Source organism: Gossypium hirsutum, chromosome A05 (genome assembly GCF_007990345.1).
Source record: "Gossypium hirsutum isolate 1008001.06 chromosome A05, Gossypium_hirsutum_v2.1, whole genome shotgun sequence".
Lineage (NCBI taxonomy): Eukaryota > Viridiplantae > Streptophyta > Magnoliopsida > Malvales > Malvaceae > Gossypium > Gossypium hirsutum.
In genome coordinates this window covers 107,374,354-107,606,681 of record NC_053428.1, presented here as the reverse complement: position 1 = coordinate 107,606,681, position 232,328 = coordinate 107,374,354, and the positions used below count along the sequence as shown (strand labels likewise).

The 232,328-nt window shown below is 32.4% G+C and overlaps 17 protein-coding genes and 7 long non-coding RNA genes across 38 annotated transcripts; 9 read left to right on the top strand and 15 right to left on the bottom strand.

Moving 5' to 3' along the window:
• The first annotated feature begins 10,438 nt into the window (after positions 1 to 10,438).
• LOC107959503 (glutamine--fructose-6-phosphate aminotransferase [isomerizing] 2) lies at positions 10,439 to 25,863 on the top strand. Of its 8 annotated transcripts, none has more exons than XR_005927597.1 (15): positions 10,450 to 10,871; positions 11,888 to 12,060; positions 15,587 to 15,695; positions 17,057 to 17,202; positions 18,353 to 18,517; positions 19,842 to 20,205; positions 20,300 to 20,550; positions 20,621 to 20,735; positions 20,855 to 21,110; positions 21,195 to 21,363; positions 21,698 to 21,840; positions 22,116 to 22,162; positions 22,311 to 22,360; positions 22,758 to 22,821; positions 23,767 to 25,863. XR_005927597.1 is itself a non-coding variant. In XM_041114452.1 (11 exons), exons 1-11 carry the CDS (start codon positions 10,616 to 10,618, stop codon positions 21,779 to 21,781), a joined length of 2,088 nt encoding a protein of 695 aa, XP_040970386.1. In that variant the 5' UTR covers positions 10,439 to 10,615; the 3' UTR covers positions 21,782 to 22,519. The 8 variants fall into 8 exon arrangements, 1 of the variants encoding a protein (XP_040970386.1); XR_005927595.1 differs by having other exon boundaries at positions 22,116 to 22,176; XR_005927596.1 differs by having other exon boundaries at positions 21,698 to 22,162.
• Positions 25,864 to 30,736: 4,873 nt separating this feature from the next.
• LOC107959502 (uncharacterized) lies at positions 30,737 to 31,832 on the bottom strand. The gene is made up of 2 exons (XR_001700828.2): positions 31,349 to 31,832; positions 30,737 to 31,049 (listed from the first exon to the last, which is right to left on the bottom strand). It is a non-coding gene; the product is annotated as an uncharacterized lncRNA (long non-coding RNA).
• Positions 31,833 to 36,182: 4,350 nt separating this feature from the next.
• On the top strand, positions 36,183 to 38,079 carry LOC107959501 (protein PHYTOCHROME KINASE SUBSTRATE 4). Of its 2 annotated transcripts, XM_041114451.1 has the most exons (2): positions 36,223 to 36,535; positions 36,626 to 38,079. In XM_041114451.1, exon 2 carries the CDS (start codon positions 36,811 to 36,813, stop codon positions 37,954 to 37,956), a length of 1,146 nt encoding a protein of 381 aa, XP_040970385.1. In that variant the 5' UTR covers positions 36,223 to 36,535; positions 36,626 to 36,810; the 3' UTR covers positions 37,957 to 38,079. The 2 variants fall into 2 exon arrangements, with proteins under 2 accessions (XP_016751059.1, XP_040970385.1); XM_016895570.2 differs by having other exon boundaries at positions 36,183 to 38,079.
• Positions 38,080 to 51,225: 13,146 nt separating this feature from the next.
• On the bottom strand, positions 51,226 to 56,448 carry LOC121229672 (uncharacterized). Its single transcript, XR_005927590.1, has 3 exons — positions 56,286 to 56,448; positions 51,648 to 51,702; positions 51,226 to 51,541 (listed from the first exon to the last, which is right to left on the bottom strand). It is a non-coding gene; the product is annotated as an uncharacterized lncRNA (long non-coding RNA).
• Positions 56,154 to 65,737, top strand: LOC107960894 (aspartic proteinase 36). Of its 2 annotated transcripts, XM_041114449.1 has the most exons (10): positions 56,154 to 56,864; positions 57,421 to 57,550; positions 57,686 to 57,933; positions 58,911 to 59,135; positions 60,026 to 60,188; positions 60,263 to 60,336; positions 61,159 to 61,249; positions 63,963 to 64,038; positions 64,851 to 64,922; positions 65,445 to 65,737. In XM_041114449.1, exons 1-10 carry the CDS (start codon positions 56,626 to 56,628, stop codon positions 65,594 to 65,596), a joined length of 1,470 nt encoding a protein of 489 aa, XP_040970383.1. In that variant the 5' UTR covers positions 56,154 to 56,625; the 3' UTR covers positions 65,597 to 65,737. The 2 variants fall into 2 exon arrangements, with proteins under 2 accessions (XP_040970383.1, XP_040970384.1); XM_041114450.1 differs by lacking the exons at positions 63,963 to 64,038; positions 64,851 to 64,922; positions 65,445 to 65,737 and adding an exon at positions 61,384 to 61,419.
• A 653-nt stretch (positions 65,738 to 66,390) lies between these two features.
• Positions 66,391 to 68,563, top strand: LOC121229671 (uncharacterized). Its single transcript, XR_005927589.1, has 4 exons — positions 66,391 to 66,521; positions 66,760 to 67,043; positions 67,146 to 67,470; positions 67,577 to 68,563. It is a non-coding gene; the product is annotated as an uncharacterized lncRNA (long non-coding RNA).
• Positions 68,564 to 73,234: 4,671 nt separating this feature from the next.
• LOC107959400 (probable protein phosphatase 2C 33) lies at positions 73,235 to 79,018 on the bottom strand. Of its 3 annotated transcripts, none has more exons than XM_041114447.1 (7): positions 78,579 to 79,018; positions 77,518 to 78,212; positions 76,121 to 76,507; positions 75,925 to 76,042; positions 74,223 to 74,446; positions 73,593 to 74,120; positions 73,235 to 73,517 (listed from the first exon to the last, which is right to left on the bottom strand). In XM_041114447.1, the coding sequence occupies exons 2-6, from the start codon at positions 77,767 to 77,769 to the stop codon at positions 73,638 to 73,640; spliced, it is 1,464 nt and encodes a 487-aa protein (XP_040970381.1). In that variant the 5' UTR covers positions 77,770 to 78,212; positions 78,579 to 79,018; the 3' UTR covers positions 73,235 to 73,517; positions 73,593 to 73,637. The 3 variants fall into 3 exon arrangements, with proteins under 3 accessions (XP_040970381.1, XP_040970380.1, XP_040970382.1); XM_041114446.1 differs by having other exon boundaries at positions 77,518 to 78,215; positions 78,579 to 78,968; XM_041114448.1 differs by having other exon boundaries at positions 77,550 to 78,212; positions 78,579 to 78,968.
• Positions 79,019 to 83,407: 4,389 nt separating this feature from the next.
• Positions 83,408 to 92,005, bottom strand: LOC121229670 (basic leucine zipper and W2 domain-containing protein 2). The gene is made up of 8 exons (XM_041114445.1): positions 91,786 to 92,005; positions 91,114 to 91,137; positions 90,320 to 90,425; positions 90,174 to 90,242; positions 88,828 to 89,321; positions 87,347 to 87,608; positions 84,730 to 84,938; positions 83,408 to 83,695 (listed from the first exon to the last, which is right to left on the bottom strand). Exons 1-8 carry the CDS (start codon positions 91,788 to 91,790, stop codon positions 83,629 to 83,631), a joined length of 1,236 nt encoding a protein of 411 aa, XP_040970379.1. The 5' UTR covers positions 91,791 to 92,005; the 3' UTR covers positions 83,408 to 83,628.
• Positions 92,006 to 97,669: 5,664 nt separating this feature from the next.
• On the bottom strand, positions 97,670 to 100,130 carry LOC121229669 (uncharacterized). The gene is made up of 4 exons (XR_005927588.1): positions 99,895 to 100,130; positions 99,225 to 99,248; positions 98,092 to 98,200; positions 97,670 to 97,998 (listed from the first exon to the last, which is right to left on the bottom strand). It is a non-coding gene; the product is annotated as an uncharacterized lncRNA (long non-coding RNA).
• A 13,014-nt stretch (positions 100,131 to 113,144) lies between these two features.
• Positions 113,145 to 115,784, top strand: LOC107944541 (putative 4-hydroxy-4-methyl-2-oxoglutarate aldolase 2). 2 transcript variants are annotated; one of them, XM_041114444.1, is made up of 3 exons: positions 113,213 to 113,374; positions 114,350 to 114,393; positions 115,017 to 115,784. In XM_041114444.1, exon 3 carries the CDS (start codon positions 115,032 to 115,034, stop codon positions 115,530 to 115,532), a length of 501 nt encoding a protein of 166 aa, XP_040970378.1. In that variant the 5' UTR covers positions 113,213 to 113,374; positions 114,350 to 114,393; positions 115,017 to 115,031; the 3' UTR covers positions 115,533 to 115,784. The 2 variants fall into 2 exon arrangements, with proteins under 2 accessions (XP_040970377.1, XP_040970378.1); XM_041114443.1 differs by lacking the exon at positions 114,350 to 114,393 and having other exon boundaries at positions 113,145 to 113,374.
• Positions 115,785 to 126,402: 10,618 nt separating this feature from the next.
• Positions 126,403 to 137,931, bottom strand: LOC107959499 (26S proteasome non-ATPase regulatory subunit 12 homolog A). Its single transcript, XM_016895569.2, has 12 exons — positions 137,691 to 137,931; positions 137,381 to 137,578; positions 129,449 to 129,556; positions 129,253 to 129,357; positions 129,108 to 129,164; positions 128,809 to 129,005; positions 127,645 to 127,744; positions 127,463 to 127,575; positions 127,198 to 127,351; positions 127,025 to 127,102; positions 126,687 to 126,930; positions 126,403 to 126,594 (listed from the first exon to the last, which is right to left on the bottom strand). The coding sequence occupies exons 1-11, from the start codon at positions 137,691 to 137,693 to the stop codon at positions 126,712 to 126,714; spliced, it is 1,332 nt and encodes a 443-aa protein (XP_016751058.1). The 5' UTR covers positions 137,694 to 137,931; the 3' UTR covers positions 126,403 to 126,594; positions 126,687 to 126,711.
• A 5,181-nt stretch (positions 137,932 to 143,112) lies between these two features.
• Positions 143,113 to 144,237, top strand: LOC107961418 (NDR1/HIN1-like protein 6). Its single transcript, XM_016897558.2, has one exon. It carries the CDS (start codon positions 143,250 to 143,252, stop codon positions 143,997 to 143,999), a length of 750 nt encoding a protein of 249 aa, XP_016753047.1. The 5' UTR covers positions 143,113 to 143,249; the 3' UTR covers positions 144,000 to 144,237.
• An 851-nt stretch (positions 144,238 to 145,088) lies between these two features.
• LOC107959498 (probable metal-nicotianamine transporter YSL5) lies at positions 145,089 to 149,060 on the bottom strand. Its single transcript, XM_016895568.2, has 6 exons — positions 148,368 to 149,060; positions 147,275 to 147,429; positions 147,080 to 147,177; positions 146,860 to 146,994; positions 146,596 to 146,785; positions 145,089 to 146,489 (listed from the first exon to the last, which is right to left on the bottom strand). The coding sequence occupies exons 1-6, from the start codon at positions 148,759 to 148,761 to the stop codon at positions 145,389 to 145,391; spliced, it is 2,073 nt and encodes a 690-aa protein (XP_016751057.1). The 5' UTR covers positions 148,762 to 149,060; the 3' UTR covers positions 145,089 to 145,388.
• A 7,966-nt stretch (positions 149,061 to 157,026) lies between these two features.
• On the bottom strand, positions 157,027 to 157,748 carry LOC107959497 (kunitz trypsin inhibitor 5). Its single transcript, XM_016895567.2, has one exon. The coding sequence runs from the start codon at positions 157,702 to 157,704 to the stop codon at positions 157,108 to 157,110; it is 597 nt and encodes a 198-aa protein (XP_016751056.1). The 5' UTR covers positions 157,705 to 157,748; the 3' UTR covers positions 157,027 to 157,107.
• Positions 157,749 to 161,132: 3,384 nt separating this feature from the next.
• Positions 161,133 to 162,671, bottom strand: LOC107959495 (kunitz trypsin inhibitor 5). Its single transcript, XM_016895566.2, has one exon. It carries the CDS (start codon positions 162,634 to 162,636, stop codon positions 162,040 to 162,042), a length of 597 nt encoding a protein of 198 aa, XP_016751055.1. The 5' UTR covers positions 162,637 to 162,671; the 3' UTR covers positions 161,133 to 162,039.
• A 751-nt stretch (positions 162,672 to 163,422) lies between these two features.
• Positions 163,423 to 164,780, bottom strand: LOC107959494 (uncharacterized). The gene is made up of 2 exons (XR_001700826.2): positions 164,131 to 164,780; positions 163,423 to 163,830 (listed from the first exon to the last, which is right to left on the bottom strand). It is a non-coding gene; the product is annotated as an uncharacterized lncRNA (long non-coding RNA).
• Positions 164,781 to 168,582: 3,802 nt separating this feature from the next.
• On the bottom strand, positions 168,583 to 169,871 carry LOC107961417 (heavy metal-associated isoprenylated plant protein 45). Its single transcript, XM_016897557.2, has 3 exons — positions 169,273 to 169,871; positions 169,121 to 169,196; positions 168,583 to 169,032 (listed from the first exon to the last, which is right to left on the bottom strand). The coding sequence occupies exons 1-3, from the start codon at positions 169,318 to 169,320 to the stop codon at positions 168,710 to 168,712; spliced, it is 447 nt and encodes a 148-aa protein (XP_016753046.1). The 5' UTR covers positions 169,321 to 169,871; the 3' UTR covers positions 168,583 to 168,709.
• Positions 169,872 to 182,835: 12,964 nt separating this feature from the next.
• LOC107959493 (seipin-1) lies at positions 182,836 to 184,679 on the bottom strand. Its single transcript, XM_016895564.2, has 2 exons — positions 184,055 to 184,679; positions 182,836 to 183,640 (listed from the first exon to the last, which is right to left on the bottom strand). The coding sequence occupies exons 1-2, from the start codon at positions 184,625 to 184,627 to the stop codon at positions 182,960 to 182,962; spliced, it is 1,254 nt and encodes a 417-aa protein (XP_016751053.1). The 5' UTR covers positions 184,628 to 184,679; the 3' UTR covers positions 182,836 to 182,959.
• A 3,712-nt stretch (positions 184,680 to 188,391) lies between these two features.
• On the top strand, positions 188,392 to 193,498 carry LOC121229668 (uncharacterized). The gene is made up of 3 exons (XR_005927587.1): positions 188,392 to 191,370; positions 192,546 to 192,618; positions 192,921 to 193,498. It is a non-coding gene; the product is annotated as an uncharacterized lncRNA (long non-coding RNA).
• A 2,706-nt stretch (positions 193,499 to 196,204) lies between these two features.
• On the top strand, positions 196,205 to 202,487 carry LOC107959492 (WRKY transcription factor SUSIBA2). Of its 2 annotated transcripts, none has more exons than XM_016895562.2 (6): positions 196,205 to 196,709; positions 197,827 to 197,976; positions 199,025 to 199,911; positions 200,017 to 200,175; positions 200,416 to 201,226; positions 201,906 to 202,487. In XM_016895562.2, the coding sequence occupies exons 1-5, from the start codon at positions 196,452 to 196,454 to the stop codon at positions 201,155 to 201,157; spliced, it is 2,196 nt and encodes a 731-aa protein (XP_016751051.1). In that variant the 5' UTR covers positions 196,205 to 196,451; the 3' UTR covers positions 201,158 to 201,226; positions 201,906 to 202,487. The 2 variants fall into 2 exon arrangements, with proteins under 2 accessions (XP_016751051.1, XP_016751052.1); XM_016895563.2 differs by having other exon boundaries at positions 196,208 to 196,709; positions 201,909 to 202,487.
• Positions 202,488 to 210,649: 8,162 nt separating this feature from the next.
• On the bottom strand, positions 210,650 to 212,488 carry LOC107960895 (serine/threonine-protein phosphatase 7 long form homolog). The gene is made up of 6 exons (XM_016897148.1): positions 212,464 to 212,488; positions 212,278 to 212,348; positions 211,527 to 212,192; positions 211,326 to 211,407; positions 210,908 to 211,211; positions 210,650 to 210,806 (listed from the first exon to the last, which is right to left on the bottom strand). Exons 1-6 carry the CDS (start codon positions 212,486 to 212,488, stop codon positions 210,650 to 210,652), a joined length of 1,305 nt encoding a protein of 434 aa, XP_016752637.1.
• A 1,410-nt stretch (positions 212,489 to 213,898) lies between these two features.
• On the top strand, positions 213,899 to 214,795 carry LOC107959487 (protein METHYLENE BLUE SENSITIVITY 1). The gene has a single exon (XM_016895558.2). The coding sequence runs from the start codon at positions 214,233 to 214,235 to the stop codon at positions 214,545 to 214,547; it is 315 nt and encodes a 104-aa protein (XP_016751047.1). The 5' UTR covers positions 213,899 to 214,232; the 3' UTR covers positions 214,548 to 214,795.
• Positions 214,796 to 216,263: 1,468 nt separating this feature from the next.
• Positions 216,264 to 217,291, bottom strand: LOC121229667 (uncharacterized). The gene is made up of 2 exons (XR_005927586.1): positions 217,133 to 217,291; positions 216,264 to 216,723 (listed from the first exon to the last, which is right to left on the bottom strand). It is a non-coding gene; the product is annotated as an uncharacterized lncRNA (long non-coding RNA).
• A 5,196-nt stretch (positions 217,292 to 222,487) lies between these two features.
• LOC107959484 (tyrosine-protein phosphatase DSP3) lies at positions 222,488 to 224,977 on the bottom strand. 2 transcript variants are annotated; one of them, XM_016895554.2, is made up of 5 exons: positions 224,672 to 224,977; positions 224,197 to 224,290; positions 223,639 to 223,696; positions 223,436 to 223,536; positions 222,488 to 223,143 (listed from the first exon to the last, which is right to left on the bottom strand). In XM_016895554.2, the coding sequence occupies exons 1-5, from the start codon at positions 224,821 to 224,823 to the stop codon at positions 222,829 to 222,831; spliced, it is 720 nt and encodes a 239-aa protein (XP_016751043.1). In that variant the 5' UTR covers positions 224,824 to 224,977; the 3' UTR covers positions 222,488 to 222,828. The 2 variants fall into 2 exon arrangements, with proteins under 2 accessions (XP_016751043.1, XP_016751045.1); XM_016895556.2 differs by having other exon boundaries at positions 223,493 to 223,536; positions 224,672 to 224,975.
• Between the last annotated feature and the right edge of the window lie 7,351 nt (positions 224,978 to 232,328).

Sequence of the window (232,328 nt, the reverse complement as noted above, 5' to 3'; positions counted from 1 at the left end):
GGTTTAGGGTTTAGGGTTTAAGATTTTGGGTTTGAGGGTTAGGGTTAGGGGTTCAGGGTAAAAAAATTACTAAAATTATGCGACAATGACATGGGAAAAATTGTTGAAATGTCATTAAATAATTGAAAAGGGACCATAGATGATGCAACGGGAAGGGTCCATAAAATAATTTCTCATTTTTCATACACCCATATTATAAAAATGGAGAGTTCTAAGGTCAGCTCTTAAAAAGAAAGAGTTTAGAAAGAGTTTATGGTGAGTAATAATTTGTTAGCAGCAGTAGAAGAATAAATTATTTATAATTTTATAGTATTTTCTGTATATTATTTAATTTATTATGACTATAATTTTTTTACTAGAATATAATAAAGTTTTGAGAAAAATTAGTGAATTCCTTATTATAAAATTATTGAATCTCTTACAACTTTATACTGTTATCTAATTTCTTAACTTTGTAAATTATTGGTTAACATATGAAATTACTAACATTCTTAAAAAAAATACTAAATTTCTTATAGAATTATTGAATTTTTTACAGAATTACTGAATCTCTTACAAAATTGTTGACATTCTTATAACATTGTAATGTATATCAACATCACTAAGGCTAGAAGAACTAAGCTAAAGGTACTAAAAGGGATGGAGATAGATGTGATTGAAGAGTATGCGGCTTTATATGATTTTGCAGAAAAGTTGAGAAGATCTAATAAAGGGAGTACAATTGAAATTAAGATAGAAAGGCTTGCTCTTAGATTCCGACCCTTATTCCAAAGGTTTTATAATTGTTTTGATGCTTTGAGAAGAGGCTACTTAGCTAGATGTAGGTCTATCTTAGGATAGGATAGGTGCTATTTAAAAGGAATAGATAAAGGGGAGTTACTAATAGTTGTGGCTAGGGAGGCAAATAACAAAATGTTTCCTCTAGCATGGTGTGTTGTGAAGGTCGAGTCTACGGCATAATGGACTTGGTTTCTTGAGATTTTGAAAGAGACATTGGCACTCCTGATAGGTATGGGTGGACATTCATATCATATCAACAAAAGGTAATATTGCTTTTAATTAATTTGTTGATTTGCATAGTTTATAGTATATCATTTTTTTTATATTTTTTAATTTAATTTTGTAAGGGTTAAAAAAAGTTGTTAAACTACTATTCCCATATGCAGGGTATAGGTTTTGTGCTAGGTATGTATGGGAAAATTGGGTTTAAAAAGGTCAAAATAGGTTTAGAGCAAAGGGTTTGCAAAAGGCCTTTTAAGTATGTGTGAAAGCCACTAATGTACCATGCTTTGAACAAACGTGCGTTGCTCTTGAAAAAGAAAAAAGAGACGGTAGTCGCAACTCTTTTAGATGCAGATGAGACAAGGTTTTGCAAAGCATGTTTCAATTATAACGCTGAATGTAATTCAGTAGATAATAGATAATAGCCTAGCCGAGGCATTCAATGCTAGCATCATACAAGCAAGGTCAACACCAATAATAAGTATGCTAAATGACATTAGGTTAGTTGTCATGGAACGAATTGTTAGTAAAAAGAAAGCATTACTTGGATAGAAAAGGTTGCATGGTCCCTTAATTAGAGCTAGGCTTGATAAGAGCATAAAGGAATCTACTAAGTGGAATGTGCATAGCAATGGAGATTATGAATATAAGATCATGCGTGGTATGATCACAAATATTGTGGACTTAGAAAGGATGACTTGTTCATGTAGATTATAGGACTTGTCAGGAATCCTACGTGCACATGTTGTGTGTGCCATTTACAACAAAGAAGAGGATCCAGAGAAATATTTGGCAATATATTATACTAAGGAAATGTACATGAGGACATATGAGAATGCTTTACAACCAATAAATGGACCTGACTTGTAGGAAAAGACTAAAAATGAAAAAATATCACCACCAAAGTTCAATGTCATGCCAAGAAGGCCCCCCCAAAAAAGAAGCGAAGATGGTGGAAGATGAATCTAATAAGACAAAGAAAACAAATAGGCTAACCAAAATTGGTAGAATGATGACTTGTAGCATATGTAAACAATCAAGACATAAACAAAATTGGTAGAATGATGACTTGTAGCATATGTAAACAATCAAGACATAATTAGAGGGGTTGTCCACAAAGATCTACTATAAATTATCAAGTAATAATTTGTTTTCAGTGAAATTAATTTGCAAAATTATGAAAGAATGCATTTTAACTTTGTCTAATTCTACTAGTTACAATCGATGAATGATGGTAACTAAGAGTAGTTGCATCCTTAATCAAGACCAATCGATAATGCAACATATACATAAAATAAAGCCTTAACAACAAAGAAAAAGCAATAAAGGTAGAACTGGTTTTCAAACAAAAAAGTTTATTGAGAAGTAACATTTTAAGTGCAATGTATTACTTTTTTTTAATTACTTGAAGTACATGAATTTCTAATTTCCTTTTTATTTGTATGGGGAAATTGAATTTTGTTATTGTTGTTCAAGGATTTTTAATTTTGAAGATGACTATTGACTATATGTATGCATATAGTTAAGACTTAAAGCCAGTTAGTTAGAAGGCTACTCAAAATCTCAAAAAGGAGGTTGAGCCTCTTTTTAACAAATAAACTTTATCACTGCTAGCAAACTAAACATAATTGAGAATAAACAAATTCAAAACACAATTCAATTTAATAAAACTAGGGATAAGATGCAAATGCAAATTTACTGATTTACTTATGTGAGTGGTTCAAATTTATTACTAATCATTCAATTGGGCAGTTTTACTATAAGATCAATTGTCCTTTTTAAAGAGAAAATTTCAAAGAGCATAAGAATTTAATTGATCAGATACCTTCAGAGAAAGAATTATTCGAAGAAGTATTGGTGACAAATTATCGAAGAAGTATTGGTGACAAATTATGGTCTCAATTTGGTCCAACAATTCTAAAATGATAAGATGTATAGAGTTTAAATCTCTTAGGACTCTCAATTGTAGATAGATTCTAATCTCGACTGTCGATGTAACTCAATTTGTACTGTCTCCCCCTTCATTTATATCATCCATTGTATTTCATTCTTTAGTAGTGAATACTAATTGAGAGCATTTACTCAAAGACCTTGTAAGCATTGCTTTTATGTGGCTATTCTATTCTTTCAAGCTTTCTTTTGACTTTGAGTAGCTTTCATTGATTTTCGATGCCTTAAAAGAATTTCTATCGAGAATTCTCACTTTTGTGAGAGTTAGGTTGACTTAGACTCATCTGAAGTGAAGAAATTACCTAAGGCCACACGGATTGTGAGGCTAAAATTTTAGTCCCATGACCGCATAAACGAGTACTTAACACTTGTATAATTTTAATATTACATTTTTATTCACCGCAAATGGTAACAAAGTATATTTATAATAAGGTTAACATGTCTTGCAAGTTTTTTTTTTTACTTTTTATATATTTGAAATTCAGTCTTCATACTTTTATTTTTAGAAATTTAGTTCCTATCTTTTCTAGATATCAAATTTCAAGTCTAATAGTTAACACCATTAAAATTTATCTATTAAATTCATTAGTGTGACATTTTGAAATAAATAAATACTCACTCGGTAGTCATGTAACAAGAAAAAATGATACTATAATGAATCTAAATTTAATAGAAGAATTTTAACGGTGTTAACAATTAGACTAATATTTTTAAATTTGAAAAATAAAGGGACTAAATTTCTAGAAATAAAAGTAGAAAAATTAAATTTCAAATATATAAAAAGTCTGAGGACTTAAAGCATATTTTAATTTAATAATAATATGCTCCATGCTAAGGCAAAATTAATGATAAATGACACTTTAAAGAAAATTAGGAAAGTAGGCCGTTTTTATTGATATTTAAAGAAATAGATCGATTTTGGAGAGTTAGAGCTGACATAGTTAAAAGCGTGTCTTATAAAAAGTGAAGCACTTTATATTAAACACAATTATATTAAAATATTTAGCTTCTTTGGTTTGATTGTTAAGTGTTTGTGCTTTTTATTTTGTCTCAGGTTCGAGTTTTCTCTTACATTTGTTTTATTTTTTTTCCTAATACATATTGCTTTCTTCTTTTTTTATTTTTAAAATTTTTAATTAATGATTTTTCATTAATAAGTATGTTATTTTCAAGTTTATAATTAATAAACATTTTTTTAATTTTATTTTTAATTAAAAAATTATTTATTTATACAGACAAAATAAATATATAATTATAATGAAAATATATATTTATAATCATTATTTTAAATATATTTTTATTTTTTAAAAATATCAACTATTTTTTTTGTAACAGCCTAATTTTCAGTGGTATCGGGAATAGAGATTTGAGATCACTAAATCCGATGGGTGAGTTAAAAATATAATAAATTAATATCTTTGAGTCAAATGCGAATATAAAAGCATTTTTGAATTAGTGAATTTGGTGATTTAAAAGAATTAATTAGGTAAATTGGGTCGAGAATGAGGTATCGAGACCTCAACTTCATAAATCGAGCCATAAATATTTTTAGAAATATTTATGGAGTGTTGGTGAGGTAGTATTAAAATTTAGTCAGAAAATTTTTACGTTTGGGTGGTTAATTAAATAAAAAGGACTAAATTGAAAAGGGTGTAAAAGTTGCTAGAAGGATTAAATAGCTCAATTTTCAAATGATTAAGGACCTAAAGTGAAAATAGTCCTAAAGGAGATATTTTGGGCGGCAATAGCTGAGAAAAATCAGGAAATGGATGAAATAAGGGCAAAATTGGAAAATTGCCAAAATTGGCTAAATAAAAATGGGACTAAATTGGAATATCTAGAATTCTCTTCATTTCTCTTCATATTCATCAGCTGAAAAACAACCATGGAGGAGGGTTCAAGCTGGTTTTCATACTCTAGCTTCATGTAAGTTTAATTCTTGCTTTCTTCTTGAAATTTTTATGTTTTTGTGACTTTTACAACTAGGTCCACTTGTTGAATTCATTAGTTTTTGATTCTATGAAAGAAAATTGAAAGTTGTTATGAATATGTGCTGGAAGTATATGATGATTTGGCATGGAATTAGAGTTTTAAATTATTTATATGCTGATTTTATTGAAATAATTGAATAGAAAGTGAATGTTTGGGACCTAATTGTAAAAGAGTTTGAAGTTAAAGTTTCATATGGAAATTCTAAATTTCAAAAATTATGAAATAACTTATAATGTCTAGAAAAAGTGTTAATTGAGAAAATTATCTTAATTGAGGGGTTAATTGAGCAAGGACTGAATTGTATGAATTGTGAAATTTGGGGCAAAATGGAAATAAACATTTTGCACTAAAACTGTTTTAGACAGCAGCAGTAGTCTAACTTTGAAAAATCACTAAAAATTATAGAAATCGAATTAGAGGATGAATAAAATATGAAATTAAAGCTTATTGAGTCTAGTTTCTTATAAAAGAAATTATGTAAGCAATGGAATTGTAAATCATCAGATACAATAACTTTTGTGAGACAAGGTCAGAATGATTTTGAGTTCCCCTGTTCTGACAAGGTCAGAATGATTTTGAGTTCCCCTGTTCTGACTTTGGAAAATCATAAAAAATTGGATAAAAATAATTAGGGGCTTAAATTTATATGTTTAGAATCCTGAATGAGTCTATTTTCAATAGAAACAAACGAGGACATTATTCGAATCCTGTACAAGAAGATAATTAATTTTTAGTGAAGAAGGGTTGGAACTGTCAGACAGTAGAACAGGTGAGACTTCAATGAATAAACTGTATTAATTGGCCCAACCAAAAATTATGAAATTTTTATGGTAAGAAGGTATATGAGTCTAGTTTCAGAGAAAATTAGCGGATCTTAATTTGGAGTTCTATAGCTCAAGATAAAAATAATTTAGTGACTATGACACAGATGGATAGCTTGAATATTCACATAAGTAGATAATGAAAATTATGGATAATGTTACTTACAAGTGTGTTATTTATACTAAGGATGTGGATGGAGAGGAGGAGGAGGAAAAATATACATATATATGAATGACTCGTGTATAAATTGATCACATGGCCGGTTATAATCGCTGAGTGTTGGATTAGAAATGATATAATGTTTTATTTGGAATATTTATTATGAAATTATGATTATCGTTATAATACAAAAATTGAACTTGTGAGTTTATATGGCTAAATTTTAGTGATTATTTGTTAATTTTATGAATTTTATGATGAGTTATTTCATATGTATTGATGATAAAATCGTGAATAATGTAAAAGCATGAAAATTGAATAAATGATCAAATTGAGCATTTCAGTTCAGTGACAAGATGAATTGAAGGAAAAGACCATGGTTGGACCATGGAAACAAGTGATAAGTGATAGCTTCGGCTACACTTATCTGATCAAGGACAAATGAAAGTGATAAGTGATAGCTTCGGCTACACTTATCTGATCAAGGACAAATGAAAGTGATAAGTAATAACTTCGGCTACACTTATCTGATTAAGGACAAGTGAAAGTGATAAGTGATAGCTTCGGCTACACTTATCTGATCAATGGCAAATGACAACTGAAAAGTGGTAGCTTCAGCTACCTGATCAGTGAAAAGTGGTAGTTTCAGCTACCTGATCAGTGAAAAGTGGTAGTTTCTGCTACCTAATCAGTGAAAAGTGGTAGCTTCGGCTACCTGATCAGTGAAAAATGGTAGCTCTGGCTACCTGATCAGTGAAAAATGGTAGCACCAGCTACCTGGTCAGTGAATAGTGGTAGCTTTGGCTACAAGTGACAAGTGACAAGTGACAAGTGATTTCTGTATAAGACCATATCTGGGATATGGCATCGATGTGATATATGCTACTGTATAAGACCATATCTGGGATATGACATCAGTGAGATATGTGATTACGTGTAAGACCATAGCTGGGCTATGGCATCATTATGTAAAGATGTGTAAGACCATAGTTGAACTATAGCATCGAAAAAAAAACGAAGTACTCAATTCCGTAAGATGTTCACTAATTTGAAGAAGTTTGGTAAGTATTACATGGAATTATGTGACATAAGGAAATACGAGTTGATGAGATATGAGCATAAAACTTGGTTGATGGATGAATTCATTTGTGATTATATATTTCTACGCCTTGAGTGTATTATCCGTATGAATTGGTACTCCAAATGAGTTAATGAGAAAACTTCTAGTATGAAATAATCTGAGTTCGAAATGAAATATCATGAAAACGTACTTGAAATACATTGGTATGTATTGTATATGCTATTTGAATTCATAAATGTGGAAAGCAAATGTATGTGGAAATATAAGATGATGATATTTGTACATGGAATTTATTGATGAATACGTACATCAAAATTTATATGATAAATTTTAGTGAACATTGAAATTGGGCTCAATAAGTGATTTGGCAATTTAAATCGTAATTGGTAGGAAGAGTTAATGAATTGCATATTTATGAATTGTTACACGTATTTGTCTGAAATACGAGGAAGTGATGGTAATTGATACATGGAAATATGAAACTATGATATATATAAAAACATGGAATATGTTTGATAAATGTGTTCATTCATAATTATAGAATTATGTACCTCATGTGTGCTATTTGCATAAAGATGATATTTCAAATACTTTAGTGAATAAAGCTTAAATATGAAATAGTATGAAATCGAAACAAATTGTTATGAAAATGTATTTAAATTATCTGTAAGTGTTTTGTGCTTCTCGGTAATGCCTCGTACTCTATTCCGGCGACAGATACGCGTAAGGGGTGTTATATCTATTTTCTTTATATGTCATTTTTATATGTGGAGTATTTTTTTCACGTACATCGTGGGTATGATAAATTCTAATATTAGAAAATCAAATAATTATTTTAAATATTATTCTTTTTAGTAAATATAATTTTTGTAAGTGAAATATTTAATATTCCATTGTGGATATAGTAGATTCTAATATTATAAAATTAAATAATGATATTTGAAATAAAATTTTGAATTATTTTACATATAAAAATAATAATGGCATTCAAAATAATTATTTGATTTTATAATATTAAAATTTACTATACCCACAATGTACGGGGAAAAAATAAATATTTGACATATAAAAATTATATTTATAAAAATAATTATATTTGAAATAATTAATTCAAATTTTATAATATTAAAATTTACCATACCCACAATGTAGGTGAAAAAAATAAATATTTCACATATAAAAATTATATTTATTGAAAATAATGATATTGAAAATAATTAATTAATTTTTATATTAGAATTTACCGTACCCACAGTATAGGTTTAATTTTATAATATTAGAATTTGCCATACTTATAATGGACAAAATAAATATTTGACATATAAAAACGATATACAAAAAAATTAGTTGATGTCTTTAAAAAATAAAATACATTTAACGGTAATGATATATATAAAATATTTTTTCATTATACAACTACATATTTATTATTTTGTCTATATAAATAAAGAAATTATTAATTAAAAACAGGAAAAAAAATAAAATATAAAACTTAAAAACTTGAAAATAATCTGTTTATTAATAAAACTTGAAACAATATGCATTAAAAAAGAAGGATAAACTATTAAAATAGTCACTTTTGTTTGCCTCATGTTACATTTTTATCACTTATATTTGAAATGTTACGTTTTAGTCAATTACGTTATCGTGTTGTAACATTTTAGTCACTGAACCATTTATTACCGTTAACGGTGTAACGGTAAGCTGATATGACACGTTAAATCATAATTTTAAACGAATATTTTAGGTTACATTTTACAATTGGTCTTTATATTTTTTTCATTTTGAGCAATTTAATTTTTTTCTTTTATGTTCTTTTAACTTTTTTCTTTATTTTCCATTCTCTTCTGCTCCTCCCTTTGTTTTCCTACATTTTTCATTTCTTTTAATGTAGTTTTTCTATATTTTTCATTTGTTAAAATTAGTCTACAAGCTTGTCTCACTCGAAAAAAATTAAATTGTTCAAAAAAATGAAGGTATAGGGACTAGTTTTAACAAATAACAAACATAGAAAAACTACATTAAAAGAAATGGAGAAGGGAGAAAAACAGAGGGAGAAGTAGAAGAGAATGAAAAATAAAGAAAAAAAAGGAAAGTTAAAAGAATATAAAAGAAAATTTTAAATTGCTCAAAACAAAAAAATATGAGGATCGGATGTATAAATTAACTTAAAATTTTTGTTTGAAATGATGATTTAGCGTGCTACATTAGCTTATCATTACACCGTTAACGATAATTAACAACTTAGTGACTAAAATGTTACAATACGATAACGTTAGTGACTAAAACGTAATATTTTAAACATAAGTGACTAAAATATAAACTAAGGTAAATAAAAGTGACTATTTTAATAGATCCAAAAAAAATAAACAAAGATGGGAGAAGAGCGCGTTTAATATAAAACGGTTTGCCAAAAATGGACTAGAGTTTAGCCCTTGTCACAGAACTGTCAGAGGCAATTTGCCAAAAATAGATAAAACGAAAATGGTTACTAGGTTAAGAAAAAAATTAACCCTGACTTCTGAACAAAATAACAACTATGCCGTTTCCGCTAATCAAAAAATCCCAAATTATTTTTGGGTAAACTCCCAAAATAATCACTTTTATTTGCCTCAAGTTATATTTTAGTCACTTATGTTTGAAATGTTACGTTTTAGTCACTAAGCCGTTAATTGCCATTAACAGTGTAATGGTAAGCTAATGTGGCATGTTTTATCAAGTTATATTTTAGCCATTTATTTTTAAAATGTTACATTTTAGTCACTTATATTATTGCACTGAGTCGTTAACTGCCGTTAATGGTACAAGATAAGCTAACGTGACACGTTAAATAATTATTTAGAACAAAAATTTTATGTTAAATTCTACAATTGGTTCCTATATTTTTTTATTTTGAGTAATTTAATTTTTCTTTTATGTTCTTTTTAACTTTCATTTTTTTTATTCTCTTCTGCTTCTCCCTCTGTTTTCCTCCATTCTTCATTTCCTTTAATGTAGTTCTTTTTTATGTTTTTCATTTGTTGAAACTAGTCTACAAGCTCGCCTCACTCAAAAAAAATTAAATTGTTTAAAAAAATAAAAGTACAGGAACTAGATTTAGCAAATAGAAAATATAGAAAAACTACGTTAAAACAGCAAAAAAAGGTAAGAAAACAGAAGGAAAAACAAAAGATAATGGAAAATAAAAAAAAAAGTAAAGTTAAAAAACATAAAAGAAAAAAATTAAATTACTTAAAATGAACAAATAAGGGGACCATTTGTACAAATTAACTTAAAATTTTTGTTCTAAATAATTATTTAACTGTCTGGTTAATTTATCTTGTACCATTAACGACAATTAATAACTCAGTGTAATAATATAAATGATTAAAATGTAATATTTTAAAAATAAATGATTAAAATATAACTGGATAAAATGTTAACTGTTTTGATAGTTTAGAAAAAATCAAAAGAGCAAAAGTCAAAAGTCAAAAGTCAAAATTATATGCATCTGATCTCTCCCAGAAAAACTGAGGGGAACAAAGATCGAATCAGAACCCAGAACATTTTTGTCCTTCTTTCCTCAGAATTTTGATTTATTTCTCCAATTGGAAAATTTGAGTAAAGGAAATGTGTGGAATATTTGCGTATTTGAATTACAACGTTAACAGAGAAAGAAGGTATATTCTTCAAGTTCTCTTCAATGGCCTTCGTCGTCTCGAGTATCGAGGCTACGATTCCGCTGGAATTTCCATCGATGACTACTTCTCAGTTTCTCGCAATCCAAACACCCCTCAACCATCCTCCATCAATTCTCTTTCTTCTTCCCCTCTCGTTTTCCGCCAGGAAGGCAACATCGAGTCCCTCGTCAAATCCGTTTACCAAGGTAACCTATTAACTCTTCGATTTCTCTTTCAGAGTTCTGATTTTTCGGATTTTCTCGGTTCTAAGAAAAAAGGACTCAGCCTGAGTACTTAACCGTGTCGACCTGTCGGCTTGTGCAGACAACCTTGTTCTACTTGCTTCTTAATCGGTTATATTAAATTCGTCCTTTTCTCAGCGCCGAGTCGGGTCAAGTTAGGCTTACAAGACCAGGTTTGGTGGGTCCAGTAGTGGTAGCAACTTAAAGGAAAAGTAAAGAGCAGGAAGGGAGGCTCTTATTGTAATTAGTTTATATACATACATCACTTTTTATGAATTATATTTTACCTATTCGATCATTGTAATTCTACTCTAAAAATGGATTTGATATATCTCTCCCGTATCATTGATTGAAAATATTATCTTTTATTTGTATATATTTAAGGGTTGAATGTTTTACAATTCAAAAAATAGTTATAAATTTGTAATTTACTCAAAGCTCAATTCATCTACATGAATAGACTATTAAGTATAACAGTTGGATTGTTAAAATTGTTAATTATATACAAAGTTATGAAAATGTGTAAATGTGTAAGTTGATCCTTCATATACATATCGTTAATTATTATTACTTTAATTTCCACGGGGTTAGCTGAAGCTGAAATGTAAGTTAATTAATTAAATAGTTCAATTTATTTTTACTTGTATTTTTATTTTTAATAATTCTTGGAACATATTATACATTCATTGCAGCAGCATATCTTATAATGGAAGTATATGACTTGTTTATCAGTGAATCAAAATGTTATTTTAATTGTTTCTCACAATTTAATTATCACTTTTTATGAGAAGAATTCATTTTGAGTGAAAAAGCTGTAGTTCTCTTATGTTCTTTATCTGTAGTATGTGAATATTAGAAAGAAGACGAAGAAGAAGAAGAAAAAGAAAAAGACTTGTTTGCCTCCAATGGCCACTTTTATTTATTTAATTGTGTTTCCATAGGCTTAGTGGTTGAATTAATGGTGGTTTTGGTACTTTCAGAGGTAGCTGCAACAGAGTTGAACTTGGAGGAATCCTTTACTACCCATGCTGGTATAGCACACACCAGATGGGCTACCCATGGGGTGCCTGCTCCAAGGAATAGTCATCCTCAGACTTCTGGCTCTGGGAATGACTTCTTGGTTGTTCACAATGGTGTTATCACTAATTATGAGGTTTGCTTAAATTTTTAGTGACGATGTTTCTCATTTTCTTACCTAAACTCTCTTATGCATTCTTGATGAATTTGCAACCTAGGCTTCTATACTGCAATTGTTGATTATTTAACATTTTATTTTAGAGGATAAAATATTACATGTGTATAAGGTAAGCAACTGATAGATGGATTGATAGATATCTGTCCAGTTATGTTTGAATGTACCACTAGCGCTCATTTTCTCTACCTTAATCTTCTCCCTCTGTTCTTGCAACATCCTCACCACAACTCATCTTTATGCTTTGATAGTGGTCTAGTTCCTACAATAAACCTTGCAAGAGACTCAAATATCCTATAACAGATCAATTCCTTTATTTGGTTGCTGAAATGTTTGTCTTAATTTCATATATTTGTGCAACGTCATTGATCTTGGAATAGGTCTGCTTAATAGCATCCCAAATTTCCTTTGGCAAAAGGAAGAAACATACATGAATCACTAATCTCTAGAAGCATCGAATTCTATAACAGGACATCACCATGGAGTCTTGTTCATACTATGCTTGGAATTTAGGTTTTTTTGGGTGGCCTTTGCCCAACATGTGACTCAATTTCCCTCAACTCTTCAAGAATGTACGAACCAATTGTGACCATTTCATATGATTCTCACCATTCAATCAATAAGCAGGTCGAATGTTTTGCAACTCTTCAGTGATTGAAACTATAGTGGGTTGGATCATGGTAGTGTCGTGGCATGGCTAGTTTCAGTGGAACTTAACATAATTTCTTAGAATAGTAATAGCAAAGGGAAAGAGAGGGCTTTGGAAGAAGAGGAACAAAGGGATAGGAATTCTACCAGTAGAAAAAAGAAATTAGAAGGGAAAAGAATTTACTCAGGAAAGAACCAATGATATCTGATATTGTGTAGAAAATTTATCTATAGAAATTCTTCATTCAGTACTGAAAAAAATGCTTTTACAATCTCTTATATATACACACCTTAAACCTTATCAAATTAAGTAATCTTATCAGTAACTAACTATTTAAAAATTAAGAATTAAAAAAATATATATCTAATTTACTACTCACAACAACTAAACACTTATTTACAACATTTTACCAAAATTCAAACACTCACATATAATACCTTGTCCGACATTATGCATTGGCATTATAGATTAGGACATCCAAGTTTTTATCATTTAAAACATTTTCTTCCTAATTTTTTTTTAAAAAGTCTCTCTTCATTTTAGTGTGAGATTTGTGAATTGGCTAAATATCACTGTTCAATTATGCTAATTAGTTATGTTTAGGAGCCACCTAGGGTTTTGACCATGTCTGGGAAAAAATGGTTTGTTACTTTTATTTATGATCATACTCAACTTAGTTGGGCATACTTAGGGATAAATCTGAAGTAAAAGGTGTCTTTAATCATTTTTTCACAATGATAGAGATACAACTTTAGGAAAATATAAAAAATTCTAAAAGTGATAATGGTAGAGATTATTTTAATCAGGTATTATGGGATTTCTTCTTGGAGAAAGGTATGGTAGATCAAAGCTCATGCACTGAAAACCCCAGCAAATGGCATAGTTCAAAGAAAAAATAAACACCTTTTGAAGGTCATTAGGTCATTTTCTTTACTAATTTTGTTCCTAAATATCTTAGGAGAGAAGCTCTTTTGATTGCTACATACTTGATAAACCGTATGCCTACTGAAATCTTGAATTTTCATACGCCTCTAAGTGTTCTAAAAGATTATTTTCCTACTTCTAGGTTGACCTCAGATCTATCGTTCAAAGTGTTTGGCTATACTGCCTTTGTTCATATAAAGGATCAAAACCATGTGAAGTTAGATGCCCGTGCTAGGAAATGTGTTTCTGTAGGCTATGCTCTATATAAAAAAATATACAAATGTTATGATCCAGGTTCAAAAAAGATATTTGTCACAACGGATATCACTTTTTGAGTCTACACCATTTAAGGAGACAAAAGATGAAGATTTAAGTTTTTTTTTTTTTTTAATATTGTTCAAACTAAAAACACTACCATGACTAATCACCCAAGTTTTTTAATAAATATTGAAGTAAGTGATTTAACTAAGGAAAATTTGGATTCCAATTCTATAGCGCCATGTGATGACATCTCTAGAAATGAGAAGTGGAGAAAAAAGTACAAAAGAACTTGATCTTTGTTGTAGGAGGAACCTGGGTCAAAGAAGAATGAGACAGAAACATCTCAAAACTATCAAGAGTCCTTACTTCAGACTGTTTACGAGTTTACCTAATTTTAAGTCAGTTCATCCTGAGCCTAGCATTTCTGATCTTGATATTCCCATTGTAAAACAGAAAGCTACCAGAATTTGTGTCAAGTATCTTGTGTCAAACTCTGTATCCTATAAAAAGTTATCATCAACGGTCTCTATGGTCTCTTCACATTTGTCTAGTGTGGAGATTCAAAACTCAATATCTTATAAAAAGCTATCGCCAACGTACCGGATAATTTATAGGAAACACCCATTTGTAGCCAATTGTCTAATGTGGAGATTCCAAAAGCTATTCTTGAGGAAATGAACACTCTTGAGAAAAATGGGACATGGGAGGTAATGGAGAAAAGAAGACGGTTGGCTACAAATGGTTATACGTGACAAAGTACAGATCATATGGGTCCCTTGAAAGATACAAAGCACACTAAGTAGTTAAAAGGTTTACTAAAACATAGGGCATTCCACATAGCAAAACTGGATACAATAAGAGTGCTATCAATTGCAGCCAACCTTGATTGGTAGCTTCAATAAGTAGATGTGAAGAATGCATTCCTCAATGATGACTTGGAAGAAGTTTACATGGATCCACCCCATGTTCTGAAAGAAAATACGGAAGGGTATTTAAACTAAAAAAGTTTGTGTGTGGAAGTTGTACTAGGACAATAAGGTAGCCACCGGTATTTCCCACTATTCAGTCCAACATGACAGAAGAAACGTGTTGAGATTGATAAGCATTTCATAAAGGAAAAAGTTGAAAGCTTGAACAGGTTGTATGCCGTTTGTCCCTACATCACAACAAGTGGCAGATATTCTTACAAAGGGTTTGATCAAACCGAACTTTGAGTTTCCCATTAGCAAGTTGGGCCTGATGGATATCGATGCACCAACTCGAGAGGGATTGTATTATGGGATAAAACATCATTGACCTGGATAATAAACACAATCCCGACAGTAAGGAACTTAGAGCTGTCAATTAGTGATTTGGAGCTAGGTTAGGGAATTTGATTTTGTTTTGTTAAGTTTTAATAAAGAGATCTCTTTAATCCAGAATCCTATCAATTAAACCGTATTTGGTGGTATGCTTTCCCTATAACTTGTGTTGAATTTTTCAGGATGTTATTATATGCAGAAAATTGAAGCCCTTTGCCCTAAGCTTTCTCTTAGTTTTCTGTCCTAAGTTCCTATTTCTAAAACCTTAATTTTGTTCTCAACTTTTTGCCCTAAAACCACACTTTAATATTTTTTAATGTATGCTAATTTTGAGATCTATTTGTATTTTCAGGTTTTGAAAGAGACCCTTGTTCGACATGGATTCACTTTTGAATCTGAAACAGACACAGAAGTAATACCAAAGCTTGCCAAATTTGTCTTTGACAAAGCAAATGAAGAAGGTAATATATTTTTCAATAATGATTATCGCTTTGCAATCTTGCAATTTGTGCAAATTCCTAACACCTTGTTTTTTCACTTATATTTAGTCCCAGTACCTGGTTACATTGCACTTCTTTTCTGCCTTGTACCTTAGGCATTGGAAGTGTCTAGCACATAGAGTTTCCCTTAATCCTTATGCATGTGATATGCAATAACAAGTGCATTGGTCTTTGCCTAGTTTCTGCTGCTATGCTAGCGTGTAAATTAATAATTATAATGGTTTGGTAGACCATGACTATAATAGTATTATAGTAACTTGATCTCCTCTAATTGCAAATGTCATTGATGAGCTCAAGCATGAGAGATGTAGTATAAGAAGGCTAGAAAATCTAATTCTCACTGGATGATTCTTTTTGAAACTGCTGGCCATGGACTTAATAATATACCTGTACAATCTAAGTACTAATATATTTCAGCCTAGGAGTTCTGCAAACTTCAATGTTAAACTAGACTTTTTGTCTCTTGCGGCACATAGGTAGGCTAGGATGCATCAAATTCTGAAAATGGCTTGGAAGAGGTTGTTGGAAAAAGCATAGTCAAAGAAATTGAGCATAAGCGGGACATGGGTCATGTTACGCATTCATATACAGCAGTTAGCATACAGCAGTCATAGAACAGCAGAAAGGACAACACAACATTGAAACAACAATTCATGAAAGGAACAAAATCTATGTTTTGTTGCCATTCTTTTATCCTCTTCTTCTGATTTTCCATACTACCAAAGCTTCTTTGAGTGGCTTGTTTTATTCTGAATAAGCAATTTTTCACCTAAACGCTTTCTTGAGAATGAGTACCCATTTAAGGGGACTTAAATGGCCTTTTGCTTTTATATTGAGTTAGTACAACTTGAGGGTTATCCTTTTTCCAATCTGTAACTCTTTCACCACTACTTTAAGGGTTGTTTGAGTTACTGTTATGTGGTCTGCATAAGGTTTCTTTCCTCCTTACTGATTCTCAATGTTTGATAACTATTTGCATGACCATCATGCCACCATCTCAAGAATAACAATATTCGGTTCCAAATCTTTCATGATATTTCATTTAATCATGAAAAGCCACTGAAACTTTTCATAATATCTAGTTTAAATAATGAGATTGAAACACTGACTTGATGTCAGATCAATGGCCTGGTTTTCTATTACCATCACTGCACATTATATTAATCAGGGCATTTATTGTGTATTGTTGCCTTTTGCCTTCATTGTTTTCCAAGTACATTATTGCAACTAGTCTATTTTCTTACAGAAAATGCTTTTTGTTCTCGTGTTTGAAGAGACATTTCAAATCAAATGCACTTATAGTGTTTATATCTGTTCTGCAGGTGACCAGACTGTCACATTCAGTCAAGTAGTACTTGAAGTTATGAGGCATCTTGAGGGAGCTTATGCCCTCATTTTCAAAAGTCGGCATTATCCAAATGAGCTTATTGCTTGCAAGCGTGGTAGTCCATTGCTCTTAGGTGTCAAAGTAAGTATGATCATGATTCAAGCCTCTTATATCATTGATTTCTGCTCCAAAGAATACATTATAAATATATAACTTTTTGCGTATAAAGTTTCTTGGTAGGTGGCATTTTGTGCTTTTGATTAACCACTAGTCTACTGAAATCTTCATATTCAGTTTATTTGTCCATTTGCTTTTGCTTGTTTTGTAGTGTTCTATTTACCAAACTTTTAGTAGATAATTTGTCTTCTATTTGCTCTCTGATTTAGTTGTAATGTTCCTTCACTAGTATTATCGACTTATTGAAAATCATTTTACTTCAAGTATCATCGATTGTAATGCTTTTTGAGGATTAATTACTGCACTTAGGATATAGAACATATCTAGAAGCTTTGCTTTAGTATTAAAGTTAATTTATGGGTGACAAGTATTTTGGATTCCTTTTGTGCTACATCAGGGTAAATGATTTTGTCTTCTTAATATTTAAAATCCTATAAAAATTTCTAAGCAAGTATTATGGAGATATGAATTTTGATCAAGTATGATAAAGGGGGGGAAAACTTAGTAGACATTGCTGGATTATTACTTTGTTATGCCCCTTACTGACTTAGTATTTAAGGCAACAAGTATTTTTATCTTTGGGCCAGAGCAATTGAAAGGTCCATCTGTAAAGAAGTTTGAAGGATTGGATTTTATGCTTTTGCTGTTGATAGTCTTTTGATCCAACCTTACTGACTGTAGGAACAAATTTTATGTGTCATTGCCTAACAAATTGGTAGAAGTGAGTAACATAGGGAAGTATAGGGAGGAATGACTGTCTTTGACTTTTTCTCTGTCAAATACATGAATATAAAAGCTAATTATTGTGATTATAAATTTGGATTCCATATCTTCATATGGAGATTCATTTTCAAGAGGTGCCTGCATTATGCAGTGTAATTTCTTCTCTCCACCCTTCTCTACTGAAGTATAAAATTTCTTGCTATAGTGCAAGCATTTATAAAGTTTTTGCTTGCTTTTTTGACCATTTACTGTTTGTAGTTTTAACGGGTTATGGTTTTATGTATAAATTATACAAGGTTACAAATTCAGTGCATAAACTTTCTAGTTACTTTTGGTTGCCTATTCCTTTGTCTTCCAGATTGTTTTTATTTAAGAAATTGCTTTCTCTCAGGAATTAAATGATGACGTCTGCAATGGATCAGCATTTCATGATGCTAAATTTCTCTCAAAAAATGGCAATCCTAAGGAACTTTTCTTATCAAGTGATGCAAATGCAATCATTGAACACACAAAGAAAGTTCTGGTCATCGAGGATGGGGAAGTAGTTCATCTTAAGGTACATTTCATCTTTTGGATAAGTTGCAAGTATTCCTTTTATCCTTTTTGTCTTTTTATACTTGGTATATCTTGCAACTCTTTCATGTTCTACTCTGCAATTATTTTCAATATGCATCTCTTCTTCTTCTTCTTCTTCTTCTTCTTCTTCTTCTTTTCAATTTGATCCCAAATGTACCATCTCTTTCTACCCTACACCTTTTCTATAACATGTAAGGTTTCCAATAATAAATGCTATGCAGGGTTGGTCTGATTTTTATTGGAATGTTTGAGATACACGGGTTATGGTTGCGAGCCTATTTTGGTAGGCATTCCCCCTTTTAATTAACGCACACCAGAGTTTCCAATTGAATAAGGTGCTTTCTATAAATCGACTCTAAATAAATTGTTGATTTAATTTAAAATCATACAAGTTATACACATGCTGGTTCAATGCACGTCCGTACATGGCTTCAAATTTATGAAATTTCCAACCAAATCACTAGGAGGCTTCCCGTGGTGAGTAAATGAAATTTAGCATTAAGCACTTTAGATCCACTGCCAATTATCATTGTCTTGCAGATGATTAACCTAGCTGTCAATAGGGTGCAAGTGATGTCCTGACCAATTTTCTTTCTGGTGTGGTTTAGGTGAAAACCAGCACTAAAAAAGGAGAAGTATGGTTGAAAAATTAGTAGAAAGAAGTTGGAACTATGTAGAAAACGTAGGGTTATAGAAAATCTCTAGTTTCTTTATATTATTTCGGAGAAAAATAATAAGAACAATAATGCTGGCTGTAAAGTTTATAACTTATTTATACGAGGCTTTCTTGCAAACAAAGTTACTAGGCTTTCTTGCAAAAAAGCTCTATTCCTGCCCTTAGTTTTAAACTCTACAAATAACTAATAATTGTAGCCATCCATAATATATCTAATACTTAATAAATAAATAAAATTGAAATAATAAAATATTAAAAAAATAATTCAAGTCTTCTGCTCTAGGATGTCCCATTAACATATATAACATTGAATTTGATCAGTGAATGACATTTTACTTTGATCCCATTCTATCGTCTTGAATGGGAATATTCAAGTATGATCATTAACATTTTATTTCGGAGTAAACAGGCCTTTACAGCTCCTTTTTCTGTTTTATTTTGCTAAGTTCTGCCCTGAGGTGTAAAACTATGCAGCTCTTGAGTTCATCATCTTTTCTTCACAGAATCATAGTTAACTTGTGATATACTACTTTTTCTTTTCTTTTCTTTTTTTCTTTCGCATTGATTAATTTTCGAAAGTGGCGGTCTGTTAAATCATTTTTCCCCTCATGATACTTGGGTTCTTCAGGAAGGAGGTGTATCAATCCTAAAATTTAATAATGACAAAGGAAGAAATGGTGATAGTCTTTCTGATAGGCCTGCATCAGTGCAACGTGCATTATCTATTCTTGAAATGGAGGTTGAGCAAATAAATAAGGGAAAATACAAGCATTATATGCAGAAAGAAATTCATGAACAGCCAGAATCTCTGACAACTACCATGAGAGGGAGGCTTCTACGTGGAGGTTCCTGCAAGGCTAAGACTGTTCTTTTGGGTGGACTGAAGGATCACCTTAAAACAATTAGGCGGAGCCGAAGGATTGTATTTATTGGTTGTGGTACGAGTTACAATGCTGCTCTAGCTGCTAGACCCATCTTGGAAGAACTCTCAGGTAACTGCTATTTGTCTGGGAATTATAATTCTGCACACCTTAAAATTTCTTATGTTCATTTTCAACTTCTTGTTTGATTTATGTGGAAGATTAGGGGTGCCTGTTACAATGGAAATTGCTAGTGATCTATTAGATCGGCAAGGTCCTATATACAGAGAGGATACGGCAGTTTTTGTCAGTCAATCTGGTGAAACGGCTGATACATTGCTTGCTCTAGAGTATACGCTGGAAAATGGTGCACTATGTGTTGGCATCACAAATACTGTTGGGAGTGTAATAGCTCGGAATACACACTGCGGGGTTCATATAAATGCTGGTTGTGAGATTGGTGTTGCAAGTACCAAGGTAAATACAGGATCAAGGAATCTTTGTCCGTTTGTATATTAGTCAAAAAAACTCATGCTGTTTTTGATAGGCATATACAAGTCAAATAGTTGTGATGGCCATGTTAGCTTTGGCAATTGGAGGTGACACAATTTCTAAGCAAGAGAGGAGGGAGGCTATAATAGATGGTTTATTTGACCTGCCAAGTTAGTCTAAAATCTTGCCCCTTTTACTATGCTTTTGTTTTATTTCTTTTATTATGATGTCCCCCTTTTCACTTCCCTTTTGTGGCTGTCTAATTTTGTGTTATATTCTGATTTTACAGATAAAATCAGAGAGGTACTGAAGCTTGACCAGGAAATGAAGGATCTTGCAAAGCTATTGATTGCTGAACAGTCGCTTCTTGTCTTCGGGAGAGGATACAATTATGCAACTGCTTTGGAAGGTGCTCTAAAAGTGAAGGAAGTTGCACTTATGCATAGTGAGGGGATACTTGCTGGTGAAATGAAGCATGGTCCCTTGGCATTAGTTGATGAAAATCTTCCTATTGTTGTGATTGCTACCCGTGATGCTTGCTTCAGGTTTGTTTGGTTATTATTTGGGAGAAATTATATTATCTTAGTCCATCAAATTGTTTGGCACTGACATCTCATGATTGCCAATAGTAAGCAGCAGTCAGTTATTCAGCAGCTACGTGCCCGGAAAGGACACTTGATAGTAATGTGTTCAAAAGGAGATGCTGCATCAGTGTGTCCTGGAGGCGGCTGTCGAGTAATTGAAGTTCCTCAGGTTGAGGACTGTCTTCAACCTGTGGTTAATATAGTTCCATGTCAGGTATCATTCTCATAATTATTTTAGCTTGTTTGCTTATCATGAAGTTTGCAGTTTACTGTATAATGTATGTTAGTTAACTATACTTGAATCATGGGCGTTATGCATTCTGTAAGTGACAAGACAACTTCATTCCTTTATGTTCTTACATATGTATAGTTAATTATTACATTAATAATAAAATGTTTATGAATAAAAATATATTAAAATAAATATAGTAGTTGGCTATTGCAAGGTATATGTGTTTAGGGTACCCATTGCAAAGCTCTCGTTGTTAAGGCAAATTTTTTAGTCTTAATATGCTGATCAACCATAAACTTTGCATATTTTGGTGCAGTTACTTGCGTATCATCTCACTGTGTTAAGGGAATACAATGTTGACCAGCCTCGGAATCTTGCAAAAAGCATGACCACACAGTGAAGAATGCTTACTGATGAACTTCAATCACGCACCTCTGTAAATTATTGGAGGGTGACACAGTACACATTCTTTTGCCTCTTATTTTTCCTTTTTCAAATTTTTTCGAGATGAATTAATTACGTATTTCTGAATTAAAAGTAATGATGGTTTTATCATTTATGCTTTCAGTTCCTGGAAAGACATTCATACTAAAAATTTTGGGACTATATGACATAATGTTTGATGAAATGGCTCAAACCAGAAATACAGCCATTTTATTAATTCTTGGTCCTTTTCTTGAGTTCAATCTTGTTAAATAAAGCCAATAACAGCGGGGAGAATGTTTGATTCACAGGTGTCGACAGCTATATTAATGCGTTCTTTAAGCCAATGATAAAGCAGGTTACTTGAGATTAGTAATTTTCTCAAACTCAGTTTGCTAGTATCTCGCAGAATCAGTGTGGACTTTCTTTTTTCCTTTTTTAATCAATACAATATTGGAGGCAAGGATGGGAATAATAATAATAATATTTGAATCTATGTCATCTAGGTGTTTGAGGGGAGTTTTGATTACTACTCAAGTGCCGGCAGTTGGACAAGGTAATTATTAGCTTTGCTTTTAAGAGTAAAGTTTGGTGAATGATTAAGATATGTTAAATTTATGGTTCTACTACATTTGAGGGATTCACTTGCTGTGTAAATATATATATATTTACCTTTATACCTTTTTTCAATAAAATTTTCTTTTTAAATGATAAAGATATCAAATCCACTTGTAGTTCATAAATCTAACTGAAATTTTTTTATTATCAATTTTTGTATGCATTTAATTAATTTACAATGCCTTTATGTTATCCAATGTTCTTTTGATGACATGGTTTACTCAAAGCCTGAGTTTTGTGATGCAATGTTGTCATGACTTTGTGGAGCAATGGCAATCAATTTTATTATGTTGAGTTGCAGAGCATATGACTCGTATCATGTCATTGCTTACCAGGAATGAATAGCTAAAAACTGATGGGAGTGAGCAACCAAGGAAGTTTTTCTCATACATATTTTTTGTAAGTGAAAAGTTCTTTTAATTCTTTCTTGAAAGAAGTTGAGTTCCACCAAGTAGATATGGTGTCCTTTACGTAGGCAATCTTAGTAGTTAAAAGACGAAATGGTCACTATTACAGGTGACATTTTACATGAGCTAAAACAAGCTAATAGATAATCCCACTACTAGCTTTTACACGTGAAAATAAAAACTGAGACATAAAATCCCAAAATATTGACACAATGACTGGGTTGTCTTAACGCTTGCTTTGTAATTCGTCTTCTTTCTTCTGAACTTTTAAGGGCTTAAAAAACCAAAACTTAAACTACTACACTCTACTCTTTAAGCAATGGTAATATCCAAAGGATCCCTTTTACACCGAAGAATGTAGCTTTAGTCCACATTGCATCTGACGATTAGTTTCTACATCAAAACCTTTTATGGATTCATATCAAAATTTAATGTCAAAATTAAAGTTCTTTTCTTTTCAATTTGCGATTGAAAAATATAAAGTGTTAGTTTCTTGATTTTGACTTTAGGTGGAAAAGTATTACATATACCATGCATGTGATCTTATCAATTCATAATGTATTAAATTTATTTAATATTTTTATAAAAATATGTTTAAGATAACCATCATTATATTACATCCATATAAAAATGTCATGTAAAATCTTATATATGTTATATTGTCATCTCATTGACTACTGACAATTTGATCAAAAAATTTTAATGTCCTTAATTATGGTTTTTAAATATCATTATGGTAATTAGATTATCAAATCAAACCTGATGAATAGTTTACTAATCAAGTATATAATTTACAATTATTAATATTTTATTTACAAAATTTACCTATTAATTATTCAATAGTTAATAGAATTTCGATAACCTTAGTAATAATTTAGTCCGTTAAAGGCATAATAACAAGAGAATCAGATAATGTTAAATTAATTGATTTGGTCAGGTTGGAGGCATTGGAGATAGGGGCAGAAATAATAGCAAAAGCACCCAAAGGAAAGCTGAGCATAGTATTAGTAATAAGATTAATTAATCAAAAAAAATTTTCCACATGTCAACGGTGAATTCAGCTGCTGCAATTTCATCGACCCTTGAACGTCCTAGCTCGCCGATCCCGTCAGGGATTGAACGGGCAACCAAGAAAGTGCGAAACAAGAATTGGAAGGAGTTCCCTCCAAAAGAGTTGTCTGTGGAGGACACTGGGAAAGTGCCATTCAAATAGAAGCTAATGGCGAATGTTGGGGGCATTGGTGTAGATGAAGGGTTAGAGAATGACGGTTTTGAGATTTTGGAAGGGGATGTCAAAGTCTCTTTGGATGGCCATTATCCAGAGATGTTCTCCGATCGAGTACAGGAAATACTGGATAGGAACATGGAGTCGATCGGTTATAAAGCACTATTTAACATAATTCAAATTCTTTGGAAGCCTATGGGTTCGTCCCAAGTTATTGATATCGATAGTGACTACTACCTTGTGAAGTTTGTTGTGTATCAAGATTACACCAAAGCTCTAACAAAGGGACCTTGGGTAGTCTATGGTAACTATCTTACGGTTTAGCCTTGGAGCCGTGACTTCTTTACGAAGGAGAAACACCCTTCAAAAATCGTCGTGTTACAAGTTCTACAATAAGAAGTTGTTGCGTCTCATAGTAGGGACACTAGGGAAAGTGGTGAAGGTTAATTATAATACAACAGTTCGGAAACGAGGGAAATTTGCGAGGTTTGCCGTGGTGGTGGATTTGATGAAACCATTGAACGTATTTGTGGAATTGATGGTACCTCATTTTGTGTTGAGTATGAGAGGCTTCCTTCGATTTGCTACAAGTGTAGATGCTATGGCCACGGGTAAGATGAATGCTCGTCAATAGTAGAGGATAGGGTGGAAGAACAGCCTACTGTGAGTGATTCCCAGTTGACTCCGTCGTCGGGTGAGAAATTGGCAGCTGACCAAAATTGTTTTGGCCCTTGGATGCAGGCTCCTGGTCAGAAACAACGACTAGCTAAACAAGCGACAACAAATAAGCTTGGCAAGAACCTTTTAGGCAAAAAATTAGGAACGAGAAATACTCATTTTGATGCCTTGATGGATCTTGAGGAGCCAAGATTGGAGGAATCTGGTGAGATTTTACGGGAGGAGATTGAGGCATTTAAATATGATGGAAATGGAGAGTTGGCAGTAAAGGAGAATTAAAGCAAGGAAAAAGGGGGAAGTGTCGTGCGAAACAAAGGGGCTGCAAAAATTAATAGGGTGAGGGATTTTAATAATTCTAAAAATGTGGGTCAAACGGAAGCTGGGCCAAGTGGTGCGCATAGGATTGAGAAGTTGGATGGTTGTATGTAGGGCTCCATAAATGGGCCGAATGGTTCAAAGCTGGTGGGCCAAGAAGATATTGCTTCTATTATAATTGAGAAAAAATCAAGTCTTTCAAATAATTGTCACACAGCTATCGAAATTGAGGAAGGGTGGAGCATAAATGGCCTTCTAAACCCGTTTTGGCTGAATGGGTGGAATCTCTCTCAAAGGAGCTTGACAATGCGAGTAGAGGTCCTGGATCAGAAAATAATTTTGAGGTCCATATGGAAGTGACGGAAATGGAGAATGGTGATGCGGGCATAGATTCAATGAGTGGAAGACCGGTTGGGGTGGAACCATTGAACCAAATAGTAATAGTCGAACATGGTGGTGTGGATGTCCCCGGAGTTGGTGGGTTATTGGCTAGGCAGTGAGCGGTTCCCTGTAATTATTTCTTTTTATGGTATTAAGATTATCTGTTGGAATTGTTTAGGAGTTGCTAGCTCCAAATTCGGTGTTATTTTAAAAAAATATATATGTTGCAGATATAGAAATCAGATATTCTTGTTTTACTGAAAACAAGAGTTAGTGGGAATAAAGCCGATGCGTTTATCTAGAAAACTAATTATGGCTTTTCATACAAATTAGAAACTAAGGGGTTTTCGGGTGGCATTTGAATCTTATGGAAGGATATAATGATGGTTAATGTTGTGGAAATTAATGCTAAGTTCATTCATTGTCGATATCTAAGGCAAGGTATGATTTTTTTATTTTTATTTTTTTGTTTATGGTTGTCTATGCTAGTCCTTGCGTATCAAAATGTAAATGTTTGTGGAATCAATTAGCACCCTTGACCCCCCAACGAGGTGAACCATGGCTTATGGAGGGTGATTTCAATGTTATTGTGTCCAGCGAAGAAAGGAAATGTGGCGCAGGGTCGCGTTTAGGTGTTGATCTCTCATTTCGGGATTTCATGTTTAACCACAATTTTGTTGATATAGGGTATAAAAGGCCATCTTTCACCTGGAATAGGGGTTCATTTTTTTTACCATCTGGATCGATTTTTGTGTAATAAAGATTGCTTGGTATCCTTTCTTGAATCCTTGGTGGCCCATTCACAATGGATAGCGTCGGATCACGGGCCGATTTGTATATACTAAGCTTCAGGCAGTTCCCACGTCGACTAAGCCTTTTTGGTTCCTTGTGGCATGACTTGATCACGCACAGTTCAACTCGATTCTAAATGGATCTTAGTCTTTGGGAGATGGTGTGGTGACTAATTTTGAGAATTTCTATTCTAAAGTCAATGAGTGGAACATAACTCTTTTGGCCACATTCAGAATAAGAAGAGGGTGCTTTTGGCCAGGTTGAAGGGGATTGAGGAGAAGCTTGATAGACACTCATCTAATTTCCTTAGAAACCTAGAGAGGGAACTTAAAATCGAGCTAGAGGATATCCTTTCCCAAGAAATGTGTCTTTGGCAATAATGATCCTAGTGTAAATAAGATTGCAAGGGAGACCGTAATACAATTTTTTTCATGCTAGCACTATTCTAAAAAGGATGACTAATTTAATTATCGTGCTAAAGCTTAGCAATGGCAGCTAGTGTGATAACCCGGAGTGTTTCAAAAAATGGCTATTGAATTCTACAAAGTCCTCTTCTCTAAGGAAAGGCAACAGGACATGACATCGATAGAGCAAGGTTTATTTTACAAGATAATTGAGGCTGAGTTCAACTCTTTATAGGCTAGTATCACGTAAGAGGAAATTAAGAAGGTTGTATTTGACATGGACCTTTTGAAAGCTCCTAGATTTGATGGGATACACACAATCTTTTATCAAAAGAAATGGGATGTGGTTGGTCAGAATATTTGTGACTTTATGAAGAATATCTAGAGTGGGGAAAATCTCGAAGGCTGGCTCAATCGTACTTTGCTCTTGTTGATTCCTAAGGTGGAGAATCCTGAGAGATTCTCCCAATTATGGCCTATCAACCTTTGTATAGTTTTGTACAAGATTGTGACAAAGACCATTGTTAATAGATTGAAATCGTTGATGCAGAAGTGGGTGCTTTTGAACCAGTCAAGCTTTATACCTGGACGAAGTATAACATGCAATATTATTGTTGCTCAAAAGATTATTCACTTAATGCGTAGTAAAGTTGGAAAGAAAGGGTAGATGGCAGTGAAGATCGATCTGGAAAAAGCATATGACAGTATGGATTGGATTTTTATTACAGAAACATTAAATGATATTGGTATTCTAGGTAATCTCCAACACCTCATTATGCATTGTATTAGTTCTTCGACAATGCAGGTTTTGTGGAATGGGAATCTTTCTGAAGTATTTACTCCATCCAAAGGTATAAGACAAGGTGACCCAATTTCACCTTATATCTTTGTTCTCTGTATGGAGCAATTGGCTTAGATTATCAATTTGGAAGTTCTTAGCAGGGGGTGGGAGCCTTTTAAACTCTCTAAGGATGGTCTTAGTATTTCTCACCTATTTTTTGCAGATGACTTGGTGCTGTTTAGTGAGGCATATGTCGACCAGATGGAGACGATGAATAGGGTGCTTGGGAGATTTTGTGCAGTCCTAGGTATCGATTTAATGCACAGAAAATTCAAATCTTTTTCTCGAAAAATGTCACCCATGAATTGAAGGTAAATATTAGTTGTGGACTTGGCTTTTCTCATGTGGATAATCTGGGGAAATACCTTGGGAGTTCCACTCTTGCATCAAAGAGTCAAAGGGATACCTTTCAATATATAGTTGAGAATATAAGGAAAAAATTAGCAGGATGGAATCTTTTGTTGGTAGAATCACACTAGCTAAGTCGGTTTTGGCCCCCATTCCTATATGTTATGTAGTCGACGGTGGTTCCGAAAGGAGTGTGTTATGAGATGGAGAAGATTATACGTAATTTTGTATGGGGGACTACAGAGGAGAAAAAGGGATACATATGGTCAAATGGGACAATCTGTGCTATGAAGAATGGAGGCCTTGGTTTTTAAGAAGTTTAACAGTACTAATAATGCTTTCCTCATGAAGATTGGGTTTAATCTTATAAACAAACCCGATCAACTTTAGGTTCAGATTCTTAGAACTAAGTATAAATGGAAAGGTAGATTACCTTCTACTTTATATATTGTCTTGAGACACATCAGGTATGTCTTAAGACAATTACACGATTGTCTCAAGACAAGGCACCCTTGAAGTAAACTTTAGCTTCAATGTTTTCTTGTCTTGAGACAAATAGGCTTTTTCTCAAGACAGGATTCCCCTATAGCATACCCTTAGCTTCGATGTCAGTGTGTCACAAGGCAAACAGGCTTATGTTTTGAGACATAGTCTATGTCTCGAGACAAAACTCAAATTATCTCAAGACAATGCTCTCCTTGAACAATTTTACATTCAAAGTTCGTGTGTCTCAAAACATATGGCCACACTGATAGGGAAACTTGAAAATAAGGTTTAAAAACAGTTTAAAGGATTTGGGGGTCTCAAAAAATTTTACAGAATATTTAAGTCATTTAGAAATTTTATTTTTGAGTTTGTAACACTTAAAAATATATTTGAATGTGATAAAAGTAATTTAGGAAAATTTTATTAATGGAATTTAGAATTAAATTTAGTATATTAAAACATTTGAAAGTCAATATAGTATTAAATTTTTTACTTAAACTCAGTTAAATTGTTAATTATTCTCATAATGTCTATGAAATTGTTGTAACAAAATATATTTTATTAATTTGATAGATTACAGTATACACAATATAATATTACACATTATAGTATCAATAGTTATATTCTAAAAAAATCAATAGTTACGTGTAACTTAGTATATTACAATAAATGTATGTAACTATTAATAAATAAAATATTATTAAAAATTTAATATATTAAAAAATATTACTTTTATTATATTAGATTCCAAATTGGTTTTTAACTTTTAAAAATTGTATTTGGGTATTGGATTTATTTATTTTTTATTTTGAACTTGTTATATGGTATATAATTAGTTTATTTTGGGTTTAAATAATAATTTGTATGTCATTTGAGTTTGGGTTTAGAATAATATATTCGAGTTTTGCAATAAATATTTTAAAATATGAGTGTTAGGCTTATAAATTTAATAAAAAAGATAAAAGTTTGTAACATCCTTACCCTACCCGTTCGTCAGATCCGGGTGTGGTGTCACAGCTGAATAGGTTATTGTTCATACTAAGGTCTCATTAAGTTAAAAACATATTGTATTACATATTTATAAAAACTTACAACAAAGATAAAACTTTATATAGGATCCATTGTCCCTTCTCCGGGCTACCTAAATTCAACAAAGTCGCCATTTTTGTCGAAATTCCTAAAGGTACCCCGTATTATGTGCATGACACTTTACTAACTGAGCTCCTTGATCCAACACTGTCTGGCTTGATCCCTCCTCAAGTCCTTTGTTCCAAAAATCCTACAAAACACAGGTCACACTCTGATAAGTTTGGATGAACTTAGTAAGTCATTACATTACTCGAAAGTAGACCCCATCTTCCAAGGGTTAAATAGAAAAAAAAAACTATAATACAAGTAATTCCATGCTTCTGCAAGTAAAGTTTCTTAAACCCATTGTAGATCTGATTTATTCCTAATCCTATCTTATCACACCCTAAGCCTGGCAAACCTAAGATTTTGGCCTATAGTGGCAAAATAGTTTGTTTGATGAAGTGTAATCCACCCATATGTTTCTTTTGGCGCATAGGTGTGGGAGTATTGTAGCTACCATGTAAGTAAGTGAAGATTTTATTTTAGGATATTCTGCTATTTAAAAGAAAAGATAGTGTTAAGCAAAAACAGGAAAGTATAATATGAATTATCGCCAAAGGTATAGTACACCTTGTTTGTCTAAAGTAATGTGCTAGTTAGGTTGTAAAGTAACTTATTAGGAACCAACTGGATAGACTAGGCTGATATTTATAAAGTGGGATAAGATAAAATGACTTTAAAGATTGGTATAAGTTTGTAAAATGATGAATGATGTTTTGATTGAAATGATTCATTTTGTATAAGCTTGTTAAGGTTAGTTGATTGTATTCTATATGGATATGGATATTGAATGGTGCTTAAATAGTATTATTTGATAGCTTGTGAATGTTTGATTTGGAGTGCCAATTGTGGCACATTGGTTAGACATTTAAGATAGACGGTTTTAGTTGTTGTTTTTGGCATATTGTAGTGAATTGAATTAGTTTTTATACATGATAAATGCGACCTATATGTGTATATGAAATAAGTTAGGTTTGTGCATAAAATGGACTTTTCAACTTGTGTTTTTTGACCTTTTTGATATAAGTATCGATAAAATGGACCAAAGTATCAGTACCAAACCAATTGAACAATTTCAAGAATACATATTTGGTATTGATAAGTTCTTTTAGTATTGGTATTTTCTAATTTATATCAATACCTTGAAATAATATTGATACTTTGAATTGGCAGAATACCGAAATGATATCGATAAATATTTTCGTATCGATACTCATTATAAAATATCGATACCTATTTACTTGGTATCGATACTTATCCAAAGCTTTAAAGTTTTATAATTTAGTCCATAACTTCAAACTCTATCTAAATTTTAAGAGGTTTAAAGCTCGTTTTAACTTCTCTAAAATCTGCACAGCATGCTTTTTGTTATAGCCAATTTTGGCCTGGCCAACAAAATATAACAAAACCCAAAACAATAAAAAAAGAGTCCAAAATAAATAGCCCATTTACAATATTAAATAGCCCAATTTACATCAAACCTTAGCCCAAATAATAGCCCACTTGCTTAAGGTTTTTTAGCAGCAAACCCTTCCTCAAGATGCAGCAGCCGTTCAGCCCCCACGCGCACCGCCTCGCCTTCTCACCAGCCAACCACCGGCTTTTCACACCTCTGACACCTGCAATCAAATCCAACACAACAACAGAGAGCATGCAGAAGAAATAAATAGCTAAAGAACAAAAAACATGGAATGAACGGTTTGTAAATTGGCTTTTAAAAGCCAAAATCTATCATTTGTAATCGGTTACGAACACTGGAAATCAAAAAAAAAACACAAAAGGTTGATATCTGATTCTTCTCTCTTTATTTTCATTTCGTTTCTTTTTATTTCTCTAATATTTCTTTTGATTTTAATACAAATCTATTAAATAAAAGTAGACATAAAACAAAAATAATAAGGAGGGAAGAAGGCTTCACCGGAATCGCTCGTCGTCTCGTCGCCGGAGGGTTCTCCTTCGTCGTCGGGATCGGGTCGAATAAGGAGGGGAAGACCTTTTCTTTCGCAACTTTTGGGCTGAGAAGGCTCAGCCTTCAGGGACGCCTTGAAACACGGCTTAAAGCCTGCCCTCGCGCGTCGTCGGCCATCGTGTTCAGTGGCGGTGCGGCGGTGGGACGGTGCCTCCCTTGGTCGGCCAAACAAAAGGCTACAAGAGAGGAGAGAAAGGCTGCTGTTTTTTTTTTTTTAAACCTAAGGCTAAAATGAAACAAGCACAAAATTTGGCCTTTTATCAGGCTACAAAACGGCACCGTTTAGAAAGGGGAGGGGTCCGCATGTCTCCCTTGAATGGGAAATTGCCCACTCTGGCCCCTCCCCCTTTTCTGACCCTTGATTTGATCCTGATTTGTGTTTTTTTATCCTTTCAAATAGCGCCCAATTATTTTATTTCATTGCTGATTTGGTCCCTGACCTAGACAAATTAAACGTTGCGCATAAGGGGTTGGGGAAAATTTCCCAATCAGTCCCTTGAGGTTTCGGCACGTTTTAAATAAGTCTATTACCCTTCTTTTCCTTTTTGAATTCTCCCTTTAATTTTATTTAGATTTTAATTCAGTCCTTTTAATATTCGCATTTATTTTATTCGAATTTGGACCCTTAATTTTCATTTTTATTTATAATTTCACCATTTTTTTCATATCAATCTAGACCCTTCTTTTATTTATTTATCTTAAACTATTTTCATTTACCTTAAACTTGATATATTATACTGTTTTAAATTGTCTTAGATATATTATTTTAAATTATTTCATATACTTTAAATTGCTTTATCCATTGTTTATTTTAAATTCGTTAAATGTATTATTCATCCTAAACTGTTTTATTATGTATTCTAAAATTTTCTTTTTTTTTGTATATTATTACTTCCAAATTTCTATATGTGTTATCCATTTTTATATATACCCTTTTTAAATGTTTTGCATGTTACTTATTTTAAATTTCTATCTACATTTTTGACTTATTTTTATTATTCATCATAAACTATCTTATATATTATCTATTTTATACTGTTTTGGTTTTACATATCATTTTGAATTATTATATACATGTTAATCATTTTACATTGCTTTTCATTTATTTATTTTAGACCTTTTTATATATCATTTTTGAATTACTTATTATTTTAAATTTATATAATGTTTATTCTTAAACTGCCTTTTTGTATAGGACATTTATTTTCAAACTTTCATATGTTTTTATCTTAAACTCTTTGTACATTGTTTATTTTTTTATGCTTATATTTATGATAAGTTTTTATACTATGTATATTATTTATTTTGAACTTCTTTTTATGTATTATGATTTTAAACTTTTCATTAATGATTTTAGATTTCTTTTTACTTACTTTAAGCTGCTTTTATAGTATTTATTTTAAAATCCTTTATGTATATTTTATATTTAAGATTATCTATTTTTTTGATTTAAATCATTTTATATTATTACCTCATTTCTGTGTTTATTAAGCTTGTTATTTAATTGACATGTGTTATGTTATCGCCATTGTGTGTGTTATAATTCGTTTATTCGTATTTTCACTATTGTCATTTGCTCACGTAATACTTTATTCATGTATCATCACTCTATGTCGCATCATATTTTTGTTTTTCATTATCGCCTTATGAATTAAATTTCGCTACATTTATCCAATAAATCACCTTATTTTAACCTAAATAAATAACATTTGTTGTTTAAATATTACATTCGCTACTATTCAAAAACGAAATTTTCCAAATAAGGTAATGTTATGCATTTTGAGATATCGAGGAATTGTGCCCTAACTTACGGGGTTTCGATTTTCTCGTTATTTCTAAATAGCTAAATATCCTTTTCGAGTTTTAAAACACGCGAAACTCTCATTTAAATTAAAAGACGACCTTGTGCTCGGGAATTCATGGTATTGTGTCCTAACTTACAGGATGTGATACTCCGATATCTCGAGATAAGGAAATCTTTAAACAAATTGTTTTGAGTTAATTCAAGAGTTTTAAAATCGATATTAATAGAAAAGGATCATATTTTAACTTCGTTCCCGATTTTTAATTTTCGACATTAAGACACTAACTAATCAAATCGGTACCAATTTTTGGGCGTGTCGGGGGTGCTAATCCTTCCTCGCACATAACTGACTCCCGAACTTGTTCTCTTGAATTTCGTAGACCAAAACGCCATTTTAGTTTTGTTAAAACAAAGGTGATCCGATCACACCAAATAAAGATCGGTGGCGACTCCCGTTTTAATTTTCGTTTTCAAAACAAAGTCGATCCCCGTTTTTCAAAAAAAAGTTTCGACACTTTTAGTTATGTATAACATCATTAATAAAAATATGGAACGTTTTATTCTGTTATAACGTGTACTGCCCTATTTTGTTTGGTAACATCCTGTAACCTTATTCTAGTGAGGGGTGTTACAGAACCTTTAGAAAGGTTTCTGGGAATCCTTGACTTTACTTTCTTAATCTTACATATACAGAAGGACTAAGGACCTTACCAGTCTCTCGGGTTTTCTACTTTTCCAACCAATTCTTCATGATCATCACTCCATGTAGAACTTCTCATAACCATTGCTTCCTCAAAGCAACCAGGGAAAAAGATGAATGAGAGGAGAAAATTAAACAAAATTGAGAAGAAGCCCCCTCAGGAAGTCATTTTTTTTGCTATTTATAGCCCTTCCCGTACAGCCTCCAACTGTATAAAATCCATCCTTTGACGATCTTTATGTTCCCTACTAAAGAGTCAAGTGGTTTAAAACCAACCAAACGATCTTGGATTTCCACCAAATCCTAAATTGGTTATTTTCTCCTCCCGACTTTCCAGTAGAGGTCACCAAATTATGCCTTGTTTCAATTTAATCCCTCAATTATTTCTAAATTTCCGAACTTAATAGAAATCGGGTGTGACAAAGTTATTCAATTTTAAATATAGTAATATAATAAACAACAAAAAATATTTTTAAACAATTTAAAACTTTTTTCAAACTCGTACTTAAATATATTATATTTTAATATTTTAATATACAACATTTATGCATATCATATAATAAAATTAATTATGTTTATAAAATTCATTTTCATATTGTTAGAGTTGTGTGACCCGAATCTCATAAAGTTTGAGGGGGGCGGAGCCACAACGGTATGAACCTTGCCACACAAGTTGAATATGTATAGGACTCTACTTCTTCTATTAGACGTTGATTATAAAAGGGTTGTTTAACACTTTTAAAATTGCGCATAGCCGCAAAGCTTTTGTATTGTTGTTTTTCAACATTAGTGAATTTCTCCTCCTCTGCTTATGGTTTTTCCCATTAAAGGTTTTCCACGTAAAATTTGCGTGTCCTTATTTTTTTTTCTTATTGCTTTACTATCATTCCTACTGTCAATATCAACATATAGTATAACACATATTATATAATCATCCAGTTTACATATAAGAAGTACTTTATTTTTTTTTTTGGTATTAAATATCTCTATCAAGATAGTTAGTACTATATTGACGAATGTATCGTTTTTGTCCTCATACTACTATCTAATGATATTTGTGTGTTTTAATATACTATTGCGAGTTTCTCGATGTTTTTTTTTATTTTCACATATATGTATATATTTATAGTCTAACTTTTTGGTTTCTTCATAAATTTTATATAATATATACGAACAAATATATCTCAATTATTAATTCTTAGTCTCTTAATAAATTACATCAATGTAAATATATTTATATATAAATATAAGTTTTATAATTATTAATTACGTTGAAAATTAAATTATATATAACTTAAAATGTTAAAAATTATTTGAATCCATCAAGTTAATTAAAACCATCCAAATAGAAAAACTACATTTGAAAGGCTTTGAACTGAAAAAATTTGAAAAAATCGAAACATAAACTAATTCCAATCCTAAAAAATTTGAATCCTAGTTTATTTGAATCCAAAAGTCTTAATCGGGGTCAGTTGAGTAATTTTTCGTTGTCTCATTAAATGGGACAATTGAATATTTATATACATTGTTATTATTCATAGAATTGACGTTCTTAGTAGACTTTATACATATAGGATACGTGTACTGTTCTAGGTTATCTGCTGGACTTCCTGGCCCCCATATGTAAACTCCTTGAGCATATGTGAGTTGAGACCACGAGCTCCCCTTGCGAGCACCTCATGACATGTGCAAACTAAAACCATGAGCTCTTGTTATGAACACCTCGTGACATGTGTAAGCTGAGAGAACGAACTCCCATTACTATCTTCTTATTATAACACTTACATATATCTATTCGATAAGGTTTAACCAAATCGTGAATAAACAACCCAAACCTTATATAGTTATCGAATTGATGATGATGACAGAGTCCATTCGAATCAGCCCGATTGCAACCTCTCGTTGCAGTTGCGTCTAAATTTATTCTTGTATGAATAATAAATACACTAAACACCACGAAATTATGGATGGATAGGGAAAGCGCAACCCGAAAAAGTAGATTAAAAAAAAAGAGAGCACAGATCCCTAAATCAATCATGCTTCTCAAATTAAGATTGGATAAAGCGACCAACTTGTCTTTGCACATTCCTAGCCTCGCCTGTTATGTTTTTTGTCAGTTGCGGAAATTGGGTTCCACTCTTGCACCAAACTAATACATCACTCATCAAATCAATTTATTTATCACATCTAACCATACAAGAAAAATAAAGATTACGTCTCCCAAAATGTCTCAAGGATATATATATTATGATATTTGATGGAATAACCATATAAAAAAAAGTTCTGTAAATGAAATAATGTAAATTCTCAAACACAAATAAAAAAAGTTTAGGTGAGTAAAAACTACAATTTAGAATGATAGGATGAGTAATCATATAAAAAAATTATAAATTCTAATGGACGTAAATGAGCTGCCGACTGTTCAATTTCTTGGATCTTGCGGCTTTGGATTAAAGCTTTAATCCCATATATGTATGTATGAAAAAGAACAGGGAATGTTGGTTTAATTATTTGGTAGATAATTTTCACTGCAGGTGGTGTGAGTATGCCTCCTAGCTAGGCGTATGATTGATGTTTTGGACAAACTTCGTATCAAACCTCTACATATACCTGTAAATATGGAATTTCAGAGGCAATACTACAACCATATATCTATTATTGCCTTTCTTTCTTTCCTAGTGATTAATTATACCAAAACTAATGCAAACTATGAATGGTGTAGGAAGCTTTGAAGAACGCTCCCTGGAACAGGGACTTGAACCTTCCTTTTCTTGCAGTTCCTCCGTCCAACACAAAGCCAAACTCAGAGCAGATGAGGACACTGAGATTAGCATTTTCGATGCCCAGAGATACTTCAACGAAACCACCAGCGATATCAGAGTGTGCAAGAGGGTTTCCCCGCTTAACATGCCCAACCTGGAATTAGATCCTATTTCATCAGCGCCCCAGCGTGATGTTTCCTCCACGTCTTGTGCCGACGGCTATGGCTATGGCTATGGCATGACCTACCGAGTTCGTTCTTTCCATGCAACTCCAACGGCTTCATCGGAGGCTAGCTGGAATAGCCAGACTGGTCTTTTGTCGAATCCTCCTGGCGCCATTGCGGTGTCTATGACCATGAAAAATCCTTCCACTGATCACAAGAGAAAAGGGTGTGGTAAATTGAAATGGCTTTGGGGCCGAAGCTGTCCCTGCTCCGGCAACAAATCCGTTCAAGTTGAGCCCAAAACACCCTTGGGCATGAATCAGAAAAGTTCAAGCGTTGCCGACGGAGATAATAAACGGGAAGAGAGATTATTAGCCTCTAATCCTCACAGGATGTCAGCAGAGAATCAATTTGATTCCAGCTTAGGGCGACAGCGTGTGGTAGCTTCGGTTTCAGCATCAGCAAGACCAAGGCCCCTGATGATAAGTGATGGCTACTCCGGGACAGCTGTAGCTGGTTTCACCTTTCCAATACTTAATCAACAACCAACATCATCCCATCTTAAAACGGCAGTGCCGCTGAATAGAAATCATAACTCCCTTAATGATGGTGGTGAGGATCCACCTCGAGACTCGTTGGAGGTGTTCCGACCTTCTGACCAATCATCATCTATATCTGTTCCAAAGAAACTGGTGTCCATAACTGACGATGATGTTGGCAGTGATACCAGCTCAGACTTGTTCGAAATCGAGAGCTTTTCCACGACCACCCAGGGCCAGACCACGTCAAATCCACTGTACCATCGTCGAGATTCGATGGATGAGGCCTCCAGCTTTAATATAAGAAGATCGATGGTATTAGCAGCAGCAGCTTCGCCGATGATGTCGGAGTGTTACGAGCCGAGCGAGGCAAGCATAGAGTGGAGCGTGACGACGGCAGAAGGGTGTGGTGAAGCGGAGGAGAACATCACAGCGGTTGGCAAAGGGGGGAAGAAGAAATCAGGGAATGGGGGGTTGTTGAGCTGTCGATGCGAGAAGGCGGTGAGCGTGGGGCCTAACCCCGTCAAGTACGTGCCCCCTCAGAGACAGGCAGCTACTACAATCAACCATGTGGGCTGCACAATGTGAACAAGCCACCGTTTGCCCTTCTGTTTTCCTTTTTTCTTTTATTTTGAGTGCTCTCTGAGTTTTGACACTTGTAGACTTGTCAATTCTTTATATAAAATTTACCCATCATTCGCTTGTTTTGCATTTTTACGGTTTCAATTTAATATAATAAATTAATTTATTATTTACACACAAGTATTAATAAAGAAAATAAATTCAGTAATTTATTTAATGGATGGAACTATATAATTCAGAGAAAAAAATAACAGATAGTCATCTTAAGTGGTAAATGATAAGCTCCATCAATACAACAAAGGCTTAAGTTTTAACATTAATAGAATATCATGACATGTTAACAATTGGCTTTATCACAACTCAAGCACAACATATCTAGAGTAATTGCAAGCATTTAATACATAAGGAAATCAACCCCGAATGGTCAAAAATAGCGATCAAAAATCGAAAAAAGAATCGAGCATTCACCAAATTAGATAAGACAACTACAAAATCATTCCTGATATCACTTGTAAAACTAAGGTTACATGCATAAGCAATACTAAAAACGTGCTACAAGAGCATACAAAACCTTTTAAAACTGAAAACTTATTAAATAATGGAAAAACAAACAAAAAAAATATAAAACTTAAGACAACACGAGTTCAAATCGACTTGTGAAATCATTTATTATTCAGAAATACTCTCAAAACAGAAACATATTAAGAAGCTGACGAAGAACCATCCACTTTCCAAACAAAATTACTGGTGGCCAATAGAGTTTTAGCAAACGACAAGCGTTGTCATTTGTCTATCACAACTTGTGAAGATAACAAAGATAACCACAAAATATATCTGCAAACTGAAAAGATAGAAGACCATTCCCCAAACTGTTAAAAAGAAAAAATCATTCTTTAGACCTTTCTTTTTCTTCGTTGGATCTTTACGAGATGGTTGTAGTTTAAATCTGTACCAAGATTTTAGGCAAAGAAGAAATAGGATCTTTATTTGAATACCGTCTGTTAACCAATTTTTTGAAAATTTTGTTTTGGATAATTGAACACCATTATAAGTGCATTTAACATGCATTTCTCGATTCCAATCCTTTAAATCCTTAGACCATTCAGAAAATTAAAATAATAACATACGAGCAATATTTGTGAAGTGGATGAGAAGAAGTCAAAGAAATCTTCAAGTTGAATTCAAAATATAAAAATAATTTAAGAAAAAGTTAAAGGTAAATTTAAAATATAAATTCAGATGTAAATATACTAATATAATTGTTATATCTCTCCCAATCTATACATGTGTTAGCAAATCAAATAGCTTTAATTTTCTTTTTTTGACTTTGTTAGAAATGCAAAGAATATCATAAAGATAAAAACAAAGAATTAGTAAGAAGAGGAAAATGGTCTACTCATTTTATTTCGTAGACTCTAATAATACTATAAGACCGAGTCTTTGATATTTATACACAAAATTGTTAATGAACTATCAAGCTTTCAATACTAACGATTGAGCCTAAGCCAATCATCAACTGATTCAATAACAGAAGAAACATTGTTACAATTTTGTTGCAATCACTAACAAAATTAACTAACTAGAAGGTAACTAACTAACTGCTAACTACCTAACAGCTACTATCAGCTACTCTCAACTGCTTTCAGCTGCATACCAGCTTAACTGAGCTTAATCCTTAACATTCACCCAACTAGTTGCATTTGTCAGGTCCTGGTTTGCAACTGCTCACCCCTTCTAAAAACTTTGAGCCTGGTTCTAAACTTGTTGAAAAATCCAGCAAATAGAGGCTTCGTGAGCACATCAGCTATTTGGTCCCGTGACCAATTGTTTAAAACACCAGCTGTTACCTTTTCTTGAACAAAAAAACAAATCAAGCTCTACATGCTTGAACTTAGAGTGCAAACTAGATTTGCTGCAACTGCCATAGCACTTGAATTATCACACCACACCACACCATAACTGTAACAATCCAGTTTAGACCTTAGTCAGAATAGTGGTTTCGGAACTACATATTCGCGTCAGAAAAATATTTAAACATTATTTTTCATGTTTATGATATATGAATGAGCATGTGTGAAAGTCTCGTATGAAGATTTGAATGTTTGTGTGCTTAATTTTGAAAAATGACTTAATAGCGTAAAATGTAAAAGTTGCCTGCTATATGTTAAAAGTGCATATTTGATTTGTCTTTGTTTATTAGAGGTCCTTATGTGGCAATTGGACCATTAACATGGTTAATGGACTTTTATGGACAACCATTATAAGCTTTTATTATTATTTCATTAAGGTTAAAAATGGTATTTGATAAATTATGTTTAATTAATAAAACAAATGCATAAAATTTAGTATTATTGCCTAAAATACAAAGAAAATAAATGAATAAAGCTTCCTAGGGTTCGGCCATTGAATTCCTTGATTAAGGTATGGATTTTTTTCGGTTTTTAATAATTTTTACATTTTTATAATCGTTGCTTCGAATACTATCAAGCCCATGTCTCAATTTCTGATTTTGTTGATGATTTTGAAATGTGTCATGAATGAATTCATGAGCTTAATGTTGTTATATGATGAAATATGAAAGTTTGATGTTGGGTTTATATGTTTTGTCTTTGGATTTTTGATGATTTTGAGTAAAATGGGCTAAATTGTAAAATTTGTAATTTGAAGGACTAAAATGTGAAATAAATGAAATGTGTGGACTTGTATGAGAACTATGAATATTCATCCAAGCATGAGTATATGCAAAATATGTGCATTTTGTGATTTTGTGAATTAGGGACTAAAGTGTCAAAATATGAAAATGTGAGGGCTAGTTTTCAAATTGCCCTAAATATGTGTCTAAGGATTTTTTTGAATGAATGTGTGATTGAATAAGTTAAATTTTAACTTTTATAGATCAAGAATTAAAGAAAACAGAGTTAGATTAAGAAAAGTCGAAAGTTGTCGAGTAACCGATTTCATTCATCAGAATCTGTACGAGGTAAGTCGATATACAAATAAATGTATTTTGAATTGAATTATTATTGATTATATGATTTTGAACAATGTTGAATGAATATATGTGTTGAGAATGAGATATCCGAGAAAGTATCGACAAAGTTCCGACGTCCGAAAAGCCCCGTACGAACCTTGGGAATAGTTAGGATACATATGTCATGACATAGGATCCGATATGTGTTATCGTGTAAGACCACGTCTGGGAAGTTGGCATCGACTTATGATTTACGTGTAAGACCACGTCTGAGACGTTGGCATCGTATCTAATTTCGTGTAAGACCCTGCCTGGGACAGTGGCATCGATGTTTGATTACATATAAAACCACGTCTGGGACGTTGGCATTGTATATGCTTTCCGATCTATCCGCATATCCTTACATTTTCGAATGGTTCAAACGAGCATTCCGAGAAAATGGATGACTTTGTGAAATTATATTCGATTCAGGTATGTTTGCTTTGTATAGCCTATTTGAGAATGAAAGGTAAGTATATGAATATGAGATTTGTATTGGCATTTGTCTACAAAGTATAAATGATTTGATGCTGCTTATTTGCTTTGAATGATATGTTTATTTGTATATGGCTTACTAAGCTTTTGAAAGCTTACTTTGTATGTGTTTGCATTGTTTTATAGATATCGAAGCTACTGTGAGCTCGAGGATCGTCGAGGATCGTCACCACACTATCAAACCTTATTTTGGTACTTTTGAAAATGTATATATTAAAGTATGGCATGTATAGGCTAGAAGTGGTTGGATTATGTTTTGCGATGTATATATTTAGCCATGTGATATGGCTAGTTTGTGTTTGAACTTATAGTTTGATAATGGTATATGATATGTGATGCTAATGTGCAATTGTGGTATGTCTTTGGTAGACCAAAAGAAATGGTAAATGTTGAGAAGTTTTGGTATGAATTGAGATTGGAATTTGTTAATAATGTTAAGTCATGAATAATGTGTAATAACTCAAATTTTACGGTTATCGGAAAAAGTGTATTTTCGAGTCTCCGTTAATAAAAAATAGATCCGTAAATAATTATAATTTTTTTTAAAAAAAGTTAATTGAGTGGTTAATTAGAGTTTAATTAAGTGAATTTAGCTTAATTAAGGATAATTGATAAAAGGATTAAATTGAATAAAGTGTGAAAGTTTAATTATAGATTAAAAGAAAATAAAAAGGACCAAAATGGAAATTATGCTATTTAGCATAAGTGAGGCAGCATATAAAGTAAAAATCTAATATTTTTACTTAGATTTCAAATTATAATATATTATATATTTATTAGTAATAAATGATATTAAATTAATTTATTATAATTATATTATAAGATATTTATATGATACATAAATTAGTACAAAAACAAATGTATAGTAAATAAAATATACAAGTGTATGGATGAAAATACATACATTTGTAAAACATGTATTAGATATTAAATAGGTACTTATTATATTATAAAAGATATTTATTAATTAAATAATTATATTATAAGATTTTATATGATAAATATATTAAATAATGAAAAATGTATGGTTATAAATGAATACAAATGTACTAATAATATACACATGAATAAACAAATAATACTTATTATTTAAGTATAAATACATATGTGTATATATATATATGAAAAAGAAAGAAAAAAAAAAGATAGAAATGAAGAAAACAAAGCAAACCAAACAGAGAGCAGGGGAAGGAAAGAATGAAAAAAGAGAAAAGAAACAAGAAAAGGGGAAAATTGAAGGTGTGATGCTTGGAAGTTTAATAGTTGAGTCAATTTAGCCCTTTTTACTTAATTTTGATGTTTTAGAAGCTTTGGAACAAGATTTTGATAAAATTAAGTTGATATTTTGAAAGTTAATAGATTTCTAGATAATGTTCATGTTGAGTAAAATGATGAAATAAGGGTTTAATTGATAGAAATTCAAGTTAGAAATGAAATAAGGATTGAATTGTAAAGTAATTCATAAGTTTTATGTTGAAAGGATAATTTTTAAAGTTATTATGGATAAGTGCTGGAAGCATATGATGAATAAACATAGAATTGAAGCTTTAATTTTGATATATGATAATTTTATCAAGTAAAATTAATGGAAATTAATTTTAGGACCTAATTGTGAAAATGTTTGAAATTAAAGTCTAGTACTGAAATTATGATTTCCAAAAGTTGTAAAGTAGTTTAAAGTAATATAATAAAGTGTTAATTGAGAAAAATCAGCTCAATTGAGAGGCTAATTGAGTAGGGACGAAATTGTTATTTATTAAAGCTTAAGGAAAAAAATGGTAATAAACAGCTTGCACTAAAACAATATTGGACAGCAGCAGTAGAGTAACTTTGAAAAATCACCATAAATTGTATAAATCGAATTATAATATTAAAAAAATATGTAATTAAATATTATTGAGTCTAGTTTCTCATAGAAGAAACGGTGTAAGCAATGGATTTGTAAATCATGAGATATAATGAATTTTGAGAGACAAAATCAGAATGAATTTGGGTTCCCCTATTCTGACTTTGGAAAATCATAAAAAATTGGATAGAAATATTATGGGCTTAAATTTATATGTTTATAATCCTGAATGAGTCTATTTTCAATAGAAATAAACAGGAATATCATTCGAATTCTGTACAAGGAGATAATTAGTTTTTAGTGAAGAAGGGTCAAAACTGTCAGACAGCAGAACATGGGTAACTTTAAAGAATAAACTGTACTTATTGGATAAACCAAAAATTCTGAAAATTTTATGGTAAAAATATATATGAGTCTAGTTTCATATAAAATTTTCGGATCTTAATTTAGAGTTCTATAGCTCTAGATATAGATAATTTAGTGACTATGACACAAATGGACAGCTTGAATATTCATAAAAGTAAATAATAAAAATTATAGATGATGTTACTTACAAGTGTGTTATATACATTAAGGATGTGGAATGGAGAGGAAAATGGGAGGAAAATATATATGAATATCCAGCTAGCATGGCTAATTTGCATGTTTTAGGCTTAAGGACTAAATTGAATAAAAGTAAAACTTCAGGGGCAATTTTGTAAAAATGTCAAAAATGACCAAATTGAAGGGAATGAATTGTTTTATTATCCAAATTAATAAATTGAATAAAATTGTCAATTTAAGATCAAGTGAAAATCGGGAAAATGGTAAATTACCAAAATGCCCCTGAATCTTGATATTTCTGCAATTTCGCTAGGTAAATTCGTGTAACTTGAATTATATTCTTAAATGCTTGAAATGTATGTTTTTGATATGAATATGATTTGAATGTTTATTATATGAAAATTGATAAAACATTGATATATTTGATAAAGTAAGGGGGAAGAAATCCCGGTTGAATGAAAGGAAAATTCGATGGATCTCTGAAAAGGAATTGACGGTAAAAAGGATCTAGCCCGGACGGGTGATCCTATCCTGATATAGTCCTCCCAAAGAATATGTGGAAAATAGATTTAGCCCGGACGGGTAATCCGAATTAGGATCTAAATTTAGCCTGGACTGGTAATTCAGATCCAAGCTCATTAGAGTAATTGTCGTTGCAGGGGATTTAGCTTGGACTGGTAATCCCACTGTAAGGATGAGGTTCGCGGGAGTGTGCTCTCTGATATGAAATGTGTAAGACCATGGTTGAAAGATACCATGACAACCTGATATGAAATGTGTAAGATCATGGTTGAAAGATACCATGGCAACCTGATATGAAATGTGCAAGACCACGGTTGAAAGATACCATGGCAACCTAATATGAAATGTGTAAGACCATGGTTGAAAGATACCATGGCAACATGATATGAAATGTGTAGGACCATGGTTGAAAGATACCATGGCAACATGATAGAAAATGAATAAGACCATGGTTGAAAGATACCATGGCAGCGTGACATGAAATGAATAAGACCATGGTTGAAAGATACCATGGCAACAAGACGTGAAAATGAATAAGAACATGGTTGAAAGATACCATGGCAACATGACAGAAAATGAGTAAGACCATAGTTGAAAGACACTATGGCATCATGTCAAAGATAAATAAGACCGTGGATGGGAGACGCTATGACATCTATTGAACAATTGATATTCAGGTAATATGTACCGGATGACGAATGGTTATATGAAATGGTTGAGTGAAATGCTTACAAGAACTGGTCATATGGAAATATATGTACAAAATAGTTGTATGAAATAATTATGAAGATAGATAAACGAAATAAGAATAAGTACATGGAATATAATTTATGTTAAGTTTGACATAAACTTTACCAGAATAAATATACATAAAATATATGGAAATGATGGAGTATGAAATTTTGATATAATGAAATGATTAATATATATACTTATGAAAAAAAAAGGGTAAGAGAATGATATGTTTCATGACATGTACATATATGATTGTCTTTGATATGTTGATACAAGGAAATTATGTAAGTAAAGACAATTATTAAACTCAAGTGTGACATGTCGAGAAAATAAGTATATCAATGTTGAATTTATATGAAATATGTGCAAGTATACTAACAATGATGTTGTTTGACGCTTAGACAAGTACCAAGCTATTAATTGAATGGTAACATATTTAATTATAAGGAGCATTGAAATGGTAAGTACTTAGATGAAAATAAAATTTAAGATTTTGCGAAATTTTTTTTATAATCCCGATTTAATTCCAGTTGGTTTCTGGTGTATGTTTGGGCTTCGAGGGCCCAATAGAGAGACGTTATGATTATTTTCAAAATCTGAATAATAAATAACTCAGAATTATCTGAAAATATTCAGTAAACTCCGGTAATGTAATATCCTGAATTAGGGCTTAATCGGAATAGTGGTTTCGTGACCACAAATCCGAGATAGAAATAATTATTTTACAATGATTTTGATGTTTATGATATGATTGCATGATTGTGTGAAAATTTCGTGATGAAATTCTATGCCTAAAGTGCTTAAATTGAAAGTAGGGACTAAATCGAATAAGTTGCAAAACTTGCATTCTAGAAGTTTTTAGTATGAAATTGTTTTGGAATATTAATGAGGAGGTCTTAAATAGCAATTTGACCAATTTTAAGTTTATGGACAAAATTAGGACATGGAAGGAATTTTTGGAAAGTTTAGTAGTAAGGGTATTTTGGTCATTTAGTTATTAGAATGAATTAAAAACAAAATTAGAAGCCAATTTTTGTCCATATTCTTCATTAGGCCGAAATTTCAAGGGTTCTCCATAGCTAGGGTTTGTTTCAAGCTTCCAAGCTCCATAGTAAGTGATTCCAAGCCCCGTTTTTAATGTTCTTTACGTTTTTGGAATCTCGGAAGCTCGATTAAGCTTATGCTAGCAATAATTCAACCTAGGGTTTATATTTGGAAAAATACCCATAGGTGAAATTTGTGTATTTTGATGTTTTATGATAGAATATGGGGTTTTAAATTATGTTAGACAACTTGTGCTACTCGGTTTTTAGTGAAAACGAGTAAAAGGGCTTAATCGGCAAAAATACCTAATAGTCACAAGTATATGTTAGAGAGAGAATTTGATGTTGCCATAGAAGGGAAAAGTGATCAGCATGTTATAAAACATAAGAATAAGGAATAAAGTTTAATTCTCGAGCCTAGGGGCAAAAGTGTAATTATGCAAAAGTTTAGGGGCAAAAGTGTAATTTTTTTAAAGTTCGTATTAAATGCTGTTTTGATAAATTTATGTATTAAATAAGATTAATTTGGTATTATAGATCAAGAAAAACGAGATTCAAGTCGTGATCGAGGAAAAGAAAAGATTGTGGACTAAATTGCAAAATCTTTATATTTTGGTACCAAGGTAAGTTCATGTGTAAATAATGTAGCATAAATGTTATTTTTAAGTTATTAATATTAATTATATGATATGCTGATTTTTAATCGTGAAATTTTATGCTTTGTGGTTAATGTTGAGTAATATGCAAATTATGTTTACTACTTGATAAATATGAATTGCTACCGAGTATCGGTTCCGATATTCCATGGAAGACGGCAAATGTGAGATCGAGGGAAAAAGCCCGTTTGAACCTTAGGAATAGATTAGGATACAAGTGGCATGTCACTAGGATGGTTGAGCATCCGAACTCGTTGAGTTGAGTCCGAGTTCGTGAAATGTAACTAGGCATCCGAACTCGTTGAGTTGAGTCCGAGTTCATTTATGGATGCGAACGCCCGAGCTCATTGAGTTGAGTCCGAGTTCACTTAGGGGCGGGTTACATGATTTCTTGATTACATATGAGGCACTTATGTGCAAATTATCCGTGTATCCGAGTTGTATTCCGATGTGTTCAACGGGTGAAATTTCTAGTGAAATGAAAGAACACTTAAGATGCAAGCGACGTATTGGTAAGTGTTGTGAAATGGACACTTTGGACAGGTATGTTCTTAACCCTCGGGTTGATAATAGATACAACAACGATAAGGTGGTAAGATGATGAATGATGTTTAGAAATATGACATATGTTTTGGTGATACCATGCTAAAGTTGTTTGGTATATTTGTATTGTTATGTTACTTGTTATTTACATATGAACTTACTAAGCATTTATGCTTACTCCTTCCTTTTCATTCACTGTAGTTTTGAACAAGCCGGCTCAGGAATCGGGACAGGTCGAAAGTTCGATCACACTATCCAAAGGACTTTTATCTTGGTAAATGGCTTGTACAACTACTTAAGTATGGCATGTATAGCAATATACCTATTTTGTGTAAATAATTTTATGATATGGCCATGTTTGGTCGAGAAAATGTTTGATATTGATAAGTCATGGTGATGGCTAATTTAGATCATGTTTGATATCATGGAAGTTTAACAGGTTATCTAGTTCATAACAATTCATGGAAAGATGAAACTTGCCTTAAAACATAATATTGCCGCAGCAATGACATGAATTTGAAAAATCACTAAAAATAGTATAAATAGAAATAAATGATGAGTAAGTTATGAAATTGAAGCTTAATGAGTCTATTTTCATATGGATTGAACAAAACAGGAATATAAATTATATTTTATGAGATATTTAAACTTTTGCGAAACAGGGCCAGAGTGATTTTTGGATCCCCTGTTCTGACTTTAAAAATTCATAATAAATTTTACTAAAATAATTAGAAGTTTTTATTTATATGTACAGATTCCTTATTGAGTCTAGTTTTAATAGAAACAAACCTCATAGTCATTGAAATTTTGTATAGAGATATATCTGATTTGTAATACACAGAGGTCAGAGCAGTCGAACCCTGAAACAGGGGATACTTTAATTAATAAACTGTACTAATTGGCCCAATAAAAAAATTCTAGAAAAAAATTAGTAAATAGATATATGAGTCTAGATACAGGGAAAATTTACGGGTCTTGATTTCGAGTTTCGTAACTCGAGATATGATTTTTCTTGTAACTGTGACGCGAGTAGCTAGAAAGCTGTGAATGTAGAAACAAATTATTTGAAGTTCTTAAATTGATAAATTATGTTCGGTAACCCCTCAAGCTCGACTCCGGTGATGGTCTCGGGCGTGGGGGCGTTACAGGTAATGCCTCGTACCCTATTCCGGCAATGGATACGGGTAGGGGGTGTTACATAATGTATGTTTTGGTATTGAGATTGGCTGAAATTGGTTTGCAAATATGCTTGTTTCATTGATTGTAGGTTTAACCCAATTGGGGTGGCAAATTTGGCTATTCAAATGGCCTATTTTTGCCCACACGGGCAGAGACACGGGCGTGTGTCTCAGCCGCGTGCGACACACGATTACGTTACACGGCCGTATGTCCCCTGGGGTACCCTACGAATTAAAGTCAGTATACCCTCCAGTTTTGACACGGGCATGTCTATTGGTCGTGTATGGCACATGAGCGTGGGCCAAGTCAGTAGGCTCCCAAATTTTCACACGGCCTGGCACACGGGCGTGTCTTGTGGCCGTGTGGACAAGTCAATATGTATGCCCTGTTTCGCCACGGCTTAGACACACAGCTGTTTTGGTTGAGTCATTGGCTATAATTGCATCACAATTAGCGTTTGAATAGCCAACAAGAGATAAACGAGATGCAACAGTGAAAGAGATCCCATAATCCAAAGTGGCTTGAAAATATCTCAGAATGCATTTGATTGTTTTAAAGTGTTGATCAAGAGGCTTGTGCATAAATTGGCACACTTTATTAACAACAATTGCAATCTCAGGCCTAGTGATCACTATGTTTTGGAGGGCTCCCACTATACTCTTGTATTCTGACTTACTTTCATAGAACTCTAAATATGTGCAAACAAATTACACGAGGTAACCATGAGAGTGGGAGTGCCCTTGGCTTGATCCATATGACTCCTTCTTAGCAAGTCTGTGATATACTCTCTTTGATTGAGAAACAAGCCAGTAGATGTATAGGACACTTTTAACCCTAAAAAATAGCTCAACTTCCCTAGATCCTTCAGAGAAAACTAGGAGTGCAAAGACTAAACAAATGCATCTACGTTTGATTGCTTATTACCAGTGATAATTATGTCATCTACATAGACTATAACATACAATACCATGTCTCCTGACCTCTTGATGAAGAGAGAAGCATTTGATTTAGACAAAACAAATCCTGGAGCAACCAAATATTCTTTTAACTTGTGGAACCAAGCTCGAGGAGCCTGTTTGAGGCCATAAATTGCATTTTTTAACTTGCACACCAGTGGTTGCTCCCCGTTGTTGCTCAAAACCAAGTGGTTGAATTATAGAGATCTCTTCTAAGAGATAACCATTCATGAAAACATTGTTGATGTCAACCTGCCTCAACTGCCAGCCAAAACTCACAACTAATGTCAAAACTACTTGAATTGTTGTTGGCTTAACCATTAGACTAAAAGTTTCTTAAAAGTTAATACTAGCATATTGCAGGTAACCTTTGACTACCAAATGATACTTGTAACGTGCTACAGAGCCATCAGCATATCATTTAAGCTTGAAAATCCACTTACAGCCCACATCTCTCTTATTAGCAGGTAAGGGTACCAGTTCCCATGTCTTATTTCTAATAAAGGCATCATACTCTTGTTGAGAAACCTTGGTCCACTCAACAATAATGAAGGCTTCTTCAATAGTCAAGGGCTTGTGTTTATCAAGTTTAGTTGAAAAGATCTTAGGCTTGTAAATGCCACTCTTGGAACGAGTCTGCATAGGGTGAATATTGGAGCGTAGAGGCAAACATAGGGAACTGGTTTATGGTTCCTCAACAGGAACACTAGGAAGAGTGGGTGCACTAGGGGAACTAGGAGCAACACCAGGAATAGAGGAAGACCTTGATGATGGGAAACTATATGCTGAAGCTGAAAGACCAGCAACATCTCACCCAACAGGTATAGCAAAGAGGAACATGTCTCTTCCACTCAACAGGGAATTCGAAGGATTCCCCGAATTTTAATTTCACGAAAATATACTTCTTTCAATTCAAGGACAATTTACCCAACCCTCTGGAAAGGACAATTTACCCAACCCTCTGGAAATGACTTGTTCTATTTTCGATGCCCCGTCCTTCTAGGCAGCATAAAAGAGTCCTAGACAGAAGGGATCGTCCTTCTCTTTTAAATAATACATGTATTGAAACAAAGATACGTTAGGCCATATGCCCCGGTGTCCGCACAATATGATAAGCCCTATGATTGCCATCAAGAAATGCCAATCAGATACCCAAGTGCCATGCCGTAGGTACTTAGGATCTCCCGGATGAAAAAATGCACAGGAAGATGAAAGCTCGCTTCCAGCACATACATTGGGAAATAAAACCCATACCTGCCGCCACTATTATCCGGCCCACACACAACACTTAGATGGTGTGTCCCGCTTGGAACACTAAATTCATATTTAGGGTGGTTCTGAAGGAAACACCTGCACCTTAGTACCCTCCATGTTTTCTGCGCCATGGTAGTACATTTGTACACACCGCTAACAACCACTTCATCTACCACTCTTTCATCTTTTAGATATCTCCTTTTTGAAATTAACGTCATGGCAGTGGGTTTATCCCTTACGGCGACGGACCTATATATCCCCTGACGACTAATCCCTAGCAAGTTTCCCTACCTTTGGTGTCCACAATCTCTGATTTCTAGCCATTGTTTATTTTTCCGATAGCGACAACGTAGAAAGGAGAAACGTGTCTATAAAAATTCTGATAAAGAAAACAGGAAACCCCCTAACTTTGACAACTAAAGAAGAACTTCAGATGAACAAGAAGACACAGAATAATCTTGAAAACCAAAGGGATAAAAAATGGCTTCACAGATAACCAAGAACAACATTTATAAAATTTTCCTTAAAGGCCCTTATTACAAACGTACTGTTTTAAGCTCAAAGGCCATGAACAATGACATTCGACCACGTACACCGTGTCAGATGCCGTTATCATTGTTAGTACTCTCTAGACACAATTAAATCCAACTTTGCATTTATGGTAAACCTTCTAGAAGACATAGGACAGCCCTTCATCTTTCTCTGTGAAAGTAACTTTTTGCCCTCCCAAGACATTTGATGAAAAGAGTGTCTCATAGAAGACCACTTTGTAACCTACCCTTCGACTTGGGTTACTGTTAAACGCCTCCCTGATATATACACATGTTAGTAGAATTTATGACTTTGATCTTTTTTTTGACTCTACTCGGAGTTACAACCTATTCGGTCATCCGTCGTAGCTAAAGAAGTACCAACCTTCTTCTTTCGTAGTCGCCTGCTTGGAAAGTCTTCCTAACCAATCCCTCTGCTTCTAGAAATGAGACAACCACATGCTATATTATCAATTTTTAAATATATAAAATTATTATTATACATTCATTCATAGAAAAATTATTTTATGGACTATTTTCATGACATTATTTATGGTCTATTTTTAATTATTTAATAATATTTTTACAATTTTTTCTATATTATTAACACATACTGTTGATAATTTTTTACTCTGAATCTAGAATTTCAAACCCTTAACCAAAAACTTAAAACCCCAAACCATAACCTCAAACCCTTGCACCATAAACTTGAACACTAAACCTCAAACTCGTAATATGTAACCTTAAACCCTTAAACATTGAACCCAAACATGTACTCTCAAATCCTAACCCAAATTCCAAACCTAAACCTAAACTTAAACCTTGAACCTTAAATTTCAAACCCAAACTTTAAACCTCCAGATTTAGGGTTCGGGGTTCAAGATTCATGGTTCGAGTTCAAGGTTTAGGGTTCAAGATAAAATAATTATCAAAATAATGTGTCAATGATATAAAAAAAGCACAAAAATTACTAATTTTTATAAATTGGTTGCACAAAAATAAAAAATATTAACTTGTGATAAAAATATAAAATAATTAAAATTTGTAAAAGAATAAAATATGTTTGTTTATAATTTAAAAAATAATTATTTTAAATAATTTAATTAAAGTTAAATTAAGTTGGAGAATATATTAGATATCGATGAGTGTATAATAGTACTTTGTTATCTTCAAAATTTAATGATGTATGAACTTTGATTTGGTGTAATTATATACATGTAACTTTGATTGTGGCTCAATTGCATACATAGAATTTTAATTTTAATTTAATCGTACACATTTAAAGAAATAAATAATCAATTTATTTTTATATTTGATAAATATAATTATATGTGTATACAATAAATATAAAATAATGTTATATCAATAATTGTGTTAATAATTTATGAAAACTTGATCAAAAATAAAGTTCGTGTGTAGAATTATACATTAAACCATAATCATGTATCGTCTTTAAGATTTACCCCTAAAAATTATACGATTTTACTAGCTACTATTAATATTGATTCTATTTGTAAATCTTTTAATATCATGTAATTTATCATATAATACTATTTTATTAATATTTTAGTAGATTGACAGAGGATATTGTAATAAAATAAAGTCAAAGGTTCCCCTTTACTTGATTTGTTGCATTTCATATAGGATTGTGGAGAGTGGTCCAAGGTTGATAGGAGAAATTATTGAATCATTTTGGTGAAATATCAATCAAAGCTGAAAAGTTGCTTTCTGTATAAGAGAATGAATAAATGGCAGGTACAATATTTTAAAGCAACCCTCTTGAATTTCAGGTTTTGTCATCCATTTTACTAACATTATAAAAATTGTTTATTAATTATTTATATATGCAATATATAAAATAAAATAAAATGATTTTTTATTAAGAATTATGTTAATAATTTATAAGAATTTAATTAAATTAAAATTTAATGTATAAAATTATATAAAATTAAAGTTTATATATATAATTGCACATTAATTTATAGTTCATGTATAATTTTGAGATTTATCTTTTTTTATAAATTTAAAATTCCTATTGGATATCCAAACAAATGATTTGGATTTAAAAATCTAAATTCAATTTTTGTTTTCTCAAATCCCCGTTTCCAGATTGAACATAAGCAATTTAGTGAATAATAATTGATAAAGGAAAAATATTTGTTACACTCTTAATAGAGTTTAAAGACTCCACAAGTAAACTGATTGAGTCTTAACTTAATTGGTACTGATATTGTTGCTAATGTAGGAGTAGGTTTAAGTGCGCTGAAGCAAATTATCCTTCTATTTAAGAGTTGAGGAGGGGTTATGGGTAGTTCTATGTATTGAATCAAAATGACTAAATATAATAAGAAATTATAATGAGATTAATGCTAAAAAAAAAACTCCACAAGTCGAGTTAGGATATAGTAAAAACACTCTATTTTTTAAATTAAAAAGTGCATTATAAATGTACTTAAATTACACCAGACCAACTAGTTGGACCAGTTAGACTGGGAATTGGCTGGGGTATCGGTTCGATGAGAGGTAAAAAACTAGTTGACCCACAAGTTGGTATGGATTGGCTGAACTGAGCTAAAAACCGAATTGAACTGACAGTTGAACCAATTTTGAATAGGTTTGACCAATTAATTCCCAAAGTGATCGATTAGACCAGTTCAAAGCAAATAAGTTATTTAAAAAATAAACATATTAAAAAATTATAAAAACCAGTTCAATTGATTTTTTTTTACCTCAGTTTAACCAGTTCATATCAATTCATGGGTGAACTTGTGTTTTACCTCTTACCAGATCAACATCTAACCCAGTTCTTGGTCTGATTGATCTGATTTAGATAACATTGAATTTTAGAATTTTTCATGTTTTAAAAATACTTTTATTTTTGCATTTTAAAGAGTTTTTAATTTTTTTCATATTTTTAGTTTTTTTAGAATATAATTTTAAAAATTTTTATTTTTTTTGTTTGAATATGAAATTTTTTAAATTCTTTTAAAAAGTTTACATATTTTTAAAGGGTATGAAGTAGATTAACAAAAAAATATAAATATTGAGGGCCGGAAAAGTTTAAGAACTTAAAAAATGGGTTGACTGTGTGATTGAATTGGGCTAAAAAAATTAGTTGAATCAATTTTTATAATTTTTTTATTTTTAATATTTTAATAATTTAATTGATTTGAATAGGTCGAATCGATCATTCAGGGAGCCAATTGATCAATCCAGTTGAAATAGGTTCAATTATTGGTGAAATCGATCTTTTAACTTAGTTCAACTAGTTTGTATTGGTTTACAGGTCAACTAGTATTTTTACTTCTCATTGGATTGATATCTCAGTCGATTCTCGATCCAATTGATCGATCTGGTTTGATTTAGAAAACAATAAATTTTAAATTTTTTTAATTTTTTTAAAATTATTTTTATTTTTTAAAAAATATAACTTTTAATTTTTATGGTTTTATTTAAAATGTGAAAAAATAATTTTTAAATTATTTTTAAAAATATATATGTACTACTAAAGGATAGTGACCACATTGACAAAAAAAAAACTATGAATATTGAAGGCTAAAAATATTGTTTTACTTTTAACATCATTAACTTAAATGACAAATAAAAAATTTTTAAATAAAAAAATACTGGAATTCAATATTTCAAAATTAAAGAATAAAAATTTAAATTTAAATTTGAGAAGAGTATAGAGAAATTTGAGAGATTTAAACCATTATTAAAAATATCTTATTAAAAAAATTCAAATAATATAAATATCAATATTTTAAAAATTGATCCTCCAAAAAGGGTAGGCACCCCTAAAGAGATGACTTGAAAAGTAGTTCTTGGCAAAGCACATATGTAAAGGAAAGGAATCAAAAGGAAATAAAAGTCAAGAAAACGTGAAGCAAAGAAGTCTTGTAGAGCTGGGAAGAGCCAAAATAAAAAAACGCATTTTACAATTATTATAATATACTTTCCCCGTTATTTGGTTAATTTTAACTTCCTTCATGATTTTCGTGAAATTAAAATTTCTAAATGAAAATAAATGCATTTTCTAGTTTATATTTTCTAAAAAAAATAAATATATTAATTTATTTTTATATTAGATAAATGTAATCATTTATATATGTAATATATATAAAATGATGCTATATCCATAATTGTGTTAATAATTTACAAAAATTAGATCAAATAAAAAAATTATGTCTAAAATAGCACAAAATTAAAATTTATGTATGCAATTACACATTAAACTATAGTTCATATATAGTTTTGATATTTATCGCTTTATTAATTAATTATCTAAAATATCCAAAAAAATATTTAAATGAAAGTCAAACCCTTTTCAAATTTATAATGAAAATAAATCTAAAATAATGGATTAAAATATAAAAGAAAATATTGATAATTAGTTAAAAATTTAAGAACAAATACATAATAAAAGTTCAACACTGTTACAGTGTTCGACAGGTACCGTTTGATATATTGGCCACATTAGATTAAAATGTGATCAATTATAATATTTAGGGGCTTGATATGTAAATTTCTCTTTAGGTTGAATTTTGAAAAAGCACAAACCTTAAATAAGGTTAATTCTTTTGCAAACCCTCTTTGTTTATTTCCTTTTAACACAAAAAAAATAAGAGAAATCTCTTACCAATTAGTCCAAAAATATTCATACCAAAAATTATTTTTGTGAAGAAGTCGATTAACCGAAAATAAATTTTATTTATTTTTTGAAAAATAATTTTTCTATTCAAATAATAATTTTTTTTCGCTTATATTACACTTAGAAATTATAAATTTAACAAATAATTATAATTTATACATAATAAAAAATAAAAAATAAAATAAAAAAATTGACTGATGAATAAATGGAATCGCTTATGAATTTCGTGTTTTTTACTTTTATACAGTTATTAATCGAGAATGTGAGCAATTCTGGTTCTTATAACATTAATAAATAACAATTAAAAGAAAAAAGGAAGAGGCAAACACGAAGATGAGCGACCGACGTTTTCATAGTATACAAGAAAAATACCTTAGACTCCTCGTGCTTCAGCTTTACAAATAAGACGCATCATTTGGCGTTGAAAACGCACATTTCTATCCTCCTCCTCCTCCTCCTCCTCCTTCTTCTTCTTCTTCTTCATGAATTTTGGTCTCCGTCTCTCCCACTTCTCCCTCGTTGTCTTTCTCTCCTACCTTCTTTGAATCTTCTTTGGATTTCTAAATTTTAACAAAAACCCTAGGCAAAACGAAAAAAACCAATAACGAAATTAAGTTTGAAATTCGTAGAGCCAAAGAGAGAGAGAGAGAGAGAGAGAGAGAGAGAGAGAGAGAGAGAGAGAGAGAGAGGTGATTGTTTGTAATTGTTAGAGATGATGGATCTAAGGAGATTAGCGTTGGTGGTTGTGACTGTTGCGGTGACGGTGGTGGGTGAATTCGGTTGTGGTTGTTTTGGGAACGTGTTGACTTTAAATGTATTACGTAAATTTGCAGGCCACGGAAAGAATTTAAGTGCATTGAGAGCTCATGATATCCGTCGTCATGGTAGGCTTCTCTCTACTATCGGTGTGGATCTCCCTTTAGGTGGCAATGGTCATCCTTCTGAAACTGGGTTAGTTTTCTTTCTTTCCCTGAATTACTTTTGGTTCTATGTATAAATATTTGTGTTCCTTTATATGTTATGTTTGAAGGAATCCTTTTTGGAGTAAAACCGAATCAGGTGAAGGGAATTGTTATTTTTCCTTTCCGGGAGAATTTTAGTTTGGCTGAATTTTGATGTTTCTCTATGATGATGGTTAATTATAGTAGAGTTCACTTATTGCATGAGGTCCGATTGCTGCAAGAAAGGATTTTTTATTTTATTTTAAATTTCTTATTCAGAGGGTCAGGTATGATTGAATTTATTATTATTTTCAATTGCTTTTGAGTTTTATCTTATTTAGTTGAAAATTTCAGCTGGTTAAAGTCCATGGTGCCTTTGATTAAATGCTTAATTGCCCTCTAATTCCACCAAATGCATATACTTAATAATTATTTTTAAAGCTAATGGTAGCTTAATATTCAGCTGATTTGCTCTATTGGATATATCAGAAATAGGGGTTAATTTTCTTTGCATTAATTTTGTTTTGGGGTGCTAGTTTATCTCTCATTTTCTTAATCTTTTTCAGGCTTTATTTTGCTAAAATTGGATTAGGAAATCCATCAAAGGACTATTATGTGCAAGTTGATACTGGAAGTGACATTCTATGGGTGAATTGTGCTGGATGTGACAAGTGCCCCACAAAAAGTGATCTTGGTGTATGTTCCTTTTTTAACTTGATCTTAATCTCTGTAGAGTACTATGTCTAGTTTAAAGTTGTGGCTATTGTGTTCTTTTTTATTATGATAAAGTTTTGTAGTGAAAACATTTATTGCTTGGTTACTCTATTGCAGCTAGGATTAACATTATATGATCCAAAGAAGTCCTCCACTTCAAGCCTGGTTTATTGTGATCAAGATTTTTGTACTTCAACATATGATGGTCCACTCCCTGGTTGCAAGCCCAATCTTCAGTGCCAATATAATGTCGTTTATGGTGATGGAAGCTCAACAGCTGGATACTTTGTAAAGGACAATATGAAACTGGAGCAGGTGACTGGTAACCTTCAAAGTAGATCTACAAATGGGACTGTTGTATTCGGGTGAGTTGGAATTCTGATGGTTTCTGATTTTTCAGGACACAGCTTAGTTTTCTGCTATTGTTGCTTACTTGCTTATTCTCCTTGTTCATGAAAATGGTCCTTATAGGTTGGTCTACTAGGAAGCTAAATGTTTATAATTCACTTGAGCATGGCCTTGGCTTTGAGGCTAGTTTTCATTCAGTCTTGACCTAGGAACAGTTTGTAACTATTATTTGTCCTACATATGTATATTGTGCACAAATAGATGGGTAGTTTCATTTTGGGGCTTGAAGTCTTAATCAAATATTCATAGATTTGTTGGGCACTCTTGTCAGAGGCTATAGCTGACAAAGACGGTTTTATGGTTCTCTCTAAGTGTTTGGCTCTAATGTAAGATACCATTGTGTCTTGCTACGCTGAAATATTAGTTCTGCTCTTAGGTTAAGATCTTACCAGACAAGGCAGAAAATGTGGGGTTAATTCATTTAGCCTCTAATTTCTTTGAACAGGACTTTTTTTTGTGCACTTGCACATTTAATTATCGATTAACTAATATGCGATGTGCATAATTCCTTTGTGTTTGTGGTACCTGGATTGCAAGACATACTAATCGAGTCTTCTTTTTTCTTCAGCGGATCTTCCTCCTACCTCTTTCTTCTGTTCCTTACTGGTTACTGGATTTAGTCATGACTGGGACAATCTTGTTTATTATCTTAAAATTCTGTTCCAAGTTTTTCATGTGTTTTTGGTGCCTACCCTTTTCTTTCTCTACTAGTTGTTCAACATATTGAATCACTCCCCTACCCCCACCAAACCAAAAGAAAATAAAAAGGGAAATAGCTTATGTTCTTTAAAAGTGATTTGAGATGGGTGGAGTCTGTTGATGTGTATTTGTTGTAGGGGCGGAACTTACAATGTCAAGGGAAACATGTTCTGCTGCAACTGCTGCTAATGTGTATTTTTGGTTACTTATGTTTAGAATTTCCTTTTGTGGTTAGGTGCGGTGCTAGACAATCTGGGGAATTAGGATCATCAAGTGAAGCACTAGATGGGATACTAGGATTTGGACAAGCAAATTCTTCTATAATTTCACAACTGGCTGCATCTGGGAAAGTAAAAAAATCGTTTGCACACTGTTTGGATAATATAGAGGGAGGTGGAATCTTTGCGATTGGTGAAGTGGTATCTCCGAAAGTCAAAAGGACACCTATGGTTCAAAACCAGTAAGTGGTCTATCTTAAAAGCTTCTTTTTTCATATCTATGTTTTATGATTGATGGTTTGTAGCTTAAACTTTTTTCTCATTGAGGGTGATAATGACCAAGAAATTCTAGTTGGGGCTTCCTAATTTTGCTTTTTTTTTTTTTTGGGGGGGGGGGAATTAGGTGCAAGATTGTTTCACTGTTGCATGCTTGGTTGTAAAGCATAAATGTTGCCTGCTTTAGGTCATGCTCAATTTTTTAGAATGGAATAAGCATATATTGTGGTTTCTTTATCTCATAGTTTAATGTCTAAATTGTATTTTACTTCCCCAAACTAGCATTTGTAAATGGCAAATTGCGCTTCAAGTTGTTGGCTATAGTAATTCTTTACATTGACTATTATATTGGATGATGACCATGATTACATTCAAATCTAGGATTTGATAGATCTCTATTACATTGTTAATCTGAAACACCTATGTTAAACTCAATCTGTCGTACTCCCTCTGATAAACAGTTTACAAAGTGTCTTCTTTTATTGTCTGCATTCATTCTTATTTATGCATGTCAAAGTGAATGCAAATCAATCCTATCAATTTCTTCTGTCCCAAATGAGGCTTATGGAATTTAGGAAGAGAGCAGTATAGATTTAATTCATAGCTAAAATGTTTTCAAGTTTCTGGTGCATCTTATCCTTGGGAAACAATATAAATGCTGTGTTTCTTTCATAACGCAGGAATAAAATTTTTCTAGATGATCATGATTGACAAATTAAACCATTTTGCTATTTACTTGTGTTTGTTCATGGATTGCCTTGTGGTTTTCAACTTTTTGTTTAAGGTCTTACTCTTTTTCATCAATCAGGTCTTTTGGTTTATAAATTCATAAATATATTTTTATCGACACTCTTAGGGCACATTACAATATTGTAATGAAGGATATTGAGGTCGGTGGTGATCTATTGCGACTTCCAAGTGATATTTTTGATAGTGGAGATCAAAAGGGAACAATAGTGGATAGTGGTACAACCTTAGCATATCTCCCATCATCAATTTATGAACCACTAATGACAAAGGTAAACATTACCACTTATCTTACTTTGATTTTGACATTATCCATTACTAATTACATCGTCTCTTCTGTCAACAGATTCTCTCCCAGCAACCTGCGTTGAACTTGCATACTGTAGAAGACCAATTTACATGTTTTCAGTTTGCGGGAAGGTAAGATACTGCAATTGTAGTCTCTGGTATATATGTCGGTAATACACATCATTTATTTGTTCATGATATGGATAATAGCTTTATCTGCAATGTTTGCAATTTCTGATGTTCCGAATGTTACATTTCCCAAGGTTTACTTTAATTTGAACATTTCATGCTTTAATATTATATCTCATTTTATATACAATTCCAAATTGAGATGTTATTCCTTATATTCCCTAACACTAACAATAAAAAATGTGCATTTGATCGAGGATGCAGTTATAAGGAAAAAAAATTAAACAGTCAAATGCAGTCATGCAATACTGATTTACGTAAAAGAAATTGTGAGATAAGAACACATATGTTTATTGCATATTTTTCTTTATTTTGAACCAGAATGACTAGAAAGTTTTACTGCAACTCTCTTAGGACTTGGAGAAATATGGCAAAATTGTAGTCAGTGATAAATAGATTTTTCATCCCACTCTTGTCAAAAAGATGTACAATGTGATTGTGACTTTTCAAGAACATGTTTTTACTTCACTTTTGTTTCTTGTTTTCTTTTTAACTGTTGCTCTCTCGTGCTTTTCAGAAATCTTAGGACAGATTTATAATAAATTGCTGCCTTCTTGCGCTTAAACATAATTTTTTATTGATGGTCTAGCCAAAAAAAAAAAAATGGAAAATTCTTAATTTATATTTTGTTTGCCTTGATTCTTTCATTTCTTTGCCTCAAGGTCAATACTTTTGTTGGACTGATCATTGGCTTTTTCTTTCATTAATTCCTGTGAATTACTTTGTTTGAGACTTGCTGCTTCCTTTTGTTATGTGCTCTTGCAGTGTTGATAGTGGATTTCCAGTCGTAAAGTTCCATTTTGAAGATTCCCTTGTTTTAACAGTTTTTCCCCATGAGTATACATTCCAAATTCGTGTAAGTACAATATATTTCTTTTAATTCATTTTATGATCTGCAGACATGTTTCTTGCATTGATGTTGATATTTGGAAGTCTTATATTGCTAATCACCTTAGGAGTTTACGAGGGGAACATTTGTTTTTATTGTAGAATGCTAACTATTAGTCCATAAAGCTTCATACTATGGTAAAGTATCTTGCTTTGAACTTTGTTTCTCACCCAAGTTTTTATCTTATTATGTAATTTATGCAAATTGGGTCTTGTCTATTATCATAATAGATGCAAACATGTTAACTTGCAGAATTTAGCTGGGCCTATTTAGAGGTATGCATTTGGTTGGTTTGGTTTTTATGTATCAATAACCGAATAAATGGACAAATCTATTAAAACTGAATCGACCTATCCTACGGCCACAACCAAAATAACTGAACCGAACTTCAGTTAGGTGGGTTTTTTCAGTTTTGATTTCTTTTGCTTTTGCTTTTTAAAGTGTATTTCTTTATATACCCTTAAAAGTTCCATCCTTGTTTCAACTTTAGATTAGCTTCTATCTATTGAATTTGACAAACAGAGACAGATCCGATTTAAAAAAAAAACAAACATATTTGAACCAATAAAATTAAATATATTTGTTAAGAGAAACATAGCGTTTGATTTGGTAAATATAACGAAAGAGCTGTTATGACAAAAGAAAAACATGGAATTTGTATAACTAAATTTAACAAAAGATCTCAACTTACAGTGAATGGGGACTGGAAGGAAGAAGAGGCTTAGAGCAGATGTTTGATTTGTTAAGCCTCTGTTTTATGTTTTAGTGTTTTACTCATTTACCCTTGGTAGGGTTTTTTAGATTAATTAAATTAATTGTACGTTTTGTATTAGGGTAATTTGATTTAGATTTGGAATTGTTGGGTTGGTTTCATATGGGTAATCGGTATTTATTTATTAGGGCTTGGTTATGGATATAAATTTAGGGTTTATTAATTAAAAAATATTCAATGTGTTCAATTTATTCAGTTTGCAAATTCAAAACCGATTACTGACTAAATGAACTGCCTTGAGTGATACTTAAACTGAAAATCCAACTTAACCATGTTTTTTTTCAGTTAATTTAGTTCAGTTCAGTTCTATCAGTTAATCAGTTTTTTGCTCACTGCTTTTTTTTTTTTTTTAAATATAAGGGCCCATAAGGGTGTATTTTTTGCTCACTGCTAAACCTATTGTTTTAGTTTGGTACTTCCATCTTTTAATATACGTTCACTTATTTTGTAGGTAAACTTTTGACATTGTTTTTAATCATTCTATCAACCTTTAAGATTTCTACGCCTATTTTTCCTTAGCACATTTTTATTTTGCATACTAAAACTTAATTTGACCTACTACTACTGAAATTGAATTTTGATTGGGAATTAATTTTGGAAATTTTAAAATAGTGATATTCCCTTTTCCTTTTGTTGTTATTACTTTCCTACATATCTATAAATTATCCACTGTACATGCCTTTAATTCGAATAATACATCATGGATAAATAAATTCCAATTACTTCGTCCAAGTTTCTCTTTTGAGTATTCCAATTACTTCATTCCTGTTTCTCTTTTAAGAAGCACTAAATAAAACTTGATGAAGTCCTTTAAAGACGATGCTTCAAACTTGGAAGTTGCGGAACGGCCAATGTAAGGCCTTGTCATTTGTACAAGCACTGGCACTTCCAGGAATGAAGCTTTCAACTTACAATGCCTACTCTGTCGGCCTGTTATTTGTTGACAGCACCTTCAAAAGAACCCATTAAACTACAAATTTACCTGGGAAAGAGATAGGACTTGGCAGAAGGGAGGGTTGGGGAAGTGACTTGAGGGAGTGAGACACCAATAGAGGGATAGAACAGTGGTTTGTTTAAGGATGATGCTCCTGGTTTTTGGCAGATTAGCTGCTTGAAAGTTTCATCCTTTCTCTCTGGTTTTGTCTACAAAAAATAGTTGAAAGTATAATGAGAAATGAGAAACATGAGAAATATCTTCTTCTTTTCTCTTCCCAAAGTAATTTCCCTTCGTCCCTAACAACTTGTTCTTTCAATAAGCTGAGCTGCTTGCCTGAGCTGGATCCTGGATAAAGCTTTTCTAACCCAGCCTAAGACCCGGGCATTATTTTAGTTAATAGAAGCTTTTTTAATTTAATTTTAACTCTAGATTATAGTTAAAACTATTAAGATGAATGTAAAAGTAGTTCTATAATATTATTTTTATTACTTTTGGGCATTCTGGACTTCAGAGGCCAGGCCTTAGGCAAAAGTTTTCAAGTGTTGATCAGGTTGGCCTCGGTCCATGGGTATCTCTGCTAACAGGTGGGTATGGTGAGAATTCTCAAGTATTAGGTAAAGTAACTTTTATAAGCATACTAGAAGAGCCCTCTATTTGTCATAAGCTGACTGGACAATGTAGCCTTATGTTCCATGATGCTCTTGTAGTCAAACTGTGAAGCTTTGTTTCACAGAGTTTTATTTGATAAATATGACAGTTCCATCATTTTCGTTTCTTCTAGATTCAAACTAATTAGCCAGGTCAGTATGCATGTTCATTTTGTAATTGTGATCACCATTATCGTCATCATTGTCATTTAATTACTAGCTGGGCATCCGTGTTTAGATAATTTATTTCATTATATGTGTAGTGTCAACTTTTCTTTTTGTTGTGAGTTATACGTTAAGATGTCAATTTATGGCTTTTTGCAGGAAGATATTTGGTGTTTTGGTTGGCAGAACAGTGGAGTGCAATCTAAAGATGGCAAAGATATGATTCTTTTGGGAGGTATATCTTTAAACTCCTTGTTTTGAACTCATTTGTCATTTTGCTTGCAAAATATAAGATGTACAATATCTTTTACTTTTATGGGTTTTATGCATCTAAATTGTGCAACATTAAAAGGATTTTCAACATTTACTCTGTGTCAGTGTAGCAGAAGCTCACCTTGCAATTGGCAATTTTTAAAGGCAAAATAAATCTGAACATAAAACCTGCCTGAAAAAGCCCGAATTGGACACAAATCAGTTCAAGCTGAACAAAAATCGAATATCTGAATGCTAATTAACTCGAATCTGAAATGTTATGAACATAACCTGAATCCAGATGGCTCTGAACACAAAATCATACAGAAGTGGTCTCAAGTTACAAAAAATCTTAGGTGGCTTGACTAAAAGAAACCAAAAACTGAAATTACCCTATATCAAGAAATCCAAACACAAAATGACCTTAACCTGAACCATACCTTTGATGAATTAACCTTAGACAGTCTGATCTAAACCCACATAATTTCTGCTTCCAGCAATCTTCTATTATGCCTTGTTCTCCTCATCAGTCATCCTTCTGCAGTAGTAACATATCTACTTAAATCAAAAGCCTATGAATGTGAAGTTAGTTTTTCCTCCTACTGCTTCTATGTCACTGATCTGTGGTATTGATCTTCTAAAAAGTACAAGTTCAGTTCAACAATCATCTCAGTGATTCGCTTTAGCTGATCTGTTTTTATGTTAATCTACTATGTCGTAAAGATGAGAACAGTAATAAAATAATGTGAAAGGTTTGGATGCAACTCTCATTTATTTAATTTCTTTACAATGCAGATTTGGTGCTTTCAAATAAGTTGGTTATATATGATATAGAAAATCAGAACATTGGATGGACTGAATACAATTGTGAGTACCCTCTTGAACAACCTTACCTGTGTTTAGGTTGAATCCTTTAATTAGTTTTTATTTTTCTGCTTATTATTGCTGCATTTTCTATGTCCACACGTCCTGACTTCCTAATGTGCTAGTTTCAGGACTATAGTTTGTGCGCTAGGATTGTATCTCCTTTAGGGTCTTTCGACCTTTGGGTTCTGCTTTTGATTTTTGCAGTTTAGTAATCGCTAACTAGTAGCAATATTCTTTTTGTTCGAAACTTAATGTCGACCTTTCAGTTTTGAGAACTTTCAAAGCCTAATCGTATTTCGTTTCTCCAGATGTCTAAAGTGTGTAGAATGTAAGCATGCTAGTTAGTTTCGTGCTAATTGCATCGGTTTTTCTTTGAGAAAGAAATACAACAGAAAATTATGTACTCTCTCTTCCTAATTAATTAGGATTGCTCTATATTATCTCCCTTCCTGAAATTTGAAAATAAAATAAAAAGAAAGCTGATTGTAGTTGGCTCTGATATGTGATTATGGTTACATTTAGGCTCTTCGAGCGTCAAAGTGAAGGATGAAAGTTCGGGGGCGGTGTATTCGGTTGGTGCCCATGATATTGGTTCAGCTTCCAGTTTGAGAATTGGAGGAATTCTAACATTATTGTCTATAATAATTGCTTTACTCCACAGTTCTATAGCATAGATTGTTGGAAGCAGCGATAAAACATTCTTTGATTCTGTTGTACCATAATTCATTTTTTTTACAGTGAAATTGCGCGGGTTTTCTTTTTTTAATCATATTTTGTTAATTTAATGCAACTCGTATCCACCACTCATTAATTTATACCCATACTTCAAATATTTTCAGTGGTTTGCAGCAGTGCAATGTACAAATGACTGAATATAAATTTGCCAATATCATTTATATATTTGCTGCAATATGAAAGTCTTTTGAGGCATATATATGTAATCTACATGTTCTTTTCAGTTTTTGTTTTTTTCAATACTAATTTTGGGTTGAGATTTTGGATTTTATTTTCATAAAATGGCTTTGTTTTATGTTTTTCTTTTTACATAGTTTGAATTTTTTTTCACACATTTATTTTTAAAAAAATTAATTTTATATAGTACTTGTAAGCTATTTTTACTAACCTAAATATAAAATATTTTTTTTACATCATAAAAAATAAAAAATAAATTATAAATTATAAATTAAATAAAAATAATTAAATTTTGTTCGGATAATTGCGATTTGAACTAGTAAATTGAAAAGCATTCAAACACCAATTTGAATAAATAACACTGTTGAGTAGTTTTTCATTGGTGATCATAAGTACATAACAATTTAGTCCCTCATATTGGTTCTAAAGAGGGTTATAATATGGCGTTCTTTGGAGCCATCGCTTCGCATTCATATAGCCTTGTTGAATACGCAATGATCATTGGTACACGACATTAATTTTGCTATGTGTACGGGTGGTTCGCGTCTGTTTGTATTTAGCCGTTAGATCTCCTGGGTCATTTAAACCGTCAAAACGCGAGGAAGAGAAACTAAGGGGTTTTTGGAAACTCTAAACTTAGAATCATAACATTTTCTACAAACAGGCTTGATCGAGACTTTATTCAAGGTAACATCTTCTATCCTTTTCTTTTCTTTCTACATCAAAAACATGCCGAGAAATAGGGGTGCTAGTGGTTAGATAATTCCTCGTTGCCCACTGGAAAGTGTGCTTCGAAGGTCTTTGTAAAAGTTAATTTCTTCATCTACGCTACAAAAGAAGAAGAAATAAGTCGAGTTTTGAGTGCACAGGGGATTCAAATCCCCAATTTTGCTTACGAATTTTCCATCCCTGAGGGGCCTCACAGGCTTAGTGATACCAGTGATGGCAGCTTCTTGCCCCCCCTTCATGCTCTGGAAACGGGGTTCCACTTGCTCTTGCATCTATTCTTCTGTTATGTTCTTCAAGATTACCAGATTGCTCATGGTCAACTCTGCGGGTTCTTCTAGTGGATCGCGGTTGCTTATTTTATTGATTGGTACCGGCGTAACGAAGCACAACAACTCGCAGTGTTCCAAAGCTTGTTTTTATTAAAGGCCCAAAATTGAGGGAGCTCATCGGGCTTTTACTATTTTTCTCCCATAAATAAAGGTAAGACCATAATTGCGAACAGATGTGCTAATCTTTGACTGAACTGGGGAAAATATATAAGGGTGAGATGTAGGCTCACAGACGAATTTGATTTTTATACAGAGTGGTTCGCACCGAGTAGGGACGTGTTCATCCAAGCGATCAATCAGGATAGATAGAGGTTCAAGCCATCTGGAAAAGCTTCGCGCTAGTAGTTCCCTGGTTATCGAAGATATTATAACCGTGAGGAACATGTTTCGATATTGCTTAGAGGGCTTTAGCTTAGTGGGTATAGGTGAGGTAACAATAGGGAAGTTGCCGAAGCATTAGGTGTGGACCTTGATAGATGGACATTGCCCCATGAACCAATGATGCCAATGATGACTTGGTTTTAATCCTAACAGGATTTAAAGAGAAGCCCAAGAGTTTCTTTTACAATTACTATAGGGTAAGGCCTCGTCCCTGGGTTCTGGTGATCTCATCGTAGGAAAAAAGCGATGCTAATATTAATTTGATAACTGCTCCTATTGATACTGGGATTATTGGTGGTGCAGGCACAGCTCGCAGTTTAGGAAGCGACTTTGAGGAGAGTACCAATATATCGCGGGAAATTAACGAAGCTATGGACCTATGAATTGTTCAAAGGGACATGCGCAAGAAGTGCATGACTAATATGGGGGCTATTAATGTGATCATCACAAGTTTGATCACTTCACCACTCTATTCAAGATATTTCTACGCAAAAATAAACACAAGAGAGTGTGAGCTTAAGCAAGTTTAGTGAGTAATCAAGATGCTACAACAAACCACAAATTCAAGAGTTAAAATCAAAACTAGTAAGCACAAATACACTTATCATCACCAATCATATATTCATGTTGATACATTGGCATCTTGTGATTATGAAATATGCATAAAAACATAACATATCGGATAAACGAATCTCCATCACACCAATAACTCAGAGTTTAACTTGTCCCAAATAAGTGTAGCATTATTCCAACACTCTCCAACATACCAACATATCCCAATAAATGAAGCCATGCTCTACATTCCTTTATCCCTCCAACATGTCTCAATATCAAAACACATATATGAGTACTCAAATCTTATGACGTGCCAACTATGTCCAATAGTTTCAAAAGATCACAAGATCAACATCTCCATGCTTCACATATATTTTTCCGGTTTATGCACACTTACACATATCACTGTCACATCACTTTTCACATGTTCATCATGCACCTTCAAGTGCAAGCACTTGTCCATTGAGCCATATACATTTCATATAAGATGCGTGCACAAAACCGGTAGGTCTTAAGGCATATTCAGACATGTACTCATCACATATAATCACATTACACTTAAGCAAATCACATCACACATAGGTTTATTTGCAAAGTAACGAGGCACAAATAAGATCACTTAGTCTTAGAACTTAGGATAGGTGATTAGCTCACCTAAACCCCCACTTTAACTCACTACTTTGTGCATTAATTACAACACACCAGATCACTCACCTTTTGCAACCTTAGTTTCAATAGCAAAGCTAAGTAAGCTTTTGTTTTTCTTTTTCCTTGATTGTAGAGGCTTCCAATTGAGTTGACACTTTACATACACATCAAACACAATACAAAGGCATTACAAACAACAACAAACACAATTAAATCACTCCACAATCACAAATCAAAGCCTCTCATTCACAATACTGAAAAGTTAGCTAATTTTGTTGAAATAGGTCTTTAAACACTCAAATCTCGTTTCTAAGATTAGATTTTGCCTTCATATATCCTAAATATCATCTAATTATAGATCTAAACCATCAATTTTATATAATTACACGGATCTATTTTTTTTTTGGAAAAAATAAGCTTATATGATCATTAGAAAGGGGAACATGTTCAATTGGTTTAAATTACTTAAAAGATTTATTAAATCAAGATCAAATACCTTTTAATTAGATTAAAATGAGTTGAAAATTACTTTAAAATAAAAGCTTAACATAGTAATACGAGACCTATCATTTTCAAGCTAAAAATTGGTTTAAAATCAATTGATCTGTTGAAATTTTAATTAAATCAATTAAAACTCGAATTGAAATAACAACACACTTAGTTTAAAAAATGAGAGGAGAGGGACGGTGGGGGATGTTAAATAGGCAACCAATTTAAAAAAATTGGGTTATTGCCCAATTAATCACTTCCAGTTTCTTCCTTTTTTTTCAAATAGGTCTTTGTTTTCTAATTAAAACTTATTTTCTAAATTATTTTCAAATCCGACTTCGTTTTAAAAATCCATTTTAACCAAATTATTTTTCGGACATCTAATTTTAATTTATAAACTTAATTTTTTAATTTTTTAATTTTAATATTTTATTTATTCTTATTTATTTAAATTATTTAAACTAATTACAATTTTTGGTTCACTAACTCTCGATTTCCTAACTCAATTCTACTAACCCAATTTTTGGGATCTGACATTTTCCTAAGGTATTTGTAACAACTATTGCTATGCTTGACAACTTAGATTTCAATTTACCTGAATTCATAAAACTAGAATTAACATATGAATGTGTATAGTCATGGTCAAGTAAAGCATGAACGAGTGTAAAACATAAAGGAAATATACTTGCTAAAACATCAGTAGCATCACCCTCATCTCTGGTTAAGACCAAATAGGCTTGAGTAGGAGTTTTAGCTTCAGAATCTTGTGCTGCTAAATCAGTTTTTTCCTTTGACTACCTCTCGCAACTGAACTACCATCGGTATTACCCTGACCTCTAGCTACAGGAGCAGATCTCTGAGTAGGTGTATACATATCATTAATATTTATCGGGCAATATTAAGCTAAATGCTTTAGAGATCCGCATTGGAAACATGCTCATGTTTTCTTTCAACATTCACTTCTATGTATTTGACCACAATACTAACAGTTCGAGATACTTACATCTTTCACTGGACCCCTAGTACTACCAACAGATACTGATGGTTGTTAAACTCAGCCTTTCTCCCATCTGACATACGATGGAGTTGATCTCGAAGAACCTCAATACTCCGTAACTCGCTTAGGAAAAGGTTGTGAACCAGTGGTTCCAACTCTTTTCCCGAATGCTTCGGAACCCTCAACTTTCTTATCAAGACTCATGGCTTGTTCAATCATCTTTGCTCGTTCAGCTAAACTAGAAAACATTTTAAGTTTGTGCAAAACTAGCTAAACTCGGAGTTCATCTCTCATTCCTTGAAGAAACCGTTTTCAACTTTCTTATTTCGTTGGCACTAACTCAAGAGCATACTTGCTAAGTTGTAAGAACTTTCATTTGTAGTCAACTACTAGCATATCCCCTTGATTCAATTTCATGAACTCTTGTTTTCAATCTTTTAGATACAATTTGTCGACATATTTCTTTTTTAACTCGAATTGGAAGAATGTCCAAGAAACATGATATGCTGACACATGTAGGTGACAATTAGCCACCATTGATATGTCTATTCTTTCAATAGAGATACCACGCAAGTGACATACTTAGACGGTGAAAACTCTAGCTATTGTAAAACTCGTTCAGTTGACTTTAACCATTTCTCTGTAGATGAAGGGTCAACACTCAATTGCTTTATACTTCCGTAACCCTTTTATCGGAGATTGCAGCTATTAATGTAGCTTACGAAGCATCTCCTGTTACTTTTTGGAGTACATCCACTATTGTGCAGAGTGTCTACCCGACCCTCCTGGAGAGGCCTATTAGCTTTATTTTTGTATCTAACACCAACTTGATCAACATTGTATGCCTTGATCTCAACATGGTTTTCTCCCTCAACGGAGTGATCACTACTATTGACTTCTTCCTTAACAACATTTCTCGGTTCATCAAATATTTTCAAGCCATAACCCAAAATAATGAATAATCAACATCCAAATCTTGACTTAGACTTAACTTGACCTTGGCATGTACCTCTAAACTCAAGATGGACCTCGACCCAAAAATCTACTAAACTTGTAGTTCTGATACCATTAAATGTAACACCACACTCTCGACCCAATCGTCGGATCTGAGACATAAGGTTCCACGTTTTTTGCCGAAGCAACTATGATGTCGTTTCAATATTCAACGAGACAAATTATACAAAAAATTAAATATTATATCTTCTAAGTACATTACTTAATCAAATCTGTGTCATGAGTGAGCTTACAAAAGCTCTTATAAAATGCCGATGATATACAAGGGATTAAAACGTAAAATTTTCAGAATATAGGGGTAATGTCGCGACCATGAATGAGGCATGTTGCGATACTAAGGGCAAAAGCATGTTGTCACGAATTCAACTGGGAAGAGTCGTGACATTGAGGACAAAAAGCTAACTTCGTGACTTAGGTAAGGGAGTGTTGCGACCTTGAGGACAAGGGGATTCAATGTTGCGACCTCAGCAGGGGATAATCGTGACTACGGGAATAACAGCTCTATGTCATGACATTGGTAAGGGAGTGTTGCAACCATAAAGGCAGTTTTTCCAAAATTTTACTTCATTCATTGCAAATTTGTCATGTGCAACACTCAAATGGTCTAGGTGATTAAGAAGAACTTACTTTATACAATTTAAGCATTAATTTTAATACTAGACTACCATCTTTGGTACATTCAACACCTTAAAGCATATGATCATATATTTATTCACTTTCATTCAAGATTCAAACATCTCTCTCATTTACTTGGCATATGAACAACAATCCAAATTCACTTTATAGCATTACATATTTATTATCAACCTATGTGATTATATTAAAGGTTAACAATTCCAACCCTAAGTACGAAAATGACAACATGAATCCAAAGACAACTTAAAAGTTAGGCACATGCCACTTGCAACTGACAAAATAAAACTATACAAACTTGTTGAGCCAAGTATTGAATCTAAATGTTGTCAATCACTTTGAAGCTTCAAGATCTACGATACTTGCATATGAAAATAAACAAATGGTACACTAATCAATAAGGCTCAGTGATGCTATCATGATTTGAATCAATAATCAAATAGAAATAAGATATCAAATACAATCAATATGTGATCTAATTATCAATTAATATCAAGTATACATTTCATGTCTCACGTGCATATTTCCATACCACATTTCATTTGGCATGTCATATATGAACATATAATCTCATTATCATCCTATCACAACTACATATGTACTATAACATATCACTAAGTCTATTTCTTTTCACATTTCTATCTCGAATCTATTGACCCATTTTATATTTATTTCTTTTCTCATTTCTATTTCGAATCCACTAATTCATTTTATATCCATATCAACTCTCAGGGTTTGTTATATCCATATCCATCCCATACAAGGATAGATCATTTTTATATTAATGTAGATTCTTTTTATAAATATATATTTGAACAATAAGGTTAAATTTTGCTATTAATACCTGTACTTTGCAAAAATTGTGAATTTAATTCTCATACTTTTTTTTGATCAATTTTAGTCTCTATACTTTTAAATTGATCATTTAGTCCCTATACTTTTTAAATTTTAAAATTTTAATCCTAACCCAAACCATAACAGTTAAATCCATTAAGTTAAATTCAAGTACTAGTCCTAAACTATTCACACAATTATAAAATTAGTCAATTTTGTGCAATTGAATCATTCTAAGTCCCTATACTTTTTAAATTTTAAAATTTCAATCTTAAAACAAACTACAATTGTTAATTCATTAACTAAATTTTTAGTGAGTCATTTGTGGAAATAATAAACTAACACAGCAATATACAATAATATGCTTATCACATCAGATTCTAAAAATAGCATAATTTTACTTAATGAATTTAATAATCATTGTTTGATGATAATTGAAATTTTAAATTTTAGAAAATATAAAAACTAAAAATGACCAAATAAAAATACAAATATTAAATCCAGAACTTTTTTCTAAGTACAAGGACCAATAGCAGAATTTAACCAACAAATAAAAGATGCCTATTCTCCATATGATCATTTCAAAAAATCATTACATGAAGCTTTCCTTGCCTATCAGTATCACCACTTCACCGTTCATCACACACACACACAGCCAAATTCAATAAAAGACAGCAGCATTTTGAGGATTAGCAAGTGGAAGTTCCTAGTACTAAGGTCATTAGTGCTACCGATATTCAAAAGAAGAAACAAGTTATGAATGCATGCATGCTCTTCAACTTTGAAATCTATTAAGGATAATGAGGCTTCATTTCATTGTCACAAAGTAAACATTTAACAACATAATACAATGACTTACCAACAATTCACACATGAACAGTTGAAGGTGGAACACAAATTAACAATAACAATAATAATGAGATGGAGAGCTGGATTTACAAAAATTCCAATTCTACCCAACAGACTATAGATAGAAAGGACAATTTCCCAGACACACTAATACAGCCGGGTCTGCTTGCTCCATTTTTTAACATCAAACCAAACCAAACCAAATCAATGCCCCTCTTTTCCACTCTGTAGAAAAATGAATATAAATATTACAATAATTTATCTCAGCAAATCTCAAAGTAATAGTAGTAGTAACCGAACCTTTCTCATGTCGAAGCCTGGCTTTGAACCTCCTACATCAGAACATTACTTTCCAGGATCGAACCTTGGGAGATTCAAAAGGGTATTGACACGAGATACTCCTTCAAGGGCTGACCAATCTGTTCCTATTTCTGAATTCATTTCGTCCTCCTTAGAGCAGTCTACATCTACATCTACATCTAAATCTAAATCTCCATTCCCTCCTGGAACAACTTTGACACTTCCAACAGTCCCAGACCGGTCCACATTGGTTAAGACATTGATATTATTGTCTTTCTCATTCTCATTCTCAACTTGGTCCACTGAAACTGGTTGCACTTTGGCATTAGCATTGGAAACAGTAGATAGGTTGTTTGAGATTGAATCAAAGAATAGGCAAACAACAGCACAATCATCAACTTTTGAAGTTGGGTACTTGTATCTCCAAGCTCTAACAGCTGTCTCAACCAAAGCTCGTGCGGCAGATGTGCGAGCTCGACAAGATGCTACAATATCTACCACTTCTTTGTTTGAAAGCACATCCCAAATCTGCAAAATTTTGGAGCAAACCTTATTACAACTAGAGAAAAGGGCTCAAATGCCATTTTTGTTTTGATTTTGAATAAGAATTAAACATGTTGGCTTCATTACCCCATCAGTGGCCAAGACGATAAATTCATCCTTCTCTGACACGTGCCAATAAGATATTTCAGGCACAGAGATGAGACCAAAATCCTTGAGGCAAAAATCTCCAAAAGCCCTTGCCATGGCAAGGCCAGGTGCATTACTGTTTGGTAGCCAAACTCGGGCAACCTCAGGTTCATCTTTAAGAGCAAAGACACGACCTTTATATTTTCGAATTCTCTCTGCCTCCGCTGTAAAGAAAAAGGATGATTTAGAATAAGTTTGATGTTGAAAGTATAATGATAGAATACGAGAATTAAGCAATCAAATAGAACAAGAATTTATTTTCTAGTGCATTCTATTTTGGAAGCGCATGCCATATAACCAAGCAATTTGAATCAATAATGCCAATAATGCCTAGTTCAGCAGTTTATCTTCCCGAGACTCCTTTATGTTTTTCAATCTGCAGAGGTTCTGTTTTTGCAATCAATTTTTGTGTTTCCACATTAATCTGGATTTCAATATAATTTCCCATCGATTGGGAAATTGTTTCCATATGGTTTTACATAAATTACTACATTGCTCAGAACAAACATGGTTATCATAATTACAAAACCTTTCAACATTTTGTAGACTTAATAATTTCATCAAACCTGTGATGCTCATACACAAATCAATCAGTTTTGAGTGAATGCACCTATTCTATATACACTTGAACTTTCAACTATCTTCTTACCATTGCGACCAGCGTCTCATACTTCCTCAATCATTTCATCTTATTAACCACATTCTATTCTTGTCCCCCATTATTCTAGTCCTTAAAAAAACACTTCAAACAACATTTACAAAATCCTCAAATACAACTAACTTTTAAGCTGCCTCACCAATCATCGAACATATCCTTCCAAGTTTTAAGATATTTCAGCCTCACATTGCCAACCAATTGAACCAAATTGTTTGAGGCTCATACAAGTACACAATGTGAAAATGTTAACTAAAATGAGTCAAGCGTAATATGTATACACGTGTGTTTATGTATGTATTTGTGTTCGCAAATAATAAGCTTAAGGCATCTAACAAAGTCTACAGAGTGGTCTAGCTTATCTACAAAACTATCAATTTTTTTGTTGGCTAATATGCATACTTTCCTTATGGTTGATGTCCGTTGTTGACTACTTAAATATTGTGAAGTAGAGAATTTGATACTATCCTCTTCTTACTACTCTATATCTAATGAAAAAAAATCAAATAAAGTAAATTAAAAAGAACTTGAATCATATGGGTTTTTTTGCATGCCTATAGCTTTAAAATAAAAGGACACAAAATTTAGGGGCCAATCAGCATACAATGGATGCAATGGGCATGAGAAATGGTATGGAGAGCTAAAAAGAATCTTATTAGAAGAGCTGATACACACAAAAGGAACATTTCAAATAGCATTTTATATTCCCTTTAATTATACCTTTTTATCTCCTATATCAACAATAAACAATGAATTTAAAGAAAAAACCAAGTGGGTGGTACACTCGGTGCAGCATATACAATAGACAATGAACGATAGAGAAGACAAAACTTGGCATAAAAAGTCCAAAACATCAAAGTTCCTAAAACTGAAGTGTTTTTTATTTAACTGAGACAGTTTTTTGCCTGAAACTCTGCAATTAAATACAAAGCATGAATGACTTTCACATATGAATGAACTTGGGTTGATTAAAACAGACACACAGACCTGGAAGATTTGGTTTAAGATCAACAGTCAACTGAACTGCAATAAGTGAATTGTCTTTGTCCCTTGTACCTAAAACAGCTCTGGAGTCCCCAACATTTCCAATGACAATATGTGGACCCTATCAAAAAAGCCAAAGGAATTATGTTTAAAATCATAACATAGGTTTTCAGAGCTTTTAAATTTTGCAGCTGTATACCTGCTTCACCAAAGTTACAGCTGTCGTCCCACTGCAGAAGCAATCAATACTGGCATGCGTTCTAAGATCCCTATCCATTACTTTGAAAGCCTTCAGAAAAGACTCTTTAAGTGTCTGAAAGATCTCTGGGAACTTTTCTGTTTCCTCGAGATCTACAGATGCCCTAGATTCCTCATCAGCTGTTAAAAATGAGGTCTCACTGTTCATGCTTCCTGCAGTGTTCAAATTGATCTCTCTGAGAGCATCCTCACCAGATTTACTAACTTCCCAATGAGCATTCAGTTTTAACGGAAGATGGTCTCTCACTCTCTTAGCTACCATATGACCATAGGGACCATGACCATCAAAAACACCACAGAAAACAGTATCTGTTCTTGAACCAAAATTCTGAGAACAACAGCCACAGACAGTGAGAAGTGGAACATGATGTTGCAGAATAACAAAATTTATAATGTTACTAAAAACATTTAAAACAAGGAGAAATTGGTGATGATAGAGAATATATTAGCATGACGGATTCAAAAACAAGGATATACACTCCAAAGATAAAAAGGTTAATGCCTTGGCCTTCTTAACTAACAAATGGTCAACCGTAGAAAAGAGTTAGAAACGTTTTTTCATCATTCCATCTATACAAGTTACCATCATCGATGTTTATGGCAGCTTCTAAATAAGAAAAAATATGTTTGCTTACACTACTAGGGAGCTACATGGATTATATTGCCACCTGTATTTGTGACCATATTGTAGATAAGCAGAGTAACTTTAATGTCTTATTAAACAGTTTCCAACCATAACCTTTTAGGTCTTCCTCTACTTCTCTTGACATTGGAATCCACCATATATTCTCATCCATCAAGAAAGAAAGATAATATCCTAAAACAATGAGCTCCAAGGTGTGCCAAACACATAGTCCCCAAATACAGACACATTTAGCAAATACAAAGTAGAAAAAAAGAAGAAGAGTTTAATTTGCCACCATGGAAACGTTATTTCATATTGCCACTAAATGATTAGATAATATCCTAAAGAAACATGAGAAAGTGCAGCCAATTAATATAAAAAGTGTTGATTTTCCTCTAATTAGACAGCTATGAAGATATGTATGCAAGGAACTTGCATATAAGATACATAAACAAATAAAAGAAAGAATTAGAAATTAACATTAAATCAATTAAACATTGTAGATAATAAAAGATACCAACAAATAATTCTAAACACTATGGGAATGCAAGCAACCAGAAAAAAGGCAAGGTCCTTCATCCAAGAAATATTATACCCCTATTATAAGATAAATTGCTTGTTTTCAAAGCTATTCAAGAAAACATCACACATAAAGCCAAATACATAAATGAAAGAATTAAACAAACACGTGTAAAGGTATAAAAGGAGCTAACCTCCCAAATAATCATGGCATCCTGGTTGGTACCTTTCTTGCCTTGTTGAGTAAAGAGTGAAGCAACATCATTGGACCCATTCAAGAACAACTGCCCTGTTCTATGCAATGGTTCTTCCTTCCAGTAGTCAAAGGAAGAAATCCGAGACCCTAATACCTTCCTTGAGTTCCTCCTCTTCATATTCGGCAGATGAGGGGACGAAGGTGAACCAGGGCGAGGGCTCCTGCTTTCAGCAGATAAGCAGGACCCCATTCTAAGGGCCCTGATGATGCTTAATATGCACTCCAGACCAGCCAGACAGTTGCAACCCCTATTTTCAGTAGACGGATCCGTCAGAACTTGTTGGGAAAAATCCTTAAAGAAACCTGTTCAGACTTTCCAGCTAATGTGCAGATTATTCCACCAAATAACCTTCAATTTTACAATTCTTTTCACCAAATCTCAATATTTCTTTCTGAACTCAGAGCCAAAATCCTATTCAATGATTGATAATATCTTGATTTTTTTTTTCCTTCAATCCCTTAAAATTCTAATATTCTCTTAAAGCAACCGTTTTGGTATCTCACCCAAAAATATATACTACTCTGAGTTTCCCTTCAAATCACTGGAATAATGAATCTGTATTAAAATAGCTGGGTATCCTTTTCCACTTTCAATCCGTTGATCAGATCAATCCACAAATTCAATCCCATAAGCTGCTTACAACAAAAACAAAAAATCTCAGAATCAACCAAAAAGGCCAAAAAGAAATTTTGGTTTCTAAAGCTTCCTAAGATAGAAAAGAACAGTGAACTTTTTTATTTTTATAACCAAATGGTAAAAAGAATCTTAACTCCATTCTTCTTAATCCCAAAGCAAACAAGAAAAAAGGAAGATCAAAAGGCATAAGTATCGAAAAAGGAGATCTATGGATATATAAATCTAAGGGAAAGCAGAAAATATCGAATCTTTAGTTGTACATTCAATAATAACACTAAAAAGGTAACACCCTTTTTAATAAACAAAGGCCAACAATTGGAATCCAAAAAATTGAAGACAATCAAGAGTATTATATTCCTCACCGGAAACTATCCAAAAGAGAGCAATTTTTCTTTTCAGCAGATCAACAGAAAAGCCGATCAAAGCCAGTCCAGAGGTCAATCAAGATCAACTAGGCCGAGAATTGGAAACTGTTGAATCTGAAAGGGAACGAAAAAGAAAGGGCCAGATTCAGGGAGAACAAGGGGATAGTGAACATGGGTAGACAGAGGATTAAGGAGAGAGTGAAGGAAGAAGGAAAGATTCTAGAGAGAGAGAAAAAGAGGAAAAATAGTTCGGAACGGGGAAAACACCATGTACAACTCAGCGAGAAATAACCGCAACCACCAACTACAAACTCGCCGCCTTCATTTTTTTTTTTTTTTGTCAGGGAGAGCTAAGATTTTTAGATATTCTGGCCATTTTTTCTCCTTATGGGAAATGGGTGGTTTTTATTTATAGCAAGATTTTGAAATAATGACACACTTTGTAAAAACAATTTAGGTAATTAGAAAATAATATAAAAAAACCAATTTGATTAAAATGGCAAATTTGGATATTTTAGGTTGAAATTATATTATTCTAGATTTTATTTAAAATAAAAATAAATAAAATACTCTCAAAATAATATTTAATTGTTTTATAAAAATATTGGTATTTTTGGTAAATTCATAATTGAGTTTGTACTCAATTAATGAGAGGCCCATCTTAATTAAGCCCTTTTAACATATAATTAGATTTACGATATACCTATGACGTGGGTAAAAAATATTATATAATAAATATATTTATTTAAATTTCATATGAAAAGTTGGATTTTATATTTGAAATAATTCCGCATGCCCGATTGATTCATAAAATCAACTCAGTCAAAAATTTAATATAAGTATAAAAATTAGATAACTTAATTTGTATGTATAAGATATTTTTATAATTTCTCAATTATATTGGTGTCTGATTGACTCGTGATATCAATTGAGTCTAAAACTTAAATATAAGCATAAATATAAATTTATAATAATATTATCATCTCATAATCCTTCTTTTAGTTAATTGAATTTGTTTCTAATTTAAAAAAAATTTAAATCTACTAAAATTAATTACCACTTCAACAATCCTAATTTTATTCTATTATTTAAAATTTTAAATATTTTAATTTAACTAATATTGCTTAATTGGTTTTTATTTGAATATAATATAAAATTATCAAATTGACTCTGAATTAGTGTGGGAAAAATATTGTGAAGTATAAAACATAAATCTCAACACATGTAATTATCAAGTTCAAGCTAATCAATTTTAACTGATATATTTAATATTTGTTGGCCCAATCAGCTCATTTAATATGAGGAATTCACACTAATGTCTAGTTCTTCTCTTATAAATACCAAACATCATTTTCTTTTGTTTTTATCGAAAATCCTCTTAAACTTTTAAACTTTAACGCTCTAAAAACAAACCCCAAATTTTATACTTCTTTTCAAAAAAAAAATTGTATCTTTAAGGTTTTAAGAAGAACTAATAGCTTACCATGTTGTCTAATTTTGTTAATAGTGAAAATGTTAAGATTTTGTGAATTTAAACATTATTTTTTGTGATATTTTAAACAAAAAGAGGATCGAGTTGTTATCACTTTCTCACTTACTTGCAAGTATACGAGATCGTTACTAAATAATAATTACAACGAAATAAGTCTATTGAATAGAAGTATTCCAATAATCGAACTCATAGAAAGGTTGGTATTAAATTGAATAATTAAACAATTAATGGAACTTAAAAAATTAAATAAAGTAATCTAAGATTAACTATGATAAATAAAAGAGGAATTTTATCAATCTAGCAAATCTAACTAAAACTAAGAAGACAAATCAAAAGTAGACCGTGGTGATTATACACAGAGGTAGTGGTCAAGATGCCTGAAAAATTCAGTTTAGAAAATAGTTTTGTTCCACGGTAAAAAAAATATTTTTTTAAAACCCGAACATTGTGATATTTATAGAAATAAACTTCTTTATCAAATTCATACATCTGATATTTGAATAGGCTTCTAATCTAAATCTCGGTTTTCAACCACTCAAGTTTCTCCACTATTCTTGACCTCGGCTTGCTAGAGTGTGGGTTCTACTCAAAAACTGATGAATACAATTAAAATTTTAATTGATATTCTCACTGAATGTCAATATCTTTCAATGGACTTAAACCAAAAACAAGTTCTCAAGAAAATAAAATATATTACATCCAATTCTCATCCAAATACATGGCCAATATTTTTTATATTTATTCAATTTAGTCCCTATACTCGGGATACATATATTCTTTAATATCTAACATCGAATCAAAATCCAATTTCACACTTTCATTAGGGACCTTTATTTTTTATTTATAGCATAATTTCATGAAAAATTTCAATTTATTCAATTTAGTCCCTAATATTACAAAGTTATCTAACAAGATCAATTTACTTTCTAATTTTGTGAAACCCCCCAAATGGTCAAATTGGAGCAATGAACAAGAAAATCTTGGCAACTTTGAAAAAAAAGGTAAATGATGCCAAAGGTGCTTGGCTTGAAGAATTGTAAGGAATCATATGAACCTTAAGAACGCCCCCTCATACAGCCTTATGGGTTCGTACCACCATGCACGTGAACACATACTCAGGAGACATGTGTTGGCCTTAGAGTAGGATACATGTTGACATGCATGAGAACTCATCTAATCTTAGTATGTCATATTGAGGAACCGTGCCTTATAAATGGAGAAAATGTCCTCCATGAAGAGAGACTCACGAAAACACTCCACAGTACCAAATCTTATTTTTTTTTTTTTTTTGGTAATACATCATGCAACGATTTCATATTAAGACAAAGGAAGGTAAAATCTAAAGTTAGAACAGAATTTACCCCATCACATGGTAATATATCATTGAAACAGGCTTGAAGTTTGCAAATGTCTCTAACTCATGATGAGTACCTCAACTACCAAGTACTTGTCTTATTTGATGCGCATCCAAAGTCTTATATTGAGTTTCTTCTTTTCAGCAAGAAGAATTTCTTGGATAATATGCAACTTTGCAATAACACCATCCATTTCAACAATTGTATTATACATTTGCTCTAAGTATCGTCAAGACCTGTCGATGATCACAAAAGAGACTCTGAATCCGGCAGTACCCTTCTTCCAAGCGACAAACCCCCCATGACCAAAGCTAGCCGCACTATTGAGAGATGAAGGGGAATCTGTTGTGCTTCCTAATTTGCGTGCAGAGCCTGATTTCTGCAGAAAACTAGAACAATGATTTGTTTGTTCAGTCTTTTACTAACCATAGTGCTTGCAATGGATCAGTTCTCTTGTTTTCAAAGATAACATTGTTTATCTGCAACCAAATGCTCCATAAACGTGCTACTATTACTCTGTAACAGTAGGAGTTAGCATCCATGGTTGGATCAATCACTAGTTTGAGAATAAGCTCCTTCAGGTTTCTAAAGCTCACTTCACTCGTATGTAAACCCAACTCACGTGCAAAGTTGCATTGGATGAAAAGATGATCAATGTCCTCTATGCTGGAATAGCAACAAGGGAAAAAGACGTCCAAAGAGTGCAACAGTCTCTTTACTAGTTCTACCTTACAAGGTAAACAATTTGAACAAATCTTCCAAAGAAATAAGACCTGTTTAAACACTTCCATAATTGTTGCCATTTATCTTCGCTCCATCCTTAAGTTATGTCCCATCCTTTGAGTGTGAGCTATAAGATTAACCTGGTTTAACAGAGTAAATACCTAAAGCATTTGCCCACCAAACTAAACGGTCATATTTCTCCTGAAAAGAAAATCTTTAAGTAACTTCAGTCTAGAATCCTCATAGAAGTGAGACTCCATACCATCAACATTCCAAATCTGCTTTAGAATCCTTACTAGATCATGATAAATCTCACCATCCACTATCAGAAAGCTTTTCCCCATTTCCTAAGCACCAGTCCAGCCCTTTAATCCGGAGGTCCTTCCGTGTGTCAGAGCCTTTGCTTTTGACTGCGAGGAAATTCGATTGTCTGCAGTATTTTTTGACCAACGTATCATTTAACAAGGAAGCGAATTCTCGAAGCTTGCCTAGCAAGGAGAGCTTAGTTGAATTGCTTGAAAGCCCAGGCCGCCTTCAAATTTAGGAGCACAAAGCTTATACCGTGTAGAGAAATGTCATGCTTCCACCAGCAATTACGCATGGCTTTATCCATAGACTCGCAGACTTTTATTGAAGCTCAAAAGCAAAACATTTGGAAGACTGGTCAGATAGATTAGATAGAAAATAGTTTTGCCTTTCACCGGTAAGTACCAAGCTGAAAGACGATATATACTTTTTTTTCCCTTTAGATTTGAGTTAATTTCATCTTGGCCGCTTGGCTTTCACCTTATTGAATTAAGCTATTTTTTGCTCCTTTCTTTCTAGAGACCATCATTCCTTATCCACATCTTTTTTTTTTCTTAGTGAAGTAGTAAACCCAACTTACTTCATCGTTCCTCACAGAGTCTTTGTGAATGAAAACCCCCCACTGTTTTTGGTGACAGACATGAATATAGATGAAAATTAAATTCCTAAACTTAATAATTCTTACCATCTCCCTTACAAAATTGAACGTTTCCCATTCATATAATAGAAAAAAATCAATAACCATCATCCCAGTACGAAATCGGCCATTCCATTTCCTTAACTAACAAATTCAGCAATTGAAATCAGAAATAATACAAGATTGAAACCATAAAACATGCATTACCAAAATCCAAATTCTAAAATCACCACCCAAATCAAAGGACAAATAAACTGAATCCAACCACAACCACATGCATCTACCCCATGCATACATAGACAGAGAGAGAGGGTACAAAGCAAGATTTTTGTTTATTGAACCATCATATTTTAATATTAATTAATCCATCAATTTCAGCATCTCATATTTTAACAGCCACACCATGAGTCTTAAGGATCTGGTTAACTATGAGTTGATTGTCTCACCAACAGATAGCTAATAAAAACAAGGAACAAGTACAAGGTTTATCACCATTTCTATAGATTGCTGACCATACTATTATTATTGGCCAGCTTATTCCTCTTCTTCTGCTTCTTCCAGCCAATTCACAAATGGCTCCAGGGCCTTCACAAAGGTTTGCCTGCCATCATTTACGGTATATTTTAAAAGATAATATATATAAATAAATGGAATAATATGGACGAGGAAAATAAAATTCAACAGGAATAAGAAACAACAATAAAGCTTGGACTAGAGAATAAGAATGAGCAAAAGGCAGTAAGAAAAATGGTTATTTGGCAGGTTACTCACACAGATATAAGCACATGCAGCAGACTCCTAAGCAATATTTATGACCTCAACAATGGGGTTGGCTGATATAGAAATTGGTCCATCCTTCATTTTCACATAAAAACTAATGACATAACAAGAAAACTGAACCTTCGCCTTACACGGTGATAATTCAGTATTCTGATTTATTATTATTATGTTCCGGCAATCACTTGTGCAGAGTGTTGTCAAGGACTTGCATTGATCATTGCACAAGGTGTAAGGTGCAAAAACGTTTATCCAAATAAAAGCACAACATGAAAGTGTGCATTTTTGTATGTGTGTTTGTGTTTGTTTATAAAATAAAAGATAATAATTTTGATAATAAATCCAAAAAGGTAAAGCTTTTTCTACACAAGCAAATTGTTCTTTTTCCTTTGTTAGTCAATACTCAAATATTTAAAACTGGAGTTTTGCGTTGTCATTTTTTAGGAGAATTTCAATGATGTCGGTTTTTGCACCAACTGCCTAAAATAAAAAACCTATGCCTCGACATACCAAGTGTGAGCTTCACTGAAAAGATCTCAGGCACTTTAATTGTTTGGTGCTAAGGTGCTAAGGTGCAACAACTAAGTGCATGCCGTAACAACACAACTCCAGTGCTAGGCAGAACCACTGATCTATGTTACCCTAATTCTTCATTTCCCTTGAAGTATCTGACACACATTAGGACACCAATATGGGATACAATCCTTCCAACATATGAAAACATAAAAGATAATTGAGCATACCCATGTCAAATACATTCCCCTCTTCGACACTCACCACTTAGTTCAAGTAACATAGCTACTAGTGATACATCATACTTCTCAAAGATATTAGAGCACATATGAAATGAATGCATACCTGCCCTTCGGGTTGGTTCCTTTGCGGAACCAATGAAGAATGGTATCTTCTGCAAGGACATCCTGATCATAGAGAGATCTCACAATCTCGGGAAACAGCTTCATCAATTTTGCATCCTCATAGCATTGCATCTGAACTTTATATATAAGTTCCAGCTCAATGTTTCCACTGGTGCAGAAAGAATTTAACAGCTTTGCCCATGTTTTGACCTTTATCACAAGAAGAGGTCCTATGTTTATTCTCAAAATGATAACTAATAATTGAGGATAAAATTGACATTATTATCAGAATTACATCAATGTTATTTATGCACCACTACAGGGAAAGTACTAGAATTAATGGGATCAGGGTGGAAAATTAACTGATGTGGGAATGGGCAGCAGCTGGATGCTCCAGTCAGACAAATGCATTCATGTAGAACATAATAAAAATCATGCAGGCATTTAAAAAAAGTAGAAGCAAACATGAGAATTCAATGACAAGGTACCATATAAAAATTTTGACATGTGGGAAATGGTAACTGTTAAACTTAAGCTCACGTCAGATACTTAAGCACTAAGAAGTATAATCATGGTATGGGCAGGTGTCCAAGAACCAATTTGAGCCATCATTTTACTTCAGAATGCATTTCAAAAAGAAAAGTTTACTTTAGAGACTTTACACAACTGCAAACACATGCACTGCATAAAACTCTGCAAAATGATTACTTCTACATTTCACTGATCAATTTGAAACCAGGTAGCCATCCAACTTCCAAATACTTCCAAGATAACGTTAAAGAGTGTTTAAATGAGGGATTTGCCATAGGAATTTCATTTCTATCAAAGTTTTCAAAATTCCAAAACTAGATTTTACTTATTTAAGCAAAAATAATAGAGAATTTCAAATTTTGTACAGAATTCCAGAATGGGTTTCAATAACTCAAATTCCACCTAAAGAGGAGGTTAATCTTATTTCGTATAATAAATATGGTCCCACAATAAAATAAAAAATTTAAACTTCAAAATATCTTTTTTATCCAATTCTAATAAATATTTTATATTATTAAAAATATTCATATAATTTTACAAATCTAATGATATTCGTATTGCATATTTTTATATTATTTATTTTCAATATCACTATTTTTCTTTTATAATTATTTTTTAACTCATGAAATTCCAATAGCCTAAATTTTTCCAAAAAAAAAAATTTATCCAAACAAAATAATCACAAATATCAACATTTAGAAACAATGTATTTTCAAGATATCCAAAATTTTAAAATTCCTGTTCGAAACACACCCTAATAAAGGGACTAAACCATGCAATTGTTCACCATCATCCCAAATAACCAAAGGACTATTCTGAAGTGAGATAACCAACAATAGCAGAACGCAAAATGCAATGAACCACAAAAGTGGTGAATATAACGTAAGGCAATAACATATATCAAACCTGAAGTACTCAACTTCAGAATGAGATGTTGGAAAATATAACTAAACATACTATTATTCAAGTAACAACCAACCTAGCATGTAATAAAAATTCATACTCAACAATCTCATCCACAATCAATTGATCAAATCATGAATATAAGCATCAATTTTCCCCAAACCTTCTTCCTAGTATTGTGTTATGGCCTATTGTGGCTGATGGTTCAGCTCATCAAAGGGAGACTGAAACCTTCCAGCTCATCAAAAGGAGACAAAAACCGTAGGACTTGGTAGTGAGAGACCCAAAACTTTTAATGGTTTTTGATAGAAATTCTGCTTCGGGTTTATTATTCCATGAGTCCTTTAAATAAGGGCTAGTCTTATTGCATAGATAGGAAGCCTGTTCTAGAAAGGAAATAAATTAACTGAAATAAAATCATAATAGGAAACCGAAGGAAAGAAATAAAATCACAATCTAAGCTTAACTAGAGAATAAAAATTAATGGCCCTTCCTAAACGTAGATTCACCCATAACAGGCTGGATTCTGAGGAAGTCAACATCCAGGCCTCTAAGCTGAAGCCTGTGAAGAAAACCTGATTTTGTTGTAAACATATCTTTCTTTCCCCACCATTTTTGATACCGACTACATTAACCCTTCCAAACCCATATAAGTGAAATCAAGAAAAGGACAGAATAAAATAAGCACCACTCACAAGAAAGCTAGCTACATCTACATATCCACACATGCACATAGATGTTAAAACAAGGAAAAGAAGAAGGACAAAGCAACAGAAGAAAGATCAGAAGTATGAGCCCTCCAAGGTTCCTGAACCATCAGTAGGTAGCATAATATTATGAAATCTTTATTAGTTGCAAAAGATTCAATCCATTTTACTGTCATGTGCACATAGGTTTCAATTACCACCTCCTTTATGGAACTTTTTCTAATAATTTTTCCTCCATATTTTCCATGGGGAATAAAAATTTCCCTTTATGCATGATACCAGAGATTATGAACCTATTTCCAGTAATGCTTGATAGAGGTAGATTTTTCATTAAGTACCACACATGCATCTGCTGTTGGGGTTTGAGTTGGGCCACTAGATCATGGTGTGGCTAAAGGGCATAATCTCCTATAATGCATTGAGCTTCCATCAAGAAGGCTAAAAGAGAAATAAATGTCGAGAGATAAACTGTAGTACCTGTCGCAAAGCTGAATTGGCATTCTGCTGCTGGTTCTTTCCAGACCACTGAACAGCATCCATTATTACATCCCACAGAATCCTTATAACCTCAATATCAGGTAATTTAGCATCTTTAACACGTTGTTTGACAGTTTCAATGACTTCAGACATATCAGATTCCTCTACTATCTGTGTTGTCAAAGCAGACTTCATTTCCTTCAATTTTACCTCAAATATTTTTTTCTCATTGTATTCAACCAAGGGTACCAGCCCTGCCTTGCTGAAATCAACAGAATTAAGCACAACTAAATTTGACAGAGTCAAGAAACATAATATATACAGAAAGACAGAGCATGGTTCGCTTACAAATACAAAGATACAATAAAACCACATACTGTAACATTGCCGATCATATTTAACAAACTAAGGGTGCATTCAGAGAGCTGGATGATTAACAGATGTGAGAAAAACATCCTATGCCTGGTTCTGAGTGCAATTCAAATGACGGGATTGCAAATAAAATGGATCATCCTTTCAGCATAGGATAAAATCAGTTGTAAGCGGGAGGATTCAGAGGATAGGGTGATTGGTATTTGCAGCTAAAACTAATCCTGATTTTATTCTCCACTGACAAATTATCTAGCTCTTAACAGTGAAAAGTATATGTTCAAGCTTTTAAAACCATAAAACTTCACATTTATATTATATTCATATCAGAAATAAGATATTTACTTATATTTAAATTAAGAAAGGGTAATTTTGACCAATGAAAAGAAATCCAATCCTACCCTTATCTTGTATAGATAAAAAACCATCCTAGTCTTAATCTTGCGCATACACAAAACATGGGATAAGATAATATCATTTAATCCTATTCACTGATCTATCTCCCTTTTTATAGATCTATTTCATACTTTGATTATTATCCATCCTGGCCATTTTTCTGGACAACAACACACCCTAGTTCAATATTTTCGAACAGACAAATCAAATTTTGGCATTAGACATCAACATATATACTTAATCACATGAAACCCACTATGAAGAAAGATTCAATTAAATCACGATTATGTAGATTCAATTAAATCACGATTATGTATAAATCTTAAGTTAATAGCACATTTAACATTAGTACTGCTTATCACTAATAATGTCAGAAACAAGCAGATACTTGTTTTGACCAATAAAAACCATGCCCCAGGTTTAATTATATATTAGCAATCTTGCTCTTATATCTCTAGTTTCTTTCCCTAATTCCACTACAAGGACCAAAGTCAAGTATACAATTTACCGAAATGTCAAACCAATAAAGGTGTAATTCTTTTTAACCAAAACTTCAATCTCTAACTCCAACATAAATTAGGAATGCATATTAGTTTGGTTCTAACTAGACTGAAAAGTTCTCCATTTCCAGACGATGCCTACAAAAAATATATCAGACAAAAGGATATGCAGGGAAATTATAAACAACAATTCCTCTCTCTAACCAGATAGCTTACGTAAAATGCTCAGAGAAACCTTCAGCAGATCGCTTTGTGGAGGGGAAAAACTGCAGGAGATCGTCCTCAATTTTCCCTCGCTTCAGAAGAGAAATTAAATCATCAAGGCTATTATCCACCAGATAGTCCTTGAAGAAGTCTGTTATGAATGAAAGAACTAGCCCTTTTGCCACAAGGTTATCCTTGAGCAATGGCTGGAACACAGTCTCAGGTGGCAACCCTGATAATTTCTGGGAGAAAGCAAGTGCTGTGAAAATTGCAAGCTTCTTCCTCTCATTTTCCTCGAAAAGCTCCAAGGACTGCAAGAGCCTTCGCATAACATTTTCAAGATTCTTTATCAGAAAAGGTCTTCGGCGCAAGATTTTCTGAATGTAAATCACAGATGGTAAAATGGCATCACGTTTAGCCTCACACTCTATGATAGAGTAAGGGTGGCGCTCCCCTTCATCAGGTTTAAGTGTGCCCGGTTGTGTGCGGCCTCCAGCAAAAACAACCTGCAATTGCCATATCCAAATCACTCCAAAGCAGTATAACCAAAATCCACCATGGGAGAAGGGAGGGAGCAAGCAATTAGAACTCCACTGATTTACAGAACTTCAAAATTAAATCAAAATCAGGAATATCTCGTTTTAATATTTTCATTGAAAGAATTTTGGGCCTTTCTTGTGCAAAATTAGTTAATTCCAAGCATGAAAGAAAGAGAGAAGTTACTTTAGATAGGCCAAGTAACCCTATAAGAAAATTACTTGTTACCCTAACAAAACCCAAATCAAAATCGGGAATACCTAGTTTTAATATTTTCATTGAAAGAAATTTGGACCTTTCTTGAACAAAATTAGTTAATTCCAAGCATGAAAAAAAGAGAGAAGCTTATTGTAGATAGGACAAGTAACCCTATAAGAAACCTACTTGTTACCCTGACGAAATTAAATTTGCATGAAAACAAACAAAAACTATAAAAAGGACATCTCTAACATTCCAGCAGATATGTAAGCTAAAAGTTTGGAGGAACAACATAATCAAGTTCAGGGGAGAAGTGACTTGTCAAGTATTCTTAACATGGTCTTTAACAGTATCAGGTTTTACTTAGAAACTTGATGCTGGTGTCAAACCATGAGGTAAGCATAGTAGGTAGATCAAGTGTTAGCCCCAACACATCTACCTAGTAACCACCTAACATCCATAACACCAGAATGGTGAGAGAAATCCCATATCTATTTGTCCGGTAAATCAACATTTCATATTGCATGATCTAAAGATCCAATGGAAATAACAGAGAATAACCAAATGCAGTCCTTTAATGGAAAATATCAAAACAATGAATTTCCATATGAACAGAAGTGTACCTCAAAGAAGGTGTCACCGTATCTTGAGAAGTTAAGATCTGAAGATTCAATGCTCCTGGCAACAAGTTCCTGCAAGACACAAGAAGTCCAGAATTATGCTTAAGTCCTAGTGTAAAAAAACGTATATTGTGCTTCGTGATATTTACCAGGTCACCAGCATTATCCAAATAGATCTGGACTACTGCATCAGCAAATGCTGAAGGGTCCAGGGGTGCAGCAATATTCCGTTTGCGGGTCTTAATCCGCGTACCGCTGCACAACAGATAAATGATACTTATGCACAAATTAGAAATAGCATCTAAAAAATCAGACAGGAACACTATTAAAGTTCTTCCACATGTTAGAATATTACTTTTCTAAAGACAAGCTAGCACATGGTTTGATTTCTGAGAAATCAAATGGGAAAATTTTCAGCATCAAACCCAAAATAAAAAATAAAAGATTTAAAAAGTTTATATTTTACAGGTTCGATAAACATTCCGTAGTTATCAAAATAAATAAAACAAAACCCTAAAGAAATCAAAATTATTAAGGGAAAAAAATAAAAGGTGCAGTTTATATATATATACATATATATCAAACATACATGGAGATGTCTAGCAGAAAAGTCCAAACTTTCCCCACTTTTAAATCAAGTAAGAGCTCTAAAAAATGAGAAACTGCAAGGATGTCATACCATAATTAAATTCAGAATAAAATTCAAAGAATTATCCATTTTTTGAAGTTAAAGCATAAAAGTTTCAGAGACAAGGAGATAGAAAAAACTTTGCAGCTAGAAAAAATTAACTTTGGCCTATTACTTAAAAAGTTCATTGAACCTAGCATGTAATTAGCATCGCGTGCTTCATAATACTAAGAATTAGAGACAGCCCAGTTTACTATCTTTTATAACGTCAGCACCAATTCCACTAAGAAATCAGGATAAAAAAAATTAACTTACCCAAGAGTGGGTTTCTCCTTCGAGCTGCAGATATGCAAGACCAAGATCAAAGACGCAAGCATTAAAATCAATTAGTCAGTAATCATATATAACAATTGAAGTTTCTTACAAATAAAAAATTGCACAAAAGGTAAATGCCTTCTTAAGCCCAATTTTTTTTTTCTATATTAGTTTACAAAGGTGAAATCTCAAAGGGAAAAAATATATAAACAGTTTTTGAAGGAAACCCAATGTAAGGAAATAAAGATCAATAAATAAATAAAAACCAAAGAAAAAACTATATAAACAATCACGCAGAAGCGGGCTAAAAAAAACCAAAACCTTCCCGGAAAGCACAAATTATTATAAAGTATGGCTCAAGGCAAGAAAATTATTACAAAATAACCTTTTTGCCTTCACAAGAAGAAAAGCCTAAAAAGGTAAAAAGAAACCCCAAGAATTTATGTTCTTTTTCCCTATTTAATTAACCTATTTAAACATCATCGGGAATCAAATCAAGAAATTTTCAAACCAAACTAATAGAAAAAAAAAGTAAAAAAAGAAAACTTTAAAGAAATCCCTAGATAATGAAACATGGATCAGGAAATAGCTAATGGGGTTGATTTTTGGCGAAAGAAAATAATAGATCTAAGTTAAAGAAGAAGGAAAAGTGAGGATCGAGAATGAGAGTACCTCATAAACCAAGTCGAAGAAAAGATCAGAGGAGCGGAGAGTCTATTGGATTTGAGAGATTTTTGAGAGAGAAGAAAGAAACCTGACAGAAAATAAAGAGAGAGGAGTGCACTGCGCTCTGATAATTTTTAGACAAAGATTTTATAGTCGTAAATAAATAAATAAAATATCATATATCGGGTACTTTATCACCTAAGCATTACAAATATCATTCATCCATAAGTCATGTGGGCTTTTTTCCTTAATTTAAATTTAATTCTCAATATACTAATTTTATCAATATTATTTTTTAAGTTAAATTTAGTTTTTTTTAAATAAATTTTTGGATAAATGTATCAAAGTAGTGTCTTTAGTTTATCTCATGTTATATTTTAGTCGCTTATGTTTAAAATGTTATGTTTCAGTCACTTAACGTTATCGTATTGTAACATTTTAGTCACTGAGCCGTTGATTTTCGCTAACGGTGCAATGGTAAGCTGACATGGCACATTAAATCATCATTTCAAACAAAATTTTTAGGTTAAATTCTACAATTGGTCCCTATATTTTTTCATATTGAACAATTTAATTTTTTATGTTCTTTTAACTTTCATTTTTTTTCGATTCTCTTCTGCTTCTATCTTTGTCCACGAGCTCACCTCACTCAAAAAAATTAAATTGTTTAAAAAAATTAAAGTATAGGAACTAGTTTTAACAAATGAAAAACATAAAAAAATTAAAAGAAATGGAGGAGGAGGAAAACAGAGAGAGAAGTAGGAGAGAATAGAAAATAAAGAAAAAATAAATAAATAAATTGCTCAAAACGAAAAAAATATAAGGATCGATTGTATAAATTAACCTAAAATTTTTGTTTGAAATGATGATTTAACGTGTTATATCAGTTTACCGTTACACCGTTAATAGCAATTAACGGCTCAGTGACTAAAATGTTACAAAGCGATAACATAAATGTCTAAAACATAAAATTTCAAACATAAATGACAAAATGTAACCTGAGATAAATAAAAAATAACTTTACCCTAAATTTTGTTAACAGAATTGCTAACTAAAATATTAACTTTATAACAATATTCTAATGGCAACCCCGTGGGAGTCCACGTCTACTTCATTTGTATAAACTACATGAATAAATAAATTATAATTATAAAAAAAAAATTCAAGATTTTAAAAATTATAAAAAGTTCATAAAAATTTAAAAAATAGCATGAATGTTACGTGGATTGTCATATAAGTTGTCATGTTTAAATATTTAACGTTTTAATCAATATTTCTATTAAAAAACAATAATATGTTTCATTTTGAAAGATTGATGTCAAATTTTACTATTTTTAAAAAGTCGATGATCAAATTTAACTAAAAACAAATAATGATCAAATTTAACAAAAGATATAATCATTAAGAGCTAAATGTATTATTACGCATATTCATTATTATATGTTTGGCTTAATACCTCTTTCTGTTTTTGTACTATAACTAAATTACCACTTTGGTGCACGTACTATTTTTTTGACAATTTGGCCTTTCCACTCTACAACGCTCATAGCCCAAACTGAAATTTCTTTTAAAAATAATTAAGGTAACGAATAGCACTATCGCATACAAAAAAAAAAGAAATACTTAAAATATTTTAAATATATTAGAAAAATTAAAAAAAATCATAAAACCTCAAAAAGTCTTAAAAATTAGAAATTCTAAAGTTAATCTATTTTTTAAATTTATATAAAAAAATTAATTATAAGTATATGAAACTTCAAAAAAGTTAAAAATTTTCATAAAATTTTTAAAAAATGGTTAGCTTGGAATTTTAGGTTTTTTTAGAAAATCTTGGAATTTTATGAAAATTTTTAAAGAATTTTAGGGTATTTTTGAAGATTTCAAGGATTTTTTTATGCTTTTATGATTTTTTTATATTTTCTAAGAGGTTTTGAGATTTTTTTAGTAAAAAATGTCATAAATTTATTAAAATTTTCATAAATTCTACTATTTGTTTTAGAAAACTTAAAATTCCAAACAAACTTCTTTTTTTTAATTTTATAAAAAATTTTAAATATTTTTGAAGATTTGCATACCTGTGTTTTTAAAAATGTTTTTATAATTAAAAAATTAATTATGAATTTTTTAATTTTTTAATTTATAAGATTTTTGGGGGTTTTCTATTAGAAAATTTCTCTTTAGAAATTGATTTTGTTGCACAATATATTTTTTTTAAATCGAGCAATTGTGTTATTTACAACAATAAATCTTAACCAAATTAGTACCTATATTTTGAGTTGGATAGTTTAAAACATTTCTCAGCTTTTGATTTATTTACAACAATAAATCCTAACTAAATTAGTACTTATATTTTGAGATGGGTAGTTTAAAACGTTTCTCAACTTTTGATCAAAACGATCTTCTTCATTAATATCAAACGTTGATCTACTTAGATTGTGCACTCAAATTTCAAGAATTTATTGCACAAAGTGAAAACTTTATTAATATTTTGTGGAATATTAATTTATCTCAAAAGCTAGAAACTGAAAGGACAAACTCTCTAAAATTATAGAAATTTTATTGGAAAAAAATCACTCTAGATTTTAACAGGGAAATCCTTGCTTAAGTGGTGTATTTGACATAGCTAACAGTCTCTCTATATACAGAATAATACAAGAGTCTCAATTGAATAATAGTTAAATAGATAATATTATTTTAATAGAAAAATACAAATATTCCCTTTGGAGGAAAAATATGGGGCAATGACAATCCCTTATAGGAGCTAGGTTGTCGCCCATTGCTAGCTTCTCTCCCATGTTGGATATTAATTATATATATGTTTTTGGTCTTTAAATCAATTCATATAGTTGAATCAACCCAATAACTATTTTTCTATTCCCAAAATTATTATTTATTTAAAATAAATTTACTTAATTTCCTAATTAAATTATTTCATCAACTTAATTTTAATTCCATTAAAATCATCAACTTAAAACCTCTTTTGTATGTATATATTTGTAATGGCTCGTTTTTCGATTAGATTAGAAAATTTAATTTCGAGACTAAATAATTCAAGTTGAGCTACTTTGAAAATATTTAATTCGAGTTGGGATATGCATGTGAAAATTAGGGAATATAAGTAGTTAGCAATTAATTAAATACATTACTTAGTATAGTACAAGAACTAAATTGTAAATGACCAAAACCGAGTGAAATTGAGTTGAATATTTAACTAGGTTCTTAGTGTGAAATTAGGTCAATGACCCAAATGCAAATAAACTCTAGCTAAAACTTATTAGTGGCATGATTCAATCTTAACCCTTAATCATCTCCAACTTAGGTATCATTAAATTATGGCCATTAAGTTTATTTTCTAATTAGTTAAATTAAGGTAAATGTATATAATTATAAGCATATTTGTGGGAGAGAAGAAAAGATGTTCATCCCATCTTCTTCACCATTGTCTAAGGAAAACCAAAGAGAGGAAGAACTATTCCTCCATTACCGTTCACCATTTCAAGGTATGAAGGTCATTTTCCTTTAATTTTTTGTTGATTCTTAATATTTTACATTAGATAGTCATGATCTATTCCTTAGAATATTGAATTATTAAAGCATGACTTAGATTTCCATAGTTGAGCATACGAGAGATATAAAGAAAGAAGTTGCTAAGTTTAATTCATATAAAATCATGTTGTTAATGAAATGTGTTGACTTGGAGTAGAATGAATTGAATTAGAACTTTATAACCATTATTGAATTCTTAGAGACCCATTTGTAATAAAAGTGAACTTCGGGATTTCATTGTAAAAAAATGATAATGTGAGGTCCCTAGAAAAAAAATTCGAAGTAGGATTTCAATTTTGTTAGAAAAATTGAAAGATGCAAAAAAAAATTATAATAGGGTCTGAAGGAGTATCAAGAGACTTTGTATTCCATGACATTATCATTAGTTTTTTTTTTGACAAAGACATTTGTCATTAGTATTGAATTGCCATTATGGGACCATTTGTTTTTAAATTCATAGTTTTAATTATGGATTTGTATGAATTTTTAGAGAAAGAATTGGAAAGTGTTGGAGTAAGCAAAGGAAAAGATAAAATTGTTGAATAAGCTTTGAAAGAGATTGACTCATTTTATGTTTTGAAAGGTAAGTTCTCATTGAACTTGCTATCTTTTCTTGTTAGTTAATGTGTGCTTTTATTCGATGCAAAACAATTAATCTTTTATGCTTTTTTTTTACATCATTATCATTATTATTATATGAAGTTCTGAACCGATGATAGAGATTGTATTTTAAAATTTTAAAAATATTAAATGTAAAAAATATGAATTTTTTTAATAAAAGTTATTTTAAAGATAAAATGTGAAATTGATATAAACATAAAATTTTAACATATATATTTTATGGCATCATCAATAATTTAATTTTAACAGAAATTGGTAAAGATTTAACATGATTAAACAATTCAATAATATAGATAACAAACATAAATTTAAAAAAAAAGATTGTAGGGAAAGTAAAAATTTAGGGGGAAAACAAAAGGAAAATTTGTTAGGGAGTTTGAAGAAATAAAAGTTTTGAGAAAAAAATAAAAGAAAACAACTTATTTAGTGAAAGATTCAATAAACCGCTAAAGGAAAATAAGTTTTTGTCATAAAGAGTGAAAGGATTAAATGACCACTAAAGGCAAATGTATGAAACTCTTTATGACAAAAACTTATTTAGTGAAAGATTCAATAAACCATTAGGTCATTAATTTTGGAACCACTAATAATGTGTGTTTTTCTCTATAGGGGTTTGAGAAAACGAAAGATCTTAGAGGTAAAAGTCTATTGTTACGAACAAAAAATGGGACAAGTGTGACAATTGAAGCAGTGAGATATGTACATCTTTGTTTTGGTAATTTTAAGAAGATTATTTCAAAAGACCTTTTTTTTATGTACTAAGTTTTTAAAAAAAGATTAACTTCTGTTGCATGTTTATTTAAAGACGGCTTAACCATGACTTTTAATAATATTATTGCAATATTTAAAAATCGTAAACTTATCTATAATGAATGAATGTCAAATAATCTCTATTTTATCAAATCAAATATCTACACATTGCTTGAAATTAAAATTTTGAATAAAAGACTTAAAACTTCTTATTCTAATGATGTCTACCTTTGATGTTTGAGACTTAATCATATTAATTAAGAAAGAATCACTAAACTTGTGAAAGATGACACTTTAAAGTTTGCTTAAGAAAATTGATCTTCCATAATATGAATCTTGCTGTAAAGATAAGATAAATAAGCGCTCTTTTAATTCAAAAGATAATAATTAACGTCTTCAATGCCAAGATACTAATTGACATCTGACACTAAGACCTTAAAAGCATAAGAATGCACCATAATCAAGTTCCTTGAGTCCTTAGTAACCCATTTCTATGAAACAGAAGAATCAACTTTTTTTTACCCTAAACATATATCAACCTGTTTTGGAACAATAAGATAAGCCTTTGACCGATCAATATATTGTGGCCAAATTATCAATAGAGCTTGGATTATTTGATACAAATGATTACCTTATATTGTCTGTTTTTATTTTTCTTGTTTATCTCCTAATATTTTACAAGCTCATACAAAAATGATGATACAAAATACAAAGCTATAGAAAGGAGTAAAGTTGCAAGGAATTGCAGGTAACCTCATAACTGCTAATTTTATTTCTGAAGTAGACTTCAGATACCCTAACATCTGTGAAGCATGATATTTCATATATAAATTTCTTCAGTGTCATTTATTAACAAATATTGAGATTTTGAACTAAACATTTCGGTGATAGAAATATCTAATACCACCGAAATTTAGGTTGATTTATTTCCTAAAATCTCCACAAAGCAACTTGAAACTAGGAAACCGATAGGTAGCTGGTAACTCAATTAATAAACAAAATAATTCGGTTAGACATTTCAGCAAACACATGGCACACCCTCACAAAGTTCAACAATGCCGAATTTAAAAGAGAAAACCCAATTCAGAACTTATATCGCAAAATCAATTCAAAACAGAAGAAATAGAAATGAAAATGAAAATCAAACCTATCATTTAACTTCTCTAACAATTCCCTCATTAGACTCTGGTGAGGTGTCAAGTATGACTGAATCAGGAGTAACACCTTCTTGTTGCTGTTGTTGAGCGCTCATTACTTTCTCCATGTCTCTCAGTCTAGTCCTCATTACATTTGTAACCAAAACTGCAAGACAAAAGGGGTTACATTCGTGCAAAGTTTACAAATATTTGAAGAGATAAAGATAGTAATTTTAAGAGAAAGAGAGAGAGAAATAACTGGCAGCGGTGCCAATGGTCCAGACCCAGAGGATCTTTAAACCAGGGCTTGTTTTCTCTCTCGCCATTTTTCACTTTCTGTTTCAGATTTCTCAAAATGCTTGAGTTCACTGCCTCCCCAAAAGAAAACAATGTCAAACCACGCTTAATTTGATCGGATTGCAAAATGGTTAATTGACTAATAATTTCTTTGTAAGGGGAAATAGTTCAAATATTGTCATACTATCAAATTTAATCTCAACGAATTACCAATATATCAAGTTATTTAATTTTAATTCTAACAACCATAAAGAAAATTTTGTTCAATATTTAAAAAATCAAATAAAAGATACAACTTTCCCTTCTAAGAAAAACCAGATTATTTTCTCACCTGTCATATACGGGTAAATAAAATTCAATTCAATTTTAGAAAATTTTATTTGAATTAAATTAACTCGAATTTATTTTCAAATTTTGAGTTCAAATTGAATTTAATTTTGAAATTTGAATAACTATTAAACTCTTTTATTTCTCTTTCTCCAACCCCTCAAATCCTTTTTATCCCCCTCGCCCCGAATTTTATTTTTTCTTTCATTCTTCTTCAAAACTTTTATCTCCTCTCAAATATTTTTTTCTTTTTACTTTTTTCTCAAAACTTTTATTTCTTCAAACACCATAAAAAAATTTTCTTCTGTTTTCCCATTATTGAATTGTTTAATCATGTTAAATCTTTACCAATTTCTGTTAAAATTGAATTATTAATGATACCATAAAATATATATGTTAAAATTTTATGTTTATATCAATTTCACATTTTATCTCTAAAATAACTTTTATTAAAAAAATTCATATTTTTTACATTTAATATTTTTAAAATTTCAAAATACAATCTCTATCATCGGTTCACAACTTCATATAATAATAATGATAATGATGTAAAAAAAAGCATAAAAGTTTCAGAGACAAGGAGATCGAAAAAACTTTGCAGCTAGAAAAAATTAACTTTGGCCTATTACTTAAAAAGTTCATTGAACCTAGCATGTAATTAGCATCGCGTGCTTCATAATACTAAGAATCAGAGACAGCCCAGTTTATTATCTTTTATAACGTCAGCACCAATTCCACTAAGAAATCAGGATAAAAAAATTAACTTACCCAAGAGTGAGTTTCTCCTTCGAGCTGCAGATATGCAAGACCAAGATCAAAGACGCAAGCATTAAAATCAATTAGTCAGTAATCATATATAACAATTGAAGTTTCTTATAAATAAAAAATTGCACAAAAGGTAAATGCCTTCTTAAGCCCAAATTATTTTTTTTTCTATATTAGTTTACACAGGTGAAATCTCAAAGGAAAAAAAAATATAAACAGTTTTTGAAGGAAGCCCAATGTAAGGAAATAAAGATAAATAAATAAATAAAAACCAAAGAAAAAACTATATAAACAATCACGCAGAAGCGGGCTAAAAAAAACAAAACCTTCCCGGAAAGCACAAATTATTATAAAGTATGGCTCAAGGCAAGAAAATTATTACAAAATAACCTTTTTGCCTTCACAAGAAGAAAAGCCTAAAAAGGAAAAAAGAAACCCCAAGAATTTATGTTTTTTTCCCTATTTAATTAACCTATTTAAATATCATCGGGAATCAAATCAAGAAATTTTCAAACCAAACAAACAGAAAAAAAAGTAAAAAAAAAACTTTAAAGAAATCCCTAGATAATGAAACATGGATCAGGAAATAGATAATGGGGTTGATTTTTGGCGAAAGAAAAGAATAGATCTAAGTTAAAGAAGAAGGAAAAGTGAGGATCGAGAATGAGAGTACCTCATAAACCAAGTCGAAGAAAAGATCAGAGGAGCGGAGAGTCTATTGGATTTGAGAGATTTTTGAGAGAGAAGAAAGAAATCTGACAGAAACTAAAGAGAGAGGAGTGCAATGCTGCACTGCGCTCTGATAGTTTTTAGACATAGATTTTATAGTCGTAAGTAAATAAATAAATAAATAAAATATCATATATCAGGTACTTTATCACCTAAGCATTACAAATATCATTCATTCTTATATCATGTGGGCTTTTTTCATTAATTTTGTATATTCTAATGTTAATTATTAATTATTAAGTATATGAAACTTCAAAAAAGTTAAAAATTTTCATAAAATTTTAAAAAATGGTTAGCTTGGAATTTTAGTTTTTTTTAGAAAATCTTAGAATTTTATGAAATTTTTTATATTTTCTAAGAGGTTTTTGAGCCATAAATTTATTAAAATTTTCATAAAATTCTACTATTTTTTTAGAAAACTTAAAATTCCAAACAAACTTCTTTTTTAATTTTATGAAGAATTTTAAATATTTTTGAAGATTTGCATACTTATGGTTTTAAAAATGTTTTTATAATTAAAATATTAATTATGAATTTTTTAATTTTCTAATTTATAAGATTTTTGGGGTTTTCTATTAAAAAATTTCTCTTTAGAAATTGATTTTGTTGCACAATAATTTTTTTTAAATCTAGCAATTGTGTTATTTACAACATTAAATCTTAACTAAATTAGTACCTATGTTTCGAGGTGGGTAGTTTAAAACGTTTCTTAGCTTTTGATCAAAACGATCTTCTTCATTAATTCTAAACGTTAATCTACTTAGAGTGTACGCTCGAATTTTAAGAATTTATTATACAAAGTAAAAAATGTATTAATATTTTGTGGAATATTAATTTATCTCAAAAGCTAGAAACTGAAAGGACAAACTCTCTAAAATTATAGAAATTTTATTGGAAATAAATCACACGAGATTTTAACAGGGAAATCCTTGCTTAAAGTGGCGTGTATTTGACATAGCTAATAGTCTCTCTATATAGAGAAGAATGCAAGAGTCTCTGTTGAATAATTGTTAAATAAATAATATTATTTTAATAGAAAAAATACAAATATTCCCGTTAGGGGACATATGGGGCAATGACAATAAGTTGTCGCCCGTTGCTACTTAGATAGGTCCTAGGCTTCTCTCCCGTATTGGATATTAATTATATATATTATTTGGTCTTTAAATCAATTCATGTAATTGAATCAACTCAATAACTATTTTTCTATTCCCAAAAATATTATTTATTGAAAATAAATTTACTTAATTTCCTAATTAAATTATTTCATCAACTTAATTTTAATTTTATTAAAATCATCAAATTAAAACCTCTTTTGTATGTATATATTTGTAACGGCCTGTTTTTCGGTTAAGTTAGAAAATTTGGTTTCAAGGCTAAATAATCCAAGTTGAGCTACTTCGAAAATATCTAATTTGAGAAATTATGATATGCATGTAAAAATTAGGAAATATAAGTAGTTAGCAATTAATTAAATACATTACTTAGTATAGTACAAGAACTAAGTTGTAAATGACCAAAACCGAGTGAAATTGAGTTGAATATTTAACTAGGTTCTTAGTGTGAAATTAGGTCAAGGACCCAAATGCAAATAGACTATAGCTAAAACTTATTAGTGGCATGATTCAATCTTAACCTTTAATCATCTCCAACTTAGGTATTATTAAATTATGACCATTAAGTTTAATTTCTAATTAGTTAAATTAAGGTAAATGTATATAATTATAAGCATATTTGTGGGAGAGAAGAAAAGATGTTCATCCCATCTTCTTCTTCACCATTGTCTAAGGAAAACCAAAGAGAGGAAGAACTATTCCTCCATTACCGTCCACCATTTCAAGGTATGAAGGTCATTTTCCTTTAATTTTTTGTTGATCCTTAATATTTTACATTAGATAGTCATGATCTATTCCTTAGAACATTGAATTATTAAAGCATGACTTAGATTTCCATAGTTGAGCATATGAGAGATATAAAGAAAGAAGTTGTTAAGTTTAGTTCATATAAAATCATGTTGTTAATGAAATGTGTTGGCTTGGAGTATATTGAACTGAATTAGAACTTTATAACCATTATTGAATTCTTAGAGACCCATTTGTAATAAAAGTGAACTTCGGGATTTCATTGTAAAAAAATGATAATGTGAGGTCCCTAGAAAAAAAATTCGAAGTAGGATTTCAATTTTGTTAGAAAAATTGAAAGATGCAAAAAAAATTATAATAGGGTCTGAAGGAGTATCAAGAGACTTTGTATTCCATGACATTATCATTAGTTTTTTTTTTTGACAAAGACATTTATCATTAGTATTGAATTGCCATTATGGGACCATTTGTTTTTAAATTCATAGTTTTAATTATGGATTTGTATGAATTTTTAGAGAAAGAATTGGAAAGTGTTGGAGTAAGCAAAGGAAAGGATAAAGTTGTTGAATAAGCTTTGAAAGAGATTGACTCATTTTATGTTTTGAAAGGTAAGTTCTCATTGAACTTGATATCTTTTCTTGTTAGTTGATGTGTGCTTTTATGTGTCATCAAGTTTATAATGTTACTAGTTATAAAACATGTTTAATATTTATTGAACTTAATATTCTTGGCAAGGAGATACTAATGATGGAAGTAAGTTGATGAAATGGTGATATGATCTCATCTATTTGTTGAAATAGAAAATATATCTATGTGCAAAGTGATGTCCTTGTTAAAAAGAGCCAAAACAAATGGCTAGTGATTTACTTATGAATTACATTTATGAATCATTAAGTAAAACATGTAACTGTCGAAACTTGAATATGTTCACTGTAGTGACGTAAAAAATTTTGCTTTTCGGTCGCTAATGGAGGTGATTTAGTGGAAATTTGAAAACCGACTTTCGGTTTTATTAAAAAAAGGGGGTCGCCACCGATCCTTTTTCCTAAGTGTGATCGGACACCTAATAAATCCTCTTTTTTAAAAGAAAATTTTATTTTTGATGAAAAGAAGGCCAAATTTAGGTCTACGTTAAAATCCAGAGAAAAATAGAGTCCGGGAGTCAGTTACGCACGAGGAAGGTATTAGCATCCTCGTGACGCCCAAAATTGGCATCTTATTAAACATGTGTTGTCTTAATTTTTAAAAATACAAGTTCAATCTAAAATTTAATCGTGAACCGATTAAAGAAAACGAAAAGTTTCAAGTTTTTTTGGGTTTTTTTTTAGAAGGATGTCCCGTTTATTATAAGAGCCAACGTGATTCACCCAACATAGCGATGAAATCACGGGCTTGATTTTGAAATCGGGACATTGCCTTATTTATTGAAATTAACTAGGAAACACGAAAAAATGAAAAGATTTATTGTAATAAAAATGCAAGTAATGATATGATAACGAAGAATATTTAAATAAAATATTAGAATAATGATAGCGATGATATTTACAATAAAAGAGAATAAAAAATATTTACAAATAAAAGAAAGAATGAAAGCAAAATACATAATAATATAATAAGGAAATAATATGTTTAATATAAGTACTTAAAATATATCTATATATATGTATGTAGATAATAACAACAGTATTAAAAATAAATAATAATAGTGTTGAAATATGCATAATGGCATTAAAATCTATACACAATACGGTATTTAAAATATATACATAAGATATATAAAACATAGTACTAAAATATAACACATAATATATAAGAATATATATGTAATAAAGTATTAAAAATTTGTATATGATATATATAAAAATATGGTGTTTAAAATACATATATAATATAGTATTCAAGATGTACACATAAGATAGTACAAAAACGTAACTAATATGGTGTAAAATATATACATAATATATATAAAAACATAATATTTTTAAAAATATATACATAATATAATGTTAATATATAGATGCGTAATATGGAGTATAATATATATGTATATTAAAAGAATACATATATGACATACGAATATATTAACAAAAACAATAATATTAAAAACTATTAATAATACTGTATAATATATATATAAGTATTAAGTAAAAATAATAATAATGAAAATAAAAGTAATATTCATAATACATTATATTACGATAGTAAAGTAATAACAATAATGATAATGATAATAATAATCGATAAGTTAAATTAATTAACAATAAAGTGGTAAATAATAAACATAAAAGGAAAGTGTATAATAATATTATTAAAATAAGGTAATTAAAAATATTACTATATAAATATATATATATGTATACATATATAACAAAAACATTCACTATATCAACAATGATAATAATAATAGTAATAATATCAAAATACAAAAAAAAAGAACAATATAATATAATAAAAATGATAAAGTAATTAAAATAATATTATATATAAATGCATATACATATACATGGATAGTAAAAAATATACACTACTATATAATAATAGTAATAATAATAACAACAATAATAATAATAATAATATAGAAATACAAAAAGTAAATATAATATAATAATATTAAAATAAAGTAATTAAAAAAATAATACTATGTATAGATATAAATACATATACGTATGTAAATAAAAAATATACACTAATATATAATAATAATGATAATCAAATAATATTTAAAATAAAATAAAATAGCGAAGATAATACGAAAATAAACTAAAATCTAAAAAAAAAGGACTAAATTTTAAACAAAAACAAAGTTTTGGGGCAATTTTAAAAAGAAATAAAGAAAAAGGATCAAAATGCCACACGCGCATAACCTAGGAGGACCAAAATAGCAAATATTCATTCCCATCAAAACACAGCACATCAGTGGGGACTAAATTGAAAAGCGCTAAAACTTCGGGGCCAAATTAAAAATTAAAAAAGTACTTGATTGCAAAGTAATAAAAAAGCGGAAGGGCTAAAAGCGCAATTAGCCCTTCCATTAAAAAACACGCGGATCTTAGGCGGGTCGGGTCGGGTCGATCCGGTCCAAGTCAAAACGACATCGTTTTGGGGGCTATAAAAGGCCCTTTTTCTTCAAAAAAAATTCATTCTTGCATTTGAAAAGAAAAAAAAAAGGAGAGAGAGAGAGAGGGTGGGTGATTTTCGGCCACAAGGCCGGTCACCGTCCGGTCGCTGGACCGTCGCCGGCCGCAGCCGGAGGCCACCACCGGCCACCGTGTCCGGTGGCCGGAAAATTGAAAAAAGGTATTTTTTATTTTTTTATTTTTTTTATTTTTTATTTTCCTTTTTATTTATTATATATGTATAATAGATTTGGAAGAAAAAGAAAAGAGAAAAATAAAAAAAATTGAAAATGAGAAAATAAATGATAAAGTCGCCTCTTTTAGTGCTTCGATTTGATTCTTTGGTATGGGATCTCTATGTTTTTGATGTTTTTAATCTTTGTTTCGAATATTTCGTGTTTGTATTTAAGAAAAAGTGCCCCCGTTACACTGATTTTCGATTTGGCTTTTATAGCCATGTACATTATTTTTTTATCATTAACTGTCCTCTCTCTTTTGATCTTTGTAGGCGAGTGGGTGTTTGTAACACCCCCTACTAGTATTCCGAGCCTAGAATAGGGTACGAGGCATTACCGAACTTAATATGATCAATCATGTAAAAATCAACCATAAAATTTCTTCTAAATTAAAAAGTTTCATACATATGTTTAACGTCCCTTATATGGGCCTATGGGGCCCAAAACATACATTCAGGGTGGTTCGGGACCAAACCGTAAACATATGAAACTTTTGCAACACTTAGAAAATTTTCACACTTTGGAGAGTCACACGCCCGTGTTTTCAACCCGTGTAACTCTTTGTTTATAACTTCATCACCCTTGTCAGTCGTACACTTCATATAAATAACAAGAAACGTGTATGGGCTCATTTCTCATTAAATTTCTCATATATATACACAATTTCACGTTATGTAATCATACAACATATATCAGCCCTATCTCTGTAATCTAAATATATTTTTATAACAATTTATCTTGATTTCATATTATTTCATATTTAAGCTTAAATAACCAAAGTATTTGAAATATCATCTTTATGCAAATAGTACACATGAGGTATATAATTCCATAATTATGAATAAACACATTTATCAAACATTTTCCATATTCATATACCAATGTCTCATGTCTCCATATATCAATAACCGTCATTTTCATGAATTCCGAGTTCAATTTCATAATTATTTGTCTCGTGTTCAATTTATTCCATGTCGGAACTTTATTCATTAATACGTTTGAATTATCAATACATATGGACAGTACATTCAAGATGAACAATTATATAATCACAAATGAATTCATTTATCAACTAAGTTCTATACTCATATCTTATCAACTCGTACTTCCTGTATCACATAATTCCATGTAACACTTACCAAACTTTGTCAAATTAGTGAACGTCTTATGGAATTGAGTACTTCGTTTACTCGATGTCATAGTTCAACTATGATCTTACATAGATGTTGGTTCTGGTGCTCTAAGTGTAGTATATTCGTTTATAAACTTGTAATTTTTTTTTCTAAATAGATTAGTTAATAAAATAATTCATAAATTACATTAATATTTTTTTGTATAATATCCTCATGTGGTTTTTGCAAGTAAAGCAGAATAAAAGCAAATATTAGCTTAATGGTTATCTAATGTTTAAACTAATACTAAACGGTATTAAGTCATTGCATCATAATACGGGAAGACAACTTATATTAGTAGGCGAACCTAAACATGTCATTACTTTAATCAGAAATTAGCAAATTGATTGAAAAACTAATATGCCGCTTATCAAGTCCAATTGTGAAGATGCTTTGTCTTGAGCATTGGAGTGGATGACTCCCAGAAGATAGAGACATAGATGTGACTGACTGGCCTGACAGTACATAGCACTAAACCTAAGCAGAATAGATCTTGAATCCATTTATGGATTTATTCACTTGTGACATTTATAGTAAGTCATACCTAAATCCTAAATGAATGACAGACTATGTATGTGTAACTTGTATATTTTAATGTAAAAAAAGTCTGAGTTCAAATAGATAAGGAATAGAAAGCTGATGAGTTGAATATACGACTTCTGTAGTATGTAGCGTCATTCACAACAGTGGAATTCATAACCCGAGACATGGGTAAATGATATCCTCTCATTGGCATTACATAGTTGATCAAAAGTAAACGTAACCACAAGCCATTCATCTTTGTGATGAATGGCTTAATTACTATTTTAAAGTAATTGACTTTTCATGAAGGAAGACGTAACGGTTACCATGATATAAAATAGTATCATATTTGGAGAACGAATATTATCTCAAAGAGATTAAGGATATTCTATGAGAGTAATACACTTATAATAAGGTCATTGGCGAACTCAGTCACAATACTATAGTAGAATAACTTTATGTGTAAATGAGTTTATAATTAATAAGTGAAAAGTTAGAATTTAATTATAAATCATTTGAGCCTTAATCACATATTTCCAATCGACTAGCTCGCTGAAACCAAAAATGTATTGCATGTTAAATCAAATGAACAAATTTGGATAAATATGGTAAAGTTAGAAAAATGAGAAATATTTGAAAATGAATATGGTTTTTTTTAAATGGAAATGACCTGAAAAAAGAATTTATAATTTTTTGAATTATTATTTAATTAAATAATTAAATAATTATTATTTAATCGCTCATTACTTTCTCCATGTCTCTCAGTCTAGTCCTCGTTACATTTGTAACCAAAACTGCAAGACAAAAGGGGTTACATTCGTGCAAAGTTTACAAATATTTGAAGAGATAAAGATAGTAATTTTAAGAGAAAGAGAGAGAGAAATAACTGGCAGCGGTGCCGATGGTCCAGACCCAGAGGATCTTCAAACCAGGGCTTGTTTTCTCTCTCGCCATTTTTCACTTTCTGTTTCAGATTTCTCAAAATGCTTGAGTTCACTGCCTCCCCAAAAGAAAACAATGTCAAACCACGCTTAATTTGATCGGATTGCAAAATGGTTAATTGACTAATAATTTCTTTGTAAGGGGAAATAGTTCAAATATTGTCATACTATCAAATTTAATCTCAACGAATTACCAATATATCAAGTTATTTAATTTTAATTCTAACAACCATAAAGAAAATTTTGTTCAATATTTAAAAAATCAAATAAAAGATACAACTTTCCCTTCTAAGTAAAACCAGATTATTTTCTCACCTGTCATATACGGGTAAATAAAATTCAATTCAATTTTAGAAAATTTTATTTGAATTAAATTAACTTGAATTTATTTTCAAATTTTGAGTTCAAATTGAATTTAATTTTGAAATTTGAATAACTAGTAAGCTCTTTTTATCCTTTAAAATAACTTTTATTAAAAAAATTCATATTTTTTACATTTAATATTTTTAAAATTTCAAAATACGATCTCTATCGTCGGTTCACAACTTCATATAATAATGATAATGTGTAAAAAAAAAAGCATAAAAGAGTAATTGTTTTGCATCGAATAAACAATTTACAATTTTTTTAAAAACAACATAATATTATATAATGTCAACATCATTTATAATGATTTTACATATCTCTCTAGTGTTTTTGGGTGTCATTGTCGTTCTAATATTTCTTTTTTAGATACTTTTAATTTATTATTGCTAAAAATTTTCATTCTTTTTATTAATTTTTTTCTTAAATATTACTAATGGGTGCCATTTATACATTTAAACTTAAATTTTAACTGATATATACTCTAACACTAATTAAGTGATAATTAAAAGATAAAATCAAACTCTATTTATATACTTAGAGTTCAATTCAAGTTATAATTTTATTTTATGAGAAATTATTTGGTACACACAGGGGTTTTTAGACTCCACAAGTAAGGTTGGGAGTTGACAAGTGTCCTATAAAGATATAGTAAAATATTTAAAAAAATACTCATATCAATTTTTTAAGACTACGTGTGGAATAAAAAAAGTACACTGTCAGTGTACCAAATACTTACCTTTATTTTATTACGTAAATAAATATGAAAATAAAAAAGTTTACTTATAAAAAATAAAAATAATTCAGAATTTTTTAAAATAATATTTTAACCTTAACTATTAATTATTTTGACTTATATGTAGTGAGTATGCTTAGATTTTTATTCAAGTTATAACTCAATTAGAGTCAATAAAATTATCACAACTTATTTTTAAATAAAGTTATAACTAATAATTTTAAATTAAATTATAAATATTTTTAAATGTTAATTTAGTAATGTGGTAGAAAATGAAGGACATTTTCATCGGTTCAATTTTTTTCAAACTCATGCTTTTATATATATTATAAATTAAAAAATATGTTTATAAAAAAATTTAAAACAAACCTTTTAGGTGTTGGATCATCGGCATGCTCCATGGTGCAGCAAAAAAATATTCCAATGATCATCAACCATGGATTCATATACGATGAACGAATTGAGTTGAAATAATGGTCGAAAATATACCTTTTCAAAACTGAATAAGCGATAAACATCATTGTTGATAGGGTTCCTTTCGGAGATGTTGAATCCAAGTCGCAACAAAAACATCTCGACCTCTAAGTAATTCACCTAGTCAAAGAATGAACAGTAACAAACTCTTGAACTTTTTTAGAAAGTATGGTAAAAATGATTGTTAGACCTTTTGTTTTATTTTTTTTTCTTGGTAACCGAGATTCATAGTCCTTTTATTTTTTCTTTGATATCACATATCAAGAAATAAGCGAGATTATTTCCTTATTTTTAGAGAAACAAATGGAAAGTCAGAATAAAATTATATTATTTCCAAAAGAATACAAATTTCCATGTCTTTTTATATTTTGACCGAAATTATTATAATTATTTATATTAATAATTTCGATAAACTATATTCAATTAATATTTTGTACAAGTTAAATTCATATATTTATTTTATCTATGTTATCTATTTTTGTACAACAAGCTTGTACATATAATGTGTTCAATATTTAACTGTCAAATTAAATTAATTCAATAATTAATTTTATTCATGTGACAACTAAATACAGTACCAATTGTATTTGGATTCTGCTCGCTTCAACTATAGGGTGTGACCCTGTAGGCTCTTGTAACATTAGTAGTAATATTAGAACATTTCTAATATTACAAGCGATGAGTGGTATCTAGTGATGCATTATTGCTACCCAAGTTACAATAAATCGTGATTCGATATAATCTTTCTATGATAATCTTTTTCATGTATTATATCTATTTATTCTTAATATCTAGATTGGACACAAGTTATGGAATAGTCACACTTGTCTAGTTCAATCTCATATTTCTTAATATTCTAAGTAGACTATATAAACAAATAAGTGTGATATCTCATATCAACTTATTCGAGCATAACCATGTATTTCTAGTATCATTCAATTAATAGGCCTAAGATATTACTCTCATTATGTAGGAGGGACAAATCTTATCTTAATCAACAATATCCCTCTACATAGATTGCGACATACCCAATATCAGTCTTTATAGTATAACTTGTTATGGTAAACATTTGACTGTGTCAAAATATACAATTCACTATGTTGGCACAATGATGATCTCAAGTCTTAGGATCATATACATAGTTATCACTATAAGTAAAGTTGTGACTATTACATAATAATCCAAGAAACATACTCATAGCGAGTCAGTCCAGTATGTTGTTCTCTAACACATACTTATGTCTCGATTTTGACATCTCTATGTCAATGACAACACATTGTTATCAATCAACTACACATTAGTCTCAATGCATTATCATTGTTCAAGCCCATAATAATATTTGACTAAGGACCTTTTAAGAATAATCATATTATTCTCAGGACTTCATTATTAACCAATTTATTTGAAACTGAAATGACAATGACAATGCCTTATATTAACAAATAAGATAAAACAAGTATGTGATTACAATCATCTCATGATTGGTCCTATCTTCTCATCCACAATCTTCTCCTTCACTGGCTCCAAAATGTTGATTTTATTTGCTCTTATTTAAAGTCTAGGTTCATAATCAGGGGCAAACCTGCAGAAAGGGCAACCATAAGCTTTGGCCCCATAAAAATGAAAAAAAAAATTATTTAGTCTTTCTAGAAATGATGATATTATAAATTATTGTATGGTAATTTTTAATTTTGGCCCCTAAAATGAAAATAATTCAATTCAGTCCATTTAAAAATGATGAGATCATATATTAATATAGGACAAAATTACATTTTAACTTCTTAAAATTAAATTTCATCCCCACCTAAAAGATATTTGGATTCATTCCTTCCATAATATCATTCTCAGACCCAACCCACCAATTGGTTTCCGTCCTTATGACTAATAGGGTAGTGGACCAAGATCGAATTCAAGTTGTTTAGAACGAAGGGATTAAAACATAACCTAGAACTAAGAAACAAAATAGAATTAGAAAATAAGGAAAATGAAAGCAAAAATAAAGAGAAACAGAGAAGAATGGTTCAATTTAAGAGAGGATAGAAGATTCAAATCGAACTAGGGTTTCTTGAAGCAAACAAACCTTCCTGAACAGCAAGGGTGGTCGAACCTATTAGCTAAAACAAAACAATGAAAGTAGATTGGTTAATATTCAAGAATGAAGCAAAACAAAGCAACAAAAACAACTGAAGCAGCCGGCTTGAAGAAAAAAGAAGATCTAATCAAATCTATGCGTTCTTGATGAATATTTAAGAAGAATCGTGTTGCTTGAAGAGCTCTTGAACTAAAAATCAAACAAACAACAACTAATTAGAAAGGGTCATGTTTTACCCTATTTTTGCTCAATTTGACTTAAAAGAGCTTGAACGACCTTCAATCGCAATCAAATTGTAGGGAATGCCCGGAAATGACCCGAGATACCTTAACAGAGTTTAAAATGATAAATTATAAAATGTAAAAATGAAATGTGAATTAAATTGATTTGAAGTCTAAATGTAGAATCACTTACTTGAGTTACCGAATTAATCCGGGTAAGGGGGTGTTACAAACTTCACCTACTTATTAAAAAAAAGATATATAATTTCATATTTTTAAGAAAAATTATTTGCTACTTAAATGAGAAATGACCTTGAATTTATAATTAAAGGCTGTTAATTTTGAAAATTAATTGAGAGGATAAAATAACATTTTAAAGTAATGGAAATAAAAGAGTGGAATCAACCGATAATAAAATATTAAGTTCTTAGATAAAATAAGTTGTCATTTGAATATAAATAAAAATGTCACCTACAAAGAACCATTATTTTAATACTTTATTACCTTTGATATAATGTTTCACGACATAATAGTAAAAAATATTCACAATTTTATAAATATTATTAAAATAAATAATGTGATGGAAACAAAAAAAAAAGACTATAAAATAATGAAAAAATGTGATTTTTACATTAATTTTTTATTTATTATTTTGAATGAAAATGTCTTACTAATACATATATTTATAGTGCTAAATATTAGTTTTAATTGGTATAAAACTGTAACACTAATTAAGTGATAATTAATTTAAAATAATAAGTTTATTTTAATATAGATCCAAAGTCTAATTAAATGATAATAATTTTTAGTTGATAATGAAAACATTATAAATAAAATAATTAGAATTAGAATTAGAATTGGAATTATTTTAATTTATTTTATATTATTTATTTTAAACATAGTTAATACAAAAAACTAATTTTTTATACAAAACAATAGATACGAGATATTATTTCTCGAGTTAAAATCTGATTATATCTACTCTTTTGGACACAATGTCTAGAACTACACATAACCCTTTCCAACTCATAAATAATAGGATAATGCATTTCAGCGCATTTGAACGCACGTCCTCCTGAATTGGTAACAATGTCCATACCAATCGAATTAAGACTCAATCGACATATATTGTATGGTTTTTTTAAGTAGAACTTTTAAAAAATATCAGCAAATTAATTAATTTCACATTAATATATTATCATATTAATTAATATTATCTTTTTAATATCACATAATAATATTAATAAATTATTATTTTAATATTAATTTAATAATATAATTAACAATAAAATGTATTCTAATCAATTAAAAAAATTAAATTCGTGTTTTTATATATATTATTGATTAATTAATATTTTTAAAATTTAAAATTTTATAGAAATTAAAATTTCTGGTCTATTAATTGGAAAAAAAATTGTGGTGTGGTTATTAGCAGAACAATAATAATGTTTGTCAGGTCACCATCTCCTATCTTGACATTGGCAAGTGGAAATGGATAAAAATAATAATAATCAGGAAAAATGAAAGCTTTTTAATAAAGTATTATAGGAAAAGAAAACAATCACGCGATTTAGCAGCCATCCTCAGATTCTCTTTCCTACCTTAAAACCACAAACTCTCTTTGTCTCTCTGTTTCTACTTTCACTTTGCATTTTTCTTGATTCCTTCCTTCACGACCTCAATCTCTAGGTACAATGATTTTTTCCCATTTTTATTCAAATTTATATCCATTTTTCTTTGTTTTTATATTCTATTGATTCGATCTTGTTGTACAAAACTAATCAATCTTTCGGATTGGGTTACCTGATCTGCTTATCTAGATTAACTGTTTCACTTTTCTTTTTTAGTACGAATAAATTTTGCTCCGTAATTGTTTACGAAAAAGCAAAAGATTATGAAAACAAGCACAGCAGCTTAAACTGAAGAGGTAGAGATTGTAAAGGTTTGATTAAGAATTTGAAGAATCAGGCTATTAAATTGTAATGGGATTTCACATATTTGAGGAATTCGAATTGCTTTCTTATATTTTTTGATCCAAATATATTGGTTCTTAAGATCTTCCTTTTTGCTGCTTCACCTTTTTCCCTGCATTCATTGATGGATTTGCTGTGTTTTTTTTTCTTTCTCTGATTCAGTTTTGTGAAAATGTGGGTCGTTTGTTTTTGATTTGTTGGATTTCAATGTTGGACCTTTTGCAATAATCTTTTTACTTGTTATTTTTGGCCAAGATCTTAGAGAACTTTCTGATTGCAATGATAATAGAAGTTGATGTTTGATCAGATTTTGTGTTTCATCCTTTTGTGTACGACTAATTTTTGGTTGTTCAAAAGTGACTGTATCCTAGGGATAGGGTAAGGGGATTCCAATCCTAGTTCTTCTAAATGTTACCTTTTAAGATAAATCCCCGGGGTCACCCTTAAATGTTTATAGTTTACCTTTGTGATTTTACCTTTCCGAGGTTCCCAATCTAAATTGATTGATTTGGTGAAGCTTGAAAGTGATGTTAGGAAAATTTTCTTTTCCTTCTTTCTTTTCAGATGTGTTGTAGGTGCAACATAGTTTCTAGGCTTTTATCATTTTTTATTTTTTATTTTCTAGCTATTTTTTTCCAGATTCTGGATAAATTGTTGCTTTTATTGATACTACCAGTTTAAATTCTTGTAATTTTTAGCTAACAATGATGACAAGATCCTGAATTTTGAGAAAATGTGAGTGTAATCTTCATCTCTGAGCCTGAATATTTTTCAATTGTTGTTTTGCCTTGAAGGAGTGCCTACAGGTAAAATTACCATGGAAGCCTTTGTACTAGGAGTCAAATTGCATTTTGTCTCATTTTTTCAAAAAAAATGGGCAAATTATCATAGTACAATAGATCAAAGAGTTGGTTCATTCTGTTAAAAAATTCATCCATTTTTACTTTTAAAAACTAGTGTAACTAACAGAATAACCAGATAGTTACACTTGGTGTGCCATATTTGCCTCATGCCAACATAGAGGGACCAGTTTTTAGCAGTAGACATGGATAGAATTTTTAACAGAAGGATTAATTTACTTTTTAATCTAACGTATAAGGATTAATTTGCCCATTTTTTGGTAAAGGGGACAAAATGCAATCTAATTCTAGTATAGGGGCTTCCATAATACTTCTACCATTTTTTATTTTCTAGCTTTTCTTTCCATAATTTGGATAAATTGTTGCTTTTATTTATATACTAGTTTTTCATGTAGTTTTTAGCTAACGGTGATGACAGGATCATGAATTTTGAGAAAATGTGATTGTAATCTTTATCTTTGAGCCTGAATAGTTTTGAAATGTTGTTTTTCCTTGAAGGAGTGTTTGTAATAAATGGCTTTGGTGACAACTGCTGAAGTCTGTGATGCAAATCCACAGCTAATTGTGAGCGGTGAACTTCGGGCCCTTCAACCAATATTCCAAATATATGGTCGTCGCCCAGTATTCTCCGGACCTATAGTCACACTTAAAGTGTTTGAGGACAATGTATTGATCCGTGAGTTCCTTGAGGAGAAAGGTAATGGCAGAGTTCTGGTTGTAGATGGGGGTGGTAGTTTAAGGTGTGCCATACTTGGAGGCAACCCTGTAGTTCAAGCTCAAAACAATGGGTGGGCTGGAATAGTGGTTAATGGCTGCGTAAGGGATGTTGATGAGATAAACGGTTGTGACATTGGGGTGAGAGCGCTTCATTCTCATCCAATGAAGGCCAATAAGAAGGGAATTGGGGAGAAACATGTCCCTATAACCATTGCCGGGACTAGAATCTGTGATGGGGAGTGGCTTTATGCAGACACTGATGGTATCCTCGTCTCCAAAACTGAGTTATCTGTTTGAGTTCCCTTTTCTCCCTAAAGATTAAAATCTGCAGGATGCATGGTAAGTTAGGTATGCGTTTCAGTCATTCCGTGCCTGAGTTGAGATTTTGAACTTTGGACATAATGTGATGTACTCTATTAATGTGTGACGATGAATGTATGCTGCTGATCTCTTTGTCATATTAATGTTATTTTGGTGTCTTTATAAGAAGGAAAAGCTACAGTCTGTAATAATATTTTTGGCAAATGAGAATGGTTAATAATTTGTTTCCATGAGAAGCTATCTGGTTCAAGAACATAGTATTAGGAAACCATATATTGTGTAGCTTTCGTGTGAACCGGCTTTTGAGGTTATTAGCTTTTCAATACAGGCTTAATTGAGCAGGAAGTCTTTAAAGGTACCTAATCTATTTTTTTGTCAAACTTCTATCACTGAAGTTGGTCTATATGCCGTTAGAGCCGTTAAAAAAAAATTTCAGTCAATAGGGTAGCATCATACCACCACTCCATTAAAATATAATTAAAATTTTATTTTATATTAACATTAGATAAAATAATTATATTAATATTATTAATTGTTGTGTTCCTCTCCTAAGCATTGTTGGTCTTCCCTTACCTTTTCCATCGTGACTTTCAATCCTCTCGCTTCACCCTCACTTTCAAACGCTTCTTCCTCATTTTTGGGTTCCATGCCACATGATTGATACTTCTGGGAGCCTGGGAGCCATGGGACGGTGGGGAGAAGGGGGTTAAGATTAATATAAATAAGCTAAATGCTCAAATTAAATACAAACATTTTAGGAGTTACTCACATAAGGGTTAAATCTATCAAAATGTTAATATAAAAGCCCAACTTTTATAAAAATGTTCAAATAAGGACTTTTAACGTATTTCGGCCCAAGCTGAGTAAAAATTAGGTGAAGTTTAACATATTTTAAATTAAACACATGAAAATTAAATCAAGTATTACTTGAAAATAAAAGAAAATAATAAAAACATAATTTGAGACCTGATATACAACATTTGAGGTGCTCGATTTGATAAAAAATAATTTAGGTACCTAACTCAAACAAAAGCAATAGTGTAAGGGCCCTTTGTTTAATTAAGCCTTGAATATACAAAAAAACAAGGCACTGGTTTTACATAAAATAAGTGAAATACAATATCAAAATATGAAGGTAAATGGTAGGTGGTCACTTTGAAGTGTAAAAGTGTTGCTACTTTAAGTTGCTTGTTTGCTTAAAACTACAAATGCAATGAAAATGTTAGTCTCACGGACTACATAAAGAAGATTGTGACCAAGGCAGTCTCACGGACTACATAAAGAAGATTGTGACCAAGGCACATTTTGATCCCTCTCGTTCATTGGGGATCATTTAGCTTGATAGGACTGACTCATTACTTGGAAAAGACTTAAGGCCCATTTAGTTGAATCCTAGTTAAATTGAAAATTGTACTTTTACAGGATAATTATTGTAAATCCTAAAAGATAAATATGTATAGAGTTTAAATCCCTTAGGACTCTCTTATTGTAGATGAGAACTAATCTCAGCCATTGATGTAATTTGATCTGTACCGTTGGATCTAAGGGAGCTCAATATAAATAGAATTCTCTTCATTTGTATTCATTCTATTCTAGAGTTAAAGAATACTTTTGAGAGCATTTACTCAAACACTTTGTGTGTTATTCTTTTATTGTGTTTTTCTGTTCGTTCGTGGCTTCTTTCTCTTTTGAGTTTACTTCTGCTTTATTTCAGTGCCTTCGAGAATTTCTGCTAGAATTCTCATTTTTAAAGAGTAAGGCTGACTTTGGCGGATTTGAACCCAAGAAATTGCCTAAGGTTATGCAGTTTGCCAAACTAAAGTTTTAGTCCCGTGACATTAAACTGTAGTGGCCACTGTGACTTGGCACTACGAAAATTTGTGTAAACAAAATAGAGATAACACCAAGGTTTGTTTATGCAGTACGATTTTCTTACATATACGAGCCTAGCTCAGTGAGTAAATCCACTATCTTTAATCCACAATACAACAAGTAAATCACACTCTATCACTCTCCAAGTATAGAGATCTCATCTTTGTACCTAAAAACTAGAGCACCCACCTCCAAATCTTTTCTCTAAGAACTTAGGCAGTAAACACTTTTACAATGTTTACAATAATAGTTTGCACTCTCTCATAAAACAACTCCTCAATGAACAAATTAGAATGCATTCAATAAGCTCTCATTATATGACCTAGACAAGCCTTCAACATATATTATATTTTGCTTTCTAACATAGAATCTAAGGGAAATATAAAGTAACTCATTAAAAATTGCTATTACAATATCAATAATCAAAGTACAATCAATCGAATATTTTATTTCCAAAATAGCTACATAGTCTTCATCGATCATTCATGTTTCAATGGTTGATTTGATTAACTTGAATCCAATCCAATATCCAAATGCAAAGGATTGTTATTCCATAAATGAACCAAAACTTTATTAAATTGTCAAACCAAATAAGGCAAGTTTTTAACCATCTCAGTGGCAATCTGCAATTGATACTATTAAGTGTCACTAAGGAACTCTTAGCTTATTTTGCCTCAACAATCCCCCGTTTTAGAAATTTGATAAACAAAACCAAACAATATAGGAAGCTAACTACCACAATCAACAATAGCTCCCCTTTAGCACAAATCTCACTCTACTTAGCTCAGCTTAATACATAATATAGTAATTTTAACTAATGCTATATCTAGAAATTCACACAAACAATCAAAATACTAAATTATAACTAAGCAACAGATAAGGTAAGACAACATATCATCAAAGTTCCAAATCAATGCAACAATCCCATAGCATCCACAATATTAGAATCTGGAAATAAGTATCATCATCTCACTTATGCAGACCAAACCAAATAAGTTCAAAAGAAAAAGAAATCACTAGCACAAGGTCAGACGTATCTCCAATGTCAATAACATCTTCTTCTACAAACATAAGCAACTTCATCAATTAGCAAAAAATGTAAGTAGCTTCATCAATCAGCAAAATGACATATACTTCTCATATAACATGACAATAGCAATCATTCAAAGCTAGTAGCTTTCAAATATCTACTTTCTACTCCCAATTATCTATACTCTACCCCTATTTTTGTTCAACAAACTTTCCAATCAGAATGCTAAAAATCCTTACTCTCATGATTAGACCAAGGCAAAACTATGCTTTGTGTAAGACAGATCCTTGATGTTTTTGACTTTCAACCGAACAGTTTTCCACTATTCTCATACCACGAATCACTTCGAGTGTAGGCTCAAACAATCATGAATCAAACACATAACCAAAATTAATTTTCTTACTTTTAGTAGGAAAGTAAATTTCTCTCTATATATAGAAATCAGTGTTGGATCTGGTGCCCTAATTGTAGTATATTCGTTTGTATATTTGTAATTTTTTTGAACAGATTGGTTAATAAAATTATTCATGAATTACATTAATATCCTTTGTATAATGTCCTCATGTGGTTTTTGCATGTAAATCAAAATAGAAGCAAATATTAACTCACTGGTTGTCTAATATTTAATTAATACTAAGCAATATTACGTGGTCAGATTGTAATACGGAAGGATATCTTATATTAGTAGACAAACCTAAACAAGTCCTTAGTCTAATTGAGAATGAGCAACCTGATTGAAAGACTAATATGCTACCTATCAAGCCCAATTGGGGAGATACTCAATACAAAACATCCAATAAATGAAATTGAGTTGATAACTGTAGGATATTAAAAGATGTTTAGAATTGATAAATTGAAATGAATTATTATAGTTTAAGATTTGAACTAATCGAAAGATAATCGAGAAAAAAGAGAAATTCCATATTAGTCCCTGACACATTGTCTGTTGCCATTTTTGTCAGGTGAGTTCATTTGTGTCTCCTTTTGTTAATTCATGATATTTTTGTATTATTTTATTTTGCTTTATAGTTTGAATTGTTAGGTATATATATATTGCATCAAATGGTCTAAATCGAAAAAAAAATGAAACATATGATAGATATGAATAGATACGTAGTATCAATGGTTGTGGAATTGTTATGTGGTTGGGCAGTATGTATATGATAATGTTTGAAGGTCAAAATGTATATGTATTATTATTCGAAATATGAAAAGTGTGTATATGACTACATGATTTGAAATGACATGGAAATGGTAACGGTACCCGTGTGAATCTTGTAAACATTTAGAATACGAATGACATGTCATTAGGGTTCCAAAAGGAAATCGGGTGTTGTGATCAAGGATTAATTTGATGACTTGAGGTCCAACATTTGGACAGTATGTATATGATGATGTTTCAAGGTCAAAACCTATATTGATTGTTATTTGAAATATGAAAAATGTATATACGACTACATGATTTGAAATGATATGGAAATGGTAACGGTGCTTTTATGAACTTAGTAAACGATTAGAATACGAATGACATGCCATTAGAGTTCCAAAAGGAAATCTGTTGTTGTGATTAGGGATTAATTCGATGACTTGAGGTTCGACATTTGTTGCGGATTCCCTGAAGATGGTGTTAGCAACATCGAACTAAGCTAGCGTTAGCAACTTTGATCCAAAGGTAGTGTTACCAGCCCGATAATGTCAATATATGTAATCAAGTCAGTCCCGTGTATCCGAGTTCAATTTACTTCAGTTTTCCGAGCAAAAGATAGAAATGGAAATGGTACTATATAGAAACGATATGGTTGGAATGAAAATGTATATGAATGAAATTATATTCATATGTTATAAGTTGAATATGAATTTATTTGTATATATCATATGACGGAATGTTAAATTTCTATATAATTGCGTTATAAGCTCATAGCATGAAATTGAACTAACTTATTTGATGTATTTGTCGAATGCACATGAAAGTGTAAGATGCCAAAGAAATGTCATATTTGTACCAATGTATTTCAATTGCTATATTGTTGTAATGTTAAGGTAAGATAAGTAAATTTTAAATGGACTTACAAAGCATTTAAAATGCTTACCCACTATCTTATTTTTCCTTGTAGATTGTCGTTTTACGAAACGTGTCAGCCGGATCACCTTGAAGCTTACACTACCCTACCATCGAATTGGTAGACCTTTGTTCTTTTTTAATATTGATTTTTTGGCATGTACATAGGTGTGATGGATTGTCTATTTGAATGATATATGGATTGTAGGATATGTTATGCATAATTTTGAGAAATGGTAATGTTTGAGCTATCAAATATCTATATGTGAAATAGATATTTAATAAGTAGCAATTGACAAATGGAAGAAGTAATTGCTATGATATTGAATGGATTATAAATGGTTAAATGTTATATGATATAGGTTGGATTTGTATAATTGATTTGGTTTGATTTGGGTACCATATTGAGGTATATTGGTTAGTTGAATGGAAATTTGTTGATGTTATGCTTTGATTATGAAATTGGTATGTATTATTGTGAAATGGTGTCAAATTGTGGCATATTGGTTTAGTTGATTTTGATATGGTATAAATGAGTGTTTGTGTATGATTTTGGAGTGTTTTGTGCAGGTTCTTAGAGTGCTTTAAGGAACCTTTTGATAAGTTTGGTTAAGGCATGAATTGGGTACCAAATTAGACGTTTTTGACATTTTTACACTGAGATATATCAATACCAAGCCTTTTTCAATTGATTTTCAAACAAACAAAATGTCAAAATGGTATCAGTACCAAATGAAAGTATCGATACCTAAAAGAAAGTACCAGTACTTCAAATAAAATACCGATAACTTTTATTTTAATTGGACTTTATGGAACATCGAAGTTAAATTTGGTATCAGTACTTTAAGGGGTATCGATACCAATTAAGAAAAATTTGAAAGTTTATAAATTAGCCCTATTTCATGTCTAACTTATCAATTAAGTTCTCGTAAGCTCAATTGAATTTCAGAAAAATTTATTTATCATACAATGACTAAAATTTTAGAATGTGTGTATGTTTAATTGATTCATTTTTTATGATTTTTTGTTGGTAATTGCTCCCGTAACTCGGACTGGACGATCAGGCTGGGTGAGGGGTGTTACAATTTTGGTTGTTGCCTAATGTGAGCTATGCAATTAGAAGTCTTCAGATTATTGAGCATCTTTCAACCCTTTGCTCTCCTATCATTGAATTCATTAATGATTTGCGAATTAAGTGGGTTTGATATCATTAGAATGGGTCGTAACTAAAACCTTAGGGAAGTTGTTTAATTGAAGTATGAGTAGTTAATCTAAACTTAGGGTTTATATCGATTAACTCGATTAAATTGAATGAACTTAAAACCCTAAAATTGATGACTCTAGGTAGAAATTTAGGTAAATGAGACCGAAAGGAGATTTTAATGGGAACCAATTCAATTGTCCTTTTTAGATCCATCAGGTCGAAAGATAAGTGGACTAAATTGCAAGATTGGTGAAATTATAGGCTGAAAGGTATTAATTGAACTAGTTAAGAATTAATCAGTAAACATTACTAAGTCTAGATTAATTACAACCATGGAAATTGATCAACTTCTATTTGTCATTTCTGATTTATTTGTTTGCCAATTTATTATTTTTGCAATTAAATCCTTTTCAGTAGTAGTTAATTTTATACTATTAATTTATGTTTAGTCGTACTATACTAAATAGGGTAGTAGCTATTTAGACTTAGTTTTGTATGTTCTTTATTACTATTTAATTCAATTTTAGTCATACCTTATTTGGATATGATCATTGGAATACTTTTGTATTTGTTGTAAATCTAAAACTATATTACAATTTGACCTGTCTACTTGTATTACATTACAATTCCATATTTGTTATTTAAATTGTTTCTCGATGCACACACATCGTGGTGCAAATAGCTTCCACTGAGGATTTTAATGGATCATTCTCAATCTGATTTCTTCCATATGAATCTTCATCATCGATCACCATATTAATGGGCTCCATCACCTTTTGTGTCCTCTTGTTGTAGACTCTATAGGCTTTACTATTTGTGGCAAACCTTAGAAACACACCTTTATCAGACTCAGAATCAAACTTTCATTGATGCTCTCGATCCTTCAAGATAAAATAGGTACTTGCAAATTATGCCAAGACATATGGCAAGCCAGAAAAGCGTCTAAATAGTGAGCTTTTCGCCAGCAAGCCAGGAGGTCAGCTAGAAGCTTACCATTCTAGGATAACCATTCGGACATCGGATGGCCTAATATTCATCAGGAACATGAAGTTTTTGGTTACCAAACATCACGTGGGGTTAACTATTTCATCTCATCAAGTTAAAATGAATGATTGGATCTGTCCTGCCATAAACATCCTCGTCCCATTAAAGTCATCCCCCACACATTTTATAATGATGGATAGATGGCAAGTCCAACACATTCATGACATCTTACAGAGGAACCCTACCTATAAATACCTCCAAGAATAATGAGGAGGGGGTCGACTCTTTAAGAATACTAGGCCTACACTAGAGATGTGCATGGGCCGGGCCGGACTGGGTTCGGGCCTGGCCCAACTAAAAATTTAGGCCCATTTGCTAGAATGGGCCTAAAATTTTGTCCAAGCCCGACCCGAATAAAAATGTTAAAATCCAGGCCCGACCCAGCCCGTCCATATTATTTTTATATAATTTTAATATATATATATAAACCACCAAAAATACTAAAAACATTAAATAAATATTTCTCAACAAATTGAAAATAAATTTTAAAAAATATGTATATTTAAATAACACTAAAATAGATGCAACTTAACAAGCAAATATTTCTAAAATAATAACAAAATTAACAAATGTCTTTAAAATAATAAAAAATTAACAATAAAATAAGTTTTATACAATATCCAAATAATAACAACAAATTAGTAGCAACATAATAGTAAAATAATAAAAAAATAAGGAGAAAACAATAAGAAAATAATAGTTAAAAAAAAACTTTTTGTCATGTAGTGAATTCGGGCCAGGCCGGGCCCAGGCCAAAAATGCCTTACCCGAGGCCCGACCCGTTTTTTAAACGGGCCTTATTTTTTACCCAAGCCCATTTTTCGGGCCTATATTTTTACCCAAACCCTCCCACATTTCGGGTGGGCCTTCGGGCCGGGCCACATGCACGCCTCTAGCCTACACTCTGTCAACCGCTCTTAGCCTCTACATTCTTTTCACCTCACTCTTCATAACCTCTGGCCCTCCACCCCGACTAAGTGAACTAGCCTTCATAGGAACCACTCTACTCTCCTTTATACTCCTCCCTTATTGTGCATTGTATCAATAATTGGAATGGTGAGCATAAAGAACATGGCCTTAAGTACTCAAAGTGGTATCTCCATTGATCAAACCAACTAGATTAACAACCCAACTAGCCAAATCAACTTCTCCACCCCACCCAGCACACCTATCCCACTTGTTTTAAGATTCTCAATTGGCCTGAACACCACTCATATTCCTCTCTCTTCTACCCTTGCAAGAACTTTGTTACAGTATATGGGTATCCTCCTCCTACCCTAGAGCAATTGATAAAGGCTCTAAAAGATTATCTAACCAACCCTGTCACTCTTACTGCACCAACAGAAACTACTCTCCTAGTTACCTTGACTTCCCCAGCGACTACAACACCTCAATCATAGCTTGGTGTACCCATTCCTGGGCATTTTGACCATATAACCCGTTGTCTGCAGGAAGATGTAACCTGCCTCACAGCCATACAATCCCCACCAGTCGTGAATCCGATTCTAGTGGACCAAGGTTCCCACCAGCAAGCATCAGGCCCTCAGCCCCATGACTCAGAAACTTAAGAGAAACTGCAATGTTTGGAAGAGTAGTTTACTCAACAAGGGCGTCTCTTTAAAGAGCAACAAAAGCAGTAGTGTATCCTCGAATAAAAGAATTCCCAGAACAAACAACTCATTATTGAGCAAAAGGCTACACGAAAGGTTCCCAGATGAGAGAATTTAGTTCGCCAAAAAGATGAAGCTCAGTCCACCCTCTATGGGGAGCAGGAGCACAATAATCTAAAAGACCTTTGTAGGAATAACACTGACCTCTTGAAAATATCCCAACATTCTTAGGGTAATCACAATATCTTCGTGAAAGAACAACTCAAAACAAAAATATTTTGAAGGAAGAAACATTTTTTAAATAATTTTAATAATTATTTAATAAATTTCTATATTTTTGAATTTTTTATTTTTGAATTGTTTTACAATTTTTAAGTAATTTTAATATCTTTTTATAATTTTATAAAATTTTTAAAAAATAAAATTAATTGCAACATGGTATATATGTGAAATGTCATATCAACATCTAACATAAATGCCAACAAAGTTATCATTAACTTTTCCATCTATTTAAAAAAGTTTTGACAAAAATAGAAAGTTCAAGAGTCAAATAAAGCTAAAAAATGGGTTTTTTTATTTAAATAACTTTTTTATTAATTAATTAATTATTTATTTTTATTAAAAAATAGATTATTTTGATAATTAATTAATTTTTTTGAGCTATTTAAATAAAAAAAAGCCTAAAAAAAGGAGGATAGAGGCTAAAATGGATTTTTATATAATTTAAGGGCTAAAAAAGTTTTTAATAGAACTTTAAACATAATATACCAATAATTTTGATTAAAGAGGTACTGACTTGGTGGAAGGGCTTACCTTTTAACACTTCTGACAACAACCTGAGTTTACCCGAAGAAAATAAAAATCTCTTTAACGGTAGTAGAATCTCCTATTTAATTTTAGACTTATCCAACGTCTTATATCTAATTTGTCTTGAACTAGAGTTTTTCAAATTCAATTCAATTTAGCTTGAATTACTATTTAATAATAAAATATTTTTTATATTCAATAATAAAGTATAAATTTATTTTTAATAGTTTATTATTAAAATATAAAAATAATTTTTAATAGTTTAGTATTAAAACAACTTTAAGTATATCTTTGGCAAGTGTTGATGACTTTACTCTAATCAAATAAACTCCTTTAATTTGTTATAAGATTTTTTTTATTAATTTACTTTTTATAATAAATTTGATCTGGTTTCGTAGACATTATATAAATTAAAATAGAGATGGATACTTAATTGGATCACGATAAATCACATTATAGTTGTTATACATAATTAATCTCGCACCATAAAAAGAGAGACTACCCACAAATCTAGTTCTCAGCCTCCTTTGCCCAAAAGAAGCCCCAAAATGATAAGCCAAGAGAGGGCATTGCCTAAGAGGAACCTTGCTCGACTTAGAGACCAAGTGACCACTCCAAAATTTTGAGGAAATCTATCCTATACAGATTTAAGTTAAGAATAGTAGGGTCAAGTCCAATCATATCACATCCAACCACATCCTACCAAGGTTCTCCCTGACCCTATATCTATACCTATTTAATAGGGCATTCACCAAGCGAGACCCTCATCCGGCCTATGACCTTTATAAAAGGTTTAATATCATTTTTTTGCCTGAAATTCTCACTTTGTTCATTTTACTACTTTTTCCATTCGAAAAATGGTAGTAAGCGGTTATAAAATCCTCTTCCTCTTCTTTTCTTTTAGTAGCGTAGATAGCACCAAAAGATTATCTAAGAAACCTGCCCAGGGAAATGGGAAAAAGTATTGAGTTTGGTAATATTGTTGATGCCCTTACTTTTGATGGCTCATGCTTCTCCCAGGCCATGTATTGTGGAATTCAATAAGTTGTTAGGGACTGTTTTGGGAATTAAAGATTATGCTATGTTGTTTCTGTTTGTAAACAAAATGGACTTGCTAGGAATACCCCGTGATGCTTATACTCTCAACTTTGCATCAAAGGTAAATAAAAGCTACCTAAATCCATGTGTGTTTGGACGAATAACTGAAATGAGATGCTCGGTTATGTAATAATTTTCTTGTATTCTTCAGCTAAATGTTTCCCACCCAGAATTTGAATTGAACTCCACTGGGAAAATACAAGCAAATGCACAACTCAAAAAATGATTTGAGCAATACAAATAACCCAACTAAACTTCATTGTTTTCCTCCTCCTAGGTTTTCTATAGTTTCAGTTACAAACACATTCAACCACCTGCATTCACAAACACGGTTCAAAACAAAATGCAATCATTTAAAAGAACTTGTGGCATTTAAAGACGTCTAGTAGTATACAGAAACGTGTACCTGCAATCACTGAATATCATCATTTTCACACTTTCAGAGCAGCTTTGTGAACCATGGTTTCTTTGTGTATTTGGTGGCAACTCTTCTCAACAAGATCAAGAAGTTTTTCCAAGTTCACAGCCCATGAGTTGAGAATTTCATTGCTATCCTTTGCTACCTGGAAGCACACTATTCCCATTGGCCGGTCAATCTTTGCTACCAGTGCCTTTGACACAACCATTTCAGACAGATGCTTCTCAGCTTCCTGGATTGAAGTCAGGATGGAAACAGCATTAGTCTCTTTTATTTTGTATTTCAAACAAAAGCCTAGGTAACTACCGAGAAGGAAGCATGCAAACCTGGACAGTGAGACACAACAACTCTGCCAGTCTCTTCAATGTAATCCTTGAGTAGTACCTTGAAACAACAAGGATATTCTGAAAAAGAGCACCAATTTGGTTGCTGGTGAGAAATAGATAAGAAATTAGCTAGTGGACAAAACCATATAACAGGAAGGAGGGTGCCAAATTACATGCTCTATAATTCGCTGTTTCAAATCTTCTGCAGCTTTGTCACCCAAAGAACCTCCAAGCATGTTCTTCTCATTCTCAAATTCATCCTTATAAGAACTCCAAAGGGATGTCCACTGGATGACCTCCATTGTAACCAACTGTTTCAACAGCAACCTACCACGCAAGATTCAATAATTTGTGGTTGAGCATTCAGATTGAAAATCATTTTACAGACCTACTTAGAGCTTGGTATTTTCACAAGCACTAAATTCACCAAGGACATACCTAAGTTTTGGAATCTCAGAAAGATTCTTATCCTCCAATGTGGAATTAAGAAGGCTTGACTGCATTGGATCATGTGGAGCCAGGATTAAGTACCAACAGATTTTTCTCAAGACCTGCAAGGAATAACATATATGAGAACAGCTCAACAACATGGAAAGGGGATATATTGAGATGTGCTTTACCGGTATCCATTGAGATGGGTTTTCCCTGATGGAAGGAATCTCGTATATCGCCTTATAGCAACAACAAATTTCAAGATAGTCATTGTTATGGAAATAATACCTGAAGAGAAAAGGAAAACATATTGTAAGATAAATACAACCACATAGCAGCAGAGGAAGTTATTCACAAATTCATTTCACCTCCAACCACGTTGCACTTTGATGGGCTCTACGGTGAAATGAAGACACTATGATTCTCATTCTTGCATCAAATAACAGACAAACTTATATCCTATTATAGTTTGTAAATTTTAAGGATCTATTTTTCAAATAACAATAGGCTTTTTTCCTTGAATTATCTCCAGGTTTAAGTTTCCATGAAAGATAAAAGATTTCTAGCCCAAAAAAAGTAGAAAGAAAATTTTTCATCATCTTGAAAATAAGGATCAACCCTTGCACCAATAAGACATCAGAAATAACAAGGAACAGAAGCAAAACATTCACTATGGTCTTTGGCAGATTTCATCGTAGACAGAAATGCCACATTAAGCAATATAACTTGTGGTCCTTTCTATTATCAGCTCACATCAGTTTTTTTTTTTTTTTGGGGGGGGGGGGTTAGATTCCGAATGAATGCCCTTTTCTCTTCATGATTCTTACAAGCTTTGGACAAAAGGTGCATGCAACTTAATTGAGCCCCAATAAAACATTCAATTTATATAAACATCAAATTTTCATTACAATCAAACCACATCCCAATTATTCCAATCACTTGAATGTGTATTTGATAAGACAACTACACAGACTAACCAACTTGAGAACATATTATTTCCACATAGCATTCTTTTTTTCCCAAATCAATATTGGGTAGCATTCTTTTTTTCCCAAATCAATATTGGTTTTGACAACCTTCACCCATCTACCCCCCCCCCCAAAAAAAAATAAAGAAAAAAAGTGGAAAAGGAAAAGATACCACAACAACAATTAAGTTCTGAGGTTAAGCTAAGAAAGCATAAATATTTGTGTGACTAGGTATTTACATAAAATTGATACCATTCTAACAAGATACAAAAAGTAATCAAGAAACTTTAAACCTTTCAATAATGATTATCAAAACTCAACCAAAATGTTTCCAAGAAAATTGACCATGAAAAGTTGATTGTTTGTGAGCAAAGAGGGAAATACCGTATCATCAGTTCATAGTAGATACGCTTCAATTCCAATAGTGAAGGTATATCAGCTGGAGGCTCCTCTACAACATTGTCACCTTCTTTCGGTTTCTTCTTTTCCTTTGAGCTGTCAATATCAAAAACTCTAGGGCTAATCTTCCTTGAAAGAATTTGAGCACGAACATAATCCTGACGATCTAAGCAGAGGCGAACCTGCAAATTTAATTATAAACCATTTGACAGAATTATCATTGCATCTATAAGATAAGATAAGATTAACAAAAAGGGGCAATGATCAAAATAAGATGCCCATACTTGTTCAAGGATGAAGGCGATTTTCTCAGTTTTGGCCATGGCACCAAAAGTTTCCACCTAGAGTTCAGACCAATCAAATAGTAAGAAAAGGGGGGATAAATGCAAAGATCCAGGAAGCTATCATCTTACTATAGTGGAAACTTACAGCAACTTCTTGCATTAAATCTGCAGCTTCAGCAATAAGGCCCTGTTCTTCTTTAATCTTTGCAAGTTTCTTGATCAATCTTGCTCTCTCAATTTCAACATAAATCTAGAGAAGGAAAAAGTTTGTTTAGACAAAAAATTACACCAATAGACAGGTTACATCAGATAACCCAAAAGAACATAACATCAGAACTCACTTTTCCAGCAGACACACTGTTCAGCGTCTTGATTAGCTCTATACGAGTTTCAAGATCTGGTGTTTCATCAATGTACTGCATTGCTTGTTGAACCATTGCAGTTACTGCCTGCATAGTGCAGATAAACAAAGAGCTCATTAACAATAGTAATGCCAATCAATATAACCTCCCAGATGTTGCTCTAATAGTAGGTAGAACATTTTAGAAGACATTGGAAAACACTTAATCAAATCGAATGAATGTAGCAATATGTCAACATTTCTGGCAAAACTAATTTACAAAACTAAAAAGGGGCACGAATTTAAAATGCAGTCACGTGCATTTTTGGTCGAGTTACACTTATCATGCTTGCAAATGCAATGGGTGCTATTCGGTAGTAGACTTTTAATTTTGAACAATTTATTTGTATAACAAAATAATTATAACTATAATCATATAATCTTATTTTAGATCATTTTTAAAACAATTTATTGCATTCTATAATCTTTTATTCATAACGAAAATTAAAATTGTTTATATTAATTATAAAATATTATAGTGAAATATTCATACTCATAATATCAAAATAAATTTATAATCATAAATATATATTATGATATTTATTTCATTATTAAAGTAAAATCTAGTTAATATTTATTTATTTTTTAATCTTAAGAAAGGTAAATTATGAAATGTAAAACTCTTTAAATAATTTAACTTTTAGCACATTAATTCATTTGACATTTTTACATAAATTAATATTAATTTATAATATAATGGTGTCATTTTTAATTATCGTTTAATGTTACAAGGTTGGTCATGCTTCTTGGGCCTTCTTAATCGCTTAACACTTGCCAAGGCTTCAATTGACGCTATATACTTTTTAATATCTTCCCTCGTCTGTTTAACTGAGAATTGTAGCTTCTTTAGATTATTCTTTGCGGCTTAGGGGACAAGATTGATATTTAATCACTTCAGGCTGAACAGTGGATAAGAAGAGCAAAGGGGAAATAGCCTCTGCAACAATTAGCCACTAGCATTTCATGTAAAAACACTCAGAGGAAAAATTCTGTTATATCGCTACTACTTTAGTTTACAGCTTTATAAAGAGAAAAATAATCATTTTAAAGGAAATAAATCCTAATCCCTAAGAATCAGTAATTGATATCCTAATTTCCTAAGAATCAGTAACTGAGATTAGTTTCTATTTACAAGAGATCACAACAGATTTCTATCTTTAATTATAGGGATTCCAATACCATCAGATTTCTATCCTTAATTATAGGGATTCCAACACTCCCCCTCAAGTTGGAGTGTAGATGTTAATCAAACCCAGCTTGCTACTAAGTTCTTCAAACATGTTTCTGTTTAAACTTTTGGTTAACATGTCTGCAACTTGTTGTCTAGTAGGTAGGTAGATGATGCATACTTCTCCTGAGTGTACTTTTTCTTTTATAAAGTGACGATCTATTTCCACATGTTTGGTCCGATCACGATGCACAGGATTATGTGCTATGCTGACAGCAGCCTGGTTGTCATAGTACATCTTCATAGGTCTGGTAAAAGGCACTTTTAGTTCTCCCATAAGTCTTTGTATCCAAACTCCTTCGCATATACCATGAGATAGTGCTCGATACTCTGCCTCTGCACTGCTGCGTGCTACCACAGATTGTTTTTTGCTCCTCCACGTCACGAGATTACCCCAAACATAACTACAATAGCCGCTTGTAGAGCGTCTATCATTAACAGAACCTGCCCAGTCTGCATCAGTGTAGACTTCCACGCTTCGGTTGATAGTCTTCTTGAAGTACAGGCCTTTACCAGGAGTTCCTTTTAGGTATCTTAGTATTCTATATGCAGCTTCCAGGTGCTTCTCCCTCGGGGCATGCATATACTGGCTAATAACACTCACACTGAAGGCTATGTCTGGACGGGTGTGAGATAGGTAGATGAGCCTTCCTACTAGACGTTGATATCTCCCCCTGTCGATTTCTTCTCCATCCTCATTAGTTCCCAATTTGAGGTTAAACTCCATAGGAGTTTCGGCTGGTTTGCTGCCCATCAAACCAACTTCCGACAATAGATCAAGAACATATTTCCTTTGGGAAATGAAGATACCTTTTTTCGACCTTGCTACCTCCATACCAAGAAAATATTTAAGACTCCCCAAGTCTTTAAGTTCAAACTCTGTACCAAGAAATTCTTTCAATCTCAAAATTTCGCTCAAGTCATTTCCTGTTATTATTATATCGTCAACATAAACGATAAGGATGCAGCATTTACCCTCTTCCGAGTGCTTGTAGAACATGGTGTGGTCTGCCTATCCTTGAATGTAATTTCTGCTAGTCATAGCTTTTGCAAATCGGCTGAACCACGCTCGTGGAGATTGTTTCAGCCCATACAAAGACTTCTTCAACTTACACACTTGGTCCTTGTTTTCTTCAAACCCTGGTGGGAAATCCATATACACCTCATCATTTAATTCCCCGTTGAGAAAAGCATTTTTTACATCCAATTGAGTCAAGTGCCAATCAAGGTTGGCAGCAAGAGATAGCAGGACCCGAACGGTGTTTAGCTTGGCAACCGGTGCAAACGTCTCGTTGTAGTCGAGACCATAAGTTTAGGTGAATCCCTTAGCCACAAGTCGAGCTTTGTATCGGTCAATACGGCCATCGGGTTTAAATTTCGTAGTGAAAATCCATTTGCACCCTACGGTTTTTTTCCCTTTAGGCAGATCCGAGACTTCCCATGTTTCATTGTTTTTGAGGGCCTTCATTTCTTCCATCACGGCTTGTCTCCACTCAGCTGATTCAAGAGCCTCTTCTATATTTTTTGAAATTTTTACAGAATCAACATTAGTCACAAAAGCTTTGTAAGACTTAGATAAATTTCCATAGGATACAAACCGAGAAATAAGATGTTGAGTGCAGCTCCTTGTACCCTTTCGAACTGCAATTGGAAGATAGATGGATGGTGACGGAGGTGGGACTTCTGCTTCAGAACAGTCCTCGGTTGGAGATGTAATTGGCACTGCTGTATCAGTTTCAGGAGAACGATTCCGTCGGGAGTAAACCTGTATTTGCTGTTTTCCTTGACCAAGTGGCTGTTGTACTTCGGTGGAGGTATTGTCATTGGGAAGGACGGCGTTAAATTCTTGCTGTATAGGGGAAACAACTAAATCTGGGATAGTAGTAGTAGGATCAGGCGGTATAATGAGGAGAGTATTAAGGGTCTCATCTTCATTAAAAATCTCCCCCTGAAGATGAGATGCTGCAAAGTATGGTTCATTTTCAAAGAAGGTAACATCTCGAGAGACAAACATTCGGCGCAATGTTGGTGAGTAACACTTATAGCCTTTTTGTGTAGGGGAATATCCAATGAAGATACAGGTGTGGGCTCGAGGATCAAGTTTGGATTGATTTGGTTGATGGTTATGGACAAAAGCTTTACAGCCGAATATTTTGGCTGGAAGATTAGGGACATGAAATAGAGGGAAGGCCTTTAAAAGAGTATTTAGAGGTGTTTGGAAATTGAGGATCTTTGATGGCATTCGGTTTATGAGATAGCAGGCAGTAAGGACAGCTTCTCCCCACAAGTATTTTGGAACATTCATAGTGAACATTATGGCTCGAGCCACATCAAGAAGATGACGATTTTTCCTCTCAGAGATCCCGTTTTGTTGAGGAGTGTCAGGACAAGAGCTTTGGTGTATAATGCCTTGGTCAGAAAGGTATGGACTTAAGACAGAGTTGAAGTATTCTCTCCCATTGTCAGTACGGAGGATATGTATGGTAGAGTTGAATTGGGTTCGAACCATTGAGTGAAAATTTTGGAATACTTTGGGTGTTTCAGATTTTTCTTTGAGTAGATAGACCCAACAGACCCTAGTATGATCATCAATGAATGTTATAAACCATCTAGCCCCTGTAATATTTTTCACTCGGCTGGCTCCCCATAGGTCACTATGGATTAACGAAAAAGGTTGGGACTGAATATGTGGTTTTAATGGGTATGGCACACGGGTATGTTTAGATAATTGGCAAATTTCACACTTCAAGGAATTAATACTTTTATTTCGAAATAACAGCGGAAGATGTTTTTTCAAATACACAAAGTTTGGATGTCCTAACCTACGGTGCCATAACATAATAGTGTCCTCTTTTGCAGTGGATAGAGCCAATCCCCCTTGTGTACTGTTTTTATTCCAAATATATAGTCCATCATCAACTTTAGCAGTGCCAATCATCCTCCCCGATTTCTGTTCCTGTATCACACAACCAATTGCAGAAAATTCAGCAAGAACTTTTTCATCCTTAGTAAGTTTACTAATTGAAAGTAAATTACAGGACAAGTTTGGAACATGTAGGACTTTATCGAGAGAAAAATTCTCTGTCATTTGTACTTCTCCTATTCCAGCCACAGGTGAGTAAGAACCGTCAGCTATGCGGATTCGGGATTTGTTATGACAAGGAGTGTATGTGTGAAACAACGTGGAGTCACCTGTCATGTGATCAGAGGCGCCCGAATCGAGTATCCAAGGAGATTGATTATTAGATTCAAAAGCAATGTTGAGGGCAGCACCTTGAGTTGCTAGAGATCCATGAGTAGTGGGAGTACCAAGTATCTTATGGAGAGTCTCAAGCTGTGTTTTGGTTAAGCGAACATCAAGAACATCATCAGCAGTAGTGGAGGATAACATGGCAGTCTTATTATCCTTCTATTTTTTTTCAGGATAGCCATGGAGTTTGAAGCATTTTTCTTTTGTATGACCAACACGATTGCAGTGACTACACCATGGTCTTGTTGATCCAGAATCATTTCCAGCACGTTTTTGTGGCTGTGGACCTTTGGAGATGAGAGAAGAGGTTTCAGTAGGACGATTAGAAATTGGAGTCATAGGTTTAGGTTCCTTTGAATCTCCCATCATGACAAGACGACGCTTTTCTTCTCTTCTAACTTCTGCAAATGCTTCACCGATCGTTGGAAGAGGTGATCTACCCAGAATTCGGCCACGGACCTCATCTAACTCACGGTTCAGTCCTGCTAAAAACTCATAAAGACGTTCATTGTTGAGATGGACCATAAACCTGTTGTGTTCTAAGCCTTCATCCCAATCTGCCTCATAATACATATCCAGTTCTTGCCACAAAATTTTCAAATTGTTATAGTAGTGAGTTACCTCGAGTGTTCCTTGTCGGATGTCCTTTAACTTAAGCTTGATTTCAAATACTTGGGAGGCGTTTCCAAGATCTGAGTAGTTTTCTTTGACTGCATCCCACATGTCTTTTGCAGTTTTGAAAAAAAGATAGGTGCGGCTTATATGGCCTTCCATCGAATTGATTAGCCAAGCCATTACAATTGAATTGTTGAGTTCCCAAGTGGCATAAGTAGGATCAGCCATGGTTGGTCGTGGGATTTCTCCATTGATGTACCCTAATTTGCCACGACCACGAATCACCATAAGAACCGATTGAGACCATTGCAAGAAGTTCTTCCCATTTAGCCGATGATTGGTGATTATAAGGGAGGAATTAATTTCACCTTGAGTGATTCCCTGATTGATATTCTGAGTTATTTGTGATGTCTCAGTTTCAGAGAAATTCTTATTGATATCACCCATTGGAGGACTAAACCACAGAAATTTTTAGTAAGGGAATTTAGAGAAAAAAATAGGATCGAATGAATCCTATAGCCCTGATGCCATGTAAAAACACTCAGAGGAAAAATTCTGTTATATTGCTACTGCTTTAGTTTACAGCTTTATAAAGAGAAAAATAATCATTTTAAAGGAAATAAATCCTAATCCCTAAGAATCAGTAATTGATATCCTAATTTCCTAAGAATCAGTAACTGAGATTAGTTTCTATTTACAAGAGATCACAACAAATTTCTATCCTTAATTATAGGGATTCCAATACCATCAGATTTCTATCCTTAGTCATAGGGATTCCAACATTTCATAAAGTGGGGAAATAGTGAAGCTTCATAAAAAGGGGTGTGGCTTTTATAAGAGAAATCGAGGTTGGTAGCTCAAGAACTGCAAAGGCGAAGAACTGATAATGGTGAAGGCCAAAGAAATAAGTAATTTAAGGAAGCGTAGCCATTAGCAAGCTGGGCAATGTTGACTTATTGAAGAGTGAGCCAAGCCAACAGAAGGATGAATAGTGAGAAGGGCAGGATGTAAAGGCAACATAGATTTCTGGAAACCAGAAAAAATTTAGCTCCATGGTAAGCTGGCAAGATGTGTTGTCTATTAATAGCAACTGAAACTTGAACCAGTCAGCAACTAAATGTTTTCTGAGGGCATACAACAATAGTACGCTTGTGACAGAGGTAGCATATATAGTTTGTTGAAACCGATCTTCATTTATTATTCAAATTTACTAACAAATATAACTAGAATGCATGAAAAGTTTGCATCAATTAACTGGAATCTATGGTGGTATTATACTAATATGAACTAATAAAGGCTTGAGAATATGAAAATACAAATGGACTAAAAACATCAGAGCTAGTCTATAAGATTCCTTACGAATATTTATCAAAACAAAAGCTTCCTACTACATAACTGTGCAAATAAATAAGCGTAAATAAACATTTCATGTCAATAGGTAGAAAATAAAAGAGCACAATCAAGCAAGGAAAGCTAGGAGAAACTAGGGGTGAGAATTCAATCGAGTCGAGTCGAATCAAGTCAAAAATTTTTGATTTAGTCGAGTTAACAAATCCTATTTTAGCAACCGAATTCAATTTGAATTTTTTTTGAATCGAATCGAATCAAGTCAAAAAATTTCGAGTCAAATCGAGTTGAGTTAACGAATACTATTATTTATACTTAATGTTGCGTTTAGGCGGACCGATTATTTAACTAGTAGACGAGGTATAATATTATTTAACTGCATAAACAATATAATGATTTTGCCTTTTAACTTAATGGGTAAACATTTATCAAAACGACGTAGTTTTGCCTTTTAACTTAATTATTTTGAATTTTAACTTTTAAAAAGTAAACATTTATCAAAACGACGTAGTTTTGTCTTTTCTTATTCGGATTTTTGGATAACTCGAATTTTGTAATTCATATTTGAGTTAAACCGAAAAGCTTAATTTTTTATTCGAGTTGATCCGAATAACTTGATTAACTCAAATAACTTGAACTATTTAATTCAAAATTTGAATTTTTTATCGAATTTTTTGAATCGAATCGGATTTTGCTCACCCCTAGGAGAAACAAAGAGAGACCAATTAAGAATAAGTAGTCCAATTTACTATTTTCTTTTTATTAACTCTTACTCCTTTCATATCAGTATAACAGCAGTTGCACATTCAAGCAACAACAGGCTAGGAGGTAAACAAAGAGAGAGAGGTGAGAATGGAACTGTTTCACTAGTTAGGATTATCAGAAACTGATAAACAATTTAGCATTCGATTCACTATTTTCCTTCTTATTAACTCTTTCCCTTTCATCTCAGTATATCACCAGACACGATTCTCATCTTGAATCTATCTGAACTGAGACTTCGATCTTTTTTTTCTTTGTTCAATCTTTCTTGAACCTAAACTATACTAGCAAAAATAAGTAAAATTTTACTAGAGTTAATAGGCGAGTTATCTACTCTAAAAGAAGGTTCACAAATATATATAAACGGCCTTCTCTTCATATAATGTACGAATATCAAGTCCCATGCCTAGCTGCTATTCATTATAATAGAAAAGCAACAAAACTATTGTTTAAACAAAAAAAAATTATTTCAGCTAAATATAAGTACGAAATGTGATGCATTTCAATACACCCGCATCTCAAATAACAATTAGAACTATAAAATGATCTTTAAAGCAACAAAATCACCAAAAATTCAGAAAAGAAAAGAAAAAAAGAACCCTAAAAGTTCCCTGAAATAGCCGCCTCCACATATCAATTTTGGTCAAGAGAAAACGTCAAAAATAAATTACCTGCTTAAGTTGACCTCGTTTCTTGGACAAATTAACGATTTGTTCGTTGAGAGATTTCCAATCTTTAGCTTCAAAGCAAAGCTGCAAAATGTCAGTAACCGCTTTCTTGGTTCCAGCGACATCGCCGGCGAAGCGCATCTGCTTCTCAACATTAAGCAACTGATCGATCGCCGCCTCCAAATTTCCGTTTTTAACCTCCTGTAAGATCTCCCAAATGAAAAAGGAAAATTGGTGAGAATTTGGTGTAGAAAAAAATGGAGATGTCAGATCTGAAGAGAAAAGAAGGGATGATTAATAACGGAAGTTTTACCATAGCTTTAGTCTTCAGATGACAAGACCCGGCGGCAAGAAAATGAAAATCCAAACTCTGTTTTTGCTTTAGTTGAGGAAATAACAAGAAAAGCAGATTTTAAATCCGAACCGGACAACCATGTCAAAACGGGTTTTGATTTTTTCTATTTGGTACATATGGAATATAAGGTTTTTTCGCTAATTTTTATAACTATGCTGAAAAAAAAAACAGAAAATAGGCAGAAATTTTAAAATTTATCAATTTATATTAATTTTGGAGAGAATAAAAATCGACTTGTAAGACACATTTTTCTTTTAACATTAATTATTTTAATTATAATTTTTTTAACTGTTAAGAGGATTTAAATAGTCAATATCGACTGAACATGAAGATGAAAATAAAGACGACGTCGATAAGGAGTCACCAATTTAAATAGTGCCATGGAACCTAAGCGTGCTCAACGCCCATTCGATTGTGGCATATATTAGGGGCACTAATGATTATGTTATTTGCAATTTTCTCAAATTGTATAAATCATTTTACATCTCAAATGTATACTTATTTACAATATACAAAATAAATTATTAAATTGGTTTGTTTTGTAACATATCATATTATGAGTTTAAAATTTACAATTATTTCTATTACTTTTTTATTTTAGTTTTTCTCTGTTCATTTGTTAAGTACAATATTTTGAGAAAGCAAAGAATTGCTCAGAAAATTTGGAAACAGATTAAAATTTTGACTTACATATTGTAATATATCTTCCTTTAATAATGAATATTAACTTACACTTGACAAAAAAAATTAATGAATAAATGAATAAATTAGTGTTTTCACTGCATGGGTTAGTGTTTTAATTAGCTCTTCTCCTCGATTTCATAGTTCATTCATTTTGGTCACTCCTGTTAAACCTGATTATGGGCTGAGTCAGGTCAATGCAAAATTTTAAAATCGTTTTCTAGGCTCGGACCTAGCCTAGCTCGGAAAATAGGCCTAAAATTTTGCCCAAGCTCCACTCAAATAAAAAATACTAAACTCGAGACCGACTCGGCCCGCTTATATTAAATTTTTTATATAAAAACAAATTTAAAAATATAATACATCAAATATACTAAAACATTCAAATAAATTTTCCCGACAAATTGAAAATACATTTACAAAAATCTTTATACTTAAATAACACTAAAATAGTTACAACTTAGCAAGCGAATACCTCTAAAATAATAACAAAATTAATAATAAAACAAGAGTTATATATCCAAACAATAATAATAATAATATAGTAGCAATATAATAGCAAAATAACAACAAAATGGCAGCAAACAACAGTGAAAAATTTTAAGCAAATTCGGGTTGGATAGGGCCCAAAAGATTTTACCCGAGCCCCGAATCGTTTAGAAAACGAGCCTTATTTTTGTTCAAACTCATTTTTCAAGCCTAAATTTTTGCTCAAACCCTCTCACTTTTCAGGCGGGTGCCCCGATGATACGATCTTGTCTCGTGAGTTGATTTCGAATCGTAGTGTTGCCCATTCGTAAAATAGGGAAGTTTTGTTCAATTTGGAGTTGAGTGAATTCGGATAAGTGTAGGCTAAAGCAAAGATGGTTTTTTAAGTGTTTTAGAATAGACTAAGTGAATGTTTCGGTTAAATAAAGAAAAATAAGATAACTTTGAAAGGAATAATTCGGATGGATGGAAAAAGGCTTAAGGTCCAAGAAAGAACCAATACTATAAGAAGTATTGACCCGAATCTTATATTGACTTTTAAGGTGGAAAGGTTGATAGTTAAAAAGGACCTTGACCCACTATCTATGAGGAGATAGGAACCAAAGGCATCGGGGTTGAACGCCACACTCAAAGAGTGATAAGTTCACAAACAAAACAAGTTGGACACCACTAACAATGCTAGATAAGTCAGCTTGAGTCTTAGAAGAATAATGAGAGTTGAATTAAACTCACAAAGATGTAAAAATTCATAAAAGTATCAAAAGTTTTCTTTAACCAAAATAATGCCTTCTTACAATCTATTTATAGGCACTATTATGACTATTCGAATGCCTATTTGTGACCTTTCACCTTCAGCAATTAACTAAGGTTATTATAAGCTTTAATTTCGTTTTTAACTCATGTAGGAAATCCAATGGTCATGTCTCTTCATTTGATCCTAGTGTAGATGAAAAGGCATGACTCTATCCATTAATGAAGACTTAATGTGTTCTTATTGTGCTTAGTTGATGTCCCTTCAATACTCCCTTGTAACCGAATCATAAAGTTTGTGTAACTTCCTCTTTTTAATGGCGTCATAATGAAGGGAAAAAAAACTCCATAAACTGATCAGACTTGAAGAGACACTCTTATTCTATTTGAAAAGCCATCATAATCAGTTTTGAGTGCTTCAATATCCAACAAAAACGTTCCCTTTATACACCAGCAATTAAGTGACCAAATGCACTCTTTTATGCCAAAGCTGAACAACCATTTGAATGTGATAGCATTTGATTCTTCTTAGCAAACGAACAGCCCTATTGTAGCTTTAAAATATGTGTCCAGCCTTTTGAACTTTCCTACAACAAAAATTGAATACACAATTAATTTTATTTAAGAAAAATTAAACACACTATAACTTATGTATTAAAAGGTAACAGCCAAATTAAATAACACTTTAATACAAACAAATAAGATGTTTAAATGCATAATTCAATTAAGATGCAAACTAAATGAACAAATGAGTTACCGAATGCATGACTTAATTTAATGATGCAAACTTAACTAACATGAAAGTTACATAATGCATAACTTTATTAAATGCAGAACACATATTAATGATGTTTAAACTATGACATAATTAAAGACTCATATTAATGATGTTCAAACTATGACATAATTAAATACACAAACTAAAATAACTAAAATGGATTGAAATCCTTATTTCCAGCAACAAAATATTACTAAGTTAAAAACGAGCTGGAGTTGAGCTCAATGGGCTATGAATGAACAAGATAGGCTTATAGAAGGTTGCAAGGCTTGCTCGGGTGACTTGTCCACATTTATTCAATGAGCCTAGCAACATTCTCTCCTTATACTTGATCAGCTAGAGCCGAAATAGCCTCTTTGAATCTTTTGGCTCGAGCTCGAGTTATCGGTCCTAAAGGCAGCTCCAAAGGTTCCTTGTCAGCACTTGATGAGTCTCGGGGCTTGGCCATATCACCCGACTCGTGATCAAGTCTACTCCTATTAAAAGCTCTAAAATAAATCTGACATGATTTATTTTTGACAAGTGAACCAATCATTGAATACCACATAACATAATTTACCACATTATAAATGTTGGATATTACTTCAAAGGATTAAAATATAATTTGCCCAATACTATTTATTAACTAAAATAAAAGAGAAATAATAATTAAATAGTTGAAAAAACAAAGAAATCTGAACATCATCTCTTTCCTCAAATTTTAACTTAGAATTTAAAAAAAAACATAAAAAAAGCTTTGATCAAAGAAGAAACCCCATCCAGAGAAATCGATAAACTACCTAAAAAGAAAATATTTAGCCTTTTTGAGTCTTAAATTTGACCTATTAAAGAGGGAAGTTTTGAAAGTTCGCACAGAAAGAAGTTGAGAAATCTTTATAGGTTATGAAATATTTGAAGATCCATGCTTTGAGATTGATTGTTTGAAGGGAAAATGGAAACCCCATCAAAGATCCCACTCAAAGCATGGATTTCAAGGTCAATTCAACTTTTCAAAGATCTCACTCTACTTTCTCTCAATGTTCATGCTTCTTGAGGAATGTGACAAAGCTTCCTGCTTAGAAGAAAGGTTCAACTTCATTTGGTACTCCTCTTTGCTGTGAAGAGAGAGCAGAAACAATGACACTGCTAATGGTGACAATATCAACGGAGGAGATGTAAGAGGAGGGGAGCTGTCAAAGGAATAGGGAACGTTGAGCCAACTGCCATCAATTTCCTTCAAAGAGGAGCTGGTTGATGTCTCAATTTTTAAGGTTAAACATTTTTTAAGAAAATGGTTAAATCGTTAGGGATTAAAATGATAATTTTTTTACTTAAATTTAAAAATTTAGAAATAATTCTATGTTAGATTTCCTTATATTTCCACTTGAGTTTTTAAGGGAATAATTGTTGGAGTAACTTATATGTTCTTCTATTTCTCCATGAATCTAAAATTTTTTGCTTGTATTGTATTATTTGGTCTATATTCCAAAATTGATAACATTCGAGATTATGCAATATTTTTTTGGCTCTCTTTTTAGCTTTATGTCTATCTTTAAGAGGTCTTCCTCTATTAGCAGATTTTTTTGAAAAACTCTAATTATTCTGGTGTGGATGGCAAACATACTTATATTTCTTTGTTTCAATAAGACTCTTTACAAGCGTTGTTTCTACTTAGTATTATCTAAAAATAATTAAGTTATTAATGACTGGATGAAACTAAGAAATAACCTTTCTCATGTACAAGATTATAGAAGATCTCTTTAAAATCAAATAATTCCATCGAAATGAATATGACTGTATATGCGATAATATCTTCTATAATAAACTATGTGTGAATACCTATTTAAAATATTTTTTTCTGGTTAAATGATTATTGGTGTAGATTACCGGTAATAAAAATGATGGGGATGGAGTATGTTCTTTTTTTGTGTGTGTTTATGATCTACCATGATTGGATCCCCATCAAATGTGGGGCCCTAACTACCAACATATAAATGGCTTGTAATGCACCTTTTGACTTTTGTACAGTTTGAAAATAGGGCATCGGAGAAAATAAAGGTAAAACTATCTCTCCCATCCCTCCCAATTTTAATATTATGCAAATTATTTTTTTTAAAACTTGAAATAATTTAATTCTGTTAATTTTAAAAGTAAATAACTAAAGATATTTAATCATGACATCAATATTTTTTGTCAATTTTACATCATTTTAATTGGTACGATAACAAATTCAATCCTCGATGTTTATATATTTGTGTAAATATTGACAAAATATGTAATGTTGGGTGCTATATTTGTTAAATCAAGACTAAGTTGATAGAATTTGTAAATATTGTGAGTTAAATTTGCTAAATTAAGACTAAATTGACAGGATGTATAAACTTTAAAGGCAAAATTTGTTAAAAAAACATAACGAAAAGCATTAATATTGTAATTAAATGTCCTTAGTTGCTCACTTTTAAAATTAAGAAGGATTAAATTGCTCTGATTTTTCAAAGGGACTAATTTGCTCCATAGCAAAATTGAGAGGGAGCAGAGAGTCATTTTTTCCTAAAATAAATGTTTTGGAAAAGTACCGGGTGCTGTATTTAAACTTAGCTGAACTAACCTCGTATGAGTTGCTTTGTAACATGTTATTAGGTTAAGCAGGTTACCCTCCTCCATTGACGGACAAATTATCATATGACAAGACAATACTTGTCTAGATTGAAAGGGAAGTCAACTAAGGAACCTAACTCAAGCTGTAGCTAATATATTATGATGCATGGATTTACCATATTAATAGAGTTGAAACCTGATTGAAGAAGAAAGCAGGAAATTAGAAATCTAATAGTTATATTATGACAGATCACCAGCAGAGGATTCATCCTGTGGTGGAAGTCGAAGCACCAGCCCCCACGACGCCTTTGGTGCCTCATGGCTCGGCTACATCGGAGAAAGGCAGCCCGATTCAACAGCGTCCACCACAACGAACCATTCCGGTGAGGCCACCACCACCACCAAGGAAGCGAAGCTGTTGTTGCAAGTGCATATGTTGGACAGTTAGTCTCATTGTCGTCCTCCTCATAATCCTGGGTGCCACTATCGGCATTCTCTACCTTGTCTTCCGCCCCCAACTCCCCAAATACTCCATTGATAGCCTGAGAATAAGTGATTTGAGGCTCAACTTCGATATGACCTTGTATGCGAAATTCGACGTTAAGATCACGGCCAATAACCCCAACAAGAAAATCGGGATATACTACGAGAAAGGAGGGCGATTAAGCGTGTGGTATACAAACTCAAAGCTTTGTGAAGGGTCATTGCCAAAGTTCTACCAAGGTCACCAAAACATAACAAAGTTGGAAGTGGTGTTAACCGGACAAACCCAGTCAGGAAGCACTTTGATGTCGGCCTTGCAAGAGCAGCAGCAAACAGGACAGATACCGTTGGATCTTAAGGTTCATGCACCTGTCGCAGTTAAACTAGGCAAGTTAAAGATGAGAAAGGTCAAGATCTTGGGAGAATGCAAATTGGTTGTTGATAGTTTATCTGCTAACAACATCATTAGCATTAAAGCCAGTAACTGCAAATTCAGATTGAAGCTTTAAATTCTTCTCTTCATTTTTATTTTTATTTTATTATTTTTTTAAAGTTTACTTTGTATGTACTTACTGTTATTGAGCTTCCCAGTTTTCTGATGAGGTCTTTGCCCTCCTTTTTTTTTTTCCTTATTTTGTTTAATTTGGGTCAAAAATTGATTTTGCACTATATTGATATGCCATTCAAGTTGTTATCTGAAATTCATCACTTCATGGATGTTTTTATGAAATAAATTTCTTGTGAGAATCATCATCATCATCATCATCATCATCCAGTTAGAGTTATGCATCAAAGAAAATTAACTTAAAGGAAAAATATAAGTGGTAAAGCAGATTGCTTTTCTATTTTAGTGTAGTAGGTCAACAACTTGATTTCCCATTGAAGAACCAGCAGCAGAAATCGATTGGTGACGTGATGCAAGTCTGCCTTTTGAAGTATATTTATTATACATTTTGCTGTTATAAAAGAGCAGTTCATTCTAACATCATAGTACCAGCCATATCTACTTTTACAATCTGAAGCGTAAAGCTCAACATCTGAAAATAAACAACAAACTCTAGAGTTGAAATTATTAAGCAAACTAGGATGGCTGCCCTTTCTTGCTAGTGCATCTACGTCAAAGTTTCCTTCTCTAAAAACCTGGATTAGTCGACTACTTCGGAAGTTCTCCAATAAAATCCTCCAATCAATTACCAAGGTATGGAGAGATACGTTTGAACAATCACAATTTTCAATGAAGACTTATGACAGAATTTGTTGAAAAACCAGCCTGTCTTCCTTCCGAGTCCCGAATAATTGCACCAGCATCCGTGTAGAAAAGAGTACACTATCGGTGTATCAAAAAAGATTTGTTGTTTTTGACCATTCACTGATCTCTCAAAATTTCGTCATCTTGAATACACACCTCTCTAGACTTGAAAGCAAAACAGCAACTTTGGTTTTATTTGATGTAGCATACACTATTTTAAAACATTGAACTGAAGATATGTATCAAAATTTGATATTAATTATATAAATATATTAATGTAATTAAGTTTTTATTTGGGTGTTATTCTCATATAAAAAATACGTATAAGATGTAATTAAGAAGAGAAAGAAACAAGAAACTGAAAGAAGTTTATTTACGGAACAAGTAGAGAAGGTCTAAAACAAAGATAAACCAACAACTAGAATGATGCTAAAAAAGAAGAACAAACAACTAGAGGAACTTTGATTCTCTATTCAACGCCTCACCTATAATCATTTGATAGTGATCAAACGTCATTTCGTCTTCATCTTGCTATCTCAACCTCTACCGCTCGCTCTCACTCCCTTGCGTGTTGTCGACACCAATGAGAAGAAGTAGAAGAAGGAAGCTATACTTCCTTGATTGACGAATGAGTTTCTTCAAACTTGATTTATGATCCTAAGAAGGTATCAACCTTTGCATTTGTAGCCCTTGAAAGAAATTTCATGCAAATAGGTGGCTTAACCCCTGCAAGAGCAAGTATTGAACTCGGCAATGCCCATATACCGTCCCCACAGATGAGACCAGAGGCGACTGCCGGCGCGAATGCATCTGCCTTTGCCTTGTTTAGCTTTTCCCACACGAATAAGATCAAACTTCCAATGCACATATCAATGGCAAAGTATGGTCCGATATAGAAAGGTATTGCCATTGCCATTGGAAGTGGAATGAAGGATCCCCATTTCTTACCCATCATATCCTTCATGAAGTTTATCAAGATGGCAGCACCAAAGAACCCATAACAAAGTAGGAGACAGTTTTTTGGTAGAGCAGAGAAGCCCTGAACCCCCAATATCGCCATGTTGCGATAAACGATAGCGAAAGGAGCAGGATATTGACTGTCAGGGACACCAAAGTTATCGAATGCCTTGTAGAACAGCCAGAAGACACAAGGTGAAACGATGCAGCCCATGGCAGTGCCAATCACTTGGCTAACGAACATGGCTCTAGGAGAAGCCAGGGTGAGGTAACCTGTCTTAAAATCCTGCATTAGGTCGGAGGCTGTTGAAACAATGTTCATCATCACACCACATGCCGCGAGACCCGCAAGGACTCCGCCATGTGAACCTGCCCAAGCTCCAATCGTAAAGATTGCTAGCTTACCGTAAGTGGAAGCAAGGGACCAATCAGTGAGTCCACATCCATATGCATTACAGAAAGCCAGTGTCGGTGCAAACATGTAGATGACCAATATGTAATACCACTTGAGATCGTGAAAGACGTGTGGAAGAGCGATGGTAGAGATGATAGCAATTGTGACATAACCTGCAACAGAAAACCATACAGGAATCTGATCTTTTAGAAATATTTCGGTCCGGCGCTGGTCATCATAGGATATCTTCTTTGAGGTATCAGAAGTACTAGGCCGGTTTGCAACGGGGAGAGATTGCTTGCCTCGGACTTGCCGAAACAAGCCTGTAAGGGTTCTGCTAAACACCTTGAAGAAGTTGTATAGCCCATCACCTAGAATCATGGCAATGGCAATAAATACCTGTGTTCAGCCAAAAAAAACAAAAAATCATCGAGTGTCAAATGTTAATGGGGAGGACAATGGTGGCAGAAAACTACATATATTGATGAACTTACAGGAAACCAACCTTGTAACCTTGTAGGCCATGCATATTGCTTGCGGGAATACCTGCAGGGTACCAATCACCTTTTCTTGTTTCAATGAGAGGCCACATTAGACCCCATGAAAGTATTCCTCCTAGAAGCACCGATATGTTAATTATGTAGGGACAGATCATCCCTACTCCAACATACGTTGTTGAGAAATCAAAGTAAAACCTGATGAACATTAGCAAAGGAAGGCTTAGCATTCTTTACCAAACTATTAGTATAAATTAACTGATCTTACTCACTTGTTCTTATATGCTTTAATCCCAAATGTAGGAAAGTTAACAAATCCACAATCTTCCCCTGCAGTGAAAAACCATTGAAAGAAACCCCACAAGAAGCTGAAAGAAAAGAACTTGCCCAATGCTCTTACTTGCTTCCTACAAGTTTGAAAAGCATGATACAGTTTAGGTTAGCTAGAACTAGTTTATAAATTTAAATAGGAAAACAGAGAGAGTGAATTACTTTGCTAGCTTGGCCCCTTGAGGAGTGTGGAAGCTATTGATAAGATGTGCAGTTGCAGTACCACTTGGATATGTCAACTTGAAGTCTATGACCATTATCTGAGAAATGGAGGAGAATAGAACAATCCTGATTTATGTTGAAATTTGCCTATATGTATGTGTATAGTAGGGAGGGATAGAGCAAAGCAGAGTGTACCTTCCGAAGAGGGAGCACAGAGAAAAGACCAAGAAAGCTAACAACAAAGAGGAAGCCAATAATCCATCCAAGTGATGGATTCTTGAAACTACCATTGTCATCTGATTGCTTGGCTATGCGTTCACTCATTCCAAACAGGTAACTCCCGAATCCTCCTGTTTGTATTTTCACCACATCAGTCTACTTTACCTAATATCAATTACTCCTAAACATACTATAAAATTATTATTATACTTTTCATTAGTTTTAAATTATCTATTATTCAAACTATTATTTATCATAAATATCAATTATTTTACTAATTCTCAGATAATTTAAAATTTTTATTGTATAAAAAATTTATCATTATCTACTTTTACTACAATATCCTTCTTAATATCTAAATAAATTTCACAATAAATTTTAATTTCACTACGAAAGTTGGGTTTTCAGTTGATTCAACTCTATAGAATGATATTTTCTTCTGTTCAGGTTTTTATTAGAAAAAAATTAATTTTGATCCATGCAATTTTTAAAATAATTTGTCGTGTCTCTAAATATTTAATAAAATACACATTTTCTAACTTATAAACAGGGGTAGATCTTGAGACTAAGTTTTGAGGGGCCTAGTAAAATTTTAAAATATTTTAGGAGTTTAATGATAATTTATATTTTAAAAAAATGGGGTCTAATTGAACTTTTTGTGAGATTAATGAAATTTTTAAAAAAAATTAGGAAAGCTTAATTAAAATTTCAAAAGAATTGAAAGGTATAATAAGAATTTCAAAAATTTGAGGGTCTAATTAAAATTTTAATTTTTTTTAAAAAAAAATCTAGATTTGCCAAAATTTTGGGTGCCAAGTCCCCAACCCAAAAGGATCCTCTCTTGCTTAAAAGTATATATATATACAGTTAGGCTGCTTTCATTCATTGTTTGAAAGATAATTTTGATTCTATCCTACTAGACTTAAAAAGTTGTAAATTGTCCTCTGCCTAACTTATACAACAGCTAAAATAATAGTGAAAAAAAAATTATTTCTTAGTTGGGAGGAGGAGTTACGTGCTACAAAATCCCAAACACAACATATTTACCACATAGAAAATATATACGCACCGCTGAAGGCGATACCGGAGGAGGCAACCACACAGGTCTGAATAACAGTGTTTTCCTGCCTGGTGAAAGGCTGTTTGAGAAGACCAGATTTTTGGAGCATCTTGGTCCATGTCTTGACAAAGAAGAACCCCAGCAGGCCAGCCGAGACATTGAGGGAAGGGATAATCCCGGTCGTTAAGTTGAGCTTCATCACTATGAAACTGAACATTATGCTTAACAAAAAGCTGACACCAAAGGCCCTAATCGTCAGCTGGTTCTTCCACAATGGCACTTCCTGGCTCTCAGAGATCTCTTCCACCGACTTCTCACCACCTCCCTTCACCTCCTTCTTACCATTCTTCTCATATTCTCCTTCTTCTGCGTTGATTCCATTATCTATCCTTTCTACATCCATTTCCTCTACTTCAGGATCCAAAACCAATCTCTATCCTCTTCTTAAATGGAGACTGAGTTTTATAGGCAAAAATAGGGTTGGACGTAGGAATATACTAGTGAAAATGGAGGCGGTTGCTTTCACTTTATCACATACAGAGCGTGAAGCTTATTATTCAAACTGGAAATTTTGGTTGGTTTTGGACTCAAAGTTTCAACATTTTGGCTCCCACAGCAAATACTAGCTAGCATTTGATATTTTGGGAGTTAATGTGGTGACTTTGCTTGTAGTCTTACGCATTTGATTGGTAGGAGTTTCATAGTCACCAAAATCTTTATTAATGGCGTTGTCAAACATGTGAGTGTGAAAGGGTAATCAACTAACTCTACACTTGGTTTGCCCGCAATTTGAGTAACACTACGAGTTGGTCTAACTTAAGTGTCCGACGGCGTGTAAGTAGGGTTTAAAGGAATCAATTGACTTCTCATATGAGTTGGGATCATTATCAATATCTTTTATATATATATTTCAAATTTATAGTTGTGATTATTTTATATTATTCATGAAATTCTTTAAAATGTAATTGTACTATTCATTTTGTTATGATAAATTGAATCTTTTTACAATAATTTGATCATTTTTAGTCACTCTTCAAAATATGTATTTTTAGTCTATATGCTAACTCTTTTTTTCATTTACTATTTCAAATAATTTGACCTACATTATTTTTAAAACATGTGATTGCATAACATATACGTCTTGGCATTTTTTTGTCCAATTTTACAAGGGAAATTATACCATACCTTGCTACCGAAGTTTTTAGATTCTATAACTAGAGTTAAGAGATTGACCCATATATATTAGTGTACCAAATACTCTTCCATTTTACAAATATTATATATTACCCTCTTTTTTTTAGAACATTGACTGTTTGAATTAACTATTGTAACATTAGTTTGGATAATAAATGTGACAATCAATGTATATATTTTAAGTTGGTAATTTTGATTTACAAAATTATGTTATATGTGATTATATTTTGCATAAAACTAGATAAATAATGGGAAGAGTCATGTTTTGAGGGACACTTTCCAATGGACTATGCATGAGGATTACCATTAGACTAATTGGTTGAGGAGTTTTTGAATGAGCTTGATTTGTAAATCAACCCTAGATGTTTAAAATTTGAAATACAGTAGGATAATGTAGATAAAATGAAGATTGAAGTTGACTTCCTATGCCTATATAAAGGGGAAGGTACCTCTTTTGTTGATCACTGATTTTGAAAGCTAAACTTGTTTGATTGGGGAATATTTTGTTGGCCAAATCACTTTATTGTTGGAGTGATTATTTTCTTATTAAGTGAGGATGTTCGAGGGGGAGAGTGAGTGTAAATAATTGTATAATAATAAAGCTATATAAACTTTTTTTTTTGAGAGTTTGGATAGATTTAACTTAAATAACTTGTTATATCGGGAAATTTTTTTATAAACCTTTTCTATGAGTAACACTCTTCAAACGTAAGATTACATTTGAACTATATAAATAATCTTGGTCTCGTTCTTGTGCTTTTACTTTATTGTTCAACTCTGCAACTTTTAACTATCAAAACAATTGTTCCAACTTCTATTTCAACAACTAACTTGAATAAGGAGTCTCCAATTATTTTTGTGAGAGTTTTGGTAGATTGGACTTAATAATTTGCAGTATTGGGAAACTTTTTATAAGATTCTTTTTATAAGCAAGGCTCTTTAGATATAAGATTATATCTAAACTACGTAAATAATCTTGGTTTCATTCTTGTGTACTTTTGTTTTGGCAACTAACTAAAACTACTACAAACTAGTGTGTTTTCAATTAATATCATATCCTAACTCCAAATATACTTTGTGGGATCTTGAGTATAAGGTTTGCATTCATGGAGGCCATGAAGAAATCTTAGTCTGGTAACCACTTATGTCTATCAGTTCGTTGAATTATGTTGAAAAAATTAAATAATTTTTTAAGTTTGTTGATGCTGCATACACGTGGATTATAAAAGAAAATATATTTTTTAATATATTTAAAATTTAAAAAATTAATTAAATGCCGACTTGTCATTTACATGTCAATCCACTTGTATGCCACATCAACTAGTTAACAAATGTTAACTTTTCCATTCATTTTGGAGTGATTTGACAAAAAAATACAAGTTTAAATGTTAAAAGAGATGAAAATTTAAATAGAAGGCTAAAATGTCTTTTTTATTAAATTGAAGGACCAAAAAAGTCATTGTACCTTAAAATAAATTAAACCCAGTATTATTTAAATTTTTTCAACATAATTCTTAGATTTAAATGTAGGTAATTATTCACTTATTATGACAAAAAATTATCTATATAAAATTCATATAATTTCATACATTAAAATATTAAAACAACATTAAACATAAACTGTGTTACCATAATTCTACAAATAATTAATAAAATTATTATTATTTAATAATGTTGTTTCCACTATTACATATGTCCTAATATTAACTAAATCATTTTTGTTACTACTTTACCTTTTAATAATTTTCACTGTTCTTGAACAAAATTTACCTTTTTTTTTCTTTTAATTATAAATTACACATAATTAACATAATAAAATATGGAATAATTACATTAATTTTTAAATATTCAATACAACATATTCCTCACCCTAAATTGGACCTATAAAATAAAATTGTTATTAATTAGAAAAATTAAGAATACAATACATTTATTAAAATTAATAAAATTATTTTAAAATAAAATTAAAATCGGTATAAATCGATCATAATACAAAATACCAAGATTTCAAGAATTATATTATTTATACTTTTTGAACCATAATGTTTTTAAGGGTAAACTATAAAAATAGTCAATTTTGCTTGCCTCAAACTATATTTTAGTTACTTATATTTGAAATATTACGTTTTAGTCATTTACGTTATCGTTTTGTTATGAAATGGTCACTGTACCGTTAAGCGCCATCAACTTCCTAATGACAATCCTACGTGGCAGTCTAAATGTGTTTTAAATGCTAACTTGGATGTTTAGTTAGGATGAAAATAATTTTTTAATTAAATAAATTTAATTTTAGATTGCCACGTAAGACATTCAAGTTGGCATTTAAAACCTATTTGGACTGCTACGTAGGGCTGATGTTAGGGAGGTAACGGAGCACTTTGTAATAAAATGATAACGTAAATGATTAAAACGTAATCTAACGCACAAAAACAGAGAGACTATTTTTATAGTTTATCTAATTTTTAATAAATAAATTTAATATATTTTAATTATTATATATAATATAAATAAATTCGTGAATCGTAGAGAATAAAATATTAGATATGATCAAAACAAATACTTCAAAATTTTTTTATTCGATTGCATTTTTGTTATTTTATTTTTATATTTTTAATGTAGCCATTAGTTGACATATTAGAAGTTTTTAATCAGACTGAATCTCTGAATTGTAATATGGCTGACCCATTAATCCAGTCTGTACACACACGTCTCTTCGTCCAACTATCACACACACAAACAAACTTGGCTGCTTGATTTTCCAAGCCCACGGCTTACGTTCTAATTAGTATTTAAAATATATATACATTGATAATTTTTTTTGGTAGAAATGAAATAGGAGAAGCCTAAATATAAGGAAAATTAGTTACTACTTGATCCCATAAGAATACTTAAACCGCTATTTTCTTTTAGGAAAATCTTGATTTCAGACGGTAGCTATTTAAATATCACTAAATGATCAATATAATTACTAATTATCTTGGCTAGGCGATCTGCCATCTTATTATTTGTTCTATGGATACTCTTGAAATTTACTCTCTAATCTTTGAGACACAAGTCATTAATCATCTGAACTTCAACAACATTACTAATTGCTGCAAGTCCGGTTTGAATAATTTCTATAAACAAAGCATTGTCATTTTCCCATACTTAAATAAATTTTGAAATTTAGTATTATTGAATGCATACCATGTTTTAATTAGTGCATATGAATATTACTATATAATTATACAAAAATTCAATAATATTCAAATGGAATATATAAAGCCTATTTCCACCGGAAGGATTGGCGGTGAATTTTGAGACTAAATTTTTAAAATTTATGTGAATGTGATAAATGTAAAATAATAGAGTTGACCCATTAATACAGTCTGAAAGCAACATTCACAACACGCACACAAACTTGGTTGCTTCAATCAGATAACTTCACCTACACATTAACTGAATTCAATTTGATTCTAAAATTAAACATAATTAATAATTTTAAAAGTGATATTTTTATATAAATAAATTTAAATGTATCGTTTTTAAATTTTTTAAAAAAAATAATATTTGAGAAAATTAGGATTTATAAGTCAATTATGCATTAAAAAAGATATAAGAGATCGTAACACTTCGAAATCGGTTATTTTAAAATAAGCTTAGTTTAAAAACTTGATAATTAAAAGCTCAAAATCTAATATCTAATTATGTATCCTCATAAGCAAATTTTTAAATAAAAGCATTTATTTTCCGACTAAATCAATTTTATAAAACTAAATCACTAAAGTATCGGATTTTTAATTTTGTAAAATTGAGAAATTTTTAATTTGGCAATTCACATGTATGTTATGTTAGTAAAGTTATTAGACATTAATTTTTTTCATCCATTTTGAGTGGTCTGACAACAACACAATTTTAAAGGCTAAAAAAATAAAAAATTAAATTAATACTTAAAATAAATTTTTTGTAAAGTTAAAGGGTCCAATAAATCATTATGCCTTTTATAAATATGCTTACGTTATTAATATGAGAAATTAACCACAATTGAATTACACTAGATTTTTTTTTAAAGAAGGAATATATAATATTTTAAGGTTTAGGGTTTATATATTTTTATTTGCTATAATGCGTATATAAAGGTTTAAGGCTTTGCTTGGTACGAAAGAAAGAAAATTGGAAAAGATGAAAAACAGAAGGGGTGGAAAAGTAGAAGGATTGAAAATATAAATTTTCTTTCTATAGGTGTGTTTAGTAGGAAAGATGAAAAATAGAAAGAAAAAGTAATTTTTTTTTGGCAACAAATAAAATGAAAAACCATTACAAGCTAATAGTAGCAGCACGATTAGATATCAGAAAGTGTTTGTCTAACTATATTTGATCATCAACCAATGAAAGAGCCATATGAAAAATTCAAGTACCAATAGGAGAGTCTTTCATTAGGTCAGCCAAAGTATCAGCGGCACAATTCACTTCTCTTGGTATTTGCTTGAAGATCATTCTCCAATCGTATTTGCACAATTCTTGAATTCGTATCACCAAGTCTCATTTCGAACGCCTTTTGATATCATCATGGATACCTTTGATAGCTAGAGCACAATCAGTCTCAACAATAACATTTTCCCAATTCCCTACATCCATCTACCATGCTTATCACGTGCCACTATTGGTGAATAGGCAAGTCTCGAACTTGGATCAAATAGTAACAATAGTTTAATAGATACTAGTGTAGTTCTTGACCTTCGCTTCATGTTGGGTTAATTATTTTTGGGCTAAATTATAGAGCTAAATTTTAAAAGTTACAATATGCTTCAAGTTTTTGTACTCTCTGCGTAATTGGAATATAGTCCTCATGCTTTTATTTTCAAGAATTTAGTCACTCTATTTTTTGAATTAAAAATTCAGCTTCAGTTATTGACACCATTAAAATTCTTTTGTTAAATTCACTGGTGTGACATTCTAAAATTAAAAAAAAAATTCTTACTTAGTAATCATGTGACAAAAACTGTCATTATAATGATCCTAAATTTATCAGAGAATTTTAACAGTGTTAACAATTTTTAAAATTCACGTCAACATTTTAATCAAAATGAAGGATTTAGACTAATTAAAAACATTATAAACGTTGGGGATAAATCTTCAAACTATATATGAACTTTGGTTTTATGTGCAATTTTATATAAGAACTTGATTTTGTGCAATTTTATACATGTAATTTTGATTTAGTCAAATTCTCACAAACTATTAACACTATTATCGATATAGTATCATTTTATGCTTACATATTACATCACAAATAATTATATTTATTCAATATAAAAATAAATTAATATATTTTTTTAAATGTATATAATTGAATCAAAATTAAAGTTTTATATATACATTTGAACTACAATCAAAGTTTCATGTGTATAATAACACCAAATTAAAGCTTCTGGAAAAAATTGTATATTCAATTAAAGTTCGTGTATAATTTTAATATTTGTCCCTAAACGTTGAGGTATCAAATTATGTTAAAAATTAAAGTATAAATATTAAATCTAAAATTTGAGGGTAGTATAGGACAAAAAATTTGACCATTTTATCTAATCTAAAAAGTAGAGCCATTTTGTAGCACCTTCTTTCACCACGAGAGCAAAAACAGAGGAGAGGTAATGGGAATGGAAATGGTAACGTAGAGCAAAGAAGAGTCTCTCCAGTTCGGTCGCCCTGGGTTAATATGAGAAGAACTGGATGAGAACAGACAACGAATAGATTACCCGGAAACTGGAAACCAACGACTGAGATTTATGATAAAGAAGAGAAGGTATTTATTCCAGCGGAGGATCAAACATCTACTGTTTCAGAGAGTAGCATTAGCCCTTCTTCTCAAACTGATACGGAGGTAAAAAAATCAGCTCAATAACTAACTTACATTGATTATTTAGTTTTGCTTATCGATCCTATTTCATTTAAACCAGTAATTTATTGTTATGACGCATTGGGGGTTACGGAGGTTGAATGTGGAGGACTACAAGGATGGGGGGACCCTTTTGGAAAGATGTGATAAGCTGCTTCACAGCATTGCGGAGATGGCGGATGCTATGACTGAGTTGCAGCCGAGCCCGACCTTCGTACTCGATTCGTTGTTCTACAAAGAGGAATCATCTCCTTCCCCGTACTAGATTTTTCATTTGACTATGTTGACATATGTACTGCTGTACCTTAGCTCTAGGCCTGACTTTGCTGATTAGTCAAACAGAGTCTCCTTGAATAGCTTGAAGCTTTTCATATTGTCGTGTCCTTTTTATTGGTTTAATTAATTCATGATTAGTTTAATCGTTTTCTCTTTTGGTCGATTAACTGGCGGGAAAGAGAATCTAAATGGGGTTGGCGGTAAATTCACGTGGGATTGTTCACTTTGATATTTGATCAGAGGCGAATAAAGGGGGCTGGCAGTGGCCCTGCTCTCATAAAATAGAAAATTTATATTTAAATCATTGAATTTTTTTAAAATTTTAAATTAGTAAAAATAAAATTATACTTTAGCTTACCTTAAAATTATATAAATTTAATTTAATATTTTAAAAATTATAAAGATATAGACTATAAAAAATTAAATTTTCATTCGACTCCCCTAAAAATTTGTTCTGACTTCACCCCTGTTTGATGGTGATGGAGGGAAAAGGGCATGGGTTAAAGAACGTCGCCAACATTGTGGGTCTAACTCAAAAACAATAATTTTTACAACATTGTCGAGTAGCGACTAGGGTTTGCGAAAGGAAAATAAGAGAAGAACAAGAAGACAGGAGGAAGAGAAAATGAAAAAAAATGTTATTTTCAAAAGGACTAAAAGAACAATTTTTCATTTTGTAATATAAAAGGCTAATATGTAGTGGCGCGAGGATGATATTTTTGGAGGGCCAAGTTAAAATTAGATGTACTACATACTAATCGACTTAAACATTAAACAATTGATATTTCAACATACCAATCGATTTAAACATATAAACTATTAATTCAAAAAAAGAAACAATATTCTACCACAACAATCGATTTAAACACATAAACAGTCAATTTTTGGAAGAAGTATAATATATATACAAAAAGAAAATTTTAAAAATCTTAAACCTTGGGGCCTACTTATATTTTGGGAGTGTCATAGTATATCTATAAAAAGTTAAATTGTAAAAATTTTAAACCTTAGAGGGCAATAGTTCCCTGGGCCTTTACTATGCTCTGCCACTGCTAATGTGGTAGGTCCAATCAGCTTCTCGTTAATGAGATAACGATTGAGCTATCATTTTGAGAATTTATTTTAACGACGATAATTAAATTAATAAAAAGAATTTTAAAATGACCAAAAAAATTATTACTTTTAAGGTAAAAGTTTTAAAATTTTAAATTTAGAAGACTAATCAATAAATATAAAAGAGTTAAAATTTAGATTTAATTTCATAAATAATTTTCCATTAATATCAAAATAATAAATTTATAATACTAATTTGCACATAAAATAAACTGAAGATGCTAATCTAGATTTTATTAATTTAATTTATTTTAAAGTTTAGAATTAAAAATTAAGATCGGATTTCAGGTTTCAAGCCCTCTTAAACATAATCTTGAATGGCACATCACTGAGAGCCAGACGCCTTACACCGGCATCGTCAATAAAAACACCCACGTCCCTACACATAACTTTGCAGAAATCACACACTGTTGGGCAGAAAACCAGCTTGTAATCATCTTCATGCTTCTCAATCTTAAACCAATTGTCGATAGTTTGACGACCAGGATTGCCTTCAACACCACCACTTGTCAGAAACCATTGCCGTGTTGAATCATCGAAATTGGCAAGCTTCCAGACGGTAGATTGGACACATATTGTAGCAGCAGAGAACTTGATGTTGTGGTCGGTGGAGACACGAATGACACCTTTCTTGATGTTAAAAGGTGAAAAGGTTACTGGGAGACCGTTTGACACCTCCAGCTGCTCTTGAACAACATGGAGCGGGCAGGTCTCGTTTCCGGTGCTGGCGAGAGTCAGGCCACCTCCTCGACCACTGAAGACCGGAAGGATGTAATAGTCGTTGCCGGTGCGGAGCATTTTACCGGAGATGTCCAGCACTGGGTCAGGTGCGGCACTGCCGCTAGCGCATAGAATGAAAGAAAGTGCTAGGAAGAGTCCAGTCTTCATTGTTGTCGGTTTCTTTAAGATGTAGCGAGTGGATGTATATCCTATTATATATTAAGATGAGTGGAATGGACATCATTGACGAGACAATACATGGAGCTGGCTTTGTTTGACCAGCCAACCCATGAAGCCGAACCATCAATGTGGAATTGGGGATCAATCCTTTGGTATTAGATCCAACTTTGCACAATGTACATACAGATTTACAGCTTTGAATTGATGCATGGTGAGACTGCCCACGCAATCTTACCACCATTTCTTTATTATTGTATGATATAAGCAGGCAAAGATCTGTATAACTAGTCTCTTACATATGAGGTAGATGTTTATTTTTTATTTTATTTTAAAAACATACACAAGTTTGATTTGATCATGTAGTCATAATTTGTGCAACCATGGTATCATCTAATCCTGCCTTCTAAATTATTAGATAAGACTGCAAAGTCATGCTAATAAAAATCAAACAAAATCAATTCATGATATAATTATATATCTAGAGATTTGGTCAAAAACTTTACTCTAAGTTGAATTCATATTAGTTTTGAATTATCTATTCTTTTCTGTATATTTAAAGAGAATATTGTAAGCTTCCTATAACCTAATACATTAAGATTTCCAATGCCTTAAAAAGGAAAAAACATGGTTAGTGGCGGAGTTAGAAAATTTTGGGTTTATATTATATTCATATTATTTTAACGTTTATATTGAGAAATATATTTGATTATTTAACTTTCAAATAATTTATTTAATTTGATTGATTTAAGATTCACGTTCAATTAATTAACAAAATTTCAAGTAAAAAATAATTTTTTAATAACATTTAATTCAAATTTTTTATTATCTTTATTCATACTATTTAATCAAAATATTATTTAAACATTTTATTGGGTTGATATCACCTTTAATTAGGCCACCAACTCAGTTATGAAAATACAAAAATATCATTTTAAAAAAATTATAATTAATATTATTATGACACTTTTGTCTTTTGATACTTCTATATGATCTTTAAATAAACAATTATAAATTATAAATCTAATGGTCAAACACGTGTTCAATAGTATAAGAATACAAGTTATTTGCCACTTCACTTTATTCATTATTGAACAATTCCAAAAGAAAATATGTTTGACATAAAATATTCTCTTCACCTACATTGTGAATGTGAAAAAATCTAGTTATTTTATGTGATTAATTGAGTTGATATAATTTATCAACCAGGCCCCTCAACTCAGTAGGGAAATTACTACGGGGATGCTTGTCTTTTCTCTCTCTCTCTCTCTCACCAATCCTTTTTTATGAGGTGTGATCGGGTCACCTTACGATTGATCGTTTTAATAAAGCGTTTTGATTTACTAAAACAATAATTTTGGTCTACGAAATTCAAGAAAACGGGTTCGGGAGTCGGTTACGTACGAGAAATGATTAACACTCTCGTAACGCCCAAAATTGGTACCTAGTTGATTAATTAATGTCTTAACGTTGAAAGTTGAAAACTCGAAACAGAATTTAAAATACAATCCCTTTTTATTAAAAAAAATGCTTGAATAAATTGAAACGAGCATTAAAGGCCCTCTCATCTCGAGATAACAAGATGTCACATCCCCTAAGTTAGGACACAACATTTGAATTCTCGAAAATAAGCTTGCCTTTTAATTTTTTTGAAATCTCACGTGTTTTAATTTAGAAGGATATTCGGTTATTTAGATCCAAAAGAAAATATCGAAACCCCGTAAGTTAGGGCCCGGCCTTCTCGAGTTTCTAAACATGGAATATTGCCTTTATTTTTTTATTTAAAATTTATGTGTTTTAAAAATTGAAAGGAAATTTGGCTATTTTAGGCTCGAAGAGAAAACTGAGACCCCGTAAGTTAGGGTACAATTTCTCGTTTCTCCAAAATGCGAAACATTGTCTATTTTCAAAAATCCCCTTTTTTACGAATTTAGGTAAAAATTAATGCAATATTTTAAAAAATAAAAATGATATGTGAACAAAACATTATGCCCATGAATAACAACAATATCAATATACTAATAAACAATTCATTTGTAATGGCAATATATGATACAACTTAATACCAATATTAACAATCAAAGGTGAATGAAATAAACAAAATGAATAACAACAATGATAATAATAATGACCAATAACAGCTAATAAATATAAATAAGACAAAGAAACAAATAAATAAGTACATAAATAAATATAAGGAGAATGGTGTGTAAAAATATAGAAAATAAATAATCAAAGTAGAATATAAATGAAATTAAAGCCATAATTTGAAATAAAACATATATAAATAAAAAATAATAGATAAAATAATAATAATGATAGTAATAATAGATAATATATATAAGTAAAAGGAAGATAAATAAATGAATTTTAATCATAAAAAAAGTTGAAGAAATAAATATTAAATAAATAAAATATTAAATAAAACAGTTCTCTGAAACATAAAAAAATAAAAGAAATTGAAGTTATAAAAGGTTAAGGATTAAATCTGGATTAGAGTGAACTTAGGTATATAAATTTAAAATAAATAAATACTAAATAAAATGTAAATGCAAAAAATAAAAAAGGCCTAAATTGAAAGTTAAATAGAATTTAAAAGGAAAAATCAGAATAAAAATAAAGTAGCAGACCCAAATTGTAATGTGCGGATAAGAAGGGGGACCAAATGGAAAATTATCCCCTATCCCCAAAACGGTGTCATTCCATTAAGGGATTAAAATGAAATAAAATCAAAATTATCGGGCAAAATTAAAAGAAAAAATAAAAAGGAGTGAATTGAAACTGGTTGAAAAAACGAAGGGGCTGAATGCGCAAATATCCCCTCCTCTTAAAAATCACGCAGATCCTTTGGCTTGCGGGTCAGGTCACACGGGTTAGCCTTAAACGACGCCGTTTTGGCCTATGTGCACTGGCACTAAAACAACTCCGTTTTGTGCACTTATAAAAGCTAAAAAAAATACAAAAAATTCATTTTCAGCCTTCAAAATAAAAAAATTTGAAAAACTCTCTCAACTCCTCTTTCCAATGCCCCCATGGCCGACCATACTCCGGTCACCGAACCACCGTGGTTGCTGAAAAAATAAAATAAAAAATCTTTTTTTTTTGTTTTTTGAGTCTTCGAACCCATTGGAAGTCGATTTTCATCGAAATCGACAAACCTCGGCCACCTACGGCGGCACGATGCGAGAACAACGGTAAGGTTTCGATTCTCTTCTTTTATTTTTTTTGTTTTCTTTAAAAATAAACGAAATAAAAAAGGAATGAAAAGAAAAAATAAAAAATAAAAAACCACCTTTTAGAAAAGAATCTTTGTTCTGAATGCTGTTTTTGTATTTTGATTTCTATGTTGTGCGTAAAAAAAAAACAAAATGCCTAGTGATTCTTTTATAGGCAGATTACAAAATTTGTTTGTTTCTTTGTTGCTGTCGCGTTCTATTTTCTTTGGTTTGCAGGTACGGAGGCCATAGGCCAACTGTGTACGGAGTCGATGTAGAGGCTGTGGCGAGGGCAGCGGCGCACCTAGCAGTTAGGTTTTAGTCTTTGACGAGAATGTTTTTGGTTTTGGGCCATTTGAGCCTAGGGTTTTTTTTTGCAATGGACATTTGGACTGTTGATTTTGAATTTTTATTTTTGTTTATTTTGGTTTTTATTTTCTGTTTCTTTTTGGGTCTTTGGTCCGGGCCAAAAATGGCCTATTACACTCCTGTTATTCACTCTAAATATTAGACATTTCTATTTTGGTCGCATCAAATTTATTTTTGTTAATTTTATCACCCCAAAATAAAAACTGATCACTGCACTATGAAAGTTTAATGGTCGGTTTTCACGTTGGTCACTCCAAAATTTTTCTTATAAATACACCGTTAGTCTTTTGTTACTATTTTACAGTTAAGTGATCAATTTGATCAATTTTTTTTTGAGTGATCAAAATAGGAAAGACCTCTATTTAAAGTGACTAAAAGTACAATTTACCCTTTTTTATAAAATCTAAAAATATAAGTATACATAGATGATTTAAACCTATAATTTTAATATATTAACTTTTTCTTTTCAACCACAACCTTATTTACATTTTTCTATCATTTTTTTATAAATATATTTATCAGTTTATAAATAAATTTGTAATATAAATTTTTTTTCACTGTCAAATTTGCTGCATTTCATAAGCAGTACCTAACAAGTAGTATGTTATATATATATATATATATATATTTCCTATAATGTTTCCCAAGATTTACATTATTGCGATATGTATTACATAGTATATAAAAGTGAGAATGTGTGTGGGGTAAATCAAGGAAAATAAGGTAGATGGGCGCAACAGCTTCAAGCCCTCTTAAACATGACCTTTAATGGCTCTTCACTAATAGCCAGGCGCCTAGTTCCACCATCCATAAAAACACCCAATGCCCCACACACAGGTCTGCAGAAATTGCACACCGTCGGGCAGTAAACAAGCCTGTAGTCGTCTTCAAATTTTTGGATTTTAAACCAGTTGCTCAGAGTTTCACGCCCTGGGTTACCTTCAACTCCACCGGTTGTTACTATATACTTTTGTACCGATTCATCGAAGTGCAGTGTCCAGAGAGTGGTCTGGACACAAATTGAAGCAGCAGAGAACTTGATGTTTAGATCAGTGGATACACGTACAACGCCTTGAGTGACATTCACAGGTGAAAATGTTAATGGGAGACCGTTTGACACCTCCTGCTGCTCTTGAACAACATCAAGTGGGCAGGTCTCGTTGCCAGTGCTGGCTAGAGTGAGGCCACCACCTCTACCGCGGATTACCGGCAAAATGTAGTAGTCAATGCCTGTTCGGAGCTCTTGACCTGAGATGTCAAGCACAGGATCAAATTCATCACTGGCTATTGTTGAGCCTAAAACAAGGGAAGTAATTGCTAAAAATAAGGCAGTCTTCATTGTGTTTCTGTTAATTTATGCCTTGATATCCATTATGACAACGTATTTATAGAGCTAGTGGCCGTAGTTCAGAGGACTAATCATAGAAATTTAACAAGTTCGGCCAGAACGAGGTGCCTTTTTTGACCAGACTCCTTTTTTTTCAATGTCAATATAAGATTGGATGATAGATATCTCTCAGAAATTAGGTCAACTGAAAACCCTTCGTTATTATGTTTTGATACAGATATATGAATATGCTCATTACGTGAAGATAATTCGTTGCTTGCACCAAAGATCCGGAAACCAAACTCTCTAAAAAGTCATGGATATTGGCCATGTTCAAATATGATAGCCACCGATTAATGGCTGTAATTTTTCTCATTTATCAACTTGTCTATGAAGAAAGATTACGAAGCTTTGTGAAATTTTCAAAGTCATAGCTTCTTATCCTATAGGGATATATATGTTAAATTTATTCTTATGAAAAGTTCACGCCAACAAAATATTAATTAAATTTTTGACTTTGGGAAAAAATGGTAAATTTCCCATCATTAATCTCCTATATATCTACGACGAGAAAGGATTTGGGAAGTTGTGTTAAAACTTGTGGTACAAGTAAGAAAAATTAAGACATGGAATAAAACAATTTTTACGATGGTACTTGATACTTTTTTTTAGGTATATAACTAAAATTGTTAAAATATGTTGAAATAATATTGACGTGGCATTAAAACCAATGGTAATACTTTTTTCAGTGTTTTTGTCGGGTGTCGAGATGATTATGGTGTCTGGGAGAAAAAGTAATAGCACAAACTCGCAGGAATGCGTTACACACTTACACTTTTTGTTAACAATTTAGTTAAGAATGTAGTGGGCCAAATTTGCCCGACCCAAATAAATACCAAATAAATAAACCAAAAAAACAACAATTAAGTGTAAAACCCAAATAAAATTTAATGTCCTATTACAGTCCAAATTATTACAATATTCCACAGCCCAATGCCCCATAGTCCAAATACAAGGGCTCAATAACTGGAACAAACCCAAACGGCCCGAAAGTCAAGCTAAGTTTCGGCAAACCCTAGGGCAAAGGGGTCCTCGCGCCGCAGCCTTCACAAACAGCAACCACATCGCGCCACGCCCACCTTCCGTACGATGCCAGCGTCTCAGCAGCCAGCACAGCCCCGTACCCGAGCGCCACGCACCCTGTACCTGCAAGGAAAGGACGAATACACACAGCAAGAAAGAAACAAAAACGAGGAATATTGTATTTTTCAGTTTTTGATTATTTTTTCTTTTCTCTCCGGCTATAAAGCCAAAGGAGGGATCCATTGTAATTTTTTTCGCATATTTATGCATACAGAAGCAATAGGAAACAAAAAAAAAAAACAGAGCAAGGTGACTTTCTGCTTTGAACCTCTGAGATTATTACGTTTTTTTGATCTACTCCCTTCGATTTTCTTCCTATTTGTGTATTTAAATAAAAAGAAAAAGGGAATACGAGAACCTTACCTCGTTGCTAGGCCGTCGGTCCCCTTTCGCTCTGTCTTAATCGGAGTTAGAAGGGAGATCTGTGGCTAAAATCGGCCATACTTTGAAGCTCGGAGCACTGGTCACCGCATCTTGCGGAGGGTTGGTGTTTTTGAGAGAAAATGTGAAGTGTGGCTGCTGAAAAGGGGAAGGCTAGGGCATGGTTAGGGTTCGGCTGAAGGAAGGCAAAGTTAGCCTTATAAGGGAACGAAAGGACGACGCCGAATTGACCGATTTCTGGTGGTCCAAATACAACGTCGTATGGTGGCCTTCGCCCGATGACCCGACCCACGCATGATTAAGATCCGCGTGTTAGGTCTGGGAGGGACAATTGCATATTAAGCCCCTTCTGCTCGCACCATCATCTAATTGAACCCCTTTTACCCCCTTTCGTTTTTTTTTTCTAATTTAATCCTAAGATTTGTACATAGTTCCAATTTAATCAACGATTAAGTGCTGCTTTTTAAAAACTCGGGGACAATTACTGCTTTAGTCCTTGGACATTGGTGTACATCAAGCTTTTATCCTTAAAACTGTCTTGTGACTTTTTCTTCTATTCATGAATTATCCTTCCAGTTTTATTTTCACTTCGATTAAGTATATTTTCGCTATTCCAGCTCATACTTTCATTCTTTGCAATATTTTCTAATTTACTTGTCACTCGCCATGCAATATATTATCATAGACTATTTGATTAGCTTTGCTTAGTTCAAGCCGTGCGTGTACATGTATATATATTTTAATCCATTTTACTTATAATTTATTTGTTTTATACTCTTTCATATATCATCATATTTATGTGGGAATTGTCAATATGTGTCATTAACCCAAGGCAATTTGTTTCATGAAATCATTTTTATACATCATTCATTTCAAAATTCTTTTCAGACATATACATATATTGAGACGTACATTTGATTCATACATTTCCCTAAACCCATGTATTTTCTAGCAAAATCATTTTTATTTCTATTTCATGCATATAATGTTTTATTCTATCCATGTATTCTAACATATATTTTGCTGTTTTAATATGTCTTGCGTATATACCTTATAAATTCTGAATTATTTTATACTTGTCTATATTAGTACATATATTTGATTTACCTCCATTCTCAACCTTATATTGTTTTTCACACCCTTTTTAAAAAAAAAAAAAAACTTATTCTTGTATTTTATTATATAATCCTATGTAATACTTTTTAAGCTAATATTCTTCAATATTTTGTATGTTATTTGATTAAAAATATATATTCCACAACATACATTTTAATAATTATGTATATATAAAACTATTTTAAAGATTTTTATATATATTTTATTATTAATCTCATGTTTTTTAATAAACTTACATGTAAATGTGATTTATAAGTCTATTTTGTGTATTGTGCCTTGTCATGTATCTCCATTTTTATTCTTTTATATTATATATATATATATATAGTTTTTAAATCATCATGTAGTTTGTGAACCATTTTAAATGTACTTGTGTTTAAAATACTTTACGTGCAATTTTTTTCAAACTTTCTTTCTTTCTATAATGTCTATTTCAAAAATTATATGTCTAGCCCTAGCTTTTTATACAAATTTGTCAACCTACATTTTATGTGCCCATCTATTCATCTTCATTTTAAAATAGTTTTATACCATGTTATGTCTTTGATTTGCATCTTGTTGGTACATTTAATATTAATCATCTTATTATGTCATGTATGTTATCGCTGCATATTATTTATTCATTGTTTCATATGGCCTTGTTAATTATTCTCCATGCATGGTTGAAATTGAGTTATATTTCCAAACTAGTTATGCTTATTCATTTAAGTTCTTGTAGTTGATTGTATTATCTTCATTTTTCCATTGTCGTATTTTTATGCATACACATACTACCCCATTCATCGTTTTCCACTTGATTTTTGAAATGTGGTTTTATAAAACCCAAATTTTATGATCAATTTCGTCTTATTTCAAATCGAATTAATATGTTTTAAGCGAGTTTTATAATCATTCATTCAAAAATTATTTAAAATAAAGACGAGATTTGATATTTGGCAATTTGCGGAATCGTGCCCTAACGTGCTGGGTTGCAATTTCGCGTTTGCTCAAAATAATCAAATATCACTTCAAAATTTCACTCATGTCTTTTAAAAAATTCCCTTAAACGAAGACGATGTGTGATATTTGGCAATTCGCGGAATCGTGCCCTAACGTGATGGGTTGCTATTTCTCGTTTGCTTAAAATAATCAAATATCCCTCCAAAATTTCACTCGTATGTTCTAAAGGCGAGGCAATGTTCACTGTTTGGAATTTCGAGGAATCGTGCCCTACTGTGCTGGGTTTCGATTTTCTCGTTGGACCAAATAGTTGGGCATCCTTTTGTAATTTTCAAATTATAAACTCCAACTCGGGTTACCATTAAAAAGGAACCACATTCCACAAACACTTTTAATTTTAGACATAAGGACAGTATTTAATCGATTTGGTACCAATTTTGGGCGTACTGATGCTAACCCTTCCTCATACGTAACCGACTCCCGAGCCCGTTTTTTAAAATTTTCGTAGACCATAATCGATGTCTTAGTAAACCGAAAATGCTTTATTAAAATAACCTAATTCTTAGGTGATCCGATCACAACAAAATAAAGAGATCGGTGGCGACTCCATTTTCGTTTTTCAAAAAGTTGATCCCCATATTTTCATTAAATTTACAATTTTAAAATTTTAAAATTTTAAAATATTTTGAAAAAGGGATGGTTTCGACAAAGAAGATGCTTTGGAAAGGGCTTTTTGCATTCTTTAGTTATCATGGAAGGATGTTGGATGCTTTTATCTCGACTAAACCTAGCGAAGAAGGCCATAGGTTTCATTTTGTGGGATTTTTATACTGTCTTTTGGGTATTAGGGAGTCGATTCAGAGTGGTGTTGCAAAATTCAATGTTCGGAATTGTTTCTACAGAAGAAAGAGGGTGAGTGCTGAAGGGTTAGATAGGAAGGTCTCAAATGTGGAGCCTAGAGCTAGGGTCGATGGTCAGAGGCCTCATCCTGTTAATGAATAGAAGAGTTATAATTACACTACATTGGGGAAAGATAAAGATAATGGCTTCCAAGCTTTCTCACTTTGTTTTGGACGGTGAAAGGTTGAAGAAACAAGAAAAATTATGACTTTCCTTTTACTTTACTATTTTAACATATATTTATTATTTAATGATTATTTAACATATAAATTATAACATATATAAGCACTAATAGTCCAACCTCAATTAAAATGGCCTAATTCCCATACTAACCCTCGGTAAAATATTATTTAACCCTTTTAATTATTAAAAATTATTAGCGATTAATTTTTATGATTTTTACGATTTAGTTCTTGTACTTTAATTACTAACCATTCAATAAAATTATCAAACTAAAAATTAATATAACACTATATTAGACTCGCAAATATTAATTAATAATATTTATGGACTCGATAATTAAAAAACAAGATTCTAAAACCACCGTTTCCAACACCATTAAAAGACGGGTTGTTAGACCAATGTTTTTATTCTAAAAATTTGCCAACTCTTGGAAATAGACAAACATGACAATGAAATAGTGCCTGAAGTTGTGGCCGTTGTTTTAACCACAGAAACAACTACAAAATTTTTCTTTGCCTTCAAATGTGTCAACAAATCTTATAAGCAAAATAGCATGTTTGAAAAATATCATCAAATAAAAAATATGACTATCATTTTTAATCACATCAACAACATATATTAAGGAGGATGTACATAGTTAAGCGAAGATATACAATTTCTTGTCACTTCAATATTATTCAAAATCTTAGACCATAAACAAACATATCATGAGATATATAAAACATAAATTCGTACTTAAATATGAAAAAAGAAATAATGAGCATCATTATCAAGCATCTAACAATATCTTATTCTACTTTTTTTTTCATTGAGAATATTGAAGTTTCAAAATCTTCCAAAGATGCATAGAAAATCACATACCTTAAGACTGTTACTTCAACAAGAATGTTGCACATCTAAACTACTTGTCCTCCAATGAGATATTGAATACTATCGAGAAAGCTCGTACTAATAAAATGTTATAAAACTAAAGAGATATATTGTAGTAACAATAAAGATGAGAGAATACAAGACATAAGATGAGATGATTATCTTTTCTTTGAACTTGGATATCATAAGCTTATACGTGCCCTCTATTTATAAGGCTTCAACCACTATAGATTACAAATGCATAAATAAAAAATTTAATACACTCTATAAATTTCATGAGAGGTTTAGGAGTTGAAAGGTCATCTACATAATTGTTTGGGATTATGAGAGTTGAAAGGACATCCACTTATAGCTGCGAAGTTAGAAATTCTTTTTTAGGGGGCTAAAATTAAATTGTATATTTTTACGATAATAAAAATGTAATTTCACCATTTTAATAGCCTATATTTTTAGAATAATGTGATAGATAAAATACAAAATGAATAGATGAGTAATAATTAGAAGAGTAAAAAAGAGTTAATTCAAGAGGATGAAATATTAAAACATAAGTGTATCACATAACATTGCAGTAAGCATGAACATTATCATCACTAAAGAGATGAACTGTTTGATCAGGAACAGTTGTGTAAGGTTGGTGTGGGAAATAGCCATGCACGCTTTCGTTAAATCCATGCCTGTAATAGTTATAAGAAGATGTATATGTAGATTCATCCAAATACTGGGAAGCATAAGGATAGTATTCGGTGTCGTATGGGAACGGCCAAAACTCGGCTTTCCTTCCAGTTCTCCTCACTACTTTAAGCACTTTCGTCTCCTCCACATATCCTCTCACTGTTACCTTCTGCTTATCCATGTCGATTTCCAAGCTGTCTACTCCTGCATTCATTTCATTTTCCTTTACAAACACTAACAGATGAAAATGGATGCTAGAAGTATATATTGGAGGAAAAGAATGAAGTCTTGCCATCTATTTTTGAGATTGCTCTTCGTATCCTCTTTTCGCATCCTTCACAATCCATGTGTACCGCAAGCTCAACAATCTATATATGAAAAGAAACACAATGAAAAATCTAGAAATCAATATATACATGTAGGAGCAGTAGAGCATGCACTTACAGACATGGCATTGGAATATTTTCTCTTTCCATTGAACCAACCTAACATTTTATCCTAGAAATATCTGTCTTAAAGCTGTAATACATGTGTCTTGTGCTGGCAGATTATTTAAGTAGTGAACATGGCTTCCCTGTGAAGCTAAATACAGCTGCAAAATGTCCCATATTGGTTGATTTTTAGCCCTCCATTTCTTCTTCTTACAATATTATATGGTCTGGTAATATCCAAGCTCACATCTACAGAGTACTGGCTCAATTTAGTGGATAAATGAAAGAGAATATCAACATGGCCATTAGCCTATAACTTGAACTGATGGCAATGGGAATCAATCCTGGGTTTGATTCTTTCACTTTCTAGGATGCTTTTGTTTCCTCCTCAAAAGGAACACATGCTATACTAAAAAGAGCATGCATTCTCAGGTAAAAGATGGAGAATAACATGTTTATTCCCTTTGAAAAAAATGTAATAAAGCTCAGTCAAACAAATGGATGCCATGGTCCCTCGTTATTTCTTCATGCATGAATTACAATATCCATCCAATTAGGATCTTAAAAAATACATAAAATCCAAACATAGATGAAATCAAACGGCGGTCATGTTTCAGTGAATGAAGCAAACGAAAGAATGTAAGAATCAGGCACAAAATATCATATCATGCAATTCAAGTTATGATTTCTAACCGCTTTATTTGTTTTTTCAGCTTCGTCTTTGGATACGTAATGAACTCACAAATGCAAACATTTTAATTCTTCTAACCAAAATGGAATTATTTCGATATCTTACGATATTTTAGATCTACAGAATACTTCAAAATAAAAATAAAAACGAAGCAAGTTGAGCAGCTAAATTTGTGCAAAGAATATTATAAGAAAGCAATAGTCATTGGAGGCTTTTATTTAAATAATCTAAAAAATTAATTAATTACAAAAACAATTCAAGAGAAGATTTATATATGAAAATTATTTGAAATTTACAGTAATTGTCGGTCTCACTTGACACATCGACGACATCACCTCTCATTATTACCCAATCATCAATTTTTTTTAAAAAAAAGAAAATTTTTAAAGTCGACACTGTGTCAAGTGACATCCGTATGTATTTTTTGAAAAACCCGTGAAAAATACAAATATTTATGATGGAGAAAAACTTTTAATAGGTGCCACCGGTGTGTTAGGTAAAAAATTATTTAATAACAAAAAATATTAAATAATTCTTTTGGGTTATTCTTAGGTAAAATTCCCATTAAATATTTTTGCCATCAACTTTAAAATAAATATAGTGAAAGCTGACTGTTAAAATTTAGTTTTCATTAAAATTCCTATTAAATATTTTTTAAAAAAGTTATTATCAACTTTAAAATTCTCATTAAATATATATATTTTAAAAATTACAATCTTGGGTGGCGTATTTTTAATGTTTCTATTTTTGGTTCAAATTCTCACTAAAAATCTCATAATTTTCCTTTCGCACTTAGTAGCTATTGATGTAAACATTTACGGCAGCCTTTCGTTTTGATTTCGACACCAAAAAAGAGATTTTTTCTTTTTCGTTGATTTCTATGGTTCAAATATCCCAATAGTTGGTTCTAAATCTTCTGAAACAAATGACCAAAGCTTCGAACAACTCTTTCTTCGATCTCCGTTTTGCACCATCGAATCATCGTCAGTCGAAGATATATTGTTCCACGGTTAAACATGTCACCTCACAATTCGGATCACTAAATGGAGTCATGGGCTTCACCCTATAATTTTTTTTCGATTTTTTTTTTCATTTCAGGCCACTTTTTTTAAAAATTTATATATAATTGTGCTACCTGACCATTGGTGGCACCCATTAAATATATATATATATATGTTTTCCATCGTGAATACCCGTATCTTTTATGAATATTTTAAAAATTACATATAGGTGTCACTTGACACAATGAGGACACAATTTTTTTTAAACTGATAGTTAGATCATAATAAGGGACTGGTGTTGCTAATGTGTCAAGCAGCACCGACGATTACTGTAGATTTCAAGATATATTCGAATATAATGTTTCTTTTGGATTACTTTCATAATTAATTAATTTCTTAGGTTATTTAAAAAAAACCGTCATTGGATGTGCAGCAGCTCTCTCCCCACCTCCGCCGCCCTCAGTTCTACTCGACTAGCAACTATTTCATCGGTCCCCCAAGGCCACCGCACAAATACCACTGCATTACCCAACCATTCTGTTTCTGCCAAAAAGTGGGCAACCCTTTGCGATGATGATGTTGGAAGACGCCATCGCATAGCTTACCTACTAGGAATCACATCCTTTACAATTGATAGGATACCATAGTTTGTTTATCATTTAACAATGAAGATCATGAAAGACTGCAAAAGCAGAACCACAGACCACTAGCATCATCCATAAGTTATATTTTGCACTCAAAAAGTTTATGTATATGTCAACCACTCTCTCTTTGAAGCCCAGTTGAGCTGCTACATTCTAATTCAGAGTCGGGATAAGGCAAGGCAATGTCAACATGTAAACCATAGAGGATGTTAAGATAAATGAATTTGTTAGAATGCAGTTACAGGAGAGCTGAGTTGTTAGCTAGTCTGTTAAGAGAAGTTGAGCCTATAAATACTCTAGATGAGCCTTATGTAAAACTAAGTTTGAAATCAGAATTTTAGAATAAGAACTTACACATTAAACCTTGCATTTCTTCATGGTATCAGTCGCCAGGTGAGTCGTGTTCATGGCTAACGTCAATGAAACTTCTGCTGCCTCGGAGTCACTTGAGTCGCGTGGAGCTGCCTTTGCCAATGATCGTGTGGTCAATTCTTTCCCTCGGCACGATGTTGTTAAGCTTGATGAAGGATCCTTTCTTCAATGGAAGCAACAGGTTCGGTTTATCGTTAATGGATATGAACTGTTTGGCTTTCTTGATGGCTCTGTTACAGCTCCGCCGAAGTTCGTCACTGCACCAGACGGTGCTTTGGTGTTGAATCCGGCGTCTTCTGCCTTTCAACAGCAAGACAATCTTCTCACGTCTTGGCTCCTCTCTACTATAAGTTCGTCGATTTTGAGTTCGTTCTCAGAGGTTCAATCGGCCTTGGATGTGTGGACGACGGCGTTGGAATTGTTCGTTGCAGATACGGATCTCAAGCAGTCGCGCCTACGTCATGAACTTCATTCTCTAAAAAAAGGTAACATGTCGATCCGTAAGTATGTTACTAAGTTGAAGGGTATTTGTGCACTTTTGGCAGCGGCTGGTGATCCTATCTCGATGGCGGAACGCACGGCGGTCTTGCTTGCCGGTCTTCCGTCAGAGTTTGAGGGCATTGTTTCGTCTGCATCGCTGTCGCCGACTCCTCTACCGTTTCAGCGTTTAGTGGCTGCGCTTGTTGAGTGTGAGAACAGGCAGGCACAGGCTTCTCAAGACGTTGTGTATGCGGCAAATCTTGTGGAGGAGTCTTTGCCGCCGGTCGAGGATGGCGCGTTGCGTGGAGGCCGTTCGGGATCTCGTGGCCGTGGTAGGAACTTCCGGCCGCGACTTCAGTGTCAGATCTGCTCGAGGTTCGGCCATGTTGCTCAGCGGTGCTATTATCGCTATCACCGGGATGACACATCTCAGGCGCCATGTCCGCCGCAAGTCCCAACTGCCTCTGGTCCTCGGGGATGGTCTGCACAGCAAAACACAAGGCCTAGGTTCTCTAACCATGGTCAAAATTATTTTGAAAATGGTCAAAATTATAATGGAAGTGGTCAGAATTATTTTGCTGGTCAAAATTATGATTGTGGTCAAAAGTGGTATGCTGATGGGACTAATGCATTTTGTGAGCAACAGGTGGGGCCGTATGGTCCATTTCATGGTGGGCAAAATTGTTGGCCCAGACCGCATAGGGAGCCTAATGAGCGCCAAACATTTAGGCCTCAAGAGCATGGGCCGAATGATGGTATTGATGGTACTATTGGGCCTAATAGTGGTGTTGGGCCGAAGAATGGTATTGGGCCACATATTGGTAATAATCCTTTCATAGCTACTAATCCAGTTTCGAATAATGTGCAGTTGGGTCCATCAAAGCCATCGGATAATATAGGTGTTCCAAGGCCGGTTGGCTCATCATCTTGGTATCCTGACTCGGGAGCCAGCAATCACGTGTGTCAAGATCCTTCGGCACTACATGATGCTGTTCCATATTCAGGTACGTCTTCTCTTTTAATGGGTGATGGTTCGCCTGCTATGATCTCATCTATTGGTCAGGGTGTTTTGGCTACAAAGTCTAGGGTACTTCGATTATCTAATGTACTATGTGTGCCGGCTATTCGGAAGAATTTATTGTCGGTATCACAATTTGCAACTGATAATGGTGTTTTCTTTGAGTTTCACTCAAATTATTGTGTGATTAAGGATAGCGTGACACAGGAGGTTTTGCTGACGGGCCGTATACATAATGGGCTCTATCAGTTCTCCATATCCGATACTACTATTCCTGTTTCGTTTCATCCATCCACTGCTCAGGTTGATCTTTCAACTCAGACTGCTGATAGTGAGTTTTGTTTACTGTGGCACAAGCGTCTTGGACATCCGTCTTCGAAAGTTGTTAAGAATGTTCTTGATAGCTGTCATTTCAAATTAAATAAAGTTGAAATAAGTGATGTTTGTACTGCTTGTAAAAAGGGAAAGTTTCATAAATTGCCGTTTCCGGTTTCTACTACTGAATATACTGACCCTTTTTCTTTGATTGTTTCAGATTTGTGGGGCCCTGCCTCAGTTGCCTCTGGGTCAAATTGGTATTATGTCTCGTTTATTGATATGTGTTCTCGCTTCACTTGGGTGTATTTAATTCGACAAAAATCACAAGCTGTGAAGTGCTTTGTTCAGTTTCAGAAACTCGTGCAGAATCAATTCGGCAAGTCTATCAAGCAGTTTCAGAGTGACTGGGGCGGGGAGTATAGAGCGGTTGCCTCGGTTTTAGCTGATCAAGGCATTATTCATCGCATTACCTGTCCTCATACGTCTGAACAAAATGGTGTTGCAGAACGTAAACATAGACATATTGTGGAAATGGGGCTTACTCTATTAGCTCAAGCAGGGCTTTCAATGGAGTTTTGGGCCTATGCGTTTACATGTGCGGTTCATTTGATAAATCGTCTTCCTACACCAGTACTGGATGGTAAGACTCCGTATAGAGTGTTGTATGGGTGTGATCCTACCTATGAGCATTTGCGGGTATTTGGTTGTTGTTGCTATCCGTATCTGAGGCCGTTTCAACGTCACAAGCTAGATTTTCGATCTCAACCGTGTACGTTTTTGGGATACAGCTCTTGTCACAAAGGGTATCAATGTCTCTTACCTGATGGTCGAATCATTATATCTCGTCATGTAGAGTTTGATGAGTCACGGTTTCTTTCTCCAGCGTCTTTATCATGCTCCTCTTGGGAGGTAAATACTGTACCTACGTGTTTTCCGGTAGTTCAGACTAATGTTTCTGATCATAGGAACATAGTTACTAGTTTGGCATGCCCGGGTGTTTTGAGTGGATCTTCGGTTCCTCCGGATGAAGTTAATACTGATCCAACGAGTACTACTTCTCCTAGTGTTCCGGTTCTTAATGAAGATCCGGGTTCTCCAAATGAAGTTGCTGTTAATTTCGGAAGTACTAACTCGTATCCTAATGATCAGTCTCCCACACCAGTTGTTCCAATTCCATCTGTTCCTATAGGACCAGAGATTTCTGTGCCTGATACGAATGTTCATCCTATGACTACTCGATCAAAGGCTGGGATTTTCAAACCTAAAGTTCTTGCGGTTGAAGTTAGTGAACCTTCAACGATTGAAGAAGCATTTGCTAGCCCTGAGTGGCAGACTGCTGCTCAAGCTGAGTATGATGCACTCATCCGAAATGGTACCTGGGAACTTGTTTCCATGCCATCAGGTCGCAAGGTTATTGGCTGCAAATGGTTATTCAAAGTCAAGAAAAATCCAGACGGTACGATTGAACGGTGCAAAGCACGTTTAGTTGCGAAAGGTTGTTCTCAGGTTCCGGGATGTGATTTTCAAGAAACCTTTAGTCCGGTGGTCAAGCCTGCGACTATTAGGGTTATTTTATCGATTGCGGTCACTAAAGGGTGGTCACTTCGTCAGGTGGATGTTAACAATGCCTTTTTAAATGGTGATATTGATAGAGAAGTGTTTATGCAGCAACCTCCGGGATATGTACAGCTTGGAGTTGATGGAAAACCTTTGGTCTGTCGTTTAAAAAAGGCTTTATATGGTTTACGTCAGGCTCCTCGCGCATGGTTTGAGAAGCTAAAGGCTTTTCTTCTAGCAGTTGGGTTTGTTGGTTCCAAATCTGATGCTTCGTTGTTTGTTCGGGTTTGCTCTGACTCCATACTTTATGTTCTTGTGTATGTTGATGACATAATCATAACTGGAGGTGTATCATCTTCTATTGATTGGTTTGTGAAGCTGCTGAATGATGAGTTCTCGCTCAAAGATATGGGAAGTCTGCATTATTTTCTGGGTCTTGAGGTTACTAGGTCCTCTAATGGGAGTCTTCATTTATGCCAGAAAAAGTACGTTCAGGATATGTTAAAACGAAGTGGCTTGTCTAATGCTAAAAGTGTTCATACACCTATGGTTAGTTCGTCTCATGTTTCCAAGGATGACGGGGATTTATTGTCAGATCCGACGGAATATAGGAGTTTGGCTGGTGCTTTACAATATGTGGTTATTACTAGGCCTGATATTGCGTATGCGGTAAACAGGGTTTGCCAGTTCATGCATAATCCTACCACGGTTCATATGGGTGCACTTAAGAGGATATTGCGGTATTTGGCTGGAACACTTGATTTTGGGATTATGTTTCGTCGGTCTGGTTTAATATCGTTGGTTGGGTTTTCTGATGCTAATTGGGGATTGGATTTCGATGATCGACGATCAACTTCAGGATATTGTGTATTTTTGGGGTCAAATCCTGTTTCGTGGTCGTCTAAGAAACAGCAGGTCGTGTCTCGATCTACGGCGGAGGCTGAATATCGAAGTCTTGCTGCTGTAACTAGTGATGTTATGTGGTTACTTTCCTTACTTCAGGAGTTGCATGTTAAGTCTTCTGCTCCGCCTAATATCTGGTGTGACAGTTCCAGTGCCGTTGCTGTTGCTGCCAATCCTGTGTTACATTCCAAATTCAAGCACGTGGAGTTAGATTTGTTCTTTGTTCGTGAAAAGGTTGCTGATGGATCAGTTGTGGTTGGTGAAGTTCCTGCGTCTGATCAAGTTGCTGATGTATTAACTAAACCACTATCAGTTGGGTCCTTTACTAGGTTTCGGAATTTTCTTCGGGTTTGTTCGGAGAAGGAGATGGATGCATGTTAAGATAAATGAATTTGTTAGAATGCAGTTACAGGAGAGCTGAGTTGTTAGCTAGTCTGTTAAGAGAATTTGAGCCTATAAATACTCTAGATGAGCCTTATGTAAAACTAAGTTTGAAATCAGAATTTTAGAATAAGAACTTACACATTAAACCTTGCATTTCTTCAGAGGATGATGTGATAGGAGGATTGATGCCTAGCAGACATGGGCTACTGACGTGCTATTATTTTAAAGCCTAGAAAGCAATAAGGAACAAAATAATAGTATAATTCCATGAAAATCAGAACATAATTCTTGGGTATATTATTGTAAAATTCCATGAAATTGGTAATCAAAATGATTCTCTGCAAGATTAATACACAGAGAACCGACAAGCATACTAGATATAATATATATTTATCCAAAGGTTACATCGAGTGATATCCAGAAATTCTCCCAAAAGCTAAAACTACAGGAAACCTTGCTCAGTCACCCATATATATTATATGTGTGCACAGTTGACAACACTAATGCTTGCTTTAGTGTAATTACGTAAACTATAGTGACTAAATTATTAATAAAATTTTTATTTTAATCACTTAATTAAAAAAAATTACAATTTAATTATTGAATATATAATATTAGCTTTAACAACTCACATATTATTATAATTCTATCTATAATATAATTGGCTTGTCATAAAGACAAGACAAATTCTCACTTAATAATATTAAATAATTTCTCAAAATAAATTTTATATTTAATTTTATCTATAATCTAAATAAATATTTGATACATTGATAATATATGTTATTTATTTCACTAAGTAACTTTAATCTTAAAAACAAACATTACATTAACTTATCCCACAACGCTAGCCAAATAATTTTTCTTTTTTGTTCTATTTCTATTTGAAAAATTAGAGAATACTATTTTTTTCTCTTCTTTCAGCCGATCTTTGTAAGAGTGAGCGAAATTGAATTTTATTTGAAAAAATAAAAAAAAAGTTTTGAATTTCAAGTTAATCAAATCAAGTTGTTCGAGTTATTCGAGTCAACTTGAATAAGCAATTCGATCTTCGAGTTTGAGTCAAGTTGAATTTTACAATTTGAATTATTGGAATAATTCGAATAACATATTGGTGTAAATACTCCTTTGGTCCTTCTCAATTTTAAAAATAAGCAAATTGGTCTCTCTCAACAAAAATTACAAAATAATTCAAAATAATTTTCAAAAATTCAAAATAATTTATAAAATTGAAAATATTTATAAAAATTCTAAAAATTCTAAAATTAAAGAAAGTTTAAATTTTAGAAATTTTCTAAAATAATAATTTTTTGAACTTAAATAAGTTAATTAATTATTCAAGCCAATCGTACTAAAACATCTTATTTTTTATCATTATTTTGCTTTGAATTTTTTTTTCAAATTTATACGTGTTTTAACATGGAATTAGTTATATTATAACAAGATTTTTATTTAATTTGAATAATTTCACTCAACTTAATTCGAAAAAATTTCAAATCGAGTTAGGATGATAAAATATGACTTGTCAACTCGATTAACTCAATATTTTTACTCGATTCAACTCATTTCGATTGAACGCTCACCGCTACATCTTTGAGTAGAAACACGGGAGATAAGTGTTAAGTATTAGATTAACATTCATGTTCTCAATTTTTATTTGTTCTGTTAGTTTCATTTTTCATTGTTATTTTCTCTTAAATTGATACTTATAATTTTTTTTATCTTAAGTTAGTATTCGAATTTTCATTCTTTCTATATAAGTACTTATTTGTAACACTATTATACATTACACAATTTACCATTTCTACTTTGATACCAATTCATTTTCATTCATCCACACATCACATGTACATGTCAAATTCTTCTCAACTTCAACAATCTCAAAACATAACATATATACAATACCATCTGGCCATATCAAGTTTACCATTATTAATCTATATATCAACATGATCATATCATATACAAAACCGATTCACAACTAGGTACATGCTTCATATCAAAATGTTAAAGAAACTATACAAATATTGTTGAGTTAAAAGCTATGGATTGGATGCTGAGTTACTTCTCGAGACTTCGAGATCCACCTAAGGGTGGATTTGGATGGACGATTGAGAATGGTGCGATTCGTTTAGCTTACTTTTTATCGCACGCTACAATATCTAATATCACCACCACCGTTGTTTTTACATTAACCACAGGCACCACTTATCTAAACCCACCCTAAACCTGCGTACAGAATAAACAAATTGTATGTTGAACGATAAAACTCAATGGTACTTTCATTATTCAAGTCAGATAATTGAAAACATTAACATGATTAGAATGAGAACAAGCATGTTTAAGTTGCAACCATTGTATATCATTTATCCATGTCACATATATATATACATATATGAAAAAAGGGTAAATCATTTCACAGAAGAAAGCGACTTTTTGCGTTCCTAACCAATTTCATTTTCTTGAACCAAACACAGAAAATTTTAAAAAATATTTTTCAAAAAATAAAGTTAAGAAATAAACAAACCCTAAAATTTTAAAATCCAAATTTCAATTACCAAATGCTACCTAAAATAATATTGGATCCAACCTAAAATGTTAAACTTCAAAATTTTAATACAATACCTAAGCTATTATAAGGACTCAATTTCCAAAGAGGAGTAAAACTTTATCATTTCATCCAGATTTGAAATAGTCCGGACTTAAATATAATTTGTATCTGAAAAGGATCAAACTGGAAATGGTTTGAACCTGGCATAACTCCTACTTGAATTGAACCTAAGCTGAAATCAATTAAAATCCGAAGTGATCCAAATACAAAATCAAGTTGACCGGAATCTGTCCAAACCCATCCTTTGGCCACATCTACTGAATACCGATCACCGGGATTCCTTTTGAAGCTTCTTAGGAAGGGCCTTTTGAGCTCTTGTAAAGCATTCATCAATTCAAACACAGCCTTCCTATTCTTCAATGTCTCTGCAATTGTTGCAATGGCAATTGGCAGTTCTGCACATCTTTGGGCCACTTCATTTGTTGTACAATACAAGTCATATCCTTCAACAATATCACCACCCATGATTTTAAACAGGTTCCGTGCTGCTTCTTGATTGAAAATCTTGATGGCAAAAGGTCTTTGAACACCAATGGAGGATAAAACATTGAAGTTTCTAGATGTCAACAAGATCTTGCATCCCATGTTTTTACCACCAGATGGAATTCCAAGAGCTCCCAAATCCAATGACACCCAAATATCATCCAAAATTATAAGAACCTTGTCTTGTTTATCAAAGTTAAGGTCGCTCTGGATTTTCTCAATGTTGGGAGATTGTGATATAGTGACAACGACCACCTTATCAAACAACTCCAACTTGGCAAGTCGAGCAACTTCTTTGACAAATATCGCCATGGGCTGTCTACGAGCTCCATACACCCCAACTATGGTGGAATCATCATTTTTCAAGGCCTCCATGACTCTTTTTAAGGCACCTGTTGTTGAACCATTGGCAGGTCTGGGAGCAGGACTGTACGAAACGCTATCGAATCGGCCTTTCTCCAAGAGTTGAACAATGGCGTCGGCCTCTTTCTCTGCTGTCTTGCTGAGCAGGTAACGAGACTTGAAGTTGGGGCAGAGTCCGATCAAACACTTTTCATTTGCTTTCTCTTCATCTTCCTTTAACTTGGTTTCAGCCATCTCAGAGATCTTGTGATCAACCATGGTCAACCATTTGTCCACGTCGTTGTAAATCTTCCAGCCTTGGCGTTTGGCAGCATCAACGGATTGCTGGACTCTCTGTCTTGCATCTTTCAGGTCGTTCACTCCCTCCCTGAGATTCTCAAGATTGGTTTTATAGTTTAGGAAGTAAGTCATCTCTTGTTTGATGAGATCAAATGCCAACTCCCCAGCTTTTCCACAAATCGAAGCAATAACAGCTTCCATTTCTTTGTCACTCTTTCTCAACTTCTGCTAAAGTAAAGATGGCTCTGTTTGTTTTCTAGATAACCAATACATTCAAGTGAACAAGAGACTAGTTGTCTTGTAAAATATGACTATAGAAATGATCAATGGTTAATAAATTATAGTAATTTATTCTTTTTTTCCCCAGAGATGAGCTGTAGATTCTTCTCTCCTACTCACACTGACCGATGGTGCGTGTGAAAAGCTGAAAGTTGCAGACGTGCTTTTTGACTTAAATATTTTTTTGGGTACAAAGGCAAGAAGTAAAGCAGTTGTAGCCTCCCTCTATAGGTGGTAAGTGTTTGTTGGTAAATCTGAAGCTATGCACAAATATGAGCTGAAAACTATTGGAGTTCTAGGCACAAATATGAACAATAAAAGGAGAGAGAAAAAAAGAGAGTGACCATTGAATATTGGTGACATTCATGGAGTGGGTCATATGAAGTCTTTGTTGATGAGAGAACCAAACATTGCATGGGAAGGAATAGAGGCTTGTTTGAGAAACTTGCATGGGAAAACATGATCAACATTGGATTTGATGATTGTTTGAGTTTTTGTTCCTTCAACTTTCACCCTATATATAATGTGATACCTGTACATAAAAATTATTCTCTTTGCTATTTCTACCATTTTACCTTATATTAATGTACTCGAAATTGTTCACTTCACTATTTCTACTACTTCGTATCAATGTACCTCTAATTGTTAATATTATTATTTTTTAACACTTCAACTAACTAAATTGGCTCTACTCGTTTCTAATGGTTAGGTGTTTTGTCACTTAACTTTGACCAAAAAAAAAAAACTCTTAAACTAACTACTACGAGTTTAGTATTGTGGTTGCTGCTATGGCATATATAGTTTTATTAAGAAAATTGATTTTATTTAAATAAAAATGGTTTTAAATTTTTCTTCAAGAAAGTAATTCATCCTAAGAGAACTTTTATTTTAATGATTTCAAAATTTATAAATATTGAATAATGTTTTATATTTAAAATAAAATCTAAATATAATACAAACATGTAAAATTGTCCCTTTAGTGTTTGTAATTTGGGGAAGGTTTTGTTTTTGATCGGGAAGACTGAAAAAGTTAAAGAGGACTGTTTTTCTTTTCATTGTCAGGAGATAGAGACTTTAAGATTGAACGAAACGGCGTCGGGAAATACAAACATTGAAGTTATACCTTCTAACTCAATTCGAATTCTCAAAAAATCGTATTACGTATTTGAATTTATTTGAAAAACGAATAATTTAATTTGATTAACTTAAAATTTTTTTTTTCATTTTCTGGAGTCAAAACAAATTTTACTCGCCACTAATAAGTATTGAGTTCTATATTTGTCTATGTTATTAGATCTAGTGCTCTAAGTGTAACATTTTCGTCTATGTATATTTGTGTTTTTCTTAAACAGATTGATCTAATAAAATTATCCATAAATTACATTAGTACACTTTGTATATTGTCCCAAATGATTTTGCATACAAAACAACATAAAAGCAAATATTAACTCGTTATCTAATATTTAATTAACACTAAACGTTATTACATGATTAAATATTAATACAGATATTAGTATATGAACCTAAATATGTCTTTAATGATGCTGGATTCGTTCAATTGTTTTATTTTTAAGTGGGCCTCAAGATTTGTAATAAAATTACGAATAAGCTTTGTAATTTGGCTTTGGCTAATATTTGTACTGTGAACTTTAACATGGATTATCCGGCGAATATTCATGATTTAGTGTTAAATGATGCAATAAAATGATTTTTGAGTTTTGACTCTTAGATCGTTTTTTATTAAAAAAAATGAACAAATCAATTAAAATATTAATATATCATCTATCGAGTCCAATTAAGAAAATACTTTATCTTGATCTTGATTATCGATGACTCCCAAAATATAGATATATGAATATAACAAACTGGATCCTGAATCCATCGTTGTTCAACATATCTTACTCCTGAATTATATATGCGTAAATTGTATGTAAAAACTTTAAATTCAAATAGATAAGATAATGAACCGAAAGCTAATACAATATGTAGCATCATTCACAATAATAAAATCAGTCTAAAAAATAGTAACTAGAAAATAATCGTGACCAAGAGATAAATAGAAAATAATCGTGACCACGAGTTGTTAATCTTAATGATCAATGACTTAATTATTATTTGATAGTTAGTAATTATAATAGTAATTAATTTTTTTTTGTAATTTTATGGCAATGTGAAATCAACATTTCGCCTTACTTCTCATCTGAAGCATAGTAAACTATTTATTTACTAGGGAAAAGAAAGAAGGTTTGCTAAGAAGGATCAAAAGAAAACAAAGCATAAATATGTAGGTGTAACATAAACATGGAAAATTTTAAACTCAACCACCTAAACATACTGATTCTGAGTCTCCCACATCCTCTTCAATTACCGCACTCTTATCTTCCCTAGTTAGGCTAATGCTTGATGCTGATGACCCCGCTATCTCTGAGACTTCTTTGTTCAGAAAGATCGCCTTCCGCTTCCGTCTGCTATGCTGCCATTTGCTCATTAGATCGGAAACCTCAACACGATCATTTCTTCTGCCGCCCATTACTGGCTCTCTCAATTCCTCTACGCTTGCATCTCTTTCGACACCTGCTGATGTTGTGAATGGAAAGAATAGCTGTCTAAAGCAACCGACGAGAAGTATGAGGAAGAAAATGTATACATAGAGCGATATCCATACAGACAAGGTCCACTTCCAATTGTGGACCAACTGTTTAGACCATGGCAACTGTGAGTTCATGATGATTTCCGCTTCGTACAACTGTGGAAGCGACAAAGTTCCGGCCCTCGGAGCCAATGTTACCCTCACGGCTTCACTTCTGGGATATCCTTCTTTATATCTCAGTATCTCAATCTTCACCTTTTGCGTCTCACTTGAAATTCCGAGTAAGAGAGGTATAGCCATAAAAAATGTACGTGCAAGCCGAAGTGGTAGACTTGTAAAGCGCAACATAACAGGCTGGCTAGACTTACCAATTACATCTCCATTGATTGATATCAGTTCTGCATTCAACTAATCAAACAAATACTATGGTTGATTACATGCTTTGTAACCATCAAAGACACCCAAAGCGTTGGGGTCGGAATGCACCACATTAGCTTATATCAGCAACAAACAGAGGGAGGGTAGGCCTTTCACTATTAGTAAACAAGTTGTCTACACACGTGTAAGAGGCTTCTATCCTTACTTCACATTGCCAAATCTAACCAATCATAGGCTTAGCATGTCTTGTGAATTACCTTTCAGCTAACACAGTTTATTAGTTTTTAACCCATCTTGCCTTAAATTTAGATACCCTCTTTTTCGGTCGTAGTAAAAAAATTTAATTGGAATTTTAAAGAACGGTATCAGCTGGGGGTGAAAAGAGATTATTCAATCCACTATGAACAAAAAATTGGAAGAAGTACGAATAAAATCGGAGAATACCTGAAATACTCCAATATCTCTGTTGAAATCAGATTCAGGCATCAAAAGAAGCAAATAAACATGAATGGTATGACCAACGGGAACACCCATCTGCTTCTTCCTATAACAGCCGCCATCAAAGCCACCTCCACCAGCACAAAACACCGCCGTAGGATTCACCTCTGTGTAATCAAAGAACAATTTTTCTCTAACGAAAACAGGCTCCTCCGCCCAAAGTTGCACCAACCCAATTCCCACAAAAGCAGCCAAAACCATCAGAAAGACCAACACCATGCACATTTGAGCAGCACCAAAAAGTCCTAACCCGACTCTCTTGAGCAAGACAGTGCTACCGTGGGTGATGCTGGAAGGTAGATTTTGAACCGCCGTTTCGACGTTGGCTGTCGTCTCTTCGGCACGGCGGTATGACTCAAAGGCCGCCGATAAGAGGGTGAAGAAAGGGGAAGAAAGAGTGGTGAAACAGTTGTAAAGGAGATCAGCTTGAAGAGATAATAAGGTATTGAACCAGTCAGCTGGTTTTGGTGCTTCTACTACTTCTGCTTCTTTTTCCTCCATTTCAGGTGATGAGAGCATGAGAGAAAGTGAGACTGAATTTGTGTGTTTGGGGATTGGTATGACCCAACTGCAATGTAAAGCTGCTTTTGCATGAGCAAAGAAACGTGGAGACAAGCCGAGGTAGACTATCGACAGGTGTTATTCAATCTTGAATTTCCACAATATTTTAGTTTTGGGAATATTTTTCTTTTCTAAAAACTTCTATTTTTAAATTCATGAATTTAATTTTTTTTCGGCAAAATAAATTTTTTGGATTTTCTATTAATTTAAATTTATTGCTTAAGTAACTCAGCTTTGAATTTAAAACAAACTTTTGCCTTTACTAATAAATATTGGGTGTTGTCTCGAAAACTATGTCATTACAAAAGAATAACTATAAATTTTAAATATGAATTATAAAATTAATAAAAAATATAATAAAAAAATTTTATTTGTTTATAATACTACCTAATTTTTTATCTAACTAATGCAGAGTAAAATTATTTAAAATAATAATTAAGTATAACTTAAATATAAAAATTATTTTTATAATTCAAATATTATAAAAATAAAATTTGTACAATATTCTTCAACAAAATATTTGTACAATAAAAAAAATTCACATATTAAAAATTTTGCAATTTTATTTTACTTTTCTTAGATAATATAGAATTAATATCAATATATTAGATTAGATTGTAAATGCATTTATTTATAAATATGGAATATAAATTTATTATATAAAAACTTAAACTAGATATTTAATTTTTTTAAAATTTTCGGTTAATAAAAGAAATAGCATTTTGAATATAAAATAATTAAATATAAATTTTAGTCTTTTTACATATTAGTATATAAATTTGTTTAACGAAGGTATTTTAACAAAACCAAAATTCTTATTTATAACTTGTTTGGTTACTCATATAATAATACGAGGAAAAACTTATTAATTACATGTATTGCAATAGTTAAATATAAAATAAAAAAAATAGTTAATATAAATTTAAAATTGAAGTGCAAACAACGAAGGTAGTCACCCAACTATTAAAAATTTTAATTTTAGACACTTAAAATAGAAAAAAGTTTTCAATTTAGGCACTCACATTACATAGTTTGATTATTTTGGTTAATCTTGTCAAAATCTCAAATAGAAATCTGAAATGATATTTTTTTCTTTTGAATTTTGATTATTTTATTCCTTTTTTTATTCTTTTTCTCCTTCTCTTTCTTCTTCTAACCTTAGTCGTTGTTGTTTGAAGAGCTCTACCGTTAGTGCTTCAACAAATACAAAACCACTACCAAACGATAGGTCTCAACACCCTCTATCCATCCTTCAGTTTCGATTTTCCCAAAAAGTGACCAAAACCTACAAAATCCCACGTAAAGGTTCAAAGTTGAAAACCCTAATCTATCGACATCCACCATTAGATTGATGCAAGCCCGAGATATGTTGCTCTCCTCGACCCCTTCTCTATTTTCATTGTTTGAATTGTTGAACGGGACTTCAATGCCCAAATAACTAAGAAGCCCTAAAGGATAAGTTCTCTGTATGCTTTTTTTTTCCTTTTTTATTCTTTATTTGATTTTTGCTTTGCTTTTTGCTCTTTATCTTTTGCTTGATTTTTTTATTCTTCCTCTGCCGTAGGTTTGGATTTGAGGCTTTTTAATTTTTTATTTGATTTATTCAAATTTTGGTTTGATGGTTGTTAGTGTGGGGGTAAGGCTATGATTGGTTTAGTTTAAGGTTTGGTTTGGTTAACGGGTGAGGTTTATTGTGATGAGGGGAAGGGTGGTAAAATGGAGAGCTTGAATAAGATGGTGAAAATTGGTGGAGTGAATTAAGGTAGTAGGGTAGTGTGGGGGAGATGGTGTGCATGAGTGAAGGTGAGAATTGGAAGAGAGCCGCAAGGGAACCGGATTAGGGGTTGATGATGGTTGGTTGGTGGCACTTTAGTTTTAGGTGATAGTGAAGGTGGATGCAAGTCCGTGGAAATAAGTGTTGATAAGGGAAAAAATGATTGACAAATGGGGTTGGTGATGGATGGGAGTTAATGGTGGCTTGGTTGGAAAGAGGTGGTTGCTCTTTGGTGCTAGTGATGGTGGAAGTTGGGCAATGACACAATTTTATTTCCTATTACATGGAAAATCAAAATTTATTTCTTATAACACAAATCTAGGTGTTCCCATGATATATTGAAGGGTAACAGAGGAGACATTTTCTTATTTGTTAGATTGCATGAGATTGAAGCTTATTAGATGGAAAGCGAAAAACACTTTCTTTAGCAGGTATAATAACTCTAACTAAAAGCGTGCTTACATCCATCTCGTCCTATTCTATGCAAATAATGTTGTTACCTAAGAGTGTGTGTGCCGAGATAAAGAAAATCATCCAGGTTTTCATTTAAGGCTCTACAGATAACAAGAAAGGGGTACATTTGGTGACTTGGGAAAATGTTTGCAAGGATGTCAAACAAGGTGGATTGAACTAAGGAATTTGGCCGATTTTAATCAATTTTTCCTTATGAAGATCATTTTTGCTCTGGTGCAGAATGAACAACACTTATAAGTGAGGATTTTGCAGTCTAAGTACAAGTGGATGGGCACAATTCCAACATTTATTGATAGGAATAATTGTTCTTGTAGTTGGAGGATGATTGCCCAAGTCTGGGGTCATGTAAAGAGTGGAATTTGCTGGAGGATGGTTGCTTAACCATGAGCCACTGATTGAGTCAGTTAAGGCTAACACTATGGTGCTGCAAAGTTCCACTTTTGTGGCCACGACGATGAATGTTGATGGGTCATAGAAATAGGATCAATTTGAGCATTTTCTCTCTAATCATGGTATGGATAAAGTAGTAGATATTTTTTCGCCTTTAAAGGATGAAGGTACAGACCTTATGGGATGAAGATGGGACTCGAAGAAACACTTCACTGTCTGATGCGGTCGTTGAGAGTACCAAAAATTTCCTATTCCCTATAAAATAGTAGAAATAATAAAAAAAGCAGTAAATGGGAAGTAGGGTTGAATCCTCAGGGACCGGATTATACGAATGCTTGTTTCTCGAAATCCTGGGCAGAATCGTGCCCAAGAAAACGAAATTAATAAAAATAATAAAGAGAGTTAAAGGAAAATAAATTCTTATTTGTAGATTCCAGCCTCCAGTGGTCTCATTCCACCTTGGGTTCAATCCTCGGCTTTTAAATAACCCTTCTCAACTCAAGTAAGTCAGTTATAGTGGAAGAGGACGCCTACAACCACCAGCTCTAAAGATTAGACTTATGATTTTTAGGGAACCTGACTCTAGCCAGTAATCTATGCTAGATCAACGCTTATTAATGGTGAATCCCACGCCATTTCATCTCTTTGGCTCGCCAACCTCTGACGCAGTAAGTTAACGAACCAACTATGCAATCCTTCCAAAATATACAAAGCGGCCGCCTTTACTTATGCTGAAAAGCTTACTTTTTAAGGGTCATGGACGGAAGCGTCAGCCCGTAGTGCGGAGAAACGATGAATACTTAGCGAGAAGGCTAAGTACAGATTCTAGGCCTCAAGAACCCTTTTTGGGGAATATTAACAACTTTTGGCTAGATAGGTTTTAGTGGCTCATGATAATGGTGGAAAAGAAAATAAATATAAAAATGGAAAAGGGAATTTTATTGAAAGAAAATACGAAGAAACAAAAGCCTAGACTTTTAGGGGAAGAGTGTTTACAAAAAAAAGATGAACACCCAATAGAGTCACTTCACCCCCTATTTATAGTGCTAGGGAGATAGTCTAATTTAACTTAAATTCTAAAAAGATAAATACAATTAATTAAATATAATTAAAATAAAATCCTAAAATTAAATAATCCTAATAATTATCTTAATATTAATTATCCTAATAAAATGGAGTCTTATAAAATAAAATCTATTCTTTTTGCGTTTTTAGTCCTTGTGTGTTCCATGCTTACACTTTTGGCACAATCTTTTTCTTGCGTCGCATATCAGCCCATTGTGTCTCCAAATTCGCACTTTTGTCCCTTAATTTTGCTTTTGCCTCCAAATCAGCCCCTAATCGATAAAAAGAAATAAATAGCTCAAATTAGTAGGATCAAGCCCAGAATAAACACATGATTAATACATAAAAATACATTATTCTAGAGCATTATCACTGTCAGGTCAATTTACAAAATCTATGCAACCTTCTTTAAATAATCAAGACCAGCTTTGGGAAACTATTTGGAGGGTTAAGGGGCCGCAATGCCTTCAAAGTTTCCTTTGGCTCATTGGTAATAAGAAAATGTTAACAAATGTTGAACACACACGGAGGCATATGTAGGACAAAGCATATTGTTATTTCTCTGATGCAACGATTCAGGACATCGAGCATGTATTTCGATCATGTGTCAATTTTTTTTCTATTTGGTTTGTCATCGTGAAACTAGATAAACTTGATATGTTTATGAACTTGGACGTTAACTCTTGGTTGTTTGTGAATCTATCGAAGAATGCCCATTTTGCATTTGATAATAATTACTAAGATAGTAGATTCAATCTAGTTTGTGAACTAGATAGAAGTCGTATATGAATATAGAAACAAAAGGATATTAAATACAATGTTAACAATCAAGTCTTCCTGAAAGTATCCCTATAACGGAAGGTGTTAAGGTTCGGTCGAAGGGTAAGCTAAGTCCGAGATTCAATGACCCTATCAAATCCTTATGAGAACTGATCCAATTGCATACCAACTCGAACCATCACTCAAATTGGATCAAATTCATGATATTTTCCACGTCTCTATGTTGAGAAGCTACCATTCTGACACTTCTCACAGAGCTCCCATTGAAGAGATCAAGATACGATCAGATTTATCCTTTGAGGAGGAACCAATGCAAATTCTAGAACATGATGTAAAGGTTCTAAGAAGGAAGCAAATCCCTCTTATTAAGGATCTGTGGCGGAACCATAGAGTCGAGGAGGCCACATAGAAAACAGAAGACATGTATATTCGAACTAGGTAAATTTCAATGATGAATTTTTTTTAATGAGGGGAGAACTGTAACACCCCAAAATACATAGGGTTAGAATTAATAAAATAACCAAGAAATGAGCCTTATTCTTGATGGTTAAGTTCTTAGTATATTATCTAGAGAATAAAGGTTCAAGCTCCACTCTTCTCATTTTCTTTTTTTTTTCAACAATTAAGGAATAAAATCAAACTAGTATATATATTAATGTGGTAGAAATAAGCCAATTATGGGTAGCAGCCCAAATGGTAAGACCTTGCATTCCCCCTTACTACCTAGGTTCATATCATGCCAGTCTCCCTCCCCATTTCTTTATTTGGACGACAAGAGGGCTATTTACCCAATCAGCCCCTCTAATTTTGAAACCCTAAGTATTTAATAACTTTTTCCTAATTATATATTGATTTTAATTCTTTTTCAACCCTAAATTAAACTTTTTCTTTTCATTTATTTCTTCCCTTATTCTTCTTCATCTCCCCCTTTGTAATTATTTTCTTTATATTGTCGAAAATTTTATTTTAATCCCAATTTTGAAATCGAGCCTCGTTCAACTAATTTTCTAATCAGTTTAATGCAACACCATTAAATCACATCTTAAACATTGCCAAAAATTGGTAAGAATATTTCAATTTCAATGTTTAGATCTCAAAATACCTATAGGATTCTGTTCTTGTTAATTTCAAAATTGATTAAATGATCTTTTATGAATTTTACCAATTTATTCTGAAATCTTTATAAATCTTGAAAATCGATATTAATTCTTATGTATTTGTCAGTTGAAAGACTCGTTGTAGGTATTTTAGATCAGATTTGGACATGAGGATCGTTAGTAGAGAGACCGAAAGTCAGGTGTGTGTTCTTTTACGAGAAAATAGAGGCAAAATCGAGCCTAGGTTAGACCACATGGTCAGCCACACAAGTGTGTGGGCTACACAAGCATATGGGCCACACAACCACCCTACACAACCATGTCCCCTTAAAACCCTAAGTTTTCTCTTTTCACATGGCCTAAGACCCCCTACATGGCCATGTCACCATGATAGGTAGAAGTTTGGAATGCCACACGACCACAATCTCTCACACGGTCTAGCCACACGGTCGTGTACCCCTTTCACATAGCCTAGGGCTTTCTACGCAATTCGGTCACATGACCGTGTGTCCTCTGTAACTTAGAAATTACAGCTTTGACCTATAATTTTATGTTTTGATCAGTATAGTCCCTGAATAGGTTTCGAACTATTCTTAGTGAATTAAATTACGCAATTTGGTCCCTGGAAAAAGAAAATATGCTAGACTCTATGATTGATCGTATTGATACAGTATTTATTTATATTTATGAATAATTGCATGAGTTATGAATAGTATATGCTACTTTTGTATCTATATACTTTCGATTGTATTAACGACATGCCCTATATTACTGTCAATCTGAATACATGAAAAAATTGATTTCACTATTGATTTTCCATGTGTTAGTACATTAAATGCTACCATACGTGATTTGTATTAAATATGTTGCACTGCTTTGCATGGACTGGGATGATATGATTGGAGGAAGTCTAGCAGTTTATCTACAGTAATCACTTTTGTTGTGCACCCACAGCCGAAGGTAGATTTCAACTGCAGGTACTGCTGTGTATCCATAGCCAAAGGTCGATTTCAACTGCAAGTACTGCTGTGTATCCATAGCCAAAGGTCGATTTCAACGACGAGATTATGTTGTAGAACCTACAATCTGCAACACTTTTTGCTATGAACCCGTAGCCGAAGGTAGATTCCAACTACAAGAACTTGTTGTATGTCCATAGCCAAATGGAAATTATTATCTGCAAACTAGTAGTGGTTTATCCACATCCCGGTGTAACGACCCGAACTTTAAAGTCATCAGAAAAATATATTTTCGGGCCTCCATTTCTGAAAAATGGATTCGTAAATATTTATTAAAAATATTTACGAAGTTAAGTGAGTGATTAATTTAAATTTTAATGAAGTGAATTAACTTAAATTAAGGATAATTAGATAAAAGGATTAAATTGAATGAAGAGTGAAAGTTTAATTATAGAATAAAGAAAACTAAAGAGACTAAATAGGCAAGTAAGCAAAAAAGAGTGCCAAGTGTATGGCAAAAATAAAATACATGTGTAATTAATATAATACATACATTTGTAATACATGTATGTATTTACTTATTATTTAAGTAAATAACTAATGTATTTATTATTATTAAATTGATATTATATGATAAATAAATTAAATATAAGACAAGTGTATGGTAAAAATAAATTATATGTGTACCAATAGTATACATACACTTGTAATACACATATATGTTTGCTTATTATATAAGTATATTATATATTATTATTAAAAGTAAAGTAAATAAAAAGGAAATAAAAGAAAGAAATAGAATGAAAAGAATTAGAATGTGGAACGAAACAGGGGAAGGAAGAAAGAAAAAGAGAAAAGAAAGAAGAAAAGAGAAAATTAAAGGTTTGAAGCTTGAAAGTTTAATAGGTAAGTCAATTTAGTCCTTTTTACTTAATTTTGATGTTTTAGAAGCTTTAGAATAAGGTTTTGATGAAGTTAAGTTGATATTTTGAAAGATAGTTAATTATTAAACATTGTTCATGTTGAACAAAAAGATGAATTAAGGGCTAAATTGATAGGAATTCAAGTTAGAAGTGAAATAAGGATTAAATTGTAAAGTAATTCATAAGTTTTGAATGGTAAGGATTAAATTGAAAGAAATTTGAAATTATGGTTTTATGCTAAAATTAGTTTGAAGTGGAAATTGAATAAAAATATTGAGTTAAATATGAAGAATAAAAGTTAGTCTCGATTTAGGGACTAAATTGGAATTAAGGTAAAAGTTGGATAGAAATTGAAATATTTAATGTGAAAAATTTAATGATAATGTATTAATAATATTTAATTAATTCTCGCAGCTAATGATGTCTCGAAAAATCTCGGTTAAGCGAGGATAAGGCGAAGACAACGAGAGTTAGCTCGGAAACCACAGTTTGTATTTCTATAAACCGAATCTAATAATTATTTGTTGAATTTATTATTTATATGAATGGTAAGTATTATTATTATTATTATTATGGTATTGAATTGAATAAAAATTCATGAATTATTAGTGATTATTGATATTGAATAGAATATGTGAATATTGAGTGGAAAATTGAAAAATGTATATTGCATTGAAATTGATTGGCATGTGGATTGATATGGAAAAATGTATTAAATTGAATTGAAATTAAATTACAAATGAAATTGAAAATTTGAAAGTTTACTGAAATCCCTATTAACTGTATCAGGCTAGTTGGATATAGTTGGCATGCCATAGGATTGAAAGTGTTCAAGGATATTCCGAATGTGTGTCGATGAGACACTATATGTGTCGACTACTGTGACTGTTCCCAATTCGTTCCGAAGAGGTACTCCGTACCTGACTGTTACTGTTACTATTCTGGATTTGTTCCGATGAGGTACTTTGTGTACCGCTACTGTTACTGTTATTGTTACCCTTACGGTGTATTTCGGCTTTGGCCGATGAAACACTGTATACTATCCCCGGTGTGTGGGTTGGATCCGTGTATCCGTCCAGGTCTGAGTCATGTTTATAAGGGTAATAAAAAGTATTAAAGACTGTCTGCTACTGAATAATTGACTGTTACAGAATAAACGACTGATACTGAATAAATGAATATTACTGATTAACCGATTATTACTGTTAACTGACTGGTACTGAAAGATAAAGATCAATTGGTTGTTACCAAAAAATATTGACTGTTATTGATATGAGATAGTACAGAATATTGAATGAAATGTGAATAATATTATTACTTAAATGAATTGTAAATAAAAGTACTGAAAAACTAATTGTTACTGAATAATTGACTGCTACTGAATGTTTGAATGATACTGAACACATGTTATTACTAAATAAATATGAAAAATCGATGAATAATGAATAAACATTGAAACTGTATACATTTCATCGAAAATGATTAACAAGATCTTAGCATTATATATCAAAAACAAATGATTGAACTATTAGGAATAATAGATTGAATTTTCATGGTTCATTGATATATGATTTATTATTGACTTAAGTATCGGTTTATAGAAATATCACTGAGTTCATACTCAGCGTACGGTTCGTTCCCGTACGCAGGTTAGGTTAAAGACAGATTGTCGAATCAGCATCATAAGCCGATCCCGAACTCAAAAAGGTAAAGCATGTTAATTATCGGTAATGGCATGTACCTAGGATGTCTTAAGTGTGTTATATTGGATTGTGATTGTAATAGTGAAGTACGTAAATTGATAATTGATAATGATGCATGATAAGTGTTTAAAGTTAAGTATTAGATAATATATAAAATGCGTTTGGATTGGTTTAATATTGGTATTTGTATTGGTTGTGAATTGAAATTTTCAGGATTGGTAAATTTTTAAAATACAAGGTTCATTTTAAGTTCACATAGTTTGTCACACGGGCGTGTGACTTGGTTGCCACGGCTGTGTCTTAAATTCAGTTTAGTACACGGGCAGGCCACACGAACGTGTGTCATAGCCGTGTTTAAAAGTCAGTGTTGCACACGGGTTGAGGACACCCATGCCACATGGGCATGTTAAATTAGCCACACGGGCGTGTGGTACTGTTCAAAAGAAGAAAATTTAAAATTCCACGAATAGTTTACTAAGCTTTAGGATTGAATCCTGGTTTGTTTTAATTACATTTGTAAAGTACTGTGGACCCATTAAATTATATTTAGATGGATATATTGCATTTATACTTGTTTATCTGCAAATGTACTGTAACGACTGGTAATACTCTGTAATCCTGTTCCGGTAACGGGACAGGGTTAAGGGTGTTACACCCGGTGTGTTAGAAAAGGGAGTTCTGGGGAACTCCCATTATAATGTGTAGCAATGAGGTAGGATTTATTCTGTTTATACTCGAAATTACATGACATCTTTTAAATCATGTGCATCAAAGCTGGAAATTATGTTATGAGGTGTATATATATATGCATGAATATATATATGTATGTATATACATGATAATTGTAAGCAAATTTGAGAATTTGGTTATTCTGAAAATTGCTATTGTGAGTTCTGAGATATTAATGATGGTTGTATTGAAAAATTGATACTCTGAATTGATTTGTTATCTATGATTATTTTTATGCGATGTTAACTAATATGTCTTAACAATTGTTTGCACTAAGTTTATCATAAATGAATTCACACTGAGCGTCATAGCTCACTCCCCCTTAAATTTTCATCCTTATAGATAACCCACCAGGTTAGGATGCATGCATGACATTCGAAGGGTCTCGGCACAATCTATTTTATTTTCAATTTATTAAGGCTTAATCTTTTGGATTGATTTAATTATTCGAGGACTGTAATATTTATTAAGGCTTAATCACTTTCCCAAGATTCAATTATAACTTAGAACCTATTTTCCTTTTTCATCACGTATTACTCCACACGTGACAGAGTAACCAAATACAGTTTGTACAGCACCATTAGTATGTAGGAAGAGACACATACCTATATTCGAGTGTTTAGGAATGAATTGCGGAACCATCGCCAAGTTTTCTTTGTGCACTGAAGAATATTGCTTCACCCAACGGTAAGATACCTTAATAATCTTCTTTAATTAAGTTGGTACTCTATTAATTCGTGATTTAGCTTCGACAAAATCATTATAATAAGTATATATAGATAACAGATAATAGACATAATTTTAATCCTCCATCTAATTTTTCACCTCTTTTAACCCTTAAACTTGTGTTTTTTTTGTCAAATTAGCCCAAAATGGATGGAAAAGTTAACAGACGTTAACTTTACTTACATATCATCCACGTGACAATCCACCTGTATGCCACATCAACAATCCACCGTAGCATCCACGAGATCAATGTGACAGTAGAAGATAGCGGATTGAGTTTCTTTTTCTTTGAACCTTTGTTGGATTTTTCGAAGGTTTTGGGTCGAGTTTGAGGAAATCTAACTAAAAAAAAGTGAACGTAGGAAAATGAGCGTCACTTTAATGGTTTCTAATCGGCGTCGATTTGGGGAGCGACATCTAAGGTTAAGAGAAGAGATAACAAAAATAGAAAGAAAAAAAAGAAAAAAAGAAAAAAAATGAGAAAGTAAGGAAAGAAAGGAAAAAAAGAATAAAAATATATTATTTAATTATATATTATATATATTTTTAAAAATGGGTATTATTTTTAATACTTTATTATTATTTAATACTTAGAATAAAATAAATCATGAAAAGGATGAAAATAATTAAAAAATATTTTTAATATTATTTGAATTTATAAAAAAGTTATAATGTTCTTTATTTTTATAAAAATTTTAAAATAATTTTATTATATATATTTTAAAAATATATATTATTTAAAAATTTAATTATTAATATGATATTTATACTTTAAACTTTTACATGAATGTCACGTCATCAATTAACTACCTATTTTGATTTAATAGAAACTAAAAGTTAAAATAATTTTACGAAAATAAATCATTATCTAATAATAATTATTAAAAGATAAGACGACAATCTAACAAACAAACAAACCGTAGCTTAAACGAGTCTTCCTCTATTTTCTTCCTTGTAAAACTATCTGTGTGTTTCCAAATCCCATAACTTGGAAAAAGTGTTTGAAAAAGAAAGCCATTCTTTCAAATTTTCAGCTCCACCCGCACCTAACCACTGGAGCTGAATCGCACTCACTCACTCACTCTTCTTCTTCTTCTTCTTCTTCAGATGCCTAATTGCCAAATCACCGCTGCGTGACTTTAACATTGTTTCTCCCTTTTTCATGGACAACAATGTAATCCATTTCACTGACCCTCAAGAATCCGTTACCGCTGATGACGATGATCAAGGCGAAGGACGCGGACCCAGCATTGCGGAGAGGAGGGCGGCGACGTGCGGCTTCAAGGCGGAGATGATATGTACGCCCACGTTCAAGAGCCCATTGGGTCCCACATCTCCTCGTTTGCCTTACTTCACTATTTCTCCTGGGATCAGCCCTACTGCTTTGTTGGATTCTCCTATAATGCTGCCAAATGCTCAGGTAACAGTTTTTTTTTTTTTACTAATTATGTGTTCCTTGACTATGACTGTCACAGTTTTAAGGTACATGTGAAGTATTTTATTTCGAAGGTCATGTACTTTTGGAGTCAAATAGGAAGAGTACCGATTAGATGCGAAAAACTAAAAATATTTTTGAAGAAATAAAAAATGAAGTTGTACTGAGTACAAACTAGTTTGGGAACAGAAGACATGATTTTTCTATAATACAATCACATTAAATGGAATTAAAAAAAAAGAAAAAAAAAGAGTGTAACAAATAGCCATAGCCCTTTCGCTTAGTTAAGACTATGCCTCCTATTCGCAGGTTTTCTTTTCCTTTCATTTTGATGAGATTAAAGGACGATGGCGTCAAAATTGTACTAAAATTGTATATTGTGTAATGTAATGTAATATTAAATTCATGGTGTATGGGTGTTATATCAATCCGGCCTTTATTCTTTATAATTGAAAGAATAAGTATGTTCAATACAAAAGTCATGGTAATCCTCTTTTTCATTGCTTTCAAGGTTTGCATCTGCATATATTTATTTCAATTATTTCTGTCATTGACTGCTTCAAAAATCTAGATTCCAATCGAAATATTTTAGTTGTTTGGTGATAAGTAAGTAAGCTGCAGAAGGAAACTGGAAACTAGAAATAGAAACTGCCGATAGACTAGATGGAAATAAACTATTAAAAGCACCTCAATTGAATGCTAATGAAGGGTTCTTAATATCTGGTGTTATTATAATCTTAGTTGATTCTTGCTATTAGATCTGAACTCTGAAAAAAACTTCTTCGAGTACATTTAGAACTTTTTTTTCTTTTTGCAATAATGAAGCATCTTAGAAAGCATTAATAAGTATTGAGTTCTTTATGAACCGGATTTTATTAGGTTCCCCTTGTGTTCTAACATTGGTATTTAAAAGAAAAATAACGCTGTAGTAAAATATGTTATTTAAAATTGTTATCCACCCTGTTCAAAGAAAATTGCCAAATAGAAAAAAAAAGAAAAGAAAAAAAAAGAGGGTTCAATTAATATCTTAAAATTATTGCTTGTGCACAGTTCTGGAGGTCTTTTACTAGCATGTTCTCTAATGACTTTGTTTCTGGCATAGGCATCTCCCACGACTGGAACATTTCACAATCATGATGGTATAGTGGTGAATCATATCAAGAGGGATAGAGACAGAAGTATAGTTTCTTCTTTGACATGCAAGACACAGAATATGGATTCTCGGCCAAGCTTGTCTAGTGTAGAAGATCAGGTGATTTCCTTCTATTCTAGTACTACTTTGTCGTAAAGTTTAAATCTCTGCTGATAGCTGCCAAATTAATAAACTCAACATGTTTCTAATCTTCACATGTGTTTATATAGAAACTGCACTGGCAATGGCTTATCTAAACTTGGCTTGTATGATTATGAATTGTCCTATTTTCCAGCCCTCACTTGCAACTCAAATTCATTTCAACTTTACCTATTGTCTATATAGCATTCTTCATTGTGTGGTACTTCTCTGTTCCCTTTTTATTGTTATCTTTGACGTTTTTCATTTTTGTTTATCAAAACCAGTTAAGCTGACCAGTTTTATGGAACAAGAAGGAAATTACAACAGCCTCTTTTTTATGTTCATCAAACCGGTGGCATTTGCTTTTGGGTAGATTTCTACAGCTCTCCATGAGATTAGTCCCTTATTATTGTTAGATTTTGTTCATTTGAGTTTTGAGAGATGGTCAGACCTTAACATCTTCAGATGCAACACTTCTAAAGGTTTTTAAATAGGAATGTGAAGTGCTAATTTTTACAGTAAAACTATCCTTTCAGAAGTTTGGTTGGAGTGGATTCCAAGTTATTCTAAGTTCTATTCCTTGTTCTACTCTAACTAAATAGTTCAGAATTCATCTTTGTTTATTGTGATTGTAAATTAATCGGCCTAATTAATCACCCAATGGTTGAAATTCATTTGCTTGTGGATATGCATTATCATCAGATGTTATGTTGTGATTAATTTGTTTTTAATTTTCTTCTTCTTTTTTTGGTAGGAAAAGTTCTTGTTAGATAATATTGTGAACCTGGAGTTATTCTGTAGATTATTGATGTCTAACATCCAACATTCTTTGATATGGTTTAAATCCCTTATCATACCATCATGGACAATTCTAAAGGGAGTGATCTCATCCTGGCAGACAGTAGAATTTGATTGGGACAAGTTTTGTAGATTTACATAAGTTTCTGGATTACAACTGATTATAAAAGATGCACTTGGTGTTACATCTAAAACGCTTTTGAGTTAGTGATCAAATTTTTATGTGTAGGTTTCTGCCTCTATCAATCTCGTTCAAAATGCTGAGGTTGATCATCAACCTCTTGTCCATTTGGATAGACCTTCAGATTTGAAAATTCCCTCATCTTTGTCAAAAGAAGCTACCTCAAGAAGTTTTGCAGCAGATTCAGTTGCTGATGTCGGAATTTTAAATAACATTGTAAATGATAATGCTAATTTGGGATTCCATCCTTCTGAGTTGGGTAGTGGTCAAACATCGAGGCAGAAAGAATCTCTTAATGGACAAGATGTCTGCACACGTCTTTTGGAAGGTGATCAGAAGGGTACAAACACTGCTATGGGAACAACAAGAACATCAGAAGATGGATACAATTGGAGGAAGTATGGACAGAAACAGGTAAAAGGTAGTGAATATCCGCGAAGCTATTATAAATGTACCCATCCAAACTGTCAGGTGAAGAAGAAGGTAGAGCGTTCGCTTGATGGCCAAATTACTGAAATCATCTACAAGGGTGCCCATAATCACTCAAAGCCTCAGCCTTGTCGTCGGCCATCACTTGGGTCCACTTTATCATCTGAGGAAATGTCAGAGAGTGTGGAAGGAAATGGAACTTCTGTCAAAGTTGAAGGTGGTTTAATTTGGAGAAATTCTCAAGCTGGTTCAAAGGAAATTAAGCTTGGATCTGATTGGAGAGCTGATGGTCTGGAAAGAACATCATCATCTATTGTAACTGATCTTTCTGATCCACTATCAACTGCCCAAGGGAAATCTGTTGGTATGTTTGAGTCAGCTGAAACTCCAGAGTTTTCATCAACACTTGCTAGTCATGATGATGAGAATGATGATAGGGCTACACAGGGAAGTATATCACTCTGTGGTGATGCAGCTAATGATGATGAGTCCGAATCAAAAAGAAGGTGAGTTTCTGTATTAGTGCACATGATCAATGGATTTGTATCCAAGGGGTGATGCTTTTAACTTTCACTAACTTATATTTACATCTCTATCCACCTTCATTGTAGGAAGACAGAGAGCTGCATGACTGAGATGAATGTGGCATCTAGTGCTTCCCGTGAACCAAGAGTAGTTGTACAAATAGAAAGTGATGTGGACATACTCGATGATGGCTATCGTTGGAGGAAGTATGGACAGAAGGTTGTCAAAGGAAACCCTAACCCTAGGTACCAAACTTGTCAGCTGTCTCTCTTTCTTTCTACATCACATTTCTTTTGCATGTGAAATCAAATAAATCATCTAAAGATGCAGGGGTAAATTTTATGTTTATGCTTCTAACATGCATGTTTCTGCTAGTTTTATGAGTTATATTCATGTTTTTAATTTCAAAGCACACAGAAGAAAGATCAAGCTTCATGCTTTCATAAATACAACCTCTTGAAATTATTTTGTTGTCCGGCTTATAGGAGCTACTATAAGTGCACAAGTCCTGGATGTCCTGTGAGAAAGCATGTGGAAAGAGCTTCCCATAATCTTAAATATGTGCTCACAACATACGATGGAAAGCACAACCATGAAGTTCCAGCAGCCAGAAACAGCAGTCATGTTAACTCTAGCGGTTGTAATTTGCCCCCTACTATGCCCAACACTCAAGCTGCCCTTTCATTATCTAGAAATACCCATCCTCTAAAGCCTGAAACACCAATCCGGGATTTTGCTCCGCCTTTTGATCGAAAGCCTGAATTTAAAAGTGAATATGTGAGACCTGGTTTTCTGGGGGATTTCAGCAATGAGATGAAGCTTGGGGAGGCTGCTCTGGCTTCTGTTTACCAAATGAAGTTTCCTTCCATACAAAAAGCAATTCCTTATGGGTCTTTTGGACTGAACCCCAACTGCATTGCATCTCATTCATCCAGTTCAATTGCCTCAACCGTTCCGAATTTTCCAATTTCTTTGCCTTTGAATCTCCCAACGCCTGCAAATCTATCATTGGCTGGTTTTGATATAAATAATGTTGGAAAGTCAACAGGTCCGATTCATTCTTTCCTTCCAGGGCAACAGTTAAAAGAGAATGGTGTGAGGTTCCATGGGATTAAACAGGAGCTAAAGGATGATAACCTTTATGATCCTTCCCCTCCTATTGTTGACCATGCAAGTGCATCGTCATCATCAGTCTATCAGCAGGCCATTGGAAAATTTCCATCCTAGATCGTGTTTATTTGCCTTTTAGCAGAGTTTGTAAGACATTGTTCTACTTGAGTTTCTCCAACATTGAAGGTTCTTTTTCTTGCCATGTTACTTCTCCTTCATATCTATGCTATTTCTTTTATAGATTGTGAAGATATATACATCTGTATTTAGATATGTACGTGATATTTTATGATTTTCAATTTTTATACATGGAAAAGTCAATATTCTAGGTTAAAAATTTGGTTGTTATCTTGTGCTTTGTGCATGGTTACAAAACTCCGCCACTAGTGTATCAAATGATTATCCTACAAATAAGGAAAACATTGAGGCTTACAACAAAGGTCTCAGCTTGACATTGGACTGTTCTTAGTTTCAGTTTCCAAGCCACTGAAACTTGTTTAGTTTATTTGAAGCAATTTCTGTCCTATCGTTGATGCAAATGCTTCCATGTGCTTTTGTTTGAAGTGAAAATGACCTGTCTTGTTTTCTTTCAAGTTATTGAAGAATAAGGTATGAGCTTAGGAAGGATTTTCGTGTATCTGTTGCTAAAGAAGACTGCTGGTAATTAAAGTAGGTGCATAAATGGTCCAATACGTGTTACCATATCATGTATCCTCAGCATGTCAGTTTTCTTGATTTGCAATTTCAAATATCTTCCTGAAGCTTACTTAAGACTAGGATCAAGCTGTGTGTGCAATCTCGTCCTTTTACTCCTTGCTTACAGAATTCATGTATTTACCCGTGCTTTTTCTGTTTGTTTTTGTAGAAGGTATGGAACCGGTTACAAATTTGCGTACCTCTTTAGCCGGAGAAAATCATACAAGGAAGAAGCTGGTGGTAAAATGATAACAAGAGCAAATGCTCTGTAGCTACAGGGACTTTCTGGCAAAGCAAAGAAGCTGAAAGCATGCATGGCTGTGAGTGGTGTGTAGCTTCACCAGATTTTTTCCTTCCATTTTGGTAATTGGACATTATAACATTACAATAAAAGTTCCAATGGTTTAATTGAATCAAATAATAGTAGGATAGCTGTCAACAAAGACACTGGTTCAGTAGCAAAATATTTAAGTTGCTTTGAAATCTTGGTTGACATGAGATCACCCAATCCCTTTCCCTCATAAGAAAAAGAAAGAAAGAGTAGGATAGATGAGATGCAGATTTTGGAAATGTTCAATGGTGGAATTCGTATTTAATGCAGGATGCAATTTGATTCCATGTTTTGACTTTCGTGAGTACCTATACCAATACCTATATATCAAAGGAATGGGACAAGTAGCTCATCCAGACTATCTTTCGTCTCCTTTTACATTTTATAAAAATAGTTATATTTTAGTTCTGATTTTTTTAATATTCTTAAATTAATTTCAATATTCTAATTTGTAATATGATTTGGTGTTTATATTTTTATATTGTTCTAATAATTAATATTGTTAATTTTTTATTAAAATATTACACTCCCAAAGAGAGAATATGAGTTCGGAAAGATAAGTACGAATCCTGAACATTAATCGAAATAAAAAAATGTAACAATATAATGGACAAAAGATTTAAGTATCAATTTAGGACAAAAAATTGTAAAATTCCAAATTAACAGAATTTGTCAAATTTAAGGATGGAATGCATATTTAAGTTTTTAGTTAAAAAGACAAATACTTTATAATACATTACTTCTTAAACAATTTTAACTTTGTGTTAATATATATTTTGTCCCTTTAATTTTTCCACATGTACCTAATTAATATATATATTTTTTGGACATAATTAGTACTTAAACTTCAATTTCGTAGTACACTTTGGTACCTTACTAGTAACTCCGTTAAAATACGTTGATATGGTACTGAGGCCAATAATAAGATGACTCGCGGTAGCCTTATATTTTGACATGGGCCAATTTTTTTAAAAAAATTATTTAAAAAATATAATATTTATACAAATATATTTTTTACAAAGATAATGAATTTTGACAACTATTTGTCCCGGTTTGTAACATACCTATTTTTTTTAAAAAAAAGAGAAGAATATTTATGGTAGAAGTCCTTGAATAAGTAATCAATAAATAAATAGTAGTATAAGAAATTGTGATCGTTTTTAAAAAAAAACCATTAGACATGAAAACACAGAAGATTATTAGAAGGAGTATGTGGTTAAGTTAAAAATTCAGTATTTAATTCAAGAATTAAATTGAATAAGTTAGAAAAGTATAGAGACTAAAGTGCAACTATCCTATTTTTTATTTGATGAGAAAGACTTAATGACAATTTTACCATTACTTAAAAAATCAATAGTTTCATGATAGCTTTTAAATGATTTTTTATTAAGTAATAATGTTTTAATAATTAATATTATAATATATAAAAAAGAGGAAAAGAGAGAAACATCTTTCTCAATCTTTCGTTCTTTTTCACGTCAAACAAAGGGGGTAAAGAAAAAAAATTATTTCCGTTATTTTCCTTCAAATTCGAGTATAAGGTATGATTTTTCTTCAATTTTTTTTTAGATTTTGAATATTTAAAGCTTGCTTTATATATATATATACTAATAATTTTTTATTTTATCAAGTATTTTAAAATTTGTCATTAAATTACATTGAAAGAAGCTTAAAAAACTTAAGTGAAATAGAATAAATTATTAGAAGATGAATTCTAGTTTGTTAGAAGCGTGAAAAAGAAACAAAAATGAATGAAAAGTTTATTTGGTATATTTGGCCATGTTAAAAGGGAAGTAGAGAACATTGGCCACTTTGTGTAATATTGGTGCTAAATGATAGCTTGTGAAGCAGTGAGTACTCTGGTGAAGACGGAATTGAAAACGAATAATCGAGTCAAAAGATATGCGAATTTCGGATTAGGAAACTTAAGTTGCTAACTTGATTAACCATCCATATTTAAGTTTGTTTTTATTGGTTTTAGTTTTAGAATGGATAAATGACGTTGTTTAGTATTGAATTGCTCTTATTGTAGCTAAAAATGAAGCGAACATCTTGAAGGAGAAAGGCGAAAAATGAGTAAAGTAATTAAAACTTTGGTTTGTACTAATATCTTATTTTCATTACATAAAGCTTTAGAATATTTAGTTTAATATGACTAGTTATATTTTATTTTATTTTTTTAAGTTTTGGATGAGTTTGAATAATTTAATTAATATTTATAAAATTATATTTCGAGATAAAACTATGTTTTTCATAAGATTAAATTATCAAATTCATAGTTATGATTTGGATTTGAGTATTATGATTTTAGATGATTAAGCAAGAATATATTTAATATGTTTCAAATTGGGCGATATGTGATTTGAATATGAAACAGAATTGAAATGAGAATTATATGAAAATGAAATTGATATAAATCATGAAATTTAGTTTTTACCCCGTTTCACTAAGTTAGACTATATCAGATATAGTTGGCATGTCATAGAGTCTTTATATGAAAGAATTTAAGTCTTCCCAATTCCCAGAGGGTCGAGGGAGAAAAGGCCAAGTCAGTCAGTTGTTATTATTGTTAGCCCCAATTCCCAAAAGGTCGTGGGCAATCCCAATTCCTTGAGGGTCATGGACTACTCTGATAATCATCGTTGCCGAACAACTCGGGGTGGTGGATTCATGTATCTGGTTATGAGTCTAAACTTTAGTACGGGGTCTAAATTAAAAAAAAAGCAAAAACAAAACTTGAATTTATTTGAATTTCCATATTATGCAAATTAAATTAATTACACGATTTTGAATTTAATTAAAAAACTTCTTTTTTTATTCAATTTGTTAATATCAAAATTTTAAAGTTTATTAATATTAGAATTTTCTTTTATTGTGATGTTATTAATGATATTTATAATCATATTTTAGTTTATTTCTATCAATTAATTTGTATCCAATACTTATGTAATGATTTAGATGATATTAGCACCACTAAGCATAAAAATTGCTTAACGTACGGTTTGTCTATTTTTCTGTGCACAAGTAGTTAGATTTACTAGATCGTTCTAGCAGCACCCGAAGAATCAAAGTTCAGTTCAAATAATATTGGTGAAGAGTTTACTTTATAGTGATGTAAATGGCATGCACCTAGGCTTATACATATATAATATTATGTCGTAAACTGAATTTAAATATTTTCATTATGTTTTCTTAGTTAGTATTTTATAACTAATATTTTGATAAAATAGTAAAGTGTAGAAATCTAGTTTATTAATATATTTTGAGAAATCGCAATGTTGGAAATTGATTGGGGAGATAATTTGAATGTAGATATTTTGTGAAAATCTAAATTTTGTAGGGTTTTATGTAAAATAGGAAGAAATGTTGCCGAATTATTATAAAATAAATTTTACCACTACGTTTCCTTTTCAGAAAAAAAATAGAAAAGTGAGTTGCTTCGGCAACGAAATGTGGCATTTTATATTCGGATCCAACAACTGGGTCGGGTATAAGGTGTCACACGGTTCATCTAGATCTAGACAACCATTTGTTCAGGTTCACTCAAGACATATTTTTTTAAATATTTTAAAATTTTATAACATATCATATTTTTATATTATTTTTTATGTTTAAAATATATAAAATCTAAAAAAAATATTAAAAATATTATTTGACACTAGAATGAACCTAAACAAATGGTTATCTATATACATTTCAACCTAGATAAGTGCATATTCATTCTAGACATATTTTTTTAGTAATTTTATATTTTTTAATTTTTCATAAATTATCATATTTTATTATTATATTAAAATATGTATTTTACAAAATTTAATGTGTTATACGTTTTATATATTTTTAGATTTTATTTATTTTATATATTTGGACAAATATATTTTTATAAAATATGATGCAAATAATATATTTTATAAATATATTTTTAAAAATTTCTTCATAATAATAATATAAAAAAACTAACATTTTATGAAAAATTAAAATTATATAGAATTAATATAAACATGTCTCAAATGAATTTGGACAAACAGTAATTTAGATGCAAATGCATCCGGACAACAAGTTATCCAAGTTTGATATTTTTAAAAATATTTTTATTTTGACGTATATCAAAATATGAGACAACCATGTGTCACCATGCTATTAGTCCATAATGCCATATCAATCTATTTTAATGGTGTTACTGTAGAGGTACCAAAGTGGGGTTTTTTACCCAATTGGGTTAAAAATAAATTTAAAATACCAAAATAGGGTGTCAGATACATTATTTACGGAAATGGGTTGTTTTTTGGGTCGAGCCTACCTGACAGGCGCGACCCATTTTTTTAATAATATAATTTATTTTTTTAAAATATTGTTATTTTATTATATTTTAATAATTTTTAAATTTTTAAAATTCAGTCGGGTCAAAACCGGGTCGAGCCAGACCTGGAGGCGCGACCAGTCGCTCCTGCTGCAGAGGCGTGACCAGTCGCTCCTGCTGCAGAGGCGCGACTCCCCTGCAGCCCGCCACGTGTCCCTGCCCCCACCCCCTGGCCCTGCACCCTCTCATGCCACCTGAGAGAAAAGAAAAAAAATTTATTAAGTTTAATAATTATTTAGGGTTTTTTTTACTAAAATAAATTTAAAAAAAATTATTTATCAAATAGGTTGTCAGTCCAATTATATACGAAAATTGGGTTTTTTTTCATTCGCGCTTATCTGACAGGCGCAAATGATTATTTTATATTAATTTTTTAAATAAAATATTATTATTTTTTATTTTAAGGTTAGTATGACTTGCGTATAAATACGAATACAGATTGCGCCTACTTGAGAGGCGTGACTAATCGAGCCTTTCTCAGAGGCGCAAATGAATATGATTGTGGTGGGGCCCACACGTGCTTAACTTTTCCCCGATATATACTCCTGAAAATCAAATGGTTTCATATACACAAAATTTAGCACACGAAAGTTGAACGGAAAGAAGAAGATAGGGAGAAGAAAAAAAAGAAAGGAGAAGAAAACGAGGAGGAGGATAAGGTATTTTAGTATTTTTTTTTGTAAATAGAATGTAAAGTTTTGTTAGTAATTTTATTATTTGAAAGTTATTTTGTTAGGTTATTAATTTTTTTTAGCTTATGCATGAAAATTTTTGCATTAAAAATTTTATGTATTTTTTTTCTATTCGAAACTGTTTTGAAAATTTTGAAAATTTTTTAACAGATCTAGTATTAAAGATGGAGAATCAATTTTTTGTATGTGTTTTTTTCGATGGAGAAATTTTGACAACAACCGTGGGATGTATATTTGAATGTCGCAAACAAGTAGCAATGAGATTTAGTAAAAATATCTCGTTTGATGATATGAAGGAAAAAATTAGTGAAAAAATTTATAAACGTTGTGGGAGAAGGATGTCGAAACTTTTCTACAAGTTTCCAGTTTCGACGAATCCCATAAAATTCACCGAAATGGAAGTCGTAGACGATGAAGACGTGGAGACAATGGTCGCTCTTTATTGTGGGACTCGAAGCAACCAAAATGCACTGATTCAGTTATTTGCTGAGTTAGCTGGTATAGAGGCAACTGAAGATCCCACTTCATTAGGTGAAGAAGATAGAGCTCAAAAGCCGTGTATGGTGGTTCTGATATCGTACGTTGATAGCCAATCAACTATACACGGGATCGACATTGATCTTAATGCTACACCCGAGACTGATGTGGTTGGTGATGATGTATACCATAGTAGTGATCGTTCTGATCACGAAGTCGATAGTGAGAGTGATCCCGACATAGACGAGGTCCCGGATGATATTGACGACGAAGGCGTTAATGATGATAGAAACGTTAACGCATCTTCAGTCGGGAACCAGATTCGTCGTATTGCGATACACAATAATCCTGGGGTACACATGTCTCGGATAGACCCCGATGCAACACACGCAGCTGAGTTTCCAGAGTACCCTGAAATACTACCTACTCACCGGATAGCTGTATATTTTGATTCTGAGGAGTTATTCGTAGGCCAAATATTCGAAAGTAAGGAAGAATGTGTTTTTGCCATTAAGCGGTATAGCATGAATATATCAGTAGACTATAAAGTTGTAACGTCTAAACCGACATTATACATTGGAGAGTGTTGGAGGTCGGCGGAAGGCTGCAATTGGCGGATACGAGCTGCATTTATCCAGAAGTCACAGATGTGGGAGATACGAAAATTTGTTGGGCCTCACACATGCATTTCAACACGTAAGACAGAAGATCATCGAAAACTTGATTCAAAACTATCTGTACGTGCATCATGCCAATGGTGAAAGACATGCCTACCATTAAAGTTTCAGTACTGATTGCCGAAATGCAGGTACGATTCCAATATCGAGTATCATACCGAAAGGCATGGATAGCTAAACAAATGGCAATGGAACAATTGTATGGAGATTTCGATGCATGGTACAATGAGTTACAGGGATGGATAGCCGCTATAAGGGAGTACGTGTCAGGGACTGTCTTTGAGTTGCAGACACGACCTTATTACGGGCCAGATGACCAACTACAATTGGGAAAAAGAATTTTTCATCGAATGTTCTGGACGTTTGATCCATGTGTGTGCACATTTCCCCACTGCAAGTCGTTTGTGCAAGTAGATGGGACCTGGCTATATGGAAAATATACACAGATCCTACTTCTTGCGATTGCTCAAGACGGCAACAGAAACGTGCTTCCGATAGCATTTGCCATCGTCGATAAGGAGAACATGGAATCGTGGGAATTCTTCCTTACCAACCTACGGAGGTATGTTATTAGCAACGATAATATTTGCATCATCTCTGATAGAGGGAAAGGATTAATTGCTGCCATTAGGCGTTCCGGTATGCCATGGAGATCCGTTTACTGCATCCGGCACATCGCGGCTAACTTCCAGCGAGATTATAAGAATGCAGACTAGAAGAGACAAGTTGTGAGAATGGGTAAATGATTGCCTTATCTTTTCAATATAAGTTTTAATGTTTTAGGGCAGTGTTGTAACTTATCTTTTCTTAATACATATGCAGCGTACGAGTTAGAGCCACACATTTTTCGCCAAAGAATGACTCGACTTGAGAGGGACATGGAGGGTCAAACAAACACATCTTTCCGACAGTGGTTGGGTACTATGGAGCCGTGGCAATGGACTCAAAGTTTTGACGAGGGCTGTCGTTATGGTCAAATGACCACAAACTTGGTGGAGGGGATCAACGCTGTGTTGTTAAAAACACGACATCTTCCAATTTCATCTGTCTTTTCAGCTACATTCTACAGGTTGGCTACCTTAATGCCAAGAATGGGTCAACAACAAGTTAACCAAATGGAGGCAGGACACGTGTTTGTAGAAGATGTCAGGGATGCAATTGCTGCAAACTGTCGGATGGCGAGGTCAATGACTGTAGAAGTATATTCACGACGTAATGAAACGTTTCGAGTTACTGAGACTATCGGTCGTCGACCCGGTATACCACATAGATCCTACGGAGTTGATCTTCGAAATAGACGATGCGATTGCAGGAGGTTTTAAACACTTCATTATCCATGTGCATATGTTGTAGCAGCTTGTGCTAAAGTCTCACTCAATGTAGAACATTTTATCGATGAAGTGTACACCCTTACACGCACGTTACGTGTATGGGAGAACGAGTTCCCCGTGCTTCCTGACCTATCTACTTGGGAGGTACCTCCGACGACCTTCGAGCTTGTTCTAGATAAAGGGTTACGTAGGAACCCGAAAGGTCGTCCACAATCATCCAGAATTCGTAACGAAATGGACATTAGAGAGAAATCCGACGGAAAGCTGTGTGGCGTATGCAAATTAGCCGGTCATAATCGAAGTAAATGCCCGTTCTGAAACTACCATGTTGGACAATTGTCGCAATCGGGTAGAAATTGAGATGTAGTTTCATGACATGTTAAAAGGATTGAATCGCAAATTTGTCAACAATTTGTTGCAGTTAATCTAATTTTACTTACATAGTTAGTATAAAGTTTATTTATTTAAATAATAAATAAAAAACCATAAAATTGATAAAAAAAATCGCAAAAAAGTCATTACATAAATACAAAGTTAACTATTTAAATTGCAAAAAAATTAAATTGTTAATTAAAATGCCAAAATATTCATTACATAAATAAATACGAGTTGCGCCATTAGGCGTTTTGGTGTGCCATGGAGATCCATTTATTGTATACGGCAAATCGCGGCTAACTTCTATTGAGATTATAAGAATGCAGACTGGAAACGACAAGTTGTGAAAATGGGTAAAAAATAACTTTATCCTTTCAATATATTACAAAACCCCTTAAAATTGATAGTTTGATGGTGTGGTTCTAGGGGTATATCTTTGTGGAGCTCGACGTTCACGTTGTGGGCGACTACGACGATCAACATTCTCTTCGTCCATATGTAGGGGTGTAGAGAATGTCTCAAATGCCACTGATGAACTCGAGCCGGGTGGAGTAGAGAACGACGCTGGATATGGGCCAGGAATAGTAGAGTACGGTGGTGGATATGAGCCGGGAGGAGTAGAGTGCAGATGTGGCAGTGGGCTGAAGATATCAAAATCTGAATAATATCCCTAGGCTGAAGAGCCCGGGAAATAGTCATCGGCCCCCAAATCTGGATGATAAGAACTAGTCCCTGAGTGTAGCTCCGGCTCTGGCCGCCGCTCTGGGTCCGGCACTGCCTCCGGCTCTGGCTCTGGCTCTGTCTCCGAGCTGGTGCATGATGCGGATCTAGAAAATATTGCCCAATCCGTGTTGTATGAGGGGGAACTACCATCGACGGCCCACCAAATAAAAATGGTTTCCCCTTCTCATAGTACCACTGTAGGTACTGTGTCGAGGGCCGTAGATCCAAACAACGGTCCATCGGAGGTATCCTACCAAACCGGTTGTTCCACATCGTAACATACTCTTCATGTACATCTCCCCAATCTGCCCAATGCATCCCCCTTCTAGTCATGCCATGAAGCTTTGTAGGCAATCGTACTGGTTGTGTCGAGATATATTGTATACAACCGAATTGTCGGAGTACTCGATCGCCATGATACCACTCCACCGTCTGAAAATGGATAAGAGGTGCGCTAATGCACCATAAGTTTGAGTAGACGTATGCATGCGAGGGAATAACGCTATAATCTTAGGAACAGAATACGGCATCCAAATGAACTGCAGAGTTAATAACATTTTCATATTAACGTGAGTTGAGTGAGATAAAAATAATAAAATTAAGTTGATATTGAAAAAACCTACCCCCTCCCCAGAATGATTCTCGATCATCAGACGATATATCGGAACCGTGTATGACCTCCCGATACCCGGATTCGTGCTCTATCTACGGAAACAAATTGTTAGAACAATATAACCTAAAAAATTCAATTAATTGCTATAACGTGTAAAGATTCATTACCTATTAACAAGTGGAAATATATATGGCTGGTGCCTAATGGATGCCAAGAATGGCATCCGATAAAGTGCCCAAGACTGCAGCAGTATAAGGCATCCGCCTATGTCCATCGCAGAAGGATCTGTCGTCCGACAAAGTTCGCGGTACAGCATGGCTAACACTGTAGACCCCCAATTGTATGAACGCGTGTTATGCAAATTAGACAGTAGCGGTAGGTACATCAAACTGACCTTACTGTCGTGTGAATTCGGCACGAGTACACCTCCTATAAGGTGCATAATGTAACCTTGAGCGGCCTGCATAACCTCCAATTCAGTGGCAGTATTGGGCAAATGCTCAAAATTGGCCTTTAGCCATGAAAACCGCAATGTGGCAAATTTCCCCTCACTTGGGGAGTGTCCAAGTAACTCGTAGCAAAGGCGAGCAGGCCTCGAGATCGAACTTACGCCCGTGACCACGTTCCCGTCGATGGGGAGCCCTAGCTGTACTGCAACGTCCTCTAAAGTTATGGTGTACTCCCCGCACGGCAAATGAAATGTGTGCGTCTCCGGACGCCATCGCTCGACTAAAGCAGAAATTAAGTCATATCGCAGATCAAAAGTCCGGATCAATGCTGCTGATCCGAACCCCGCTAACTCTAAGAACGGTATTACGCGTTCATCCGGCTGAAACCCTACATTATAAATACGACCCCTCAATACGCGGTACTCGACCTGAGATTATTATATTTACGAAATGGTTAATACAATATAATTTCATTCAACAAATAATGTGACTATCAAATAAAAGTTTCATTACCATCTCATTAATGTTACTCGATATGTGACCCTTATTTTCATTATCAATCAATGAACCCATTTGCTGCAAATCTGCAATTAAAATTATCAAATAAATAAAATTATAAATTTACATTATATCAAAATTACATTAAAATTACATTAAAATTTCTTACTCTCTTCAGAATTATTTAATTCTATTTCTTACTCTCTTTAGATCGTTTATTCAACATCTTTCCATATTCAAAGTAACTTATTTCTCATATACTCACTTTCAACTAGTCAATTATGCATCTATTCAACCGCAAAGTACTACATTACTTCCAATCATAAAGCCAAATGCATTTTAACATATCATTTATATTAATGTGTTTAATTCTTTAATATATATTAATTCTCTTATTATGTGTTTTATACAAGTTAAAATATAAGCATAATTTATTAATAGTCTATTTTACTCTTAAAAATATTTTATTTTTCCTTAAGTTTTAATTAAATTTTATAAAATTTAAAATAATTATTTTTTAACACTTTACATAGGTAAATTTAATTAATTTTAAAAGTTTGAAATTAAATTAAATTATAATTTAAGAATATTTGAAAAGATTAACTCTCAAGTTTATACATTTTACATGGGTATAAATTTTTATTTTAATTTTTAGAATGTATTAGCCACTATATTTCTCACTTTTTGTTAACAATGAAGTGAATGCTAGTAAAGTTTTTTTAAAATAAAATACAAAAAATATTGATTCCAAGTAAATCTGGAAATAGACAATAACGGGCAAAATATTGATTTTTTTATATATTTATTTAAAAGGGAGGCTGCCATCAAGCTATCAAAATCGAGCATCAATGGCAAAATGATGGGGTTTTTTACCCAACTAGATTAAAAAAAATTAAAACACCAAAATAGGATGTTAGATAAAAGTAAAACAAAAATCATGGACTTGAAAATTCAACAAAAAAAAGTTTAAATTAAAAACAAATAAAGCAAGACTTGACAAGTAGTATTAAAAACAAAACAAAAATTAGCAATTAATAAACTATATTCAAGCACAATAATTACATAACACTCTTAAATTACTAATATTTTACTTTTTTTAGAAATGTAATTTTTTTAATTTTAAAATAATTACAAATACTAAAAATTATCACATAACACTAAATACTAACATTTTAATCTTAAAATAATTATAAAAAAATTACTAACATTTTTATTCTTTCTCCTCCTTCTTCTTCTTCTTCTTTTCTCTCTTTGCTGCTGCATTCAAAAAATTAGGGGACTGGTGCTTATATGGTCCCCCATTACAAAATTTTATTTTTTTCTCTCTGTCTCTACAGGTGGCATGGGGGGTGGGGGGCAGGGACACGTGGCGGGCTGCAGGGGAGTCGCGCCTCTGCAGCAGGAGCGACTGGTCGCGCCTCCGGGTCTGGCTCGACCCAGATTTGACTCGACTGAATTTTAAAAATTTAAAAATTATTAAAATATAATAAAATAATAATATTTAAAAAAATAAATTATATTATTAAAAAATAGGTCGCGCCTGTCAGATAGGCTCGACCCAAAAAAACAACCCATTTCCGTAAATAATGTATCTAACACCCTATTTTGGTATTTTAAATTTTTTTTAACCCAATTGGGTAAAAAACCCTACCAAAGTGCATTACAGAATTGAAGTTTAAGTAATTTAAAAAAATTCTAGATACCGATTAACTACAAATAACGAAGTTGAAGGGGCAAAACACAAATTAACCATTCTTATAAAAACTACAAATAATTTATCTAAATGCTGGGTCACCAAATGAAACCCACAAAACTAAAGCCCACAAACACTGAATGCACAAACAATAGATAAGCCTATAAATTCTCACCCTTTCCTCACTAATTCCAACATTTAGTCCACGCCCCCCTTTTACTTAGGGTTTTTGATTCCTTAGTTTCTTTCTGTCATCTTTATATTCGATCAATCAATCATGACTGGCAAAGCCAAGCCAAAGAAGCACACAGCCAAGGAAATAGCAGCGAAGATCGACGCCGCCACAACCAATAGAGGCGGCGGCAAGGCCGGATTAGCTGACCGTTCAGGTGTGGAGAAAGGTGGACATGCTAAGTACGAGTGTCCTCATTGCAAAATAACAGCTCCAGATTTGAAGTCGATGCAGATTCATCATGATGCCAAGCATCCCAAGGTTCCCTTTGAAGAGTCAAAGCTTGTGAATCTACATGCTGTTCATGTGGTTGAGCCTTCCAAGCCTCGTCCTGGTGTTAGGGGTAGCCTTAAAAAGTGATAATAAAAAAACCCAAAAAATGTGTTTTTCGTCAAGCTTTGGTGTTTTGTGATGTTTCGAAATATGGGTTTGGTTCCTTTTTCATCTTTTAATTGTTTGTCACGCTAGCAGTCGAGATGGGAATGAGAAAGGGGTTGGGGTGAAAAAAGTTGGATTATTCTTGTAAGGGTCCCCCTTGATTTGATGTCGATGATGAATGGTGTTGTTATAGCTTCTTCATTTAATGCTAATGAAGTGTTTGTGCAATATATGTTGTGCTTGTTTTATTTTTTTTGTTTCTTCTCTTTTAAGCATTTAAATTTGATTGCTTTCTTATTTGACTGATTCTTATGGTTGCTGACTTATAGTAGGTTGTTTATGTGTTGCCTGTTGGCATTAGCAAATAGGTTTTAGTTGCTGTAGCTATGATTGATTGAGAAGTGTGATAGTTGAAATGCTTGGATGTTTTCAGTTTGGGATTGTTAAGATGATTTTCAAAGTAAGAAGAGCTTGGGTTTGATGGTTTCATGGGGTTAGTAACCTTAAAAAACGGTTGTGCCGGAAACGGTGATGTATATAGTTGAATCAAATAGATGTTTATATTAAAAAGCTAATGTGTAATTTTGAGATTAACATCTAGATTTTGTCTTCATTGTTTTGCAGTTGCAGTTTGAGTCTAATCTTATTTGGGCGGGGATGATTGTAAAACCCTTGGCAGTTTAAGTGTAATCTTATTTGGGTCTATGATTGTAGAACCCTTGTAGTTTGAGTCTAATCTTATTTGGGTCGGGATGATTGTAAAACCCTTCCAAAGATGATTTCATGATTTCAACTTAGTTCAAGTATCGAATAAGTTCACTGCAATTTATTGATCAAATTTGATTAGAATTAGCAGTTGTTTAAAATCCTTGTCGTAGGTAATGTCATTTCAAGAGCTAATCAATTTGCTTTCCAGTTTTCTGACTACAAACATCTACATCTGTTCTTGTGAATGAAAAGAGTCTTGACAATTACTTCAACTCATTGTTTTCTTAAGTAATAATATAAATTTTGGCTCATTATCATGATAACTAGATTCACTTGTATTTTTGTTATTCATTTTAATATTTGAATTTAGCAATTAGATTCTTTTAGGTTTTGCATTTGGATTTCATTAAGATTTGATGATTGTTCTTGGGATTGGATTGGTCGGTTGGATGGATAGACGGCTTGGTCCAAAAGAAAAAGAACTTAAAAGGTTTATAGTTAAAATAAATATAAAACATGTAAAAGTACATTGCTAATATTTATTTTCTCTCTCTTTTTTTTTTAATAATTCAAAAAACTTCAAATAGAGAGGAAAGCGACAAATAAGACATTAAAAATAATACATAAATTTTGAAAGTTAAACAGCCAAATAAAAAGTTAACAATGACAGCATAGAAGAGATCCAATAAAGAGGCAAATAGATGTGAAGGTTACCTGTTTTGACACACATCAAATGTATGAGAAAATATTGAGAGATTAGATCGTCTTCAAGAGTACGACTTATGAGAGTTACTGCTAAATGTATTGTACGTCTGATTTGCTCGAACGATGTGCAAAGTGAGTTTTGTAACATGTCTAGTTTGGAGTTAACCGAATGGATTGGCTAGCCAAATAACATTTGCATCGGATTCTCTTTTTATATTTCTCTCAATCTTTGTTGGGCATTGAAGGGACAATTTCTATATGCATTTAACATTTGACAAGATTCACTAAAAGTAACTGAATATATATATATGGTAAGAAGGGAACATTAAGATGACTTTTTTTCCTTCTATTCTACATTCAGGTTCTTTTTCTTAAACCCAAATATTCTCTTGTTCTTCGTTAAACTTTAAGCTAGGGTTTGGGGTTAATTGGTGGATGTTTCAACCTCCTGGTAAGTGTATGTTATAATTTTGAAAAAGTAAAGATGTTAAAAGACATAAATATTGTTGTAGGTTAATTTTGGCCCATTTACATAAAACTCAAAACCCAACTACCCAATAAAACCTAGACCCAACATTAGCTAAACCTATCAGCCAACCCAATACCCTTAAAAAAACTAAACACCAACCCAAGCCCAAACTAACCCCAATAGCCCAAATCAAAAAAAGAGAAGAAAAATCTAAAATTTCAAACCCTAGGTGCGTCGCACCTAGGGCCTTCTACCTTCAACCACCCTCTGCCATCCCTGCAAAAGAAGACCAAATTAGCAAAGAAACAATAGCAAGCAAAAGCAAGACAATACAAAACAGTGATTGAATAGTAACAAGGCAGAGAAATAAGAAAAGTAAAAAAGAAAAAGCTATGACATGTACAAACGACTATAAAAGCCGAATTTACCATGTAAAGAGGGAGGAGGGATTTTTGGTTTTTTTCATTTTCTTTGGTTATTCTGTTTTGAAAAAAAGAAAAAGACTGTTAGACAAGTATATTGAAAATCAAAAAGCAAAACAACAGAAGAAAGAAATGTTGATTTTAATCTCTATTTCTCTTATTCTTTTAGTTTATTTCTTTCCTTTTTTTGTTTTCTTTTGATTTAATCTCATTATTTTCATTATAAATCGTTTTTAAATAAAAAAGAAAAAAGAAAAACTCACCTGGATCTTGGTGGCCCTGACCACTGTCGACGGTGGAAGCCTCGGCGGCTTCAAAGAGCCACGATGACGGCGGCAAAAATGGGTTTAGAAACCCTAACCGAAAGGAGGAAAAGGGAATGGGGTGTTCTCTGTTTTTGTTTGAATAAGAATGAAGCAAAAAAAAAATTAAATACTATGGATAAAACGGTGTTGTTTTACACTTGGGTATCTAACGCTTAAACGGCGTCGTTTGGACTGTGCCCGTGTGAGACCCGACCCGGCTAAGGGGGATCCGCGTGTTTTGCATTTGATGGGATATTTATGACTACGGTCCTTCCGAATATTCTATTCTTTTAATTTAATCTTCTTATTTTCCTTTCTTTTTTAATTTGACCGAGTAATTTTATCCCCGTTGCAATTCGGTCCTCGGACCATTTGAAGTGGTATACAGAGGAAATGCAGCGGATAAGGCCTGGGAATATTTTCCCAATCGGTCCCTTAGCTCTCAGGCGTGTTTCAATTTCGTCCTCTGCCCCTGTTTTTATCCGAATTCCTCCTTTTAAATTTTATTTAGATTTTGATTTAATCCTTTTTACTACTTTTGCTATCTTCGTTTTAAGTTAGTTAATTTAACATATTATTAGCATTGTGGTCATACTTGCATTCATATTCATTTTATTTCTCTAATACTAGTATCATTATATTATTACTATTATTATTTCTATATTTTTGTACTCTTTCTATTATGTATCACTCATATATTATTATTATTATCATCACTGTTGTTATTACTTTACTATTGTATTTTAATGTATTATTAATATTATCCTTATTTTCATTATTATTATTATTACTATTATTCGTTATTGTCATGGTTATTGTTTTTCTTATAGCTATTTTTTATTACTAATATCACTATTGTTATATTTAGTTTTACTTTTGCTTTCACTATAATTACTACTATTATTATTATGGTTTTTTTCCTTTTATACATTTCCGTTTTTATATAATACATTGATTTCATTATTTATTCATTTATATTTTTGTATAATTTCAAACTTTGAAATTATTATTATTATTTTTGTATCATTATTTTGTTCCATATAATACTATTCTGTATTTATACCATTATTATTTTATCATTCTTTTAAAATTACAAATTTATTCACTTACTCATGTGTTTATTTACTTACTGTTATGTTATTAATTCATTAATTTATTATTATTATTATTATTAATATATATATGTTCTATTATATATGTATATATCTTTAATATATATATGTATACATTTATATAATATTACTATTAGTCGTTTTTTTTATTTCTAATATGTATATATTATGTAAATATTTTAATAACTATATTATGTACATATTTTTAATTCTACATATATATACTCTTTATTCCTATTATTACGTATATATTTTAATACATATATGTATATATTTATATATCGTTATTATTAGTTTTTTATACTATTATTATTTTTAATATTTATTGTATATATATTTTTAAATTTAGTATTATATGTTTTTTATATATATATGTGTGTGTGTTCACTACTATTTCATATTTGCATTATTACTATTATTATCATGTTTAATACCATATGCATTATTATTATTTTATAACTATTATTATTGCATATTCATTGTTAATGTTTTATATATTATGTGCTTCATATATTCTTAACTTTCTATTATTATTTGTCTGTGCCGAATTTAGCATATTAGATCACATCTTATTTCAACATCGATATTAGTTTTCCTTTTCTTTTTATTTTTATTTTAAAATATTTTCATTCAAATTTTTTAATTTCAATAAATAAGGTAACGTACCGATTTAACATTAAGCCGTCGATTTCATCGCTATGTTGGGTGAATATTATCGGCTTGTGTTAAAAACGGAACTCCCTTCTAAAAAGAAACCGAAATTTTAAAAATTTCCGTGTTTTGATTGGATCATGATTAAATGTTACATTGAAACTCGCGTTTTTAAAAATTAAGACAATACATGTTTAACGAGATACCAATGTTGGGCGTCACGAGGGTGCTAATACCTTCCTCGTGCGTAACCGACTCCCGAACCCTATTTTTTCTCTGACTTTTGACGTAGACCTAAACTCGGCCTTCTTTTTTTGTTTAAAAAATAAATTTTCTTTTAAAAAAGATGATTTATTAAGTGTCCGATCACACCTAGGAAAAAGGATCGGTGGCGACTCCCTTTTTTAATAAAATCGAAAGTCAGTTTTCAAATTTTCAATAAATCGCCTCAATTAGCGACCAAGCAAAATTTTTACGTCGCTACAAATATAATAGAGTGAATAGGAGGTCTTGTATGAGGGCTGTATGTAATTGATATATAGAAAAATTGTTTGTAAATGGGGTTTTAATGGTAATCCCATGTTCTTTTAAGTAGTTGTTGTTGTTGGTTCTGGAGGGATAATCGAATTTGGAACTTCGAACTACAACAAAGGTGAATTTCAAATGGGTCTTTATCTTGACTTATGTATGTTAATTTACAATGGAAATTCATATGTTGATGTCATCTCGAATAACTGGTGAGTGTAAGTGTGTGTGAAGTATCGAAAAGTTGCTGCATGTTTACAAATGAGATATATGAGTTACTGCATATGCATGTGAAATCAAACATGGAAGAGTATGAATTAGTCAGGTGTGTGAACGAATCTAGGTAAGTGTATTCTATGTTAAATGAGTAAAACAGCCATTTTTGATGCATCCGGTAGGGAAGGTACATTATTAACCAAACAGGAAGATCACGACGACAATGAGAATACTTATGGTGTAGCCTCCGATGAGATGTAGAATGGACTGACAAATCATGACATGAAGATATGTATAAGACCATGTGGGAGAAGCCCATGGTACCTTCAAAGATAGTCCACCAAGATAGTAAACAAGGAATTCTGTGAAGTCTTTGTGGTGTATTCTGTGATGCCTTTGTGGCATATTCTGTGAAGCCTTTGTGATGTGATGCTTTCATGGTATATTTTGTGAAGCCTTTGTAGTGCATTCTGTGATGCATTTTCGTGACGTATTTTATAACACCTTTGTGGCGAATTTGATTAACCGCCTATGTGGCGTGATCTGGATAAGTTTGTTGATATCCATGTTTGGTTATTCTTGTGATAGAAATTGAATATGCCTTATGGGTACTTCATGAAAGAGTTCTTAACAATGTTTCTGAAAAGTGAATATGCCATAATAGCTCGTCGGTATAAAGAACTTGGCATATTTGTAGTAATAATAAGTGGTTTAAGTGTTGGCCAAACTTGAGTTTGCCTGCGCTACATATGCAAGAAGTCCAAATTCTATGTTATCCACTAAATCTGAGAACTTTTCATGCTAGCTACTTAGATGTTTTCTGGAGTCTAAATTGTCCACTAAATTGGGCATCCTCATGATATATAACATGGTTTTCTGGGATTACATAGGATGATTTAGAATGTTTCATCCATCAAATTAAGTTATGATCTGACTGGTAACTTGATAGTAGCCAAATTCAATATGAGGGTTTGTTAAAGGTAGGATACGTACAAAGTTCATCTTAAAAGATTAGTTAGTATAAGTATCCGCCAAGAATAATATTTGTGAGTTCTAGGCGAAGTGTTCAACATCTGTTCAAGTGAGAATCTGTCGGAGGTAGGTTCTGTATGGATATCTTTCTGAGGATTATAACTGTTATTGAAAAAGGAAATGAGATCCACATTGAGTGAGAAATTGAAAATTTGCCTAATGAGTGAATTAGATAGTAAAGTGTGAAAGCTGGTGTATATGTATGCGTTGGTATTAGAAGGTAGCCGCCAAAGATTGAAAAGAGGCCCAGAATCTTCGAGTTGAGGAATTCAAAAAGAGACGTTCAAAGGTAACCTGGGTTAAATTCATTAAGTTCATTTGAACTCACAAGTGACTATTTGATGTGTAGGTTCTGATTAACGTTTTGGTTTGCTAGGAGGAACTAAGCCAGGATTGCGCTAAGGTAGTAATTCAAGTTGCGAGATTGTGCATACAAAGGGCACCATAGGAGTTTGAAACTTAGTACACTTACTAGATATATGTTCATTTTTAAGTCTAGACATTGTAGCATGTACATAAGGAACTTTGTTGTACAAATGGTCAATTTGGTCTTAAAACTACCCTCGGGTTAACAAAAGAGCTTTCGTAAGCTAGCTTAGGGCCCGAAAATGATTAAATAGAGTAATGTGAATGCAATTTATGTCTAGACTTAAAAATGAACATATATCTACCATCTTTTGAGAGTGTGTGCTCCTCCGCTAATCTGGTTCAATAAGTTCCGCAATGTGACAATCTACAAGGGAAGTAAACAACTAGAGTAAGCATTAAGAATGCTTAGTAAGTTCAAATGAAAATACAATACTTACCAACATTAACATTCAAATAGAAGTTCAAATGAAAATACAATACTTACCAACATTAACATTCAAATAGGTTAGTCATACTTGTATATCATGAAATACATCACTTAATACTCAAGGCAATGTAATATTGCATATCAAGTTATAAACATATAACATTCATATTCAATACAATATCAAGCTTTTCCATTTAAATTGAATATCGCCTGATGGAACTATAGTAAAACAGACTAGGATACACGAGTGATTAAGTTGCTCACACAAGCTGACATTATATCAGGGTTGCTCACACAAGTTGAAATTATATCAATGTTGCTCACACAAGCTGACTTATATTAGGTTACCTGTTCGGGCTAAACGTAAATTATCCTATTAGCATGCTAAACGTATCCTAACCTTTTACTAAGTTCACACTAGCATTATTTTTGTATATATATATCATTACCAATCCTTGTAATTATCCATAATTCAAATTGTACCATTTACATTATCACATATTTCATTTGCTTGCCTCGTAATCAATCAACTTTCATATTTATACCCTGTACTATTATATAATAACAATGATCATATATCTAATTATGTCTATGTGTATAATCAAACACAAATCACACCTAGTATAAAATGAGAAATTAAGGTCCATATGAACTTATCTATTTGAAACATCAAAATTGATTAACTCTTCAAGGACCAAATTGTAAAATATTACGAGGGAGCTTTCCTAACGATGAGAAAAACATCCATGGCAGCAATATGACCAAAGCTTTCACACGGTGACCATTATGTGGGAGCTGCGTTAACAACTCAGATTAAATATGTTACTATCCAGCTTAACAGGCTTAGTTGTATAAAAATTTAGTCTGAATAAGATTTTTATTATTATTTTAAATTAGTTCGCATATGAACTTTAAAAATTAATATTTGAGACACTTAAATTCACAAAAAGAAAAAAAAAAGAAAAAGGAAAAGCAGAAACATAATTTAACAGTAACTGGTTGTAATTATATTGCAAAATACACCAGCGTCAGACTGACATTTGAGAGAGAGAGAGCAATATCTTCTTTGATGTTTCTTTGGGTGAATAATTTCAATTAATGCAAAACTTGATCTTATGCTAGAGTAATAGCTGTACAGAACCTAAATCAAGATTTGCAGAATTGCTTCTCCTCCTATGTACAATAAAATAGAAGCTACTATCCCAAAGGGAAAATGTTGTACTCCAAGATAACTAAGGTATCATTTCACAATGGGTTTTTTTTTATATATAGATATAAGGCAATTGCAAAACTTCATTTTAAGAGAGAAAAAAAAAACTTTCTCAAACCATTAAAGAGAATTGTGAATTCCTTCCGTTAATGCTATGTGCCGATTCTTCATTCAAATCGAAGTTATTTGGGGTTTCTGTACACTCTTCACCGTAAAGCAACCGCCTCTTTTTCGAACCATATCCTTGGTACTGATATATGATGCTGTGAAGACACTGCCTGAGGCATACGATGTCAAATGTTTCTATAAATCTCAAATCAGCACTCCTGGATTTCATGCCTGCAAAATGTTGGTACTCCTCAAACACTGATGACAAGCACCAATTCTGCAATTTCCTCAAGCAACCAACAAGGCAACCCGTGCGATGCTGCATCATTTATTTATTTATTTTTAAGAAAAAAGAAAAAGTCAGAACTCATTTCGTAGGAAATAGAACCAAGAATTTCAGTATTAAATCCAAGGCAGTAGTAGTTATGGCCTGAAAGCTAAGTGCCAAATGAGTTCCCAATATGCAAATAAAACTAATCTTTTCTCTCAACAAAACCCACCAAAAAAGCCATATAGATTTTTCCCTATGGCTTCCATTTCATTCAGAACTGATCAAATATAGTAATATCTTATCAGCTAAGTAAACCCGCACAAATGCCAAAAATCAACACCTTTATTAATTCAGTTCCACAAGCAAAGCTAACATTTAATAGCTGAATTTGGACTACCTTTCCACGTTTGCAATGGATCAAAACAGGATGATTTCTCACATCTGCAAACAAGATGATAAAAACATGTTAGATATCCATCAAGTTAAAACATGCTGGTAAAAGAAATAAAAATACAAAAGTTCCATGGTTTATGAATTCAGTACCAATTAAGATCTTGAGAGCCCCTCTAATGGCATCCTTGAGTGAAGCAAGAGAAGGCTCCTGAAAGGAATATAAACAATAATGTAAGCCGAAACAGAACCAAAATCAATTTTGCTATTAGCAGTCAAAAGATACAGCTAATGATAGAAATACATGTACACACTTGATGATATTATTTTCAATTTTAAGATAAGTTATATTTGACTATCTAGATTCATTTATGATTTATCCATATTGCACAAAATTCATCTTGACCAGAAGGTCCTAACAAGTTCAAGAACTAAACAAATGATACCTTTGACCAAATTTCAATATGTAGTGTAGAGCAAGTCGGAACTTAATCTTTCACCAATCACTGACCCAAAAATCTTATGAAATTTTGATATTAGTCCACTAGATTTGTTTGAAACAAAGCAGTATTAGACTGGCAATGGATTCAATTTTATCTATTAAAAGAGCAAACAACTCAAATTCAACAATTATATACTAGCATTGATCAACATATGAAAAGCTCTCTAAATTGCGGTAAAAGCAGAGAAAGTAAGCGTAGGCAAAAATACCGTTTTCCCCTCGATCCCGAACTGGAAAAGCCGGATATTATGCGATCGAAGGAACTCCAAATTTTCCTCAGGATAGGGCTCTGGGCACAGGTATCTGTGCTCATAAAAATGCCATATACATTCAAATTTTAATTTTGATTATATTTCAGAACACTAAACATAACGCGCTACGTCAGGAAAAAAGATACGTTTTATTCCTTCCAACCTGCCCTTTTTTATCCCTTTTATTGTCTAATTTTTCTTTTCATAGCAACCAAGCAGGCAAAAAGAACAAAAAAAAAAGCTAAAAAATAACCAGAAGAAATTACTTTTAAAAACAAAATATAGCAGTAAACATGAACATGCAAAAAGTGATAATAATAGGAAAAGAAAACATCATCAATGCGACATATAAGAAATTCGATTCATTAAAGCAACCGGACGAAATAGAACTTCTTTTAATTATTTAAAAAAAAGAAAAGAAAAAAGAGCATACATGATGGATCGAAGATTTAGGGTTTGTAAGAAGGCGAAATTGCAGGGTCGAGGGAAACCAGATCTGAAAATGCCTTCTTCCACCATCGAAAAATTAGGTGGCGGCTCCAGAACGACGTCGCCACTCTCATCTCCTTCGACAACGAACCCCATCTCTTCTCTCACCTCTCTCTCTCCCCCCCTTTTTTTTTTCCTTCTATTGAGCAAATCAAAAGAAACTGAAGTATATATATAAAGGATGGATAAACAAAAAAAGTGCAGAGACGAAAAAAACCAACAACGAAACGAACATGAGGTTAAGGTAATGGATGGAGAGGTTGGTTATAAATAGCAGGTTTCTTTTTTAGAGGCTTCGAACGACACCGTATTGGTTTGTTGGTTAGGATTCTGATTCTTCCTTAACGAAACTTCCTTTTTCCAGAAGCATTTAATTTGCTCTATTGGGGCCGGGTGCCGTTTTTGACCAATTTTATTTTAATTTAATATTTTGACCGAAAGGTAAAGATTAGGGCTAAAAGTGGAAATTAAAGTCTTCTTACATTATGTTTTTAATTTAATAATTCGACCGAAAGGTATCCATTAGGGGTAAAAGTAGAAATGAAGGCTTCTTATAGATGACGAAAGTGATTAGATTTGCAAGTGGACGGACTAGACACATTCTGTGAATTAAAATTATAATTTTTTAAGATAAATGAATTTATTTTTGTTGAAATATGTTAGTTAATTTAAATTTAAATTTTTAAAATTTAAAATTTAAAATTTAAAATTTTAAGTTTAATTGTTAATATTATGAATATATTTTATTAAATTTATTTTCATTATAATGTCAATTTTTTTAATGAAAAATTTATTAATTCATTCAATGAATGAAATTGTACAATTCCGAGAAAAAAAATAACAAAAACTCGTTATAAGCGTTGAAGGATAAACTCCATCAACATAACAAAAGTTTTAGCTTCAGAATCAATAGAACATTATAATACGTTGACAATTGACTTTGTCATAACTCAAGTATAATATATCAGAAGTGATTGCAAACATTAAATACAATAAGAAAATCAACCCCGGATGGTCCAAAGCGACGGGCATAAATCGGTAAAAGAACCAAATATCCACCAAATTAGAGAGGATGGTGACAAAACCAACTCTAAAATCACTTGCAAAAGCAAGACTAAAAAAACGTAGTATAAGAGTAGACAAAAACTTTTAAAAGTGATTATAATGTCAATCAATAAATTTAAGAATTGAACTTGAATTTTTAAATATGAAAAATAAAAAAATTTAAATTTCTAAAAATAAAAGCAAAAAAGATTAAATTCTAAATTTGTAAAAATAAAAGTACTTACGACATATTTTAACCATAAATTTTTTTTAATTTTGATAATGAAAATACTTTAACAGTTGTATTTTTTAAAGATAATAGTAGTTTTTACTTTTTAGGAAATTGAAGTTTTGTCTTAGGATTTAATATTTTAAGTTTTTTAATTCCACAGAATGTTAAGAATTTATAATGTGTTTTTGGTAAACTATTAAAATAATTACTTTTGTTTATCTCAGATTATATTTTAGTCACTTATGTTTGAAATATTACATTTGTCACTTACGTTAGCATGTTGTAACATTTTAGTCACTAAACTATTAATTATCGTTAACGGTAAACTGACGTGGCACATTAAACCATCGTTTCAAACAAAAATTTCAAGTAAAATTATATAATTGGTCCCCATATTTTTTCGTTTTGAGCAATTTAATTTTTTTCTTTTATATTCTTTTAACTTACCTTTTTATTTATTTATTTATTTTCCATTCTTTTCTGCTCCTCCCTTTTTTTTCCTCCCTTCTCCATATGTATTTTCCACATAATTAATTCAAAGAAATGGGATTTAGACGTTCTTTATATTTAGACATTGAAAGGTCAAGTTTATCCGAATTCTTTTATTTAGACGTTCTGCAATTTGTTATCAACACTTCTTCATCTTACTATATTTTTTTTATTTTCTTTACATTATAATTCATAATTTTTGTCGTAGAATTTTTTTAGGTGCTTTTCAGTCCGCTTGGAGCACACAAATCTCAAGATTATCATAACAATAAAGATTTGGCTTACTCAGAGAAGTTTTATTGTTTTAGTGAAATCAATTTTAATGGCTATACTCATGTATATCATGCAATCAACGGTCATTCCAAAAGGAGTATGCTCTGAGATGGAAAAAAATTATCAGAAATTTTGTTTGGGGGCACACTGATAAGAAGAAAGGGATAAACCTTATCAAGTGGGAGGATCTCTACAAAGACACAAAAAATAGTGGTCTTGGGTTCAGGAAAATTGATTGCCAAAATGATGTGTTCCTTATGAAGATTGGTTATAATCTTATCAGAAAACCTGAGCAGTTATTGTAATATTCCTTACCTGAGACTGTTGCCAGAATCGAGCACGAGGCATTACTAAACTTAATCTATCACTTAAATAGTTTTAAATTGTTTATTTAAGCTTTTCGGAATGTGCTGCCATTCTGCGTCGTAGTCGCCTAAAAATTCATATCTTGAGTTCCAAAACTCAAAATTAAGATCCGTAAATTTTTCCTGAAACTAGACTCATATATCTATCTACTAATTTTTTCATAGATTTTTGACTTGGCCAATTAGTACAGTTTATTAGTTAAAGTTTCCCTTGTTTCAAAACTCGACTGCACTAACCTCTTCTTGCTACGAACCATGTTTCTTCCTGTACAAAATTCATATCACTAAGCCGTTTGTTTCTATTAAAACTAGACTCAACAAGGATTATAACCATATAAATTAAACCTTCTAATTAGTTTTGTACAATTTATGGTGAATTTCCAAAGTTGAAATAGGGGATCCAAAAATTGCTCTGACCCTGTTTCACTAAAACTCAGATATATCATATAATATAATACCTTTACCTGTTTTTCATATTCCATAAGAAACTAGACATAATAAGCTTTAATTTAATATATTATTCATCTTCAAACTATGTTTCTACAATTTTTAGTGATTTTTTCAAAGTTACGTCATTTCTGTTACTTGAATCTGTTTTTAGGTTACTTTCACATTTTTCATAATTTTCATGTGATAATCACCATTCAATCATACATATTAATAAACATGCATATCATCGGCCATTTTTATTAGCTAATCACTAGCAAGTATTTACACATCGTTCATTGTTCATATTATACCAAAAGTAGCTAAGTTTCTATACATGCCATACACAAAACAAAACGTCTAATTATACCGAGTTATTTCTTTGATAGTGTGATCGGCCTCCGACGTTTCCTTCGATCCCCAAGTGGCTAGATAAGTACTATAAGAAGAAGAAAATAAAGAGATTAAGCACTAGGCTTAGTAAGCTTACAAGCAAATAAATCACAACATTCAACATAATGGATAATTATGCATAATATCATCTAACATCATAAATTTCTTTACTTCTCAATTTCTATCTTCTTCTTTATTCCCTTACCTTCTTTCTTACCTGACCTTTCCTTTTTCATAAATATAATCTACTTTTCCTTTGCTGTTAATTCACTGTAATTTAACTCGTATTCTGACCCGTTAAACCACTCGGAATACTAAGGATACTAGGGTCATTCCTGTCTATCAATACCCTCCCAATGCCATGTCTTTGACATGGACTTACATGAATTATTCCTGTCTCCAATGCCATATATAATATGGACTTACATGGCTCAACCCTGTCTCCAAAGCCATATTTCTAATATGGACTTACATGACTCATTTCTGTTCTGTCCTGTCAACCCTAATATCCTAACATTCCTAGGGTTCAACCGGGCTTTCTAACACTTTTCCTCTGTCACTTCACCTTAAATTCGACTTTAAATATTTTCATAACATAAATATATAAATGCTGGAAATTGACAATAATAATGTAAAATAAAAGAATATTGCATTTATTTACTGTAAACTTACCTTGATACAAAATGTGACTAAACTTTACAATTTAGTCCTTTACTTTTTCTTTTCCCCGATCTACTCCCGAATTTCATTCTTCTTGATCTATAATAGCAAATTTAACTTATTTAATATTCAAATTTATTAAAACAGTCCTTGACCCAAACTTTTGCAAAATTATATTTTTACCCCTAAACTTTCACATATTTGCACTTTTGCCCCAAGGCTCGTAAATTAAACTTCATCCTATTTTCTTATGTTTTATGACATGCTGATCATTTTTCCCTTCTATGGCAATATCAAAATCACACTCTAACATATACTTATGAATATTGGTATTTTTTTCCAATTTAAGCCCTTTTACTCGTTTTCACTTAAAACCGAGTAGCATAAGTTGTTTAACATAATTTAAAACCTCATATTCTATCATAAAACACCAAAATACACAAATTTCAGCCATGGGTATTTTTCCAAATATGAACCCTAGGCTGAATTATTGCTAGAATAAGCTTAATCAAGTTACCGGGACTCTAAAAACGTAAAGATCATTAAAAACGGGGCTTGGAATCACTTACTATAAAGCTTGAAAGTTGAAGAAACCCCAGCTATGGAGAGAGGTAAGGTTCGGCTGATAACTTGAAGAAGATGATACAATTTTATCATCTTTTTACCTTTTTATTAATGTTAATAACCAAATGACCAAAATACCCCTCCTTACTAAACTTTCAAAAATTCCTTCCATGTCCTAATTTTGTCCATGAACTTAAAATTGGTCAAATTACCATTTAAGATCTCATAATTAATATTCCAAAATAATTTCATACTAAAAACTTCTAGGATGCAAGTTTTGCAAATTATTCGATTTAGTCCCTAACCTCAACTTAAGCACTTTATGCATAGAATTTTATCACGAAATTTTCGCACAATCATGTAATCATACCATAAACCTCAAAATAATAATAAAATAATTTTTTTTCTACCTCGGATTTGTGGTTTCGCAACCACTGTTCCGTTTATGCCTTATTTCGGAATGTTATATTTCTCCCCCCCTTTAGGGATTTTCGTCCCGAAAATCATACCTATGAAGAGATATGGGTACTGTTTTCGCATAGCCTCTTCGGGTTCCCATGTAGCCTCGTCTACCCCATGTCTATTCCATAGTACTTTCACAAGTACAATACTTTTGTTCCTTAATTGCTTTACCTCTCGAGCTAGAATCTTTACCGGTTCTTCACCGTAAGTCATGTCTGGCTGAATCTCAACCTCTGTCTGAGAAATCACATGTGATGGATCTGAACGATAACGACGTAGCATAGACACATGAAATACATTATGAATCTTTTCTAACTCAATCGGCAAAGCTAACCGATATGCTAATGGTCCGACTCTCTCAATCACTACAAACGGTCCAATAAAACGTGGACTTAGTTTGCCTTTCTTGCCAAATCTGAGAACTTTCTTCCACGGGGATACTTTCAAAAAACTTTGTCACCAACTTGATATTCGATCTCTTTTCTTTTTAAGTCTGCATACGACTTCTGCCTGTCTGAAGCTGCTTTTAAACAATTTCTGATAACTTTCACTTTTTCTTCTGTTTCTTTAACTAGATCAACCCCGTAAATCTGGCTTTCTTTAAGCTCTGTCCAATATAAAGGTGTGCGGCATTTACGTCCATACAAAGCTTCATAAGGTGCCATCTTCAAACTTGACTGATAACTATTATTGTAGGCAACCTCTACCAATGGTAAGTATTTTTTCCCAACTACCTTGAAATTCTAATACACAACATCTAAGCATATCTTTAAGTACCTGAATAACTCTCTCTGACTGACCATCGGTCTGAGGGTGAAAAGCCGTACTAAAACTCAACTTCGTACCTAAAGCCTCTTGTAACTTCTTCCAGAACCGTGAAGTAAATCTTGGATCTCTGTCTGAAATGATCGATAATGGCACTCCATGTAGTCTAACTATCTCTGAAATGTATAACTCGGCCAACTTGTCAAGTGAATAATCCATACGGATTGGGATCAAATGAGCCAACTTAGTTAGCTTATCAATTACAACCCATACTGCATCTTTCTTTTTCAGTGTTAATGGCAATCCTGTCACAAAATCCATAGTAACTCTGTCCCATTTCCATTCCGGAACTAGTACAGGTTGCAATAATCCTGAGGGTACCTGATGTTCGGCCTTTACCTGTTGACAAATCAAGCATCTAGAAACAAACTCTAAAATATCTCTTTTCATTCCTACCCACCAATACAATTTCTTCAAATCATTATACATTTTTGTACTGCCTGGATGAATAGATAAAGAACTGCTATGTGCTTCCTGTAAAATCTTTCGAATAAGCTCATCATTCTTTGGTACACAAATTCTGTCTCTAAACATCAAACAACCATCAGAACCAATCCAGAAATCTGATTCTATGCCTGACTCACATTGAACTCTTTTAGCTTGTAACTCATTATCATCTTTCTGAGCTTCACAAATCTCTTCAAGAAATACCGGTTTAGCTCTAAATTCAGCTAAAATAGAACTATCATCTAACATGGCTAAATTGGTATTCAAAGCTCGCAATGTAAATAAAAGTTTCCTGCTTAAAGCGTCAGCAACTACATTTGCCTTACCTGGGTGATAATCAATCACTAACTCATAATCTTTAAGCAATTCCAACCATCTTCTTTGCCTCAAATTCAAGTCTTTTTGAGTCATCAAGTATTTCAAGCTTTTATGATCGGTAAATATCCGGATCTCAAATCTATCTTGGAAAACACAGTAGTTCCCTTCAATTGATCAAACAAATCATCAATTCTAGGCAATGGATACTTGTTCTTTACTGTTACCTTGTTAAGTTGCCGATAATCTATGCATAATCTCATCGATCCGTCTTTTTTTTTTCACAAATAGCACTGGTGCACCCCATGGTGAACTACTAGGTCTTACAAAGCCTTTATCTGTTAATTCCTGCAACTGAGCTTTCAATTCTTTCAATTCCAATAGAGCCATTCTATAAGGAGCAATAGAAATGGGCGTGGTACCTGGAATCAACTCAATACCAAACTCAACTTCTCTAACAGGAGGCAAACCTGGTAGTTCTTCCGGAAACACATCGGGAAACTCACATACCACAGGCACTGATTCAATTTTCAATTCTGGATCTTTAGTGTTCAACACAAAAGCAAGATAAGCTTCATACCCTTTTCTCAAGTATTTCTGAGCAAACATAACAGAAATTATGGGAAATGAACTATCTGACTCTTCTGAATTAACCCGAAGAATTTCACCATTTTCACACTTCAACTCAATGAATTTCTTTCCACAATTCACTATCACCTCATGAGTAGTCAACCAATCCATACCAAGAATCACATCAAACTCATCAAATGGCAATAGCATGAGATCGGCCGGAAAACAGTAGCCTCTAATCATTAAAGGACAATTTCTACATACTTTATCTACTAATACATGCTTGCCTAATGGATTCGATACTTTAATCACAAATTTTGTAGATTCTATAGGCATACTTATACTAGGCATCAATTTCATACAAACATAAGAATGATTCGAACCCGGATCAATCAGAGCAATGACATTAATATCATGTAGAGAAAATGTACCCGTAATCACATCGGGGGAGGATGCCTCTTCGCGTGCACGAATAGCATAAGTCCTTGCAGGGGCTCTAACATCTGGTCTCACAGCTGAATCTCTAGAGGTACCTC

Bases quoted from the DNA above. Each gene is read 5' to 3' on its own strand.
- LOC121229670 (XM_041114445.1), bottom strand. The intron at 90,426-91,113 runs GTAAGTTAATTT...TCTGTTGTGCAG, and splicing joins AAGGAGAAACCCACTCTTGG to CGGTACGCGGATTAAGACCC. The intron at 89,322-90,173 runs GTACACTTCTGT...TGGCAATTGCAG, and splicing joins ACGGTGACACCTTCTTTGAG to GTTGTTTTTGCTGGAGGCCG.
- LOC107959497 (XM_016895567.2), bottom strand. From the start codon at position 157,704: ATGAAGACTGGACTCTTCCTAGCACTTTCTTTCATTCTATGCGCTAGC.
- LOC107959484 (XM_016895554.2), bottom strand. From the start codon at position 224,823: ATGGGGTTCGTTGTCGAAGGAGATGAGAGTGGCGACGTCGTTCTGGAG. The intron at 223,537-223,638 runs GTACTGAATTCA...TCTTGTTTGCAG, and splicing joins GGCTCTCAAGATCTTAATTG to ATGTGAGAAATCATCCTGTT. The intron at 223,144-223,435 runs GTGTTGATTTTT...TAAATGATGCAG, and splicing joins GTGGAACTGAATTAATAAAG to CATCGCACGGGTTGCCTTGT.
- LOC107944541 (XM_041114443.1), top strand. From the start codon at position 115,032: ATGGCTTTGGTGACAACTGCTGAAGTCTGTGATGCAAATCCACAGCTA.
- LOC107959492 (XM_016895562.2), top strand. From the start codon at position 196,452: ATGGACAACAATGTAATCCATTTCACTGACCCTCAAGAATCCGTTACC. The intron at 196,710-197,826 runs GTAACAGTTTTT...TTTCTGGCATAG, and splicing joins TAATGCTGCCAAATGCTCAG to GCATCTCCCACGACTGGAAC. The intron at 197,977-199,024 runs GTGATTTCCTTC...TTTTATGTGTAG, and splicing joins TGTCTAGTGTAGAAGATCAG to GTTTCTGCCTCTATCAATCT.
- LOC107959503 (XM_041114452.1), top strand. From the start codon at position 10,616: ATGTGTGGAATATTTGCGTATTTGAATTACAACGTTAACAGAGAAAGA. The intron at 10,872-11,887 runs GTAACCTATTAA...TGGTACTTTCAG, and splicing joins CGTCAAATCCGTTTACCAAG to AGGTAGCTGCAACAGAGTTG. The intron at 18,518-19,841 runs GTACATTTCATC...TGGGTTCTTCAG, and splicing joins GGGAAGTAGTTCATCTTAAG to GAAGGAGGTGTATCAATCCT.
- LOC107959498 (XM_016895568.2), bottom strand. From the start codon at position 148,761: ATGGATGTAGAAAGGATAGATAATGGAATCAACGCAGAAGAAGGAGAA. The intron at 146,995-147,079 runs GTAATTCACTCT...TCAAACTTGTAG, and splicing joins CAAGGGGCCAAGCTAGCAAA to GAAGCAAGTAAGAGCATTGG. The intron at 146,786-146,859 runs GTGAGTAAGATC...AATGTTCATCAG, and splicing joins ATTAAAGCATATAAGAACAA to GTTTTACTTTGATTTCTCAA.
- LOC107959501 (XM_016895570.2), top strand. From the start codon at position 36,604: ATGCAAACTATGAATGGTGTAGGAAGCTTTGAAGAACGCTCCCTGGAA.
- LOC107960894 (XM_041114449.1), top strand. From the start codon at position 56,626: ATGATGGATCTAAGGAGATTAGCGTTGGTGGTTGTGACTGTTGCGGTG. The intron at 60,337-61,158 runs GTAAGATACTGC...GTGCTCTTGCAG, and splicing joins TGTTTTCAGTTTGCGGGAAG to TGTTGATAGTGGATTTCCAG. The intron at 61,250-63,962 runs GTAAGTACAATA...GGCTTTTTGCAG, and splicing joins AGTATACATTCCAAATTCGT to GAAGATATTTGGTGTTTTGG.
- LOC107959493 (XM_016895564.2), bottom strand. From the start codon at position 184,627: ATGCTCTCATCACCTGAAATGGAGGAAAAAGAAGCAGAAGTAGTAGAA. The intron at 183,641-184,054 runs GTATTCTCCGAT...TTGTTTGATTAG, and splicing joins GAGATATTGGAGTATTTCAG to TTGAATGCAGAACTGATATC.
- LOC107959499 (XM_016895569.2), bottom strand. The intron at 127,103-127,197 runs GTAATTTGGCAC...GCTCTTTTTCAG, and splicing joins AACAGCGAATTATAGAGCAT to AATATCCTTGTTGTTTCAAG. The intron at 126,931-127,024 runs GTTTGCATGCTT...ACTTCAATCCAG, and splicing joins TGTTGTGTCTCACTGTCCAG to GAAGCTGAGAAGCATCTGTC.
- LOC107961417 (XM_016897557.2), bottom strand. From the start codon at position 169,320: ATGTTAGGTTGGTTCAATGGAAAGAGAAAATATTCCAATGCCATGTCT. The intron at 169,197-169,272 runs GTAAGTGCATGC...TTTCATATATAG, and splicing joins AATATTCCAATGCCATGTCT to ATTGTTGAGCTTGCGGTACA. The intron at 169,033-169,120 runs GCAAGACTTCAT...AAATGAATGCAG, and splicing joins AGCAATCTCAAAAATAGATG to GAGTAGACAGCTTGGAAATC.
- LOC107959400 (XM_041114447.1), bottom strand. From the start codon at position 77,769: ATGGGGTCCTGCTTATCTGCTGAAAGCAGGAGCCCTCGCCCTGGTTCA. The intron at 76,508-77,517 runs GTTAGCTCCTTT...TGTTGTTCTCAG, and splicing joins ATGCCATGATTATTTGGGAG to AATTTTGGTTCAAGAACAGA. The intron at 74,447-75,924 runs GTCTGTGTGTCT...TTTTCTTTACAG, and splicing joins TCTTAAACCAAATCTTCCAG to CGGAGGCAGAGAGAATTCGA.
- LOC107959495 (XM_016895566.2), bottom strand. From the start codon at position 162,636: ATGAAGACTGCCTTATTTTTAGCAATTACTTCCCTTGTTTTAGGCTCA.
- LOC107960895 (XM_016897148.1), bottom strand. From the start codon at position 212,488: ATGTTGAATAAACGATCTAAAGAGA. The intron at 212,349-212,463 runs GTAAGAAATAGA...TTTTAATTGCAG, and splicing joins GAATAAACGATCTAAAGAGA to ATTTGCAGCAAATGGGTTCA. The intron at 211,408-211,526 runs GCATCCATTAGG...TTGTTTCCGTAG, and splicing joins TTTATCGGATGCCATTCTTG to ATAGAGCACGAATCCGGGTA.
- LOC107961418 (XM_016897558.2), top strand. From the start codon at position 143,250: ATGACAGATCACCAGCAGAGGATTCATCCTGTGGTGGAAGTCGAAGCA.
- LOC107959487 (XM_016895558.2), top strand. From the start codon at position 214,233: ATGACTGGCAAAGCCAAGCCAAAGAAGCACACAGCCAAGGAAATAGCA.